Below are 288,358 nucleotides of genomic sequence, written 5' to 3' on the forward strand. Positions count from 1 at the left end.
TGTCCCTTGTGCAAATTATGATCTTCAGGCTATGTAGGGGCATTTCTGTCCACTGATGTGCTTTAAATCAGTGAGCATGTCATACATGGTTTTCCCATCATCAAATAGGTCCTGCAGTTGAATATCATTGCTCCCTAATGACTACTCATCCTCTCTTCCATATGGGCAGCATTTTATCCTCTTGATAACTGGGTGAGAATAAAAAATTCTGACAGCAATATTAGCCTTGTCAAATCCCTCACCTACTGCGACAGTAGACAGGCATTCAGAGGAGACATTAAAGCCATTACATCAACACAATTAATTCTGTTCACTGACTAAAACCTTCCGCTCAGATGCAAAAAACATTAGGCTAATATCTTTATCTGTCTGACAAAGCTCAAATTAGTGCACTGAGGAAGTGGTAATCTTTCATGTAGACATATGATTAACATCAAGAGAAGCTATTTTGGGGCCAACAAAATGTTCTTGTTGCTATGGTGCAACGAGGAGTAACTGTACCTGTATACCAACTCTGATACTCACTTCCTGTGACAGCTTTGTCAAGTCATGTCACCTCTCTGTGACTCTGTTTCCACTTGTCTTGTTTCTACAATGCTCTTTGACAGTCAAGCGTCTCTCAGCCAATGTTGTTAACATTTTCAGCTAGGCATAGAGATAATTCATTGAAATAGATTTTCTTTTCTTAGCCCCCTTTCAAGCTTTATATAATACCTCCCACCTACGTATAATGTTTTCCTTTGAATTTGTGTTGATTCATTGGAGGATGTCACTGCTGATGCATTACATATTTGAAGAAAGTCTTTCAGCATTACACAAAAAGTAATTGTGTGTGCAGGGGAGCCTCCGCAGAAGAAGCAACAGGGTGCACGAAGCCACAAGTGCCTCTTCTGTAACTAGGGCAAAGCCTGGAGCCAGTCATGTGTCCCCACTTGATGTATTGCTTCAGGACAGGTGCCCTTCAGGCTATGCCCTAGTTATGGCTCTGCTGTCTGGTATTCTGTTCTGGGTAGCAATTAGGGCCGCTGTGAGATACAGGAAGCTGGACTAGATGGGCCTATGGCCTGATCCAGTGGGGCTGTTCTTATGTTCTTATGTTCTTACATCAGCATGCTTACATCATTTTGCTGTGGTTGTAGATTCATGGATCCGGTTGACAACATTTCTTTGTCAGAACGGAAAATATTTACAATTTCAGAACACTCTCATGGCTTCAGTTCTGCTGTACAGTAGAATTAATACAGGCATTCCTGGGCCTAAGTAATCTCCAGTGCACTCTTTTGGAATCCAGTTCATGGGAACTAACAAGGATGTTGTGACCTCCACTCCTGACTGGGATATAGCTGCTCTTTTATTGTAGAACTTGCTTTCAATATTAGCCCCAATTTATACAACACTTTATAGAAAATTCAGTAGTATTATTCCTTTCTGTGTATATGATTGAACAATACGATAGTAGTAGTTATATCTACAGATCTGTTTCTAGAGGTGGTTTATTGTCTTTGGTATTAAGTCCTGCAAGTTCACAACCAAGGCTGAGATTATTGCTGCTAAGTCACCACCACCAGTGAGATTCCATACACAAAGCTGATCCAAGGCCTCTTGGTACCTGCATGTAAGTAGCACTTGATGCTTGCCTTGATGCTTGATTCTGGGCCAGCCTCTTCTCCTCCCACACCAATGTTCTAGATCAGCATTCTCCTCCCCTTTCCTTTTCCTCTCTGTTTCCCTTTTCCTATTCCAATTCAGGAGGAGCTATAAAGGCAAGTAAGTGGGCAAAAATGAGTGCCCCCCCCAACTGCAGCCTGAGGAGATCGCTTCAGTTGGCCTCATGGATGCACTGGCCCTGCCCATACAGCTGGCTGAACTACATCAAAGTGAGCTCTCTTACACTGGCTGTATGTATCGTCCAATTACACTATTCCAGTGGTTCTCAAACTTTTTAGCACCAGGACCCACTTTTTAGAATGACCATCTGTCAGGATCCACCAGAAGTGATGTCATGACTGGACGTGACATCATTAACACCCCCATAAGACAAAATCAAATCTAATTAAGTATGCAAATAAATTAAAAGTTTACAATAAGCATAAGTTTAAAAATTTATTTAAAATAAAAAAGTATCTTCCTAACCCTCCCAAGCAGTTGCTGATCTGTTTAAAAAAAAAATTCCCAAACATCCCAAAGGCTTCAATCCTATCCACACATACCCCAAGAATAAGCCCCATTGACTATCATTGTTAAAAGCATATACATAGTAGCCTGTTAAAAGTACAGATGTGTAAAATTTCTCCAAATGCAGTCACATGCAATGGTAGCCTCAAGTCTAATATATTAAAAATAAAATTCACTTTGAAATGGACCTGAAATTGGGAAATATATAGATACATACACTATTTACCATGCTGCAATTTATGGAACAGCCTTTTTGTATTTGTGCTCTGCTCCCCTTATACAAAGCCATTTGATACCCAGTCAGATCACAGGCTCATCTAGCACTGTATTTGGCCAATGGCTCTTCAAGGTCTTAAGCAGAGGCGACTCTCAACTCTGCTGTCTAACCTTTGGAAGTCAACCAAAAGTTCCACTACCCAACTTTTAATCAGAAATGCTAGGAATTATTCTTGGAACTTTTTGCATATAATGCATTTGCTTTACCAAACAATGAACTATCTATATAAGAGCCTGCATACCTCCTACTTGAAAGCACTTTTACAAGTCTAAACAAACCCCCAAAGATCTTCTATAGAAAGTTCTTCCAGCCTTGTCAGTTCATCTATAAGCTTCAACTCAATCCTATCAAAATCCACCACAGTGAAGCAGTGACATCGGTGCAGCTACCACAGTATCCTGTGGGAGCTTTTTCAGCTGCTGGAGGTCTCCTTGCCCCAGGGTAAGCCCCAGCAGCCTCTACAGGGCAACTTGGACCTGGTCCAGCTCAATTGTCAGGTTGCTCTTTCCAAGTGAGAAACTTTAAGACATGCACCAATATTTACAAATGTCTGCCTATTATTCTTGAGCTCAAAAACAAGCAAATTGGCCCTAAGCTGCTGGAGGGTTGAATTGCTAAATATTTTTGCCTTTTTCATTCAAGTTTTCTCCCATTACTAACAAACCTTTTTCAGCCTTGGCAGGGTCTGTCAGTACTGATGGTTATGGCAAAATAATGCATACAAAACAAGGGTTTTTTGGCCTAAGGAAAGCGATAGAGGAGAAATAGACTATTGCCAAGGTACACAACTCATAACGTACCTTTTTTTTAAAAGGATATTTCTCAGAAGCAAGTACCAGCTCACATTTCTGTTCCCCCTGGAGGCATAAGCATTCCCCTTGAGTAACAGCCGATTCCAACAGTCTTAAAATTAATTGGTTCAGTTGCAAGGATAATTCAACAATACCTAGTGCCAACGCACTAGGCATCTCCCAGTAAGAAAGCAAAATCCCTGAGGCTAGAATAGAAAGAGTCGATTTACAGAGTATTATATATATATATATATCCAGACTTTCTCACTCTTACTTATAGAAAGAGCTGAAATTCATTTATTAATTTGAAAAGTGAAGTCAGAAAAAGCAGGCATTTTTACTTCAGCTTTGGAGAGAAGTAGGCTTAAAGATTATTGTTTAAAAGTGTTTGTTTGACAGGATGGTGGCCTGTCAAATTGGACAATATTTAGCCATAACAAGGACAGGAATATTTATTTTCTGTGTAAGTTTTCTGTGTAAGTTAGGAGTTATACTACAAGAAGCCCTCTTTGGTTAAAAATGAACTATTGTGGTCCATTGTTGCTCAGCACTACTGAGATTTTCTACAGGTTTGGGTTTTTTAAAAAATCTCAAGGCATTTTACCTCAGAATAATTCAGGAAGAGCACATGAATGCTTAGACATGGTGTAGATAGCAGGGACATGTGGTGCGGGTGTGGCAGAACCACCCCATTGTAGTCCATGGAAAAGCATTGCAGCTGCCCTGCCTACTTACACCTGAGGAGGCTCACCTTACACCAGCTTTCTCAGGTGTAAGGAAAGTCTCCCCAGGTGTAAGCAGGCAGGGCAGCTGCGGTGCTTTGCCATGGACTATGAATGATGGGGTGGTTCTGCCTCACCTGCTACACCTGCACCGCGTGTCCTTGGTAAATAGTGACTATAAATTCCTAAGCTTTAACTGTTACCACATATCAGGGTTATGTTACATGCTGACTACAGAGAAAAATAAAATGTTAGCAAGGTTAATCCACAAAAGTTTTTTTTCCTTCTTAGTGTGTTTTCAAACTGCTTCCCAGAGTGACATCCTGGGCTGTCATGGTACTTCAGAAAGCGGCAAGGATGTTGAGTTATTATGTCTGACACTCAGGCTACAAATGATGGTGGCAGCTGGTCTAAACTGAGTAACTGGTTCAGTGTAGGTGGCATAGCTACCACTGCGGCTAATTTTTGCAGGGACGTAACACAAAGTTTCTATATTAGTTAGTACCTCTTCTATGATAGCCCAATCCTAACCGGTGCTGGCAACAGCCAGACAGTACGGCCTGTGTTGTCTCCAGCCCAGGTTAGGGGGCAGCTGAAGATCTCCTCAGGGTAAAAAGATATTTCCCCCCTTATCCCTCATTGAGCCCCAGCCTACCCTATGGGGCTTCTCAGATCTGACGCAAATTCAGAAAGCCCAATGTAATGCTGGCAGGGCCAGGAATGGGATTAGGATACAGTGGAAAAGGCCTCTGCCTAACCCAGGCCTGATCCACCTTCATTCCACCCACCCCTGTCCAGAAATGCCCCCTCCCCATGAGCCTACCTGCTCTGGCCAGCACTGCTCCTAGTGGACTGTTGCAAACCTTATGGCATGTTTGTAACAACTGAGCAGGAACGACTGCCCTGGCTCAGGCCAACGTTCGGATTGTGTCTAACAACATCAGGTATGAAGCACACTTCTATAGGCTCACTTTTCCCACTTATTGCATATAGCTAAAACCCTCATGGGTCCAAGCCAAAAGAACCTTAATTACTCAGCCATGATTTGCCCACCGGTCACTTTGTCATGTTGCCTCTAATTCTTGGGTGCCTGGCATACCTCCAAATTGATAGCACCTGGTCCCTGTCCTTGCAGCCTCCTCACTTATCAGATGACAGACTACCTAATGAGTTCCTCCCCAGCAGTAACTCTCCCAACTTGCATCTTAAAGTGGCAGTTTTATTTCTCTGGCTGGGCAGATCTCTGACTCCTTCATCTACTTCAAATAATGTCACACTTCTTTCCAGACTGGACTTACAGGAAAGCATTTACATTTCCATACACCCTGGATCTTGCAGAAAAAGGCATCTTATTTCATAGCACAGCACCCCCAACTTCAAAGCGCAACATGCTTCCCACCACCCCTTCATTCCTCTGAGAGGATGTAAAGGGGGGGTGGAGAGTCCCACCTCGGTGACAACTGTTGCATTTTATGTTTCAAAACCTGAGGAAACTCCATTTTCTTCCCTTGTTTTCAGTGCAATTTATCTGCATAAAAGCCTCCTTCATGCCATTTTAAGACTGCTTGGGCCACCCTAAATAAAACTGCTCATATGCAGTCTTATGCATAGATGCTGTATGCATATATGGGCATAGATTTAATTACCAAGCGTTGATTGTGCTGACCCAGAACTCCTCAACTGGAGCAGGAAAAACACCAGAGCTTTTCTAATAGCATTTCAGTCTACTCCCAAGACTGCCATATGCACACATGTAAAAGTGAAATTATGGTTCCATAGTTGTTCAGTGCCTCACTCGTTTCTTCTCTAGCCAAACAGATGCAGAAAAAATAAGGAATTTTTTAATGAAATATTGTTATTGGCCCAAAGTGTTTGAGCATAATGCCTTCTTTTGGGGCATGAATAACCTTATTTTCCTTAAAGTGGGTGCTCATGAGTGAGAACTGTACTGGCAATCTGCTACCTTTGTGAGGAAAGAAAAGTTATTTGTGCCCCAGAAGAAGCCATTACGTGGAAATGCATTGGGCCAATAACAATATTTCATATGAAATTTCATCCTTTTTTCCTTGCAATTGTATGAAGTTCTTGGTTCTTTCAAGCCCACAGCCAGAGGGTGGGTGGGAGTGGTCGAATGCTGGCACAGGCAGATGAGGATGGGGGGGCAGCAGAAAATGATGTGGTCAAGGCCAATCACGTATTAGGAAAGATGAAGCGTCTGCGTCGCTACTCAGTAGGTTGCGTTTGAAACCAGTTGCTAAACAATAGGATGAATTGCTCCAATGGAAAAGCTTTTTAGATGCAAGAAGGGCTGACACATTCTAGTTGCCTTGTAGGGTCAGCTGACTGTATTCAGGCTGTGGAATCAGCTGGCACTGATCAGACCAGTACTGCAGTTTAGTGGGCACCATTGACTTACAGAGCCTATTCTACCTAGTTTGCTGAGGGATCACAGAGCACTGGTGTCATGGGAGGTTAAGGATAAGGGTTGCCACTTTGCCAAAAAAAAAAAAAATGGCACAGTTTTTCCAGCTTTTCACTTTTTTCTCAGACATACAGGTGGCAACGGTTAATTTAGGTCATTTTTTAGTCATCTACGAGGCTCCACCTCATCCCTCCTGGTCTCTGCTTGGTACCAGATTTTTTTTCTGTTTTTTAAGGGTTGGCAGTCTTGTGGTGTCTTGGGGCTTCACCTCAGAAATTCTTAGGATGTTGATAAATCCAGCTAGGCAAACTCTAAAGGCTCTGGAGACTGGCTGCTGGAGGCCCTACTTTAACAATAGCACTCACTCAACCACTGCATTTCACCTTACCTGTTTAAAACTTCCACGATGAGCAACGTGACATATATATGCATGACTTCATCAAATCAACATTAGAATCTGCAAAATATTTTTAATATCTCATATATTAGTTGGCAGGAGACCTGAACTGGTTCATATTAAACCCTCCTTTTCCATCATGCCCACCGGACCCAATAAGACTAAATTCCAAGCTATGATTCTGCATTTATTAGTGTGTCCACTGCTTTAGAAGGGTATTATAGCATTGTGGATCATGTTGTGATTAGTAGCCAAAGATCCTCAATTCCTAAAGGCGGTATTAGAGAGTCAATTAAAAGTTTTAATTTCCCCTGTATAAACAAATCTAAATCCATCTCTCGAAATTGCTTTTTTCCTGATTGAATGACGTTAAATTCAAAAGCTACCTAGACAATGACTCTTATGTATCTGTGTTCCAATCTTCCAGCATCCAAATAATCCAAAAGGACTCTGTTTTAATTTAATTTTGATCAAAATCCAAAAAGGGTACTCCTTTTTAACAAAGAAAAAAGGAAATTCCTGCATTTTTATACATCTATTTCCGAGGAAGGAGCACCATCTTCTGGCCACAGAGATAAATGCTCCCAGTTCTTCTCATCAATGCATGCCATTGGATATCTTTCTTTATGAAATGACTGCAGAGTAATGAAGATAAGTGAACAGAAACTGCCTTATATGGAGTCGAACCATTTGTCAGTCTAGCTCAGTATTTTCTACACTGACTAGGCTAACCTGGCCCTTGAGGCTTTTGGATGGTCCAGAGCTATTCAAACCAATGCACCCAAACCTACCCCCCAAATTCTGCCATTTTCCCCCTACCCACATCAGTGCATATGCACCTCCACACACCTTACAATCTTCATTCTATTGCTCCACCCTTACCATCATTTTTTGTAAAGTAGTTCCAAAGGGAGAATCCAGGGTGCAGAACTTTCCAAGTGGAGACAGACTTGGAGCAGGAAGTAAGCTCTTTCCATGAGCTTGGTAAGCTCCAAGCACATGAGAAGGGATAGGGGCCACTGGGTGGAGTGGACAGAAGACGTGGCAAGCAGGTGCAAGGCACCCCTCACTACTGCCATGAACTGGCCCGGTGGCTGGGTTGACCCTGCAGATGTTAGTCTTTTCTAGCTTCACCTACAGATGCCATGGATTGAATGTGGGACTTTCCATGTGAGAAGTGTGTGAAATCAAGTCCCTTGCTGTGGCCAAGAGGTGTCACAAAAGTGCTGTAAAGTGCATATCCATGCACTGGCCTCTGGAGGCCAAATTCAGTCTCTGGAGCACCAGCACCTGGTAAGTTTGTGCCAGCCTGCCTCAGCTGGTTTGGGGGCCTGGAGAGAGTGCTGGAGGGTGATCTAGGAACATTCTGGGGTGGGAGCATGGACCCATGGATGGACCAGGCCTGGGAGGAAGGTGAAGCCAGGATCTGGAACTTAGGCCAGATCCTAACACACACACCCCTCCAAGGCAGCCTGGCCTAATTCTGGGCTGCTTGGATCTGTGCCACTTCTTTAGGTGGCACAGATTCGAGAAGCCCCGTTCAGGCTGCTGCCACATTACTTGGGAGAAGGGGAACCAATTCCCCTTGCCCCAGGTTGTGCCGCAGCCAGCCCCAATCCTGTGCTGGAAACAGTGCAGGCCAGCCAGCCAGCCTGCCTGCCTGCTCCAGCATAGGTTAGGATTGGGCTGTTAGTGTCATCTGTCACCTGCAAACTTGGTCACCTCACTGCATATCCCCAAACCCAAGTCATGTATGAACAAGTTGAAAAGCACCAGTCCCAAGACAGTTATTTGGGACACACTGCTTTTCACCTCTCTTCCTTGCAAAATTGCCAATTTACACTCACTGGGTTTTCAGGCCTTCAACCAGTTCCTAATACATAAGAGGACTTGTGCTCTTGTTCCCTGACTGTGGAGTTTTCTCAAGAGCCTCTGGTAAGGGACTGTGACAAACACCTTCTGAAAGTCCAGATGGATAATATCAACAGATTTTCTCACATCCATGAGCCTCTTGATCTTTTCAAAGAATTCTAAAAAGTTTGTGAGGCAAGATTTACCCTTACAGAAGTCATGTTTATCCCTCAACAAAACTTGTTCTACCTGTTTTAAGATTTTATCTTTGATTAGGAGAGGTGTTTGAAAACTGTAATTTTATTCAGGAGGAAGCCCATTGTGTTCAGTGAGAGCTCAACCTATGCATGTGTACTCAGAAATAAGTTCCACTGTAGTAAATGGGGCTTACTCCCAGGTTAGTGTGGACAGGACTGCAATCTAGGATAGGCAGTCCACTAACCTGTGCTGGAATAGACAGGCCACCTGGCCTGCAGCATATCCAGCACAGGTTAGGACAGTGGTTAAACTCTCTGGGAGAGTTTGAGAGCCACTAAGTCTCTGCGGGGGCGGGAGGGAGGCAGCGGGGGCAGAGGGAAGGCAACGACGTGATCCCCAGGATCGCACTGCTCAGGGGGGCTGCAGGGACTGGGATAAACTCACCAGTCCCTGCAGCAGCCTTCCCGGGGTGCAGGGAGCCCCGCACAAGCGCCTGCAGGGCTCCCTAGCCACTTGGAAATGAAAGCACTTTTGTGGAAGTGAAGTGTGATCGCTCTACTTTCACTTCAAAGCGGCTGGGGAGCCCTGCGGGTGACTGCATCCCAGTCCCTGCAGCCCTTTTAGTGGTGCGATCCTGGGGATTGCATTGCTGCCTTCCCCACTGCCCCTGCCCCTTAAGGGGGCAGAGGCCAGGGTCCTCAGGCTGGGGCGTGACAACCACTGGGTTAGGAGGTGAAAGGAGCACATCCTGGAGTAAAGGGAGTCATGTTCCTGAGTTTTGCCCTATCCACCTCAATGGGGCTACTCAGATCTGTGCCAGCGAAATCACTGGTGCAGATCTGAGTAGCCCAATGTAATGCCAGACTGCTCAGGAGGGGCTTAGGATCTGGCCTAAGTGCTGGAGGCCAGTCCCACCCCGCTCCTGGACCTGGTCTGCCCACCAGCCCACCCGCCACCCACCCTGAAACGTCCCCATTCTGCCCTCCACCTGCCCTCCCAACTCTCCCACACCTATTACCCTTGGCTGGTGCAACCTTACCTTGTTGGGCCTGCATGGAACCTGGATCACATGTCCTACTTCAGGAAAACTAGGCAAAGTGTACACATGATCCCTGCTAACTGGACAAAGAGGTACTTTTAAAAGTGGTAGCTCTCTACTGTTGCAATTAAGACTATCCAGGATTAACATCTAGTAAAAACATCAACTCTCTTAATGATAGTTCTCTTTTTGTGAGTGAGGGGAGAGCATAGCATCTTTCCCAGTGGCTGTTTGTTGGCAACTCCTTTTTAGACCATGAGTCTCTTTGGAACAGGGAACCAACTTCACATTCCTTTTGCTAAGTAAATCACTTTGAGAAATTTTTTTAGTGAGAAGTATGTAAATACTATTTTAAATAGTAATATACTTGCAGGCATAAGCCTCCTTAAAATATAGCTTCAACCATTTCAGTGTTTAGTTCCAATGTTGTAATGTCTACTCTAAGTTTTCTAAAGCTCAAGCTCGCTTGTTCCCTAGTTCACAAGCTTTTGTTCCAACAGTGTCTTGCTTTTTCAGGACCCATTTCATGCTTGACTTCCCTCCTTCAAGGTCCATACAACCAGCGCACTAATACGGCTGTTCTGTAGAAACCGAATCATTTGTGGGCCACAAAATAACCATATGGGAAACCATCAGCTTCTGGAATATGGATACATACAATAAGCAAACAACTGTGAAAGGCATCCCATGAGCCCAAAAATGCTTTAGATTTATACCTCTCAACAAGTCTGCTGTTCAAAGTCAAACATTCCAATCAGCTAGAACAAGCCTCTGAGGGGCCATTTCTATTCTGACCCCTACAGTTAAAGACTGCCATTTTGGAATCTTTTTTATAAACAAGGGTTACTAATGGTCCAAAACCTAATAACTGCAGACCCTTTATAAAGCCAAAGGATCAGAAGATTTATATCATAATACTTTTTACACTCTCTTTACTGCAACAATGTTTGAGGTTGTTTTTTTTTATCATACCTGGTGAGTTTTTTTACCACCAATATATTACACACACACACACACCTCCACAGATTATTATACACATTGAAATGAAGCCAATTAAAACAATTTTTGGACATGCATACATACTTAAACAACCTTCCTCCTCCTAGCATCATGGCTTTTGACTCCCCCCCCCCCCACTGAAAGCAGCAATGGATTTGTATAATGAGACCCATGTAAAGAAAAGGGGAGGGAAGCAGAATAGCTCACAAAACAAAAGGGGACATTGATCAAGAAGATGCAAGATTTAAAACTGTTTCTGTTTTCTGTTAAACATGTTGTTTTAGTTGTCCAGTTAGCTGATCCATGCATCCTCAACACATCTCAATATCTTCTATGCTAGGGTAAAGCAAGGGTTCATAGAAACTGGGGCATAAAATAGCTAGTGTTGTGTCAGATTAGAAATGCACTACCACTATTCAAAAAAGAAATTAGAGGAGGGAATTTGTGACATGTGCACAAAAACAGCTTTTTAAAAGCTCAAGTAATGAAGGAAGAGGAAACAAACAATGGCTGGGAGGAAGGACACTACCAGGCATTTTTTTTTCCAAGGTATCAGACAATCATTAGACTGGCAATGCAGATAGATAGCCTGGTTGCCTCTTTCACTGATATATAAAAAGAAGGCAGCAGATCTGGGTGATTTATATTAGTCAGGGTCACTGTATTTATTTATTTATTTATTTATTTATACACCGCCTTTCTTTGGTTGTCAGATTTCTCCTCAGACTTTAATCCAAGGTGGTTTACATAGGCAGGCTTTTCTAAACCCCCGTAGGGATTTTTACAATTGAATAGTTCTAGTCTTTCATAGAACTCCTCGTTCCAGCTGGATTCCTTCCCGGTCTGGCCTCTTTCTGGCCTCCCATGCTCCACTTGACGGCAAATCCTCTCTGCCACCGAGGGTCAGCTCATCAGTATATCAGCATGTTGTCAGTTCTCGGGTACTTCCGGTTGTTTCGAACTGGCAGCCTCAGATCTTCAGGTATACAAGGCGGCAGCTCTACCAACTGAGCCAGATCTCCTGCCCTCACTGTATGCACTCTCTGGAGTCACCTGGATCCTAAGGGAGGAAGATTCTGGGTTGTAGTGCATGTGCTTCAACATTGTCTGCCTCCAATTCCTCCTTGGAGAAATCCTCCGATTCCCCCTCAACCAGCAGCTTTGTGGCAAAGGAAACAGTGCACTAGCTCCTATGGCAGCCCAACTATATCACTCAAAATTTTGTATTTCTTTAATATTAAAAAAGTAGTGTGTTGAGTAGTTAATATACTGAGATTGGTTTGCCAAACAATGTTGATCCCTGGATGACAACTGACTGCATGAAGTCTCCAGAACAGACTAAGAGCCCAATCCTATCCCTTGCCATCCCACAGCATGCAGCACCACTGATGGAGCATGTGGTGCATGATGTGGGGGCAGAAAGCTGAAGATATGCAAGTAAAAAACTTCTTTATTTTCCTGTCCATAGGCTGTGTGGTCTTCACTGGGTCTCTTCAGGCCTATACCAACTCTTTGGCTGGCATAAGTCCAAGGAGACTCTGGAGGTGGGTCCAAGCCAGGAAGGGAGGAATAGGATCTCAGCATATGCAGCTGCAGCCAAGTTCCTCCCCCTCCATGGCCTTAAAACAATGGAGCAGTTTTCATTCCATTGGCTCAGGACTTTACAATAGTGGATCATGTGATAAAATCTTTGACATATCTTCTATATATAAAAACAACTACTTCTAGGGAACATCTGGCTAGTCCCTGCTGAAAGCAGACAAAGCAACCCAAAGAGCTAATTTAGAGCTGTGCAAGTCTTAGCCCATGTGCATCTGGGCTTCCCACTTCCTTCTGCTAACAGCAGCTGCCACACAGCATCAGGGAATTGTGAAGTTGCCTCATATTTCAGGAAATGTTTGTTAGGTGATAAAGTTGGCAGCGTGCTGCTGTCAGAAAAGAAAAAAAACCTTGTGCATCTTACTGCATATACATGTGCAACTTTGGATTAGGACCAAATGGCTGGACTTGTGATCCAAGTCTTACCATGATTCAGCTAAAGAGGGAAAGCCCAGAACAGGGTTTTTGTTTTACACCAATTAAATAATCCATTTCCCAACCCATCTAGAATCTGCTAAAATTCAGGTTGTTTGTCAAATGTCACCCAGGGCACCTGAGAATCAAGGCAAACGCCTGTTAAAAAAACAAACTGATTAGTGCAATGGATCATGCGTAAGTTACCTGATTATAATTACCTTGTAACCTCTCACTTCCATTCCCAGGAAGGCTTCCTCTTCAACCAGTTTTTATCCCTTGTCCTTTTTCTTATGGAACTACACAACGTTTTTGTTTCCCTCTTTTTCCAAATTACTAACAATGGTGAAAAATGACAAGTGCTTCTCTTCTGTTCCAGTGAGCACAAAAGACTGCTTTTGCCAAACTTGCCAACTCCATAATAATGTGGGCAGATAGACACTCTAATTTCTGGCCTTCTTGCAGCTGTTAGCAATATAGAGCTTCTGTCAAAAAAATGGTGACAGCCCTGCATTTGTTCATTTCTGCAGTAATAATGTAATAATTGTCATGTAATAATTGTAATAATGGTTGTCTTCAAGAACCTTTATATCAATTGTGCAAATGCAGGTTCCAGTCATGACAAAGAGATACAATTTCTAGGTATAATGCAATCCAACTCAAGTTTAGTGTGTCTGAGATGAATTAAGGGCCCAGTCCTATCCAGCTTTCTGGCACGGATGCAGCCATGCCAATGAGGAGTGCATGGCATTCAGAGAAACACAAGCTGAAACTTACCCTGTTAAAATTACAGCCCAATCCTATCTAACTTTCTAGCATCAATGAAGCCGCCATGCTGCCCCGAGTTAAGGGGAACAAATGTTCCCATACTTTGAGGAGGCCTCCGTGACTGCTGCGCCCCCCCCTCCCCACAGAATGACGTGCATGTCCCATTGGCACAGCTGCATCAGTGCAAGAAAGCTGGATAGGACAAGACCTTAATTCATCTCGGACACACTAAACTTCGATTGCCTCTTATGTTCTTCTCTTAGGCAAATGAAGTATTTGATACTGAAAGTGATCAGGGTAGTCACAAACACTAATCCAACATTTTTAGTATTATTTTATTTGACGGGCATTTACAACTTTCCATTCATATACCTAAAAACATAAAAATAGACCTTCTTTCAGCTTATAAAAGAAATATATAAGAACCTTTGACATCAACAGGTCATGACATTATGTACAAGAACAATGGCACCCTCCAAGCACAGGACGTCCAGCATTTCACAGGCTTATTGTATTCCACTGGAGACAGCTAAAACATTGTCATGTCTAATAAGTTGGTACACAACTGACTTGAGTTTAAATATGGTGAGATACATAGGGTGTAGAAATCTTGCTAAAGCTTTTTAAAGAAAACAATAAAAGATAGCAAAAGTTTGGAGAAGAAAACTTTCAAACATCGAGTATAGTGCACTGAGAACCAAATGCGGTGGGGGCTCCGATCCTGGCTGGGACACAAGACAGCTGATGTGGCTGGTTTACATTTTCTGTTCACATCTCAACATATATCCACAGCTGATTGTATAAAATAGAATCCCTAAAGCTATTATAAAATTTAAGTTTTCTGTGTACCTATTGATGTGTCAAACATCAATAGATACTTAAATGATCCCCTCCAAAGGAACACAAAAAAATCTTCCCCCCTTTTTGCAGATCAAAACTAAAATGGGAAAGCCATACAAATATTTAAAAAGAAAAAAAGTGCTTTTAAAAAATTATTTGGAAATCTCCCAAACATCGGAGTTTAGTCACATTGTACCCTGTCAAAGATGTTTTAAATAAAAGCATTAACATTGTAAAGAGGTTTGCTTGTTTAGAACACTGTTCATATTCTATTGCAATGGGGGGAAAAATCATGTAAATATACTACTTCACATTGGATAAGAATAAAATGAGGTCAGTTTTTTGGCCTTAAAATGTTCAGTTTTTCCTGAGCCCTAACTTTTAGCCCAATCCTAGGCAGGTCTACTCAGAAGTAAGCTCCACTATGTTCAATGGGGCCAACTTCCAGGAAAATATGTATAGGATTGTAGCTTTTGTCTACCATAGAGGATCAAACTCATCCTAGATGCAACCCTGCTAATTCCAACAGAATTACAGCAAGGGTTAATTTAACCTTCTTTGTTTCTCAGCCATTTATTGACATTGCTTAACTCCATTCCAGTCTCAAACATGTATTGTCCATTTTAATTTTTTTACAAAAAGAAAAGAAAAAGATTATCCCTAAGAGTTTCCAGCTCAGAATGACACTATAAATCAATACCCAACCCTTTCTAAAAGGGTTGCCTTACAACCTAGACTTTGAACAAAACTAACACTGTAAAATTCCCATCCCTTTGTGCCCTTGCATTTCAGGTAAAATACAAAAAAATATCTTTTCTTCAAGTGTTAAATTTGGATCTCTTTCTTAAATAAAAAAAAGAGTTTGGCATTTTTATATCTTTTTTATGTAAAACTAGATCTTCCAACATTGACATTTAAATTAGACTAGCCACAGACCAAAAAATAACTCAGCACAACATAAATTCCAGATTTGTCCTTACTCATTCCTAAAATATACATAACATCACTGGATCTAGAGATCCTCACTTGCGACAGTAACCTTTTGAATATTACTGTGTGCAAGAGTCTGCCAAACAGCTGTTTGGTGATGTCAGCGCTGATGACTTGGGGGAAGAGGAGAAGGGGGAGCCCTCCCAGAAAAGTGACTGGACCCCTCAGTGCTGACAGTGTCAAACACCTGTTCAGCAGTGCATGTGCAGTGGAAGACCACTCCATGCATACTCTGGGTGCTGGATGCAAGGTTCCCCCCCCCCCAACACCAATTTACTTGTGGAAGCCTTTCAAGAAGGACGGCTGATACACCAAATCAGGTTTGTACACATGGATCCTCCTTGCTGGACTGGGGTGAGATTCTTCAAAGTTTACAAGGAAAAGGATTAAGAATACTGCAGCTGTAGAGAAGGCAGCTTCCTTGTTTTAGGAGATGAACCCATGATTGACATGTCACATATAAAATTCATTTTCTGCTTGTGCTATAACTCAAGCTAATTTGCTGCACATATTTTTTTTTTAAAAAAACACCCTCAGCAATGTGTTTTCTAGTAATATCTATGCATTCTATTTTAATATGCAGCCCCTGATTAGGTTTTAGAATAAATAAAGCCCTTAGTAATGTACAGAGAAGGACTCAAGCTCATTCCATTTCAAAATTCTGTTTTGCATTCCCCCCCCTCCCCGGGAAATGGTACCTTAAAGGGGGGGGAGGAGAGAGGCCGTGTGGTTTCAACCAGTTTAGCTGCCATAACAGTATGTGCAAGTGTGCATTCTAAAGGATCATTCTCCACAATGTGTGATGGGTGGGTTGGGGGCACATCTATGCCTACCATCTAACAAGAATATGTTGGGTTTAAAGCTCAGTATTCAGTTTTCTTGGTGGTACGAAATCTTGACGGCGTACCCAAATGACCTCTTCGCTGTTGCCTTCCATGCCACCATTAATTCCAGGCAGAGCAGACTGTTTCTTCAGCTGAGCCATTCTGGAAGCGTGTGTTCCTGCTGCATACCGTGCTCTGTCCCCTTGGTACGACTGGCTGCTTGAAACAGAGGCTGCCCGCAACTGCTCCTGAAGTTCTTTTTCAACCATTGTATTTCTCAGAGGCTCACAGTATTCATCATCATCATCACTGAGAATGTCTGTTTCTTTTACGTCTTCTTGCTCCTCATACTGACCAAGGTCAAATTGTTCTTCTACCCAGCGGTCAGTATCCTTGTTGTTCGATGCCTGCTGGGACTCTTTCTCAGGACTGCTGGCAAACACGGCATCTGAATCAATGGTAAATCGGTTTCGAGCCAGCCGCCGCCGCCTCCTCCCAAGAGACTTACTTGGGGCAGACACTGTGCACACACAAAAAAAATAAAACCCCAGAGGCTTTTACAATTTTTTTTAAGTCTTACTTTTCAGAATGTAGCTTTCAAATATACTTTCATCTTAACTTAGCTGAGGACCAGTTGCAGAAGATCTATTTACACCAATGTTTTCTAAACAAGCAAGTCAGATTTTGTCATCTGGGAATTATGATTTTTATCAATGACCTTTAAAAATTCTCATACTTGTAAGTGCCCTCAGACTAATGGGACATGTTTTGATGCCTGTCCTCCAACTGGCAGTTAAACAGCCCTAATGCACATCATTGCATTGACATTTGACTTTCAGGGTCTTCATGACTGAAAAAACCAGCCAAGGAAGAGTCCTGCCTTGTGAAGAGGGTTGTGCTCAATTGCCCATTCCAAATCAGATTCCAAGAATCACTGACTATAAAGACATGTTTTTTGTTTGTCTACTGGATGTGATTCTGAGCCCAATCCTATGCATGCCTACTATTAAGGTAAGTGTGGACAGGATTGTGTGAATGGCATCATATTTGAAGGGAAGATCTGCATCAGTACACATATGCTGACAAGCAATGGAACATACATACATGGAGAGGGAAAACTATTCATGACTCTCTGCCATACATCTGCTATGTTTTTGCCTCTTGAAACTCTTTTTTATTATGGAAGGGCTGTTCACATGTTAAATCTGTATCCTGTTACAATTGTTAATCTGTACCTGGGTACCATTACCCAGGTAACTCTTTCCATTCAATGCTGGTACAATATGTGCATGGTGTAGCTGGATTGTTGCTTTGTAAAAATGAATAGAAGTGCAACCATTCATATAGAAAAGTGTACCTGAGTACACACATGCTGTACATGGGTATGGCATAACATGTGAACAGCTCTTGAGACATATCCCTTTAATATTGCAAGGAAATGAATGAGAAATCATGATTATATATTAAACAGTAATTCCTGTATGCCTGAGAGGGTGCAAAAGAGTGTGGACTGTAAGAACAGGCATGTGTGTTTAGATAATGCTCAGCTCCAGGAACATGTATGATTGCAAAATTGAGAGTGGATCTTTACTCAAATATAAAATACCCTCCTGATCCAGTGGAATCTGGGATATTAGGGATATTCTGTTTTAAAGAATATCCTGTGTTGAAAAACACACACACAGTGTTTCCCAGTCTGGGTGTTACAACAAGTAAAGAGAGTTGTTGAGAGGAAGGCATGCAAGTCTGAAATGTCCTCCCAGCCTTGCTGTCTGTAAACATTCTAGATGGTGGGGGTCAACTGTACAGGACCAAGAGAAGAACGAACAACTTCAAGAATGTTTATTATTTTTCAGAGGAGAAGCAAAGCCAACTGCACAGCCTCAACAACTCCTCCAAGCAGTAAGCAACTGGATAAAACTATTGTAGCACACACTATTTGCTTGCGATTATGTCAAATCCTTGCCACAGGATGTGGTGATGGCAGCTAGCCTAGATACCCTTAAAAGGGGATTGGACAGATTTCTCGAGGAAACGTCCATCACAGGTTACAAGCCACGATGGGTACATGCAACCTCCTGGTTTTAGTAATAGGCTGCCTCAGAATGCCAGGTGCAAGGAAGTGGCAACAGGATGCAGTTGTCTTGTCATGTTCCCTGAGGCATCTGGTGGGCCACTGAGATATAGGAAGTTGGACTAGATGGGCCTTTGGCCTGACCAACAGGTCTCTTCTTATGTTCTTATGTTCAAGTCTGATTGTAGACTGGTTAATAAAAACAGAATCAAATTTTTTAAGCACTTGTCAGTAACACCCCTGAAGTCACAAAGTTAACAGTTCAGGTTTAAGAATTTTTAAAACAGGGAGCCAGTGAAAGCAAGAGCCCTACACAGTTCCAGCTTTCAAGCTTTTTATATCTAAAAAGCAAGAAGTCAGCATAAAGTGAGGCTTCACAATGCCTATAGAGGTCTAATACTGTCTTTCTAAAGAGCTCATCATTAACTGTGTCTCTGAGGTGTCGAGTCTTGCACAGGAAGTCTTGCTGTGAGTGTTACTGTGCCTGTTTCAAGGGAGGTACAAAATGCCCATGAGGCTAGCTTAATTTTCTACTCATCTTATAAAGCACTATGTTACTATTTTTGGAAGAAAGTGCATTTTTTCATCAACTTGCTTTCTGAATTCCTGTGATTTCCAATTTTCTTTGCGGAAGGTCGACTGAAACTGTAACCACCTGCTGTAAAACATACCCTTTTCCTCCCAATTTCTACAGGGAAAAGCAGTCCAAAGATAGTTGCTGCAGGTAATTGTTTTGTCTTGCTTTTTGAAGAGGCAGCGTGTGCAACAGAAACATCTCTACTAAAGAGAGGTTCGTAAACTCTGAATTCTTCCCTTGTCTCAGAACTTACTACCGAAATATAGCTATATGCTTCTGTTTTAAAAGAACACCTTGAACATGGAGCCCTTTGCTTGAATAATCTGAAATGCTTGCCAATTGATAACACATCTGGTGGATTTTGAAAATAATCCCTCATGGATATTTTAACCTTGAAGGAGGTTTGTTCCAACTGCAAAAACCGATGAATATAAGAGCCCTTATATATGAGATGACTGGGGAATATAAACACTCCCCCCCCCCCCATATTCTGTATAAATAAAAAAACTCAGATATATCTTACAGTGGTTGTGGAGTTACTGGGATCTTGAAAATCTGTAACCCTACAGTACCTGCCCTGTTCATAGCTGGCCTTGCACCTTTTAGAGCACTCAATCTTTTTCCTCCAAAAGGAACATACTGCTGGGATGATGGCAAACTTTCTGTTTTAAGTAGCTGCCTTCTGTGTTTGTCACGTAATATTGAATGCACAGTCTTCAGGAAATCCTTCCTATGTTCTGGGGAACTGAAAAGAAAAAAACAGAGACTGAGTCAGGCACCAAGCTAGCAACACTGAATGTATTTCTCTTTTATCTTCATTTACGAGTAGCAGAAATTGTAGGTTGATTCTGCAAAGTTATTTACAATCTTTGTTTTATTTACATTCACAGGAATCCTGTGATATGGGCACATATTCTAGTTTTACAAATTGGTAACATAAGCTGAGAGACTTTAATGCTGCACAGTAAGTCAGAGAAGAGAAATGTCTTTCTGACTCCTGTCTAGCTTTATTACTAACGTTGGCATAAGCCTTGTTTTTAAAGACATCCAAAACCTTCTTACCTACAACAAAGATGAAATGACCTCTCCGGCCTGCCTTCAGACTCTGATTTCACATGAACTATCTCGCAGACAGAATTAGTCTCTGCATCTAGAAATAGAGATAAGAACATTTTCTGATAAGAGCTACTTCTAGCTGTCCTTTATTTACTATAGTACACAAGCATAATGACTGAATAACCTATAGTAATCTGCAGTTGTGAACATCTGTTTAATAAATTTATAACTGCTTCAAATATTACTGCAGCCATAATAAGGCTGCTGGAACATGCTTTTACATAATGCTAACTGTGCAGTGACCATAATGAGTAAAAGCTTTGTACCACATCAAATAGCTCCATCTCATGCAACACCTCCATGCCAGTCACACACATTCCTGATAGTGGCTGGTGCTGTTGTGAAGAACTCCATCAAAATTCACCTAATACACTGTTTTCAAGCTTACAAAATTGACAGAGCAATCCTGTTGAGCACCTCTGCTGCCGGAACTAGCATTCCAGCAGTGGTAACTACTTTATGGTTGTTGCAAATGGAGCTCCAGCAGCATGCAAAACCACATGCTTCCAGAACACTGTTGGAGAGGCCCTGCACACAGTGATGGGGAAAGGAGCACCTACTGACAAATCTGAGTCAGCAGAGAGGGCAGAACAGGTGGTGGGAAGCATGTTGGTGGCAAGAAGGGTTGGCATATGGCACAGGCAACTTGCACCAGATGCCATTCCCTCTGGTAACAGCCAACACACCCTCCCTGTCTCCTCAGACTTGTGTCAGCTAAAGAGCTAGTCTGAGGGAGACTCACTGGTGATCAAGAGACTTATGGAGGGGTAAGGAAAAATATATACATTGTTCTCTTATTGCTTATTCTGTGCTTCAAGGATTCTGTAGACACAAATTGTACTTGAGAGCCCTCATACCATGTTATAGACCAATACAGACAAAAACTGTAGCCTCACTAGCCACAGACCTACAGGACCTTGCTGTTAAGTGACATGCAATTTCTCTGCTTGATATTAGATTTCCAGCTGTTCTGTAAGATTCATTTCACAGTAGTGAACAGTCCTTTCAGTTTAGCCCCATACTGTGCACACCAGCAGAACAGAACAGCACACCAGAGCTTGTATGAGAAATACTTGTTTCATACACTTCTTTTAAAAATGTCTTAGAATCTCAATTTTTTCTCCGCAACAAGAAAACAGTCAGGAAAGAATCAGATTAATGACAATGCCAGCCCAAACTAACTTCAAACCCCCATGTTAGAAATACAGTCCAGCAGAGGGAGGTTTATGCTATTGTTCCATATGTTACAAATGAAAAGGTGTTTCAAGAATATATTTCTATTTTCAGAGATGAGAAGCAGAGTAGAAATACAGAAAGAAAATCATGCTTTAAAAAAAGACCGTCAACAAGGCCGTTCACAGTAATTAAAAGAGATTAGGAAAACTATTATTAATTGTATACTGCCTCTAAGTCAAAAGAACCCCTGGCCAACTGGTTACTCGCTGGTCAGATACCTTTTCCAGGTCATTTCAACAACAGGGACTGTCACACTGGACAACAGTCGCACTAGACCAAAAAACATGGAGCAACTGTGGGCCACACTGGGAAGATTGCCAATGAAGATGGACCATCAGAGTATCAAAGTATACTGCCTCTCAACTAATAAGCTCATACGGGAGGAAAAAAAATACATGGTTCCCCATCTCAAAGGGCTCACAATCTGAAACTGTGAAATATAACACATTACCTGAAATAGAACATGTAAAGCAAAATCGTGTTTAGTCATCATACATTCAGCAGTAATTGTTTCTAAGATCCAAGGCACACTTACATTAACCACATGATGATACAGTTAACCAATTTTTGCCCAGCCCACAGGTGTACACATTTGGTCGCTGTTGCGTATATGCAACGTTGGGCAGAAATGGCTTAAAGGCTGGCCTTTGCTCACATGTAAGCATTGTGAGAGACTTTTGAACATTTTTTTTTTAAATTTTAACCATCTCTTTTTTATATCATTGTAAAAATTACACCCAGAATGAAGAGTACTATAATGAAACAGTGTTACTGGAAGTGGTTTTACTGCAAATGTTCCAAAATAAAATATAGACCCAAATACAAATAAAATCATGTCTACACTACCTGCACTTGCCAGTGCTCGAACTTGCAGAGCATCCAAAGGAATCATGTGGCGGAAACGGAATGGGTCTGAGTCTTCATAAATTGAAGCCCTATGCGATCCACCCTAGATAAGAATGAAAAAAAAATGAACAGTGCTTATAGGCAATGCTGATTATTTCATAACAGAGGTGTATGGAAGATCCTCAAATATCAAGAAAAGCTAGCTTGTCTCACTCCAAAAGATACTGTAACCCTTCCCACTCCATAAGAAAAGTTACAGGATGACAATGAATTCAGAGCTTCACAGGTCCTCTTGCATACTTGTCAATGACAATTATATTTCCTCTGCTGAACAGAGGAACTGCCCTACGCACTGCACAGAGATGATGAACTTTCAGTACAAAGCTTGAAGTGTAAACCAGAAGCCACTTGCTTTGTTTTGTAATGGAGTTGTTATATTTTTGCACCTAATCACGGAACTCATAGTGACTTAAAGTCTGCTCAGCCCTGCCAGTTAAACACTGAGGTCTGCTTTCTATCTAAATATTGTATTGTAACATGTGAAACAAGCTGGCTGCCTTGGAATAACTTCTGTATACAGTTGATTGCAAAACTTGTTTTTCTTTTTAATATAAACTTGTTATAGTCTTTAACTAAATAGAGAAAGTTTTTTACATATATTTAGATGTCCTCTGTAACATGGGCTGAGCTATGACAGTTAAACAGCTTCCGGTACCATTTTAACTAAAGAAGTAGAATATGTAGAGATACAGATTATCAAATGCAGGTTGTGCCTCTTTATCCACTGGGGTTCTGTTCTGGAACCCCAAGTGGATTAAAAAAAAAATCAGTGAATAACAAATTAGTGGGAAAATTGCTTTAAAGACCCACTTCCAGGTTTCTTGCTCCTCCATTGTCACCTGAGAATGTATTTGTATAGACTCTATACCACATTCAGCCACTAGATGGGGTGCATAATGGAGCCTAGTGGAATGAAATTATAATTTATTTAACAGCATAAAGGTGGGAAATTGGATTTTGGTGCTTTTTTCCTTGTTATACGGCATATAAAGGTGGATCTAGGTATCAGTGGTGATTCAGAGCAGTGGATACTAAGGTTCCACCTTTAGTCTCCCTGGTGAAGTCTGCCTGTCCCCTGCAATCATACATTGAGGTTCACTGCTAAGGATCATTGCTTCAAACTTTATTGACAGCTTGACCTCTCTCTTCCTCCCTCCCATATGGTCAAAACAGATTAATTCTAGTCCCCTTTCTGTTCTTGTAAAAATGACAAAACTTACCAGTTTTTTCTTCTGCTTGGAGCCATCTTTGTATACAAGAACCACAGCAGTTTTGAATACTAGAAAAAGACCAAAACATATAGGAAGTCAATAATTTTTCTCATCCTTCCATATGTAAACAAATTCCAAAATGAGAGAAAATGAAACAGAGTATAAACGACATCAACCACTATTGCAAAGGAGGGGGGAATACTGAGGAGATGCATTCCCAAGCAACTATCCCATGTACTCAGACAGCCAAGTCCATCCCTGGCCATGTCAATCAAATATTTAGGATATGACATTAAAACATTCTAAAGATAAATAATTGTTTACATTTTCTACCCAGCAACATATGGTTAACTATGTTTCACCCAGAAACACACAAAAGCGGCAACAAAAATGAAACACATGATCCAAAAATGCTGTGCTAACACAATGTTCCTGCACTTGTCTTAAGAACAGTTCTGCTGAGGAATGCATTTCCTTTTTCTTATAGATGCAGAAAAGATGTGACACCACTTTAAGATGGGTTTAATAGGTTTAATATGGATGGTCCATCTTCAAAGTGTACCTGTTCTTTAAAAATACATATTGGCAAAAGAAAGGAATAATCTTATAATTATTTGAGCAATCATGAATAGTTTATACTTTATTGTGCAAGTGTAGTGGTTTACAATTTGACATTAAAAGTCTTACAGGCCTTTTAACAATCTATCCTCAAACTGCTTATTTTTGGAGACATTTCATTCATTTGAAGAGGATTGTTCAAGAGTAAGTACTTGAACAATTAGCACATAAGTACTTTTAGCACGTTTTTAGTGATTAAGGAAAAGATACAAATATTAGCTCATAGTCTAAAAATCATAGACTTAAAGAGGCAAAATTCAGAGTTTTAAAATACACGTAAGTTACAAGGCCAATATGTATACTTCAGAGAGCTTTTTCAAAGTAATCCGTATTGCTAATCTGTTTAAATTGACATGTGTTCCTAGTTTCATCTGCAGGCAATTTCTTCTGTGCTATGCTTAGGGAAAGATGGAATATCAACATTTCCTAAAAAGCTAAATGTAGGCCAATAACCCAGACAGATCTACATTGAGAAGAAAGGAGGAGCTAACTGGCAGCGCAACAAACTCCCACTGACAGCTGAGGAAGGATATTTAAAAATTGATTTTTTGCCAGTATTGAAAATAAGAACATTTGAAGTGGTGGTGTGTTGTTGGGAAAAAAGGAAAAAGAATAGCTTAGTAAAAAAAAACTCCTAACCAGATTATGCAAGATTTTTGCAGTTTATTTCAACAATAATGCTCAGCAATTTTAGTGGAATTCTAGTCTGCAGCATAAATAGGGCAGCTCTGTAGTTTCTAAATTTATAGGAGTCACATGAAAAGAGGGTAATTTTCAGGAATGGATTGGCTAGTGCAAATAATCAGTGCAACTGAACCCAACAAGCCACTATCTAATGTCCATGCTAACCAGGTTTCCCTACCTACTGCATTCCACACAGCAGCAGAACTAATCTTTGTCAAAGAATTCCTTTGTCACAAGAAATGCTACTTTTTTTAGTACTTCTGCCTGCACATCCTATTAAGTCCTAAAACACTAACCTGGAAGGGTAGGACACTCTCTCCTGTGGATGCGTCCCTGAAAATAATACTTACATGTTTTACTTAAGTTCTAAGTGAAACAATATGTTTTGCTTTCATTCTGAAAGGAAGTACATACCAAATGCTGCCAATTCAGGTTCCTTCTTCCACTTCCCAAGTGATGCAGGTGGGTTCAGCCAAATGACGGTGGTATGCAAAAGTAGGTCTCCCATCGAAAGATCTGCAACCTGCCAGCCACAAAACAGGAAGCAGGTCAAATCTTTTAAAAATACAGGGTGAACATTTAAAAATAAAGCAGACTTGTTTTGCTTCTAGATGATGACTGCGTTCTGTAGCAGGTATTGTCCTAAAAGATGCATTCCTTTCTCTGCAAGACAGAAGTCAGAGAGCCTCTAAAGTTGATACTTGGTATCTGCAGTTTTTATAAATATTTCTATTAATCATATTTTTAAAAATTTCCTGCCCCATATTTTTAAAACTGGGGCAACTTTTAGGTGAATCAAAAGTGTTTAGTTGATTAATCTAACAAAGGACAGCCCAATCTTAAGTTGCTGGCACTGCAGCCCCAGCGCCAGCAGTGAATGTTGCAAACTCACAGTAAGACACATTTGTGCCACCCAGACAGCAAGCAGCACCAGAGGGGAGGCCTATGCCACCTCATCAACACACACAGATCGATCCTGGCTGCCAGCAAAGCAGATGTAAACCTCAAGCAGCACAGGGGCATGTGGAGGGTGGCGGGAGGACTCAGGGTGAGGGAAGGGTGGAAAGGTGGTAGGACAGGCCCAGGAGGGGTTGGACCAGTAGAGGCCTCCTCCTCCTCCTCCAAATCCCATCCCCTGTGTCAGGCTTGGAAGCCCAAAACTGGGTTGCTCAAGCCTGCACCAGCAGGCACAGGGCTTTATTTGGGGTCAAGGAACGAATGTCCCCTTCCCTTAAGGAGACCTCTAGAAATGCAGCAGCCGCCATTTGGAGCCACTGCTCCTATGCTGGATAGGATTGGGCCCTTAAATCAACCAAACATTGCAGCTTAGGTGTTGAATGGCTCAAGGGACCAGATGTGCGAACATCTGATGCAATTTGCACAAGGGAGCTTCAAAATTGAAAGATGGCAATTCAGTGTGTGTTGACTTCTGAAAGTTAGGATTCAACTATGCATCTCTTGCCATTTTCCTACAGTGAAATCCATAAGTAGAAGAGATGGTTGAAGGAGCGCCTAAACACTATCTCTAGATCAGTTTGAGTTTCATACAACATCCTGATACTCTACATCCAAATGGCTTGTGGAGCATCTTAAGCTACAGCGCTAAGTAGAGCTGCAACTTCAACTGATAAACAAGCCAATCAAACATCTTTAAAATAATTAAAACTGCTCTCAACATGCAAATCTAGGTCACCTTACAATATCCCTATGAGTACTGAGCTATGGTGACATCTCTTCTCAGCAACAGCTGCCTCCTCAGCGATGTGCTTTCCCAGCACCAGCCAGTGTTCAGTATGTGAGCTGTGATTGCCTCATGCACAGTCCCCTGCCCCATGGGCCAAGGATGAAAGAGGCAGAGATGCAGTGATGGAAAGCAATAGCAGCTCCTGCACTGAGCACCAGCTAGTCCCAGGAAGGAAGGAAGGAGACAGCTCCTGAACTTGGCACTAACTGGAGAGAGAAAGATGTGAGAAGGAAAAAGAAGGGACGAGACAGCTATAGTGATGGTGATCACAGAGGTCAGAGGACTGAGGATGTCAGATAACAGTAATTTGGGTGGGGAGTTCTTCCCAAGCTCTGTGTAACCTGTTGCTGTTATTTTTAAGGCATTGGCTTTTTATGTTCTTTTTCTTCAGAACTCATGGGATTAATCATACATAAATTTAATAAATTATACAATTTATCAACTAAGATTTTATGAACAGACCGTCAGCTGTCAATGTTGCTATCCTTGTGTTAAAATTATTTCTAATCACAGAAGTCCTTTAGGAGAAGACAACCCCTTCACTCAAAAGACCCCAAACTCTGATGGACTTGAATGTGCATGTACATAAAATGGATGGTCCTATAATATACCAACATAGGCAAAAATTTATATCCATTTCGCAGAGGCCTGCTCCCAGATTGTTTACACACCATTTATGCTTTGTTAGAGAGTGCAAGAGACAGAAACAGTATTAGTAAGAGAAGTAAAATGGTACATACCTAAATCACAATGATACAAGAATTTTTAAACAATAGATCTCTACCTCTTTTTTGTCTCCAGTTTGTTCTGCGATGAGCTGGTCAAACACAGCACCATATTCTTCATGGATCTTCTGCATTTCATTAATATGGCTGGCAACCTTGTTCATTGTTTTTATGGCCACTGGAAGAAAAGCAAGAAAACAGTAAACAATTAATGCAAAAATACATGATTATATTACTATGTGCTGAACAATTCATATTAATTTTTTTAAAAAGAATATTGTCTGTGCATGCTTTTAAAAGACCATTTAAATAATCTGCCATGTGTTTGTGACTTGCAATACCACATCTGTCATGAATGACCAACAGGTCATGTTAGCTAGGATGAAGGCAGGTTCTTTTCTCTTGTGTTTTCCTCTCATTTGGTTCTTTAGACCACAGCAACCAAAGTGAAGGAGTGCACTGAAGCTGGATGTGGCTTATGAAGAACACAGATTACAGTGCAGCTATCTCCAGACAACTACTGTATACATTTCATTTTTATCATGTCACTCCAGTGGGAACAAAGATGGGACAAACAGTATTTTAGGATTGCTTTACATGTTACAGCAAAAATGGGCCCCTCCATTTCCAGTTTGGGTTGATCACATCTTTTCTGTGCTGTTTGAAGGGCATTCTCATATCTGAAAATTTGCAACGAAACATCCCTTCACTCTTCCACGCCAACTGAGAGGTCCAAGTGCATTTTTACCACTTTGCATGTGTATGAATATCCTCCAGATGTTTCAGATGTGGTTGAACTTTGATAGAAATGAAATTCAGGACTCATCTTTTGTTGTAACACATGAAGTGGTTCTGGAAGAGCAAGGAACAGCACAAGCTGTTTTATCTTCAAGCAGAATAGTAGCTTACCATCAAGATGATAATGTTCCTCACTCTCTGCATCAGTGAGGGCAAAAAGTTCTTTCAGCAGAAGAGGATACTTCAGTATCCTCTGGATAGGCTTGATGAGATACGACTCTAATGTTGATGAGTGTTGTCGTCTAGGATTCTGAGCATCTAAGAAAGCCTTAAATGCTGTATCAGTCTTGGCTGGATGATCAAAGAGAAAAAAGAATTATTAAGGCATGATGAAAACAATTGACTTTTAATATTTAAAAAATTCTAGATTCATTTTTCATCATTCTTGGTTTCTCTGCCAGACGTTGCTCAAAGTGGTCTACAATATACCAATTTACAATAAAACTAATATTAGCATGGAGATAAACATTAAGCAGTAGTCAGCACGCAAGGATTTTTCAGATGTTCAAGAACTGTATACTGTACCCAGGTACAAAAGGAACAGGTTCACAGGAAATAGATTCAAGGAGAAGGGATATTTTCACCAGCTAGCCATGCTCCCCAGCATTCCAAAGCTGTGCCTCCATTTCCCACCCCTGAACAAGCACTGAACATAAGAGCAAGGGATGTGCCTAATGATCACACTGGTCCTGGGGACATGGCTAGATAGTGTGTTCCCATTAGCCCTGTACTTGTTTAGAGCACCCTCAGATTAAGAACAGCTGAACAAGGCAAGGAACATGACATTCAAATAACATATTAACCAGAACTGGAATGATGAGGCAGAGAAGCTCAGGAAGTACATAGAAATCAAGACTAAAGATCCAACATGGAGAAAATGGGCACCAGAACGATCTATATTATGTTGGGCCTGTACATCGGCTCAAATAGCATACACTGGGATGGTACAAGTAAAGAAGGGGGTGGTGTAAAAGAGGAAAAGCACCATATGAAAAATACAAGAAAAGCATCTTTTGAATCACAATATTTGATTATTTTGGTGTGCAGCCACTGTAACCCACATACATTCACACAGCAGGCATATACATATACCATAGGCACTTGAGTATAAGTTGATCTCAGAGATAAGTTGAGGGCAACTTTTGAGCAAAAAAAATCATGAAATTTCCTATGACCCGTGAATAAGTCGAGGGCAAAACTTAGGGGTATGTGAAATTCTTTGGAAACAACTTATCAGGAACTGTTCTGAGGCAGCACCAAAAACCAATATAAAAAAAACCATTTTACATTCTTTTCCAAATAGGGAGGGAGAAGAGGGTGCTTCTGGGAGCTGTAGGCTTTGTGAGGAGTATAAGTGTGTGCCCCTTAATGACCATCTGGCCAGCAACAGGTTACACATGTGATGGCCACTGCTGGTCAGGAGGTTGCATCCTCCAAGACTCCAAAGCTGAGGGGAGCTCTGCTCCCCTCACCTCCAGAAGTTTTTCTGAGCTTCCCAGAGGCTCGGAATCCCCGAATCATGCAAGAGATGCGATTTCCGGTTTCCCAGAGTCTCGCAGAGGCAGATGCGCACTGCCTCTGGGAGGCTCAGAAAAGCCTCCAAAGGCAAGGGGAGCAAAGTTTCCCCTTGTCTTTGGAGGCTTCACATAGTGCCAAGCCCTGCTTGACGACAGGGATGCCCGTCTGCATCCCGGTAGTTAAACGGCACATGTCTGTACAGTGCTCCACTTCCATAGCTGTAGCCCTCATACAGACAACAATTCCCATAAGCGCCTTCACCTCTTCCTATTTGGAGAAGAAGCTAAAATGGCTACCTTTTTTTGTTGCTGCTTCTGAATAATTAATGGTATGTAAAATTACTCCTTTTCTCTGTCACCTCCCTGAGTCCTGCTTCTCAGCTCAGTCCCACCTCCACCTCACTAAGCAGCTGCTCTTAGAAGCTTTACTTACTATACTGACACATGTAAAGTCAACCATGTTTTCAGGGTCAATTTTGAGGCTTAACTGTTTAAACATTTGCAAGTATATATGGTACATTCTCACCAAATTAACAGCAGGTTCTGTTCCAGTTTTTTGCCATCAGGTATTTAATGCTGCAATACATCCTTGATTATCAAAAGCTCATGTTTTTAGGGAGAAACACAATCAGCACCTGAACCTCGCTTAGCCTCTATTTTTTTCCACTTATTTTATTTTATTGACAATTGTGTATTCAAATAAGCAGCTCGGTCCATAAGTCTTCAGGTTGCCACAATGATTCTACATCAGACTCTACAGATGGCAAAGCACTTAAAACTTAAAAAAGCCAGAAGACGTTTGGAAAACACACACACGCACACACACACACACACACAGTGCACTCACACAGCTTTTACCTTTCACAAGTACTTTTGGAACCTTTGTGTGGCTGGCGCAGAAGGCACTGTACAGTTTGAAACGGTCTGCGTAGTACAGAAAGGACCCACCCAAGGAAAACAACACTTTCTAGGATCAAAATAATGCAAATTAGTATTATTTTAGTCAGTTTTCTGTATGAGAAATTGCATGAATTCAAGAAATGTCATCACAACTTTTTAAAAATACACAGCTTAAAATAAACACTCTCTGTGTGGTACGACTAGAGCTTTTGAGACTGCACAACTACAGAAAGGGCTGTATTCGTTCATTTCAGAATACTAGGAACACCTAGGCTTTCCAACTGGCTGGGATTTATTCTAGGATTACAGGAGAAAAGAAAAAACACCCACTTAGACTGCAATCCTAATTAAACTTACTAGTGATTAAGACCCAGTGAAGACAGTAGGACTTTCTTCCAAGTCAACATGCACAGACTTCTGCAGTAAGTGCAGACTGGACTCCACTTAGTACATTTCTATTGTAAACACTTTGATTGTGTGACTGAAAGGGCCACTAGTGCTTCTCTTCTTTTCAAAAAAGCATTTTCACTGTGAATTCACAGTGCCAGCTGTGAAGTATATGATTAGTAAATAGAAGACAACTTCATGAGGGTAAGTTTCTGGATATTTGGAAACTCTTTTCTAGAAATTTATGTATTGATTCTTCACTAATATCCATTTTATACATGGTTATGTTTATTTGTACATTTACATATTACACACACACAACCCTTTCTTTTTCCTTTTCTTTATTTTTTCTTTCTGTGTTTGCTATTTTGTTTAGTAACTGTATTATTCTTTTATTATTCAGTAATAAAGGAAATTTTTTTAAAGGACTAATAAAAAACAATCATAGTATTTGCTCAATTTCCCCGTTTCTAGAGACAGGTGATCCTTTCTATTTTGGGAGGAGGGATGGGTCTCAATGCAGAATGCGCTCCTCTAAAGCAGGGGCCTCCAAACTACAACCTGTGGGTCTGATCTGGTGCACCAAGTAAAGCCTCTTGGGGGTGGCAGGGGGGTGGCAAAGCCTTACCGTTCTACTCTGCTGCCTCCCATCATTGTGCCTGATCTTGTGCCAGGCAGCCGTTTCCCCCCAGAAATTGGGACACAGAGCCCTCTGGGGCAATCAGCAGCAGAAGCAGCTGCCTGGCATGCATTTCTACAAAGATTGGGCACAACAACAGGAGGCGCAGGGTGGTACAGGACTACACCTGAGATGCTTTTCTTGGTGCACTGTGGGCCCTGCTCTAAAGGAAAAATGGAAGCTTTCTGGCTGGGCACAGACTCCATGCCCAGAAGTAAGATGCCACTGAACTGACCAATTGCCAGGGATCAACAGTGGGTGTTGCCTTCATGTCCTGCTTCTGGGCTTTCTGGAAGCATTTGAGTAGCCGCTGTTGGAAACAAGATGCTGGACTTGACGGGCCTTTTGTCTGATCTAGCAGAGCTCTTCTTACATTCTTATTCAGAGAGTTGCATGAAGAAGAGGCAACTACAGCTAGACAGAACTTATAATTTATTTAATGCACAGTCCTAGATGAAACCTATACCTGGAGTTCAGTTACCATACAGTCCTGAGCTCTTATTAAGGTCAGATGAGGAAATGCTTTGTATATATATATACTGCACTTTTAAAAAATTAACCAAAATTATGGAATGTGCTCACATCCTCATATAGTAGTTGGCATCCTTCAGTCTCGGAAGACTATGGTGTCACGCTCTGAATGGTGGTTCTGGAACAGAGTGTCCTCTCCTGTGCATGAAGCCTGGGTAAAGTAGGTATGGAGGATAGGCTGTTACCCATGCAGCAAATCCCCTCTCTCCACGTCGCTGAAATGGTCGAATGGAAAGGCAGAGGCCAATACGGTTGGTTCCAGCGGCGTCGCAGGAGTTGCCAGAACATGACTGTGTTCAGTCATGAACTGCCTCAGGGACTCCTGCTCCGGATTTTGCCTCAAGGTTGACTCCTGAAGCCTTTTCCACAACTGGATGTAGCCACAAGGCAGTGGAGGTTTGGGATCAGAGTTTTCCTTCTCTCAGATGAGCTGCCTTCCCAGGCTGACGAGTCCCATCTACCCGGTGGCTGTTTAGTGGCCTCTGTTTAGTGGCCTCTGTTTAGTGGCTGTTTGTTTGGCTGTATCCTCATATAGTAATGCCTCTATCTAATGCAATACTTAAGCCATTTTCAATGCTTCTGATTATGTTTCTTTGCCATTTAAAAAAAATTAGCTTTGCTTTTCTCCCTTTTAAATTATATGCAATTTCTGGTAACATAAAAAGGATAATAAGCAAGCAGGTTTTTTTTTTTAAAAAAATAAAGAGTAGACAGAGTGCAGCTAACAGTTCATAAGCATCTCCCCAGTGATTTGATTTTTCCAGAAGTGGTACATTAGGCTTACCTGAACTAAAGACTTATACAATGATATTTCTATTGCTAGCTGTTCCTCAACAAAACTGCAAGTGTGATCTTGAACATACAATATACGTAACCTTGTATGCCTTACTTAACAGATACTGCAATTATCAGTTGACTGAAGTGGCATTAATTATAGCAACACAGAAGTGGTATAGTTTTTAGAAATTCACACTCCATCTAAAACCTTACCAACAAGCGATGGTTCAAAAGAAGGCTAGAAAAGAGTTGTTCAGATTACAGTGATTATGTGAAACTGTTCTTATTATGTTCTTCAGCAGAAACTTAAAAGCTTACTTTAAATTGGTCAACTTTTTCAAGCTTTTCCAGATCTGGGACCAACCTCACCCCATCTTCAAGAGTTTTCAGGAATTCTACTTGAAATGCCACCATTTCAGTCAAGTTTCCAAAAAGAACATCAAGCTGATAAAGAGAAAAAATATATATTGAAATTGTTTTCCTCAGATTCTGCTACACATCGGACCAAACGTTATCCTTACATTTTGGGACTTCTGCATGTCAGCAGTTTATTTTGACCACTCAGTTCACAAAGCCTTTTAACTAAACAAATTTTGCCTCTGAAAATGGATATTTATTCCATAATGTTGAAAAATCCATTTGACGATTTAAAAGTTAGAGCCTATAGCATCTTTTGTTAATTTCAAACATTCTTGAACAATATCTTGAAAAGGTTAAGGCAGAAACTATACCTCTTCCTGAGTGAGGAAAATTTCCTTTTGTAAAGGTTTCAGATATCGCTCCATTAGACAGTTTAAGTCCTAGAAGTGAAAGAACATGACTTTAGTAGCACTTTCCAGAAACTACATCCTCAGAGTATCTGCTGGATATGAAAAAGATGTGAAAGGATATGAAAAAGATATTGAGAACCTGAGCCCTTTGGAACTTCCCTCTGCTGGCCCTTATCTACAAACAGAATCTTGACCTAGTCAAACAGGTGCTGGTGTTACTCAACATGGCAGTACTCCTTACATTTTTCTTCAGTGAAATACAATGACTACTTCCAGTGATATAGAGAAAAACCATCTCCTACAGCACGTGCATCCTCATATTCCCTACCACCCAGTTTTCAGGGCAATGGCTTCTATGATGTGTCATCCCCGAAGCAGGCAATTCTTTCACCAAGGGATAGGCAGCCCAATCTTAACCTGCGTTCGAACAGGCAGACTGGCTCTTCAGGCTGCATCCAGCCTAAGTGCTAGAGGCCGTGGTCCACCCACCAGCCCTCCCCCCTCTCCCACCCCGAATTGCCCCAGTTCCGCCCTCTCCCCACGCCAACTGCCCTTGGCCAGCACAACCTTACCTTCCCATGGCACCATGGAGGCCAGATGTGGCCTCCGTGGTCCAGTGCACATCCTTGCACCGGCCTTGCCAACTCCCAAGTCATTGCAGACTTGCCTTATGGCACATTTGCAACAGTCTCAGGTCTGTGAAAGGGACTTGCGCTGGCCCAAAGAGCACTCTGCATTGCGCTCAAAGTTATAAAAATCAGTTCTGGGTAACAAAGCTACAGAATAACATCTCATAAAATACAAACATTGAAATCAAAATAAAGACACTGTAGTTCCTATTTAATGTCAAAATACACTTATCACTATTTAAGAGAGCTGAATTAGTAACAGTCAACTGAGACAGGCCCCTGGTGGCCATCATATCCTAAGATGCACCTCCACCAGGGGCCCCGCTGTGAACACTGAAGTCTCCCAGCCATTTCTGCCCAAACTGCAGTTATATAACCATAGTGACACCTTTGCCACTAGGGTCAACAGCTACACCAGAATTGGTGGGAGGAGGCAAGAAAGAGGGACAGTCTGCCTATGATGAATCCTCTTTCTCCTATAATAGCCAGCCCAAACCTCACCACCATATTATCCTTGACCTGTTACCCTCTCTATGGAAGAACTGTGCTTCCCCTCCAATACATCTCTGAAGAAAGCTACCCCCAACAATACCACACTCCACCACCCCCTCAGCAATGCATTTCTTCTTATTCCACCTTCCACACACATAACTACACTCCCTAACTAAACAATCCAACCCACCCTTAACCACAATAAAGGACCCTAATTTACTGGACAGTTTGGCTACTCAATGGTTGGTTTTATCTAAATGCCCCACCCACCTCTAGGAAAGACAGCCCTGCTCTCATCAAGGTAAGAAAAATTCAGGAAGAAAGGAAAGGGAGAACACTTCCATATACAACTCTCTATCCCATTCTCTGCAGGTAGTCTCCTTTGCAGTTTCATCACACAGCTGGCTCATGTTCAGCTTGTGATTCACTGCAACACCAATGGCCTAATCCTAGCCCATTCCTCCTCTTGATGTAGCTGTGCTGCCAGAGCATGTGCTGCATCCTGCAGGGGAGGCAGTCCCAGAGGAAACATTTATTCCCTTACCCAGGGGTAAGCCACTAGGGTTCAGATAGATCTATTCAGACCTGTGCCAGTAGATCTGGTCCACGTGGACTAGGGTCGGAGGCTCGAGTCCAAGAAAGGGATTTGGTTTCAGTAAACCCTGCTACTGTTGAACCCATCCCCTTCCTGGACCCCATCCGCCCTCCTCCTTGCTCCCAGTCATTGCTCCATTCTGCCCTGCCCCTGCTCTCTCCTTCCTGACAGCCAATCTAGATTGGTGGGTCTTCTCTGATCCGCCACCATATGTGGGGCCTAGGGGAGGGGAGTAAAGGGGTAACTTTGTACCTGGACCCAGGATCAAAAAGGAGTCTCAGGAGCCAATGGAGGGGGCCCAGAAATTTCCTAGAATATTACATTTTCCTATCTGCTCAGACTTGTTGCTCACAAGGGTTGCTGGGGATACTACCACGAGCTTGCAGCTGCAGCTATTGGCAAGCCATATATGCTGGGCCAAGGAATACATACACGACACTCCTTAACACAGTGTCAAATCTGGGAGGAAACTGGCCTGCTACAGTAACTCCTTGGCTTGTGGTTCTGCTTACCATGAAGGAGTGTAGAGGAGCTCAGAGACACAGCTGCAAGACTACAGCTGCTGCAGAAGCAAATTGTGGTATGCACAGGACCCTTACCATTCTAGTGTGAGCCTAAATATAATGATACTAATTTTCTGCATGATTTTCTATATTTCAAAGATTTTGGAAAGACCTAAGAGTGTGTTTGATTTTTCCATATTACTGTATCTAGTTGCCGATGCCACATGGCTGGGTAGACTTGGGCTCCAAAGACTTATCCAACTGTCTCCACCCTCCCTTCCACCCTGCCTCCATTTTGCTCGCTCATCACCATCCTCCCCCACTCTGTTTCATTCCTCCCCCTTTGCAAAGAGTCCCAAAGCAACTTCATACCCCCTGATAAAATTCCTCTCAGAGGCCCTGGTGGGGCCACTCCAGCCTCTCTGCCAGCATTCTGGCAGCACACAGCTTCATATGCTGCAGGAGAGGATTTTGCAGCTGCCATAAGGCAGTATCTGCTAGCAGAACACTAGTTCCACCTGCAGATGAGCCCAACAGGATTGAAACTCCTCAGATATGTATAGATAATTACTGTGTGACTTCTTCAATGTCTGTTTTCAAAACTAAACATGCCCAATTCCTTCAACCCTTTGTCACAGGATATTGTCTCCATCCACTTGCTCCAATTTGTCAATATTCATCTTAAACTGCAGCATCCAGAACTAGATACAATATTTCAGTTGGGTCTTGACTAAAGTAGAATATAGCAGAAGCATTGTTTCTTGCAATCTGGATACTATACTTCAGCTTATTAGCCCTCATTCAGTCTATCACTGATTCCAGATGTTGATTCTGGAATTTCACAGTCTTCTTGGCTAATGACAAAAAGGACAGAGCAGGGTCTCATCTGCATATTGGTGACACACAACTCTCCCAGATGACACCCCCTTCCTCAGTTTCATATATATATATATATATATATATATATATATATATATATATATATATATATATATATATATATATATATATATATATATATGCAACCTTCTGGAATTTACCATCCAGGACAGACCAGAATCACTACAAAACAGTGCCTCAAGTCCGATCCTGGGAAGGAGATCCAGAAAAATACAATGACAGGTGAATTGAAAGTCACTTAAAAGTCTAGTAGAACCAACAAGGATGCTCTCCTTATATCTGCTTCCTAATGCAGGTCATCCACCAAGATGACCAAGGTTGTCTCCATTCCACAACCTGACCTTTTGCCTGACCAGACACCTGTTTGTTCCTTTGCCCCAGCTAAGGGACCCCTACTCTCAGGCCTGGCATGCACAGGCAGTAAGAAAAAGGCCATGCCCTGTCAGGCTTTTGAGAAGCGATACAAGCTCTACAATGTACAGTAGAAATGCTTATTAGTACATAAGACTAATAAGCATTTCCCTAAAGCAGCCACTTACCTTGACATATGTGCGCTCTGTTTCAAGGAGTTCACAAATAACCTTGCGCAATTTATCCGCATCAGTTAGTTGCCTGGTAGTGGCTTGCTGAGGCCCAGTAAATTCCTGAGAATTCACACTTGAGTCGGATGGATTCATCTCATGAAGACTGCGACAAAAAGCAGCAACCTGTTCTGTACTCTTTGAAATCAAGAAAACACATATAATTGATTATTATTTCAAGAACAAATAGTGCCACCATGATGGCCATAGTGAAATGTTCAAATTGAACTACAATCAACATTTCCTGTATTTAAAAAATTTCAAGTTGCTGTGTACTTTTAAAGCAAAGGTGACAGATGTGAATTAGGGCACATTCCTAACCAACTTCCCAGCACTGACATACCTATGCCAATGTGGTGTATACTGCACTGTGCAGTGGGGAGGCAGTCAAGTGGGCCTTCTCACGGTAAGGACATATTTGTTACCTTACCTTGGGGCTACATTGCGGCTAGGTCAGTGCAGGAAAGTTGGTTAGAATTGCGCACTTACATAGATTACAAATGACTGATTCCTAAAGACCTATACATAGTTTAAATAAATTGCATTAAAAAGCCCAATCCTGAAAACTGCTATGCCAGCAAAAAATTGCTTGGGTGGCATGTACCAAATGCTGCATCAGCATCTCTTCAGAAAATTCACATATGACTAGGCAATAGATCAGAGATGCTGTTCAGATGTCACTATAAAAGAGGAGGCTTAAATTCCTAGTCCTGAGATGCCAGTTACTGACATATTCTCATCCACAAGTATTTAGCACAACTGCAAGATGTAAGATAGTTTCCAGAAGACAAAGCAGACAGAAAATGCTCAGAGTATGTTTTAAAATAAAACCTGGTAGGCTTTGCAAGTGCCAAGAGCCTATCTTACATGACATTTTATTGTTCTTTGGAAAGACTGGCAAGAATAGGTTAGAGTAAAGCAACAAAACATTCTCCCATTATTTGTGCTATATGGTAGATCTCACCAAATGATGCATATGCTGAGAAGAATCAGAAGATCTTTCAGTGCCTTTTTTTCTGGATTAATGTTTAACTCTCCAAAGAACTGACATCATCAAAACGATGCTGCACTGATAATTCCATTATTCACCCTTTTCAGTAACCCAAATCCAGATTTCTTGACCCACTTAACCACATATACTCAAATACACATGAAAATCTTTTCTCATTCCAAGTCACAGTAGTTCAGGCTGCTGGATACCTTCCTGCTGTTGAACAAGGAAGAACAGCTACTGTATTTCTCTTGTATTCCTCTACTTCAGTCTTCACACACTCAGAGTCAACAAGAATGAAATTCTCAGATATAAGCTGCAGAATCAGTTCTTAATTCTCCCTTTCAAAGAGCTTTCGAAAAAGAATTGAGCAAGGACAGCTTAATCTTGAAAGGAAGAAGCAAAATCCCCAGTGGAAAATAAATGCCTATTGCCTGCGGTTCAAAGGAAGCTGATTGGCTACAACCTGTACTGCTGGGGAATACTAAAATGTCAGAAATAAAGCAGCTTGCCAACTGGGAAACATCTGAAAGCCAACATCTTTAGAGAAAACTGGGGAAGACACTTTTTCCAAGAAAAATAATTTGTACGTGGGAAAAGAATGTAAGGGCATACATTCATCTTAACACATTTTCACTGGTATTAAAATGAGTGGCGGAAAATAAGTGCAAAATAATAATTGAAATGCGTGCATAACTCTGTGCTATCTTGAACAGAACACAACTAGCTTCAATATAAAGGAACAACTGCCTTAACTTAGAGAAAAGGAGAACAGTATCCAGTAGTTCTGTAGTTTTGTTCTGTTTTTCTTCCTTCAGGATATATCAATTATCAGATATTCTCACCTTTGCATCACTGAACTGCAGTCGTGGATATGGGTAGAAAGAGGTGGTACATTTTACTTAAAAAAACAAACCCTTTCTCTCTCCAAATATACCTCCAATAATTTTTGTTGCCAAATGGGGCAGAATGATTCTGTTTAAATAGCCATTGGCTAATAAACCATCAAAATCAGATTTATTCTTTGTTGGGTTGTTGCCATTTTACTGCAGATCAAGACAAGCAATACAAAATGTTTAAGACTACTTTGTAAATCATTTCCCCCATATTCAGGCTCTGCATAATGATGAATACCACTACAGTGATATGATCTGATAGATTTGATAGAAATATGATCCAAGCAGACCTTTATGATTGCAAATATCAGATTTCTGATAACTGATTTGTAGGTTTTCAAATACCAACTTCTCAGGGGCAAGAAGGAAAAATATGCAAAGCTGAGATTTTGAAAGCAATAAATGAATAACACTGACAGATGTGGAACAGAGAGACTAATAACGGGGAAGGCGGGGTCGTGCTAGTAACTTTGAGGGACTTATCAGCAAGAATTTCCCATGGAGCCTACTGATACAATCTGTATAATATTTTTATGCAGAGAGGCTAATTTAAGAATGAACATGGCATACGTACAAAAGCAAGATATCATCGCTGCAGTTGTTAAGCTATTAAAACAGACCAACAGAAGTATAATGTTAACAAAGGAGATCGGAATAAAGCTGAACAGCCAGTTTCCAAGCACATCTTCCTTCCAAGTTAACAACTAATTCGTGTCGTAGGATTTTTCATTTGTTGCTGAACAGTCTAAAAACGCTAAAAAACAGTCTATAAAAACACAGAAGAATCTATCTCTCTCTCTCTCTCTCTCTCTGGAACATTGCTGAATGCTATCACAATACAGCATGATATAGAACTATTCAAATCAAAACATGTATCCACTTTAAAGTAAACATTCTAGTAAATTTTTAGTAAATTAATTTATAATTAGTTTAGTAAATTATCATTCACATGGATATAACAAAAAGCCAGAACGAATTAAACATTTTGTCTCCCTTAAAAAATATACCATGCACTTCTTTGTGTGTTACATTAGTATGCCATTTTTCATTGACACAAATCAATGTCATTAACATTGTGTCATTTATATCCCAAATTAAATTTTCATTTCTTATTGTATCATCCTACCTGATGATGAAGAGACTATAAACACTGGAAAGGTTATTACAGTCAAACCTAGTGACTATTAATGAGCTAGCTAGTTTAAGCAAGTTGCTCATGAAAGATGCATGTCCTGCTTCATACATTTGAGCTGATGATCACTAAGCCACTGCATTTTTTTTTCATTTTCATCTTTAAAAAAAGAAAAAGAACTGATGGAAAAGATATGCACCAGAAAAGGAAACACACACACAGCAAAACTTAGGAAGCTAAATATTGCACAAACACCAAAAGCACCAAAGTATATTTCAATTTGATAACCAACACCTACATTTTAAAAAATGAGGCATAATTTTCTGACCTCATACCAATGCAGTACAGACCAAGCATTAACATTTTAAAATCTATATGCATCAACAGGCTAATACATCCCTTCTTCCTTTTTCAAGAAAGACAAAGAAGAAAAAATACAGCATCACTTACTATAATTGGTTCTGCAGGAAGCCAGGGTACAAATTTCCAACAGCCAGCATGACATACAAACTCTTGCCTCTGAGCCCTAGAAGCTGTTTCATGCTTGTGAATTCCTTCTCCTTCATGACTTCCACTATCTATCTATCAACGGAAGGGCTACAGGCTTGACTGACAAAGGGTCAGGAAATAGGAGGCCAAGAGCTTTTTCCTTCCTTTCCACTATGATAACTTAACAATGTAAATTGTGGATCATTTCATGACTCAGCGCCTCCCCTCACAGGATGAGTTTCTGATATAATTTTCATGAAGGGGTTTCCATATGCAACAAGCACAAACACATTTTTTGCTACGTGGATATGCTGTGGCACACTACCAGGCGCAGCTCCTGCCTCTAGTTAATGGACATATATGTATTCTGTTTGTGTGCTCCAGGGAGTTACTTGTGTGCAAAGCTATCCTCAAACAGAATTTCTAGTTAACAAAAATGGATGGGTAAATGAACACAAGTAGGAACACAGAAGATGTCAAGGGTTCTTGGATCTACTTATCCTGTTACTGATTACCAGGAAAATTCTGAATTACAACAAATTACTGAGGTTCAGTTTAAAAAAAAAGGCAATCATTAAAAAAAAAACTGAGGTTCAGTTAAAAAAAATCAAATATTCAGAGTTTCTTTATCATTTGAAATGCATGTACTTTGAATGTTATCTTATATTTTTGCATGTAGCGTTATAGCAGTGTTTCTCAAACTGTGGGTCGGGACCCACTAGGTGGGTTGTGAGTCAATTTCAGGTGCGTCCCCATTCATTTCAATAATTTACTTTTAATATATTAACTTGATGCTACCATGGTATGCAACTGCATTTGGAGAAATGTTACAGACCTGTATTTTTAACAAGCTACTATGTATATTTCTTTCAACAATGATAGAACTTACTCCTGGGTAAGCGTAGGTAGAACTACAGCCTAGGATTGTTAAAAATGTTCCTGCTTGATGTAGTCACTTCCAGTTGTGACTTCACTTCTGGTGGGTCCTGACAGATTCTCATTCTAAAAAGTAGGTCCCTGTGCTAAATGTGTGAGAACTACTGCTTTAGAGAACTCTCTTATCCACAGGCAGTAAACTGCACAGAGAGCAATCACAAAAATAAATGGGCAAGTTCATCAGATGCAATTAGCAGTCCATTCATTCAGCCAGTTTAATAAAATCAGGGAGTTCAGCTTCAATCAAAGGTAGATTGGTTGGAATTATTTTGGCATTTACAATGACAGTGGCATATGCAGGGTGGGCAATGGGAGCAAATGCCCATTGCACCCGGCTTGGGGGTGGTGTCACGACCCACTCCACCCGCCACCAGTTTGCTTCCATGGTCTGGAACCATACCAACAGTGGCTGCCGCAGCCACTATCAGCGCAGTTCCTGACTGCGTCTGAGGGTTGCCCTCCTCTCCTCCCCTTTAAAGAAAGGGGGAGAGAAGAGGGGAGCCCTCAGAACGGCCAGGTAGCTGGTCAGGTGCTCACCTCCTCTGATTCTGGAGAAGGTGAGTGCCGCTTCTAGCTTTGATGGAGCCTTTTACACTGCAACGAAGCAGCACAAAAAGTTCCATTGAAGTTTTTTGGTGCTCCTGGAAGAGGAGCCCAGGAGGTGAGTGCTGCATCCAGGAGGTGGGTGGTGCTCACCTCCTGGGTGCTGCTTCCAGCAGCACAATAAAGCTCTGGTGGAGTCTGGGCCACCTCCTTCTTCGCCCCTTTTTTCAAAGGGGGAAAGGAGGAGGTGGCGCAGAACTAATTGCAGTGACAATGATGTCACACATAACATAACAATGATGTTACTTTGGGGTCAGGGGTGGCAAATGAGGGAGTGCCCATTTGGAAAAGCGTCTGGACTGCCGCTGTGCAATGCCACTATGAAAACTATGTTACAGATTTTTTTAAAAAAACACTAATTTTGTACTTCATAGATTAAGAGCCCAATCCTGTGGTTGGCGGTACGGCTCTATGCCAGGCTGCAGAATGGGAGGCCGGGGTGTGGATGGGGGCATGGGGGAGGGGGGAGGTGGGAGGCATGCCAGGGGGCGGGTAGGAGGTGGACAGGGCATTCGTGCAGGGCTGCGTGTCCTACACAAGTGCCTTTACTCTACCGCCAACCTTTTAGTTGGCAGTAAAGTGAGTAGCCTCATTGCGGGGCTGCTTGCCTTACTCGGGGAAGGGGACGGAAGTCCCCTTCTCCCAAGGAGCCTCCCGCGGTAGCGTGGGAGGCTCAGGATTCGGCAGCAGCCCTTTTCGGTGCCGCTGAGCCTGGGCGCTCTGGGCAGCTCAGGATTGGGCTGTAAGAATAGAAAATGAAGGTTTAATGAAAATATAGCAAGCTGATGCAGCATTCAGTCAGGATCACAAAATGAAAAGGGTTGGCACAAACTTAAGTATTTAACATTCAAGATCATTAGTACCACACAACAACCAACGTATCAGTGATGGGCAAAGTGGGGGCATGTGAGTTCAGCAGGTGATAATGGTCTGTAATCAAGGATCTAATTGGTTTCATTCCATATCATCTGTAAACACCTTAAAAGCAAGAGCAACATTCTCCTGGAAGAGATGCTATAATCACATACAGTTGCGAAGTCAGCATGCCAGCTTGGAGCTTTTGCTATTTACAATGTGAAAATGAAAATTTCACACCTTGCTTGTTTTATCAGCCTCATCTGAGGACTCAAGGATGTGCACTTCTGCCTCTTCTGGAGTTGTTTCAGCACAGCTGTCCTGCTCACTGCAGAGTGAGTGACCTGCCAGTGTGAGACACAAGTGTGAAAGAGTGGGGTGAGTAGCATTTCAAGAGCACAACACATCAAATACTAATCTATCAAAAACAAATACCACCACCACATATCAAAGTGGGATTAGAGGAAAAATGAGAATTTTTCACCCTCATGAGTGTATGTAGATTTAGATGTATAAAAACCACATAACATGAACATTTCTAATTCTCTTAATTGCAAGAGAGAATAGAAGTAGCAGACATTTCCCTAGAAATATGTTTAGATTTACCTACACCTCTTCTCTTGTAGAGCCATGTTGTTCTAGCTAATATTTATAATGCAACAATAATATGTTATGTCTATAAATGCTTTTATGAGCGCAAAACAAAATATCCCAGATGTACATTGCAGCTTTATGGCTAACCACACCAAAAAGAACAACAACTCCTTCTCAGCAAGTAGTTTGCTAAATATACTACTCATCCTCTCATGGGCATTGGTATTTGCAGTAGAATTTCAAAATTTGTCTGAGAAAATGTTTCCAGCCATCTGGAGGTTGGGTATAATTCATTTGCATTCAGACAGGCCAAATCACCATTCTAAATCAGATTTAATTATGAAAGAATGTTGGAATTTTATACCAAGTAAAGTGACTTTATGGACTTGGAGGGACTGGATCAAAAAAAAACCTGTAATTTATTAGTTGCTTAGAACAAAATGAAGTACGGTAGGCACAATGCTGAAATAATGTTCAAATTATTAGTATCCAGTATTAAAACCATAAATGCTTTGTGAAGAGAAAATCTAACCCAACTAGAGAATTAGGGTGCCACATGAGATCAGTGAGATTACTGGAATGGATGGACAGACAGACGGACACAGGGTTAGGACTATATCAGGGGTGTCAAACTCATTTCATACAGTGAGCTAAATTGCATTCATGATGCCTTCTGAGGCCTGGAAGTGATGTCATGAGCAGAAATAAGCATTTGTTTCTCACTTAGGAATTCATTAACTGCAAATAACAGAAGAGAAAATATGCCAACATTGAACATATTTTCAAGAATGGGAGACTCTAATTATCACGTGGGTTGCCCTTTCAAGCAGTGAAACCTCAGCACAGTTCAACAGCCTGAGGCCAGATAAAGTGCTCCTGAGGATTGCACATCTGCCCCACAGGCCTTATGTTTGACACCCCTGAACTATACTATATAATGATTGATACATTTCAACAGAGTCAAATGGATCTCCCAGGAACTTAGCACAGCGGTTCCCAAAGTGTGGAAACCACTGTGTGTCATGACCCAATTTTTGGTGCGTTGTGAAACTGACAAGGCAGATTAGGCTAAGTACAACAAGGGTTAAAACATCTGCTACTTGGGGAGGCACTGTCCAATCACCACTATAGACAGAGGCTGGTAGCGAAATTTTTTATTTTATCCCAATGCTAAAATGTTTGGAAACTACTGGTTTAGCAGGCTGCATCCCACCATGAAGAAGAGGGGCCGCTCCTGATAATCCAAGTGGGCAGGTTCATTCACATATGTGGAAATGGTCCATAAAGTATCTAGGCTTATTACTTTTAAAGGTAATAACCAGCATTTTAAACTGAGCCAGATGCAAGAGAGGGTACCAGGATGCAGGTCTCTTGTTGCCTTATGTGCTCCCCAAAGCATCTGGTGGGCCACTGTGAGACACAGGAAGCTGGACTAGATGGGCCTATGGCCTGATCCAGCAGGGATCTTCTTATGTTCTTAAGATCAGAAACCAGTACAATCGGTAGAACAATGAAGTTACATGCTTCACAAGATAAGCTCCAGTCAGAACTCTCACTGCTGCATTCTATTCAAAATGAAGTTCCTGACCGTTTTTAAAATATAGTCCTTCATGAAATGAGTAGCAGTAACCCAGGCTAAAACTAAGTTAGTGCAGGGGGAACCGTGCCCAGATCCACCCCTTCCAGCAACAGGAACAAGTTGGCACACCTGCCTAAGCTATTCATATGCACTCCCTAACCAAAGCCTGACTCACAACCAAAATTTGATGCTAACATTTAGGAACGTGAAACTGTCATTCCCCTGCCTGCATTACTACTTGTGTACAGTTCTATTTAAATAATCAAAACTCCAGCACCATGGTCCTGAAAATATATGACTGCTTGATCATCATCACGAATGTATCTTTGGGTATGCTACTATTTTAAACACTTAAAACAATATAAAATCAATATTCTTTTCAATTTCTTTTTCTTTTAACCACTCCATCTGTACCATGGTCTACTTACTTTTCTGCACAATTAAGATGGTCTAACTTTTCAAAATGTTGACAAAATGTTTGATTTCTTCTTTAAACCAAGAACAGAACATACTCTACCTGGTTTGAGCAGTTTCAGTTTGTCTGCTATGATCAACAATCCTTTTAGAGCCATGTAAAAATTCATCCTCTCAATTTGTTCTCACTCTAGACTAATGAACCAAAAGTTTAGTTTTCATGGCTATCTGGCTGTCTTTCCTGTTATAGGAAAAACATGCTATAATCTACTTCCTGCAGTGTAGGTTCCAATCGCAGACAGAAAGCAATTGTTGAATTGGGTCTCAATGAACAGCCAACAGTATGTGTGGTTGGGACTGCCACCAAGCATGCAGTCTACTTTATTACTACGTCTCTCAACTGTTAAAATCTCTCTCTCCAATCAACTTATATGCCAAATATTATTACGACTGTTGTAGCACAGTCCCTGAACCATTTATGTTGCATTCACTATAGCCTTATGGCAGTGGTTCCCAAGCGTCTACAGAGAAGTCAGGAACTAATAAGTATTCGCAGGGAAGGGGTGATGGCAACAATGTGATCACCAGGCTCGCATTCCTGCCAGAAACAAAAGGGGGGGTTTATACTTACCAAATGCAGCACAGGCCTCTTGGGGGGGGGGAGCACATGGATGCACGCAGAATGCGAAACCAGAAGTGGGTAGCTATTGTTATTTTTTGAGGCTTGGGGGACCCTGTGGAGCCATCCACAGGCTCCCTGAATCTCTCAGGAGGTTGGTGTGCCCCCAAGAATAATAAGAAGCCCCTAAGTCATGCTGCAACTGTGATCACTATAGCACCATTGTTGCAGGGCCACTCCCCTTAAGGGGGGGATGCCCTTCTTCCTTCCAGTTGTGGTGGGTTACAACCACTGATTTATGGTATATCTTTGTTTCCCTGTTCAAGGCATTCTATAAAAGATTCAACATCATAATTTGTTTGCAAAGGGATTTCAGACTATGAATGTAACTGTTTGCACGATGCAGAGGAACTAGGAAAAATAATTCAAGAATTGGTGAATCCAGGTGGAGCAAAACAGGATGGCAATTAGATAGAATTACAGGCCTCAAGAGTTTCTGCTATTTCCATAGAAATGTGGTTGTCTATGACAGTAATACACAAATCCATCTACTTTATCTGGAGCAGGAAGTAACATACTACAAAGAGAAGATGTTGTAGGAAAGGAAATTGCCAGGAGAATCGGTTTTGGGGCTTCTTAACTCTAGCTGCTTTGATTAAAATTGATAGACAAATAGGGAATAAATGAGTGGCATTTTGTTCATTCAGTGTTTCTAAGACTTTTTTTCTACTTGTGGTGACAACACACACAACTAGCTTCCTAGTTAACAGTTCAGGTGCTGCATCACACTTGACGGAAATGGGACTCAGTGAACACAGGGTTTGAATACAGAATTCTAATTGAGGAAACCTGGCCACAGAAATGGCAACCAACAATTTCCCCATGATAGAAATGCCACAAGTTTTAAGGTAAGTTCTTACAACTATTGACCTGAGAGAACAGGAAGGGGGAGGGAAATCACATATTAGTTTGACTCCTCCCCCTTCCCAAAACAGCCACCAGAACCAGAAAAAGGTTCACAGGAATTGCAATATCACAGCAATTTTACTTCACAGAAACTGTGATTTTTGAACTCAGTTGGTTAGATTAGGGTGCTATTCTCTTTGGTATCCTTAAAGATAAAAAGTGATATATGGAAGCAAGAGTTCATTTTACTACTCAGTGGTTAATTATAAAACACAGGAAGATATATTTCTAAAAGCACTTTTCAGAATTAAATGAGAGGATTAGTGTTAAAATGCTTAAGCTCCACTTACAAGTACCTTCCGAAAATGGACTTCAGTCAACAGATACTTTTGGGGACATATGTTTGGTATTTGTTTAGCCAGTACTAGCATAAATAACTGCCTGGTGAACATGTTACAATTCATTTTCTGACCATTGTAATCTCTTTAGTGTTTACCTTTTGGATGCTACTTTTTTTATTTTTTTGCCCTTTATGGAATTGCACTGCATTGCATGTTGTTGCTGTTTGGTTGTAGTTTTTTTTTAATGCATGCATGTTTATGTTCACATATATAAGATACTTTAAATATCAGCAACAACATGCTGAGCTCAAGATTGCTTAATTCTTTTAGGAAGATACATTTCACCAGACAAGATTTTCCAGAATTCACACTGGGTGGCAACAATTCTTAAATCAGTACATCTTTATCACAGTAATAACTAATTGTAACAAATGCTGGCTCTTCCCAACATAATGAGGCTGAAAGATCCTATATAATCTGCAGATTGCTAAGAATTTTAAACTGACTGTTTTAATCAATGGTATTGTTTCATTACAATACGAAGGCTGACCACTGTAATAGTAAACACGTAACATAATATGATTAGAAATCATAAAACCGTTATCAGATACCACACAACAATTCATCTAGCCATGAAAATTCTGAATATGAGAAAAACAGCAAACAAACCTCAAGATGCATACAACGGTAATTTTTTACATAATAAAATGGCATAGACAGAAATGAACAAAGAAACTGACTTAACCATGGTAAGCTCTCACTATGACGCTTAATCCTTAGCCCCCTAGTGGCCTTTAAAATGAGACAGGTTAGTGTGGAGATTTCTGACACATCAACATCATTCTATTATAGGTAACGCTGTCAGTCTCAAATTGCTGAGACACATTTGCTGAGTGTGATAATAGATAGTCCCCACACTGGTTGGGCATTCCCTGGCAATTCACCTCTGTGGAATTTCTGAACGGATTCTGTTGTCTAGGAGACTGTGACTCGTCTTTTGAATGACCAGATTTTGTCAGCAAATTGGGAGAGCTATCAAAATGTATAAGTGGTTTAGGGCCAAACTATGCATGAATTTAAAACATGTTGTTTGCCTTTCTACATGTATACCTGTCTGTATATTATCCAGATCACAGCGAAAGTGAGGAGGGATGGGAGTCAATGGGGTTAATAAGATTTTTTGCCAGGACTGTGGCACAGAAGGAAAGGGGCTTCCCATACCCACAGACCCACAGACCCAGAAGTCACAGGAGTACTGTTTACAAAAAGACCAAACACAAAGGATGAACTGCATGTTTAAAGTCACAGCAAGAAGAAAATGATAAGCAGAAGTGCACAGAAATAAGAAAAGCCTACACTTCCTTCAAGGAAAAAAGGTGCAAGAACAGTTCTTAGTTTCAAAATGGTTCAGTCACGTGAAAGGGATATGCCTGTATGCATTTTCAACTGAGCAAATGTTTTTGCTTTTTTCATGCTTGGGATTCTTCTTAAAGCAATTCTGCAAAATACTCAAGGACTCCCTCCTCCACTAGTCCTCCAAAGAACAAGGGAAGAAGAGAAAACAATGGTAAACTGATAGACCTTGTCCACACAAAGCTCTCCCCAAAGCCAGGCCAGGACATTCATTATCCCTGGTGTGTAACTCGGGCATAATCTATTCCCTCAAACTCTCAGACCCATATGAATTCTGTTTTCACATGAATTCTTGAAGAAGTTATTAAAGAAAATGTACCTGATTTTCCTTTAAGAATAGGCATTCACAATGTTATTTTTCCATTATGTGAGTCATGTTAAATGAAGACAAATGAAGATATCCTAGAGAGCAGTGTTTCTCAAACTAGGTGGGTCACGAGCCAATTTCAGATGTGTCCCCATTCATTTCAACTTGTATTTTTTTATATATATTCAACTTGATGCTACCATGGTACGTGACTGCATTTGCGGAAATGTACTTTCAACAGGCCATGATGTACATGTTTTAACAATGATAGTCAAGGGGGCTTACTTCTGGGTAAGTGTGGATACAGCCTTGGATGTCTGGGGAATTTTTTAAAACAGATTAGCAACTGCTTGGGAGAGTTAGGAGGGTTCTTCCTTATTTTAAATACATTTTTAAACTTTTACTTACTGTAAACTTTTAATTGACTGCTTTTATTGTACGGGGAGTGTTAAAAATTTTCCTGCAAGATGATGTCACTTCTGGCCATGACATCACTTCCAAGTTCACTTCAGGTGAATCCCAGCACGCTGTCATTCTAAAAAGAGCTAAATTATGTTTGAGAACCACTGTCCTAGAGTTCTTCTTGGTTAAATTTTCTACCACCCAAGTATCTTTTGTGGTGAACAGAGCAAGCTCACCCAAACAAGGTGAGTCTATACTCCTGGTCCTTTCTTTCTTAATGAGTTAAAGAATATTCAGGAGGTAACCATATATTTCCTAGGACCTGGTTCATACTTCACACAGCACAGTATTTTACACTGTGGCTCTCCTGGTGAACACAGGAATATTTGAAGGAGATGCAGCCTGCCTCTAAGTTACATAGAGGCACTCGTATGACTCCTGGCTACCCAGAAACATTTGTTTCTCTTACAAATGTTAACTGGTTACCCAGCAGACCATTCATTGTACGTTATCTTTGTTTTTGTTAACACGTTACCTTCCTACATCGAACAGTTTCACATACAGCAATGCTGACATCTTGTGACAGAGAAAGACTTTACAGCTCAATCGAAACTAACTTTCCAGCACCAATGCAGCCGTGCCAAAGGAATGCACACTTCATCCTGGAGAGGCAGTCACAGAGGCCTCCTCAAGGTAAGGAACAGTGGTGACCCTGGCCTCAGTACCAACTGGGGCCACGACTGCAGGCTGCCGCCCCCACCATCAGCTGAGCTGATACCCACCCCACTGGTGGGCTGCCACTCCTACCTCTCTTCTTGAGGCCCAGGGAGGACGCACACTCTCCCCACTTGTAAGGCCTAGGAGGGCTGAAAAACAGTACTTCTGCTTTCATGGAGGAAACTGGAAGCGACATTTTTATGCCCTTAGAAGGCATTCTGGAGGCCGGGAAAGCCTTTGCGAAACCAGAATGTTTCCTCTGGTTTCCGGTTTACTCTGTGAAACTGGAAGTGATGTTTTTCTGCTTCCTGCAAACTTTACAAGGCCTTCCGAGTGTCAGGGAAGCAGTGCCTGCTTCTCCAGTCCTCAAAATGCCTCTGGGCAAAAGGTCCTGGATGCCTGAGTGGAGCAAGGGAGGGTGATGCAGGAGTGGATGGTGGCACGGCGCCACCACCCCCAGCCAGGTGTCCAGGATATTTGTCCCCTTACCCCCCCTCAGGTACACCACTGGTAAGGAAATGTTTGTTCCCTTACCTCGGATATACAGTGAGGCTACAACAGTGCTGGTTAGGATTGGGCTGTTAATCCACCAAATCTCTTGTACAAACAGCCAGTTACCAAACCATGAGAGCCAAGTAGCATTGGAATGTTCTAAATTTGAAAGTATTTTTTGTCCACAACTGCTGCAAGTAAAAATTGGCCTTGATATAACAGTTGTCTGACTAAGGCAGAAAGGTCTGCACAGGAAGAAAGTTCTATACATACATGGAATGTTTCTCTACAAAGAAAACAGAAAAGTTCATTCAACAGAAAGGTCCCTAGGACCTGGCTCATACTTCACACAGCAGTGTTTTGCACTGTGGCTCTCCTGGTGAACATGTGTGAGGCTTAAGATGGGACCGCCATTTTTATGCCTAGTTCAGCATGTAAACAGGAAACAGTAGGTTACTGTGACATTTTGTCACAAGGATAGTAGTTATGATTTAGTCTGGGACCAAGGAAGAGTTCACTCGTTCTGATTATTACCAGCAGACACAACATGGTAAATCATCATGGATCTAACCTTCCTAACATCTCCCAAGTTGGTTCCCATTTTAGACAGGCAAATTATCTGTTGTGACTCACTGCTAATGCTAGCAGTTTCATGTGGTTAAATGATAGCTGAAATAACCACCTTTCTTGAATCTGCCATGAAAAAATTTATAACCTGGGAACTAAGCCTAAAGAATTTACATATAGGGTGTGTGTCGTGCCCACCTGCACCATGTTCCTCTTCCCCGTCCTGACATAAGGAGCCTACTGAGTCCACCCCCAAGTGCATTGATTCTGTGGTGTCTGCTCGACAGTCTTCCATCCCCCCTTCACCTTCATGCTAGAGTCTGAGCCACAGCCAGGGCCTCATCAGCCAGGCGCTCCTCTTCCTCGGGATTCAGAGCCGGAAAGCAAGCCACCGCTGGAGGAGTGTTGAATCAGGACTACAGTTGTTAAGAGAACAGATCTTACAATGCCTCAAAAACACCTAGCAAGAGCTCATGCCTGAGCATTGTAAATCCACCAGGGCTTTATGTGTTGAGTAAAAATGGTACCTTGGCTACTGCTGACAGATCTCAGAGGGCTATCTGCCAGGTCGAGAGAACCATCTGTGCGACGTGGTGGTAGCTGAGTTAGTTTTTGTCCTGCCTCTATCTCAGGATAAGTCCGTACTGTAAGGCACAGAGAATGCTGAACAAGAACATCCCTTAGCATGACTGGATTCAGGTCTTCAGCAGCCTTTTTATTAATATCAAGAATTTCGTCACCAGATTTCAAGCCTGCGAAGAGAAAGAAGGAGATTCAGATTCACATAGCAAGTTATTTGCTATGCTTGGAATTTTATTTTGTACTGGAATTTCATGAGTTTTTCAGACACTAACTTTTCAGTTATTAATAGAACACTTTCAGAGCATGCTGCACAGACATGCTATATGTACAAGCGTGATCCATCCCAGAGCAAAAGCCAGGACCCAGTAAAACCCAGGGATACGCGACAGTGAGATACTGCATCAAGTGATGCAAAGACTGTGCTGTTCCATCCCTGACCAGTTAGATTTTGAAACTATTGCAAACAGTTGCACAGTTGGTGGGTAACATGGTCTTCTTGTTCCAGACACAGTATTTGCTAGAGCTTCAGTGCAAGCATGAAACAGGATCACGCCAATGGATCAAATCACTTTTGTGAATTATCGTTTTATCGTGCAAAGTGCCTTACTGCCTTTATCTTGTTTGAGTGTCGATTTAGAAACCACTGCCCTAGTATCATACCTTTCTTGAAAGCCAGACCCGTCTCTTTAACACTGTTCACATGGAGCCGACGAATCCCTTCTTCTTCCGCAGAGGATAGAGAAAAGCCTATTGAAATATTCAGTAACAAGACTAAGTATCTTTTCAATTCATTATGCAAACAAAAAGATCCAGTTAATAAACCGATGTTGAACAACTGTGCTATACTGAAGTAAACTAAGGTATAATATGGAACTAAATTCTATCTACACAAGCAAAAAATTTTACAGAGCAAACTTGAGCATATTTATTACTCATAAGTTCAAAAGGATTTAGTTTTTAGTAAGTGTGTTTAGGACTGCATCCTCATTCATATAGAGACTACATGCACATTACTCATGCAGGTAGCTCTCTGAACTAAAAATCATACACATACTTATATTTCATTATTTTTGTTAAGACCCAAATTCTACTTTTTGTTCTCTAAATTTTGCTTATGTATCAACCACAAGCATAGGTATTTCCAGAAAAAGCAGGAATATACTAAACTGCAAATCAATACTTCTCTGGTTCTAATCCCACCTGTACCATGAACTCACTAGGTGGCTTTAGGCAGACCTAATCTGCCTTCAGATTCAGTCTTCCCAGCTGCAATTTGGGGATAATACTGTAGGTTGTGTCTTGGCATCCGCAGGGGTTCTTTTCCCAGAACCCCGTGGATGCCAAAAATTGCAAGTTAATATTTCTTTACCCAGCATGTAGTTATTCTGTGGAACTCCTTGTCACAGGAAGTGACAACATCTCGCCTAGTTTCCTTTAAGAGGAGATTGGACAAATTTCTGGAGGAAAAGTCCATCATGGGTTACAAGTCATGATAGGTATGTGCAAGCTCCCGATTTTAGAAAAAGGCTACCTCAGAATGCCAGATGCAGGGAAGGGCACCTGGACACAGTTTGTGTCTTGTTTCGTGTGCCCCCCTGAAGCATTTGGTGGGCCAGTGTAGGATACAGGAAGCTGGACTAGATGAGCCTTTGGCTGATCCAGCAGGGCTCTTCTTGTGCTCCTATGTTAAGGGGAAATAATCCCCCTTTCCCCTTCCAATCTGCTTCCCCTGCTAGATACATGTCTATTTTTGGTGTGGCTGCACAGCGAGGGGGGAAAGGATAGGACTGGACTCACATTTTTCTAAGGCCAACATTTAAAATTACAGTAAAAACAATTGTAAAACTATAACCACATTAACAATAGCAGAAAATAGCATTACAACATAATGTCCACAGTCAGCAATATGGGTCTTCACCAGAGGCAGTAAGAAATAGAGTCTTTAGTCAATGCTGAATGCTTGGCATAAAATTTGGCATAAAAGGCTGACATAAAAGTTGGCAAGAGGAGGCTTGACAGATAGGGATGGTGTCAAAAGTCAGTTGTGTGGGTCACTAGCCAAGGTCCCTTGCTCATAAAGGGGCTAACTGGTCGGGCTGTCCCTTAATGGACAGGTAGATGCCCATGCGGGAAGGCAATCCTTCAGGTATCCTGGTTCACCAACTGTACCTAGTGGCCCAATTCAAACCCCCTCACCCACTGACATAACTAGTGTTGTGCTGGCAGAGGCTGCTTTATGACTGTCACAAATCAGCCTCCAATGGTATGCCCTGCGGCCCTGCTGGCAGGAGGGCCAAAGTGGCCTCTCACATGCTGGTAGACCTATAGGCATGCACTAGAGCAAATAAGCCCATGCAGGAGGTTTGAAGGGAGGGGAGAGGGTGCTGAATGGGGACAGAGAGGGCAAAAAAGAGGAGCAATGGGTGAAACAGGGAGATGGCAGGGTGGGCCAGGTCAGGCTGAGGAAGGGACCAAGAAGACTTGTTTTAGGTGGGAATGGGGATAAAAAAGAATTGTTTTAGTGTGTGGAATGGGGAGGAGATAGGGTTGGTGGATCAGGACGGAAGGGGGCGAGATTGAAGGCACCAGAGTGCACCGTATCCTGATCCCCTTCTCGGGCCTGATCCACCTGCATGGATCAGACTTGCACCAGTGATACAGCTGGTGCAGGTCCAAGCTGACTAACAGCAGCTGCTGACCTAAGGGACAAGTGTACACTTAGCCTGGGAAGACCTCAAGCAGCCAAAATTCCCCTGTGGGATACAGTATAGCCCAAGCTGGTGCCACTGCACAGGAATTCGGTTAGGATAGGGCTGCTTATCTTTGCAATGAAAGGAGATATATAGTGGGTCTTTGGTATCTGTGGGGGTCAATTCCCAAACCCCCCATTAATACCAAAAATCCATGGATACAGAAATCTGCTGTTGGACCTCTGGATGTGACCAGAAGTGCCTTCCTCCCCATACTTCAGAAGGCCTGCCAGAGCCTTCTGACAGGCACTTCTGGTTTAAGCAAAAACTGGATGCAGTGGCACCAATGTGGGCTATGCTGTATCCCATGGGGGAATTTGGGCTGCTGGAAGTCTCCTTGGGTTCATTTGAACCTCAGGGTTGCGTCTGGGAGCTTTTCTGAATTACTCTAACACGCTGAATCCGTGGATCGCAAACCTGCAGATGACAAGAACCCACCTGTATCTCAATTTCTGTTTGCAATTGTTTGTTTTGTTTGTTATTTGTACTGTGTTCTTTAATTTATTTTTCTCTCTTGCGAAAAATGAACTGAAAAAATTAAAAGGCATTTATTGATACTGAAGCTGTGATATTGTGCAAATGTTTTTGCACTGATCAATTACTAACTGAAAGTCAGGGAACTAATTAAAATTATTTCATCAGTTTATAGCCATAGTCATACGGCGCCTGTATTCACCCACACACTGTCAGAGTCCATAGACCGACTCTTTAAGTCAAGACTACTCCCAGAGGAAATACTTTGACCCATATTTTTCAGCATAGGAATGACATTGAAACAGAATTGCTGGGGCTCATGAAGGACATTGAGGGAGTAGAAACGGAGACCAGAGTGCTTGCAGTAGCGTGCACCACTGGTTGCTTGAAGTAACCACATGGGTATATTTCATTGATTTTAGAAAACAATCATCTGGACTGAAAGCACTGAAGAATTTATAAAGAGAAATACTGTTGGCATACAGCAGTAGTTGTAGCCCACTCAATGGAACAATCATTGACCCTCCTTGTCTTATGGTACCACAAATTGAATGCATTCATGGCATTAAAAGTATATTTTAAATCTCATGTGCATATACATGCTTTGCAGTGTTTACCATCATAGAATTCAGTCTAATATGTATATATAATTTTAATTATTTCCAGAGCAGCAGATGTCAGTTGAAATACATTCTGTTTTCATAAGGTTTAATTTCTTTTAACACAGAATGTATATGGTCGTCTAGAAAAATGTCACAAAAACATTTCTAACCCCATGAATCCATTTATTTTGTGACAAAGAAAGTCAATGGTATAATAATGTAAGGTACTTTAATAAAAGGAACCCCATCAACAATAGGCATGTTATCACACCTCAGGTACTAAATGTCAAAATTCTGCCAGTAAGTATTAATCATTTAAGCCTTTTGCTTTCAAATACAATCCAGCATTGCCACTTTGTAGCAGACCTCAATATTCTGCCCTGCAGCTGTATAATAAGCAGTCTGGGGATTTGAAAATGTTACACACTAAAGCACAGTAGCCCAGATAAACATTAAAGATGCAGATCGCTCATGCAGTGGGTTAAACTGCAAACACAGAGCAATATGAAGAGAATTTGTCTGTCCAGAGGGCAATCTTCATAGACCAAGCTGGTATTTTTAGAAACCTGAAAAGTGGAAACAGCAGCAGTGGACGGCTGGACTAAAACAGAAGGCCATGTTTTGCACTGTCTTTCACCCAAAGTTTCAGCATAAAATCTATTATTTCAGAGGTATAAAACTCCCAATGGAAGACAGACCACTTCTTGTCTTCCCCCGTGCCCCCCCCAAAAACATGTAACCAAAAAGTACTTTCCATGCTCAACAATGCTCTGCTCCAGGCCACCATCTTTGTGTGTGACTCCACTCTTCACCTTAGCAAAAAAGGGGGGTGAGATCACACTGTACCTCATGACCTGTATCTCTTTCTCTTAAGGGAAAATTTCCACTTTGAAGAAGTCAATTTACAGTGCTGTCTGTACCCTTTCCCTATCTTGGCAAGGTGTGTGCCAAAAGAGAGACAGTGGCATGATAGTGCAATCCTACCTCCACTCTTGGCAAAGTTGGCATAGCACTTAAGCTGAGATAAGAGAGATTTTGCTAAAAGGTTAGATTTTTTCCATAGTTCAGAAGTATGCTTAATGGTTTAATGCAAGCATGTTGACAACAGAGTGCTAGTCAGTCTTTCAACTGGCCATTTGGGAAGAGCTGTCCTCAGTTCCCCGCACAGATAGTCTACTAGGTAAATCCTCAAACAGTATGTGACTTTTAGAGCTTACTGCCAAATTCTTTTAACTAAAAATGGGGGGAGATAAATTTCCAATATAAGAAACTGGGAAACAAGAGAGCCCACACTCACCATAGTTTTCAGACAATGTGTCAGATTTCTCAATGTGAATTTGCTGTGTAATTTTCTCACAGATTTCAATTTCTTTATACAGCTGAAACAAAACCAAAAATAATGTTTATATGGAACTATATTGTTGTTGCTTGCTATTTTGCTCACCATTTTTTTAATGTAGGGAGACAATATATGTAACGTATACAAAAAGTCTCACAGCATTGGGAACATTCTACACATGTAATGGCATTACTAGGTCAGGCTGCCCCCAACATGATGCTCATGGGGACATGTCACCACAGTGCCTAAGCTTCCCTTTGGCAATCTTCAGGCCACTTTGGGCCCGGTCAGCACATGCTCTTGCTGTGGATTTTATTTTCACTACTCACCAGAAAGAGTGCGCAGTAGCTGGCCCTAAAAAGCATTTTTCTTTTCACATTTAAATCAATGTAAGAGCTTGAAAGGTTGGGGGTGACTTGATTACGCCATTATGGGTGCCTCTGACATATGTGCCTTCATACCTAACTGCCAAACATCACCAAATCAAACAAACGTTCCAAGTTCATTTTGCCCAGCACTGCTCACTCCTTCCCTGCCACCAGGAGAAAATTATGAAAGTTCCCCACAGAGAATGCTTGACACAGGCACCCAGCTGTAGGGTGTCTTGTAGATTTTAACTCAGCTGGAAAAAAAGAGATGGAGGAGAAGGTGGCAGCAAGTGATAGAGGGAAAGTGCAAGGAGGGACAAGCCTGGCAGCTTGAACAGACTTCAATGTTTTGTTATTTTTGTTAGTTCAACTGTGAAGATGATCAGGCAGCTGACTAAAGAACACACCATGGGCCCTCTTTTTTATTTTATGCCTGTTTCCTCCCTTCAAGGAATGGGGAAGAGGATTTTTAAAAAAGAAAACATACTGCTACATACAGTATATACATTTTCAATGGTTTAAACAGAGCTTCTTACCTCAGAGAGAAAAAGCAGGGAAAGTAGAACAGCAGCAAGGAAACAAACCTGTACACTCCACTGCTATGAACTGTGTCTATGCACTTGCATGTCTCAATGCTGAAAGAGCATCTATGCATAATAAATGTTCAAAATTCCCATTGATGCTTAAAAAATCATGCATAGTACTTTCACAGCAGTTCAATTGGGGAAAAAAATGATTGAACACAGAGGAAGCGGAATAACTACCATGCACAGCAACTTTTCTGGATATCACTGCCTTGAATATCTAGCAAAGTGGAAGGGGACACGGCCGTCTGGCTGATGGTTATGAGGGTGTTCCATAAATAGATGAGGCAGATTTCACCTCCATCATAAACCCCACCATCCACAGAGAGTCATACATGGCTCTGAAACAAGGATCTGATCCAAATAGCATACTCACATGACTATTTACACATTTTTCTAAATACATATTCTCATTCATAAACGTAGTCATCTTTATATGATATTGCAAAGAGCACTTTTAGAAATATACAAGTAGTAAAAACTAATGGTTCTCTCTCACTCTCTCGCCCTCCCTCCCTCCAGGTGGAGCCTGTTTATCCACAGATTTTTCAACCATGGATCTCGCTCTGGGTCACCCGGACCTGTACTGAGCCAGATTCAGCTCCACCTGAGCCCTCCGAAGGGGACCAGATAGCTTTCTGAAGCCTGCAGAGGTAGGGGCTTTGCTAGGCCTCAAAATGCCTCATATGGCCAAAAAAACCACTTCCGGTTTCCCTTGGGAAAGTGGTGTTTTTTCACAGCTTTGGTCCCCTTCATTGGGAGAAAGGGGCAGAAAACCACGGATTTGATTAACTGTGATTTTCGGTATCAGCAAGGGTTCTGAAAATGGATTCCTCGCAGATACTGAGGCCCCACCTGCGTATGACATATGACTTTCTATTAACAGGAAAGTATTCCTTTTTTAAATCCAGCAATCCCAGTCATCTCCCCTAGGGGTCAGAATTTACTCTCTTTTCCATTTACATTTATCAAGGTCCAATGATTCAGAAGAATGTAGATTTTTTTAAAGACATGTAATAACTTTATATTATATTATATTCTTTTATATTATATTAACTTTATATTAATCTATTATATTATATTCTAATTCACGCTAATTGAATCCAATGTGTAAAATGTCCTTACAAGGGATCTTAAATTTCTTTTCTCCAGATTGAATGACCAATAATTTTTGCGTTCCATCTGTATCATCTTCTCCATGCTGCTTCTTACACCTGGGAAAACCTATTCCCCTATATTTATCCAGATACTTCCCCCTCCTTCAATATGAGCAATTCATGAGCTATGAGTTTTTGTATTTTGCTGGAAAGTGAATTACTAGATGAAAAAGAAAGATCCTGTGTTCCTCACACACATACGCTCATTTCCTGTGGTTTCAAAGTTGCTCCTATTTATGAAAGACTGTAGTTATTTACCCAGGAGAAAGAGTAGGACAATGGCAATTTTTTAAAATGGAGTTGCATAAAATTACTGAAGAAATTGCATTACCAATTCATAGATATCCTCTTCAGACTTTGGTATATAAAACTGAATTTGGTTTCCTGTCAGGAACTTAAGACGCAGGTAGTGAGCTGAATAATCCAGCTGATGTGCCTGAAAGAAAAAGAAATTGGATGGGAGTGGGTGGTTGAGACCAAGAGATTCATAAGAATGCATGCAACCACTTGTTTTAATTGAAACAGGTTCCCTATAAATAAAGTAAAAGATCTTCAATTCTTAACATAAAACTTTTAAAATATTGGCTAAACCCCTGAAAAATAGCTTATAATAATAGGTCACATTGCACTATTAGGTGCACATTGCACTAATAGGTCAATAGCACTCAATGCTTTTATCCTTGTGTTTATATGTATAAAAGCATTAGTCCAAGTGAAATTCATGACTTTGCTCACCTAGTATGTGGTTGAAAATATGACTATTGCCAAGATTGAGGTCAGGCAGCCAGGCCTTGGGCACAGATCCTCCCCCTCCAAAGGCTGCCCAAGTGTACACAAACTGCATGTGAACCCAGACTTCTCCCCTGCTTTGCCTTGTCCCTCCCCCCAGCTTGATTTGCCACCTTCCAATCTAGGCAGATGGACAGATGAGAATGTTCCAACAGGCAAGCAGGGAGAGAAGGAAAGAGGAAGCACCAGTGTGAATTTTGCATGCTTATGCATCTTCCTTCCTTCCTTTCTTCCTTCCTTCCTTCCTTCCTTCCATTTTTCCCAGCTGACTAATGGGTTGGGGAATATTTTTCACAGCCTTGCTGATGGGGAGGCAACGACGGCAAAGTGATCAAATACTCTTTTCCTCCTTTTCTTCAGGGTTATCAATGGGCCAATGTTTCTTCCACCCACTGCAACAGAAATATCTCTGCCTCCATTAGATGACAGACAAGAGGAAGAGAACATGATTACACAACCTCCTCCCTCTCTTCTCTGTCAGCCAATGGGATGGGATGTCGAGTGGTGGCCCATGCCCGGGTAGGCCCAAGTGCTGTAGTCAGTCCTGATTATTAAAGAAAATAAATTATCTCACAGCAAAATGGAACAAGGAGACCAATTTCCTCCCATTTGTCAGTGTAATAAAATATTCTAAAGACGCAATCCTAACCTTGAGCCGGCCCAGGAGGGTTGCAAACATGCCTTAAAGCACGTTTGCGCCTCCTCATCTGTTGGCCGGGCCAGCGCAGGGATGCACGTTGGCCCACAGAGGCTACATCCAGCCTCCATGCCAACCTGGGGAGGGAAGGCTGTGCCACCAGCTGAGCTCGGTCAATGCAGGGGTCTGGGAAGGGCAGTGATGAAGTGCGAGGGAGGCGTTCCAGGATGGGGGGAGGGAGGGGGGAGGGCATTCCAGGGGTGGGTGGGTGGGGAGCAAGAGGCGGGGCTGGGACCCAGCAGTTATGCCAGATCCCAACCCTTTTCCCTGAGCAGCATGGAGTAGCTCCAAGTCGCTCCATTCTGCTTGAACTTGCATCACTTCCTGATGTGGCGCAGGTTCAAGGAGACCCATTAGGTCTGTGGTGGCCTACCTAGGGGTAAGGGGAAGAGTTTACCTTTGGCTCTGGCGGAGCCACTTCTGGTCCTCCTGGCCTGCCTATTCCAGGCGCAAGATAGGATTGCACTGCACATTGCATACTGTTAGAGATTAGCTAGTTTTTAAAAATTTCTACAGTTTGCAATCAAGATACCACCTACTTTCACCTTTTGAATTTATTTCATGTATTATACACAGCTGAAGCACACAGCAAACTATGTTTCTCAGGTAAAATAGTTTGCATCATTAAATAACAATGTTAGTTACAGTTAGTTGAGGGTTATGACATTTGCCCCCCCCCTTAATTAAATTGGGCTAGAATGCGAACTGATGCAAGAGTTCAACTAAACTTTCATTTTGGAATAACCTCACAAGTCCTTAAACCAGAAAAGAATCCCCAAACCAAGTCAGATGACTGCAATGTCATTTCCCTGCTATAGAAGATCAATAGCAAAACACACAGAGAATGGAGTATAGGCTTATATTAGCCCAGCAGAAGCCAACCTTGCTTATCATTCATCCGCTTGCCCAGTCTTTTCCTATTCCCCCTTTGCCACCAGAGCACCTTTTCCCCCCAACTGGACGGATTAAAGATTAATGGTATCTATCTCCCCATTAGAGGTCTTTCCAATGCTTTCCCACATCACAAAAAAACCAAGAGCATTGCACTGGGATATTCAGCACTGGAAAAGTGAGCCATTCTAACTGCCCCTTCTGGCTTTAGACCAAGAGACAAAGTTGGGATAACACTGCAGTGCTCTTCCCAAGGTTGAAAATACAGGTTGAGCCTCATTATTCATGTGGGTTCTGTTCCAAGCATGGCAAAAAAAGGCACTATAGTAAATCAATTTAAAAAAACAAAGTTTCTTTACTCCTGTGATTTAAAAACAGCCTTGCTGACCTTTGTGATGTAAGGTAAGAGTCATTAAGAAGGCAATCCATCAATCAGTTGTCCTCCAAGCGCTTACAAAGGCGCTTCACTCAGCCCCTCCCTTCACCAATGCAAAGTGATCACCTTTCTTTCAGGGGGAAGGGAGGGGTCGCCTGGAGAGAGAAGGAATGGTGGATTGTCAGCCAGCTGCCCCCCCCCTCATTAAAGAGGCTGTTGTTAAAGGACTGTTCAGTGATTTTAAAGGGGTGCATTTTTCCCCTTTTCCAGGGATCAGCACATTCGTTCTCATTTGCAGGGGCCATTTGTGTTGAGTCAAATCCGTGTATAAATTGGCTGGACCTGTAGTACCATACGACTGTCTGGATTAAAAGGACATGACTGATACACACAAACACAAATTAGTCTTGCTGTGTTCTTGAGTCTGGAGAAAGACATAACACCATCCAGGAGTAAGTGAGAAGCAGGAAATGAGTGCTGCCACATATCTATTTGCCTGAGGGCAATTGTTACTTGCCTCAGGCTTGTGGCAACTTCCACTCTCAGTCGCATCAGCCAGCAGTATTGCCTATGACACTGAGGTGAAATCAGTTCCAATGTGACCCATCACATCTACTGTACATCTCTCTCTCTCTCTCTCTCTCTCTCTCTCTCTCTCTCTGTATATTAGCACAATCTTTTATCAATAGTCAAACAGCTCTAATTTTTTTTTAAATTTTCAAATATCTCCCCAATCCCATTCCTTCAAAACCAAAAAAGCAAATGACTTTTTATTTTCAATGTGATGAAATTTGAAGCCAGTGTAGCTACAACATATATCAGTAAACAAAACCCTGTCTTTTGAGAAACATTTAAAAATGAAACATGACAAGCCAGTACAAGAAGAGGGAAATAAGACCACGTGAATGGAAAAGATGACCCACTACCCTCTTTCCAACAGCCTCTTTCTGTCAGTCAGTGGAAACCCTATGTACACTCTGTAGCTCATTCAGCTTCAGAGCTGTCAGAAAAAAGCAATGACTGAAAGGTATGCCAGGGAGATTTAGCCCAACGTGTCGAGAAAATCCACAGTAATTAATGTCTCGGCAGCATCAGGCTAACCACAAATACGAATGGCTATTTGCTGATGAACCATGATTCTTGGACTTGTTCCTTATCCTGGGGCAGAGAGAAGGCACAGTTCTCACAGTATGAAGGAGACCTCTGGAAGAGGTCATTTGTTAGCAGGCTCTTCCCCGAGGCCCACAGGACAATTGCTATGCAACACAACTAGAATACATTTTTCTCAATTCTGAAAAACAGTAAGCTCATTATTAGAGATGACCCAGCTATCCAAAGCCACATACAACATGCCAGGGAAAAATGCAATACTGCCCAAACCCCAAAGCACTTTTATGGCTAGTAGGGCAGCAATCTCAGGTATCTAGGGAATCTAGTATTTTGAAAGCTTTCAATTCCACTGTCAAAGTAAGATTTACAACATGGGAGTCTTTAACAACATCTAGAGCATGAAAGAGATTTACATGAAATGTAGAGCTTGAAATGTTTACTGTACCAGAACTTGACTGGTTCTCAGATGGCAGGTGGCAAACTGATGTGAAATGATGTGGATCAAAGAGTTAAAGGGAAAAGAATGAGCTGAATGCAAGAGACAGAAGAAAGAGATTCATTATTAGGTGTTACAGAGAAGAATGTAATCATTAGTACTTTCCGAGGTGGATAATTCAGAAAAGAAGAGAAAGATTCACAGTCTGAACCACAAAGCAGTTTAAATGAAGCCAGAGAAATTTCCAGCTCTGATCTAACTAGTTAAGGCAGCCATTTTCAACCACTGTGCAGTGGCACACTGGTGTGCCGCGAATGGTCCACAGGTATGCCACAGGAATTTGGGAGAAGGTCATTTTTTAATAGGGCCAATGGGAGATGTGAGCCCCCACTGGCAGCATGGTGTGCCTTGGCAATTGTCAAAAACCTGGTGGTGTGCCTTGACCATTTTAGTGCCTTAGAAGTGTGCCATGAGATGAAAAAGGTTGAAAATCACTGAGTTAAGGGGTCAATTCCTAAAAGGATGCTGAATAGGTACTTAGAAATTCTTCTTCACAAGCTTTAAAATAAAAGGGAAGATAGCACTATATATCAGCTGAGAATCTGGGTTACTGTTTATTAAGTGCCCTAAAAATCAAATTAGTACTAAGAACATTTTATTATATTTGTCTATTATGTATTTCCTTAAAAATGTCATCTCTCCTTGGTTACTTCTGAAAAAACGTTTCATTGTATCTGTCTACAGAAATTCAACTGTCAATGACTACAGTATATATCCAAGAGACACTTTTCATCACCCTCAATGCAACTTTCTGAAAACATGCTTGAATGGACAGATTTTCAAAGTATTATACAATTTCTTTCATTCTTTAACTTGAGCTGGTTAATGAATGTTATGAATAATTAAAGCTACGGATTTAACAGATGTCCTACAGGTTTAACTCACAACTGTGCTTCCACTTTTTCATTATGAAAAATGAAATGCATATATTATTATACAGCCATCCTTTTTCTTACACTTAAGGAATTTTCAAGTGTACCCTTGGAAAACACATGCTTGGTAAAATACATTGCAAGTCAAGAAGTTCGCTTTGTTTAAAAACTGAGAGACACATACTCCCCCTCCCAATTACTGTTGCTAGGTTGCTGAAGACCATAAGGCAAAGCCATGGACTGGACCCCAAACTGCACTTTGACTCCAATGTCACTAAGTGATGGGTGACATGCAGCAGGTGCCTCTATGGGGTGCTCCCATATGTAGGTAGGGGTTGTCAGATAGAAGTGGAGTGTCTCTTTGCTGACATACATCATCACTACTAGGAGGATCAGGGATTGACCTGGCAAAGGTTGACCTGGGATCGCAGTCAGTGGCCCAACCTCACTGACTCCAATGCCACCTCTCCTCCATCTATTTGCCAGAGTTTTTTTTGTCTACAATCCACAAATACAATCAGCAAACAAAGATAAGAGTTTGTGAATGTGAACAGTGCAAATCACAATGCTTGGAAAAGTTTCAAATATTAAATTTTTGCAGGTAGAAGACTCATTTCCCTTCCTAAGTACATGGATAAATGGTCTGAATCCTAAGCACACTTGAGAATACCAAACCAGCTTTGACATTCATGGATTCCCATTCTGACTACATTGCAACAGTACACATATTAACCACACGTATAGCACACCTTTTCACAATATGCTGCTTAACAGCCCATTGGTGAACTACCAAACTGTACTTTAAAATCTGGGGAGTTTGAAAAGAGCTTGCTGTTTAGTATGGGAAGCTGAGAAGGAGCAAACAGATGAAACATCAGTGAATCATGAGTTCATGTGACAGCACATATGAACAGGGCTGTTTTGCAGACAAAACATTTGCCTAGATATCTAGCACTGATATTATGTCATATCAATGAAGTCTCTGAAACATCAGTGGGGGCATAGATGGCCATGGACACATGAACAAGATAATTAAGGGGAAAATATATAAAATCTAGGGCACCAAGCTCTGGTGCAAATTCATTTCAACAGAACTTGCCCAATATTTCAGTGGATTATGGTTCTTAGACTCAAGTAGCATAGACAGTGGGATGGTCAGAAACAGGGTGGTAAGGAATAGTACATAAAGACACTTCATACACAAAAAAGAAGAGACGTTTCAGGCTGACAGTTCTGCACGCATGACCATTCAACACACATATGAAGTTTCTATGCACACAATGTTTTTGCCATGTATTTAAATGAAAAGGGCAGCTTAACAACTGAAAAGTGAAACATCTGAGGAGCTGTGGATCGGGAATATTGCTATGTTCATCTACTGAAAAGGGGGACATATGTCTTTCAAAAAAAAACAAAAAACAACCTGTTAAGCACATGCCGCTTAATTTCATTAAATACTACTTCATCAACTCAGTATACTGAGTCAATTATAATTTAATAATACTGATAATTAAAGCAGAATCATTCTTTAAATTACTGCTGAAATGATTAGAGAATGAATTCAAAAACCCATAATAAATAAATAGCGAAAAGCCAAAAGAAAAACGTTTATACACCTCAAAATTAATTTTCAGTAAGATGATTTTCAGCATGTGTAGGAAGAAATGTATTTACCTTCCCTCCCCCAGAAATAAACAGAAGAACAAAGTTTTCACTATGCTCATATGCAGAAAATTCAGCAAGTTTTGCATTTTTGTGCATTTGTAAAATTAAGCTACAGAACTACATGTGGAATGTTTCGAAATTGGAATGAAGCATCTATCATTACAATTTCAAAAACCCATATCATTTAAAGGGCATTTCCAATAACATTTTTTACCTTGCAAATCATTTCCAGGACATCTCTTGTTGTGTCCCCTGGGTGGATCACAGTCAAAGCAGATTGGTTATTTGGCAGGCAGTACCATGATGGTGTGAAGTACTCATGAACCCAGATATCAGAGTCAGGGCTATGCGAATGGACAGAGGTTAATGCTACTTCTTTTTCTCTCTGAACAGAAAAATAAAAATTGTTAACATACTTCTGGTTAATCCATGCAATTCAGGGTTAGTTATAATCGGAAGGACAGAAATTACAGCCATTCTAACAGGTTGCTCTACAGAAGCCATTCTCAGTATGACCACCTCGGGAGCCTGGCACATTTGAAGGGGGCCACAGACTGAAAACTGTAAGAAGGGGAACCTCAAGGATTTATAGGGGGTTCTGGTAACTGAATTGATGAAAAACCCTGAGAAGAGCTCCTAAGGGGTCATAGCCCCCACTCCCAAAGGTTGAGAATTGCTGCTCTAAAGGATGAATTCAGTCCCTTGAGGGTTGCTAGAAGGTTCCCTCATTGCCAAATCCCTCTTCATTCCTTGACTTCTGTTTACTTTAGTAAGAAGGAAGTTCCATGCATGCATTCCCACCACAAATGTATAGGATGCTGCCTTATAGAGTCATATCATTGGTGCACCTCACTCCACTTTGTTGGTGGCTCTACAGGTTTTCAGGCAAAAGAACTTAAGAGCAGCCCCGCTGGATCGCGCCATAGGCCCATCTAGTCCAGCTTCCTGTATATCATAGTGGCCCACCAAATGCTCCAGGGAGCACACAAGACAACAAGAGACCCGCATCCTGGTGCCATAGACAGGGGTCTTTCCTAGCCCTACATGGATATGTCAGGAACCAAAACTGGGACCTCCTGCCTAGTGTTCCTACCAAGGAGGTAAAGCTCCATCTCCTGATGTGTTTCTACCACCACCACCCCTCCAGATGCCCAAGAACATATCTCTGCTTGCATGAAGTTCTCTGTTAACACTGAACTTTCCATGAAATTAGGATTGGTGCAATGCATACTGAACAGAGACCATCTGTACCATAATATCCCTATGAAACAAAGCACAGAATATGTTCTAATGGCTGTCATGTCTCCTGTCTCTCAGACTGTGAGCCCCTTGGTAACAAGGAGGAACCATTTTTTCATTCATAAATTTTGCTGTGTATACTACTTTGTGCTATTTTCTTGCTGAACAGCAGGATATAAATGTTCTATATAAAGGAAAATACCACTATTCTTAGCTTGAAGCTAAAATGAAGGTGACCGTCATTATGATACCGTCAACAGAAATGAAGGTGACACAGTCACTATGGATTTGGTTGAACTATGTATGATTGCTAGCACTCGACAGCAATCCTCAGAATTCATCACAAATTTTCTTTGTTTTTATAGGTTTAATTTGGACCCTCAGGGATAACATTTCTAGCAAGTGATAGAGATATGGAATTCCTATTAGTTTTAAATGCAATCACACTGTTAAATCCCCATTTGCTCAGTTAGAAATATGCCCCCTGGCAATGACTTAACAGTGTTTCATAGACTCGTTTCCTTTAGGGACTTAGGAGGGGGTGATAGGCCAGAATTGCAATTGGCGAAACTGAAGTCTCACTGTAGTGTACACATCAATCAAGTACCTTGTGCAATTGCCCCAAATTAGCAGGGGGTTGTCTGATAAAAGATCCTTTACCACATATAATTGAACATATAATTAAAATGTTCAATTCCCATTTACCCTTCACAGTTACAGATCCTGTATCCAGCAGGTCCCTTTATCTTGACATTTATATTAACATTAAACTTGACCATATAAGAAATATATAGTGGTACTGCTGCAAAAAAAGAGCTCGGTAAGGAAGGAAGGTGAATCCATCAAGCCATTTTCTGTGATGACTGCCTATCCAGAAAGTCCTCACACCATACTGTAAGTAAACTTAAGCAAGTTTATTCTTGCTTCCATTTCCTTCCCTTTCTCTGTTGTCTCCCTTGTCTCTCTTGTTAGCTGTCAGTTCCTTTGGGACACTCTTCCCATTTATCCACTACATAAGCTATCTTGAGAACTGCTTGTTTTAAAAAGGCAATATATAAATAGTGTAAATAAAATTTTAAAATATTTTCCAATCATGAAAAATCTAACATCACTTCCAAAAGAAGAGTCAGTCCTAGCTCAGACAATCTGGTAAGATTCAGTTGGATCACAAATGAAACGACAAGCTTGCACAAACCCTTTCCCTTTCCTCTTCACCTTGCATGCCTGGTTGATGTTAGGAATATTTTTGTTTGCTGGAATTGCTTAAATTATGGTTTCCTGGTTTGGCCATCAAGGGAAATTGTAGTTTATCAGCCAGGAAGCTTTTCAGTTTGCCACATGAGGGGAGGAGGACAAGCATGAATCAAAATTCTGCCTATCTCCAATAGCCATAGAATTGAACCATGGGCTTCATTTATTTATATACCAATGAAAGCTCAAGAGCTTCCATCTCTGGGGCATCATGTGATCTGAACAGTGCCTAGCTTCATGCACCTTGTGCCTGGCTGTATTTCAAACAACCTGACATCTAGCAGGGCTTCACTGCTGCATGACTTTAGCTTCTCATTAGGATTTTGCTTCACATCACATTCTCTTAAAGAAATGTGCTTCATTCTAAAAACAGACATGAGCTAATTGAACTCCTTCGAGTAAATCAATAGTGTCCCTTATTTTTACCTTGCTCTCTTGTACACTGTCATCAAATATTCCTTCTAAAGACTTCTTCATTGAATCAGCTCCTTCACCAAACACCTGCAGAGGCAAAAAGAAGTGCTATTTTAAAATACAATAGGATGATGCAAATGCCTTCTAAATTTGGAAATAACTTTTGTTACTAAGACAAATGAAGATGAGTTCGGGGGAGGGGGAAATTACCATATCAATTAAAATTGGATAAAATCCTGAACTAGAAAATAGCAAATCCAATTGTTTTCTTATCTGTTTGGACAAGTTCAAAAGAAGTAGACGTGCCTGATCTAAACCAAACTTGACCAAAAGTCTTAAAGGGGAAGTGTAGGGAAAAGTTCAAACTAGAAGTAATGGAAGATCAAAACAAATGAATATGCTTAGAAGCAGTTCACAGACTGTAGCCTAAAACTAATTATACCATCAACAACTTATAAAGAAATATCTCTAAATTAATTCTGATGAAGACTGATCAACACTCTGCAGAGTTGAATGTGCCCAGAGTCGAATGTGCCTGTCTGCCCGTTAAGACCATAATTATTTGGGGAATGCAGCATGAATAGGTTCTGTTGCAATAATCTGCTTGACATGAATTCTTAAGGTCTTCTTTGAGCACAAATAGTCTAATCTACGTCATAAAGCAGCCACACTGCAACAGGCTTGACAGAATTTCAAACATGCCTATCACTGTCACAAGACAGACAGACAGACAGCTCTAACTTACAGGTGTCAGTATGATCACTAGGCAACTCAGAGTAGTGACACACAGCAGGATAACGTAGCACTGCTAATGTGAAAGGAAGGAAGGAAGGAAGGAAGGCCTTTGTGCTGAACAAGAGCACCAAGGACATACAAAGATACACTGTGTCAGAATCTTAGTCCATTCTGCCTCCACCTTGTCTACCCAGATCAGTAACAGCTATCCAGAGTTTCAGGCAGGGGATTCCCAGTCCTGTCTGGAGATGGATAAACCTAGGACCTGCATGCAAAACATGTGTTCTATCACTGAGCTATGGCACTTCTCTATGGAACAACAGCAGACATGATGCTACAGGAAGGTAAAGGGGCAAGGAAAAGAAGGAGTACTAATCCTGGAAGGAGTGCATGCAAAAATTGTAGGCCCAGGATCAAATGTAAGACATTGGTGAATGGATTTCATGTATTTTACTTTGTGTGCATTGTTTATTAACATTTGTAAGAGTTTATACCCTGTATCAGGTTCTCAGTTTGGATCCCAAAGGAAAAACAAAGAGGGCCTCTCTAGCAAGATAGCTGTATTCTCGAATACTTTCCACAAGCCATCAGAACACTTTCAGGGCATACCAAGAACCAATTCCTGCAGAATGACGTCTCCCACATCCTGGGGAAACTAATCCAGGTTGGAAGCCATTGTTGGAAAGCAACAACGTGATTCTGGTGATTCTTCACTCCTGGGCTTCTGAATTGCACAAGCAAAGATGAACGCAACTGTACAGCACTTGCTTTACACAAATGGTGTACTCATATGGAACACCACCCACACACTTTCCATGCTTAGTGGCAATGGCACCACATAATTCATGCACAAATGAAACATGAAAGGTGTGGAAGGGAAGAGGCAAAAAAAAAGAATCCCAGCAACTGGATGTGGTCTAGCCAAGAGCAACTGCGGGAATGAAAAGTCAAGGACAACTCCATGGATTTGAACAAATCACACTGACAAGTAGATTAAGACTGCAATCCCGGGAGTAAGACCCATTGCACACAATGGGACTCAGTTCTGAGTAGACATGCAAAGTACTGTACTGCAAAAAAATTAGGTGATTTTCAGACTCAACAGCTCTGGGATCTGGGAGGGACTATGGAGGTTAAGACATATGGAGGGACTATGGAGGTTAAGACAGTGTGCCATTTGAAGCTTGGTTAGGTGCCAGCATTTCTATGGGTGGCAATACCTGTCTCAGGCATATGTCCTTCTATAATTCTCTATCTTCCTTTAAGAGAAGCCTCTGATTCTTAGAATCGGTTAAGGCTGCAGTTTTCAAACTCTCAAGGAGAGTTTGCACCACTGTAAGTTTTTGCAGGGATGGGGGGGGAGCAGCAACGTGATCCCCAGGATTGCATCGCTCACCGGGTGCAGGGACTGGAATGCACTCACCAATCCCTGCAGCAGCCTTCCTCGGGTGCGAGGAGACCTGCACCAGTGTCTGCAAGGCTTCCCAGCCTTCCAAAAGTGAAAGTGGAGCAATCGTGCTACGCCTCCACAAAACCAGAAGTGGAGTGCAATCGCTCTACTTTCACTTCTGACGAGCTGGGAAGCCCTGCAGATGCTTGTGCAGGGCTCGCCACATCCCAGGATGGCTGCTGCAGGGACTGGTGAGTGTATCCCAGTCTCTGCAGCCCTGTTAGCTGCCTTCTCCCTGTCTTCTCCCTGCCCCTGCCCCTTAAGGGGACAGAGGCCAGGGCCTTCAGGCTGGGGCGTCGCAACACCCCAGTTTGAAAACCACTGGGTTAAGGCATAATTATCAATGATAGAAACCGAGACAGTATTTCATGAAATCAAAGCTTTTAGTTTGGAAAATACAGCCAAAATTTAGCTACTTTCATATGCAGAGCGTGGCCATAAAAAGGTTATCTGATCCTTACCAAACATAGTTAAATCTTTGTAGCAACAGCAGTAGTAATATAAGTGATACACTTTTTAAAAAGCAGGACCCCTGAATCAAAAGATGTGCTGTGTAAATGCATACAGCTGTAATTCTAATCAACTGATTAGAACAACTGATTTGAAGAGGGCATGACACGAAAGAAGTCTGATATTCCAATGAATTAGATTGCAACTCAACCAATAAAGCGGTTTGCAGCTCGAAGCCTCGTTTTGGATGAAACCCCCAAATTAACAACTCTTACACAGACTATCTTTCTACACACATTGATTGAGATGTTTATGGACCTAACAGCCCTGTGTCAAGTTGTCTCCTATTTGGGAGTCCCCTATTTGAGTCAGGGACTGATCCAGTGTTTGCACTGGGGGGGGGGGCCATGAGCAGTATCTTAACTCCAGAGCCCAGGTTAACCAAATGGGTAGACCTGGGCTCCTGGCTGAACTTTGGCCTCCATGGCTGAGGTTTACTCAGTGGGTAGACCTGAGCTCCCATCTGGACTTGGAGCCCAGATCTACCTACTGGGCTCTCAACTGTGCTTGGGCTGCTCCCCAATCCACCCAAAGTGGGTGTCTTTCCCACTGGTGCAAGAGTTTGGGAGAACGCCACACACCCATATCCCTCCGAGATCTGCCCCTGATTTGAGTCTCCTTCGGTGTGGAAAAAGGATAAAAATACTGCAAATAAATAAGAAATAAATAGGAGAACTATTTGGCTACCTGATTAATGCTTGGCCTCCCTTGTTTTTTCTTTGAAGTAGTATCCAGTCCCCAAAGGGATGAAAATCGGCTTCTTCGTTTGCTTGCTGATCTGGACATGGCCTGTGTTCTTCTCCTGACACCAGATTCACCAGTGCGAGCTGCCACCTGCCACAACATTTATTAATCAAAGCATCACCACGGAATCAAAGGCTGAGAACTGTGACAGTCTTAACCATAAGTGTTAAGGTACATTTAAGAAGTGTGTATACGTATGTTCAACAGGCAACGTTTTAGCTGTTTTACTACAGCGTAAACTGGTGAACTTAATGAATGGTTTTTCACTCAGAGCCTACAGGATGAGACAGGTTGTAAATGTAAACAATTTGAAAGCAAAGGAAATAAATGCGTGTGTCAATTATGCGGAATCGAAGATACCTGTGGAAACTGCATTCTATGGCCTACCCCTATTTATCAGCTGTATTTTGAGGCAATACCGTGAAGTTGACCCCATGAAGTAGCATATTACATAATCACCATTTAGACTCTCATAATCCCTATTGATTAATTATATTAAGAACATAAGAACAGCCCCACTGGATCAGGCCATAGGCCCATCTAGTCCAGCTTCCTGTATCTCACAGCGGCTCCACCAAATGCCCCAGGGAGCACACCAGATAACAAGAGACCTCATCCTGGTGCCCTCCCTTGCATCTGGCCTTCTGACATAGCCCATTTCTAAAATCAAGAGGTTGCGCATACACATCATGGCTTGTACCCCGTAATGTACTTTTCCTCCAGAAACCTGTCCAATCCCCTTTTAAAGGCGTCCAGACCAGATGCCGTCACCACATCCTGTGGCAAGGAGTTCCATTGCATATTATTTTTATACTGCCCTTCCTCCAAGGAGCTCAAGGCAGTGTACATGGTTCCTTCCCTCTTTCTGTCCTCACAACTATCCTGTGAGGTAGGTGCAGCTGAGAGGTAGTGACTGACGCAAGGTCACCCAGAAAGCTTAGTGGCTGAGTGGGGAATTGTACCTGGATCTTACAAGTATAAGTTCAACTCCAGAATGGTTATGACCAGCTATTTTGGAAAACACCACTTGTACCAATAACAAAGAAACCTAGAAATATTTTCCCACAAGGGAATATTCTTACCAGAAATTTAGAGTTGAATTTCATTATCAATAGCAAATTAGGTGACGTCACTGAAGAAACTGATGGCAGTTTTACACATGTCTGGGTTGTCTCTCCCAATGGCAAATGTCACAATCCAAGTGCAATTATTGGCTTAGATTCAGGCCTCCCATCCACATATCTTTTGTGAAAGAGGGAGTGGTACAAGATATGGCAAGAATGATTTATTTGAAGGGGAGAAAAACCACTCACATTTCCACCAGTCTACTTAAGTAGACAAACTTCTTTTTAGGAGAGTCTCATTGAGATACTTCTGAGAAATACAGTTATCTGGCATGAAACTAAATACAGAAATGAGTGGGAGCTTATTAGATAAGACAGATAAATCTAGTCCAAGTTCTTCTTTCCTTTTGTAAAGATACAGCTGGATCATTTCTTAATTCAGTATGTGAAGAGCAAATATAAATAGCGATGCAGAGAGTTCAGTTGGGATTATTATTTTCAGGTTTTTCTAAAAAAAAGAAAAAAAAGTTGTACATCGTTCCAAGGATCATCAAAGGCTTCCTTCTAAAGAAGCTATGAGGAGGGCTAGGAACAGCAGCCCAGCCATGAGGTGAGCTGATGTGGCTTGCATCAGGCTGGGTGGTAGGCGGAGCAGCGGATTCGTGCTGCCTTTCACCCCAAGCCTACCATGGCTTCCCTCCAAGTCAATGCCAACATAAGCTTCATTGATCTGCTTCCCAATTTGCTTCTTGTTCAAGCAGGAAACAGATGATCCACTTCTTACCATACTCCCCAAGTGGTTTTTACAAATGCAGAAGTGAAGCACTTCCAATTTTATTTACAGGAACTGTGCACACGTAGGAGTTTGTTAGCTCACAGGGTCCCTTTAAATGAATAGAATAGAATAGAAAATTTATTTGTCATTGTTCCCGTAAACACAAATTAGGTGCTTTCGCAAGGTAAAACAAGACACAACCCACGCAAAACAACAATACAACAAAGTCAGGCAGACTACATGTACAGTCACCACATCGATAAAACTCTGTTCAACATATCACTGTACCCCCGCATTTAATCTAGACACTGCACTGGGATAAAAACTGTTCTTTAATCTACTCATTCTTGTTCTTATCACCCTATATCTTCTTCCTGATGGCAATAGTTCAAAAAACTGATAACCAGGATGTGAGGGATCTCTCAGGATTTTTAAGGTTCTCGACATACACCTTGTACTGTGAAGCTCCTCCAAAGAAGGGAGGGAACAGCCAATAATCCTCTGAGCAGTGTTGATAACTGTCTGGAGCGCTTTTCTCTCCACCACTGCACAACTTGCAAACCAAACACAGAGACAATAAGATAAGATGCTCTCTATGTAGCTATGTAGATAAAAAAAATACCGAAATGAAACTGCACTTCAGAGTTTGCAGAAACCACATAAGGAGCAATGTAAGGGGCTTTCCCCTCCCTGCAGTGCACTGCAGCAGTGGCAGGTAGCATCTGAGTTTGAGCTACCCTTGACAAGGAAGATACCACAAATGAGGAGGCAAAGAAAAAGTATGTTTCAAAGAACTTCCACTACAGAAATTGCATGGTTAGCCTGAGATTCCTGGGAGCTGAAAAGGAACTGCAAACAAATCTTCAGGAAGAAGTTTTTATCAACTTAGATTAGAGACAGACAGTCATATAAAAAGAGGACCCACTGCCCATTCACAGTCCTGCATGCTGCCCTTCACGAATTCAACAGTCAGACTAGTAAACCTGCAAATTAAATGCTGATTGAAGCTTTCAAGCCTACCTCCTTTCTCACTCCTGCTTCTTCCATCTTAGCCTGGAGAAAGTTAGCCAAGCACCCCACCAGGTGCCTGAGGTGGAAATGTGCTACTTCCTCCAGTCTCAGCCACCCAGCTGAAGGTAGTTTTGTCCATCTGTCCCTAGGCTGATGGCACCTGATTGATGGCTATGCTCATTCATCAGTTTAATTACAATGGTAGACTCAAAGAACAGCTCAAAAATGTACTTCCCTTTCTTTAAATTACATCTTTTTCTAGCCTTAGCCAGACACCAATCACTAAGGCTAAGTTGTAACATGGCACAGCTTAACCCAGTCAAGCAGAATTCCTACAAAAGAAAGGAAGGGAATTTGAAGCACAGCATGGGGAGGAAGGAGCAAGCCCTTCCTCTACCCATTTTATTCAATCCAACCCACTTTTTGTTACTATTATTTTTTCCCCACCAATGGGATCACTTTCAGTCATGGACTCCCACCAGAAGTGAAACATTTTTTCCCCCACCCCAAAGAGAAGCAAACAGGAAAGGAAAAGCTTTGCCTCCCCTCTGCCCTTTCAGCCTCCATCCATGCCCCTGGGTTATGGTAGCAACTTTTTCTTGACACCTATGGGTCTGCTACTTCCCATCAGGCTTGGGCACTAAACTGGCCCAAGAATCCCAAGCGTTTGTGATGGGACAAGCAAGAAACATTTTTTAAAAATCAGTCCCTAAAACAAACATCACAGGCAGCAAAAGGTGTTTTCCTTCTATAGGTCTATATGAGAAGCTATATGTAGATTCTAAGGTATTTTCTGTTGTTGTTGCTGGGTCTCATATTGACTGAGGGTATTAGATTTTTAGTATCTAGAATGAGAGCTGCAATTCTTTACTGCCATCATTGTTTTTATTTCGCTGCAGTACTGCTCCTGCCCCTTTTAAATATTTTATTTCTACTGTTCTCATTTAATTTTGCTCTGTTTTATTTTAGCTTTCTGTTCTGTTACTGTGGTTTTTAACTGAGCTTTGTTAGTTGCCTTGGAACACTCTGGAAAAGACCTGATATAAATCCTGAAAATAAACCAAACCAAACACAAAGCAAAAACCTGGGAGACAAAGCGCTGAGTCTCGCAAAGGCTTATAGGCACAGACTGATTCCCATGAGAGAGTTAGAAATTGCTGGAAGCTAGAAATGTTTAGTGCATCGTAAAAAAAAAAGAAATGATAAGGAAAATAGGATGGCTGCAGCATTTGAGGTGTGCTGAGTCAGGCTATGTGGACAGCTCTGTACTGTCAAAACTGGCTGGCAAGTGGTTCTACAAGGGTTCATGCAGGAATTTTTCTTTGCTCCACCTATGAGTGCTGTGCCTCAGTGAAAGAGCACCTGTTTTTTTACCATATATTTCTGCCAGGATGCAGAATAGATCAGGAAAATCTGGATCAATGTCATCATGGCCATTAAAGGACTGCATGTGTGGGCACTGCGGAGGCCAGTCTGCCTGTTCCAGCACAGGATAGGATTGGGCTGCGCGTGATAGTTTATTCTATTAAAAACATTTCGTAATGTAAGCATGATCAGCTCTAGAGAAACTGTTCCAGCATTAAAAACTTGAAAGGTTCAGCTCTATTCAGTTTTGCACTTCAGGACAGAAAACTTTTATTAATAGCAGCAATCTAAACAATGCTTATGTTAAAAGCATTTCAGTGTTAAAAGCATTTCACTTTAAGAAGATAATAAAAGTGTATTATTTTCTTCCAATCTGCACAACAGCCTTGTAAGGCAGGGCTTTTCAAACTGGGCAGCCTGAGGGCCCTGGATTCTGCAGAGGCAGAGGGTAGGCAGCAAAGCCGGAAGTGGAGCGCAATCACTGCACTTTCACTTTTAGAAGGTTGGGGGGCCCTGCTGACAGTCGCGCAGGGCTCCCCGCACCCCCTGAAGGCTGCTTCAAGGACTGGTGAGTACATGCCAGTCCCTGTGCCCCCCTTAGTGATGCAATCCTGGGTATCACGTCCCCGCCTCCCCCCACATCCCTGCAAGAACTTACTCTCTCCTAGAGAGTTTGAGAACCGCTGTTGGAAGTATTATGACCCCCCACATTGCAGCTGAGGCTGAGAGGCCACCTACTGAGTTCATGGCAAACATGAGAGTCAAACCAATGTCTTCTTAAATCATACTTCAGTCTCTTTAGCCATAACATTACAACCAGCTCTCTTTTGTTATAGAGAAAGGAAAGAATTTGGCAGATATAGTGCTCAGTATTTTGGTGATATATAAACAGAGACCATGTATTGCACTCCTCTCACTGAAATGAACAGAGCTTGTACAGCAACTGCGCTCCCTTAAACTTCTTATAAAGCACCAAGTGGTTTCTCTTTCAGTAACAATGACCTCTGGCATCAGTTTCAACTCACCAGTGCATGAAAAGAAGACACTGAAAAGATTCCAAGGCGGCCCATTGCATCTTTCGTTGGACGACTTGCAAAGGCAAGTAATGTTTTTGGATTTGGCAGTTCCCCTCCTTGGAGGCTTGCTAAGTAACAACGATACCGAAAGAGATCCATTTGGAACTGCTCCAGGTTCTGTTCCCACACAAAGATCTATAAAGAGAGGTAGAGATTGGAGAACAAAACAGGTAAAAAGATCACAATGGCAAACAAAGTTTAAAGTACGCAGACACCATCATGCGTGTGCAAACAACAGATTGCATCAAGTTCTATCATCCATTTTGCAGGCTGATTACATTCCTAAGGACGAAAAACAAATGTTAACTTTCTAAATTAGAGCAAAGTATCTATCTTTCTTTTCAGAATAAGAGATGTCTTGAGACAATTGTTTCTTTGTTACAATGTTCATTAACAAGATAAACATTCTGGATTGAATTTCCTCTCTACTCCAGATTCTCCTTTCAACCCCAGCATCATTGGGAGACCATTTTTGTGCAAACATAACAGAGAACTGAAAGATGCCAGAACAATGAGATCTCACATAGTGAATAAATCCCTATACCAATAGCAGCAATTCAAAAACTAGTGCATTTTGTCAAAGGACCAAAAACAAAAGACTCCGTCCATAAGTTGGTATCTCTCAGTTGCAGAATGTCATCTTCAGACTGTGGGAAATCTTCACAATGCAAACTTACCTCTTTAACTAGAATTTGCAGCAGTCCTGGTTATTAAAGAGCTGCAGTTCAGCAAACTTCAGGAGGGCCTGCAGAAGTGTTTGGAAGCGACATTCATTTTTTGGAAGCAACTTCTGGTTTGACCAGAAGTTGCTTCCATATCATTCTTTGGGACATTCTGAGGCCAATATAATGGCAGCAGCAATACAGGATGCTGAGAGAGAGGTTTAAGCCCCCACATTATCTTGTTGACATCTAGCGCATCTGTTGCCACCACATCCTTTAATGGACGGTGGAGTGAATACTAATTCCTCCATGGTCATTCAAGGAATGGCAGCAGCTCTGGACACTGGGGCGGATAATAATGGAGAGTTAATGACTTCACCAGGCTGATCTCATCAGAAGAATCACCATTCCTCTGATGCTAAGTGAGAATGCTGGGCCCAGTTTTCCCTCCATCCGTCAACAGTAGATGAGGAGGAGGTGGCAGCAAAAGTATCCCAGGACACCAAGAGAAGGCAGGAGTGGTGGCACTGGAGGCCTGTGGAGGATGAGGAGGGCTTACCTCTCTCCCTAGGCATCCTGTATCAACATCACCTCCTCCTCCAATGGCTAGTGCAACTAACTGCAACTATTATAGGAAGTAGTGGCAATGGCACTGAATGCTGAAGGAGAGAGGTAAGTGAAGCAGGCAGGGGTCACTCTCCCTCTTATTCCAGTTAACAGTGTCACTATCAATGCCAAAATTAACGATACTGTAATAGAAAACAAGAGCTTGGAGGCTGTGTAAAAGAACAAAGAAGAGCATGTAGTTCACAGCAGTGGCAAAATCTAAATATCATGGTTATTCCTTTAAGAGTTAGAAGGAGAAAAAAGATATGCAGTGGGGCTGCAGCAGTAAAGGACACAAGTGTATGGAAATTTGTGTGTCTCTTTCCTCAAAAATTGAGGATTTAAATGCAAGAAAATGTATAATGGAGACACTTATAACAAAGTCCCCGTGTACAGCAGAAATGCCAATGCCAGCAGTATAGTTGAGATGTCATGCAAAACAAACTTGACGAGCATCTCAGTTTTGCAACTGCTCCTTCAGACCACCCCAGCAAGCAGTTGAATGCATGGCTGAGTTTTAATGCATACAAGTAAGCTTACCTGATCAAGAATGGTCTTTTTCTTCTTGGAGTCTCTTACAGAGGACAAACTGAGGAAATGCATTTCTCCCATTTTCTTCATCTTCTCATCCATGTCAATTTTCTGCTCCAGTTTTTTAATCTCAGTTTTCAACAATTTGACAGTATCTTCTTTGTGATGCTGCCGCGCGACAGCTGTTGCACAAGCAGAATGAACCGCTGTGATCCAGTTCTCCAGTTCTGTTTGGCTAGAAGTCTGAAAAAAAGAGAAAAGCAAGAATCCTCCTGATTTACAATGTTTTTTTAAAAGACTCAGTTTTTTCCTCCACTTTGCTTGTAATGAATGTAACTGAAAAAAAGAAAAAAAATTCTACTCTTACAGGCATTCACCTATATGTTTAATTTGTCGTTGTAGGCCTGTATTCAAACCTTTACCAGTGTCAACAGCTGCAGAATGTTCACCAGCAATTGCTAAGGTATTATCTTTCTTACCCACCAAAATGCTATAGTATGAACAGAACTATTTAGATTCATCATTAAGCCAGCAAGAATGCATGCCTATGCATTTTTATAGAATGATTACATTGTTAGGCTGCAACAATTCATAACATACTTAATGAACATGGTGTTTGCTGTTATTATAACAGTGGCGAAAAGTACAGCGCTTCCCTGCTGATAATAATTAAATATTGTTGCTTTAATACACAGTACCCATATGAGGCTACCCTTTGCTTTATAGCTGAAGAGGGAAACCAGTAATGAAAGGAGTAGCCCACATCAAAGAGCAAGTGACTTGAAGAGCAACATAAGATTGATAATAAGTTTGAGTCACACTCTACAATGCTACAAAGATGGGATAGCTACAAAAAGGAAATAATTTTCACTCTAAACAGCCACAAAGAAAACCAGATGGGATGCTAAACAGAAAGGCTCATGTTCCCAACTCTTAGATTATGACAAGTTCTGTTCCTCAGGGCAATACAAGAATTAAATTAAATGAGATCTTAAAAGGTCCTCATCTGTAAACGGATATTTTGCCAAACATTCACTAATGTCTCTACAGCATGTCCTTTTCACATTATATAAATGTCATCTAAAATATTGAAGCCTTTGCTAGTTGAACCAATGAATCTTCATATCCTCTTTCTCTATTATTTTCCAGTGGTATAAATTTGGCTGGAAAATGTTACAAATTTCAGGGATAGTCTTTAAAATGCAAAGGAAAAAAAAACTTATATGTTCTAATAAATTCTTAACTTAGGATTTTAAATCAGTTTTTAAACTCATCCTATTAAATATTAAGAACAGTCAGAGGGAGGAGATATCATGTGTGAGAGGGAAGGGATCACTCCCACAGCCTAACCATGATCCCTTAACCATGGTTAAGGCTTAAACCTGAACAGGCCCCTAGTGTCCCAAGGTTCAAATCAGTTTGATATATTCCTTTTTTTCCTTACTCTTTTCCTCTCATCCACATTTTGAAAGTGTCAGTTTGTGCAGAGATTAACTCTAATTTCTTATTCCTCTTCCCCCTACCTTTCCTCTAACAAACACATAAAGCTGCATTCAGTAAATGGTAACAAATTCAAACATTAATACAGTATGTGACTTAAGGTGGAGGTGTCTAGAAATACCAAATTAAAAGAAATCCTATAATAATAATAATAATAATAATAATAATAATAATAATAATAATAATAATAATAATAATAATAATAATAATACAGGTATTTATATACCGCCTTTCTTGGTCTTTATTCAAGACTTTATTCAAGGTGTTTACATAGGCAGGCTAATTTAAATCCCCGTAGGGATTTTTACAATTGAAAGAAGGCTCTATCTTTCAAGAGCCACAACAATTCAGGTGTTTCATTCTGATCTGGCCTCCATCCTGGCCTCCATCCTCCCACACTCAGAGCAGATGGAATAGCTCGGCTCAGCTTGTCAGCTGCTTCAAGGTCGCACGGTGCCGGTGGCCTCGAACTGGCGACCTTGTGGATGTTATCTTCAGGCAAGTGGAGGCTCTACCCTCTAGACCAGACCTCCTGCCCAAATTTCCCTCCTGAAATTTCATTTCAGAAATTATATAGAGCAATTCTGATTATACTGCACTGGAAGTGAAGGTCAAAATATTTATCCACATGAAAGTAAGGCATTTCATTATGGCAATGCTTTGCCTGGATGATTTAAACTCACAATCATATACATGTGTTTACCCAGGAGTAAGTCTCACTGTGTCCCAAGTGAGTGAGTATAGGATTGCTGTCTAAAGTTGCATTGCAGAGGAAGGCAGACTGAGCTATTTAACACTTTGAGACGAAGAACTTTTCCGCCTCCAAAGAAATTGCATGTAACTGAAATATGAGCACACAAACTAAAAATGACATGGCAAGCATCTGGTAACACCACATGACTTTCAAATTTAGTGGATGTGTGTAGGCCTGGTATTAGCTCCCTGACTCGAGAGGAAATTAGGAGGAGGTGTGTGACATGTTTGGATGTAAGACAGAACAGAATTACAGCAATGTCTGAAGCTTGGCTGTATTAAATAACCACCGGTTTATATTTATATACATATATTTTCCCCATTGAGCTTTCAGCTGTATCAGCAGTTTTCACTGAACACAGAGTGGTACATGAGATAAGAGCTGTCACGGAGCTACACATTTTGAATTATAGGCAACAATGATGCCTTATAAAGAAGCCTTTCAGACTTCATAATTCTGTTTACACATACTACTATACATTTCCATGAATTGTGTGGGCAAAGGGATATTATTAGTAGCTCAAATGATGTATACGCTCTAGTGATTCCCTAAATAACAAATCAAGCTTGGGGGCTACGGTAACTTGCAGATTATTTATTTCCATAATTATGGTTGATCATTCTTCCCTTCTTCCAGCTCCATCTCTGATTCACCTTCCACTCTTGATACATCTGCTCCTTTGGATTTACAAGGGCGCCACTACATAGCAGACAAATAGTTTCACATATCTCAGCAAAATAATCCATAATTTATTCTTTTTTTTCCCCCCAAGGTTCATTTTGTGCTCTTTCCCACAAGAGGTTACAGGGAAACCTAGCTCTGACTTGACAGCAGAGGGCTTGTAATAAATAGGGTTCTATGTTACCACAAAAGCCGTGCACTCTGTGTGACCTTTTCAGTATTTAGCCTCTATGACATTCCGAGAATGAAGATTTTAACCAAACAAAATGCATCTGCAAGATGTTGCAATGGGCTAAGAAGTTCCAACTGGAGAGGATCTTCACAGTCCACATCAGGGGAGGGAAAACCCCAGCCTGTGGGCCATTTGTGACCCTTGGGGACCCTCAATCTGGCCCGAAGGGAGCCCCCAGTCTCCAATGAGTCTATGGCTGGAAACCGTTGGAGCCTGCGCTGGCCTGTGACTGCTGGTCACAACCGCTAGACACAAGCTGTGAGCCAAGTTACAGCAAGGTCTTTTATAGTCTCCATGTGTTTTCTGCTTTTCCCTGGGCATTATTTTACAGACTTTTTATTATTTTATTATTTTACGGACTTTGTAAGTTTTCACTGTGCAAGTGGTATGTGTGGCAAACAGTTCATAGTTCTCATGTGGTTATGCAGGTCTGTATTACATTTCTTATGTGTGTTATAAATAGGCTCAGTAAAATTCATTCATTCATCTAAGTTCCATCTCCAATGTATTCATTTATGTTAATTTATTGTTTAAATTTGAAATGTAAATTAATTCTTTTTTTCCTGGTCTCCAACACAGTGTCAGAGAGATGATGTGGCTCTCCTGCTAAAATGCTTGCCCACCCCTGGTCTATATCATTAATACTGTTTCCATTGCAGTTAGCCGGCATTTTACGCGACGGTTACATTCTGAGGTCAGTGCATAAAGCCAACATTGTGTATAGTTAAAATGCCTTTAAAACAAAAAATGTGCTGTCTCTTTAAGAACTAAAAGCACAGAATGTATGAGAGACATGCAAGAACTGAGAGAACAGCAGCTTCATTCTCCTGTTTCAGACTTGCTCTGTGGTATGAACAAAGTAAAGGGAAAGGGGGGGGGATGGAATTGCCTGCACTCTTGTTTTCTTTTTGGGAGGGGGCTAGGTGTTTATACAGTGCTTGAATTTATGCAAGACTTTTGTGGGTAAGTTGTGGACCAACTGTACTTCCCATGCTGTGTACTGGTATTTATTTCCTGGCCACCTCAGTCTCATCTAAGTGCAACCGTCAGGCCGACAAACCTACTTAACACTAAGGGATCTATTAAAGTCAGGAGGGAAGGAAAAATTAATTCTAACAAAGGGAAATTATGGCACTGCAAGAGTTCCACCTGCCCTAAAATAAATAATTAACACAGGGCATAATACTGTGATACTTTTCAATTCCACCAAAAGCAACAACTTTACTTTGAGGATGCAACCCTAAGACCAGAGAGACTAGGACTAGTTTGCAGAAGTCCACTATTTAAGATGTGCTCCTGAGGCATGTCGGTTAAAAGAGAAGAAAGAAGTGCCTGAAACAATCTCTCTCTCTCTCTCTCTCTCTCTCTCTCTCTCACACACACACACACACACACACACACACACACACACACACACGCCCACATATTCCATTTGCATCTTTAAAGTTACTTGGGAAGAAATTCAACCACTGAGAAAGCAGGTTCCCAAAACGAGAGAGATAAAAGAAATGAGTACTAGCCGGGATGACCTGCAAATAAATGAAACGATTATGCTTTCTTGAAATGGGGTCATCACCAGAGTCTTGCTTTTATAACCTAAAAAAATAAAATGCTAAAGTTCTGAATCATGTCATTAGTGTTTAGGGAGCACCTTGAGGATTGCTTTGTTCAATGGTTTTCAACCTATGTTCTGGATACACACTCCGGGGTTCTTTGAAAGCCTATCATTGGTTCTTCAACCAAAAGATAGGTCATGACAGATAAGCTGCTGACAAAGAGCCCAAACCTATGGGCTCTGTGTGCCAGCACCGAGCTCCAGCACCGGTGCTGTAAGGCATGTCCACGACACCCTGAGTGTAAGAAGCACTGGGTCCAGCGCTGCACAGACACAGCACAACAAGTGTTCCAAGTGACAGTGAGGGTGTTGGGGCGGGGGGAGTGGTTCCGGGGTGGGGGGACAAATCAGGGCAGGAGAAGAGTGGGATTGTCAGAGCCCTGTCCATCGTATCCTATCCTCTGTGTTGGATGCAAAGCCTGACATGAATGAAGGCTCTCAAAGTTATGCCAGCAAAATAGCTGGCACAGATTTGAGAAGCCCAATGTTGAGGACTGTGGCTTTCCCTAAGGGAAGGGGACGAAAGGAGACCTTCTCCAAGGAGACCTCCAGAGGCCTCGGTGATTCTGCTGGATACAACAGTAGTCATTTTTGTGCCACTACACCCAGTGGTGCCACCAGGGATAGGTTTGGGCTGAAAGATTGCTTCTTCATCCCACTATCCATCTTTCCCTGCAACATGCAGCAACAAGAAAGTTTGTTTCTCGTTTGCTCACACAGGTCAGCGCTGGCCTATACTCTGCACGAACAGACTGCGATCCTAAAATGTGCTCAAGAATCTTTCAACACACAGTGAGTTCCTTGGCAAACAAGTGAATCTGGAAATAGAATCCTAGCAGGTAGAAACTTTGGAAGCCACTGATCCCATCTACTTTTCTAAGGAAGAGCATCCTCAACAGAAGCATCTCAGCTTTCCCCTAAAAAAATTCTGTAGAAGACTATTTTACGACATCCCTAGGTAGCGTCTTCCTTGGCAAAAGAAATGAAAACACAGTTATATATGGAAGCAGAGAACAAAGCTATAAATGAAATCATCTGCAGCACTTGAACAGTGTGCCATTCTCGTATCTATAACATGATCTACAATATAAAGGATTATTGGACTGTAAAGTATATTTTTCCCCATTCACCCCACTTTAGACATATTAAAGGCACATTCTTCTGAGCTCTCCTAGATCCCCAACATTATTTCCATGTGGCAGGAGATGGTGCCCCAATTATGTCACAGCATAGTCACTGATCTGCATAACATAAACTGACCGTGCTAGGAAATCAGGAGCCAAACCTTATCAACAAGGATGCAAACCCAGATTGAGCAAAATTGTGAAACTGTTTGGTTACATCTTGACACTTGAATGTTATGAATCCTGCCTGCTGCATAAACAGGGACCACCCACTGTTAAAAGTAATTAAGTATGGTCCATATTCAAGATATTTAAGGCACCCATCTTGGAAATGCTGGTGTACCAGTTCAGGTCATTGCCTGAAGGATGTGCTAAGGAAGACAAACAGTTGTGTAACAAACCAAGGACAGAACAAACCTGAAACAGAAATGCATCTCCAAGGGAATTGCTGAGGCAGAAGACATAGTCTTTCTTTGGGTGTTCAGGCACTGCTTGCACGATGCTGTTTTCCACCCAGACTGCGTGCTTTGGGATGCTGTTGTGGTCTATTCCAGATCTGCCATCACTTTCGTAGAAGAATAATGTACATCCTTAAGAAAAGCAGCACAGCATTAGCAAGCCTCACAACTGAAGCACTGGTAAACTACTGACTGCATTTGTATTTGCCAATTACTAAGGTAACTTTGCAGCCCTCCTGGAATAGGAATTTCGTATTTGTGAATTATGCACAACGCTTGAAGAACTTTTGTATTTCAAACGTTCTTCAAGATCCTTAGGAACCAAAATGTTTATTTGAAAAGTGCACATTTTCTACTACTGATGATTATGGAGAAGTATGCCAACAATATGTGGTAGATGTCAAAACTCTTCAGGCAGCTCCAATACGTAGACTCAAGCATACTGCCATTATAATGTACGCAACAGGCCTGAGTGGGAGAAGCTTTAGGCAGCTGGACCAGAAAGAGGCTGGTACTTACTCTGTTACATATATATGGTATAATTACATGGTAATTGCTTTCAACTGAGCATAGATTAATCTGTTTGATCTTTGGACAGGCTTAGAGCCCAATCCTAAGCATGTCTACTCAGAAGTAAGTTCCACTATAGTCAATGGGTCATAAGAACATAAGAACATAAGAACAGCCCCACTGGATCAGACCATAGGCCCATCTAGTCCAGCTTCCTGTATCTCACAGAGGCCCACCAAATGCCCCAGGGAACAAACCAGATAACAAGAGACCTCATCCTGGTGCCCTCCCTTGCATCTGGCATTCTGACATAACCCATTTCTAAAATCAGGAGGTTGCACATACACATCATGGCTTGTACCCCATAATGGATTTTTCCTCCAGAAACTTGTCCAATCCCCTTATAAAGGTGTCTAGGCTAGACGCCAGCACCACATCCTGTGGCAAGGAGTTCCACAGACCGACCACAAGCTGAGTAAAGAAATATTTTCTTTTTTCTGTCCTAACCCGTCCAACACTCAATTTTAGTGGATGTCCCCTGGTTCTGGTGTTATGTGAGAGTGTAAAGAGCATCTCCCTATCCACTCTGTCCATCCCCTGCATAATTTTGTATGTCTCAATCATGTCCCCCCTCAAGCGTCTCTTTTCTAGGCTGAAGAGGCCCAAACGCCGTAGCCTTTCCTCATAAGGAAGGTGCCCCAGCCCCGTAATCATCTTAGTCGCTCTCTTTTGCACATTTTCCATTTCCACTATGTCTTTTTTGAGATGCGGCGACCAGAACTGGACACAATACTCCAGGTGTGGCCTCACCATCGATTTGTACAACGGCATTATAATACTAGCCGTTTTGTTCTCAATACCCTTCCTAATGATCCCAAGCATAGAATTGGCCTTCTTCACTGCCGCCGCACATTGGGTCGACACTTTCATCGACCTGTCCACCACCACCCCAAGATCTCTCTCCTGATCTGTCACAGACAGCTCAGAACCCATCAGCCTATATCTAAAGTTTTGATTTTTTGCCCCAATGTGCATGACTTTACACTTACTGACATTGAAGCACATCTGCCATTTTGCTGCCCATTCTGCCAGTCTGGAGAGATCCTTCTGGAGCTCCTCACAATCACTTCTGGTCTTTACCACTCGGAAAAGTTTGGTGTCGTCTGCAAACTTAGCCACTTCACTGCTCAACCCTGTCTCCAGGTCATTTATGAAGAGGTTGAAAAGCACCGGTCCCAGGACAGATCCTTGGGGCACACCGCTTTTCACCTCTCTCCATTGTGAAAATTGCCCACTGACACCCACTCTCTGCTTCCTGGCCTCCAACCAGTTCTCAATCCACGAGAGGACCTGTCCTCTAATTCCCTGACTGTGGAGTTTTTTCAGTAGCCTTTGGTGAGGGACCGTGTCAAACGCCTTCTGAAAGTCCAGATATATAATGTCCACGGGTTCTCCCGCATCCACATGCCTGTTGACCTTTTCAAAGAATTCTATAAGGTTGGTGAGGCAAGACTTACCCTTACAGAAGCCATGCTGACTTTCCCTCAGCAAGGCCTGTTCGTCTATGTGTTTTGAGATCCTATCTTTGATGAGGCATTCCACCATCTTACCCGGTACGGATGTTAGGCTGACCGGCCTATAGTTTCCCGGGTCCCCCCTCTTTCCCTTTTTAAAAATAGGCGTGACATTTGCTATCCTCCAATCTTCTGGCACCGTGGCCGTTTTGAGGGACAAGTTGCATACCTTAGTCAAGAGATCTGCAACTTCATTCTTCAATTCCTTAATAACCCTTGGGTGGATGCCATCAGGGCCTGGTGACTTATTGATCTTTAATTTATCAATGAGGTCTGAAACTTCTTCTCTGTTAACCTCTATCTGACTTAACTCCTCGGTCAGGAGGGGCCGTTCGGGCAGCGGTATCTGCCCGAGGTCTTCTGCCGTGAAGACAGATGCAAAGAACTCATTTAATTTCTCTGCCATCTCTAAGTCTACTTTTATCTCCCCTTTCCCTCCCTCACCATCCAGAGGGCCAACCGCTTCTCTGGCGGGTTTCCTGCTTCTAACATATTTGAGGAAGCTTTTATTATTCCCCTTAATGTTGCTGGCCATGCGTTCCTCATAGTCTCTCTTGGCCTCCCATATCACCTTCTTACATTTCTTTTGCCACAGTTTATGTTCCTTTTTATTCTCCTCATAAATTCCTGGTCTCACTCCCAGGAAAGTGTTGATAGGATTGTAGCCTTAGACTCTGCCTATTTAAAGGTTAGGGTCAGTTTTACTATATTCTTTATTGAATAGGTTAGGCTTAGTCAGGACTGGACAGCGAAGGGGAAAAACATCAAAAGGAATCAGAAGTTTCCACCCTTAAACAGTATTTTTTCCTACTGCTAAAGGTCATAAATGAGGAGGGAAAGAAAGCAATTTATCACTGCTTTCTTTACCTATTAATCCTAGATCTGACTCCATCTCCATATAAAAATGTGAAAAATAAATAATAAATTTGCCAAATGAGGCTAAAACATCTATCCAAAGTTAAGTCAATACAAGGGAAAGAACATCATAGGGACCATCATGCCCTATGATGGTCCTGTAGAGACATTCAGGTTTTCAGACACTATGATTAAACACTCATCCGGGTAGTCTCAACAAAGGATGAAATCCTAAAATAATGAGTAAACCCCACTGAACTGGGTTTTCACTGATGGGATTTACTTCTGAATAGACCTGCATAGGACTGTGCTGTAAGGCACTGTTGCCAGCATGGTTGAGCACACAAGTGAGACCTAAATGAGCATGGCCTGCAGTAGACATTCATGATCTGGCCTATTAAGGAATGACAGTCACTTCCCACCAAGTAACTGTTTGCAGCCTCTTGCAAAAACAAATATATTCAGAAATGTGAGACTCAGACTTTGGAAGGGCAAAGACACATTTTTAGAATTTTTTTTCAGATAGGTTCTTGCATGTGATGTTAATCTACAGTGCAACTTGAATCTAGAGTATTTGAGAGATTTATTTCCTTGTAACTGCACATAATAGGGGTTGCTGTAATATTACAATTGTCCTGCATTTTACATGCACTTTACTTGCATGAATTCAACTACATGTGTTCGGAAAACAAAACACAAAGTAAAAAAAACAATTTAAATTATGCAGGTGATTCTGCTTGCCATTCCACTTACTAAATATATGCCCCACAGTGAGCCTGAGATTGGAGAAAGGAGCTGCTGTTCTCTCAGTTGGTCTCAGTTCTCCTGTGACTCTTGCAGTTTTTAAAGAGACCATACATATTTTTCAGATATAAGGGATTTTCAAGGCACTTTTAAGAGGCCATGATTTTGGCAACTGGGCAGAATAGTGCCTGCACATTTGGAAGCAAAGTTCTGTTCCAACAAGGGCAGGACCCTTTTTTAAAAATGCAAGTTTGCTATCTGGGCGTGTCAATGGTTCCGTCAGATGGGGTGTGGCATGCACAGAATCTGGGCCAAACCCAACCAACCATGTAAAACGACTGCCCTAGCAATTTAGGCAGAGCCACTGTCAGCCTAACCTGTCAATTTGGAAGTAGCTGGACCTTGATCATAAGAGAGCACAGGCAGAATGAGAAACAGACTTGTACACTGCAGTCCTAGACAAAACTATCTGAAAATAAACTAAACGAATGGGACCTACTGCCAATAGGGTTTTGACTGGGACACAGGATCTCAAGAGTCTTAGAACTCACCACACCGTGATGCTTTTCCTGCTGGAATAAACTATTCTTTTCCCAGATTTATATTACTATCACCACATCCATAAATGTGAATGGGTAGTACCCTTTGTTTAAATATACACATATGATTCCTGTTTGTAGACCCTTTGACTAAATAAACATCACTGCAGATCCACTTCTAACATTCACATTCATTGAGGGTGAAGACTGATGTAATTTGCTGCATGCACAGTTTCAGATTCAGTTGCACAAGTGAGGAAACAGGAAATGAAGGTGTCCTTAGGAGCACTGGGATCATTTCCTGACAGTTTCCATTAATTTTTATTGTCTGTGCACTTACACGCTCCTATTTGGAATGAGCTTTTCACAAAGATGTTGGCACACATTTTAGGCGTTTTTGGTCTTGTTCGTTTTTTAAAAATTTATATGTGTGTGTCCTTCTTCCTGTGATCTCAGATTCACAACAATCCTTTGCCACATAGGATAACTTTCTGAGCTACAAGACTGAACTCAGACCCTGAGCGCCGCACCTTTCCATGGACAGCCCTGCCATACAGTCCCGATCGCCCGATTAAAGAGGTGAGTTTGGCCTGGCAGGGACACAAGAGTCCCTCCCCAAGGGGGAGGGGAAGGGGGCTGGGTCTGGCAGCTACGGCGGACCTTTTGAAAGGGCACGAGACCCAGCCCTCTTCCTCCTTGTGCACGTGTGTGGCAGGGGGCCTTCTGCTGCGCTAAGGTTGAGAGGATGCACAGGAAAGTTACCAGGAGCATTGGCAACTTTGTGTCTCGCGCTGGTGGCAGGGTGGTAATGCATCCTGCAATTGTGTTCTCGCTACCTTACATGTACAGGGGCGACGGTGTTCATTTGTCGGAGGAAGGCGCAGACATCTTTCTTAAGGACTTGCAGGACAGCCTTAAGTTGCTTCTTCCCCTGTTTGGGAGCGGGGGGGTCAAGCGCTAGGCTGACCCCTCCTTGTGGAAGGTGGTGTGGGTTAGGAGGCGTGAATGGGACTTTGGCATGCACCTTCAGGCTGCATAGGCAGGGCAGAACCCTAGTTCAGTCCTCAGGGGCTCGGTGGCACGAGGACGTAGACGGGGCCCTGGCCGGGACCACGGGGCACACCTCAGAGGCTCAGCGGCTCGAGGTGGCGCAGTCCGCGGTCCGGCTGCCTTCCCCTTAAGGGATAGACATGGATGAGACGCGCCGCCCAGCAGCGGGGCGCGACTCGAAGTCGGGTGCATGCCCGCCTGGGGGCAGAGGTTTTTGGTACCGCCCAGAGGTCTCTCCCCGCACCACAGGGGCTTCACTGCCTAGGATGCTGCAGGTCTCAGCCTCTGCTTCTCTTGCTAATGTGAAATAAAGTGGCCCTTTCTCCCATATCTGTTGTCTCAAGTGTTCATTGGACAGTGCAAAAACAAACATATTAACTAAATAGTGGAAGCCCCCAGTCCTATAACAAATGGATAGGAAGTGATTTTAACTGATATTTGAGAATGCATCATATTTTCTCTGCTTCAAACTAGCATTACTCACCGTTAAATTGGCTGCTTGCATATATAATGTAAGCTTACATACATACATTACACATAGTTATTTATTTATTTATGTTTTTACCCCACCTTTCTCCCCAAGGGGACCCAAGGCTGTAATATCCTACTGCTGTTAAATAGCTTTGACTTCTGTACTCTTTGATGTCTGGCTAAATAGCAAAAATGCGTTCACTGTACCTTTTAAGGAAACCCAGTACTGTTTCCATTTCCTCCGTGTGGCTAACTCCACCTTCTTGTTCTTTTTGTGGACAAGGAAGTTTTTCACCGCTAGACCACCAGCTTTCCGTACAGTCCCCTGGCCAGCCGTAAGGAGAATGTCTGACTGGCCCGGGGAACTCAAGGTTCCGCTGCTCTGCTCATCACTCAGGGCAGAGCCAGCTTCATCCAAGTTATCGTTGGTACTGCTCATCTCCAGCTCCCTCCGAAAGTTCTCGTAGACCCCCTGACGGGCCCCATCAGTAGAAGAGCTGCCACTGTCACTGCCAGCAAAAGCCCGGCTGGTGGTTGGAGAATAGCTGGAGTTTGTGGCATTGGAACGTCTAGAAAGGAGGTCTGTGTCGGTAGCTGCGCCCTCAATCCCGCTGTCAGCAAATTCACTTCCCTCGCCTGTATTAACATCCTTTTTAAATGAAAGAAAGGAAATGTTATGGAGAAGCAATTCAATCAATAGTTAAAATATAAACAAGTGTCTGCATTTAAATACCATTCATTTCTTAGTGGAACCTCCATTCCAAAATCCAGCATTCCTGCTATGCTCAGTCCTATGTAAAATGTATTCCATTTACCTGACATATCGATTATTCTTTTAGAATATTTGATTCTAAAATGTATTTATTAAAATATTTACATTCTGCCATCTAGATGTTCTAGCACCTCTTCCATTGGCAGCTCATCCACCAGCTCTTCTAGTTTTAAAAAATGCTCCAGTGGCATGCTCAGTAGCATGCTGCTGGGGGAAAGTCTGGGGCCTTCTTGCATGCACTGTTGACTCTCAGGCCACCCACTGAAACAGGTAAGTCAGTGGGAGGGGTGGGGGAGGTTGGAACAGGGATGGGGAGGGGCAAAACCAGGTAAGTAGAGATGTAATGGGGATAGGGAGGGCTACAAGAAAGGGTGGCTCTGGCAGCAACAGTGAGCACTGGATCCCATCCCCCTTTCCTGCAGCCTCCATGCCCCCAGCCCCCTTTCTATCCACAAACTTGCCCTAGCGAAATTGCTAGAGCAGATCTGAAGGGACCCACTGCGGAGCGAGAGGCTTATAGCAGTGTAAAGGATTTCAAATTCCCTCTCGCCTCTGAAGCCTCCTGCTCCGCCCTGCCATCTACTGAATACAGCACACCTGTTTTTGGTGCAGCTGCACCAGCAGGGTGGTGGTGGAGAGGACTGGGCTCTTCAGCTACATGGAAAAACACTGCACGTTTCATGAAACCTTAAATTTTATCCAAAGGGACCCTACCACAAGCACAAGATACTTCTGCTGACACAAGGGGAATTTCAAGATTTCGACCAACTTCCCCAAGTTGAGCCACTACCTTTGTTTCTGTCCTACAAAGGCAAATAATTGAATACCTTAGAGATAAAATATAGCATTTTAACTCCCATTCCATGATGCTTCCAAAAGCTTTCTGCATCTTATTAATATGCAACAACTAGAGTGTACATAGTTCATGCTTTTTTTAAATTAATGGACTTCTTCCCCTCTTCCTCTGAAAAGTGAATAGCAAATATGGGAGAGTGGGGAGATGAAAACCCTCAATGGAAGGATGATTGTTGCTGAAAATTCTATGGGGAAAATGCTAAAGATAGATACATTCCTTATGTAAGAGCATTCATCTTTTCCATCTCTTCAGATTGTCACTTGAATACTCATCTTCAAGAGGAAATGCATGTTAAAAGCTGCTAATTTCCATCTCTTTATCATTAGAGGATAGTTTCAGAAAAGGAGAATTTAAAACACATTAAAATTCCGCCCCCCAAAGAACTGGAGCACTGTTTTGGGCAGGAGGAGTGGGGGAGCTTTCCAGCCAGTGCCTCAAGAAAAAGTTCCTGCAAATCTGATTGCCGAACAAGAGGATGCTCTAAGCAATCTAAGTGGGACAGCTGCTCCTTAAGCAGAACTCCCATTGAAGTGGTGAAGAACAAGCACACCACTTGGAGCAAGAGGTTTTCAAATGCTAGAATATTGTGAATGATGACTGGCTGATGATGAGCCTGTTCAATACATTTGGTTATGAATAAAACCTCTCTCATGCATACTGAGAGATGCTTCTGCAGTCTGTCACATACACACACAAAAGCCCTTGTACCTACAAAATGTGGAAATTTAATACAATAAGCTATGTCATTATACATTTTTTTTTTCTCACAGAGATAAGGGCCTGAGGCAGCAACACACAAACTTATTACAGCACACCCTCAATAAAGAACAATTAAATAGCTGCAGGACTCCTCTGGAAAAAGTCTGTTGAGCAGGGCATATTCAATGTAACAAAAACAACCCATTTCCTCTAGCCTGCTTGGTCCTGAGAGGTCTTCAGATAAACAGGGATTATCAGGATGCACCACATGTTAAGAAGGACATTGACAAGCTGGAATGGATTCAGATGAGGGCATCAAAGATGGTGTAAAGTCTGAAAAGCAAGTTCAACAAGGCTACTTTTTAAATAAAAGCAAAATAATCAGGAAAAGGACCTGGAATAGCCATATGGAGGAAGGATTTCACAGTCCACTTCGGCTGGCGGCAAGGGCTCTGTACCATACATAAGCATCCTCAGGCACATAAATTGTGCACTTGACTGTAGTACTCCACGCTCTGAATTGTGGAGGCTAACAGTACCATTTTCTCATGACACATTAGAACAAGAGAGGCTTAGAGACCACTAGGAAATCACAGTGAGAGTTATGGCACCTTAAAAAGGAACAAATGCATTGTAGCATAAGTTTTTGCAGACAAAGGTCCCCTTCAACAGATGAAGCAAACTATAGTCCACAAAAGCCTATGTCTTAATGGTGTTACATGATTTTACATTGTTTTTCTGCTGCTACAGCCTAATATAGGCTAATGCCTCCCCTTCCTTGAAGCTGTTGCATTGGGAAATACAAACTGATTTTTTAAAAAGTCAAACCAAATTTCTTTTAAAAAGAAAATAAAGTCAGGGAATCTTAATTTAGGAACTAGATTGATTATTTTTGAGGTGAGTGGGCATCAATGTATAGCAGGTTTCATTTCAGCACTGTGCAATGACAGTTTTAAACTGACACAACCACCGTAGTTAATCTAGACCAAGCTGTCAAAATGGATAAAATATAAGAGTCTCTCCTAGAAGGATTAAATGCTCTTGTGCTTGGTTTTGTTGTGTTTTTTTTTTAGGAAAAGTGGGTCACCCTTATAAGTAATTAATTCCTAATTCCATCATAATTTAATGGTTACTTGATATTTAAACACTCTGTGTCTAGGCAAATCGTTCTGCATAATTACTTCGTTTCTTGCTACATATATTTTTCCACTTATGTTTCTAAGAATTACTTTAGTGATTCATATCTCATATGGGCCAATCAAAAACAACACAAACATATTTTTAATAAGAGCTGCTACACTGGAACATGACTGAAGGACATGAGAAAATATTATTCTGAAATACAGCTGTTTTAAAAATTGCCTTATTTTTTTTATTCCCAAAATAAATATTTGATTGGTTTATTTTATTGGGTTTTGTAATCCTGACACATTGCTTCCATCCCTTCCTCTTACCCTCATAAAATTCACAGCATCCTACAACATGTTAAAGTTGGAACCACAACAAAATGCTGATCGACGCTTTTATACTGAGCAATATAACAGACAGACTGCATAAAAAGTCAATAGTTATGACCTGATTTGAAAGAGAGAGCCTTATTGTGTACGTGCAATGCAAATAGAGTGGACATTATTCAAAAACTAATGTTGATTTCTTTAATGTACAAATGTAGTATTAATACTTTAATAATTTAAGTAAGTCTGTCTCTGTAAAAATTACGGTGGCATGTGTCAGCATGTTGCCATTTTGCCCAGCACCCTTCTGTGCAGTTTGGCAGAGGTGTGAAATTGATGACCTCTTATTGGGTGGGCCAATACTGGTGGTGGAGTGAATTGCTGTTGTGAGGCAAGTGCACCTACCTATCTTACAGTTTCACTCATCAACCCGCTCCTGCCCGTCCTTCATTCAGCCTGAGATTAGCTAGTTGCCCTTTATGGGAGACGGGTAGGAATTTTTTGCTGTCAGTCTGATTGGCCCAGGGTCTGGCAGTTTTTTTAGCCTACCCCAGACTGGTGCGTGGTGGTGTGGTTAAATCTGTTCATTCCTCCTTTTTCTTCCTGTCTTTTGGTCACTTGATAAAGAGGTCGTATGGACTGAGTAGGTAGGAATTGACAGCTTGATGTCCATTCTAAAGTAAGCAAGATCAGTGGGTTATGAACAAAGCTGGACAATGCTGGCTGATTGGCTGGCTAGTCCTCTGACTGGAATATGCAGAGAGAACCACAAGGCTTGGCCTATGAGAATATGTGCTGTCCAGCTGCCTCAACCCTTCATGAATGGTTGTGATAAGCTTGCTCTGTCTCTGACAGGGAATAGCTTTAACTTCGGTGACTATGCCCATTTAATACCTGGGGGAGGTAAACGGTTATCACCGTTTCCCCAAGTAGTGGCCCACATGTTTGGAGGTTGGAGTTAGCTTTCCCTGCTGCAGGTGCTTTTTCTGTGTAGTAAATCAACTGCATCCTATTGCCCACCTCTCACTTTTTAATAGTATCACATCAATGCTTATTTGTTTACCCACCCATTTGTTGCAGAATTTTCTTTACAAGTGCACACATACTTCAGAAAGTGAGTACTTCAGAAAGTGAGCGGAAAGTTTCTAATCAGTCCTGACCACAGCTACAAACTTGCAGAAGAATATTATCCCTTGACAAAACTATTTCTTGACAAATATATTGGCCAGTGAATCGCACGTTAAAACACAGGTGGGCTGTCATTAAGTAATCATTCAGGAAATTAATCAAAGGCATTTGGCATCATGTTCAAATGTGCAATATATAGCTCCAAGGTCAGGCATGTTGAATTCCCATAGCAATTCAATTATTACTTGGGTCAGCCTAACACAGCATCTAAAATCCTAAGCACATGTAGACCCATTTCACTCAGTGTGTAAGACAAATTCTATTTTTTAAATAGAGTGAAGTGCTTCCATGCAAGAGAATACATGTGTCCACAGGGTAAATCAAAAAGGAAGTGTCCCAGGATGCACCTTCAGAACTGTTTAATGGGACAGTACAGGAGCACCCTACACTGGCATCATTCTTGGGTGGCATGGCCTCAGACCCTTTTCTGACCATCCATTCTAATAACTCAAATGACAGTTGCAAGATGATTTGTGTGGACTGATGCGCTGGAAGCCTGTATCCAGAGTTTCTGTGCAAGTGTATTCACAAAAGAATGTTACCTGGCACCAACAGTGGAAAGGAGGAGGGGAGGAGGCAGAATGGAGAGAGGGAATAACAAGATAGGGCACGGAGGGTGGCAGATCAGGGCTGAAAAGGGGGCACTATTGGTGGCAGCAGCACAGCTGATATCCTATCCCAGTGGTTCCCAAACCTGCCAGGGCTGCAACACCCTTGGAACCAGGACATGAAAAATGACGACGCAAATGCATCACAAGGCGATGTCACCGCCATTCACCTCCTAGTTCTGAGGCCTAACAAGAGCCTCTACCACAAGAGGGTCACAGCGGGAAGGCAGGCTTTTTGCAGCACATGGTTTTCATGTGCTGCACAGTTCTGCCCGCCATGCTGAGCCTCCTGGTGCTACTTGAAGGCTCATACTGTGGTCTTGCTGCCAGGCTCCTTGTGGCCCACAATGCCACAGCAAATGCCTCACAACACCCCAGGGTGTCACAATGCACAAATTGGGAACCACTGTCCTATCCTCTTTCTTGGCCTTGATTCCCTGACCTGCATCCACATGGCCTTGGCCTGGGTTCACACAGATCAAGTAGACCCAGCGGGCTACCCCAGAGCAAGGGAACAAATGTTCCCTTACCCCAAGGAGGCCTACAGGTCCAAAATTCCCTGCAGGATTCAGCACATGCTCTGTCAGCACAGTTGCATTGCTGCGCTAGCAGTTAAATACCACTGGGCTGTAAGTCATGTTGCAGCAGGACATGAATGAGAACAAGACAGGGGAGGTTGAAATTAAAATATCATTGTCTGCAGGTCCGAGTGTAGTGTGGTATGGATGACTGTGAGAGGGATGGGTGCCTGCTTTGGAGTATGATCCTATGCCCGCTTGCTTGGAAGCCTCAAGCACTGGCTGGTAGCTTGCTCCCATCTGAGAGGGTCAGCCCTCTGCACACTGGCACAGAAAACAAACAGTATATGAATCCTGTTGTCGATGGCAAGAGCAGAACATTTACTGCCCTCAGATGGGCAAACCCTCAAGGCGAAACTCCCATTCATTTTGGCTGGCAAGTGCTAATGAGACACATGCAGACACAGGAAGTATGCAAAAGTACATCATCAAAACTTATCAGGACTGTATAAAGCAAGTCTGTATTATTATTCCTACACTGCAGCTGACAGCAGGTAGAGGAAGGGAACTAAGTCTAAGGGAACACTTGCTTGCTAAAGCCATTGAGTAAACTTGTGAAAAAGGTGAGATGTGAACCAAAGACTTGCCACCTCATAACACACACTATTAGCAACTACACCGGTCCAATAAGGAAAAGATTTAGGACTATCGAGATGTGCAATAAATTGCTACGGGAATAGATTTTCACTTCGGAGGTAATATATTCCACCCTTGGCAAAACTCTTTGCAATATGCTTAAAATACACCAAGGATAGGCCTGAGGAATTGTTGAGTCGATGTATGCCTCATGGAGTGCTGGATGGAAACAATGAAACCGCTTCAGGGTGGAAACTGCTTACAAGTTTTGAACTTGTATGTAGCTATGCAAGCGCATAGCTTTCCAAAATGTGGGAAGCATTACTCAGGTATTTTATAACTTTCCTGGAAAAAGGAGTTCACTTCTCAGCCCTGCAAAAATACATCATCTCCACCTGCAGCTGTGTGAAACTCCACAGGATCCATATGCTCATTTCAAAACAGCTTCTCCTGCTCAGGTTTGCCTGAGGGTAACCTTCAGCTCCGTCTCAAGCTGTTTTTCTAGAAGCTGGAAAGGAAGAAGCATTTAACCCTTCATTCTCACATAACTGAACAAGACACTAAAAGTGGACGGAAGACAGGGCAAGTTTTCTTCTCCTGATAAATTCTTGCTATTATAAGCCCAGGGAGAACTTGTTGGGTTCATTTCTATAAGCACTATTATTATCATTCGCTCATGTAGTACCATGAATGTTCATGACACTTCATAAACGAAGCCGGTTCCTTGTCTCAGAGAGCTCACAATTTACGGCAGAGGCCACAGAGGAAAGAAAGGGGGGCTGTTCAAGAACAGATGGAGAAGAATTTGATTCTCTCTCATTAATGGTGTTGCTAAGGGGCAGGCGAGGGGGGAATTGCCCAGGGGTCCTCATTCAGATCAGCTCTCGGAGCCTTTAAACAGGGACTTGTGGTTTTTGCAAGAACCAGACGTTCCTGTTTAAAGGCTTTGGCTGGCACTCTGAGTCACGGAGAAGCTGCCTGTGGGAGGCAACAGATTGGTGAATGGAAGTGAAGGAGCTGAGGTGAACCAGCAGAGGACAGTGCAAGGGAAGACCGCTCTCTATAAAGATGGATATGAGAAGCGGGCATCTGATTGCTTCAATATGAACCCAATGTTCAGCCCATCCACTTGAGAAATTTTCTTCTCCACATGGTTTTTATATGGTAAATGCTGCTGCAACACATCTCCATCCCACATGCTGAAGCCCCACGCCACAATGGAAGAATCCACACTATAGCTCTTCCTCATCCCAGCAAAGTCCTGTTTCTCCAATCGTCGTTAATGTTAGCAGCAAGAGACCAAAGGGGATAGGAGTACCAACAGTCCAAAAATTACAGCTAAAGTGAGGAAAGAAGCCTTCATTATTATTCCAAAACTTTTGTTTTCCTAGTCTCTTACAGTGCAATCCACTGCATGATTACTCAGAAGTCTCACAATATTCAATAAGTCTTACTCACTTGTAAATGAATTTAGGACTGTGGTTTACTCTTCTAATTTACTCCTCAGCTGTGTGAACAATCCTAAAACTGGATTTTCTCTGAACAAGACCATGAAACATATGCCACAAATTGTACCGTATTGAATTGATAATTTTCAAAACTACTATCTAATATACCAATTCAAAAAGAAAAGAATCTCATTCACATAATAGGAATAGTCCATATTTTTCAAAAAAATTCTCATGAAAGAGAATGTTACTTCTCTGTAAAGGTCTTGCGCCAACTGACAGAGGAGGAACCAAAGGAGGGGAAATCTGTGAAAAACATGAGAAAACTATATCAGAGCAGCACTGATATAGTAAGGGTCACAAATTCAGCCACCAGGGATAATCAACCCCACCTTCTGATGACCGCCCCTGTCCCAGACACTGAGAAAAAAGATCTCTTCTCTCCTGAACTCATAGCAGGAAGTCTGCTGAGAACAAGAGACTATTCTCACTTCAAACCAGGCACTGGGGAAAGACTTCTGCTGCTTCTTTCCTTCTCCAAATTCTGGCACAAAGAGAACGGCCAATTCTGCCAATTCCCCATTTCCTGGCACATGCAAGAGAAACGGGATCATTCGGTGGTAACTACAGGTATTGTGGATCCCTATATTAGATACAGATGAATCAGATCTATTCAAGGTAAGTCATCACCAAATAAGATGTTTTGTTCACATGCAAGCAACATTTTCCAGCTCCCGAGATGGCATATGTGTTTCTATTTTGCATTTTTGTTATTTGCATATATTGAAAAGGACATGCATGGAGTTTCCTGCAAAATTTCCAAATAGCTGCTGCCTCTTGTGCAATTTCAGAATGCGAAGTACTCTATCACTTAAAGCTTGCCTCAAAGTAGGTAGCACCCAATGTTGCAAACAAGTCTGAAATTTACAAGTGTGGCAAACAAGGCAACAGCCAGATTGGTCATCTCAGCCAAAATCTAGCAGCCCAGATTTGCCTCTGTTGACCTCTGGAGATAGATTACGGGCTAAAACAGCTTTCAAATCAATGACTAAAGTGATGGTTCATTCTTTCCTGCTCCAGTTGCTTACTCTTCTCTTCCTTTCTTCCACTACTGCTATTTCTCAAAAGATTTAAGGAACTTAGAAGAAGTGGCACTGAATTCCCAGATTGTGCTACCCTTACAGTTGGAGGTTAAGTGTAAGGACCCATTCTCTTCTATTATATTCCTTGTACTCTGAAGACAACAGGAAAGGACTCCTGAGAGACTTCTCCCCACCCCACCTCCCGCAACACATGCACAACTTACTCAGTACTGCCTTATGTTAAACATAGGACAGCATTTGGTTGAATGCACATACCTCTTGTAACCACAAAAAGGGGCAATTTTGAATTATTCCAAGCAAACAGGTATGTGAACAATTACAAGCTGATTTATCAGAAGCACTGACTTCAAGGGTAGGATCATAACAAAAGTTTCTTTCTCTCTTTCATCCACTGTGCAACATGCAAAAATCTGTTTATGCAAGACCTCTTTAGTTGCTGCAGAAGGAGAAAACTGGTACAAGATCTGACCTGCCCCACTGATACTAGTTCCGTATGTATATTGATACATACTTGTTGCAGTTGGAATGCTGCTTCTTAGCCAACGTATCACTGATGCCATTGCTATACTACATACATTTGAGCAGTGATACTAGGTAACAAGGTAACACCATGACACCAAGGCTACCCTGGTGTAAAAGTGGTGTCCTCGTTTCCAAACATTTGCCAGGACTGGAAAAGGGAATATGTTTGTCATGCCAACAGTTGCTAAGCAACAGCATATTGGAAAACCTAACATTCTCTAGGGCTAGGTTAATGATGGTGCCAGTATGGTGATTGGTTGAAAGTAGATGAAATAGCATAGCAAAGATGCAAAGGATAAGTTACACTAGGAGCAGAACTCAAATCCAGAGTCCTTATCAAGCTACAGTTTTGCTTAGGGCTAATCTGGCCATGTTTTATAGCAAATCCAAACAGGGTACACTTTCAGCAGGTCTGAGAGAGTAGGTAAATCCAAATGTGAAAAATCTTTGGATCAAAACTTTTGCCTTTTCTTATATAAAACTACTGTTCTTACTATCTCCTGGAACTAAGACATGCAGTTCGGTCATCACAGCGAAACCTTGGTTTGTCTACTCAAGTATGAAACAGATCCCCTTCCTCTGTTCATATGTATTAATTTCCTTCTCCCCTTCCTGGCCCATGGTAACCACAGTTTGCTGTGATGTCCAAATTGGGCAAATTAATTATGAAAAACTATATTTCAATTCGGGTTTGAAGGCAAAGTGATAACCAGTTTGCCTGATTCAGATGTCATGGCAAACAATGGATTCCATTAATCAGGAAATAGAGGAGGAAAAAAAGAACATGGAGTATGATCAGTATGTTCTCAAAGATCCAAACTATGGTGTGGCCTTGATCTCTCTCTCTCTCTCTCTCTCTCTCTCTCTCTCACACACACACACACACACACACACACACACACACACACACACACACACACGTTTTAGGAGTCAACCAAAAGAGCAGAGAGCACCTACTTGCCCTATGACTGTGTCCTGCCTCATCTAGCTACACAAACGGTTTTATAGATGTTAAACACGTTCCTACCCCAGCTGCTACTCCAGAAAGGCAATAGGACCCCGTCTGCTTTTTAAATCTAATATAAATGACTCAGCAGGGATTCCTTTAATGAGCTCCAAGTACCGAGGCTAGATCTGTCATGCCACACACATGCTTTGGAAAGACATGCATCATATAAGTATGGTATATTCCTCAGTGAGCTGTGATTGGCTACAGAATCCTGCTCGGTGGAAACTAAATGGTAACCCATGTTTCCCTTTGCATAATGTGGGGAATGGGTCTGTGATTCTGTTGTGTTTATATAAATTATTAGATCATCAAAAGGAATATTAAGTTCAAGAACATGCTGGAAAAATATGATGTTCAGTCTTGATGAAGTTAAATAAAATTAAGTATTCTAGTCTTATTTAACATTACGAATACAGAAATGCTGTTAATGTGAACAAATTACCTGGGAAGAGTTCACCTAACAATCACTTAAATCAGTGGTACTCAAACTTTTCCGGCCAGTGGCTCCCTTGAGCCCCGTGGCTGTTGGCCATGACTCCCCATCATGTTCCTGAGGGCTGGAAGTGACATTATTAAACAGGAAGTGGCCAGAAATATTAACTATATTAATTATATTATATTATAATATTAAATATATATTAACTATAATAATATTAATTATATTAATCATATCATTAAATAAATGCAGCTCTTAAAAATATATTATTAATACATAGCAATATACATGCTTTATAAATGATCAGCTGCAGATCACTGTTGGAGACAGCATGCTGGAGTAGGTAGATTGTGCCTGGTCCAGGAGGACTCATTTTTTTTTAACTTTGTAAGCATACCAATAGAATTGTTTTATCAAATGAACTTTGCGAACAACCAGTCTGACCAACATTACACACACACACCCCTGTGGACCCCAATCCAACTAGTCTTTTCTCCCATTCTCCTTGGATAGGATTGAACCCTTTATTAATTTAATGAAATTAAATTTTTCCAGCAGCTGGTGCAGAAAACAAAAATAGACCATGAAAATATATCAGAGCTGATAAGGGTTTGGTTAGGAAGTTGATTTGTCTCCTATACTAGGAGATGCACAGCTCAAGCCTACTCATGTCTACTCAGAAGTAAGTCCCATTAGAGTCAATGGGGCTTACTCCCAGGAAAGCGTGGATAGGATTGGGCTGGCAATCACTTCATCAATGGCTGAAGGGCTTCATCAATTGATTCCCTTCAAATATCAAGATTCATCACTTTAAAAATACAACTTCTCCTCTTCAGTCAAACAACAAGATTAATACATACTTACTGTATTAATACAAGATTATACAAAAATACTGTATATTATTATTATTACATCACTTTAAAAACAGTACCCTTTTTCTGCTCCTGGCCAAGTAAAGTGTGTGCTTCTCTCTTTCCCCCCCCCCCTTTGCCAACTGTATGGAAACAACTTTAAGACCCCTGGTGACTGGTAAAATAGGAAGCGTTTTATTTGGGGAGGGGGAGGAAAGCAGGAAGGTTTGGAGATCGAAAGGGGGGAGTGGAAGAGGGAGGGGGTTGAAAAGAGATTTCACTTTGATGAGAAGCGATCCCAGGCTGGGAGCTAGGAACCAACCAGACAAGGATCAGTGAGGGTTAAGGACTGCAGGCTGAGCATGCTCGGTACTTGCCAGATGGGGGTTGGAGTTGAAGAGCGAACACAGAAGGCCTTGGAGTGGAGGGAGAAGAGGGTGGTCACTCTCAGAAGGAGCAGCTGAGCAACTCCCATTTCTTCTGCTTTAAAAAAAGCGCAGACAACAGGCTCGTATTCTGCCCAGGGGTGTGACTGTATCGCTGCGAGAGGGCATCCTGCACCTCCCTTTTGAGTTCCTGGTGCCTCCCTAAAGAGCCGCGCCGCACAGTTTGAATAACACTGACTTAAATAAATAAGGGAGCAATTGGTCTACCTTGCATGATGAAAAACGTATCATAGAACACCACAGAAAAACATTTTCAGCCTTTACTTGGAAGGAAATCTCATATTTCAATCAAACTTACTTTCAATATGTATACTTGGGTTCTCAGCCCAATTCCCAACATAGCTTTCTGCCCTATTATTTTTGTATCCGTGTTTTAGCTCTAATTACTGCCACTAAATACAAATTAATTACCATAGTTGTAAACCCAGAGGGATTAGACTACAAAACCTCTTATGGAGGCCAGTCAATAGAGGGACACAAAGCTTCAAAAATCCTCTTCAGTGCAGGTTTTTCTATAATCAAGACGGGTCATAAGTATTTTAAGGGCCATTTCAGGCTTTGTGTCTCCAGTATCCATTATTTTTAATGAAGCTGAGTTCAGTCTACAAACTTAAGTGACAGATTTCTAAAAACTGACTGTTGCCTTCTCACACACAAAAAAAAATCTGTTTTCCATCTTGCTTTCCAGTCAGAAACAAATCTTGAAAACTAAGGATGGGGATCTTTCATCTGAAAACCTAAACAGTATGCAATTAATGAGAAGAGCTTTCACATTTACCCAATGCTGTGTGACAATCTGCTCCTACTTCCAGTGATATGTATTTATAATTTTATTTTGAAGTAAAGTTCTTAATTTTGTAATCAGAATGGCAACCTTGGAAACAGCTCCCAACCCCACCTCCTTACTCCAAGGGGAACAAATAGGAGCAGACAATGGGACACTAACTATTAGTTGTAGAATGATAATTTCAGCTGAACATTTATCTAAAGCAATTTGTTAAAAAAAAAAAAAAACAGGCCACAAGGAGTAAAAGCAAACTAATAAATCTATTCTTTGGGATACACAGCTGTAGCACCCCACCATTTTTCAGAAACCTCAAATGAATACAGTCTATGCAAACAGAGTCCAAAACCTGTGGACATATCAACATTACAAATTTATATTGGATTTATATCCATTTAACTGTAATGATTTTCCTTTTAAACGCACAAGGATACTGAGAACTGTACTGTAGTTGTCTGGGTGCTGCTAATTTTCTGTGAGATATTCCTATTCTCTTTCCAAAACTATAGTCTGTAGAATTACTGCTTGAATTAGTTGAGAACAGGTATGGGGGGTATAATGAAATCCCAACTCATTCCAATTTTATTCAAATCATGTCTCCTGTAAACTTCTAAAACAGTATCCTAAGGGTGCCATTGCAAACTGCAAGAGGGTTGCATCCCATCTGCACCCCACTTCCGCCACAGTACTATGAGCACTATCCAGTTTCTTGATGAGAAGGAATGGCTTATTTCACCAGTTTAAATCTGCAATACAGAAATTCTCAGAGTTTTTATCTACAAGGGATGTGAATCACACACGGAGAGAAAGCACAGTGAGGAGAATGAAAAGAAAGGAAAAGCAATTCCTTGAACAATAAATGATCAAAGATTTGCCTCCGGTCATCCCCGTTCTCAAAAACTGTGCCCTCTCATACACTGGCTTCTTTCTGCTGCACTTTTATTGTGGGGTAGGTGGGAGAGGAAGAGAAGCTCAGCATAACGCTGCTCATTTCCTGAGCAACTACTCTGTTGATGGGCAATTTGTATAGAAGGAAAGGATGGCACCATGTAGCATGCAACAAGCAGATCTTCCTTTAGCGCTTTTTCTTTCACCTCTCAACAGCTGCAAAAGCCAAGACAATCTCCCTATGGCAATCTGGTTCAGCAACACTGCATTTTTCAATATTAAAAACAAAACTGATGTGGCTGCCTCAAAGCAACTTCTAGACATTGAACGCTTCTACATATTGGCACTAATTAGTTCCAAAGCATGAAAGGCGCTCCCAATTGAAGGAAGGTAACACCCATATTTAAACCTCTTCTTTAAATAAGTGAAGCTAAGAAATGTTTAAAAAAAATCGTACTGTTCAGCCACAGGAAACTAAAGCAAACTTACAGCCCAATCATCACTAAATCTCCCTCACCAATGCAGGCGCACTAATGCAGCGTGCAATGTACCCTGCAGGAGGACAATCCCAGAGGCCTCCTCTGGGTAAGTGTCTGCTTTCCCAATAGGCCTACTCGAACTTTCACCAGCTAGTTTGCTGAAGCAACTCTGAGTAGACCTGGAGAAGTGGACCAATACCAGGAAATGGGATAGGATATCAATGGAGTTGTTGCCACTTATAACCACACCCCCTCCACTCTCAACACACACACACCATTCTCCCTAACGCCTATCCTCTGTACCAACTTACTGGTAGCAGGTCATTACTTTTCATTGTTTCCAGTGGCAGCCTGTTTGCATGCAACAGTGTGTCACAGTTTGCGACATCAGAAAGACCATTGTGCTGCTAGAACACAAGTTCTGATGGCACAGGGGTCTGATAGGATCAGGCCCTTAAAGATTCTATTCACTTTTACATAAGAACACATTCTGAGAGAAAGAGGGACCGTTCCTGTGACTGGATTTGTACAACAAGGTCATGAACCCTGCTCAGTTTCAGCTGAAGTTTGTAAATGAAGAGCTCTAGAATCCATTTCAGAAATCAATCTGAGCCCTGAAACATGGCTGTCCCGTATCAGGTATTGCCTGGAACACTTCTTCCAGAGAAAAGTGCCTCTACAGACATATTGAACATCTTTCCCTCAACACTGACTAACCCTAGAAGTTAGGAAGTAAGGACTGTGAGTGTAATAGTTTTGAGGAAGGCTAGTGCATTATATCATTCCTTTATTTATTAGCTTCCCCTTAGCTTAGAACAGCTGAAATATGTCAATGTGTTCAAAATTCTGCATCTGATGAAGTCAAGGGCAGTCCACAAAAGTTTCTGCTGAAATAAACATGTTCGACTTAGATGCTACAGGATTCTCTGCAGTTTTTGCTGAAACAAACACATACCTCTGAAGATGCTCAGATTCACTGCTTTGCTGACTTCTTTCTGTGATGACTGCTATGAAGGCTCCTTAGAGCCACAGTCAGAGAGCAAGTTGGATGCCTACTGAAACAAATGCCATTTTGCATAGATACAATCTATGGTTCAGTAAACCCCAGGAAGTAAAACTGCCTTGAAGTTTACCGAAAAGTACTGTCTGAAAGGAGAACACAGATAGATAGATATTTTGTGTGTAGTCTTCAACAATCTGGTCAGAACAGCTACCCCTGCTAATTGGGCAAAGAGGCACCTTTCCAAATGGTGTTTTCTTATAATTAGCAGGGGGGCAGCAACTGTCCCTCTTCAACATGGTGTCTTTTCTACTGGCTGTTGGTGGCATCTCATTTCCATCTCTTTTTAGACAGTGAGTCTTTGGGGGGACATGGAGCCATTTATCGATTTATTTTGCTATGTAAACTGCTTTGTGAACTACTTTTTGTTGAAAAAAGCAATATAGTATATAAATCCCGGCTCACTCACAAAGCGTCCTGGGTTACCTTGGCCCCGTCTCTCAGCCTCACCTACCTCATAGGGTTGCTGTGAGGACAAAAGGAGGAGAGGAACTATGTACAGCATCCTGTGCTCCTTGGAGGGAGGGAGACAGACAGTCAGACAACAGTGAAGAGATTCTATACTAATGCTGCATAAGTGTCCAAAAAATGAAGAGCTGAGTTAAAAAAAAAATAGAGTGCTTCTACTATGGGAAAACAGCAGCATGTCTCAGAATGTCATTTTTATATTTAGAACCAGCACATCCTCATGGATCAAGCACAGGCAACTAATCCTGAAACCCGCCTCCAATTCTTGTCTACAAGTTTGTGCCAACCAATGCCCCACTCTAGCTGTTCATTTAAGGCCTCTCCCAACCATTCAGTGGGCACCGCTCATTGATGCGTTACATTAATAGATTCCAACACCTACACGGGCAGAATCCGGTAAGATGTCTAGTTCACAGTGCCAGATCTAATTCCACTTAAAAAGAATGGTGGGTTGACAAAAGACTATGTCAGCATCAGGATGCAAGTCTGCTGGTCTATCACCCCTCTACCCTATCCCCATATGAAATGCTTTCTTTTTCTGGGTCACAAGACATGATCCGTATTTTCTGCTACATGTGTACTAAAATGGAACATGCAGTAAACTCTGGGTAGTCACTGAAGCATACTGTCTAGCGCTAGCCTTGACCTATTTGTTCAGGCTTTTTCTTAGATTATTCCATTTCATTCTGCTGGCTACATTTCACATCAGATGTTCACAGAGGGCAAATACAGAAAACTGCAGGACATTTATAGCTAGCTTATACAATAACAGTAGCTGCATGATTCCTCCATGATGAATGCTGTACAGCACACTATTAATCACAAAAATGTTTCAAGAGTACTAGCAGTGTGTCAAGCATACATTTTGTGAATGTGTGATCAGTTTCATTCCTGCCCTGGCTCATATCCCACTTATGATTATACTGAAATGTAGCACAGAACAGTGTGACATGCAGAGCAGCTCAGTCAAGTAAACAGCAAATGGTTCAAAACAATCATCAATAGCTACAAAATAAGACAAGAAACGATGATATTTAAAACTGGCCCAGAAAGGTCACGCAGTTTCTATTCTGCACACTGCTAAGCCCATGATGGTACTAATGAGAAAATATATATTCTTGTTTTACAATGTAATAACAGCCCAATCCTAACCTGTGCTGGAACAGGCAGGCCACCTGGCCTGCACTGCATCCAGCGAAGGGTTTGATGTGGACCTGGTGCAACTCAGAGTAAGGTGGACTCACGTCTCCTCACCCCGAGGAATGCCCCAGCCACCTCAATGGGGCTACTTGGATCTGTACCAGCTAAATTGCTGGCAAAGATTTAAGCAGCCCAGTGTAAGGCCTGGCTGCTCAGTAGGAGGTTTAGGATACGGCCTAAGTGCCGGAAGCGTGTCCCACCCCCTTCCAGGGCCCTGCCTGCCTGCCCACACTCCCCGCTGCCCCAAAATGCCCCAGTTACATCCTCTTCTGACTCTGCCCAAACTCCTGCATCAGTCTTCCCAGGCCAGCACTTCCTTACCCCCTGCACCATTGAATCTGGTGGGCTCCCAAGTCATCGCAGACGTGCCTTACAGCATGTTTGTGACACTCCCAGGCCGGTGTTAGGGAGCTGCACCAGCCCAACGCTCTAACATTTTTTTCAATAAAGTGTTACAAAAAACCAACACAGTTTGCAATACGATACACACTTCCTTGCGATTAAGTCCCATTGAATTTAAGATGTCTTACTTCTCAGTAGATATGCACAGGATCACACTGTTAAGGGTCAAAGTAAAGGGCAATAAGAAAAATATATGTTTCTCCTTTTTATATTAAAACCTGAAGAGAACTACAGCTCTATTTCTTGATATGACAACTAAAACTTGTTGCAAAGCCTCCCTGGTTTTAATTAACTTTAATTATACTGTCAGAGCAGTCAGCTTATATTTGTCTATTAACGCATGTTGTGCTCTGAGCAGAAGAATTCAAATCAAAGACATTTGTGAGTCAGGCGTCTATATACAGTATCTGCAAAACAAAAAAAGTTTTGATCATCCAAGTTGGGGTTAATGTTTGGTGGGGAAAGCAACTATTTGACTAGACAGTCATGCCATTAAAGCTGAAGGGGAACAGAGGTCTAAATGCATAATAATGTTCCATTTGGACAAAAGGAACAGTATCAAGTAAGGTCTCATCTTCTGGTCCAGAAACAACCATAACAATTGCAGACTGAGGGCCAGAGTGACATATCACTGCTGCAGTTGTAGTCAAGAGAAAGTGACAAGGGTGAAGCAGGAACTTGATTAAAGCAGAGCAAAAAAGAAGCAATGGGAGGTCAAAAACAGGGAGGAAGGAGTGTTGAAATAGCACTGTTGCAAAGTCAATCACAGCAACTGTCTCTGGTAGCTAGGTGGCCTGTTTTGGGCAGGCCCAAGTAGTTATTTTCTCCTTCCATCATTAGTAATAACATTTTCTGCATTTGTAAGCATTAATATCACAGATAGTCCATCACCACTGACAATAAACCCATTATAACTAAGCTGATGGTTATGCATACAATGTTAATGTTTTACCACCCATGCTATATGGACCTTTTTATTCATGCAAATACACCCTTAAAAACCATGCTAGGTGTATTTCCTGTGAAAAACAACCCATGCGCTGCTTAGTATTTTAAGAATATAAGTGCTGCTCTCAAAAAAGGTTGCACATAGAATGACAAAGATACCTTCAAACTCTGGCTACCAGGTGATTTAATAGCATCAAAAAGCCCTCAATTCTGACTGTACTGCTTCTATGTTAGAAATAAAGATATGTAGATAAACAAGGCATACCTAGAGCTACCAAATAAGGAATCTGAATAAAGATCAGCAGATTTGTGACACATTACCAGGGCGTTTGGAGCATTTTTGAAATTTGAAACAAGACACTGGTCTTTACCTGAGTCGTTTTTGCTCGTCTGCCATGCATACTGTTGCTATGGCTCATTTTGGGGTGAGTGATTCCTTCAGAGAGGCAATGAGATTTCCTGCAGGGGAGTGTATTGTAGTTGCTGTAAGAAGGAACATTCTCCAGTGTGGCTGGTGACATTTTGTGGTTCTCAATATCTGGGATATGAGACACCAAATTCCGACAGTAACCTCCTAGAGTGTTTCGTGGGCCACCATTTATCGTAGCACTTGAGTTTTTGGGAGGATACAGGTCACTCATAGAATTGGCACGCTGGCAGGTGACCAATGGCTGACAACTATTGCTGGCTTCTCTCCCTTGAGTCTCCTCAACATCTTTTTCCTCACCAGAGCCTAGGATTTCCTCATTGCTTGTCAAATGTTCTTGACTAAGATCAGAAAGAGAAAATTCCAAACTGTCCTCCCGCCAGATATCTGCAGATTTTGAACGTTTTTTCTTGAAGTTCATGGGCTCCAAGAAATTGCCCCCATTTGTTGAGCATGAATGCTGCCTGTTTCTTCCTTCAGCCAGATATGTTGACTCATCCCCATAAAGTCTGCCTTCTTCTGAATTTGGCATGCTTTGTACTGAGGCTGCCATGAGAACTGTGCTGCTATCCACACTGGGAGTGATAGAAGAATCAGTATGGTAAGAAACTGGCCTTAAGCCCATATCCATTCTGTCCACCCAGATGGGGCCAAAATCCTCCATGTTGTTTTCTTGAGTAAAAGGCTCCAGACCATTCTCTGCCAATGACTGGGGGATGCTGGGAGTACTGCTGGATCGTGTGCTTACTTCTGAGTTCCTGTGAATAATTTTTCCTGAGGAAGCATGTCTGGTCCGTCGAGATGCTTTGTTCGAAAGGCGAAGTGAGCGTGATGTATGTTTTCGTCCTAGACTGGCATGTTTTTCTCCATAAAACTGATGTTCTACATTTTGACTCTCTGCGTTTCCCATGGTTTGAATGTCTGCAAAACAGGAAAACTCAGTGTTGCAAAGGCAATATTCAATACACTTGAACTATATTATAAAAAACAGTGGTTCTTCTCCACCTCCACCCCCCTCGGCCTTTTAAAAAAAATTCTAGTCTACCCCTTGGAAGTTTTTCTGATAGCACCAACTATAATTTGATATATTTCTGTATTCAAGGCAGCTGCTGGGCAATGAACTTGCAAAACTCCCCCCCCCCCACACACACACACAGAAACAGCTAAATCCAACAATACTAATAGTAATTCATAAATTGACCTAGGAAATTTGAACTGAATAAAACCTATGCAGGGTAACCGAGATAAAGGGAAAATAATGAGTTGAACTGGCTAATTCATTTTTTCACAATGTTATGGAATATATTTCCATACAGTAGGCAGAACTTGCCCAAGAATTTACCAAGGACTACAACTATTTTAATATTACTGAATGTTGTATCGGTCGCAAAACTCAGCTTTAAAAAAAACAAACCTCAATGTTTTTGTTTAAAAAGCAAGTTCTTGCCCTTGTAGTTAAAAAACATGCTTGAAAATCTGTGGACAATACCTGGTGAAATAGCAAAAGCCAGAAAATTTGTTAAGGACAATTTTTGGTGATCAGAGAAGAGCTATCATGCTTTTCTGTATCTTTCTTGTCCCTCCCACTTGCTAGCACAAGCATAATAGGCATAATAGAGGAAGGGGAGCTCACAGCACCATATATGCTGTTAGCTTTCTCTATATCAGTGGTTCCCAAACCTTCTCAACTGGTGGCTCCCTTGACCTACTGGACTACTGGCCACGGCTCCCTATTAGGACTATAATCCTATACAATACATTGTATAGAGCTGAAAGTTTTTCATGAGGATTTCACAGATTCTCTGACTGGTTTCCATGGCACCCCGGGAATCCACGGCTCACAGTGTGTGAACTTTATATTATGTTTCAGATGCTTTATATTATCATTTGAGATGCTTTATATTATCATTGGTCTCTAGCATTGAATGATAACATTGTCATTTTTGCCTCTCTCTTTTGCTGCTACACTTTCTGCCTTCTTCTTTTCCATCAGCTGGGAAAGAAGGCATCCTATAACTGGGTGCAAGAGATGGTAGACTGTTGCTCCACTTCTGTCTCAGGCATCTGGCTGCAAAGATACTTTGCTTCCCTGCTGAAGAAGAAGGAGATGGCAGCCATTGCATAGCCATGTGCAGGTAAGTGCATTTCCCTGATTCACTGATATGTTAGGAACCAGTAACAACAACATAAATTTATGGAGGTGCAGATAACACACAACCCAGGACAATTCAACCAATTTATTGTAAAAAGAAGGAAACTTATTTTCCAGAAAACACTCAACTATTGTCAGCAGGACCTGAGAGTATCGGTATACTGGTATCAAGAGTACTAACCCATCCTACCTACTTAGGTTCCATATTATTTTGTATTCTTCAACTAAAGGGCTTTTGAATTTGGCTACTTAGCAGGTCCCATATACTTCCTTCAGAGGGCTTTATTACGATAAGTCATGGGAATACCAACTAAAAGGTTTTCCATTACCAACAAAAATAGTGCCTAGCCAAATCTTCATATACCTAAAGTCCTCTAGAGCTTGAAAGATCTGTGTCCTGATGGATCAAACTCAGGAAAGCAATATCACTATTTTGTGTCCATTGGAGAAGAATGAGCACAGAGACTTATAACTTTAAAAAGCTGCTAATTTTAGACCCACTAGGTATACAGAAACTCACTCCCTAGGCATGCAGCAACATGCCCAATGACTAAAGCAAATGGATGCAATTTGCCCATTCAGCAAAGGCAATGAACCCTACACAAAGCATAAATAATGGACATGATCATGCAAAATTTAAAAAGCTTTCCCCTAAACAAGTAACCTAAGAGTCATCTATAGCTGGAGTAGGGGGCAGGGGCAAGGAGTAGAAGAAAAGTGCTTTCCTGTAAAGAGTAATGCATTTGCTACCACAACTGATAATGGCTCTTCACTCTCAATATCACCATCTCAGAGAATACCAACAGAGAAGTGAATGGGCAAGTTTTAGCAAACAAAATCAAAATTTTGATTTAATGAAAAAATGAATCTGTTGGTGTTTTCTGATTTAAGCAGACCATCTGCTGATGCAGACTTTCACCCCCTTCCCCTGAGGAAAGCCCCAGGCCCCGCAATGCCAAGTCTGCACTGGCTATTTTGTTGGCACAGATGAAAGAACATCCGTGTTGTGCTTTTCAGCCCAACACGGAGGATAGGATCCAGCAGATCAGGGCTTCGCTGGTCTCACTCCCCTCCCGGGCCAGTTGCTCTACCTACCCAGCCCTCCCCCATTCCCAAATGCCTCCCATCGCCCCGAAAACCTGCACTACCACCTAGTGGTGAAACGTACCTCTGGGCGCTTCTGCAGCATCCTCCGTGCAGCACTGGGCCCAGCGCCAACTGGTGCGGGCTCAGCACCAGTGCTCCCTCTTCACAGGATGCCGTAAACATGCTTTACGGCACGCTTACAACATCCAGAGCCAGTGCTGGAGGCCCACTGATTGGGCCCTTAAATATTTTAGTATGGCATTTTGAGATGTTCAAAGCAATCTGGATGTCTTATCTTATTCCAATTACCGTTATCCCCAAATACTTCAGTTGAATGTATAGATTTCTGAGCATATAGTCTAACCCTATTATCTTCTACCTTCTTCATCTCATGGCACACTGACAAGATGCTAGAATTATCAAGGGACAACATCCTTTTTTTACACTTGACAAGGCACACCACACTGCTGGAGGGGGGCTCACCTCCCCCAACGGGGTAAATAAATGACAACGGGATTAATGACCATTAATAAATGACTCTTCCCCAAACTTCTGCAGCACACCTGCGGACCATTCATGGCACACCAATGTGCTATGGCACACTAGTTGAAAACTGCTGGTCTAGCTGCTGTACTATATCAGATATTTATTATTTTGTTTGAAATATTTTATCCTATCTTTTCAGGGGAGTACAAAGTGCTAACTAAATAGTTAAAACCACAAAAAAGTCAATATAAAAACAGTAAACAGAAAATCACATTGATAATTTAAAACTTTAAGCAAGTTAACTACAAATGAAATTTCCCCAGATGAGAATGCGGGTTCTCCCTCCTCTCCAAATAGTCCTTCTCATACAACAAAGTCTTTCTTGGTCAGAATGCTTTTCTTTCTTAATTAAACCTGAAACTATATAAGAAACATGAAAAATTTTAGCGAATTTAGGGCTCAATCCTATCCAATTTTCCAGTTGTGCCAATAGGGTATGGGCTGCATCTTGTGGTGGAGGGGCAGTCACTGGGGTCTTTAAGGTATGGGAACATGTGTTCCCTTACCATGGGGCTCCATTGTGGCTACAATAGACTTGGAAAGTTGGATAGGATTAGGCCTTTAGTTGCTAAAGTTTTTGATTTTGTGAACTTATTAACTTTTCCATTAAATATGAAGTACCTTGCAAGACAACAGATTGTCAACTTAAAATTAGATTATGGTGGGAGGTTGTTATAATCAGATCTGTATTTTCAGCTGGAAGCTTTAAGACTGTGAAAATGAGAGGGGAAAATTTCAACTAACAGCAAGCCCCCTTGTTTCCAAAAACAAAACCGGCAACTTCTGAAACAGATTCCACTTTAGGCTCAAAATACACATAAGAGCATCAGATCCATTTGTCTGAACCTGAGCCTGCCCCAACCACATATAAGTAGTGCGGAGGGGCAGGCTGAGAGCAAAAAGGATGTGTTGGTGAAAGAGAAAAAGTGTACTCTCCCCTATGCTCACCACTTACTTCCCCCAACACTTCCTTGAGATGGGTTTAAATTCCAGTATCAGAGCTCTGCTGTGGAAAAAGGGACATTGGGAAGGAGGATGTGGGCAGGGCCAGTCCATCCATGAGGCCAACAGGACACCTCAGGCAGCAGACCGATAGTGAGTGCCCATCTCTGTCCCCCTGCTTGCTTCCACTGCTCCTCTTTTTCCTTCCACTCTCCACTGGATTAGAAAAAGAAGAGGACAAAAAATGTGGAGGGAAAGAGACTGCTGAGCTGGAACACTGGAAAATGGGAGGAGCAAAAGCTAGCACATCATATAAGGAGGGCAAAATTTGGAATGCTGCCTCAGGTGGTCTTGGACCACTTGGTGTGGAAGGTAAGCTGCAGGCTTCCAACAGGATTAGCGCTATTCAAACTCTTTTCTGGAAAAATGAGGTCCTCCACCCTTTCCCACCTCTACCTTTACACATGCTTGGGGTAGACTCATATTTAAACAAATAGAGGTACTGCTAGCAATCATAGCGTGGGCTTCAGTCTCATGAATTAGTCATTATAAAGTGCCTTCTTTCTCTGTTACCAAGTTTGGCTCAGTTGGCCTTGCACAACAATCTGTGAAGACTGCGTAGGATACTTGTTGTTTATTTCCCTGCCTCTCTCTGTTTTCTTCCCTTCTGTGTTATTCTCCATTTAAGCAAGGATGCAAATGTAGCTCTACATCTGAATCTCAAATGAAAAATTTAAAAAGTGGCTTTACACTTATGGTTTTAGAGTACCCAAAAGGCTTTGTTCCACCACTTAAGCCAATGGGACTTTGGGGCCCAATCCTAATGTCACTCAGCGCCAGCACTGGGTGTTGCAAACATGCTGAAAAACATGTCCATGACACCCAGCAAGGAGTAAGTGCCAGTGCCAGCACAGCACCAATCAGTGCTGAGCCCAGCACCGGACAGACACTGCCTGGAGCACGGTAAGAGCTCTGGGCAGCAGTGAGGGCCTTGGGGATTGGGGGGCATTCTGGGGCGTGGGGGAACCAGCCTGGGAGGGGGTGAGACCAGTGGAGCCAAGCCAAAAGCCCAACAAGGAGGCTCTCAAATCTGCGCCTGCAAAATAGCCAATGCAGACAATAGACACTGCTTGGGCATTCCCCAGGGGAAGGGAACCTAGAGGAGCTGCTGGGATATGATTGGGCTGTTACTCCCAGGTAGGTGCTTACAGGACTACAGTCTTTGATTTTTATAATTGAATGCAAGGTGCTTGAGTTTCAAAATAAACTTTAATCCTTGACATTTCACAAAGCACTACAGCAAAATATTTCCATTTTAAAGTTGTCTATTGCCAGATGCTTTACTTTAAACACATTAAAGTATAAAATGCATTATAAAAATGCCACACAGGCAATTCAAAGCAAGAAGTAAAGAAAAGGGATAGAAGGAAGGATATCATCAGTAGCCACTAGATGGAAATTCTATGCAATTCTTTCATACTGCTCAGTAAATATAAGGATCATGATTGCTGCTTGTATCCTGGTGTGCAGCTTCCGGGAGGAGAAAACTCCTATACAAATGCATGCAACATACATACCTTATAAGGCAGTACTGGAATTCAGCACTACTTCTTCAGAGAGAAGAGTGGAGTTTAGATGTACAGAATTGCAAATGTGATCAAAATGAACGGTTACTGGAACTGCAGAAACTGTCACCACCTGCCACTCAGAGACTCCATTATTGTCTTGTCTGATCCTGTAACTATATGCCAAATATCTGGTGGGGAAGGAGAGAGAAAGAGAGAGAGAAATGAAACAAAAGGATTAGCCAACATGGATATAACGTTCAACTCTGATCACTTAATTCACAGACACTACGATATCAACACTTAATCATATAATAATTACATTTCTGAAATGAGGGCAATAAAAAATGTTGGGAAAGGTAACTGAAAATAAGACTAAAGCATTCTATGGCAGTAACCACTGTTTGTCATTAAAGGGAAAGCAGCACATATGGGTATTATTATATTAGAGGCAAGCATATATGACTGGAAACAAAATATTCTTACAAATTCAGATGTAGAACTACAGCTGTTTCCTTGCTTAAATGGGGATAACATAGAAGGCAGAGTTAGACAGACAAATTAAAAGTATCCTCCACAGTCCTTCATGGATTTCTGTGAGAGACCAACAGAACCAAACTTGGTAACAAAGAAAGAAGGCATGAAAGAACTTCATTGAAATATCTGTGTACTGACAAAGGATTAGAATACAAGCTGAATTAAAAAGCGCAGTAATTGAGAACAGGTTTTACTGGCTTCTATGAAAAAGGAATTACATAAATCAAATACATAACTAACAGAATAGGCCAAGGCACTTCAGTTGCTCAGTAACAGAATGACAGATATGTATTGGATGGGGGGGGAGCACAGTGTTTCAGGGGCTCCATTCCTTCCTGGAAAGAAGATCTCAGAAGGTGGTGCTGGGGGACAGCTTGGCCTATGGGGACCATCAAGATTCCACTCTATCTAAACAAAACCACTGGGAGAGGTTATCCAGGGGTTTGCAGTTGTGGTGTCATCAATATGCCAATGACGCCCAACTCTACCTCAGGCAATGCAGACCCTAAGCACAAGGACAGTGCATGTGGACTGGATATGGGCTAATAAACTGAATCCAGGCAAAACAAAGGGGTTGCTCATCAGGAGTTTGGGGCAAGGTCATTTATTAGTCAGGTCACTGGGGGATGTGAGCTCCCTGCCAACAGCATAGTGCACCTTGTCAGTTGTCAAAAAACTAATGGTGTGCCTGGACAATTTTAGTGCCTTGTCAGTGCACCCTGAGATGAAAAAGGTTGAAAATCACTGCCCAAGATCACCATTACCTGTCAGTGACAAAAGTAAGCTAGATGAACCATGGGTCTAAATCAGTAGGGGACAGCTTCCTGTGTTTCTAAGAGTGCAATCCAGAGCGCTCAATTGGCCAGCACGTCCCTTGTGCTGGCCAAGGAATGTTGTAAACAATGTTATAAGGCACCTCAGTTCAACTCAGGGAGGCTGGTGCAAGGAGGCTGCTGCACACTGCCCTCCTTGCACCAGATCAAGACCCAGCGGAGGTGAGATTGGAGGTGAGGCAGCAGACTACCAGCATAGGGGTTTGGGGAGGGCATTTTGAGCCAGGAAGAGTGGGCAGTGGGCAGGCATGTGGGTGGGCCAGTCTGTGGCACTTAGGCCAGATCCTAACCCCCTCCCAAGCAGCCCGACCTAACACCGGGCTACTTAGATCTGTGCCAGCTATTTAGCTGGTGAGATTTGAATAGCCCTATTTCAGTGGCTGGGGCAGGGCTCGCATAAGGGGAAAAATAGCCTCTTCCGCTCAGTTGTGCCACAGCCACCACCAACCCTGCCATGGATAGAGTGCAGGCCAGCCGGTCTGCCTGTCCCAGCACAGATTAGGACTGGGCTGTCAAATAGGTATTATCCTATTGACAGTTCTGTATCTCTCTGAGTGACTGTTCTATCTCCTTACAAAGGCTGATTAGCAAACACCATGCATATAGCTTTTCTTATATCAATCCATAGTAATGATAAATCAATCCATGTTAGATAACATTTTTTTAAAACAGAGAGAGAACTGTATTTTGGGATGGAGGCTGCTTGCTGTCTATTAAGACAGTACCTAAAAAACTTGGGCTGGAAACAAAATATTCTAAGAGACAACTATGCAAAATGGCCATTGATTGATGCCTCTGTCTCCTCATAGGAAACAACTCTATCTTGGGTTTTGAAGACTGAGAAAAATAGGAACACTTCAGAATAAGCTTCCATTTCTGTTTACAGTGTCCATCTGTAGGATTCTAAGGTTTGCCAACATCTTGTTTAACGCAAGTATCCTTCCCCCGGCTTCTTCTCCCCTGGCTTCCCTTTTTAAGCTGCTGCTGAGCACTGAAAAAGAGTTCATGAGTTGCCCAGAAGCTGGCAGAAATAACATGAAACTCATTTATATTGAAATAGACTCATTATCATGCCAGCTGCCAACAATTTACAAGGCTGGAAGCATGATAGCAAGCAAAGGTCCTACAGGCATGTCTCCTTCCACCTGCATCTTGTATTCAGTCTTTTTAAAAAATTAAAAATACACTTGAAGAAGAAAAAAAGAAAGAAAAACGAAAAAGCTGCCTTGTAAATGCTGCTTTGAGCAGAAAATGATTCCAGAGCAAAAGTAACAAATTCCCATCAGCAGCACAGCTACAAGGAGACGGCGTAGTAAGTATTGCAGGCGCCACAATGCCCAGTGTAATGTGTTGTCCAGCAATGTGTTGCCACTGCTGTCCAGAAAGGCTCCAACAGCGAGTGGGAGGGGCCACTTACACCGGGCATTGGGGCGCCTGCAGTACTTCTCACCCCTCTCCCATAGCCACACTACTGCTTCCCATTAATATGTTGCCGCAACAAGCTCTTCCAGGATGACAGTCTGGTTCAGACATAACACCAAATCATATCTGACACTATGTGAAGCAGCTCCCCAGTTGGCACTCAGGTTTTGAGGAAGGAGGAGAACACAAAACTGAGATTTAGGCCTTTTCACACAGAGCCAAACATTGTTCCTGTTTCCTGAAGCTGCTGACAAAGTCAGCAGAAAAGGCAGGATAGAGGTTTTGGGAATTCTAATACTTAAAAGAATTATTTATTTATTTATTTTGCAAAAAGGGTACCCAAGAGGATATTTCCAGTTTGACAACATCTAGCTCTGACAGCAGGCACCTTCGGAGAAAGATATAACTATTCTATTCTTTGAGATTAGTTCCTAACAATCAATTGATTTGGGGGGAAAAGAGCACAAGCTCAGAGCAGGAAACTTCTGTGAGCAACTGGGTTTTGCCAGGAATCTACCTTAAAAGCTTCAGTTGCATTATTGCAACTCAGGGCTCTCAGCTAATAAAGGTGCTCTAGGAAATGCCTCCATAAAAGACAGGTGGGACTTAAGGTTCATGGTAGGAAATACAGACAAAAATAACTGATTTGATTCCTCAAACACAAGTGGAAAACAAGGGGAAAAAATCCTTCTTGTGGGAGGCAGCCTCTGGATCAACATTCCAATTAGACTGAACAGCTGAGTTCCTAGGATATTCTTTTCATATGACAATTGATAATTTCATTTAGCTGGGGGGCATCTTTGCTCAGATGCTCTGCTATGATGTCCTCTCCCTCCCTCCCAGCAGAAAATTCCATTCAGAAACTAGCACACACAATTGCCTCCCTGGTGGCATTCGTTTGCATCACAACAGAGGTCTTTAGATCTTTCCACCATCTTCCTTTGTAAGCTTCCTTTGTAAGGATCAAGTGGAGGGCTTAGTTTTTCCTTCCAGCACTAGGGAATACACAGAGGTGACAGTCAGAATCTAGGTAGTATCTAGAAAGTAAAGTCCCTTGTCTCACCTTCCCACCTCTCAAAATGCAAACTGGAGTTACAAGGTCAAGCAATCAAATTAGGACTGCAAGTGCTATTTGAACTATGGATCTGTGCAAGTGCAGTGTGCATGACTAGGTACAAGCAACAACACTTGTGATCCGTGAAAATACACTACCCACTGCACATGGAATTTCAAAACACTTTTTTTACCCTTCTAAAATGCATTTGATGTTTTATTTCACCATTTATAAGCTAAGGGCTCCCAGCTGTACTACTCTAGCACAAGCATCCACTTAGACTTTAGATTCTGTGCGTTTCTAAGCTGGTAAAAAAATCAGCAATCATACACTAGTTGATGAGATGCTTTTCCCTTTTGTTTTCTCCTTAATTCTTGGTTACTTTACTTGTTCTCTCTCTCTCTCTCTCTCTCTCTCTCTCTCTCTCTCTGGCTTTGATGAACATATGTACCTTGCTTGTCTGTCTAAAGTAGGAAACTCAGGAGATCTTCAGGAAGCTCAGTGAGACTCCTTACAACAAGGTAATTGCTGTCAAATCCATCCATCATGTTGGGATGTGATGAATTGTGCATGATCACCATATCTAAGCTACAGTAATGAAAACAAGAGTCTTTTTAAAATCATTTGGATAAACTCCAAGTTGATAACATATTTTGGGCTGCTGATGCGTAGGTAGTGACAGATTACTTCCTACAAAATTTCACACAAACGCTATGCTATGACTTTGCATCAGGCAGTTGGAACATATGGTTAAGGTTTTTAAGTTCATGACATAATCCCTTTCTATGAACATAAAGAAGATCAATGTACTACATATAGACATTATGGTAATAATCACATGCAACAGGAAACCATAGCTTCCCACTACATGAATGAGCCTGAGAGAACTGCAGGCTCACAAACTCCCCCTTCTTCTGTGGGCAAAATAAAGAGAGCAAAAGCTTTTTCTTTCAGTTTGAACTAAACAAAAATTACATGTGAATTTGGGGCACTGTGTTCTAATCCATATGAACCCCAGCTCATTTTACCAAACTGCAGTGTGAACAAGTGCACAGGTTAAGCACACACAAACTCAGAACTATGATTCAGCTCAGACAAAAATTTTAATTCTTCTCCTTTCACTCATGAAAGCTGAGAAGGGGGAGCTGCAAGCCTGCGGCTCTCCTAGGTTTATTCCTACAGTGGGAAACCATGGTTTCCTGTTATGTCTGAATCCAGCCTACATAAAGATACATATTCTTTAAACCTCTCACTGGAAATCATGACAAATATAAATTTAATAAATACCTGGATATCCAAGCTTAAAGAAGAAACACGGTCCTTGTTTGAGCTATTTATACCTTCTCTATCAATAATTCTGCTCACTGAGGATTTTACTCAGTAAATCTACAGAGCATCCTTACCAGACAAATAAAGGCATGGCTCGGTACCCTCAGGGGTCTCGTTCCAGAACCCCCTACAGCTAAGCAGGGTCAGGCCTGGTTAGTACTTGGATGGGAGACCGCCTGAGAATACCGTGTGCTGTAGGCTTATACCATGGTCTTTCGAGACTGAAGGTTGCCAACCACAGTTAAGTGAAACCAAGGATAAAGGCGAAAGCCTCCTCCCACCCTCTGGAGCTGACCTTGCTTCCTGAGGGTCCTCTGACCCTAGTAAAGGTCTGCGGCCCCTGCCAGGCTCAGACTGAGGCTGGGAAGGCAAAAAACATGACTTCAGGTATCTCCATGAAAGCAGAAGTGACTTTTTAATGCCTTATAAGCCCCTGCAAGGTTTCCCTGGGCCTCCTAATGCATTCTGGGTAGCATAACGCCTAATACTCCTGCTAACTGTTAATTCCTGCTAACTGTTAACCCCTGCTAACTGGGTAAGAGGCACTTTTTCGAGTGGGTGCTCCTCTTTTTAGCAGGGGGCAAATAAGTCGCCCACCTCACCCCAGCAGTGTCTTTTCTAGTGGCTGTCTGCTGGTTTTCTTTTGCATCTTTTTAGATTATGAGCCCTTTGGGGACCGGGAGCCATTCATTATTTGATTTTTCTCTGTAAACTGCTTTGTGAACTTTTTGGTTGAAAAGCGGTATATAAATACTGTTATTATTATTTTTACTCCAAATAACATCACTTCTGGTTTCACGGAAAAAACAGAAGTCGCATTTTTTGCCTTCTCAGGCTCAGTCTGAGCCTGGTAGAGGTTGCAGATGTCCACGGCCTCTGCTTGGGGCGCACGGAGGGGGGATGTGCAGGGTCTCTGCAGACCCAATTCACAGATAAGTGAATCCATGGATACAGCCCCCTGTACTAGAGAATCTGTACCAGAGAAATAAGTACATGCCACTCAGCTGAATTTTGAGAGAAAAGCTTTTATACATATTTTTCAAAAAATAAAACGCAGCCATCTTGCCCAGACTTAGTCGTCCCTTCCTGGAACTTTTGCAAACAAAACTACAGATAAACCTGTCAAATAAAATTATTCCTTCAGCATGAACATCAATCCTACGCACATCTATAAATAGAAAGATAATTTTCCTCTCAAAACTCTCTACATTTCTATGTAACTGACAGGTCACATCCGCCAAACAACAATTAAATCTAGGAAAAACACAAGTGGGAATTAATAACAGCTTATCAAGAGGGCAGCGCACAATCAGCCCACCATATGGGAAACCCCTCTGAGTGGATGCTCTTTATTATTAACAGACTTATCAGTGAAAGTTAGAAATACAAAAACAGAAAACATTGCTGTGGTGAAAAAAGTTTGGCAACATGACATATTTATTTTGAGTTTGGCTGGTGGTACTCGCAAAAAAAGCCTTCCAAACAGTGATGAAACTGAAGAGGTATAATCCAGCACAGAGTACTTGCATAAAGCTTTGCAATAGTGTGGGAGACTACCATATGCTAAAAGCTTTAGAATAGCCGTTCCCAAAGTTTGGGTCAGGCCCCACCAGCGGGTTGCAACCCAATTTTTGATGAGTTGCAAAACTGACAAGCTAATAGCTGACGAGGAAAACGTATTGAGCTCTATGGATACTGAAGCAGAGAGGCACATGTGTTTACTCATAAGTAGGTGAACATGCCTTGGTTCACTTCGAGGGCAGGCTGAGGGGAACTCAACGCCACCAGAATGGTCCTAATCCGATGAACATGGACCTCAACAAATGCTCCAGAAGGTGACCCCTCAACATAGTAAAAAGGATAAAAACAAAGACTTGGGCAGCTAGTTAGGTGAAACTTTTTTTAGTCTCGTAAAGCCAGTTGGGTCCTGATAGAGTATGGTTTTAAAAAGTAGGACTTGAAGCTAAAAAGTTTGGGAACCACAGCTTTAGAAGTTTCCAAAAACCTTGTTGGACTGTATAGTCAAAATCCTGCCAAGCAAGAAGTGCATACATATTGTAAAAGAGAGATGTCAAAGCCCAAACATGGGTGTGAGCCCTGTCATCTGCCCCAAAAGAAAGCCCTGATCCTTAATTATCAGTTCTAGGAACCGTTAGCGAGGAAATGGGACTCAACAGTGCATTTTTTAAATCTGCTTCATATCTGTTGTGATAGAAAAGGCAAATGGCCACAATTGAGAGAGGGTGATGCTAAATGGGCATGACTAAAAGAGGAGGGGTGGAGCTACAATATTAACAGCACAAGCCACAGATTTTTCTTCTACTTGACAAAAGTGCTCCCAAGGGAAATACCAAGACATCTACATCTAAATGTCATGTCATTTTACAATTTTTGAGCATTATCTTGGTAAGTAAAGCAAGCTTAAGAATACTGCCAGATCTCACATTGTATTCAAGTAGTAGCACATCACTCTAGAAAAGTTACTGATATTGGACAAGGTTGTGACTAATGAAAGGGGCTCTGGCCCACATAAGTTTATGCCACAATACATTTGTTGGTAGTTAAGGGGCCATAAGACACTTTTTTTTTTTTTTTTTTGCTGCAACACAGTGATCCCTCTAATATTTTAGATCTCCAGCCAAAAAGAAACCATGAACTGGGGTTACAAAGCTACTATTATTCACCTGTTTCTAATAAGTTTTGTAAATTATGCAGTCCAATTTAGAAAAGGGCTGGCTTCCTGGAATTTATGCAACATATACGTAAGTGGGACAAAACTACAAATTACTTTGCACTCTTTTTTTCATTGGCTAGCGTTTAAATGTTCAACATGGTGTAGTAGCCTGCAGAGTGATATTGCATTATTATTTTGCACAGCTGGATAAAACCTGCAATTAGATTTAAATACTATAACACCTTATAAGACGGGCTATTTAGAAATCATTACCAAATTCACAAATCCAACTCCACAAAGCCTGATCTTGTAATGGTATCATTAAATTTTAAAAGAAAAATGCCAAGTAATAGTAATAAAGTTGGTAAACCTTCTTTAGAAAATGCATATAATCCTATCATAGGCGATGAAGAAAATCAGGTATAGGGCTATGGTTCACCTCCACTGATCCGAAAAGATATAGAGAAGTTCAGAGAAGTGCTTCCTTTCTTCTGAAATATGAATTCAGATAAGGACTCCAACAACTCCATCTAGGGATAATATTTTCTCTTTCTCTCTCTCTCTCTCTCTCTCTCTCTCACACACACACACACACACACACACACACACCTACCTCTGCACCGAAAGGCTTAAGAGCTTTAATTTCAAACTGTGTAAAACATCCAAAGAATCCTACACCTCCAGTGGATGACATCTACAAAACTATAATTAACTACCTGGAATCTGCACAATGCTTGGAATAGCTAGCTTAGATTCACTTCTTACTTCTTGAGACTTTGTCTTTTGCTTTTAAGAACTATTAGGCAGAAGTTCTAATCCTCAGATTATTAGGATGCAGAAAAATTATGCTGCTGTGCTTCAGTGAACGAGTTCACGCAAGCATGTACCCAAGGGATATATTTGTGAAAAGGGAGATTCTTCTGTGAAGCTCTTCCAGAAAGCGTTAACCAGATTGTGCCCTAAATGCTTTCTGTGGAGGCTTTTTGTCCTGTGAATGTTGCCTGAAGCAAACACAGAGTGCAAAATATAGTAATTTTTTTTAGATACGCAAAAGGTACATGGAAAACAGATTCGGCAACAAAAAAAATAATGTAAATGAGTCCTATTTCCCCCATAACCATTCTAAATTCTCCCATAATCATTCTATCCAGAGTGACCAGATACAATGGAGGACAGAGTATCTATACCTTTAACTACTGTACAGAAGAGAAAATTTTGGCAGATTCCAATTCTTAAACCCTTCCATATTGAGCTGCACCTGTCAAAATACCCTCTTCTATGCTATGGTTAAAGGTTAGGCACTCTGTCTTCCATTGCATCTGGTTACCTTGATTCTCTCTCACTTCTCAAAGACAACACTGCTGACTATGGCTAGATTTGACCAAATCAAAGTGTTTGCAAATCTACAGTGGCTTTGTGAAGGGGCTGCACGCATGCTTCCCTTCGTTGAAATTAATGGGGCAGTCCATATACACAGTAGTGTCATCTGCACATTAAGAAAGAAAACAACTAGAGCACACTTCATCAGGGTGGGCGGTTGTAATCAAGCGCTAAATTAGGTCTAACTGTATATGAAACACAAATTGAAATGTTTCTCCTTCCACCTTCTTTAGAAAGAAAAAAACAGCTTTAGAGAAAGGTGATTTTGAGTAGAGAAGCAGGCAGAAAACTGCTTAACTCTTTCCCCGCTCACTTTTTTTCTACACAAAAATTGCCTTCCCTTTCCTTGCTTTGAAAAGGGAAAATTCACTGAGGGGGTCATTTTAACAAGACAAACAGCTCATGGTGAAAAGGTTAAGAACACCTTCCTTGGTTCTCTGCTCCAAAAAGCTCTTCTTTCAAAGGCCATTTTTTATTTTAAAAAAAAAAACGGACAACAAAAACAGCATCAGGGCTCCATTACATATGTTTACACATTTACAGGCAGTTAGGGATTTTGATCTTCACAGGCATTGTTGTACACTAACATAGAAGTCATTTCAAATCATGCTTGAGGGTGGATAAATTATATATTGAATTGTAGCCTTTGATTTCAATCAGCCCTGCCCTCAAAAGGCAGTGTGAGATTAAGGTTCTATTGGATCTTGCACTGGCAAAGCTATTTGAAGATTATGTATCTCGGAGAATGAGAGAACTAGAGACACAAAATGGTCCTTCTGACATGGAATATTGCCAATCTATCAATGCTTAATTACCATACAGATGCTTTACTGGTTTCAAAAGAAGAAGCTGAATGCCAGACACCAGTTGATGAAACCTGATACAATAGGCTTGGTGCATCTTATCTGTACTTGACTGTGAGAACGGATCAAGGCATTCAATTATCATCCTTCACACAGGCTATAACATGCCTGAACTCATTTTGAAATACATACACACACGCTCACACACAGAGAGAGGAATGTTAAAGGGCAGATTCTGATGCAGAGGGCATTCTTCCAGTGTAACCTGTGAGCCACAACTACAGCACTGAATACAATGTCTACAAACAGAGAAACAGATAAATACAATGTAATATTTCTATACCAAACACTTCCCACAGGAAAGAAAAGGAATGGTTCAAATTAAGGAAGATGCTTGCATGTGAATTCTGAAAGCAGGAAAAAAAACCAACAGGTTTTTCTGGGGATCAGCTTAAATGGATGTCCAAATGCCTGCTGTGCCGGGGAACATAAGACTGCATCCGGCCATTCTTCAACCCCTGGGTATCCACATGCATTATACTGCATTATACATGCATTATACTGGCTTGTAAAAAGCCACTATCCTGGTCACATGAGACAAAAAGGACAATCGTCCTTCAGGTTACCAAATTACAGCACAATCCTATTCAAGGCCTGCGCTGGTAGAATGCACATTCAACCAGGCAGGCTGCCACAAAAGCGCCGTAAAGCACTTTGCAGCAGCGCAGGGAGCCACCACACTAACAGGAAGGCCAGAGTCTTCCTGCATGCACCAGCTGAGTGACCAAGGCCCAGCGGCAGAGGTGAGCCCGTGTAGGGGGCAGGGAGAGGGGAGGAGGGGGTTTAACAAGGTGGAAGGAGGGCAGAACAGGGAGATGACAGGGCAGGGAGGTGGGTGGATCAGGCCTGGGAAGGGGTGGGCAGCACCAGCACATGCCGAATCCTGAGCCTCTTCTTGGGCCTGATCCAACTGCAAGGATCAATATAGACTTGCGGCAGTGATATAATTGGCAAAGGTCCAAGTTGGTCCATTGTGGCTCCTGGGACTCACCCTGGGGCAAGAGGACAAATATTCCCTTATCTCGAGGAGACCTCCAATAGCCAAAACTCCCCCACAGGATGCAGTGTAGCTCACGCTGGCACTGCTCACTGCTGTGTGGGGATTTAGGTTGGATTGGGCTGTCAGTAAGAATTATAAAAAAGCAGACTCTTTTTAGATCACAAATATTGGTAGTTGTGCTAAGGCAGGCTAGGAAGTATTTGTGGACTAGCAGCTTGCCTCCACTTCGGTTGAACTAGGTGCCTGAAAACCTGGGTTGCCATAAAACAGCTGAAAGGGAAGAGAGCATTCTTTGGAAAGAAGAAGACTGGGAGAAAGAGGAGTCACCTTTCTCCTCACGTAGCACATCTCTCCTGTGCTCCCACACCCAAACACAGCAAGCATATGTATAGGAATTCCACCTGAGGAGAAGCACCCCTCAGCAACCTGCCAAATCTCCCCTCAAAACCATGCTTCCCCACTTTTCAGCTATCCAGTAGCAACCTGGGTTTCTGCGTCCAGCTTTTCTGCCCAACACTTATTCCAGCTCTTCTTTGCAAGGCTAGTACACTCCAGACATATTCCCACATGAAACTCTGTGCATAGGTTTGCAAGGTAACACAATGTATGTGAATGCATCACAGGCACAGACTTCAGCTGCCCCTATAATTCTTTGGACTGTATAAATATTGTCCAAAAGAAACATGCACAATGGTATTAATCTTGCGGTAATAAGAAGCACCTGTTCCATTTCACAAGGGTAGCCATCAATAGAGGATTTTTTTTATTTGTATTGCTTTCAGAATCTGTATCCCATTTTCTTGCCAAAGTCTCCAGTTAGTCAGGGCAACTCTACAACACAAACCAACAAAACAATCTCTTCCAGTATTCATAACAGAGCTGAAACTGAAGGGTTCCAAGCAGCAGTGCATAGCTACAAACATTCCCAGAGTAATTTATGAGCAGTAAGGTACCTGCAGATGACTTTGAATGATCATGGGAGCATGCCCATTGAGGCCTGAAACACATGGTTTGTAATGAAAAAAGCTAATGACTCGAGAACTTAGCTTATTAAAACCAAATCATCTGCATTTTTTAATAAAAGGACAATACCATACAAGCTTTGGCCTTCAGGACTGCATACTTAAACCTTCATAAAATAACTTACAACAAACAAGCACGCATGGTAGCTATTACTTAGCTCATCACTGCTAGCTAACCATTAGTTATTTCCTCGTGTTTACAAAGCCACCATAGCATTTGCAGACAATCAGAGTAACAGGAGGTTGTTCTTTCAAAACAGCACAAGAAGATTTGATAAAGAAAACCCATTGTCTAGGTCTAGGACCAGAACACAGTTCCCGACGCATTGAGCACAGTTTCAACACAGTGTACATGTTAACACAAGGATGCTGTCCCCAAATAGCACCTAATAAATATTCCTCATGCCAGGAAGGGAAAAACCATGCAAGCCACTGCAAGGTCCTTAGAGGAAGAGGAGATCTATTATATATAGGTAGCAATCAATAAAATTAACCGCCCTCCCAAAGTTGGAAATGCTGATGAAATGTTTCAATTCTCTTGAGCATTAATGGTTAGGAAGACTACAATACTTTTTTTTTTAATTCAATTGGAAGGAAAACCGAAAGAGGGATGTGAATTTTAGTACTAAACAACTGATTAATGCTGTGCATACTTCAAAGTTTTGTGGGAAGGTTTTAGATGGCTTCGTCATATTTGCGTAAATACGAGTGAAAATTTCAATTTCACAGCAGTTAAAAGGATAACACATTCTGCAATGCCACTATGATTTTTATAAAAGGAGTATCATCTCATATTGTATATGATGTATTTCTCTAGCCTTCACAGCCTCAACATTTCTGAGCTACTTTTTCTCACGGTTCCAGAAATGAAGCCAAGCTTTGTGGGGTGCCATTACTAACCAGCAGTTCAGTGGTGCTTCCGGTTTTTGTGGCCTTGCTTGAACTATGTGCAAAACTACACTGACTATTCATTTCACATAATGTTGTAGCTCTGGGAATACTCAATACTGAAGGCATTCTATGATCATAATGATTTTATTTGAAATCTGTTTGATCAGACCTCTCCTTGGACAACTGATGTGCTCCCATAAGCCTGGTTATCATTACAGTATTTTGAAAGTTTTTAACTGCTCCTTCACATAGACGTCTGCTAAGCCAAACCAAAGGAGGGCATTCGATATGCCTCAGTTGTTGAATTATGCATGATCTATGGTACTAAAAGATGGTACTAAAAGATCTTGAAGCAAGCCCTGATCTACAGAACTATACTTTCACAGAGCTGTCCACTTTCTTTTACTGACCAAGGATTGGCATAATGTAGTAGCTAGAGCAGCAATTTTCACCTGGTGTGGCATGGCATATTGTTGTGTTCTGAAAGGTCCACAGGTGTGCTAGAGAAGTTTGGAGCACAGTGGTTGAAAAATCGCTCTTCCAGGTTCTGTGGCTCTGTTTCTAGGGCAACTGTCTATAGCAGCCATTCTCAACCACTGTGCCACGGCACACTGGTGTGCCGCGAATGGTCCCCAGGTGTGCCGTGGGAATTTGGGAGAGGGTCATTTATTAGTAGGGTCATTGGGAGATGTTTGCCCCCCATTGACAGCACAGTGTGCCTTGTCAATTGTCAAAAAACAGATGGAGGGTCTTGACCATTTTAGTGCCTTCCAGTGTGCCATGAGATGAAAAAGGTTTAAAATCACTGGTCTATAGTAACAAATTGTCCATCCTTCAGACAATTCGCTACTACAAATAATTGCCCTAGAAACAGAGACACAAAACTTAGTAGAGTCTCTTGAAAGCCGGAAGTGACATCACAAGAGAGCCAGAGTGGTGCAGGTGTTTGGAAGAAGGACTTAGACCTAGAAGATCCAGGTTTGAATCCCCCCTTAGCCAGGAAGCTTCCTGGGTGACCTTGGGCCAGTCACTTTCTCTCAACTTCACCTACCTGACAGGGTTGTTGTGAGGATAAAAGGAGGGGAGCAGCTGTGTACACCGCCCTGAGCTCTTTGGAGGAAGGGCGGTATAAAAATGTAAAAAATAAAATAAATAAAAATAAGCAGCAAAGAGCACACAGAAGACATACATGTGCGCCATGAAAAGAAAAAAAATTGAAAATCACTGGGACTGGGCTAGAGTGTGAACTGCAAGCTACAAAGTTCCAACTCAAATGCCAGCTTCTAAAGGTCTCTATAATTGAGATAATTGTGAATACACTGAAGTCTCTACAGAAATCTTAGATAAGCACTATACTGTTAAAACTTTAACTCCTTGATTAGGTAACACATGGAGGAGGAGAATACTTTACAAAAGTAAAGGCCATGGATGCCCAGATAATTTGTGTTGTTTCTGGTTAATTTAGTGCAGAGCTGATTTAAGGCACTTGTAAAGTTCTCTCTGTTTCAGACGGTGGTGAGTGGTGCTTCCTTACCTTGTGAGTCTCCCTAAAGGAGCCTCTGTGGCAACAGAGCCATGGTGACTGTGGTTGCTAACATCTGGCCTATTGACAGACATTTCAGAGTACCCAGCTCCATTTTGGAAGGTGACAAAGCTCACAAAGGGGCCACTTCAAAATGTACAGGCCTGTATGGTTAGTTTATTTTGTGTAATGTGGCTTGTCCTGCACACAGTAAGTGTCTTGTAAGATGTTTTTTGGAGCCAGACCTTCTTAGGAAGTGAGTTTTGTGTTTCTGTCTAGACTGAGAATCCCTGAGGGGAAAAGTAATTTAAATGTTAATGGGCTTTGCTAAGAAGGGATGGCTACCTGGTTCTGATGCTTGATGTGATGGAGATGGGAACGTTTATAATTGTTTGTTGGTATGTTTCTGAGGATGCCGGGCCAACCAGAAGGACTCTTTGTGCTAATTTTCACCAGACACCTACATGAGTGATGGCCCACTGAGTAATGTGACACATAACTAATGTGTAGTTTGGCCTCAAGCCTCACAAACATCAGTGCAGCCTACTCCCTTCTCCCAAGTACCATCAGTTGCATGATCTAGGACATGCAGGAGATTAGGAATACTTGTATGGCAGGAAATTGTCTATTTTGGCAAATGCATTGATGACACTTCATTATTTATAAATTTAAAAAATTCCTATATAATATCCATATTAAGTTAGTAACTTTGACAGCAAGCTGAGAATCAGGACATCCCCAGTTCAAATCTCTGCTCTGCCATGAATTGTCAGTAGAGCCATCATCAATTGTTACTGTAACCATGGTCCCATCCACAGTTACAGAGTACATGGGCAAGCTCCCCACTTGTCACCAATGTACAGCTTAGCTCCACTTCAGCTCTGCATCTCAGCATTTCACATCATAGGGACAATCTTTCCCAAGGATACTTGAAAAGGGTTTTGGTGTCCTCAAGAAAGCATGTGAAAGCCCAACTAAGTCCATAAAGACACTGAATGTCTATTACAAGTCTTAATGATCTAGGCTTTCAAATGCTTTTAAGCACAAGATGTATGGGTGTGCTTAAGTCCTACTGTAATTTGTAAGATTTAACTATAGTTGCTTCACTCTGGATAAAACGTGTCTCATACAAAGGAACTCTCTCACGTATATTCAAAAGTACAATCAAGTACAGAATTATTATTTGTATTTCTTTGCATCTATGCAGAATTCTCTATGAAAGTTTGATGAAAGAATTGCCATTTTGGATTAGGTTTGTTAGATGTGTTTTTTGTTCTAACTTTTTAAAAGTCTTGTGACACTTGCTTTTCAGCTTCCAGCGCTAACAGCACTCAAGAGGCATTTTTTAATCTCCTTCTAGCACGCTCAGGTTGCATTTGTTGTTCAAGTTCTAGCACAGTTGCCACACTACCAGTTCCTTCAAGCCCTATGCTATAAAACATGGCCACCTCCATTGTAATGATTCTGTATGGAGGACAGAACGTGCTCTAGCCACTGTATCTCCATATTATTTGAATTTGATGCCATTTTCTGTGTATTGTTTGTTTTTGAATCAAACAAGAAGCATACCGGAGGCATGCTAGTGAGGTTTCTTCCTGCTATTTTCTAATACTTGAAAAACAAAGGCAGCCACTGTCTTACAGAGCAACCAAACAGGGAACATACCTGCTAAACTGAAGGACGACAAATTTTGCATTTGTTTGTATTTGATTAACATTTGAATAGGTATAACCAACAGGCGAGCTACACTCTAAATCTTTGTGCAGTAAACTCAAAGTGCAAGTCCATTATCAATTGTGAGCAAAACTATAAATGTTTATAGGATTTCTGTATTTCGTTTCTATTTCTCTGCTTCTGCAGCAACTGCAGCTTGATTGCGTTAATCCTATCTTCATTGCTGTGTATTTCTGTGACCTCCTTATAGTAGCCCCATGCTGTAACTGAAACACTTTCATCTATTAATAATTTATTCCTCTCATCCAGGAATGGATTATTGTTCCATAAAACGCACTGAAACATGCCAGAATCTCTCCATCTTTTACACACAAAAAATGCAGGAAGACATTATAAAGGGAAAAGACAAATTATTTTAAAAGCTACCCGTTTACAAATTAGCCATTAAAAATTATACTGTTTAATTATAGATTCAGTTGTGATTGCTTTTTTATACATATATAAGTACTGATTAAAAATTCAATCTGCTGACAAGCTGGCATTTCATCTGGGGAATTTTATCACTACCTGCATCAAGTTTTCTTGCTTGATCAGTTTTCATAAGAAAACACGAGAAGATAGGACCAGGATAGAGCTTAAACAGTAACTGAAATAGTGGTCATTACTTTTAATGCAAACCTTCTCAGATGATTCAAGATGGTAGCCTTGCTCGTTTGTTTTTGCTGCAACAAATCAACGTGGCAATCCTATTCACATTTACTTGGAGTAAGCCCCACTTACTCCACTTACTTACTTCTGAGTAAACATACACAGGATTGCACTGCAAGCGTTTTATGCTACTTGAAAGACTAAGGACACAATCCTAATCAACTTTCCAGCTCTGACCTAGCTGCAGTGTAGCTAGGTACACTGCACGCCACATTGGCACAGCTATGTCAGTGCTGGAAAGCTGGTTAGGATTGCACCCTAACAGAATTCTTCCATGGAGCACTACTGAGCATGTGAGCCTCACTCTATGAAAAAATTATAAAACAAGTTTGTTATACCACAAGACCCTTGGCTTTTCTTTCTTTTTAATAAGATTAGGAATGCCATGGGTTGCCAACCATGAGTGGAGTAGCTTCACAGAGGAACAAGGGACAAACATCCAAGATGAAAAATCAAGGGCCAAAAAGAACTGGGAATCCAAAACTCCTGACAAGAATGGGAGAAGCGCTATTTGCTCACTCAACTTTCATCCTTAGATTAGTAGACAAAAGCAGGACCTCCCTTTATGGGGTTATAGTTGCATGGAGAAATATCTGTGAGTGGCCTAAGATAGTCAGCAAGGGATAACCAAAAGACCTTGGCTCCCTCATCTTGTCAACAGAGGTTATGACGGAATAGCCAACCTGTGATAACAGCTTCTGAAACTTATTTGAGTAAACAAGCAGACCAGGGCCATGTGTGCTGATGGATCACCTAAGTGGCATTTTCATTTTCCAGTATTAGCCCTGAATAAATGTAAATGTTGCATATATCTAGATTAATTTACATATTAAAAGCAACTATGGTTATCATTTTTTTTTTCTCTGCAAAGAAAAGAAGTCAGCCTTAGTGATGATGTTAACATACCAGATAAGGGCAGCAGCAAACTTTATCACAAACTACACAGAAAAGAAGATCAAAGATTAAGCCAAAAAACTCCTGACATGAAAACCTCAATGATGCAGTCATTAGTTGGACTGAAGCTACTGCCTTAAAGGCCCACAGTAAGTACATTAGGATCAGCATGTAACAGTTAGAAAGTCAGACTTCCAAAGTGCCTAAAACAACTCTTGTGTACACACACACACACACACACACACACACACAAATTTATGGGAACTATCCTGGGGCATGTAGAAAATCTGCATTACCTTTTAAGGGAAATAATTAGGATAGGGAAAGTGAACTGTAGATTGTAAAGAATACACTTCATGTGAGCTACAATACCTAAGCACATAATAACTATAGCAATTTTCTGAGCTTTTAAAAATGAAACAATTATCAGTTTTAAGCTCAAGATGGAGTGACAAACCTACTTAAATATCTAGTTTTTAAAAAAAGAGTGCTAATCTCTCACAATCATTTCAGAAGATGTTCCTGGGTGATTTGAATGAATAACTGCCTTGACAAGTCGGTTTTTTTCAGATAATCTAACAAATGGAATAGCACAAACAACATCCTGAATAGCAGCAACCTGTCTTAATTAAACCAAATAAAATGTATTTTGTTCATCTGCTCTAGAGAAATTACTCAGGGTGACAAAGTATAAGTAATGTAGTTTAGAAGCCTGCTCATCTGCAGCTAATATTAGAGAATCTATTTTTCCAGCACAGGTCCACAAACAGAGGCAACAGCTTTGAACTACTGGGAACCCTTTGCTGGGGCCGTGGTTGCAGGTAAAGGGCTGTTCTTCAGTGGCCCGGGTGCCCTGGATTCTAACAGCTAGTAGTCACTTTCCATGTGCAGTCAGAGCTACAGAGTCAAATAAGTATTATCATCTCTAGATCAGTTTGGGTTGCCAAACGATTTGCTTTTTGTGACTCAATTGCTCCAAACAGAAGTACCAGTAAGCAAGGTGAAATAAAAACACTAAAGTCTAACACGAAGCTTGACTGGAAACAAGAGGGGGAAAAGTTTTCTTAAGAATGGCTCAAAATAGTGCTACATAATACAGAGTTCAGAAATATTTTGCAGGTCCAATTACAGCAGATCAAAGTCCTAACACTTCCCAGTTTTCCCGCCACCCATAACAGAATCTTGACAGAAACTCGAGCCTTTCACAAGATTCATGCTAAACAATTACAGAGATAGTAACCTACAATTACAGAGTCAGACAGCTTGGGCAAAAAGGTGCATCTTTAAGAAGTAATGTAAGACTTGCTTCTCTTTTCCTCTCAGGAAATTCAACCACAAAATGCTTCAGTCCTTTAAATCAAACTTAGCTCTCTAATGTTAGGGTCTTTGGGAAATGTTATGTGTCTTTTTTGTCAATATCTAGTAAAGGAGCATCAAACACTCTGAAAAAAGAGAACGCTTCTTCAAAATTTCCTTTTGTACAAATTAGTGGAGAAAAGTCTACCTCTCTGATTGGAATTTAAGCACAGAGGAAAGAATCATGCAGGTTATAACACAAACAGCACACAGCGAACACCACAACATCTCATACAAACGAATCTCAGCATCCCGCTTCCTTCCCCACCCTGGACAGAGTTATAATCTGTATCAGCTAGGAAAATTATCTGAGGCCTTGTGTTTAAAACGCACGCAAGTCAAAAAGCTTACCATTTGTCAGTGGCACAGACATGTTCTCTGATCACATTTCACAAAGGACTCCCATCCAGCAACAAAAATGAGGAAGTGTAAGTCTTTCATTCTGCTTATGGCTCAGAATGTGGGTGTAACTTGCTAAGTTTCATGCTAAAAGGAGATGGGTCATTTGGGTGTGTTTGAAAGAGTCTCTCACCCCCCCCCCACCTCCTTCACTCTCTCCTTTAAGGCTCCTTCTTTCTTCCTCTTCACCCAGAGAAGAAAGCAGGCTGTTGGGATCCTCTTCAGCTTCCTCAGATCTAAATACCTATGAACACCTCAGCAGGATCTTTTGAATTTTGAAGCCTGAAACAAATGCAGGCTCAGCCAGTGACTGAAAAATACAGCAGACTGAGAAAAGCCCCTCCCCATTTGAAATGGCACTTGTATGTGCTCTATGATGAGCAATAGACTGCATCCAAGGAATCATCAGGAAAAGCTGAGCAAGAAGAGAGGAAGTATGTTGCTCCTGTTTACAGAATGGAACTAGACTTTGACTTCCTGTCAAACCAGTGCAGATGGCATTCCCCGAGATTCATGGTCCAATTCAGAGATGTTGATGCAGCCTCTGTACCATTCCATGGGCTAACTGGGAACTAGGCCTCCCAGGAGACGTAAGTAAAGAAAATGTTTACTGGCCTCCTCTGTGGCTCCCTAGTCTTCTATAGGCCTATTCCAATCTATACCAGCTCTTTTGCTTGGGTAGTTCTGAACCACCACACAGGTGTGTCAGGCCCTGAAAGGGAGCTCTGGATCCTGCAGACACAGCTGCTGCCGAGATCTGCCTTGCCCCAATCTGCACCCAGGCCAGCCTGATCTCCACCCTGATCAACGCCTACTGCCAACCTACTAGCACCGATGGACAGTCTGCAGCCTGCCACTACCAGGGCAGGGCTTACTAGCTGCCGCGCTGTTGCAATCCTAGACATGTATTTGAAGAAACGTCATGAAAGTCATCCCCACACAGAGACTTTTATGTGTGCACGTGTTGGGGTTGGAGTGTGAAAGCTCCATTTTGTAACATCCAAAGAAATATAAGCATATGTGATGAATGCTGTTCTTCCCCTTCCCCTGCCATTTTTGCCTCTTTTTCCTTATTTTTGGACACCCCTAAATCCACCAAATTTCTTGCTCTGAAAACAATGCAACAAGCCTTCCAACCTGCTTCCTGCTCAACATCTACAATTCAAACAATACTTCTACTGCATTGCTAAACAGTGCATCAACATGTAGCTAAAGCATTTCAGCACTAAGTTGAGTGCTAAAGAAAGAACTGGGCCTCTTCTGATGGTTGCAAAACAAGACTTGACTTTTATACAGACTGCTTTCCTTGACACACACAGGCTGAAGAAAAAAATCAGTAAATAACATTTGTTGCAGAGAACATGACATCACCCACAGCAGGCCCTACACTAATAAACTTGCCTTTCAGCACATTCCTATGCTTATCTACTTAAAAGTAAGTACCATCGTACTCAATGGGGCTTACTCCCAGGAAAGTATGGCTGCAGTCCTTGCTCCCACAATAGGTGAACCCTATTGCTTTTTATATTTAGCATACTATATATTTATAATAATTATATATTATATTTATAATTAATTTTTTAATAATTGAAATAATTAAATATTCATAATATATTTATAATTTATATATTACACATATAAATGATGCATGCAAAATCATAGTGCAATCCTATGACTGCTTACCCAGAGACCAGTTCTACTTGTGTTCAGTGAGGCTTATACTTTTGCTAGATACATTCATGGCCAGCAAACTGAGTTCAAATACTCAGTAGTACATATTAACAATTTCAAGTTTCATATGAGCTAGAAAAACATACTGTCAGACAGGTCTCAGTTCAGGTGATATTGTAAATATACTCTCCATTTTTTCTCTACACGCACATTCTCTTCTACTCTACATCCTCTGCCCTCAAAGTCAAGGACAAGCTGGTATGTTGCAAATACGTAAACTGTGTTTTACTGTCTTCAAGGGAGATACTCCACTGCAGCACATACTACATCTTTCTTGGACCCCTTAGCAATAAATGCAGGGGTTCAGATAGAGTTCAGACTTAAAACACAGAATGGTGTCCTGAATATGCATACCATACTTCATTTTAATATTTCAATATTCCATGCTTCTGCATTTAAAAAAATACCAACATAAACAAATGGAATTCTAAATGGTGAAATTAAATCAAAGCTGCAGATCCAGTACAGTATAATAAATCCCAATATTAACATTAGTTGAAATGAGAGCTGATGTGATGTAATGCTTAGCGCGCAGGTCTTCAAACTTGGGCGTTTCAAGTTCTTAAGGGAAAGAGGAGGCAGGGAGAAGGCAGCAGCACGATCCCCAGGATTGCACCCCTCAGGGGGCTACAGGGGCTTGACTGTACTTACCAGAGCCTCCTGCAGCCTCCCAGGGGTGCAGGGAGCCCTGCGCAACCTTCTGCAGGGCTCCCCAAAGCTTCAAAAGTGAAAGTGGAACAACTGCGCTCCACTTCCGGTTTAGCAGAGGTGGGGCGCAATCGCTTTCACTTTCAAAGCTTCGGGGAGCCCTGCAGAAGATTGCGCAGGGCTCTCCACATCCCTCGGAGGCTGCAGGAGGCTCTGGTAAGTGCAGCCAAGCCCCTACAGCCCCCTGAGCAACGCAATCCTGGGGGTCGCACTGCTGCCTTTGCCCCCTGCCCCTGCTGCCTCCCCTGGCCCCCGCAATGACTTAGAGCAGCTCGAACTCTCCAAGAGAGTTTGAAAACCGCTGGGTTAGAGAATTAAACGAGGACTGGAGAGACCCAATGGTTACTTGGCTACAAATCTCACTGGATGACCACAGGCCAAACTCACCACAGAATTATTGTGAAGATAAATTGGAAAAGTGCATGCCACTCTGAGCTCCTTGAAAGAAAGCTGGAATTTAAATCTAACAAATAAATAAAACACAACAAAATAGACAAAAGAATGAACAGAACTGAATGTGACTAATTACTGAATTAGTCATTAATACTAGTCATATGTTACTCTCTCAGTAATCAAGATCTATAGTCACGGTATTCCATAGAAAGTTTCCTCAGGACAGTTTGAGTGTAGCAATATTTCATAAAGCCACATTTAACACATAAAATATATTCCATTCAGTGTCAAGCAATTAAGTAGCTTTGCATTTTATCAACATACACAAAGCCATGTCCATCAACTCGAAAGGCAGTTCTCCTTCCATTTCCCCAATCCCTCATTTCTCTTCAGCAAAATAGATTAGGGACTAACAGATAAAAACTGTTGTCCCAATTTTATCTTTTAGTTCCTAAACCACCTTATATTTCTTATAAACACACACTGGGTAGGCTGAGAGCAGGCTAGCCCAGTGCAACGTGGAATCCACCTCTTTAACAGGAGGAGCCACACAAGTGCTCACAGAATAGCTATGGAGAAGAAATGGCCACAAACAAAACATCATAGCTTGCAGGTCTCCACATTATTCAGTTTGAAGGGAAGACAATTTAAATGTGCAGCCAAATCCAGTCTTGAAGGCTTTGCATTAGAAACAGGGGGCAAACATAACAGATACCCACTTAACACCCAATTAAAACATCTCAAACATCTATGAATGTTATGCAGCCCTTTACTAACTTAACCCTGGCCCCTAAAAGCCAACTCTAATAAAAAATAACTTACAAGCGCCATAACGGTGTGTTATTTATTGGCACTAGTCAGACTGATGATGATTGTAAAATGAAACTGTAATAATACACTCCTGTGACACTCAGCACTTTGAATGCTTACAAGTTCACAGGACTGAAATGAGTATTATTACTAATTTTCCATAAAGGCCAGCACTGCAAGTATCAAATGTATATGGGGAAGTCATGTGAATTCTAAATCAAAAACCAATGTCCATCAGCTAATGGCACACATAATTGTAAGAACATAAGAAGAGTTCTGCTGGATCAAGCCAAAGATTCATCTAGTCTAGTTTCCTATATTTCACAGTGACCCACCAAATGCCTCCATGATGTGAATCAAACACACACTCATTTGTTCCTAAAGAAGGATCATTTTCACCAATTGCTACCAACCAAAATACAAAACTATTAAACTTCTACTTTCAGTAGTTTTCAAATTCAGAAGGATTTGAATTTTGGTCTGCATTTTATTGGATTTTACTGGAGCACTCTCTCCAGTTGCATTCTGCCCTAACAACTGGAACTTTGCAGGCAACTGGCCTGCCATTTTGAACAATAAACACATCCTTGTTCTACTTTGCATTCCCATATTTTAAAATGTTACCGATTTGGTTTCCCTCATAGAGAGCTCTTTTAGAAAACCCAGATAACAAAGGCAGCTACACGTTTCATCTTATACCCTGAATGCATTTTATGCTGATACAGGGCTTAATGCTATTTAACAAGTGCAAGAGCCCAATTTTCCGGTGGGGACAGATCATCGCTTTTTCTCTGGACATGCATTTCAACAGTGTCTTGTGCTAACCTCCCCCTCCAGTGAGAATTAGCTGCAAGCCAAGCAGACATGCCTACAGTTAAGTCTGACAAAGGGAGGTGATTCATTCAAATGACATACTATGGCCTGAACATGTTCCAAAATCACGAGTGACACATACCGGTTGGGGAAGACTCACAATGTATGACTGACAACACCCTTCCCGATAGCCCTTCGAGGCAAAAACAGTGGCTTGTTCACTCATGCCTGCTGTATTTTGAGAACAGGCCTTTCCAGACTCTGGAAGATCCTAACAAGCCACCAGTTAAATGGAGACAGTCTGGCAGAACACTTTACAAAGAGGGACCAACTTCTTGGGCCACATTAATCCTGGTACAAACGTATGATACCATGTGGCATAAACAGCACATTGACACACACTTGCAATTGTCCAATTCCAAGCAATCGAATGGAACACCATCAGCATGTGTCCAGATATATTGCTTAGGCTTCCTGGCAGACCTGTAACATATCACTTAAAATGCAGTCTCAGAACTACTAAGAACTCAACAGCCTCTCTCTACTCTTAAGCATTCTAGGTTGAAACAAATTTACAATAGGCCACTTTCAGTGAGATAAGTGGGGCAATTTCCATGCTTCAGTGACCTGCTGGTATGTCCTGCTACAGCACTTTCCTGTCACCTCAATTCCTAACCCATTGGCATGGAGAAACTGCTACCATCATTGGTCTCTAATAGACCAAAGGGAGACCATAGGAGAAAGAGATAGCAGGGCGAGAAGTCAGGCAACACTCCAAGTGGGTGAGATTTGTTCAGAAGGTTGACAGTTACTGATTTCAAATGTTCCATTTTCCATATTCTCACTACCTCTTCCTGCTCTAAAACAGACATGACCCGTACTCTTCTTGTTTTCTCTACCCTGCATAAACTAACTCCCGTTGTTCCCATTTTCAAACCCCATTTCATCAGATGGACACCATGATCCAGATGCCCACATCACTGCTCGGTTATAAGACAGTCTTGCTAATCGTCACATATAGCAACCCTCGCATAAGATGACATGAACAGCATTTGCTATGTATTCACAATAAACATTTACCACAGAAAGAACAACCTAATGAATTCAACATGAATTCAACCTAATGAGTCTCATCTAAGAGGATTATGCTAAAATTTGGTATCTATGGATATCAGTTTTTTGCTTTTCCATTTGGAACTTAGACACATCCATCGACATTATAAACTAGAGACTGGTAGAAATTTCACAAATTTCACAATTATTTATTTATTTATTTCACAAATAAAAGCAAAGCATTACAATCTGAAAAAATGCCTATGAATATCAGCTTCAGCAAAGTTCCTTACCATGATAAGTGTCAGAGTAACTTCCAAGTCAAACTGAAGACAGACATTGTCTTCCACATACAATCAAGCATCCTAGTCAGGAATCCAAAAGCAGTAACAGACAAGCTTGTTCAACACTACCTTGTCCATGCCATGCTGAAGAAGTCACTACCTACAACTTGATACACAAAGTAAAAGAGGAATTATGAAGTCTGCTCACAGGAGCTGCATGTTTAAACAGAACACTGGGAAGATACCGACTGAACCCTAATAAATGTCAATGGGTTGTCACACCCTGAAAAACCTGTTAATTAACTTCTGCATCATGAGTTAACCCATTGTTTAAATAATATCACTTGGAGTAAAAAGCAAGTTGGGTAGTAATTTACAGTGCATTTGAAATGTATGTCATTTTTCTACTTGATTAGCAAAGAAATGGGGAATGAAAAAGCAGATATCTGTAGAATAGCTTTTGAACAGAGAGACAGAGAGGCAAAGTCAGGATTCTCAAGGACGTTTTCTGTTTCATAAGTGCCATCCTCTTGTGTGCTTTATCATGAAAGGTTCACCTGTCTTTCAAACGAATTCAGTGGTTTGAGACTACAATTCTATGCAGTTTTCTAAGAGTTAACTCCCATTGAACAAAGTGAAACCTATATCTGAGTAAACATGCAAACATGCTCTGCAAGTCACTCTCAGAGCATCCCTATCCATGTTAACTCAGAACGACATCTCACAGTGGGGCTTACTCGCACGTACATCTGCATTATACAGCACTGTAGTCTTTGGGTATAATTTTAAACTCTGCCACACAACTAGCAGCTTAGGAAAGTAAAGGAAGGACAAAGCACACCCTTGCTTTGACTGCAAGGGCTGCCCATACTGTCGCAAACAGTACAATCTTTCAGCAAACAAAACAAATAGCAAGAATGCCTCTTTCCTCTTCTCTGTAAGGAGATCAGCAGGGCAAACAGCTCTATGGAGCATGCTGCTTTTGCAGTTGCCGCATCACCCTCTGTATCACCATTTAATGTTTATAAAGCACCTATAATATACTGACATAATCTGCACGCACTGCACTAGCTAAAGTTTCTGGACAAGAGGAAGCTGTTCAGGTGGTTATGCTCCAGAAATTTGTATTTATTCACATTTCTGGTACAATTAGTAAATGATAATACATAATAGGCCCGGTTTACATGGAAGTGGAATTGATTTGAAACAGGATAAGGTCTCTCATCATCACTGGAAGTGTGAATGCATCAGTGGAAGCTATTTGTGGAGTCATCAGCCAATTTTCTATTTGAGCATATATCAGGCTTATCCCACATCAGCATGTAGAAGTGGGACTAGGAATACCGGGGGGGGGGGTCAAGGGAGCAAGTGCACCTGTGCGCCACACCTCTGGGGGCGCCGGCCTCTCCCACGCCACCACCTTTGGTCACCCTCTGGAGGCCTGTTTGGGCCGGGGAGGCTGTGCACAGCCTCCTCCAGTCCTCTGGAGCAAGGGTCTCTAAACTTATAGGCCAGAGGGCCATATTAAATATCTGGCATGGTGTCGAAGGCCAGAAAAATAAATAAATTTTAAATATAAAATTTAAATTTAAATAAACGCATTATAAAGCCTCAGATGGCCCAAAAATGACATTTCTGGTTTTTCAGGAAAATTTGGAAGTGATGCTTTTAGGCCTTTAGAAGGCATTCTGAGGGGAGGCACATGGCCTCCCCAGCCCTCAGAACACCCACCAGATGCAACTGGAGCACGGCTATGGTCACATTCGATTGAGCATGCCAGAGGGGACCAGAGGCTTGCTGAGGGCCAGACAGAGGCTTGCCGCTGGGCTGGGGTTTGGAGACCCCCTGCTCTGGAGGACTTCTGAGGCATCCAGAGGCCTTCTAAACATCACTTCCGGCTTTAATTGTAAAACCGGAAGTGATGTTTAAAGGCCCTCTGGAGGGCCAGAGGAGGCTGTGTGGATGTGACGGTAAGGGGTGGACCAGCGGGGAGCATTGTGAGGTCCTGACCCCAGGTGACACAGGGGCCAGGTTCGCAAGCGGATTGAGGCAGTTCCCAATCTCTTGGGCAGTAAAGAGAATGGGTCTATAGCAATGCATATAAAGATGGATTATAGATCGAGAGGCAGAGTGCACTCCAACCAGGTTAGCCCAAGATTTGCTGGTGTCTGAAGTAGCCCCCAAGTGCTGCGCCTTGTGTAGTACCTTGTTGCCAAAAATACCCTTTTTATCTGATAATGCACAAGCCTTCCAGAGCCTCTTCTACTCTCTGGATTTGAAAGAGAAGAGGAAGAAGAGTGGCAGAGGATGTAAGGAATAGATCTCTAGTCCAGCATTTCTCAAACTGTGGGCTGGGACCTGCCACCTGAGATGACTGCTTGGTCAGACTTGTTGATGGGCTGACCCTGACTCCAACTAGATTTGTGACTAGTAACTACAGTGGGGCAGGGTGAAGCAATCACTGCTCCTTTTCACTAAGGTCACTACCCTCAAGAAGTGACATACCAGCAAGAAGGAGTGCTTCTTGCTTGACATACCAGCAAGAAGGAGTGGCAGTTGTCACCCACACCTTGATGATCTGAACTGTAAATCTGCTAAATGGTTTTTTCCCCTTGATTTAAATTTAGAAAGTATCATTTTTTACCATTAAGATAATCTTCCATGTGTTTTAACTCTACCAATGACTTGGTGCAGAAGAGAGCAACCAAAATGATTACTGGGCTGGAGCACCTCCCTTATGAGGAAAAGCTACAGCTTTTGGGGCTCTTTAGTCTAGAAAAGAGGCGCCTGAGGGGGAATTGAGACATGACTGAGACTTACACTATTTAGCAGAGCATGCAGGGCTTTGCAGGGAATGTGGGGAGAAGAGAAACTCTGGGGTTCCTTGTTGTCTGGAACATAAAATCATGATTTGATATCTGAATGATTACTGTATTGACTTGTCAGTTCAGTTTCTCCAAACCATGTTTTCAGGTCCTGGTTTGGTACCTGCTTGCAAACCATCATTCACTGGATGATTTCGGTTGACAAACCATGGTTTGGCTTCACATCTGAACCACTGCTTTATAAAGCCCCAACAGAGCAGAACCAAGTGTAAATCCACTGCTGTTAACAAGGGCTTGTTTTATTCATAATCTGCCTTTTCCATGGCAATATTTTTTATCAGAATTTGTATTAGCGGCAAAGATGCAGAAATAGATTCAGAAGTGAAAATCTCCCTCTCAAACACTGATGTTCACTACAGAGCAAAGCTTATAAGTGTGGGCTAAAAGTCCACATCATATATATTTTGCCAAAGTCCACAAGGATGCATACACTACATTCCAGAAAGCAGTAAGAGCTATTTTTCAAGCCATGCTTGCAAACCATATTGCAAATCACCTTTGAGTATTAGGCAGCTGTGATTCTAAAAACAAAAAGAAAGCCCTGCTGTGTGTATTCAGTACCTTGGCAACATGTAAATGGACTTCTATATCATAGCAAAAGCCTCTGGAGTGGCACAATTGCTTTTGCCTTTTAATCATAATCATGAATGCAGTTTGTAACATATTAGTCCAACGTTTGTCATCAAAAGATTTTTTAAACAGTGAAAAACAAAATCATTTTGTGTAATGCTTTTGTCTTAATGATGATCTGGGCCTACACAGCACCTCAAAAAATACCTTATCTTCATGCTGTGAATGGAGAAATAAATATTAACAGCTTAATTTTCCATAAATTTGTTTACCTAGCAAACAATGTGCTAAAGATAGGATGCCCCAGGTACAGCACAAGCACATTGCACAATGCTGGTAACACATGTATCTCATGACAGTGTTTTATAAGTGACAGAGCCACTTATGCAAGATTAAAGTTACTATTAGAAGGTGGGAATAAAACTGTATCTCCTAGATTGATCCTCTGCTAAAAATCAAAGATCTTTGACTACTCTTACAGCTTTTTAACTGTACAATTCCCATAGTTTACATGAATGCCACAGAATCCACAAGGGTTCCATTCTGGAACCCCCACAGTTAATTGAAACAGCAGATAACCAGGTATGCACACCGCCCTCCAGAGGCAAGGGGAGCTGGACTCCCCTCACCTCCAGAGGCTTTCTGAGGCCTGCAGAGGCAATGCGTGACCACCTACAGCTACCACGGGCCTCAGAATGGCCTAAAAGGCAAAAAAAAAAAAAAAAAAAAGCAACTTCCAGTGTTATCGTAGAATCTGAAGTGATGCTTTTAATGCCTTATAAGGATTTAGGAGGTCTGGGAAAGCTTCAGGGCTTCACTGGACCTTATAATGCCTTATAAGGCATTAAAAAGTCATTTCACTTCCAGTTTTATCATAAAACCAAAAGTCACTTTTTAATGTATTTTTAATTTGTTTTTGTCTTTTAGGCCATCCTGTGGTCCGCCATGAGTGGTCATGCTGCGTACAGTCTTCTGACTACAGGCAAGGGAAGCCCAGCTCCCCTCACCACCAGAAGGGGTAGGGGATGCAGAGGGGTGCAGATCCAATCCACTTCATAGGTTAAGTGAAACTGTGGGTATGGGATCTGCAGATATGGGTGCCCCCTGTATTTAGTAACAAGAAACTTCTTCCAATTCTGAGTCACACTAAGACAGGATAATAATCTTTTCAAGCATATTCACACATATATTCAGATACAACATCAAACTTCAAGAAAACTTGCATTTGTACATTTCCTCCCTCCCTAGTCTGAAACAAACCACAATTTGATTCTGGTTTGTAATTCTAGTTCACAGAGCAACCACAAACCATAGTTTCCAACTCAGGTGAAAGCTATAACACCAAACCAAGCCACTATTAGTCAAGTTACAGATCCAGGATATAGTACTCCATCTTCATTATCCAACAAGCTAATTTATATTTTAATTTATATACAGGTGGAGCCTCTTTATCCATGGGAGGTACCATTCTTGGACCCTCCATGGATGCCAAAATCTGCATGTCCGTCCAATCCTACATATGTCTACTCAAAAGTAAGTCCCATTCTAGTCAATGGGGCTTACTCTCTGGAAAGTGTGCATAGGATTGCATACTCAGTTCCTTTTGGCAACATCTCCTTCACCCCATAACCTAGATGGCAATGTACAGAATCTCCACATATATAATTGGACCAATACATATAATAAAAGGCTTACATATATCATAACCCTTCACTGAAGTGCCACCATAAAGAAATGACATTCAGTAGCTTCCCTATAAGGGACAAAATGCATTTGAACTGACTCTTATTCAGACCTTGGAGACATAGCATTCAGAATCTGCCATCTCAAAAGAATCTTATTAGAAGGAAAATATTGCTTTTATTTAAAAAAAATAAAAAAATATTAAAATTGTCAAAGGAAAATATTTGTCACTTCCACAAGTTTTACAAAACATATTTATCAATTAGCAAAGCAACATAAGAATCCAATTAGCCATCTAGGAAAGGATGAGGGCTGGGGCTTCCGAATAAGCAGCAAGCCTAATTGAAAATACTGTAAATAATTTGGTTCAATATGTTTTACTTCTTTGAAGAAAGAGAAAAGAAAGATGACAGAAACATGTTGCATAACATACCAGATAGCACTAGCTTTCCATTATTAAATTAGATCATTAAGTTCAGAACAATTTGTTATATCGCATGTGAGTCCGTATCTGGAGATATTCAGAGGTTTCCGTCTGCCAGGCTCTTCTGGAAATCCAGCTGGCAGTCAGAGAGCTATTACTCAATTTAGTTGCACTTTGTATTCAGACTGCCTTCGGTAGAAAAGCAGTGCAGGAGGGGGATAAAACGGTGTAACTCCAAGTTTCATTATATATAGTGCTGTTTCATTCCATGGAAGTAGTTTCTCGTACTTCTTATACAGACTCATAATTTATGCTGATACACAAAAAGATACTATTTTTATATCCTTGGGTACGGACATCATTTATAGAGCTACACTGGTTTAAAACCAGTTCAGCAGGAAATTGGGCCCCTCTTGCTTAGTGTAATACACTACCTTGCAAAATATTCCAGATACATCATATCTGGAAAGTCAGGAGGGAGAAAAAAAGTTCTGTAACTGTTGTTTTTCACCCACCATAACCTCTAAAATAAAATGCAAAATGTATGTCACTCCATTTATAATTTACAACCCAAAGGGTAGATAGAATGATCCCAACATAGTTTTATGTTTTAACTCAAACCATCCATTCCTCTCCTCACTACACACACCATGTACAGTATAGCGAGCAGTCTCACTTAAAGTCGTTTCATTTTAAGCCATTCGTTATAAAGATTATGAGAAAAAAAATCGATTTCCAGACCGGGCCACTGTCTGTGTAGAGTTTGCACGTTCTCCCCATGCCTGTGTGGGTTTTCTCTAGCCTAGAAAACTCACATTTATTTCACATTTTTAATATTAGAACTGTTTGGGAGTTTCTTGTAGACATTTGGTGATGCTTTTGTGACCAGAAATATGCTGTAGGAACTTAACTCTTGTTTACGTACGTATATCAATTAGCCATGGTAAAATTGGTTTCGTTAGAAGTCACTGCGCTTAAAGATGCAGTTTCCAAGATCTTATCGACAACTGTTAAGTGAGGACTTGCTGCACTACAAACAATAACAGAATTCATTCATGTTGAGGGTCTTTCCAAATACAATTTTGAGAGCCTATTTCATTTCAACAATTGTTTAAGGGAGAAGGGGAAATCAAAGAAAGATAATGCTTCAAAACAATACAGATGAAAACAGAAGAGGTCTGTTTCCACTGAAATGACTCATGAGTAATGTGCCCTATGTGCTGAAGGTTTGCACAACTAAGCCCTGCACATACAAATTAAATTGTCAACTTATGCCAATTTTATTACAGGCAATATAATGACTGTTATTGGTTTTATTGTACATGTAATTTATGCACTGCAGCCAGTATTTTAAAGCTATAAATACGCAGGAGTTTTGCTTTGTTTTCTACAAAATTTTAATGTCTAATGCTGCTCTGGGACAAGCAGCTCTGTGCATCTAAATGGGCAATCTTGCTTCCTCTGTTGATATACAGTAAGGCTGATACTGGACAAAGAAGCACCAAGTAGAAGGCTTTTCTATGCAGGGAGGTTGCCATGAAGCAATGGTTAATCCTAGTTTATATCCCAAGAGCTACTTCCCATGTAAATTCTTCTGGCGTTTCTAAGAGCCCAATTCTATTCTCCTCACCCCCACCAATGCGGCGACACCAAAATGGTTACCACTACATCCTGAGGTGCGGCAGCTGCAGGGGTCTCATCTGGGTAAAGGAACATTTGTTTCCATACCCAAGAGTAAACCTCCATGGTGCAAACAGGTCTACATGGAAATTGCTGGTGCAGGTCCTTTTGGACCCATGCAGCTGGATCTGGTCTGAGAAGGGGGTTTGGATTTGGCTGTCACTGAACTTATTCCATTCCCAGACCCATTCCCCCTCCTGCCCCTGTTACCTCCCTGTGCACTTGCCCCACCTTGTTCCACCTTTGGTCTGCCCTCCACAGCTCCATTCTGCCCTTCCCCGCCCTATCCTGCCTCCCCACCATCCTACCTGTGTCTTCACAAATCCAACCAGGTAAGGGGTAAGCTCTATTCTCCCTGCCAGTGTTCTGGCAGCATGAGACTCTGTGCACTGCTGGAGGGCTTTTTGCTACTCCCATAAGGCAGTCTGCACTGGCAGAACACTTTTTTTGCCATCATACAAGCTGAATAGAATTTGACTGAAAATCAATTAACCGGAAACAGCATACTATAAATAAAGAGCTAGTAAGGATCGTTTTAGAGAAATAATGATGGAATAAACACTGATTTTATTTTATTTCTTTGCACCCTGCTTCAAGGGGGATGAGTCTCCATTCTAAAACTGACTTTGCTTTCTACCACAGAATAGAGAGATCAAAAATCACCAGAGAGTTTAAGAGAGTGTTCACAAAATATAACACAGTGGATCTTACCAACTTAAAGCACCAATTCATTTATTCAAAGACAATTTCCTGGCTCCTGAACAAGTTTGAGGACTCTCAGACCAAGGTAGGCATCCCCAAGGAATGAAACATTTGCTGGGGGTGTAGAAGACTCTTTCCCAACATCTTCCAACTAATTACTGTGTACTTGTCATTGTGAAATAGTTTTACTTAGTTGTCTAGAGAAGAACATTAACAATTTTTCTTATTGTTCAACATCAATATTGAGCCAAAGAACTAGCTGGCACCTTGACTCAAAACATTTTTATCTGGCAGTAAGCATTGCTAATCTCTGAACAACTTCAAAGTGAGCATTTTTAAAATTGCAACTAGAGTTGCCAGTTGTATATTAGCATATCAAGAAATGTTGGACACAATGCATAAACCAACAAGGGACATGGATACTTAAATGACATAACCTGATATTGTTCTTGGAACAATTGTTCAGCGCATAAATTTTCATTTCTAAGAGTGTTTCTCATATTCTGGTTTCAATACAGAAACGTGCAAGCCAAGCGCCAATCATGTAATGAGGCTTTTCCCCTTAAGAACATAAAAACGTAAGTTCTGCTAGATCATGCCAAAGGTTCATCCAGTCCAGCATCTTATTTTGTATGGCAGCTAGAAAAATTGCTGTTGCTCCCTTGCAACTGGGATTCAGGGCATCATTTGCACCTTTTCCATTTCCACTATGTCTTTTTTGAGATGCGGCGACCAGAACTGGACACAATACTCCAGGTGTGGCCTTACCATAGATTTGTACAACAGCATTATAATATTAGCCGTTCTGTTCTCAATACCTTTTCTAATGATCCCAAGCATAGAATTGGCCTTCTTTACTGCCACCGCACATTGAGTTGACACTTTTATCGACCTGTCCACCACCACCACAAGATCTTTCTCCTGATCTGTCACAGACAGCTCAGAACCCATCAGCCTATATCTAAAGTTTTGATTTTTTGCCCCAATGTGCATGACCTTACACTTACTGACATTGAAGCACATCTGCCATTTTGCTGCCCATTCTGCCAGTCTGGATATACCCTTCTGGAGCTCCTCACAATCACTTCTGGTCTTCACCACTCAGAAAAGTTTGGTGTCGTCTGCAAACTATGCCACCTCACTGCTCAACCCTGTCTCCAGGTTATTTATGAAGAGGTTGAAAAGCACCGGTCCCAGGACAGATCCTTGGGGCACACCGCTTTTCACTTCTCGCCATTGTGAAAATTGCCCATTGACACCCACTCTCTGTTTCCTGGTCTTCAACCAGTTCTCAATCCATGAGAGGACCTGTTCTCCAATTCCCTGACTGTGGAGTTTTTTCAGTAGCCTTTGGTGAGGGACCGTGTCAAACGCCTTCTGAAAGTCCAGATATATAATGTCTACAGGTTCTCCCGCATCCACATGCCTGTTGACCTTATCAAAGAATTATATAAGGTTCGTGAGGCAAGACGTACCCTTACCCTTATTCCAAACATGGCAAACCACAGTTTTGGATAGGAGGGATTATAATATCAGCAGTCTTATTACTCCCATTTCTAATGACCCTTAGTATGAAGTATGCTTTCTTCATGACTATCACACATTGGGTTAACACCTTTATTGAGCTATCCACTATGATGCCAAGATGACTTTCCTGGTTCCTTAGGGTAGCAGCAGATAGCTGAGTGAAAACATTGACCCAACGTGTAATAGCCAAGAAGAAAAAACATTTTATACATTATTAATAATTAAGGTTTTGGTTATCCATTCACCCAGTTTGGAGAGATCCTTTAAAACACTTCACAATCTGCCTTGGTTTTTACCACCCCAAATAGCATTGTGTACCATCAGTAAATCTGGCTGCCTTGCTATGTATTCAGCAGGGGGGAGGAGAGACAGATTAGAAGGCTTTGAAGGGAAGAGGGTATTGAAGTCCCCTTAGACCTCTATAAGCCTCCCGCTCAGCAATGTGTCTCTCCTGAGGAGAAAAGGGGGCAGGGAAGGCTTCTGTTGGAGATGATAGGATCTGGCACGTGCCATCACCACAGGATCCACCCCCTCCCAGAACTTCCCTGCCCCACCCCCACCCCGTTCTGCCCTCCCTGCCCTGCTCCCACCTCCTCTGCTGGTTCATCTGAACTGGCGGTTAGCCAGGGATTCCCTGACACATGCAGGAAAGCTCTGGCCTTCCCGCTGGTGCTCAGGCAGCATACTACTCAGCATGAGTGGGTTTTATAGATGCTTTGCAGCAGTCGCCACCAGTGGAATGCACATTCCGCTGGCAGTAGGACCCAACAGGATTTGGTCATTAGTTTACTTAAGAGCCTTTGTCAAAAGCTTTTTGAAAATCCAAGTGTACAATGCCAACAGGATCGCCTCTATCCATATGCCTGGTGACACTTTCAAAGAACTCTACAGGATGAGTGAGCAGGTCTTACCTTTGCAGAAACCATGCTGATTCAACTTCAACAAGGTTCATTCTTTTGTATGCTTAAAAATTCTATCTTCAATTATACTTTCCACAGTTTACCTGGAAGAGACATTAAGTTGACCAGGCTATAATTTTCCAGATTTCCACAGATTCCTTCTTAAATATTAGTGTTACATTGGCTGCTCTCCAGTCCTCTGACAAAAGTATGATTTAAAGGACAAGTTATTTATTTTTGTTAGATCAACAATTTCAGTATGAATTCCCTAAGAACTAGTGTGATCCAAAGGGGACAGCAGGGACATCAACTCTCAGTCCCAGGGCTTCCCAGGCCAAACCCTGAGAGAGGGTCTCTGAGAGAAATTTTATCAGGGGGTACAAAGATTCTTTTGGGCCCCTTTGCAGTGCCCCTTTGGAGAGGGGCAAAATAGGGTGGGGGGAGGATGGAGACAGCTGGAAAAGTCTTTGGAGTCCAGGTCTGCATGTCTGTGCAGCAACAGCAGCTAGATACAGTAATATGGAAAGCCCAACACACTCCTAAGTCTCTCTAAAATCTTTTAAATATAGAAAATCTTTGCAGGAAATCACAGGTTGAGACTAACTATTGGGTTCCAAGGATGGCAAAAATAAAAAATAAAAAGCACTATATCAAATCAATTTAAAAAACAAAGTTTCTTTGCTCCAGTGATTTAAAAACAGCCTTGCTGACCTTTGTGATGTTGAGATAGTGTCATTAAGACGACAATCCAACAATCAGTCTCTCTCAAGGTGCTTAGAAAGGTTTCACTCCCTTCCTTTCATCAATGCAAAGTATCTTTCTTTCATGTGCTTAGGGGGAAGGGAGGGGCACCCCTGGAGAGAGAAGGATTGATGGATTGTCAGCCAGCTGGCTTCTCTCTCTCTCATTAAGGAGGCTATTGTTAAAGGACTGTTCAGTTTTTTTAAATTGATTTTAAAGGGATGCATTTTTCCCCTTCTCCAGGGATCAGCACATTCCTTCTCATTTGCAGGGGCCATTCGTGTTGAGTCAAATCCGTGTATAAATAGGCTGAACCTGTACCATCATCGTATTTAGGCTCACACCAGAAGAGAAAGTGTCCTGTATGCACCAAAACTGACTTCTGCAGCAGCTGTAGTCCTACAGCTGTGTCCCTGAACTCCTATACACTCCTTAATGGTAAGCAGATCCTTAAGCCAAACAGCTACTTTAGCAGGCCAGTTTCCTCCCAGATTTGACATTTTGTTAAGGAGTGTCATGTATGCATTCCTTGTACCAGCACATACAGCTTGCAGCAGCAGCAGCTGCAGCCACACACACACACACACACACACACACACACACACACACACACACAGAGCAGTGCCTCCAGCATCCCATGTGGGCAATGAGTGTGAGAGAGATAGGAAAATGTAAAATCCCAGGAAATTTCTGGGCCTCCTCTTTTGGCTCCTGGGTCCCCTTTGTGACTCTCAGTCAGGGTACAAATTACCCACTTTATCCCTCTCTCATGGGTCCCACTGGAGAATTGTCCAAGGAAATGAACCTCAGAAATTCAGTGGGGAGGAGGTTATCCACACCCTGGTCCTCCACCAACTGGGCTCCCTTGAGGGGCCTCCCTTCTGCATGTTGGCTACAGGGTAGGCAGTCCTCCTCTGGGAGGACGACACTTCCCCCTGCTTGGGTTTTATATCCCTGACTAGCCTCATTAGGCTGCAGAAGCTGCCCCAACTCTCTCCCATGGTGAGGACTTCGCCCATCTTATGCTATGCCTGCCTGGCTGCCTACAGACTGCCCTTCTCAGTGGACACACTGCCGGGTGCACTGCCAGACTCTGCTTGCTTAATGGGCCCAGACCAGCCAATGCTGAAGCACCACTGGGAGGCACAGGGGAACCTGGTGAATCCAGGGCTGGACAGAACTCTTGGAGAACGCACCAGGACCAGTGAGTGGTTGATTTTTAATTTGTCAATACGCTCTAGAACAGGGGTGCTCAATAGGTGGATCGCGATCTACCGGTAGATCGCGAGGCAAAATGAGTAGATCGCGGAGCCCTGTCTCTCCAAATTGTTAATATGTCAGTTTCGTCTAGTGACTAGACCACATATTTAGCTGACACTAAACTGACACTGAAACTGACACTTTAGCTGCTCTTCAGGCATGCAGCAACAAAACTGACGAAACTGACTAGACTCCAGCAGGGGCTCCATACATTGAAGGGGGTGTCTGTCAGATGCTTCCTTCCCCCCTGGTAGATCTCCGGGCCTTGCTGGGTTTCAAAGTAGCTCTCGAGCCAAAAAAGTGTGAGCACCCCTGCTCTAGAACATCATCCCTTGCTGCCACTATTATCCCTTGTCCTTCCTATCTGACTTAGGATTCAATCCTATCCAACTTTCCAACACTGATGCAGCCATGCCAGTGGGGAGTGCACTGCATCCTGCATGGAGAAAGTAGTCATAGGGCATTTGTCCCCTTACCTTAGGGCTGCATTCTGGCTGCATCAGTGCCAGAATGTTGGATAGGATTGGGCCCTCAGTTCTTCAAACATCCTCCCTGAGGAGGGTCAGATGAGGCATAGATATGTGCCCCGTATCTCCTGCAGTAAAGCAGATGAAAAGAATTAATTCAAATTCTCTGCAATCTCCATATCCTTGTAAAGTTTCCCTTTTCTTCCCTTGTAATCCAAATGGTTCACCACCTCCATGGCAGCTTTCCTGCTTTGATGCGTTTAAAAAAGTTTTTATTGTTTGCTGTAACGCTTTTAGCCATGAGTTCTTCATATTGATTTTTCTATCCCTTATTCTCAACTAATAATTCTTTTGCCAGAGTTTTTATCCCTTTTTGTCCTCTTCATTTGGCTAAGACTTCCACTTCCAGAAGGAAGTCTTCTTGCCTTTTATATCTTCCTTGGCTCCACATGTGAGTCATGATGGCATTGTTCTGGATGCCATATTTTCTGACTGAGCTTCTCTTCTTGTGGTTTTAAATAACCACCATTCACTCTGGAGAGATCTGGCCCTCTTGATTTTCCCTTTCTCTCTTTCACTAGCCCCTTCCTTTTGAGAAGCCTCTTCAGAAACCAAGAGGTCATTGCATCAAGGAGACACTCATGACTTATGCTCAACAGACAGACAGTCATACACACAGCGCTCTGGACAAAATTCTGGAAAGCACCTACCTCCCCCCCCTATAATTATTTCTTTTTCTCCCTCCCTTTGGGGGGCTTTCTCCTAGTTATTTACCGGGAAAGTTAAGTCTTACTCTGAATGTTTATTTCTGTATTTCATTTTAGGGAGATTGGTTTTGAGATGGGAAATGTTAGTGCCCTGGCTGTGCACCTTGTATAGATATTTAACTTGCCTGTTTCGTCTCCCTCTATGTTTTGACACCAGATGCTTTGCCACTGGCATTCCTTTATAATTGTAGAGCTAGCTCCCTCAAAAGCTAGCTCCAAATTTGTAACAATGGCTTCTGGTCATTTGTAACCCTATTTAGTTACTTCCTACTTCCTCTTGTGGCCAATTAGAATAAGAGGGGCTTAGGTAAAGGAAGGGGATGTGACTCAGCTTCTGAGGTGTACCCCACTGCCCCTGAGTGCTAATTCAATGGAGGTTAGGGAAATGTCATCCCCAGGGAAAGGTCAAGTCAAGTCAACCTTTATTAGGCATAAACATTTGGTAGGTAGGTGAAGACTCTGTACCCAGGGAAAGGTGATTTGCTCAAAAAAAGTGGACAATGAATTCTGAAAAGGGGGAAGGTGAACATAAGAACAGCCCCACTGGATCAGGCCATAGGCCCATCTAGTCCAGCTTCCTGTATCTCACAGCGGCCCACCAAATGCCCCAGGGAGCACACCAGATAACAAGAGACCTCATCCTGGTGCCCTCCCCTACATCTGGCATTCTGACTTAACCCATTCCTAAAATCAGGAGGTTGCGCATACACATCATGGCTTGTACCCCATAATGGATTTTTCCTCCAGAAACTTGTCCAATCCCCTTTTAAAGGCGTCTAGGCTAGACACCAGCACCACATCCTGTGGCAAGGAGTTCCACAGACCGACCACACGCTGAGTAAAGAAATATTTTCTTTTGTCTGTCCTCACCCGCCCAACACTCAATTTTAGTGGATGTCCCCTGGTTCTGGTATTACGTGAGAGTGTAAAGAGCATCTCCCTATCCACTCTGTCCATTCCCTGCATAATTTTCTATGTCTCAATCATGTCCCCCCTCAAGCGTCTCTTTTCTAGGCTGAAGAGGCCCAAACGCCGTAGCCTTTCCTCATAAGGAAGGTGCCCCAGCCCTGTAATCATCTTAGTCGCTCTCTTTTGCATCTTTTCCATTTCCACTATGTCTTTTTTGAGATGCGGCGACCAGAACTGGAAACAATACTCCAGGTGTGGCCTTACCATCGATTTGTACAACGGCATTATAATACTAGCCGTTTTGTTCTCAATACCCTTCCTAATGATCCCAAGCATAGAATTGGCCTTCTTCACTGCCACCGCACATTGGGTGGACACTTTCATCGACCTGTCCACCACCACCCCAAGATCTCTCTCCTGATCTGTCACAGACAGCTCAGAACCCATCAGCCTATATCTAAAGTTTTGATTTTTTGCCCCAATGTGCATGACTTTACACTTACTGACATTGAAGCGCATCTGCCATTTTGCTGCCCATTCTGCCAGTCTGGAGAGATCCTTCTGGAGCTCCTCACAATCATTTCTGGTCTTTACCACTCGGAAAAGTTTGGTGTCGTCTGCAAACTTAGCCACCTCACTGCTCAACCCTGTCTCCAGGTCATTTATGAAAAGGTTGAAAAGCACCGGTCCCAGGACAGATCCTTGGGGCACACCGCTTTTCACCTCTCTCCATTGTGAAAATTGCCCATTGACACCCACTCTCTGCTTCCTGGCCTCCAACCAGTTCTCAATCCACGAGAGGACCTGTCCTCTAATTCCCTGACTGTGGAGTTTTTTCAGTAGCCTTTGGTGAGGGACCGTGTCAAACGCCTTCTGAAAGTCCAGATATATAATGTCCACGGGTTCTCCCGCATCCACATGCCTATTGACCTTTTCAAAGAATTCTATAAGGTTGGTGAGGCAAGACTTACCCTTACAGAAGCCATGCTGACTCTCCCTCAGCAAGCCCTGTTCGTCTATGTGTTTTGAAATCCTATCTTTGATGAGGCATTCCACCATCTTACCCGGTATGGATGTTAGGCTGACCGGCCTATAGTTTCCCGGGTCCCCCCTCTTTCCCTTTTTAAAAATAGGCGTGACATTTGCTATCCTCCAATCTTCTGGCACCGTGGCCGTTTTGAGGGACAAGTTGCATACCTTAGTCAAGAGATCTGCAACTTCATTCTTCAATTCCTTAATAACCCTTGGGTGGATGCCATCAGGGCCCGGTGACTTATTGATCTTTAATTTTTCAATGAGGTCTGAAACATCTTCTCTTTTAACCTCTATCTGACTTAACTCCTCGGTCAGGAGGGGCCGTTCGGGCAGCGGTATCTGCCCGAGGTCTTCTGCCGTGAAGACAGATGCAAATAACTCATTTAATTTCTCTGCCATCTCTAAGTCTCCTTTTATCTCCCCTTCCCCTCCCTCACCATCCAGAGGGCCAACCGCTGCTCTGGCGGGTTTCCTGCTTCTAACATATTTGAAGAAGCTTTTATTATTCCCCTTAATGTTGCTGGCCATGCGTTCCTCATAGTCTCTCTTGGCCTCCCATATCACCTTCTTACATTTCTTTTGCCACAGTTTATGTTCCTTTTTATTCTCCTCATTAGGGCAAGACTTCCATTTACGGAAGGAAGCTTCCTTGCCCTTCACAGCCTCTCTAACTTGGCTGGTTAGCCATGCGGGCACCCTCCTGGATTTAGTGGAACCCGTCTTTCTTTGCGGTATACACCTCTGCTGGGCCTCTATTACTGTTGTTTTAAGCAGCCTCCATGCACTCTGGAGAGATTGGACTCTTTTTACCCTCCCTTTCAACCTCCTTCTAACCAGCCTCCTCATTTGAGGGAAGTCCGCCCGTCGGAAGTCAAGGGTTTTTGTTAGAGATTTGCCTGGTATTCTTCCCCCAACGTGCACGTCAAAACGGATCGCAGCATGATCACTGTTCCCCAATGGCTCAGTAACGTTTACATCTCTAACCAGGTCCTGCGTACCGCACAAAATTAAATCCAGAGTCACCTGTCCTTGGTGGGTTTAGGTAGTATCACCCCAGGAAACAAATGGTCTGGCTAACTTTTAGTTTGCCTGTAATTGTCCCTTTTTCTGGACCTATATACTATAGGATGAGACTAAACTTGAAGTGATGGCTGAGTATTCATCTAAGCGTATAACCTGCCTTTTCTCTAGCCAATTCTGCAATGTGGCTCTTCTCAGAGTACAGTTATACACCAGCTCTCCCCTCTTTACATGTGGGATTAGTCCCACATGTCCCAAGTATCCTGGAAATGGACAGGAGTATTGGTTAACTATTTTTAGTTACAGGATGAGATTTTTAAAAATAGATAATTGAGTTATTCTTTTTCATAAGTATGCAAATATTTACAAACAGACATTAGCCTTGCACATTCTTTAGAAATTTTTACAATTTTATCAGGATATATTTAAACTACTGTGGTTATTGTACAGCAACACTGACATGTTTAATTATTTAATATTTGTTAGACTTTGTTTGTCATGGTGAATAACAGTATCAAGGATTTAGCAAGATATTTGTGCTATTCCACCAGATGCTTGACGAGGCCCCTAAATTTTCTTAATTGGTCATTCGTTACTTTTCAAACTCTGAAGGGCACACTAATTGTTCTAGATCGCTGTTTTTTAATTTAAATTTAACAATAAATGTCTTCCAGTCTCCTCTGCCCACCCAAATCTCTACAAGTTTGTTGGATGTAGAATAAATTCTGCTTGACCAGAAGCCACTGTATTAGCTTCATATCTTGCCCTAGCACTAACCTTAACATTTGCAGCTGCTGCTGAGTTATTGTAGAGTTCGAGGGATTGCTTAAACTTGGTCTCCAAGTGTGTGTTTTGTCCCCTGAAACACTGTATGATAAATAAAGGAGATGACAAATCTCCTTAGACATGCTGTTAGTACGTCCCACAGGAGTGATCAAGAGGTGTTTTATCGTGAAGTGGCATAGCTAGTTGGGGCAGGGGGCGGTCCACCCTGGGTACCACCCTTGGGGGTGTAACACCACAAATGCCCCAACATCGCTAATGTTGTGAAGGTTAGGAGTAACCCCATCATACCACATACTGTTGGATGTGGAATTTCTAGCTGAATACAATGCAAAAAACCAGATTGAAATATCTCCTTTCCATTAAAAGTTATGGCCAAAAAACTGGAAACCAAAAAATGCATTGAACCCTATGGAAAATGAAACAGCCATATTGCGTGTTTACTCAGGAGTAGACAAACTTGCCATAGTTTGTCAAAAAGGGCAGGCTGAGAGGAATCCAATGATACCAGAATGGTCCAATGAATGCAGCCCCCAAAAACACCTGAGAAGGAAGTCCTTCTCTCCAAGCAGGTGAATGTATTGAGCCCTATGGAAAGTGAAAGTAAGCCACATGGTCACGTTTACTCATGAGTAAGCAAATGTGCCTTGGCTCCTGGTCAAGTCAGGCAAAGAGGAATGTAAGGCTAGCTGCATGGTCCCCATCTGATGAAAGTGGAGCTCAACAAATGCTCCAGAAGGCAGCCCCCCTCAAGAATAAACCAGAGGCTTGAGCTGGTAAGGTGGGCACTGGGGAGGGCTGGAAATCTCACTGCTTTATTTGTGGGGGGTGTTACTGCAGGCAGCAACCCCCTCCCCAAAGAATAAAACAGAGGCTTGAGCTGGCACTGTGGAGGGCTGAAAATCTCGCTGCTTTATCTGTGTGTGTGTGGGGGGGGGGTGTTATTGCAGGCAGGCTACAGAGAAAATTCACTTGGTGAAACAGGACTGGCTTCCCCTTATTTATCTGTTTATCTTTAATTTAATTATTTATAATTAATTTATTTTGCTTGATGATGTCACTTCCAGTAATGACATCACTTCCGGTGGTTCCTGGACAGTCTGTAATTCTAAAAAGTGGGTCCCAGTGTTAAAAGTTTGAGAACCACTGCCTTAACTCAGAACAGGCCAGTGAGACATCGGGGGGGGGGGTGACACCCTAGTGACCAAAATTCTGGAAATCGTCGCCTTTAGGAATAATACCCTCATGTTATACACCATTTGATGCAGAATTTCACCCATTGCTTGTGGGGAAATATTCATTGCATTTATTTTTCCGGCCATTATTATTATTCATTCCATGTCATGACTATTACTATCTCTGTCTCACCTACCTCACAGGGTTGTTGTGAGAACAAAATAAGGGGAGGAACCATGTGCACCACCCTGAGCTGCTTAGAGGAAGGGTGGTATAAAAAGTGAATTAATTAAACAATATAATTAATAATTAATTAATAATTGTAAATAATTAAGTCATATGGGGTGACAAAAATTTATGGGCCCTGGGTGTCAAATGACCCAGCTATGTCTCTGATCTAGTGCTTATTTCTAAGACTTGTGTGATATGGAATTTCATGGTTTGAGTGAAAGCTTCATCTGTCAGGAGGGAAATTATTTAATCTCCATCAAAATGGCTTGGGTAGGACTTCCAGTGCTTTCAGCTGTATAAGAACTGGGTATGATCAGAAATAAGCAGAATACAATTTAATGTTTTTGGATCTGTGAAATGAAAAGAGCAAAGTAAAAAGCAGTAGAATAAAAACACTTTGATTTCAAGAGAAACAGAATTCTCTTTCAATTGCAAGTAGTAACCTTCATATATCCTGGAGCCCTTTCTTTTTGATCCAAACCACAATAGCTACTCTAATATTTGATGGTTTGCACTTGCCTTTGGTGTTCCTATTTGTATGGAGTATATTAATATGAGGTCCAATAATTCATTCAAGTCATTTACCATTACTATAAGTTAGTCCCCAAATTCTCTGGTAAGGCTAAGGAATAAGTCAGAGCCGCACTGGCAAAAGAGCTGGCATAGATCAGAGGAGTCCCATTACAGACCATGTCATCTGGGAAGATAAGAGAGTTCACGTCTTACATCTCCCAAACAGCCTGGTCCCCAGAGGCACTCTGGATGATGGGTCAGCAGCTCTATGTCCAGGATGCCATCACTGGATAAAATTGGACCTTTAATGACTTCTGCTTTTTCTTTACTAGAACACCAAATAAATGCCGTTCACAGCAGCACTGTCTGATATTTCAATGCTGCAATTCCTTCAGAGAAGAACAGACATTCCACAGCGTGGTGAAAACTTCACAGACAACCCCTCCAACCTTTACACACTCTATTAAAAATAGAAAACTATTATTATTCCTCTTGACTTGTTTCCTAATTTTAATGTCACAGTAATAGTCCTATGAGCTCTTTCAGGAGGAAGTGGATATTCTGGATAACGATTAAAAGGCTGTTAGAAGAATAGAAACAAAATGAATATTCCTCCCTCCTCTTGTTCAGGCACCCCTACGATTCACGAACTCCACTAACAAGGGCGACCTTCAAGCTCAATTAACTGTTTTTCAGATGTTGTCTCCCCCATATGTACTAACAAGTGCATCTTCACATTGTCCTTAGTCAGAGATGTGTTCTTCTGTCTCCACAACGTGAGCATTAGAATAGTGATTTTTTTTCCTCTGAAATTGTCTAAATGAAGTGTGGGTTGGTATCAGTCTTATGCAATCTAAAGGGCACATGGTCAGAATCGCTCAACTATTAAGGATCACACACAGCCCAATGCTATCTGGAACTAAATGAGAAGACACATAGATTTAAAAATATTCACATGTATCCCTGCAGCAACAGACACTAGGAGGCTAGTTAATAAAATATTTCAGTTAATTCCATTTTCCATTGACTTTGAAAGGTATTAACACCGAGAGACTTGTCAGTTATTGTAATTCAGTGTTACCCAGTTAAATTAGGCATATTCATTTTGATTATCAGTGTTACCCAGATAATCAAAATGAATGTGGCTAATTTTGCCTGCTTGCTAACTATCCAAGGGCATTTTAAGATACAACTTGATTGTGCAAAATCTTATTTTCAGCATCTCTGGTGGTAGTTTGAACATCAAGGCATAGAAGTGACAGAGATGTTTGAGACTCTGTTGTGAGCCATTTTCCTCCTCTCAGAAATAGTCATGAGGCAATGTTATTACAGTGATGGCTTAAAAAAAAAAAAAAAGGAAAGCCCCCATAGTATAGGATGACATCCAAAGAGTTGCACACAGAGCCACCCATGTGATGAGGCTTCAAAGTTCTTCTCTTTGCATCCTTTGAATCTCCTGGAAAAGTTGCTGGCTCTGACCAGGTCTCCACTGAGCAACTCATTGCACAGTACCTACAGAAAGGGAACCATGTAGCAAGAGAGGCAGCACATGAAGGCTGGAATAGAGATTTTATGTCTTGCCCAATTGCTATCCTGTTGGAAAGACTGGTATGTCCTCAGTTAGCTACTCAGCTGAGGAGAACTGCAACTGCTGACTCCTGAAGCCAAGCTGACAATCCAACACCCACACCGTGTAGTGGTTCTCTTTTTCCCCCACCCACCATCTCCATTTGATGTCTTCCCTGCAGTCGGAGAAATACCGGATTATAAGCACATCACTGGGAATGTCACCTGCCCAAACTCACTGCCTTTAAGGGGAAGTTGCAATGAAACTCTCATGCAGCTTCTTCCGAACCACCAACCACCTACATCTCTCATGGACCCTTAGCTGGAGATGGTTCCTGGGGACTCTGCTCTGTGTGGCCTGGGGCTACCACTTTCATTTTCTTTATTTAAAAACATTTACAGCCAACTTTTCCACCTCAATAAAACATTTACAAATATAGCTAGAACCACAGATGGGGTACAATCCAATTTAAAGCAGTAGAATAGCAGCAGAGTAACCTTATTCTCATATAGAAGTCTTCATACAAAGTATTGCAGCCTTGTAATAGCTGTGCAGAGGCATGGCCAGCAACTGGGGTGGCACATCTGAAATGGCTCCCAAGGTCACCCATTTTTTTACCATCTCAAGGACTACCATATTCCTGTATGAAAACTTTTTTTTTCTTTCAATTTTAATTCAGGCTTTTCTTTTTAACTAAAACATTAACCTCCTTTTTCTTTCTTCATCCTATGGAACACTTTCTTTCCTCTGCATTACCACAGGCATCGTTTGAGAGTTAAGTTAGTGTCATGGTTAAGAGAATAAGCTATAAATCAGGACACCCCTAGCTTGAAACTCATTTCTACCATGAAGTCTTGTCTCAGGTTACTCTTTACCTCTTAGCCTCAACTCTCCAGCAGCCAACTGGGGTTAAAAATACTTATCTTACTATTTCCTTAACAACTACAACAAGGTACAACATGTGACACATTGTGCACATTCAGGAGGCACTATACAAATGCCAAGTATAGGTCAGACCTTGTCATCCGAAAATTTTTAATTTGTGGATTTGACTGGATGTGGGTCCCCCAACCCACATGGATGCCCAACCTATAACCTCTGGATGCAATCAGAGAAATTCTAGAGGGTGTTCCGAGGGCCAGGAGGCTGTGCAGGGGTCCCCAACCTTCAGAATGCCTTCTAAGGCCTTCCAGGGGCCTGAAGACATTGCTTCCAGTTTTTTTTTGGGGGGGGGGGGGAACCTGAAGCAACATTCCCTCCAGCTCAGCACAAACACAAGCAGCATCAATCTGCTTTCTGCCCACTAAAAGAAAGCAGAAAGTAGATCAGCACTTCTTTACCATGCACCTTGTGTAGTTTCCTTAAACATGGAAGTTTGAGACTTCTGGTTTTATTTATGGGGACTACACAAATAAAGGAGCTCCTTCATTTGCAAGGTCCCTTTAAATAAAACCAGAACTCCTGCACTTCCAGGTATATGAAAACCAGGCAAGGAGCACAGCAAGGAGCACAGTAAGGAGCTTGGATCTGAGGCGGCATCAAGCAGTGAACTGGGTTGTGCTGCCCTTGCGGGGGGGGGGGGGGAATGTCTGAATAGGGCTTTGAAATTCCCCCAATGAAACAACAGATAGGAGGGGACTGTAAGCAGCTCACTGACTTTATGTTGTATAGGCCTGCACGTCAACAATTAAAAGAGCTAGATTTAAGTCAACTACACTTGGAAGGGGGGGAAAAGCAATCAAAAGCTACAAGCTTAGGTATGCCAAGAATGCTGCCCTTTGTGACCTGAACAAATTACTTCTAGACCATGAGTCAGTTCAGTCATACTCTCACAGCGCACCAGCAGGGAAGTAATTATCAACTTAAGTGAGCAAGCTCTTCAGTTGCACATTATCAAATTTAGTACCAAATGGAAGATGCAGAAGTCTGCCTGGAAAACCTAGAGCCAGCAGAGTTAACTGCTTGTACAGAAGAGATTAGAACTCTAGTTGATTGAAAGAATGCAGGTGCACAGAGCATGATGCAATTCCTAATGTGCACATACCTACCTGCATACATCAGATGTGTGTAGACCAGCTGGGCTAGCCCACTCTTGAAAGGCAAACATTTGACTCTGTTGTGAAAACAATAATGGGAGATTTGCAAAACACACAGATGACAAAAGTTTGCAAGAGGTTTTCTGCACATGTATGTAATCTTTAGTTGGGCACTGCTAGCTTATCAACTAATTCAGACGCAAATTGACCTTCAATTCACAGGCCTCCTGCTGCTTCTCTAATGCTGCCATTGCATTCTATACAGTATGTCTTAGAAGACTACTTTTTCCTTTTGTTGCAAAAACAACAAATCGTATGTCACTTGTATTATTCCAGTATCTGAAATCACAGCAATGACAACTGTGGAATTAAAGTAACAACAACAACAGTATTTATATACTGCTTTTCAACAAAAAGTTCACAAAGCAGTTTACAGAGAAAATCAAATATCTAATGGCTCCCTGTCCCAAAAAGGGCTCACAATCTAAAAAGATGCAAATGAATACCAGCAGACAGCCACTAGAAAAGACACTGCTGGGGTGAGGTGGGCCAGTTACTCTCCCCCTGCTAAATAAAAGAGGAGCACCCACTTGAAAAAGCACCTCTTAACCAGTTAGCGGGGTTAACTGGTTAAAGTAAATGTAGGGTTTATCTCTATTAATTAGAAGAAATATAAAAAAGATCTATCGAACATGCTGTACATTATTGTACATCACAATGTACAAAAACACAAGCTCTGAATATCTGAATAAATTAACAAGACGTGTAGGACAAATTTGCCCACGTTCATGTGCTCTTTTTCAAAAGTTGGCCCGCCATCTTTCTCTCTCTCTGTTAACAGTCTGTCCCTACCTTTCTAACTACCCTCATTTCAGTTTTTCTCTTTTTCGACGTCCCCTTCCAATACCCTTCTTTCAAATGTGCTCCAATCTCTCTTACCCCCTTTTTCCTAGTTCCACTCCAAACTATAACAAATATTTTGAATATCAGGACTACCATGTGAGATCACAACCAGAAGTCATGTACTCCAGTGTCCCGCCCCCCTCAGCTCTGCTTATTAACGTTTATTCTTTTCTTGTGCTTGTTCTTGCCATTCAACAATCAGAAAAAATAGGACAGCCTCTTAATATGGAGAGAGCAAACAATGACTCACCTCCTCCTCAGCATAAGTTTATTCCTTCCTCACCTGAAATACAGAAACAAAAGAGGGAAAAAAAGAAAAATACTATGCTTCTACCTTGTCTGAGCACTTTCAAAACTTATGCTTGTTTACTCCTAAGTAAGCCTGATTATTATGATCACAGATTGTCTCCTCCTCCTCTCTTCTGGCAAACTTCCTATTCACCTTAGGTGTACCTTTTTTCCTTTGGCAAGAAACCAGTACTAATGGTTTCATTTCTTAGCTGAATAAATCCAAACTTTCTAAGGTTAGGAAGACTTTGTCTCACTTCCATGCAAATTTCAGGACAATGGGGAGGGATTTCATTTTTATGAATGAAAATATGGTTGAATTTAAGAGCACTGTTCCTTGCTTATTTCTCTGTGCATCAGGACCAGGTTTAGGGAAGGGTAGATTCCATTTATCCATATGACATTTATCCATACGATAGGAAGACTGATCTAATGATGTTGATTGCATAAGCCAAGTAATAGGGCCAAAACTTATTCACTTTTCCAGCGCTGGTGCAACTGTGACAACAGGGCATCCGCTGCATCCTGCAGTAGGGGGGCAGTCATGGAATGTCTATTCCCTTGACTTGGGGCTACACAGGCACTGGAAAGTTGGATAGGATTGGGCCCTCAGGCAGCAGCCACATTTGTTTAGGCCAAGAACACTCTTAAAACCCCCAGGAGGTACACATTATTCTGATAACACATACACTTATTGGAAACGATGAGGAGTTATAACTTGATTTTCTTCAGAATCGCAAAATAATGTTCATAGCAAATGTGGTATGGTGCTACAGGCCATCGTCGAATTCCTCCAAGTCAAGTTTGAAGACGATTAGATGGAGGCTTGGATTTTGTGTGCAATGGAAAGTTCAGGACTCATAATGGCAGAATGCTTTTTATTATTTCTTCTAGGTTTAACTATACAGGTTCCAGCCTGTCTGCTCAATATGCTGCAGCTACAGCAGGATTCTTCCAGAATTAAGATTCACCTTTTAAGAGTACACCCCTTGTCATTTTACAACATCTCTATGCCACTGCTTAGCACGTCATATTCTCAGAAGTATTTCCTGATAGCCCAACCTAAACTGGCTTTGCAGCAGCCTGAACTTCTTGCTCCTCGTCTTCTCTCAGGGACTCTGGTACAAGTATATCCTGACTCATTATTATGACACTGCTTCAGAAATTTGAAAAAAATCTGCTCCATCTCCCGCCCCTGTACATGTGAACAGTTCCTTTAGACTTGCCTCTCATGTTCCAGTGATTAAATTACACTCCCCCAAATATGTTTGTTTTAATTGGTATAGTAAACACCATAGAACTAGAAGCCCAAATCTTTCCAGGACTGAATAAAGCAGCACTACCATGTTCTGTATCTTGTTGTTCCTGTGCTAAGTATACCGAAGTTTGGCACTCAAAGGGCATAAAGAACATTTCAATTACCTAGATTTAGGATAATGAGTCATCTTTTATGTATGTAGATCATAGTAAAGTCTTCAAGCCCTACAGAATATTTATGAATTTCTACTCATAACTAAAACTCAAATTCTAAGCTGTTATATATTGCTTTGCATTTTCTCTGCCCTGTGGTAAGTTAACTAGTTAATAGCAACTTTATATAAACCAAAGGTTTTTTTCTAGGCTCTTTGAGAAGGTCAAGTAATAGGAGTAAAGAGCCCACAATGAATTAATAGGGCAGCTGAAAATTACCTGAAATGATGACCACATGGAGAAATGCATACAGAAGAGCTTAGATGGGATGATCCTAGGAAGCTGTCTTATACCAAATCAGACAATTGATCCATGTATTGATTATAGTGATTTGCAAGGGAGTGGCAATAGTATGCAGGTATCTTGTTGTCTTATGTCCTTCCTGATGTATCTGGTGGGCCACTGTGACATACAGGAAGCTGATCTAGATGTGCCTTTGGCGTGTTCCAGCAGGGTTCTTCTTCTGTTCTTATCACTGTCAGTGACTCTTCAGTATTTCAGACAGATATTTCCTAGCCCTACCTGGAAATGCCAGAGATTCAGCCTGCAACCTTCTGAATGCAAACCACCTGGTTTACCATAGATCTATAAATTAGCACCAAGCACATTAGGCCCATTTCAAGTTTCATGATGCCATAGGCCAATGCACACACCCCACCTAGTCCACAAAGATTAGCATAAGACCATTTGGGTTTGGGAAACTTATAGTATCTTCCTATACTATCTTAGATGCATGTTCTTATGTATATTGAAGCTTTTCTATAGAGCAGGGGTGTCCAAAGTTTTTGGCAGGAGGGCCACATTGTCTCTCTGACACTGTGTTGGGGGCAGGGGGGAAAAAGAATTAATTTACATTTAAAATTTGAATAAATTTACATAAGTTTACATAAATGAATATATTAAAGATGAACTTACATGAATGAATGACAGTCTTGCAATAGCTCAAGGCCTATAAAAGGCCTTGCACAAAGCAAGGCTGGCCTTTCCTTTGCTGCCGCTACTGCATCACAGACGTGAAACAACAAGCAGTGGAGAGAGCCCTCATCCCACAGCTCACGTGAGAGGTTAAACAGTCGCCCTCACGCTGAGAGCAGTTGCGTCGGGCCAGTGCCGGCTCCAACAAATTTCTGGAGGGCCAGAGGCTCATTGGAGACTGAGGGTTCCCTGAGGGCCACATTGAGAGGTCTCGAGGGCCGCAAGTGGCCCCAGGGCTGGGGTTTGGGCACCCCTGCTATAGAGCAATGTTTGAGTGAAGGATATTCCACAAACCTGCATGTCAAATGCAAAGTTCCATGTGCAATCTAATGCACATATGGAACTCCCAAACACATGAACTTCCATATTTATTTCAATGAGGGGACAGATCTGCATATGTGTCCTTTGCATGTACACAGCTGCCTTCTCCAACTGAAATGAATGGAAAGTCCTTACGGACTGGAAGCTTTCCACATGTTTATTGGATACCCATGGCTACCAGAGATCACTGTGCCATCAGGCAATTCTTCAGCATGATGGTAGTTCTCCTAATGAGCAAATAAGAGTGGCTAAATGATTGTCGGCACAATCCTAACCAACTTTCCAGCACTGGCATAGTTGTGCCAGTGTGTGCATGTGCTGCATCCTGCAGTTGGGGGGCAGTCTCAGAGGCCTTCTCAAGGTAAGGGAATGTTTGTTCCCTTACCTCAGAGTTGCATTGCTCTTACCTCGGTGCTGGAGAGTGGGTTACGATTGCACCCTATGACATGATAGCACACACTATATTTCAGAATATAAGAAGAAGATGAGCGTAGATTAAAAACCAAACATATCACATCACAAAACACATCAGCAACTACTGTAGAATTCAAACAGCCATTCTAGTGCAATAATCATTGGAAAATAGCCATAAATACAAGCATAAGCTATCCACAGAAATGTAGGGACTGTAAAAATGAAATGCAATTCCACACTGTGGGGATATACATGTGTGTAACTACGAGTGGGGGACATTGCATGTCTATCCCACATGGTGAGCACCCTTCTTTCCAGTATGGTGCTGAACACATGGAAAAAGGTACATATGATTGCCGCTGCTTATATGGTCCTGTTCCCACATAGATGCCTGTAGCATGGGTTTGCACCAACAACCAGAACATCATAACCAGCGAGATGCTAACAATGTGGCTTTTATAAAAGTCATAGCAATAATTCATTATATCCATGATAAATATTTGTGTCATTGGCTTCCTTAACAAAAATAGGGCAGGATATTTTAAAAAATGGAATAAGTTATTCAGACGTCGTTTTCGCCCTCTTCAGTCATCCAGCACCCTTCATGAAACACTGCAAGTTGTTGAAGATTGCAAACTGAACACAGTATCAGATATGGCAGGGGGGTCCACTGTTACAGGAAAAAAGATCCAAATTCCTTTAGGTTAGAGTCAAGTCCATTTTAGAATTTTAAAGTGCAACAAATAACTATGTGCTAACTAGTTGGGTCCCGGCTATAGTTTTAAAGTTATTTTATTTAAATAGGAATGTTGCCTTCCACTGCACATACCAACTGTGACAGGATAAGGAATTTATTAGAATCCTATTGCAGATAAAGATCTTCCCAAGTTTTAAAAATATTTAAAACACTGAAAAAATGTGTCAAAATTAAAAGCTTTTTCCAGGCTCCAAACAACAATAATAAATTACCAAAACTTAAAGATAAACAGAACATTGATCCAAAGTTCTGCAAAAAGCGAGACAGGAATCATATCACAAATGTCAACTCCCTCTACGGCTTTGTCATCAAAGTGAATAATGTCTACATGACGTATAAAATTCCCTATTATTTGCAAGTTTGGCAATCTTTGTTACTGTCAATAAGTCCATCTGCATAGTTTTGTCTAAAGTACTGCCAAATGGGAGATAGGATAGTAACAAAGACATCATAAAGTGCTCACTTGCTCTCTGTCTCTATTCCAAAAGGAAACCGACACATGCAGTTTTATCCCTGGAAGTTCCCATTAGTTGGGGAAACAGAGAACATGCTATTAAAGCTTTCTTTAGTGTCTTCTCCTTTTATGTCTTAAAAGTGGTTCAGCAGTGCTTGAAAAAAATTTAGTTCCTTTAAACCCTAAGTCAATTTCACACCTAGGTGAAAAAACTTGCATCAATGTGCAATGTTCGTTTGACTTCTCCTTTTCCACAAAGAAACAATACTAGTTAGTGCAACTATAGAAACCTTGATCAGAGAGGGGGGGGGAGGGAAGGAGGAAGAGAGAGAGAGGGAGAGCTTTTTGAAAAGTGGCCAAAGTATTTATCATGAAAAATGTTAAGATTCACAATGGATTTAGTCACTTAAACTGCTTTCTTAGGCAACCAGCCACTCTGGGTCACACTGCTATTTTATGCATTCATAAAGCAGAATCAATAGAATAAAATAGGTTTATTTGATTTCATTTGCTTGGCACCATTTGTGCACATCACATTTTACAAGTAAAGAGAAGGCCCCTGTCCCAGTTAGTGGTATTCTAGATTAGGGCAGGCTCGAACTGCTAAGAACTACAAGTTGTTTCACATGGATGTTTCACTTGGAATAAATTCCAAGACACAGGGAGCAAATACCCCAAAGAGAGATCATAGAGTAAACTTGTAATAACTATATTTCAGTAGAATTATATCAATTTAATCTACTTCTGAAGGACTGCCTGTTATCTATTCATTTTCACTATATGGATAGACTTCCTCGTCTTCCCACAATAGCTATTAATTTTTCACTCAAGGAAGCAACAAATGTTTTAAGTCTTTTGGCAGTTCCTAACATAGTATTTTCTTCCATTTATTCAACAGCATGGATACAGGCCTTCCATCAATAAAATAAGAGACTTCAATAAAGCAAAGAGCATTTCCGTAAAACTGCACGAATAATGATCTGCATTCTGATTTGGGGCATTCAGTACTTGGGGGCGGAATACAAGCGGAAGCTTTTTCACTCAATGAAACTAAAAAAGTGAACAAGAATTTGTAGCGATATGGTCATTGTCAACATGCCTTAAAAATAAACAATATATGCACATGCAACCAAGGTCAAAATCAACATTCTGACACTCTCTATGGCTCTCTGTAGAGCAGGAAAACCTGGAGTGTAATTGAAAGCAAGTAGACTGTCCATGACCAGAAGAGAATAACTGAAAGCAAAATTCCAATGCCAACATAGGTTGGACTATAACCATCTCTACCACCAAAAACTTTGCAAGTTATGTCAAACATATCCATGATTTTCCATCCCTCAATGAAATATATACAACACATGCATGGGCATACATACACACCCCGCAGAACCCAGGATGAAGCTGTACAGACAAGAGCGAGCTGTATCCTGAATCACTGAGGTCACCAAGAATACGGACCAAGCTTAGTTTTCATGTGCCTTTTTTCCTGTTCCCCATGACATTTCCTTTCCATGAAAAGGAAATGTTTACACAACAGTGAATGACAGGAGGGTAGAGGGAAAAGCACCATAAGAAGCTGGTACTGATGAGATCTCACATCACCCTGGGATAGTACTGCTAACAAGATTTAAGGATCTCAGAACTTATGGGTGCAAATGATGCAAGGTCTCTGGTTTCTACAGCACATAGAATAACTGACACTGGATCCCAGAGATGGAGAATAGTGCCCAAAAGTCATTTATCACCTCTATGTAAATTAATATGCATTTATCATACTACCATATCTGTCTATAAATGAAAATCAAGCAGCCAGAAATGCAAGTCACTAGAACAAAGGGAACTAAAAGAAGCAAAAGTTCATTAATCAAACAATTTTCCAACACAGACAAGGCATTTCATGGGAGGAGGGGAAAGGACCTATGTTAAAAATGTTCATACTAAACCTGAAGATATTATGATAGGGTACTGTTTGTGATCCTGATCAGTAGTTCCTAAACTGTGGACCATGGTCAAGTCTAAGCCCTACCAGCTATGATGCAAAAGGATTCACCACAGTTTCCAATAGTGTAACTGATCCAGGTAACTGCCAAATTCTTTTGTCTGCTGCCACAGGCCACAAAGCACTCTAAATCAGGTGTGTCAAACTCTTTCATACAGTAGGCCGAATAGCATTCATGATGCCTGCTGAGGGCTGGAAGTGATGTCATTAAGCAGGAAGTGATATCATTAAGCATGTGATGACCAGAAGTATGCACTGTTTTTCTCACTTAAGAACTCTACACATGACAGAAGAGAAAATATACAAATCTTCATATTTTCAAGATATGGGAGAGCCCAGTTATGCAGACTGCCCTTCCAGCAGTAGTACCTCAGCACAGCACAGCAATGGATAACAGCTGGTGATGGCGCTGGGAGAACCTGAGGGTTAGATAAAGATCTTCCGTGGGCTGCATCCAGCCCTGGGCATTATGTTTTACACCCCTGCCTTAAATTGTTGCAAACTACTGGTTTCCACTAAACACTCATATAATTAAAATGCTTCGTTCATCACCAACCTTACATTCTTGCATATATGACACACTACATTTTCTACTTCAGTGCAACACCATCTGCTACCAACTCCAACTTGCACTTTAACTTTTGCTCAAAATGTACTATTTTCTGTGCCCTATTCTGAGAAGCACGCTCTATACCAGTGGTTTTAAAACTGGGGCATCATGACAACCCAGCCTGAAGGCCCTGGCCTCGGCCCCCTTTAGGCGTGGGGGCAGCAAGGAGGCAGGGAGGAGGCAGCAATGCAATCCTGGGCATCATGTCACTGCCTCCTCCCTGCCCCCATCAAGACTCACTGCAGTTCAAACTCTCCCTGAGAGTTTGAAAACCGCTGCTCTATAAAGTCCTACAGTTATTATGTTCTTGTTTATCCCCAATCTTCTCTGTACTTTACTGGAAAAAGAGGTCCCCTTCCTCCTTTTGATTCAGCCCATCTCTCTTCAACTTCCCTCAAGCTGACTCACAAAAACAAAATTAAAAACAAAAATACAGTGATAAAACATTCCAGTAGAATCAAAACATGAGCAAGCCAAAGGCAACTAAAAAACACCAAACTCCTAAACAGTTATTAGAAGCAGAAGAGAACAGGAAGGACTTCCTCTAGCAACAAAAAGACAATACAAGGTGCCAGGCAGAAGAATTGGTGGAGGGCGTTGCCATATGTCTCCTATACATTTAGTTAATTACTTTCATCCAAAGCTTTGTTTCATTATACAGTACAAAAGCGTGGTTTGGAAAGTAACAACAACATGGCAGCCCATGCTGTGTGCCAACGGCTGTTACTTTCTGGAACACCATACATTTCCTGTTTCTGCCAGCAGCTAGGAACGCATGCCTGGGCAACTAATGTTCTCAGAAAATTGCTTACATCCTTCTTTAAGTGCATCAACAGACCCCCTTTAACACCATTATTTACACAAGTACGTGGTTTGAGCTGTCACATTCCCAGCTCTTCCACATTTTTAGCTTCTGAATCACCATCATTTTCTTCACAGACTTAAAACCTGTCAAAACACTTTTTACCTCCTCCCTGGCTGAATGCTGCTCCTGTCTATAGTTACCCAATGTACCCTGTGTTACTCCATTTGTTCATTCTGCACAGTCAAGATAATTGGGAGCACAGAACCTAACAGGGGAAGGAGGAAACTCATTTGGTTTATATTAAAATTTATGTGTGTGCATGCCAGTGACCCAAAGAGCCCCGGCAAAGGATCAGCCCTCTCATTTAAGAACCAATTCACTCAAATGCAATAAATAGAGGAAGTATAATTATTTAACACTTCATTAAGATTCACACCCAATATGCCTCTTTGCATGTTAATTTTATTAAGAATTTAAAATTGTTTATTAGCTAACCAATTTTATACATATTATTTAGTACAGCAATAACAGATTCTTAAAATTGTATTCTTCAGTACATTATTTCTGCAAGCAGTCTATCAGTCTTCAACAACAGAAAATATTTCTTCTCAATTTGATTTTTAAAAGTACTTTAGCAGAGCTTTGAAAATAAACAGGATTCATCATCTGCAATGTTACTTTGCATTATCCTCCATGCGTAACTCTGAACATTTGGTGTGTCTGAATGGACTACTTTATATAATTAATTGAATGCACAGGCGTTTGTGGTACTTAAAGTTTTTCAATTAAACAGGCCAAGAGTACATTATATTCTGCTACTTAGGGCACAATCCTATCCAACTTCCCAATTCCAATGCAGATCCAAACATTCTCTTACCTTGAGGAGGCCTCTGCGATGCCCCTCCCCACTGCAGGATGCAGTGCACACACCCTGTTAGCATCCCTGCATCAGCACTGGAAAGTTAGCTAGGACTGGACTCTCCATAGCCAAATATCTGACCTACACCACAGTTTTTTGAATTCATAAGTGGCCAAACTGGAACCAGTCTTGGCAAAAATTCTGCCATATCATTCCTCTGGTATATTACAATGAAGCTGCCTCAGCACCAAGTTTCTGAGAGCCCTGGTACAAACCAATGTGCTGGGCCCCCTGTGGCAACTCTAGCCTGATGCCACATTTCTGGATACTGCTGCCACAGATACTAAAAGTTCAGGGGTTAACCTGATCAGGTGGACGTTCTGATGGGCATGGATCCTCAATGAGTGGCTAACCTAGCTGACGCCTGAGACCACCCTGAATTGAAAAAATAGTGACAAGCCAAGAGCAGTTCAGTCTATTTTCCTAGGAAATACCTTAAAGAGACACTCCTATGCTGTCACAAGCAAATTTTTTTCACTCATAGTACCACTAGGATAGCTAGTCAGACAGGAAAACTTCAGGCCCTTCAAGAAAGCCAGGAGCAATTTCTGGCCACTTTCTCCAAAAATGCCCTACAACCTGCTGCTACTCTGCAGGTCATCCAAAGAAGCCGCTCCTTACTGCTTAGCATATAACCTTCACCACGTGAGCAGGTGAGGACCCTTCAATGTCTCACCTATTGCAAGCATGAAACTGCATTGTAAACATGAAACAAGACATTCAGAAGTATGCTCCACAATTCTGTTCCATGATTTTGCTCATCTCACAGTGCAAATTTGCTGCTGAACAGGCAAATGTAGACCAGAGTGCCAAAGAAGCTTCTGTTATTCTCAATAGGGGGTGAATATCATCTTTTAAAAAGCCCAGGAAGAGTATTCAGTGCACAGAGGTGTAAGAACAGTAATTTTATCTGGGTACTGCAGCTGTCATACGCAGTTCTGAGACTACCTTCCCACATGAAGCAGATGTAGTGTATTCACTTCTCATTTTGGAATATGTACAATCATTCTACCCCTCCACAGTTATGGAAAGTGCTCACAGAACTTTCCTTCATTCCAGGTTATTGTGCTTTCACTCTTCTTCAGCTGCTGAAAGTGAACCAAACATGTGGACTGAGTCCATAACTTAGAAACCAATGCTTGCATTTGCACGGCAAGTTTTTGAAAGCTTTTGCCTTTTAAAAAACAAAACAATGTCTCATTTCAGGGGCTTGTTAGTCATGGCAAACTTAGGACTGATCATTCCCTAAGAAATTCCAGTCCTAGATCCCTTGTCTGTCAATTACAGTGTCAACGATTGATTAGGCTGAAGGAATTGGAGTCCAGATGCAACAAGATGGATGATACTGTGCAAGATACTTTGGTGTTCTTTTATTATGTCTCCAGTAGCAGGACTTTAAGGAAGTTGGGTGCAGAAATATTCAGTCCTACAATAGGTTTCATCTTTAATATACAAATACAGAGTGCACTTCTAAGAATATTACTCATTTACAGTACAGTTTCAGGCATGCATTGCATAGATGAATTATCTTCCATTTCCAATATGCTACCATACTCCACTTGGAACTCACTGTGCAAACCTGATAACTCAGAGACAGTATTGCTTCTGCACTATAAATCTTAAATAGTTTTTGATACTGCGTAGTCATAGGATTAGTCCTTCCTACGGTTCATTTATTAATTTTAAAATGTGTTAAAACTCTTTTACAATTAGAGAAAAAATAAGAATTTTTTCTTAGGTTGCAATGGGTAAAGAAATATACAAAGAAATGCAAAACACCAAATCTTCAAATACCAAACCTGACAGAATTTAAAACAAAAACAAACAAAAAAACTTCACTTGATGCCAAAGAAGAGATTTTGTTCAGTGAACTTATCAAGAGATAGAACTCCTGAGTTTGAGAACACTATCATGAAGAAAGTCTTCCACTGTCCCTTTGCCTCTTATAGCTCACTTAACGCACCTTGACTCATGAATAAATTGCTGTTTTGAAAAATGGATGGATATGTAGGTCAGTACTATCTGCTCCATTCTAGCACTAACTTCTCACTTGCAGAGAACGGGAGGAGAAAGAGCTGCTTTTGCCTGCCACATCCTCCTTTCATTCACTGGTAAGCTTAGGTGGCACCAAGCACACCATCAGGGTGCCTGGTACAGGATTTTGCCCGAGGACCCTGCATAACCTGGCATCAGAACTTACAGGCCTGGTCGAAGAAGCACCCAAAGCAGTGCTCACATTCTACCTTCCTTTTGGGGCACTCATGTTAGCACGCGCACACCCCACACTCTCCATCCACTGCCATTCTGAAGTCTATTTCAAAGAAGCAGCAGCAGAAAGTGGAAGGAGAGGGAATCACTGCAATCCTCCTCCACCACCTGTTCAAAGCAGGCTTGAGTGGGGAGGATCCATCTTCCTCTATCAGCCTCCTTTGAAGGAATAGCAAAGGAAGAGGAGGCAAGCTCCTAAGCAGAGGATGGGGCAGCAGTATGGTGGAGCAGCTGCACAGATGGTCGGCTGGGGAAGGCAGTAGCCAAGCATGATGCACCCCCAGCAGTCTGCTGCCTCCCCCAATCCACACTCAAAGCAGTCACTTCACCCTGTCTGGTGGGCGGATTACTGAGTAAGCAAGTATGACAAACTCATATTCACTTCTGACAGAAATCAGAGTTATAATTCTTGGCTTACTGGGAGCTTATCTAATGGATTAAACAGGCACTCGGACTCTTGATTCAACAAGAGTCAAGGTAGGATTTGCAGATTTATCCTATGTGTGTTTAATGTAAAGCATATTCCACAGAGATCAATGAGACTGTCAAGTAGGCATACAAAAATTTGCCCCCAAATTGGGAACAGGACTTGCAGTAGTGGGAGGCTCATCAAGCAGTTCTAGATTTACATGCACCACCTGCTGCAGATTTACATGAACTATCTAGATCCAGATGTTCAGAAATATTACTGTGCTATAAGAAAGAACCAAAGAATGGACCATCTCCAGTCCACCACACAACCAAAGGTATTTATTCAGATGCAATAGCTGGAGGTGTTTTATTAATAGTAGTCTGCATGGTAAGTGATATATCACTTTCTCAGTTATCAAGGGAACTGTGTGCGAGCGTCCCAAGTTTCCCTTTTAAGTTTGTCGTGTTGGCTTTAGCTCTAGAACTATAAAACAACAGCCAAGTAAATTGGCAGGAAGCAGAAATACAAAAGTACTTTGGCAGCAGAGAAGTGTCTCTATTGTTTCCTGAAGACACAGAAATCCAAAGGGACACGGGAGTGCGCAGGAAACACTTTTCCTAACTCAAGGGGGGAGGGTCTGCAATTTCCAATAACAGTTTTCTTAGTGGCAGCCCCATTCTATACCCAAGGGCTCACTAACCTTCTTATGAGGTGAGCAGAGAAGGCTGCAGTGGAGAAGGAAGTGGCAGGAAAGCCTTTTTTAAGTGTGCAGACCTCCACTTGCAGTTGGTAGGACTGGTTCTAATGGTGATCATATCAGAACAGTTAGCTAGCTTTTGAATCTTTTCACAGCACTGGAAAAAAAGCCACAGCTTGATATTAATTCAGTAATAAATATTACACTATTAGGGGCTAACAGATGTTGTATATGGTTAAACTCCAGAAACTAAAAGCATATGGGAGAAATATACTGGGGAGTACAGCTTAATTTTCAATTCTGAGCTTGTGAAATAATGTAAATTATGCATTTGATTCCTACTATGAATCAGGGAACTGATCAGTATATAGTAACTTATCTTGTTTGACATAGTAATGGGTAGATTTGCAATATTGCCCTAAAGTAAATTTGCAGGATGTGGTCTGGAATAGATTTAATCTGTGTTGCTGAAAAGAAAACAGCAGACGGCACTAAATATTATCTGACACATTATAGCATCTTGTTATGAGATCAGAGTTCAGAGTGAGGAAATCTCATGCTTCAGGATGCAGTTCTATCATTGCACATGTCAGGAAGGAAACTAACTTCATCAATGTTACTGCTGCCCAAACCCAACCCCCCCCCCATCTCCCTTCGTCTATAGAAACCATTGGTCAGTGATAGAAGAGTGATAGCAGAAGTAGAATGCTTTGATTAAGAATGGGAAAATGTGTTCTATTTAAGATTTACCAATGGAAATGGAAGTACACTCACTACTCTGTCACTGCTCTTAATAATGTCAATATGAAAGGGAACTATCTAATCACTGTCTGGTCAATGAGCAAACATTCAATGGCTCAAATTTAAGCATATCCTCCATATTTAACGAATCCTCCACGGTGAGGACATGCCAAGGTCTTTCATGCTCCCTCAGCTTTTTTTTTTGCACACCAACTCCTTCCTGTGTTGCTTTCACAATAGTGTGCCATCATGTCCAAACCAGGCAGTTGCAATTAGTGTTAAACCCCAATGGTCCAGGCTTCCAATTCAAACCTTAATTAAGCAATAATTATAGTTTGCCCAGTCTGAATAGCGATGATTAAAGCCACTATAGCATGGAATTCTGAATGTTAGAAGATGGAGGGAGAATGTCAGCACATGGCTAATTTCTGATTCTACAAACGGAGCCAAGGACTTCAGAAGGCTCTAAGCACAATTTTTTGTTAGCCAATATGTAAAATATCTTGTCACAAGGTATCTGCTGATTTCTTTACCTAATATCTAAGAGACAAAGCAAAAGTTTCTCTTTAAGAGAGGCATGAGATACAGTCTTGTGAAATCTGCACCACTTCAAAATGCATATGGGGGATTCCTTGCTGAGGGAGAATCAGCATGGCTTCTGCAAGGGTAAGTCTTGCCTCACAAACCTTTTAGAATTCTTTGAAAATGTCAACAGGCCTATGGATGCAGGAGAACATGTGGATATTATATATCTGGACTTTCAGAAGGCGTTCGACACGGTCCCTCACCAAAGGCTGCTGAGGAAACTCCACAGTCAGGGAATTGGAGAGCAGGTACTCTCCTGGGATTAGGAACTGATTGAGGAACAGGAAGCAGAGAGTGGGTGACAACAGGCAATTTTCACAATGGAGAGAGGTGAAAAGCGGAGTGCCCCAAAGATCTGTCCTGGGACCAGTGCTTTTCAACCTATTCATAAATGATCTGGAGTCAGGGCTAAGCAATGAGGTGGCATAGTTTGCAGATGACACCAAACTTTTCCGAGTGGTGAAGAGATTGTGAAGAGCTCCAGAAGGATCTCTCCAAACAAGGAGAGTGGGTAGCAAAATGGCAGATGCATTTCAATGTAAGTAAAGGTAAAGTCATGCACATTGGGGCAAAGAATCAAAACTTTACATATAGGCTAACGGGTTCTGAGCTGTCTGTGACAGATCAAGAGAGAGATCTTCGGGTGCTTGTGGACAGCTCAACGAAAGTGTCAACCCAATGTGTGGCAGCAGTGAAGAAGGTCAATTCTATGCTTGGGATCATTTAATAAGGTATTGAGAATAAGACGGCTAATATTTTAATGCCCTTGTATAAATCGATGGAAGGCCACACCTGGAGTATTGCATCCAGTTCTGGTCGCCACATCTCAAAAAGGATATAGTGGAAATGGAAAAGGTGCAGAAGAGAGCAACCAAAATGATTACTGGGCTGGAGCACCTTCCCTATGAGAAAAGGCTACAACGTTTGGGCCTCTTAAAAGCCTAGAAAAGAGGGGCTTGAAGGGGGACATGATTGAGACATACAAAATTATGCAGGGGCTAGATAGAGAGGATAGAGAGACATTCTTTTCCCTCTCACATAACACCAGAACCAGAGGACATCCACTGAAGTTGAATGTTGGAAGAGTTAGGACAGAGAAAAGAAAGTATTTCTTTACCCAGCGTGTAATTAATCTGTGGAATTCCTTGCCACAGGAAGTAGTGACAGCATCTTGCCTAGATGTTTTTAAGAGGGGATTGGACAAATTTCTGGAGGAAAAATTCATCACAGGTTACAAGTCATGGTAGGTATGTGCAAGGTAGAGGTAGGCTGCCTCTGATTGCCAGATGCAGGGAAGGGCACCAGTACGCAGGTTGTGTCTGTTGTCTAGTGTTCCCTGAAGCATTTGGTGGGCCACTGTGAGATTCAGGAAGCTGGACTAGATGGGCCTTTGGCCTGATCCAGCAGGGTTGTTCTTATGTTCTGCCTGACCTGCGTGTGCATGGAGCCCATGGTTACTATGGAACCATGATTTAACACATGGTTCTCCCATTCTTATGTGGTATAATCCCAAGAGGGCTGCGCCACATACATGTCTTTTCTGTTTGAAAGACTTGCTTCAGAAGGCATGCTTTCTTTGTTCACTGTTTCAGAATGTATTCACACAGTCAGATCACTGGGGAAAAAATGGGTCCACCTCACCACGTGATCCAACAACACAATTCGCAATCACTAGTTTGTAGATCAGGCATCAGCACCATCTTCTGCATAGAGGCCAGACATTGGGTTCGTCAATATTAAGACTGCATGTGCATTCGATATGAATGCACGAAACTCCTGATAAGGCTACAGAGCTAAGAAAAAAAGAGATGGTCATGGTGCAGAGAGACCCATGCCCAGACAAAGAGTGATGCTCAGAGGAAGCTTTTGCCCTTGGTCTGTTTACACTGTAAGCCTTACAGAGATAGAACTACAAACCTGAATTCTTTTTTTGGATCACTGCGAACCAGGTAGTTAAATCTTTTTGGGACTACGGACTAGATGGTTTTGGGTGGCGGGCTAGATATGGCCCATGGGTCACAGGTTGCCTACCCTTTTTGTACATATTTGTTGTTTATCAAATAAGTCTTAGCTGCAGAGCCTAGAGTTATTTGATCTCTTCAGGGAAACTACTTCTAACTGATTGCCAACAGATGGTGACTGCAAAGTTCAACCCTTGTCAAGGAATCTGGTTATCTGAATTTTCCTTTTGACTACCCTAAGGAATGGCAAGCAGTATGGAAATGGCAACCGTGAACACTAAAACTGGATCATCAGTGTAGAATCAATAAAGTGATGTCAACATCCTAACATTTGAGCTTAACAGCATCTGTAAAGACTAGCATTTATCCATTAAGAGCAGTGCATATGCAAAAATGACGTTTCACCATCACTGAGTTTTTTGGATTTAAAAAAATAAAGGAGAATCATGTTGTACTTTGTACATAAATTAAATTTTTTGCTCTAAAAGTGATACAATTAAACTATCCTGGAACTACTGGTAGTATTAGATATTATGCACATCTCTTTTGATCTAACATACTGTAGCAAACACCTTATGGAAACTGCTATCCTGACTATCGTACAACATGAAAATACAGTGACCAAACAACAATATTGTCAGAAAGGAACACTACTTCAGGGTGAAGACTGGGATGAAATTACACACAAAACGTTCAAACAGAATATCAGGAAAATTTTTAACAGTGAAATGTATGATTGTGAATTATCTTCCAGAGGAAAGGACATTTGATACCCAGAGGTACAAGATGACCAGTTCCCCACTGCATTTCTCAACTCATAGCACATAGTTCACATAGCAGATTCTCACTGAAAAGACCTCCCCCAAATCTTGGCATGTCCAAAGATAGCACCCAAATCACATAATACTTGCAGAAGAATAAGAAGTTGCTTCAAGTAAGGTGGTGTGCATGCATTTGCTAATATTCGTGTATGAGAACATTGAAGGAGTGGTAGGAGTCTTGAATAATATGAGCTGTAAAAGAATTTCAGTTCCATACTTGAACCTGGCAAGAGTTTTTTGAGGAAAGATACAGTGCCAGGTCTGTGCAGGTCCTTGGCCAAGTGAGGTTATATGGGTTCTCCAGAGGTACAGTAGAGCGGTCATGCTGGCACTTGCCATTTTGAATTTCCTATAATACAATGTGCCCATTGCAGCTGGTGGCATCACCAGCAGCAATAAATGTGCTGCACGACAGAAAATTCAAGATGGTGGGCACCAACAGCATGGCTGCCAGAGAGTGCTTCAGGCAATTACTAACAAAAGCCCCCACAAGATTACAGGAGGAGCAATACTACTGACACCCACCATCTTTGTGAACTGTTTGCCAATCGTCAACAGTACATGCTCAACTATGTAAGCACTAAGTGCCTTGCGGGAGCAAGTGGGGACCAGCAGGCACGCTTGGTACTAGGAAAGCTAAGTGGGAGTTGGACACATTCCCCTACTCCAGCAGCACCACCAAAGTGGCAGCATATGAAAATAGGGAGTGCCAGTGCTACCCAGCACAAACCAGTAAGCCTCCATTGGGCCGTTACCCCTTTCAAGCCTACCAGGTAAAAGCAGATAGCAGCAGCAATCGTCCTTCAGTTTGGGGGACAGACATCCAAACAACAAAATGGCGCCAGGCACAGAAGGAGGAGAATATTCACTGCTGCCCACTATCGCCTGGTAAGCTTTGCTGGGGTTATGGCCCAATGAGAAGGCCTAATGGGTGCTGCTAGGTAGCAATGGCAGCCACTGACACCTTCCCCCTGCTTCAGGGGTCAGCTGGGATACCTCCTCACAGGTCTGGGTCTCCAGTCAGTGCCTGACCTGGCTGGTCCTTGACACAAGCCCTGATTTGGGTAGCAATGAGAAATGACAGCAAATTGAAATACTAGGCAGTGACAGAAGTGATAATTTCTAACTGTGACAATATATAAACTTTGACAGATGCTCATAGCAATGAAATGGGAGTTCTTGAGGGCATCATGGTACATCATATTGGAGACAGAATAAATAATGACTGTATAGAAGGCAGGGGTGAGAATATTTTCTCACATGGAAAAGCTTGATGTGAGGGATTTTGGTTATCCTTAGCCCTTAAAGAATAACAGATAATATCTTTGAAATAAATTTCCTTGCAACTCGTATTGTTTAGTAACACTGGGAGAGAGAAGATGGGGTTGCCTTCCTCTGCAATCTGCGGCTTGGCTCACTTGTCATGGTATTTGAACAGCTTTATCTAGCTATTCCTTAAACACTGAAAGCGCATCTGGCACAAGAAGGCTTGACTACACCTGCTCTCTGCTTGTTATTCATTTAGAACTTTTGTACACAACCTTTCTTTATATAAAACTAAACTAGTTCACAAGGCATGCATTCAAACAGAGCAACACATATTATGACAAACGACAGTGTGACAGAGGCTAGCATAATAAAGTGGAGTTATTGGGTGGTATAAATGAGAGTGCCTGCCTTGGGACAGCCAGGTTGGACTAAATGAGGTTTACAGGTTTAAGATTCTATAACTCAAAGTCTCTGGCAGTGAAAAGACAGGCTGTTCATCAGTCAGTATTATGTATAAACCACAGCCGACTGATGTGGCAGTACAATAAAAATGTCAATACATACCTCTGCTCCATGAGAAAAACAGTTAAATGCTCTTGATGTCCTGCAGCCCTAAAGTATGGTATTCCAGGTAATACAAATAGAGGATCCAGAAGGAACAACACATGCTGATCAGATCAAAACACAGCACTGTTTTTCAAGACAATACATGTCTCTTAGGGCTCAGATTCATCTTAGGATGTTCAGATTGCAGGCTGTAAATTAAATCATAAACACATATACACATCAGAGGGGGGAAAAGATATATTCCCGCTTCAGCTGGCATTTTCTTTTAACAGGACAACATTACAAGGAATTTCTCAACTGTCCTGAACAGCCTGACTCAATTCCCAGAGTCAGTTCTTACTTACGGAATAGTCAGTCTCATTTGAATCAGTTACTTCAGTCAGGAGGCTGAAGGCTCCAAGGGAGACTGCAGCACAGCATCCTCATTCAGAGATACTCTGCCATATTTAAATATTTTTGGTTCTGGGCTTGGGGCTATTATTAGCAATATCTGGTTGCTAGGGAAGGCTGTGGTAATGACATGCATCAGCCACAAAGCAGAATCTGATTTGCAAAAGAAATTGGGAGGTGGGGAGATTTAAATTCAAGGTTGGGAAGAAATGTATATGTCTAGTCATGTCCTGTAATTACAGAGAGGTATGTTGGTTGTTTTACTGATATACACCAGCACTCCGCCCTTATAGCAGATGATCAGGTAAGCAGGGTAAAGCAATTATCCTGCCAAATACAAGTGATCATCCAAGGAGGTTGGCCGAACAGTACCATCTGGCCTTGAGAGTGAGCAGCCTATAGCTTCTACTTTTCTATCAGTCACCTTAAAATTATTACAGCATACAATAAACAGAAGCATGTATTTGCCACGTGTGTGAGTCAGTAGTATTTTTTTCCTTCACATTTGCTCCAAGAGCTGTGCTTCACTCCACATATACACAGAAACAAACCAAGAATATTACATTTTGTTTACAATAAAAACTACAGAGGTTATTAATGGTTTTTTGCCACAGAAGCCATTGCCACCAGCCAAAGCAAGATAGTAGAGTTCTGTTTGTTCCTCAGATTCTTTTTCATTTGGCCAGCACTGTATCTAAGCAACACCCAATCTTATGTTCCCCTCCCCACCAATGCAGCCACACCAGAACATCTCAAGCTGCATCCTGCAGAGAGGGGCAATCCCAGCAGTCTCCTCTGAATAAGGGAACAACTGTTCTCTTCCCTGGGGCAAGCCTCCAAAATCCAGAGGAGTCTACTAAGACCTACACTGGCACAGGTCCACATGTACCCAAGCCACAGAATTGAGTCCAGGATAGGGGATTGGATACAGCAGCCACCACTGCCACCGAACTCACCAGCATCCCAGACCTGATTCATGCCCTCCGTGCCCCTGCCCTGCCTGCCCTGCCAATTTACCTAGGTTGGCAGGATGATCTGGAGCTGTTACTGTGTGCAAGGTCTCCCCACCTGTGCTCCGGCAGTGAGCAGCTCTGCATGCTTCCGGGTGCCTTTTTGTTACTGCCATAAGCAAAAGTGCCCAATAGGATTGGGCTATAGGTACAGTAGGAAAGCATGTGAATCAAAATATTAGAAACTGTGGAACTATTCTTTCTGGATGAATGCCTTTCATGGCATAAAAATGAAGCAATAATTAAACGAAAAGCTCCCTCATGGCTAACAGTACAGAAGGCTTAATTATGCGTTAAGCTATTAGGAATGAGAGAATCATATAACACTTTGTATTTCTCTTTGGTTGTGTTACATGATTGGTGCCTAGTAAAATATAGCAGGTTTTAATTATGTTTCATTGACAAGTCAAGCAGGGAACCATAGAAATTTCTGGGGTATGAAGGTTAACAGGTATGTACAAGCACCAGGATTAGACTTTACCAGCCATCACTTGTGCATTCCAAGGTCCACCCATAGGGGATCTTTTGTTGGACCTAAGGACAACTCCCACATTATATGTTCATCAGCTCCTTTGTTTTTTACTAAAGAAAAACAATCAGTCCATCAGACAAAGAAGCATGCAAAGATACTGATGCAAATACAAACAACTAGCAATGTAGCAAGAGTTGCCAGCACCTGAGCAACTCTTTATATTAAGGGAGCAGCACCCTTATATTAAGGGCAGCACCTTTATATTAAGGGAGAGAAAAACAACCAGAAATTACAAGCAATTAAAGTGTGCGGCAGTTGTTTAGGTTTGCAGGCCCATGCATAACCATTTGAGTAGGTAAACATACACCTGAGTCATTTTAAGACCATACACATTTATTGCTCTTGAGCATTCTGTGAACCACATAAGTATGTCTCCAAGGCAAACCTGAAGGCACATGATACAGCCACCTTGCTGAAGCTAACAGCAGGTTGGGTCAGTATCTGGCTGGGTGACAAGGAATAAATGTAATGAAATAAATAAGTTTACTTTAGTCTGAAATAAACGCAGGATTGAAATTATCTTGACACCTGGCAGAGGACTGCTGAGTGAAAGTGGCCGATTAGTTGAAAACCTACAATGAAATGCTGGTGTTCTGGGAAGGGTCACATGGCCAGGAGCATGAGTGGTAGAAGAGTGGACCTGCTACAATTATGCAGAAGTCAGCTTCTCTCTCCTTTGGAATGTGAGGCATAAGATAGTGGAAGGCTGGAGACAGAGAAATGGATGGCCTGACCTGCAGGAAGATGAATGTCATGACTAGAAATGGAAGAGAATCCAAGGATGTATGCCTTAACTCCTTTGCCCTAAGGCCACAGGGTGCTGCAAGCCAGGTTACAGCCTGGATAGATTATCCATCCTTCATGGAGACAGAACTAACATGTGACATATGAAATTTCATTGTAAGCCAGAATTTAAAGACTGCAGATGTAATATTTTGCCTCCACTGGATGGCCTTTGAAATTATACCTTTGAAAATACATTATGCTGAGACTTTAAGTCCAAATACATTTTCAAGGAAAAATCCACAAGTAGGATGACAGATTGTGGCAGGCTCCAGCTCATTTCTAATATAAGCCCATTGTTTTCAGTTCAGTTTGAGAACCGTTTAAGAGCTCTTCAAAATAAAGAAAAAGTCTCATTATAAGATCTTATAGTGTCTAGAGCTGTCGGCTATTAAAAACATGAGTAATGTACATTTAGCCTTCTTGCATCCAAAATTCCCTGATACAAAAGGTGGTTTCTTTTCTCTAGTGCTAACTAGACCACCAAGGTAGGCTTACTTTTTTTCTCATTTTAAGTCTTTGCCCCTTAACTGGGTAATCCTTTCCAACGTTCTCATGAGTCATACAGTTATACGTATACTGCTGAAGTATTCACTTCATCCCACACCTCAAACAAAAAGATCATCCAAAGGAACGCATTTGGGGAACCAGACAAAGACAAAGTCTTAACAAACACCTTAACTTAAAAGGGCTTACATTTATCCTAGATTTGTGTAAACAAAGAACATAGGGAACTATTGTACATACCAGCTTGGGAAATGGGAAATGCAGGCATCATCACTTCACTTCACAGCTTAACCCTGGAAAAAAAAAATACACAAAAGCCATGAATGCACAGCATGCGCTACCCTGTAGTTTTTGTTAATTTGGTCACATATATATGGAAACACTCTTAACAGTTTAATCCTATGCATTTCTATTCAGAAGGTCAATGGGACTTACTTCCATTTAAGTGTGCATAGGGTTGCAGCCTAAATGAGTTTTTTCTTTGGGAATAACTAAACAAAAAATAATCTCATTTCATATGGTCTAGAAATCTAGTATTGCAGTATACTCAGGACCTAATTCTGACTTCAACTAATTCCTTTTAGCCCTCTTAAATCTTGAAAACAAAGTTCCTTTCATTATTTGTACAGGTAAAATAATTCTGCAAGGTAAGCCCATTTAACAATGGCTGTTTTTATTACATGACAGCAAATCTGACCCTATTACTACATACCAAACCCTTTTTTCTCATTATCTATGCTAAATTTGTAGAAAAAATGCCATCTGCATTGTTTTTGCACATACAATGCATACAATTCCATCAAAGTTAAACACCTTTAAGTGTCAGTTATTTCAAAGTATACAGGCATACAAGTATATTCTGGTATCAGTGGGAACTTTTTGACTAACTTCCCAGGAATTAGATCCCACAACTTTCCAAGAAAGTTTCCAACTCACGATGAGTTCCCCCACCGCCTGCCTGAGTTAAGACAGAGGGAGAGGTGACAAAATCAGGTGGGGAAGAGGGAGGCTGTGGAAGGGCGTGGATTCAGTGGTGATGGTGTGCGCCTGATCCTATCCCCCATTTTCACTGCCTCCCCACCCCTTTCTCTCCTCTGACTTGTGTTAGCAAAATTGCTAAGGCATGTCCAAGGAGACCCACTGCAAGTTGAGAGACTTGGGGTAAGAGAATTTAAATTTCCTTTCCCTGCTGAAGCCTCCCAATCCCCTCCTCCCCCAGTGAATACAGCACACAGCTGCAGCAGTGGGGGGGGGGAGAAGGATAGGATTGTTCCCCACCACTACACTATCATATATGTTCGCTTATTGCAAAAGAAGTCTATCCATTTTCCCTCTGGGAAAGACTGAATGATATACTGGGGTCATTTGCAAAGCATGATGAAAGTCACTATGATCTACATTTTAAAAATCTAGCGTAACACCAAGTTAGTAAGTTTACATTGGTAAAACATGAACAAATGCTAGAGGACAATCCATCTATATGGTGGCCCATGCTTCATCACCAACACCCAATAATTTTATAATGTCAGTACATGAGCTATTATCTATTCTTATTCAAGAACTAAATATCTGTGACTTACTTCTTTCCAGCAAACCCACACATTAGCCTCTCTGTGTTCACTTTACAGAAATATTCCAAGAAATTCAAGTGTTCAGTGTGGCAAATGATAATCAACTTATCGAAGTCCATTGTTACGCTCAGCTAGTTCCTCTGGGCATTTTTTTTCCTCAGAGCTTCGTGTATTCCCTTGAGTAACCCTCTTGTACAACTGTGGCAACTCCATAGATCACAAAAATATCACTTAGAAATGAATATCCAGCCAGTTATATAACAGAAGATGTCAGATTGCTCAGAATCAAATGAATTTGTACAGATTGCACATGACAAGCTGTATGAATGAGGTGTAAATGCTACTAAGAAAAACAGAAGCCTCTACAAATGTATGCTCCCTGGGAGTCAGAGCTCCTAGAGCTCTTGTATTTAGAAGCCAGAGGGCCAGAGGTGACGGCTTTTGTGTTATGTGCAATAAGACTTTATTAAGATATTTCACAGAAATCCATTCAACTGTTTGCCCCACAGCACAAAGATTTCTGTGTGGATATGACCTAGATTAAGGGGTAAATTTCCATAATGAAAAGAGACAGACATTTATGGACCAGTGAATGTACACTAAAAGAAAGGAGCTCATATTGCAACCATTTGTCACTCACAATTTTATGTTTAGAGAAGGGATCACTAATCCTTTTCTAGAAAAGATAAGTGTGTTACAAAGCAGAAGAAATGAAGACCTTTGACTAAACAAGTTACTCCACTCAAATCAGAGCAGCTAAGTTGCCTTACCAATATGTCAGTCGTTCAAGGGGAGAAAAAAAAAAAAAGAGGCACCCACCTTCACTTTCTAGCAAGGGTCATTTGTTCAGCTGCAAGTGGAGAATATTGGGTATGGATGATTAATTGCTGTCGAATGAAGTTTCCTAATGGCAGCTTTTTTTAACAACCTCTTGTCAGCAGCACTTGACAACTTCACTCATGCCTGACATGCTGGAAGCTCTTCCCAGAGTGCAGAAGACCACATGCCAACAATTTAATAACACTTAAGAAAAAAAAGTCATTCTTACGAAGAAAAGATGAGTCTGTACTGGAGACCAGAACAGCTTTTACTCACAGATTTTCATAACAATAAAAAGTCACCATTCTAAGACAAGGCCTAGATCCACGGTTTTCAACCACTGTGCCACGGCGCACCAATGTGCCAATGGTCTGCAGGTGTGCCATGGGAGCTTGGGGGAGGGTTATACATTATTAGGGCCATTGGGGGATGTGAGCCTCTGGCTGGTAATGCAGTGCGCTTTGTCACTTGTCAAAAAACTGACAATGCTTTGACAATTTTAGTGCCTTCTAAGTGTGCTGTGGGATGCAAAAGGTTGAAAATCGCTGCCCTAGATATACTGAGCACTCTTTCATACAGGAATGCCAGTTTTTTGTTGCATTTATATATGTGTCTGGTAGGCAAGAACAGTCTCATTTAAGTCAGTACAGACACCAGTTACTTTGGGGTAGAGTCATTCCCTCCACCAGCTCTGCCAGTGGAGCTGGATCAGCGGCAGAGAGGACATATCAAAGATGTCTATACACTACTCCACTGTTGCTCAATCTGTGGGTCGGGAACCACTAGGTAGGCTGCGAGCCAATTTCAGGGGGGTCCTCATTCATTTTTATATTTTATTTTTAGTATATTAGACTAGATGGTATGTGACTGCATTTGGGGAGATCTGTACTTTTAACAGGCTACAATGTATATGCTTTTAACAAAGATAGTCAATGGGGCTTACTCCTGGGTAAGTGTGGATAGGATTGCAGCCTAGGATTGTTAAAAAATTTTCCTGCTTGATGTCACTTGTGGCCATGACATTACTTCCAGTGGGTCCCAACAGATTATCATTCTAAAAAGTGGGTCCCGGGCTGAAAAGGTTTGAGAACCATTGCACTAGTCAGCAGTGAAGCAAGTATTAAGGAAATTCCAGCAGCACCAGCCGTGACATCATTGGCAGTATAGAGGGAAATAAGCATGGGTCAGGGAGGGGTGTTACCCCTACCAGCTCACACACCCTAAGAAACACCCCATTAAAAGCATACTTCTGGGAAAGACTCCTGTCTGAAACCCTGGAGAGCAAGTGCCAGTCAGAATAGAAAATACTGAGATAGGCAGCCCAATGATCTGATGAGATAAGACTTTTTCATATGTCCCTATGGTATCTGTGGAACAGACACAATAACTCAGGAACCATGGCCAATTTGACCTGAGGAACAGGTTTTCTTAAACTCAGCTGCAACAGCTAAACTCTAGCATAAACCAAACTGATCCAGTTAATGTTTCTTAGACGAACTGGTGTGTTCCCTGATCAAAACCTGACCCAAAGAGAGGGAACTATTCTTTCTAAAACTAATGAGGATTAACAGTCAACCACCAAGTTCCTGAAACAGTTGTGGGATCAAGAGATGCTTGGTTCAGGAAAGGACTTTACAAAAATTAAGAACAGCTTGCAATGTTATATCCCGCTTTATAACATGAGATTACAGATCATCCTTCTCAATAGGATTCCACAAGTGTTCTTGCCAGGTTGCCATAGGCAACCATACCTTTTGAGTTGGAGAGAGCAGAATGGGTGAAATAGGAGGATGCATCTCTGCAGTTGTTCTGCACTTCAGAGGTGCGCATAATGTAGTGTAGCTCCCACTGCTTTCTGAGTGACTTCAAAGCTCAAAACAATGTCAAAAACAAGACCCTGCTCAGGGGAAAGAGGAATGCAGTGTCTTGTTCAAGATTTTGCACTCTGGCAATTAAAATTTTGGCTAGAACCATAATAATCCTCCCCTCTCCAACCTAAAATCACATCCAATGTTAATGTTGCAAGGAGTTCTCAGACAGGACAATGACAACTTTCAGAGAAATGCTTCAGCACTTTCCTCCTACGGAATACACCTGGTGACAGCGTATCTGGATTATTTGCCAGTAACGATATCTGATCTTGCTGGTGGAACCTTCCCTACCTTTTCCTTTCGTAAGCCTATTTTGTATTTTACAACTTCAAGACTTGCTGAAACTTGTAAGCTGTTCCCATACTTTTTTTTTCACCTTCTACAAAACTAGAAGAAACATTAAGTCTTTCAAGAACAAGTATATCTTCAACTAGCACTACTGGGGGACAGGGAATAGAACTAAGGAAAAACCATTAACCAAAGGAAAATCAACCAATTCAATATTTAAGACAGTTTCTCTTCTACTTACAGGGGCTCCCAAATAGTAGACAAACGTTCCTTGTGAAGGGTTGCCAGATTTCACATTTTCAGCCTAAGATCAAGGACCATATCATGCTCTTCAGCTAAGCATCCAGATCTCACATTTTTAATCCAAAATTCGGGTTTTCAAGGGTTTGACACGTTTTGGAAGTTCACCTCTGCTGCCCCAACCCACCTTCCACACAGAGTCTCAAGCACACTAGCGGCCTGCCACTCCATTTCCTCCCACAGAAATGCTGGGGGTGGAGGAGGAGAAAGAGGTGGGTGGTACTGGGCTGGTACAGTGGTAAGAGTTTTACATCATGTATTTGGCTGTAACCATGTTATTTTAAAAACACTACTTTTAAACAAATGTTACTCATCAATCTGAAAAAGAAAATTGACATTTTTCTCCACTTGAATCTTGAGGAAATTCAAAATTATTAGAATTTTTCTAGTTTTTTCTCCTCACGTTCTTTTTTCCGCCCTTCTTCCTCATCCCTTTTGCTACAGGGCTTTCTTCAGCTTAATAGGTCACAGATTCTTCAGGCCTGACATATGGGGACCCAAAGGCTCATTAAACCCCTTGGTTTGCCTTTCTAGGACTGCAAGGCAGGTGAATTGTTAACCTGGGTAAGATCTTCTCTCCCAGTTGGTATATGTGGATATTTTGATGCCACACGGTTTTCATCACCAGACAGCCAGCAAGGAAGAAAATAACTTTCCAAAAAGAGGAGCGGATAGTCCATATTTTCTGTCTCATGAAGACACCTCTCACCCAACTTAAAACGCAAACCAATCCTATTATTTTCCTCACTTGCAAATCTACAGCCCACCACAGCCCTGACTCCTACTATTTCAGTACTTAACCATTCCTTAAGAGTGGCAGTTTATAAAAATGGTAACACAGTGGTCCTAGCATTGAGTACTATAGTAAAGTGAATTCAGGCAGAAAGAGTGATTTTGATTGTTGCTAATATTAAAAAGGTACACATTTGACAGGCTAAACAGCTTTGCCAGTAAGTCTTTTGCTGCTTCCGATGGCGTTTGTTGTGAAAAATCGCAAAGCATGCGTGCTGCTGACGGAGGCAGCCTTACCAGTTAGGATTCAGAAATGTGCTTCTTTTATATAACCTTCTGCATCTGTGACTCAATTATGGGGGAGTGCTTACCATGGAAACTGCGGGGAAGAAGCTTTTGTCATGACAGAGGGAACACTTTTAGAAAAAAAAAAGTCAATAGAAAAAGGCAAACAACTTCAGTGCTCACAAAATGTTAATAAGGGTGCTTTCTTCTTCCACCAAGGTAGTGGAAACTCTTGTCATTTGGACCGGTACCACTTTTTTAATAGCATATTATTGATCGCTGAGCAGCTTTTAATGACATATGGGTCACAGACTCTCAAAAAAATCTTCCCCAAAGCACTATGCCTGGCTGGCTGAGCAAGACAGAGTGCACTTCCGTGCATGGCCCCACCATCCTTGCACAACCTGCTTAGAAACAAGATCCACCAGTGCAGATGAGAAATGGCCGCAGCCTCTTTGAACCAAGAGATGAGAATCCCTATTGTGTAAGTCAGGCAAGTTTGTGTGTGCATCATTCTTTGCACCTGCTATTATTCTGGGGTCAGACATGTCATGCTACACCTGTGGCAGATGGAGAACAATGACAGACCATGCTTCTGACTTTTGACAGTGGACTACTTTGAATAGACAATGGGGGGTGAAGGGTCAAGAGCCCCTCCCCTGCCGTGTCTTCTTGGCATACCAGTGTGCCACTTCCATATTTCTCCCTCTATGTTGCCTGTAATGGAAAGACGTGGAGACTGAGCAAACCTACAGTACGAAGGATCCCCCTCTTGACAATACATCCAGATTATCTAGCTTCTTCCTTCCTGCTGGGGTTTCTCAGTTAAGAGGGCCGATCAGCATCTCTCAGAGACCCTGTGATCTACCAGGTGACAACACCTATTCTAAATACTACTAGTGCAAAGTATGCCATTTTGCTACAGCCCTGCACAATCCCAACAACAAGGGTCATCACAATAGACAGTTCTTCCACCATTGCCTGATTGTTGAGGCAGCTGGGAGGGGTAGCTTCATTTCCCTAGTAGCTCTAGGTAACCTTAACCACTGGTATTAAAAATGGGTAAAAGGGAATAGTCTGTTGCTGTTGCACAGTACCGACAGCCTCAGTACCCTGGAGCAGCAATTTTCAACCAGTGTGCCATGAATGGTCTTCCACTGTACCTCAGCAGCATAGTGTACCTCAATAAATGTACTGCCTTGTCAATGTGCCGTGAGACAAAAAAGTTGAAAATAGCTGCCCTAGAGGGTTTACACAGTTTCTCAGTAGGCAAAACTACCAGCTAGAAATACCAGCTAGAAAATCCTGTTTTAAGAATCTAAATCCTGTAACCAAAAGCCTTGAAAAACAAAACATGGCACCCCGGGTACTGCAATAGTACAGAAGCTAAAAGACAATCATGACACATAATTTCTAGTAACGTGACTCAGCACTATCATTATCCAGCCAGTCTATCTTTCATAGCTCTCTTAAGCCACCCAGAACAAAACAAAATACAGTGCAGAGCACTTCAAGTTCCAGAAAGCATAAACCTCCTGTGGTAAGGGTAAGAAGAAACCATGAACTAAATAACCTTCAAAGAGGTCTCCCACCACTCGCCACTGGAGTGATGAAGATAAAGCAACACAAATTAACTAGCAGAGATAATCACAGGTGCTACTGTGACTGAACAGGGATTTCAGTGTTAGCCATATATGAAGTCAAAAGATTATGTTCATATTGAGATTTTGCATTATGCATCAGAAGTACTAACAACTGGGTCTGCATCTATTAGACAGCCTAGTGCAGAACATGATAGTTTCCCATAATAATGATTTTGTGGCATGTTTATATTTTTTCCATGTCCTTCTTGGGCATCGATTACTTGGCAAGGAAGGGTTGGCTTCCTTCATTTTTATGATTGTACTATCAGGTTTATGACTGTATATCAGACCTCAATATACATTTCTAATTAACGTTATGCTATTTCCATCTTTTGCCAAACACAAAAGTAACTGACATCATCGGTCTTGCATTCTGGAAGATGTCACTGCTGCCTGCTTTTTCAAAAAAGGAAATTAGATGAAAATTTGACAGCGGGAAGAAAATTACAGGGGGGCTCCCCATACCCACTGATCCCATATCCATGAATCAGGTTCGTGGAACTCCCAGTGCTTGCAGCCTCCGCACATGCCCCCTCTAAAGGTGAGAGGATGTTCGTTCCCCTCACCTCCAGAGGGTCCTCTGAGCCCTGGAGGTAAAAAAAAAAAAAAGCCACTTCTGGTTTCTCTGTAAAACGGGAAGTGACTTTTACCTCTAGGGCTGACAACCCAATCCTGAGCTGCCCAGAGCGCTGGGCTGCTGCGGTGCCAAAATGGCTGTTGCGCCATCCAGCACGCCCTGGGCAGCCGCCGCCACCTCCTCGGGAGAAGGGGACGAAAGTGTTTAAATGGGGGTTAGTATCTACCCCACGATGTGATTGCGGGTTCTCCCGCCAAACCATATACCACATTGTGTCTGGCTGCAAACAGAGGGTGTATACTGGCCCATGGTCTGACTTTTTCAATGAAGGTATCCTTGAATGGCTCGACAAACTGGACATTGACATTGGATCTAGTCTAACTGATATATAAGTTCATGTATTATATGCCATACGCTAAATAAACTAATAGTGTATTGAGAATACACTACACCAGTGGTTCTCAAACTGTGGGTTCAGGACCCAACAGTGGGCCGTGACCCAATTTTTAGTGGTTTGTAAAACTGATACGGCAGATAAGGCTTTGTGCGTCAAGAGTCAGTCAAGCTGCTACTTGGGGCACTGCTGCCCAATCACCATTATAGCCACACTCCTTGGCATTTCTAAATCAGGCAGTAGCCTCTAGTTTGAGAACCACTGCACTACACTAATACTCAAGATACTTATACAGAAAAGACAGAATGTTAGGACTCAACCAAACACTAGTTAGTTCACACCAATGACATGTACAGGAGTGCCCTAGTTTCTGCGGGGATTATGTTCCTCCCCCACCCCGGTGGATACCGGAAACAGCAGATACGGTGGACGCCTGTTTCCACACCCACCCAGCACACTCATTAACTTGTTTAATACAGTTACCCCATGAAAAAAATATTGCTTATCCAGGTCACTATAAGCTTACCAGCTTATAACGACCTTCAGGCTGCCTCCTGGTCACTTGAAAAAAACTAAAGCAAGGTTAACGGGAAGTGGAAGTTAACCACTTCCTGTTAAGCTTTGTCTAGCTTTTTCCAAACATCCAGGATCCCAAAAGCCTGAGGGTCACTATAAGCTTGTAAGCTTATAGAGACCTTGTGAAGCAAGGCCTGGGGAAAATCTATTAAACAAGTTAATGAGCGGATAATTGAAACCGCAGATACTGGATCCACGGATACCAACCATACAGCAATTCCTCATAAGCTGTTCATTTTAAGACTGTTTTGTTTTTTTTAAAGTTGTTGAGGGGGAAAAAATCAATTCCCAGTTGAAGTCACTGTCTGGGTGAAGTTTGCACATTCTCCCCATGTCTGCAGGGGTTTTCTCTGGTCCAGAAAGCTCACATTTATTTCAGTTTTAATATTAGAAGTGTTTTGGGTCTTTATTGAGAAGTTTGGTGCTGTTTTTGCGACCATAAATATGCTGTTGGAACTTAACTCTTGATAAAATACTTGATAAAATACTGGGCGCTGGCCCAAGAAGGTCACAAACATGCTGTAAAGCACATTTATACCTGCTCGCAGGTCAGCCGGGCTACATCCAGCCTCTGCTACAATGCAACAGGGTAAGTTTGCGGCAGCTGAACTCAGTTGTCGCAGGGGTCTGGGGAGGCATGGGTAGGGTAGGGAGGAGGCATTCTGAGGCAGGGAGGACGGGCAGCGGATGGGCTGTGCGGATGCAGGGGGCCCAGGATCCCTGGGGCAGGAGGTCTGGTCTAGAGGGTAGAGCCTCCATTTGCCTGAAGATTAACATCCACAAGGTCGCCAGTTCGAGGCCACCGGCACCGTGCGACCTTGAAGCAGCTGGCAAGCTGCAGCTGAGCTGTTCCATCTGCTCGGAGCGTGGGAGGATGGAGGCCAGAATGTTAAACCAGATCGGAGTGTAACATCTTGAATGTGGTGGTTCTTGAAAGAGAGAACCTTCTTTCAATTTGTAAAAATCCCTGCGTGGATTTAATAAGCCTGCCTGTGTAAACCACCTTGAATAAAGTCTTGAATAAAGACCAAGAAAGACAGTATATAAATACTGTATATTATTATTATTATATTATTCCTGGGCAGCCGGGGGCAGCTTGGATCTTTAGGTGGCACAGATCCAAGGAGACCCATTGGGACTGCTGTGGCTCTCCCTGGGGTAAGGGGAAACGATTCCTCTTGCCCCAGGTTGAGCTGCTTTCAGCCCCAAACTCACACTGGATACAAGGCAGTCCTTCCAACCTTCCCATTCCAGCACAAGTTAGGATTGTGCTGATAGTGTCAAATCTGGGAGGAAACTGGCCTGCTGCAGTAGCTCTTTGGCTTGTGGATCTGCTTACCATGAAGGAGTATGGGAGTATGACTATGGGAGCTCAAAGACACAGCTGTTTTGATAACTGCAAACTTCCTGGGATCTGACCTGGCCTCCTGGCATGTAAAATATAAGGCAAGGCTCACTGAGAGGCCAGATCTACTGGGCCCCACCCCATCCCCTTTTCCCCCTCCTCACCCTGTCCCACACATGCCATCACACCTTTCCCCTCAGTCCTGTTTTTCCCCCTCTTTGGAAAGGGGCCCAAAAGAAACTTTGTACCCTGATAAAATTCCTCTTGGAGGCCCTGTTAGGATTGCCTAGCCCTAGACCTTCTGTTCTGTTCAGATCTTATGCTGGGAGGGTCTGCTCTGGTGGAAGATATGGATTGCAAAGCCCTAAATGTAAATATATCATGTAATTGTTGCTGTTCTGACTCTTAGGCAGTCTTAATTCTGGAAAAAGAATGAGGGGGAAGAAGATCCCTTATATCTTTTCCTATCCTCCTATAAATCTCTACATTTGGGTTTCTGATTTGGACCTGAATGCTTTCAAATCTTAGTAAAAAGCGGAGTTGTAAGGTAACTTGCATCAACTAAGCAAATGATACAGGAGTTTGAAGGAGGGCCAAACCTACATCAGCAAACAGATTATCCAGAAAACAGCACTTTCATTTACGGCCCAGTCCTACTCCCTACCATGCAACTGCACTGACAGAGCACAAACTGCATGTAATGGTACTGGGACGAGGAGATGGCCAAAGACAGGCAAGTAAAAACATTTTCATTTATCTCCTGGTAGGCTGTCTGGTCACCAGTGGACCTATGAGTCTCATTGGACCTATGCCAGCTGTTTTGCTGGCATAATTCTGAGAAGAGGAATGGGGCAGCAACTTGTCCCTCAAAACAGCCACGGTGCCAGAAGATTGGAGGATAGCAAATGTCACGCCTATTTTTAAAAAGGGAAAGAGGGGGGACCCGGGAAACTATAGGCCGGTCAGCCTAACATCCATACCGGGTAAGATGGTGGAATGCCTCATCAAAGATAGGATCTCAAAACACAGACGAACAGGCCTTGCTGAGGGAGAGTCAGCATGGCTTCTTTAAGGGTAAGTCTTGCCTCACCAACCTTATAGAATTCTTTGAAAAGCTCAACAGGCATGTGGATGCGGGAGAACCCGTGGACATTATATATCTGGACTTTCAGAAGGCGTTTGACACGGTCCCTCACCAAAGGCTACTGAAAAAACTCCACAGTCAGGGAATTAGAGGACAGGTCCTCTCATGGATTGAGAACTGGTTGGAGGCCAGGAAGCAGAGAGTGGGTGTCAATGGGCAATTTTCACAATGGAGAGAGGTGAAAAGCGGTGTGCCCCAAGGATCAGTCCTGGGACCGGTGCTTTTCAACCTCTTCATAAATGACCTGGAGACAGGGTTGAGCAGTGAAGTGGCTAAGTTTGCAGACGACACCAAACTTTTCCGAGTGGTAAAGACCAGAAGTGATTGTGAGGAGCTCCAGAAGGATCTCTCCAGACTGGCAGAATGGGCAGCAAAATGGCAGATGTGCTTCAATGTCAGTAAGTGTAAAGTCATGCACATTGGGGCAAAAAATCAAAACTTTAGATATAGGCTGATGGGTTCTGAGCTGTCTGTGACAGATCAGGAGAAAGATCTTGGGGTGGTGGTGGACAGGTCGATGAAAGTGTCCACCCAATGTGCGGCGGCAGTGAAGAAGGCCAATTCTATGCTTGGGATCATTAGGAAGGGTATTGAGAACAAAACGGCTAGTATTATAATGCCGTTGTACAAATCTATGGTAAGGCCACACCTGGAGTATTGTGTCCAGTTCTGGTCGCCGCATCTCAAAAAAGACATAGTGGAAATGGAAAAGGTGCAAAAGAGAGCGACTAAGATGATTACGGGGCTGGGGCACCTTCCTTATGAGGAAAGGCTACGGCGTTTGGGCCTCTTCAGCCTAGAAAAGAGACGCCTGAGGGGGAACATGATTGAGACATACAAAATTATGCAGGGAATGGACAGAGTGGATAGGGCGATGCTCTTTACACTCTCACATAATACCAGAACCAGGGGACATCCACTAAAATTGAGTGTTGGGCGGGTTAGGACAGACAAAAGAAAATATTTCTTTTCTCAGCGGGTGGTTGGTCTGTGGAACTCCTTGCCACAGGATGTGGTGCTGGTGTCTAGCCTAGACACCTTTAAAAGGGGATTGGACAAGTTTCTGGAGGAAAAATCCATTATGGGGTACAAGCCATGATGTGTATGTGCAACCTCCTGATTTTAGAAATGGGTTATGTCAGAATGCCAATGCAAGGGAGGGCACCAGGATGAGGTCTCTTGTTATCTGGTGTGCTCCCTGGGGCATTTGATGGGCTGCTGTGAGATACGGGAAGCTGGACTAGATGGGCCTATGGCTTGATCCAGTGGGGCTGTTCTTATGATTGTATACAATAGCTGATACAACAAGGCCATCCAGCCCCTTTATGACTAATTAACTTATTATGGTTATAAGCTCTTGTGGGTCAAAGCCTACTTTGTGAGATCTATCCAATAGTTAATGAGTGACCCATTCTCCAATGTTCCTAAACTGGAACAAGTTGCTAGGCAACCAATTTTTATTCTAATACCTGTGAAGCGAATACAGCAGTGGGCAAAAAAGTCAACAAAATGTTTATGTTTTTATATTTACATACATGCAAGACAATATTCTTGGGTGAACATGGACATGAATCCTAAGATCTCATTTTAAACCTTAAAAGATACATTATAGCTTCAAAGAGAGAGAGAGAGAGAGAGAGAGTGTAAAAAGTATATTGCTACAAATGTAATTCTTACTTATTTCAATTTATGTCATTATACCAACAGTTCATGTAATATCCATACGAACATAACAGCCCCGCTGGATCAGGTCAAAGGCCCATCTAGTCCAGCTTCCTGTATCACACAGTAGCCCACCAAATGCTTCAGGGAGCATACAAGACAACAAGACACAACCTGTGCCCTCCCCTGCATCTGGCAATCTGAGGCAGCCTCTCTCTAAAACCAAGAGTCTGCACATACCTACCTTGATTTGTAACCCGTGATGAACATTTCCTCCAGAAATTTGTCCAGGCATCTAGGTAAGATGCCATCACTACTTCCTGTGGCAAGTACTGTGGCAAGTACTACTTCCTCTTTACACACTGGGTAAAGAAATATTTTCTTTTGTCTGTCCTAAGTTGCCCAACACTCAATTTTAGTAGATGCCCCCTGGTTCTGGTGTTATGTGAGGGAAAAGAGAGGGAAAACAGAGGGAAAAGAGAGTCTCTCTATCCATCCCCTGCATAATTTTGTATGTCTCAATCATGTGCCCCCTCAGGTGCCTCTTTTCTAGACTGAAGAGCCCCAAACGCTGTAGCTTTTCCTCATAAGGGAGGTGCCCCAGCCCAGTAATCACTTTGGTTGCTCTCTTCTGCACCTTTCCCATTTCCACTACATTCTTTTTGAGATGTGGTAACCAGAACTGGATGTAATACTCCAGGTGTGGCCTTACCATCAATCTGTACAACAGCATTATAATATTAGCCATCTTATTCTCAATACCTTTTCTAATGATTCCGAGCATGGAATTAGCCTTCTTCACTGCCACCGCACATTGGGTCAATACTTTCATTGAGCTGTCCACTAGTACCCCACACTATCCACCAGTACCCCACATGAAGCCTGCACAGACTATCAGATTTCAAAGACTTTTGGAGGAAGTACGAGTCTACTTCACTCCCAACCATTGCAAACCAACATAAGAAGTGCTGGGTTAAGGATTGCATGCACATGCCTCTTCTAAAAACAGCCCCTTATCTCTTGTTATGATCTGGCCTTGTATGGGAATGAAGATTTAAAGAAAATTCATCCCTTTAAACCAGGGGTGCCCAAACCCCAGCCCTGGAGTCACACGCGGCCCTCAGGGAGCCCCCAGTCTCCAATGAGCCTCTGGCCCTCCGGAGATTTGCTGGAGCCTGCACTGGTTCCACACAACTGCTCTCAGTGTGAGGGCGACTGTTTGACCTCTCGCGTGAGCTGTGGGATTAGGGCTCCCTCCACTGCTTGCTGTTTCATGTCTGTGATGCAGCACAGGCAGCAAAGGAAAGGCCAGCCTTGCTTTGTGCAAGGCCTTTTATAGGCCTTGAGCTATTGCAAGATCTTCATTCATTCATATAAGTTCATCTTTAATATATTTGTTTATGTAAACTTGTGCAAATTTATTCAAGTTTAAAATGTAAATTAATTCTTTTTTTTCCCTGGCCCCCGACACAGTGTCAGAGAGATGATGTGGCCCTCCAGCCAAAAACTTTGGACACTCCTGCTTTAAACCAGTGGTTCACAACCTTTAGAAGCCTACAGACCAATGAGGCAAAAACTGGAATTGTCGTAAACCACATGCAGCTGTGGATGATCTGGTCTCCACCCTCTCTGGTGATCTGTCTCTCAAGTACTCCTCAATGAACTATCAAAGAGGACAGAGAATGGAGCCCCCACAACCACAGCTGACAGACACTTCAGTGGCTATGGGCAGTCCATTCTCTGCCCTCTTCGGTGGACTGTAGGACAATGGTTCTCAAACTTTTGGCATCAGAACTCGCTTTTTAGAATGAGAATCTGTCCGGACCCACCAGAAGTGATGTCATGATCAGGAGTGACATCATCAAGCAAGAAATTTTTTAACAATCCTAGGCTGCAATCCTACCCACACTTAGCCAGGAATAAGTTCCATCTACTAACATTGTTAAAAGCAAATACATCAGGAATTTTCAAACTTTTTCATCTTATTGCACACTAACAGGGCACTAAAATTGTTACGGCACAGCATCCGTTTTTTGACAGTTTACAAGGCACACCACATTGACAGCAGGGACTCACATCCCCCAGTGGGCTATTAACAAATTATCCTCCCCCAAACTCCCACAGCACACCTACAGACCATCCAAGACCTACAGACCATCCAAGGCACACTAGTGTGCCACACCACAGTGGTTGAAAATGGCTGTTAGAAGTAACAGCAAATCATGTACCATGGTAGCATCAAGTCTAATATATTCAAAATAAAATAGTGAAATGAATGGAGACCCACCTGAAATTGGCTTGTGACCCACCTAGTGGGTCTCAACCCACAGTTTGAGAAACACTGCTGTAGGACAGTGATTCTCAAACTCTCTGGGAGAGTTTGAGAGTCACTAAGTTATAGCGTGGGCAGGAGGGGGGAGGCAGCAGGGGCGGGGGAAGGCAGCAGCGCAATCCCCAGGAGCTAAAGCGGAAGCGGAGCGTGATCACTCTGCATCTACTTTCACTGCTGCAGGCACTGCTTCACTTCCTGTACTGTCTGCCACTGATGAAACTTGAATCAGGTGACTTCATGGCTGAACTGGCCATGCGCTCCCTCAATGGCCCGGAATTTCTCACATTACACTAACAGCACAAGAAAACACCATTCTGCTGTCGTTACTAACCTGCGACAATAGCAAATAGAAATGGAAAGAGGCCCTGAGGGACAACAGAGAAGGCAACCAAAAGTTCATCCAAACAACCCTCTATACTGATACAGCATGTAAAATCACCGGGGGGGGGGGGATATGAACCACCCATAAAAATACCTTGAACTCTCCAAGAAGGGATGAGAGGGACCAGGGCATGTATTCGATGAGCACACTCTAATTTTGCCATGTGAGGCTTGTTGGACTTGAGAGTACTGTCTGAACCAACCCAGTTTTCCAAGTTCATACATAAACACTATCCCCCAACAGTAATGTGGGAACTTTCCATATCCTCCCTTTGCACACCAAGGAGGAGACAGCACACACAAGCCTGAGGCTTGCCTCAGCTCCTCAAAAGAAACTGTAGTCAGTTGTCAAACCTGAAACAGACCAAATCCTCTTCTATAACTAGTTATAAAAGTCAAATATTAATGTAGAACACACACGATGCACAAATGTAACTGAAGTTAATGAAAGTGCTGCTACAATATGGAAATTCATAGAGACATCTTTGTTGCCATTTCATTTTTTTTTCCAACTTCACATATCTTATGAGATGCCATTATAGTTGGCAACCTTCAGTCTCGAAAGACTATGGTATCGCGCTCTGAAAGGTGGTTCTGGAACAGCGTCTAGTGTGGTTGAAAAGGCCGATTCGGGAGTGACAATCCCTTCCACACTGGGAGCAAGTGCAGTCTGTCCCTGGTCTGTCTCCCTGGCTATGGGCCTTCCTTCTTTGCTTCTTAGCCTCAGACTGTTGGCCAAGTGTCTCTTTAAACTGGGAAAGGCCATGTTGCACAGCCTGCCTCCAAGCGGGCCGCTCAGAGGCCAGGGTTTCCCACTTGTTGAGGTCCATTCCTAAGGCCTTCAGATCCCTCTTGCAGATGTCCTTGTATCGCAGCTGTGGTCTACCTGTAGGGCGCTTTCTTTGCACGAGTTCTCCATAGAGGAGATCCTTTGGGATCCGGCCATCATCCATTCTCACGACATGACTGAGCCAACGCAGGCGTCTCTGTTTCAGTAGTGCATACATGCTAGGGATTCCAGCACGTTCCAGGACTGTGTTGTTTGGAACTTTGTCCTGCCAGGTGATGCCGAGAATACGTCGGAGGCAGCGCATGTGGAAAGCATTCAGTTTCCTCTCCTGTTGTGAGTGAAGAGTCCATGACTCGCTGCAGTACAGAAGTGTACTCAGGACGCAAGCTCTGTAGACCTGGATCTTGGTATGTTCCGTCAGCTTCTTGTTGGACCAGACTCTCTTTGTGAGTCTGGAAAACGTGGTAGCTGCTTTACCGACGCGTTTGTTTAGCTCGGTATCGAGAGAAAGAGTGTCGGAGATCGTTGAGCCAAGGTACACAAAGTCATGGACAACCTCCAGTTCATGCGCAGAGATTGTAATGCAGGGAGGTGAGTCCACATCCTGAACCATGACCTGTGTTTTCTTCAGGCTGATTGTCAGTCCAAAATCTTGGCAGGCCTTGCTAAAACGATCCATGAGCTGCTGGAGATCTTTGGCAGAGTGGGTAGTGATAGCTGCATCGTCGGCAAAGAGGAAGTCACGCAGACATTTCAGCTGGACTTTGGACTTTGCTCTCAGTCTGGAGAGGTTGAAGAGCTTTCCATCTGATCTGGTCCGGAGATAGATGCCTTCTGTTGTAGTTCCAAAGGCCTGCTTCAGCAGGACAGCGAAGAAGATCCCAAACAAGGTTGGTGCAAGAACACAGCCCTGCTTCACGCCGCTTTGGATGTCAAAGGGGTCTGATGTGGAGCCATCAAAGACAACAGTGCCCTTCATGTCCTTGTGGAAGGATCTGATGATGCTGAGGAGCCTGGGTGGACATCCAATCTTGGGGAGAATCTTGAAGAGGCCATCCCTGCTGACCAGGTTGAAAGCCTTCGTGAGATCTATGAAGACTATAAAGAGTGGCTGTCGTTGTTCCCTGCATTTCTCCTGCAGTTGTCTAAGGGAGAATACCATATCAGTGGTGGACCTGTTGGATCGGAATCCACACTGTGATTCTGGATAAACGCTCTCTGCAAGTACCTGGAGCCTCTTTAGTGCAACTCGGGCAAACAACTTTCCTACAACGCTAAGGAGAGAGATGCCACGGTAGTTGTTACAGTCACCCCCGTCGCCTTTGTTCTTGTACAGTGTGATGATGTTTGCATCCCTCATGTCTTGAGGTACTCCACCTTCTCTCCAGCAGAGACAAAGGATTTCATGCAGCTCAGTGATGATGATCTCTTTGCAGCACTTTAGGACTTCAGCAGGGATGCTGTCTTTTCCAGGTGCCTTGCCAAAGGCAAGGGAGTCCAGGGCCACGTGAAGTTTTTCTAGGGTTGGTTCACTGTCAAGCTCCTCCAGCACAGGCAGGCACTCAATGTTGTTCAGCGCTTCTTTGGTGACTACATTTTCTCTGGAATATAGCTCAGAGTAGTGCTGCACCCAGCGTTCCATGTGCTGCGCCCGATCCTGGATGACCTCGCCTGTTGCAGACTTCAGAGGGGCAATTTTCTTCCAGCAAGCATTCTTACATATATGCATGAGCAAAAGTCACCCAGACACTGCCAACTTGGTCTATTGTCTTTAAAGCACACAGCTGGGTAGCAAAAAGAACAGTTTCTTTAAAAACACCAAAAACTTGTCAGCCCTCATCACATACATTGCGACAGACCTTTCCAAACCCTTCAGAATGCAGATGGCATCACAAGGCATAATTCACTCCAGGTGCCAAGAAAACAGAAACAGGGGCAGGAAAAAGAAGCCACATATCAGGATCAAGACTGAATTCATCCTTATATTTCCTCTACTTCAAGGTTGTGAATACAGTAGCACATGCTTTAGCTTAACTCATGAACACGCACAATAAAAAGAGTTGCATCTGATCATTCCTTAAGATGAAAACATTTCAAATAAAATGGAACACTCCAGAGCCATTTTCACCAATTGTCTCTGGGTGCGGTAAATGTGATGTGCGTGGTTGATGCTCCCACAAACGGAGGTTGCAGTGAGAGTAACCGCACACACAGAACTCTGTCCCTAAGGATGCTTGTTCCCATCAAGTTGCATGGACAACTGAAAGTGTTCAGATGGTTGGGAATGCTGCAGTCCTTCACATGACCACCTCTGCCTTGAGCATGACCAGCAACTACCACTGCCAGGAGCCAGTTATTTAAATGAACCCTCAAGTCTGTGTTATTCACAAGATTTGCTTCTTTTTTCAAGAAGTTTTCCACTGTCTTCCAACATTTGCTTTAAGAAGATGCTGATATTTCTATTCCTGCTGTACCAATTTACAATACACACTTATACAAGGCAAGAGATATATAAAATAATAAATCCCCCAATTATATTAAATTCAATCAGGCAGCCCAAATACAGAAGGGATCATAGTTATGCGGAAATTCAGCAATAAGAAAAGGCCAGTGCACGTTACCTGTATTTCTGCATAGCAAATTAACACTATAGTTAATGTACCAGATAGCCCTTAACTACCTATCCAGGCTGACTGAGGAAAAAGAAACTACACTCTTCACAAGTAATGCCTTCATGGCTCAAACCTGACCAGTTGGCAATTTATTCCTAACACTTGGTACCATGTTCTCATGGTTACTGTGAAACATACATATGTAGAAATGAGAATGTGTCCACTTACTTAGGAAATAGTTCACATATCAGACAACATGGTCTATAGTCACAAACCGTTGAAACATTCTACTACCTACTAATCCATCAACCCGCTTATAGTAGGACTGCCCAACAATGGCCAAAGTTTTATTTTTGAAAGAACTGTATTATGAGGAAAAAATCTATTTAAGCATAAAGCAACCCAACGTTCCAAAATTACCCAAAAAAGAACTCCCATTTGAAATGCAAATGCAACACATGCACTGCAATACTGAATTTATTTAGGGAAAAGGCTAAAATAAAAGACAATCTTTGATAAATTTTTAATTTATTCTTTCCAATTTAAATCAGAGGGTAGAATCCTAACACTTTAAGCAGTTTTAAGTTCACCAGCTCTCAGTTTATTCCAAGTCCAAGGCTGGTGCTTACTTTTAAAGGTCTATCCAGCTCGGGACATGGGTGCCATGAACAACACAGCTGCGACTCAGAATATCTGCATGAGGGGACCAACCTCCTTTCTTGTTAGGAAATTTCTGATCTCTCATTGATCCAGAGGTTTGCCTATTTAACCTTTGGAATTTGAAAAAAGTCCTGGTCTCACACTCATAGATCTTTTTTATTTGCCCAGACTTTTTAAACACCTGGGAGTTGTAATGCTACTTCTCTGCTGTTTTACTGATTTTTTTTTTTATTGTAATCTTACTGTGCTCTCACAGCATACACAGCCCTGGAAATATTTATTGAAAGGCAGTCTACATACTTAGAAGATGCATAAAATGCTGCATTGTACATCTCTTATGGAATATAGACTTTCTATGGTTTCTACAGTTTAAGAGAATAGAAACTGGTCAGCATTTGGTAGGGAAACAGGGATCATATCACTCATTGTGCACCAACAAAACCACCTTTAGCATACACAAGGAGTCATAGGACCCATTTCCACCCAACTTTCCAGCACCAAGGTAGCTAAAATGCAGCCCTGAGGTAAGGGAACAAATGTTCCCAACCTTGAGGAGGCCTCTGTGACTACCCCCTCTGCAGGATGCAGCACCATACCCCACTGGCATGACTGCATCAGCACTGGAAAGTCAGATAGGATTGGTCCCACAGTCAATGCAAGCTTTCTGGCAAGTGATGCATGTGTTTGTCGCACTCACATGCTATTTCTTTAGATGTACTCTTAACATACATAATGTGGGAAGAGGCACAAGAAAATGTAAAGGACAATTCTTATTCCATAGTCTTTCTGTCCAATTTTCTCTCCAGATCTAGAGATTGGAGAGATCAGTACCAAACCTTGAAAGAACAGAGCATTGGACTTAGGTATTTGTCAAGGAAACTGATAAGTTCATCAACTAATTCTTCCTTTGGTATTGCCAACATGGAAGAAGAAAGGGCTAACAGATAAGAGCAGTCATGCATCAAATTAAGATTAAAGGCATTAAAACACACACTAAAAAAACTGGCAGCAAGGAACAATTTATTTTGCAAACAGTGTGTTACTTTCATGTAAAATAATGCTACCCAACATAACACATACTGAAGAAGATGAAAAAGATGAAAACATTTTATGAATTATAGCCACAAAAAAGCTCTGTGCTCCATGTTGCCATGGTAAATATTTTACTACATGTCGAGATCATTACATTTTTCTAGAAAATATATTGCTGGCTCTGGTATTCCCTTCTCCTCAGTGCCAGTTTGCATTTCACTCAGCACAACCAATTCCAGCCCCTTAGACTCTAAAACTGTCACAACAACCCGCAAGTGGCAAACAATGAAAAATAAAGTTTACGTTAATCCACTTTTTCTTTACACAGATCACTCCTCTGAGTTGTGAGACCCTGAGTTTGATGTGTGCAATCTCAGATTTAGGTTGTAATAGAACCACATTACGCTATACAATCAGCTTGCTTCTTGTCCTCAGGCAATGTGAAATTTTCAGAGAAGAGTTGTAGAGAATCTGGTCAAGCGGAAAGCCCCATCTGCTCATTTCAAAATTGGAGTTTCAAAAGCATTTTTCAGTTCACTTGCTAAAAATAGATCTGAACTGGCATTTACGTCCATGCTTAAAAGGTGCTTAATTGAACCTGAGCTAGTTTCAAGGATCACAGTGTGAAAACATAAGTGTGTACACACACACACACACACACACACACACACACACACACACACACACACACACACACGGAAAGAGAGGATGTGTACATATAGGATCACTTGCATCCTGCCTTTTCAATAGGTATGTCTACTCAGAAGCAAGCCCCATTGAATTCACTTTACTCTTAGGTAGGCATGCATGGAATTACAGCCTAAATTGTTCTTGCTGGTCAAAGAATTTGTCACATTTTCAGAAAGAAAAGGAGAATAAAACCAGCAGAAAACATCTCATTTCTTAAAAAAAACAAACTGTGTGGCATCATAGAAATGTAATGCCCAATCCTTTCAATATTTGTGTGGGAGGAAGCCCAATAAACACAGGACTTAATTTCTGAGTATATATGACTAGGATTGAGCTGCTCGTATACTGACGGTACAAGGGCAGTATTTCTCAAACTGTGGGCTGGGACCCACTAGGTGGATTGTGAACCAATTTCAGGTGGGTCCCCATTCATTTCAATATTTCATTTTTAATATACTAAACTTGATGCTACCATGGAATGTGACTGCATTTGACTGGGGAAATGTTACAGACCTGTACTTTTAACAAGCTACTATGTATATTCTTTTAACAACGTTAGTAAATGGGATTTAATCTTGGGTAGGATTGCAGCCTCGGATTATTAAAAATGTTCCTGCTTGATGATATCACTTCCTGTCATATCATTTCCGATGGGTCCTGACAGATTCTCATTCTAAAAAGTGGGTCCCAGTGCTAAATATGTGAGAACCACTGTACTAGGGTATTTGCATCCTGGACAATTGCGTCCTGGTCATTGGCATCACTGGTCATTCACGTCTGGGTTTCTGCATCCCACTCATCTGTATCCCACTGTAACTGAACAACAAACCCCATGTTATATATCGTAAACCTCTTACCCCAGTCCTAAACCTACCTTTGTATTTTAAAAATTAATTTCTAAGAATGGCTGTAAATGTCCAATATCAGGACCCATTTGACTAGGACAAAGTTGTCCAGATCACAATGGTCCTGTCACTGTATCGTGACCAGGTAGTCCCACTGAAATCCGTGGCACAGCATTTGTTTGGCTACCAAGGCTTCCATTCCATCAATTCTACTTTAAGGTGGCAAGCAAAAACATCTGCTCTGGATTAGCACCCAGGTGAGCTTCAGGAAGAGAAGCCAACTTCATCCATCAGTCTCTGCTCATCAAGTATCTACAGCTGGAGCAGCTCAGGCTACCGAAATGTAGTCAGATTACCAGTAACTTGGAACAGTTATTTTGCCATGCTTTTAACTGATTACAGAAGTAGTTGTTTTTAGCTTCCAACATTGCTGTTAAACTATTTATTAAACCTCTTGTTAGCCACTCAGAAAAAAATTTAGGTAAGCAAACAAAGGCAACACTGTGCTTAAGTATGGGACTATAGACCACCAACAGGTTACAGACATCACGTAGTAAGCTTTCAAGAGCTACTGCATGGCTTATAGTTATCCACACTTCCTGGTTCGTAGAACTGGTGTACCGCTGCAGATAAGAAGTATCTCAACCACACTGCTGAATGTAAAAAGCCAGGCTTAAGATCGCAGGGGACTTGATGGAACAAAGTCAAAAAGATAAGGGATGACACTTCATTCCAAACTTAATTTCATAGTAGCAGTTACATGTGACATGGTACTACTTGTAGAGAACCAAAGATGACTAGGCCATGGCTGGACTCCATTTTGTGGAGTGGCCTCCACTTTAAGAAAAAAAGCTGATGTTGCTAAGTGCCAGAAGGTCAGGTAAAGTGAAAGGACACTGCAGGTTCCATCTAGCTTCATTTACAGTGTAGATGAAGAAGTTTCCATACAGCTGAAGGTACAAGGACTTTACATCACTCAGTCAGGAATTTTCCAGCCTGCCTCTTGTCTGGATGACCTATCGGGCTAGGGGTTTAAAGATACCTAGTTGGGGAGGCAGATAGTACTGAAGATCAGAAGATCGGAACAGCTTCTCGTAGCTTCAGACAGGTGAACTATGCTGTTAGAGTTAGCTACCTTGTAAGTAGTAGGCTTAGTTAGGATTATAATTGTTTTAAATGAGTATCTCTGTTAAAACTCTATTGGTCTTTTATAGAGGGATGTAACCGTAACGGTATTCTTAATATGTATACTTAAGCTATAAGCTTGTATTTTTTTGGTAAGTATCTGTGAACTGTTGCCATACTAAATTCAGTCTTGCTACTTGGGTACTCTACTGTTGAGTTAAGCTTTACAGCTTTTACTGGGTCCCTAAAGTTAGGGCCAGTATTGTCCTGTGGAAGCTATTCATAGCTATTCATGGCCATCCAGTCCCCTCCTAGGAAGCTTGTGTGCCCTAGGCTGGTTATATGTTGTATGAGCCTGTGAATTACATGACTGTACCTTGTAAGTTGCATAGAGCAATGATTATATGGTTGCAATAACCAAAATGAATGCTGTATTCCCTTAGAAGCAGGGAAGGACCAAAATGCATTTTATTATTGCACCCAACGTACCTTCAAAGTCAGTGGCTAAACTTGTGCTACATTCAGTGGAGCCAGAATTCCATCCAATAACATGCAGTAAACACAACAATACTTTGCTGTTTAGGAAAACACAGAGATGGAGCATACAAAGGAGACTTCTTTGTTATATAGGCACCCCCTTTTACCCCCAGAATGACCTTCAATATTAATCAACCTTTCAGACTAATGTTGGGGGAGAAAATATTCCTGAGGCGACAAGCTAAACTGCAGAACGAGACTTGGAGGCTCCAACACTGACAAGGTTATCACACTGAAAAGCAGGGGGCAAAACAGACCATCTGAATACACATCTGATTTAAGAGCCCTAGGTCAAAATCATGTGCACACTGCAACCATGGAAGGGGCATTCTTTCCTAAGTTATGAGAAGCTAAGTGTAATGAAGCCATCTCTTTATTTTCACACATATACTTCAAACTTCATTTCTTTCAAGGGAGTATCATCATTTGTGTAAGGTATGTCCTCTGTGTCAAAAGGAAAATGCAGTGAACCAGTGAAGAGCAGTACAGGACTTCTATTATTATTATTAACAGTTCTTCTATAGTCCAAACTGATGTCAAATGGGGAATACAGTAGTTGTCCTTGCTGTCCAGCAGCAAAGAGGATGAACTACTTTTCCGCTTCCTATGAGGAAGTGAAAAAAAAATTCAAGAGGACACATCTGCAAATGATTATTCAAGGGTACATTTCTGGTATCTTTGTCACTTGAAGAGATCTAAAAGTGGCATCACTACCTTTACTTGGACCCAGTGCAGTGACTCATGGTGTCACCCCACCATGTGTTCAGACATGTACACACGCATGTGTAATTGGTGACGATGTGATGTTTTCAAGGCGTGGAGCGAAGAAGTGAGTCAGCCAAGTTGGCCGGGCTCACAGTGAGCCCCTTCAGCCCCTTGTCCACCCTTACAAGCTGAAAGTCACCACCCATTACTTCCAGTTTTTGACAGGGGATAAGGGGCTGAAGGGGCACCTCTGAGCCTGGCCAACTCAGTTAACTCGCTTCTTCACTCCGAGTTCTGCTTGGCCAGGCTTAACTCAAACATGAAGTTCATGAACAGGAAACAGCTCAGAGTAACTGAGGCCAAGCAAAGAGCAGAGTGGAGCTGTGGCTCACAGACATATTACAGAAGCTCTAGACACTCTTTAAAGACAAGCAACGCTTGGAGAGGGGGTCAGGGAACATGCAAGGGACACATACAGAGCTTCCTTATGGCTGGTACCTGGAACAGGACACCCCTCCTGCCCCGCACATGTCACACCACTGCTTAGAAGCAATCTTAGAGATGGATTCAGAATTTAGAATTACACAGACTGCTTGCTAGGATACTGGAAAATGTTTCTTCTGTAGAGGAAAAAGACATATTCCCACTATTAAGTCCCATTTGAACATTAGCAGCTGCCTGATTTCAAGTCTTACCATTGGTTCATCCAGCTTGACTTTGTCTCCACAGAAACACTGGAGAACTAGTACTAGCCAAACAGAGATCTTTCTTAGCCCAACATGGAAATGCCAGGGATTGACTCTGGGACTTTCCACAATCAATGCACATATTAACCACTGGGCTGTGCCCCCATTCCCATCCTATTGCATTTGAGCCATCTAATGCCCAAAGCGAATCTGAAATTTGGACCTGAGTAGACATTCCAATAAATTAATTAAAAAGTTAGAAGTGTGTGGAGATCTGACCTTCTAGCAGAGAATTTCAGAATACTGCATATTGAATTGTTAAGTTAAACAACAGTTTACAAAGAAACTTGTGAAAGGATGCAAACTTCAGCCAATCCAGAAAGGAATCTCCAGCAATCAATAGACTAGAACATCATTATCTCTCATGTCTAGCTGTTTCTTTCTTTCCAGCAAAACTACCAATGCTATTAACAGCCACATACCAAATTTAAAAACTGAAACTTTCCCCAGCATGGAGATCTAGTTGTGGAGAAAAGGGTCACCAGCTGAAGGTGCATAAGATGCAGTTATTAAAAACACAGCAGGCCTGCCAAGGTCTTCTCCTACACAAATATATGTCATCATCTTTTTAAAAAGCAGGGCATTACCCACTCTGAACCTTTAATAATGAGTGGAATAGAAACTGAACTACAGAAAGTGCAAAAATGCCTGATTTTTCTTCCAATAATAAAGGGTGTGTGTGTGAGTGAGTGCATGCATGCCTGTGTGTGTGTTAAATGGAGACAGCATTCGCCTAGTCTAGAAGATATTCCTACTGGTTGTTAATATGAACACTGAATATTATGGTAGAGCCATAAAAATCGCATTTATTCTGTCAGATTAACATGGGAATTTAGCTGCAAGGAGAAAATCAAAAGGCAGAAGCCAATGAAGAAACTGTCTGTTGTACCAGCATTAAAATTAGCTCAATGGTTAGCAGATTTTATAAATAATATTTCATAAAACTATCAATCCTTTATCTTTCGAGAAGCCACTCCAAAGATGATGTATAAACTCTAAAGGCAGTCACCTGGCAAGTCTTTCAGAAACAGCATCAACCCTTTACTACCCAAGCTGGTTCCTCCCATCCAAACCAGCTGACAACACAGCAGATTTACAGGTTGGGAGAAATAATGGCAGACAGCTTTCATGGAAGCTCTATGTTCATCCAATTTCACAGAGGTTGGGATTATCAAGGTCAAATTATCCTTCACCGTCCTGTTAGGGGGCTGGTGGATGGACATTTCTAGCAACAATAGTGATTTACTAGCCAGAAGAGATCACAAATAATTGCTTCTCCACTTCTGCAGTGAGAGATACAGGAGAGGAAAAGCCTACAGCTTCCTGGAAACAAAAGGATCTTTAACAGATAAGAAAGGTAGGCTAGGTATCTGCCCTTGCCATACAAACAGGTCCAGAAATCTCCGCTTATAGACAGATCTGCAGTCTCACAAAGCAATTCCTCCCACAGTTTCAAGGATGGCACTACTATAACCATGAGAAGGAAAAGATTTGCAACAGGCACTTTGATGGCACAAACAAATCTGCTATCCCTGCTTTCACTAAGGTAACACTTACTGTTACTCACAAAGAAAAATTAAGAAGCTAGTTTCATTAGATGCAGTCAATGCAAACTATTAAGCCTTATTTTCCAGTTCTGGGCTAGACACCAAGAAAGTGTGAGATATGTGTATTTTTCAATAGGGGGGTTGACATTACTCCTACATCTCTGACATTCTTCAATTTAACAGTAATAGCTGGTGTCTCAAATTTAGTGAGAGATACAATCATATTTTTAGATTCATCCTACATCTCTCTAACATAGGCAAATGGAATTGCAATCCCACACCCATGCAACCTCCCTTTCAGACAGCAAAGAAAAATTTTATCTTCTCATTTCCATCACACATGTCATAATTAAGGACAGGAGAAACTTAAGTTTTCTGTGTGCATAAATGAGCACAATGGTCTTCGGACATTCCATTTACGGAGTCATTAAAAAAATGGTAATGACCCCTATCCAAGAACGTACGCTGCATTGCTGAGTTCTCTACCTCCTCCGTCACAAGATGTATTCAACATGGGAGACCTTGGGAGTGTAGTGGGAAGATAGACAGCATGTCCATGACCCAAAGCTAGTGGTATTCTGCAATACTACTTATAGCAGCTCAATACTATCTGGGCTTGTTCAAAAATACATGAAAACTTGTAATATGACTGACACTGGTAATAAACACTTGTCACTTTCAGGTTAGGAGCAACCATTAATTTGGCACTTACAGGGAGATTTGAGCAGGTCAATCTAAGAAGAGGGGGGAAAAGGAAAGGAGAAAGTATCTTCGTTGTATCTTCCCCAAGTAATTTTGCTGGAAGGGGGAAAACACTACTGGACCCACTAGTCTGTGTTCACACCAAGATAGCAATTACAGAGGGCAACAAAGAAAATCACGCTTCTACACCACTTCGGTCAACTTACTTCAGATTACTTCCTGATCTTCAATTATACCACTGTATAGATTATTATGCCATAATGTGTCTTACAACACAAGCCTAATGCATGTCTACTCAGAAGTCCCATGGTGTTCAATAAGACTTACACTTCAGGAAAGTCTGTACAGGATTGGAACCTTGTTCCTGCAATTATGCAGACAAGTCTGATTGCAAAAGCCAGTTAGGAAAACTCCTAGTGGCTACCTCTGCCATGGTTTGCCCAGGCTATTTTCAGAGTTTATCTGAACGCATAGGGAATGAGCCAGTGCTGGAGACAATGCAGTTAACTATTTCAGTTTGGGAAGGAACCATAGTGGTAAGACACTGGCTTTGCATGCAAAAGGTTTCAAGTTCCAGCCCTGGCACCTCCAGGTAGGGATGGAAGGCACCTGTGTCTGAAACCCTGGAGAGCCACTACCAGTCACACTACCAAGCTCAATGAATCAGTGGTCTATCTCACCCAATAAATAGGCAGTTTCCTATGTTCTTCTTCCCTAGTCATCTAATTCTGCTCACTTCCCTTGTTCCTGCAACTTCACCAAGTACTGTCCACATATTTTCAAGCCCATTTTCACAACTGCAAGGGATAAAGGCTTATTTCTTAACAAAGCAAAGTGGACTTTCTCACACACATGAACACACAACCCTAAACACCTGCTGTGCTCAAAGCAAGCACATGTATCTTACAGGCCCCATTTATAGTATTATGGCTATTTTTTAGAAATTCAGTTCAAAAAGTGATGATTTGGCTACCATTACAGCAAGTAATACAATGTAACTTGTACCCACAAGTCACATGACCAGATCATTCACAACTGAACTGGCACCATGCGGTACTCCAGCACTGTCCTCCTGTTTTTGAGAAACATGAACACACACAATCCTGCCCATCAAATCTCTGAAATAAAGCATCCAAATAAAAGGAGTTTCCAACATATTCAGAACCATAATCCCTTGGCAAAGCTTGGCAACTGAAGGAAACCATTTATGGTAATAGGTGTAGTGACCAAGTGTCAGAATTACTCTTCCTTGGCATTCTGACCTCAAACGCACATTAGGCTGCATATCCAGTAGGCTACACTCACATGCAGTTCCTCAAAGTTCCTGATTAGCAAATTGAAACTGCAGCTTGAACAATGAACAAAATGCAGAGAGTGAAGCATAAAGCTGTACAGGATAGCAAATTCAAGGCTCAATAGGATTATATGAGATGGAATGATAGGGGATAAGATGAGATGAAGTGAAAAGACAAACGCTAGCCCTGAACTGCAGATGAGTTTCACAAGAAGGCTTTTTTACCATTGGCAAAACCTAACCTAAGTAAAGATAGTCAGTCTAGCTCAGGGGTGCCCAAACCCCGGCCCTGGGGCCACATGCGGCCCTCAAGGCCTCTCAATGCGGCCCTTAGGGAGCCCCCAGTCTCCAATGAGCCTCTGGCCCTCCAGAGATTCGTTGGAGCCCGCACTGGCCTGACACAGCTGCTCTCAGCGTGAGGGCGATTGTTTGACCTCTCTCGTGAGCTGTGGGATGAGGGCTCCCTCTACTGCTTATTGTTTCACGTCTGTGATGCAGTAGCGGCAGCAAAGGAAAGGCCAGCCTTGCTTTGTGCAAGGTCTTTTTAGGCCTTGAACTATTGCAAGACCTTCATTCATTCATAAAAGTTCATCTTTAATATATTCATTTATGTAAACTTATGTAAATTTATTCAGATTTTAAATGTAATTAATTCTTTTTTCTCCGGCCCCCAATACAGTGTCAGAGAAATGATGTGGCCCTCCTGCCAAAAACTTTGAACACGCCTGGTCTAGCTAGAGACAGTCAATCAGTCATAGCCTGTTAACAAACAATGCCTAATCCAGTGGTCTTCAACCTTTTTCGTGCCATGGCCCGAATGAATGAATGAATGAATGAATGAATGAATGAATGAATGGGGACCCACCATTGATCATACCCCCCCCCCGGACCCTATCTGCCCACTCCCCACTCCCATTAGTGCCCTCCCAACCCTGTTTGCTGTAGCCAAATATTCTTATTAGAAAAAGTTACCATGGAGTCTGGCACTGGTGAAAGCTATTTTAGCACAATTACTAAGAACCTGTCCAGGACTGGGACCCAGTCTCCTGGTACCTAAAGGGGTATACCAGATGCCTCTCTCTTTACCTGATGGTGCTTTCGTTCAGTGGTCTTCAATCTTTTTTGTTCCCATAAGTTGCTGTGACCCCACAACTGAGGCTTTGCAACCCCATTGGGGTCATGACCCCAAGAAGAAGACTGACGAATCTGTTACACACAGAATACAAATGAATATTCATACTCATTTATATTTATTCATTCTTTTCCCTTTATGAAGATAGGGGGGAAATTAAGGCAGCTCTCAGTATAGAATCGGGGTCTAATACAGTGCCCAGTATTATAACAGACAAGCATAAAGCCACTTGGGTATAAAGCCATTAGACCTTTTGACTCTGCGTTCTGTGGTTTCAACAGTGTCTGCTTTATAACATAGACAGCCTGTATTATAATTTAATATTATAGATGGAAACTAAAATACAGCAGCTTTCTTGTCATTTCAGTGTATCTTTATTTACATTAATGCACACATGACTTCCAAGAAATCCATCTACTATACAAGTCGGCCGTTGTATTTTTTCTCAAACAGAGCTGCGTTTACCTACAAGGATAATGTAGATATTTGCAGGCCTTTCTGCACTGGACTTCATCATAGAACTTTTCGAGCATTGTAGGATGCACTTGAATGAGAGTGAAAATTGCACACTTGCCACAGCCTACAAGAGCAGAGCTTTGCTCAATGGAATGTTAATAAAAACAACCATTAAGATTTCATTCCTACCCAGGAATAGCGAACACAATTTGGTATCAGAGATTCCAAGCAGAAACATAGACTAAGAGGAGTGAATTCAGAGTCCGATATTTCTGCAAGACCCTTCACCAACTGCAGTAGTAAGAAATGTTCAGAGGCACAGGTGACCACTGTGCTAATGCTGAATGCACAGCTGTCAAAATGCTGCATAAACTCACCATCGCATATTATATATGTGTTACATATAACATAGATGTTGGCTATTTTGGACACAATTGCAGGATTATCATATTGCCCTGAGAACAAGATGGTGGTCCAAGTTAGTGAGACAGAGATTGTAAATCCGAGGCACCAATCAAACCACTGAAATTGCTTGGACACGCAGCAAGATGCCAGGAATATAGATTCCAGACACGTGTTTTGTATATTTTTAAAGAAATTTGTTACCCACCATTGACCTTGGGCTTCAAAACATTGGTCCTGAAGTTGCTGGAAGCCCTGGGCTGGACCTATCCTTGGTGCCCATGACCACCTCTGATGGTGCACCAGACACTACCATTGCTACTCGTACTGAAAGTTCAGAAGGCAACCTGGCCAGGTGGGACCTTTGATGGGTACCTGGCCAGTGCCCAACTTGCATGATACCACCCCTCTCTGAAGTTCTTGAGCACACCCGGGCTATTCATAATGCACACCTCTATTTTTACTCTTGTATTTACAAGTCATGTTTAGATTTGCAAGTGTTCACATGCAAGGAACCGAGAATTGTTGTGCCTTGTTTGAGTGTACTTTCTTAGTTTAAAAACCATATTGGTTTATGTATTACATAACACAACAACAAAGCAAAAACAAGACCTACATCTATGAAACAGACAAGCAGATGATATCCAAACTCCACCAAAATGGCATCAGTTCCTTTGTGCTACAAATAGGTTTATATTATAGTATGAGATCATCGTTATGTAAGACAGCTTATATAACTATACATCTGAACACTGTGAAAGCATATGTTGATGTAACAGAGAAAACAGAAAGCAAAAAACAAGGGGGTGGTAGGAGAAAAAGAAAAGTAAAATAGCTGAAAAGTTTGGCATATGCACATACCCAAAAGAGCCCTTTCTTTGTTTATTACCATAAAGGAATTACAAGATAATCCACATGACCCACAACTACAGACTCCTTCACTTAAGAGTTTTAGGGCGCAATCCTAACCCCTTATACCAGCGCTTTCTAGCACTGACTTCAGAGCTGCACTGCCCTTAGGTAAGGGAACAAACATTCCCTTACTTTGAGGAGGACACCGTGAGTGCCACCCAATTGCAGGATGCAGCACATGTCCCACTGGCACCGCTATGCCAGTGCTGGAAAGTACAGACATAATGGGTTAGGATTGCACCCTTAGTAAAGCTTTCTCATCTTTACATCTATTGCATATTCTTTTTTGGCTAGAACAAGAAAGTCTAAGATCCCAAATATCAGTAACAGAAACAAGGCAATTCTTACTCAACAATACTATTGTTTTTGCCAATCTAGAGGCTCAAAGAAACAATAAAATTCCTGATGTGAAGAGTTTCCAGTGGACTACTAGAAGAAAAACTTCTAGTAAATAATAATAATTTTATTATTAAAAAATAATAATAATGGAGATGTTTGGGAACATTAAAAAATGAAGGAAATGTTTTGGAACTAATTTTTAAATACTTTTTAATTTCATATCCAGTGGAATATTATCATGATATACCAGAAGTAGGACATTACTGAACACTCCCAGACCTCTGATTAGTCACATTTTTCTGTGAATCCTGATTTCAGCAAGCAATCAGGCATCATTGCCAACCATGATTAGCACAAAACATGGATTTCAAACCCTCTTCAAGCCATAGTCGGACATTTTGGTTTACAGTAAGCTGAGAAACAGTTACTCATTCCATTGGACAGAGTAATTTAATTAGCTCTGTGGCTGAGTGGGACTTTGAACCCCAGGCTCCCCTTGCATAAAATGTCTATCTACTACACCCTGGTTCTGGATCTCTTACAGCCCAATCCTATGTGGGCTGAGAACTGGCAATGCATTTTCCACCAGTGCTGGCTGCTAAAAAAGCATTGTAAAGCATTTTCCAGCACTATGCTGAGTAGCGTATTGCTGGGACACTGGCAGGAAAGCTGGTGCCTTTACACATGTGTCATTGGCTCTCCCGCCACCCACTGGAGCAGGGAAATCAGTGGGAGAGGTGGGAGGGGGATGGGAAGAGGGCAGGGCAGGGGCGAAACTGGGCAAGGAGGCTGTGGGAGGAGTTAATCCAGTGGCAACTGTTGCAAGGCAAATCAGTAACTCAGATAAGCAACTCAGAACGACCCGGTACACAGGGATGAAGCTTCACAGGCTTTTATTGAATGTATACAATTGGTCCATGGGACTCATGTCCAAAGCATGAACGCTGGTCCTTAACCTTTATACCACACAATCCTTTGTCTGAAAATCTAGATCTCATTCACTGAAAGTTTGACATCATAAATGGGGCTAACTCTTAATAGGCTCTAGATAAAATATCATTTACATAAAAGATAGAAAATAGGTGGGCAACAAATGAACAAAACCATTGATTGGCTCTTATTACATACAGGTGGGGTTTCATCTTAAAACTTAGCCAAAATTACACAATTTCCAAAAGTTTTCAAAAACCAGTAGGGTTCGTTGTAACATCCTCATTAAAGAGAACACAAAAACACTTAAACACGGGTGTTAAGACCTTATTTGGTAGAACTTCTGGTCCATTTATTGACATATATTCCTTTCAAACCCTTCCTAATTAGGATGGCCTTGCTTGAGCCACCTATCTTATCTCTTTTGCATCTCTTCTCCTGGTTTTAGTAAAACACTGTGGGCCCTCTGCAAACCTCTGAGAACCAAAGTCTTTTAAACTTCCTTTTAACAGTTTCACTCTATGTTTTAATTCTATATATGAATGTTGTGACCAGTTACTTTGAGTACATTGGTATTGAGGGCTCTATAGTGGTGTATATAAGTGACCTCTTCCTTTTAATGGTTCTCTAGCACCTGTTAAAGTGTAATCTCTTTGAGCTAAGGTTTTAGCCAGCTTCTTGTGATTTTTCATATTTTTTAACATAAAACAAGCCATACTTTCACTGCATCACATTTTCTTTTTAAGAAATCCTTCTCCCATTTACCTTCAAACAAGTTACTCAGACATTACATGCCAGGCAAACTGCTTTCTCCCTCCCTCCCTCCCTGCACCTTCCTAATCAAACCTGCACCAACCCCCTTTAACATTCATTTCTCCATTTCAGTTGCAATTCAGACAAAGACTGATTCTTAAGGATGCTCCTGGTTGTCTAATTAAATGTATTATTTTTCTAAATTCTAAATTTTCTATCTCCTGCAGCTATCTGCTGTTAGCTAGACCCTATATCAGTCTGTCAAGAACATCCTTGCAACTGATAAGAAACATTGTCAACTGATAAGAAACATTGTCAACTGATAAGCCAGCAGATAAAACTTACTTCTAATGACTACAACTGTTGCATATATGTGTTTTCTCAGCTTGTGATATATTGGCTGGCCGTATACTTCTGCCAAGAAGGAGTTTATCTTCTTCCTTGCCCTAGTTGCAACTCCCTTTTCCAAATTCCAAAAATGTATCAACTTAAGACTTTGAGGCCCCAAGATCTCAGCTAGCAAAACAGCTTTTTCTGTGAGACTAACTTATGATTTTTAGATGGAAACAGCTTTCACTATTCTATGTGCCTTTCATGCTCTAGCAGTATGGCTTTTAAGATTTTTAGTATTTGCTTCTAAAATCAAGCAGCTCTCTTCCATTGTATGTTATGCTATAATATCTCTGGGCTAAAAGTATTTTTAAAATAATTCTTTTTACTCTGCTTATACTTTACTGGGCTATCCAGTGACTTTACAGTCTAGGTCAAAGGTCACCATGCCTCAGCAATAGCATGAAGTGGATCCTATCCGCCTTTCCTGAAGCTTCCCCTGCTTTCTCTCCTCAGACTTGCGCTAGCAAAATTGCTAGCACTGTTCCTTGGAGAACCACTGCAGAGCAGCAGGAGGCTCATAAAGATTCAAGGGGATTTAAATCACCTTTCACCTCTGAAGGCTCCAAATCCATGACCACCTGCTGAAACAGGGTGCCTGTTGTTGGCTGGTACAACTGCACCAGCCAGGGAGGGGATAGGATTGGGCTGTTAATTCATAAAAGTAATTACACAACTGCAAGGATGCTAAAGCACTGTTAAGGAATGCCATTCCTTTCTTTACAACAAGATTAAGAGCCTCCAGTCGAATTGGTTGGGGCCAGTATCATATTTGGGTGCAGCTCTGGTCATGTAATCATGATGTAGGAGAGGGAATACAGCAGGGAGTCAATGAAAATACTGGGCTTAATGATATCTCTTCTCCCACCATAAAAAGGTAACTGACAGCACAATCCTATCCCCCACCTGAGCTAACCCAGCTGTCCCTGTGCTGGCTTAGAGTGTCACAAACCTGTCATAAAGCTTGTTTGCAACTGCTCGTGTGCTGGCCCAATAGCCTATGCCGGCCCTGCAACCATGAGCAGTGCCAGCCGGCACAGGAAAGGTTGTGCCAATCAAGCCAGGGGCATGAGAAGGGTGGCAGGGAGAGGGTGTTTCTTGGGAGGGAGGGGACAACGAGGGATGGATGAGGCATGGGAGGGGGCTGGATAGCCAGGGGCCTCTTCCGCCTTATCCTAACACCCTTGCCAGGGCAAGCAATCCCACATGGGGCTTCCCATATTTGTGCCAGTAAAATACCTGGCATAGATCTGAGAAGCCCCATAGTGGTGGCTGGGATGTTACTTGGGGTAAGGGGAAATATATCCCCTTACCCCCAACAGGACCTCCAGCCAGCCAGCTGCTAACATGTACTGGATACAGCGCAGGCCATGTGACCTGAATGTACCAGCGCATGTTAGGATTGGGCTGCCCCAATTAGTAAATGTGTCTGCATTCTCAAGAGTGTAATGGTATTAAAATATTAAAAAGTGCAGATATTAAGAAACACAAACTCATATCTGGCAGCTGTAATTGCAGAATTAAAGAATAGTTGCTTGAATTATTTTGACTAAAGTACAGGAGAAAAACACCCCAATTAAAATTATGTTTGTCAACACACTGTCCATAAATAAGCCAACATCTCTGACAAGAACTACATTCATCCCATGAAACACATTATACAAGTTATATTTATATTTTCCATACAAAAAATAGGGCACATGATTTTTTATTGCAGACACAGAGGTTGACACAACATTACTATAAAAATTACAGAACAACCAACACTGCTAATCCACAATTTAAGCCTCTAAGCGCACATGACAGGCAATCCCAAATATTTGTAACACTTTATCTTAATGCCATGCACTTCCAAAGAGAGCTAGACATCACAAGAAAACTCTTCAATACACATAAGTCACATTTTTACAAACCCAAACTGTTTTCAACTTTGAATTATTCAGTCTCATTTTAGCTTTCAAAAAAAAGTGTAAGCTTTGCTTTTAGACTCAAACAACCACCCACAAATCAATTACACTACTTACAAGGCAATCCTGTACTTTTGAAATAGCAGCTGAGAAGCATGGGTTATAGCGCAGGGTGTCGTACATATATAAAACATCACACATGTTTCATACAGTGGCATTCATGGCACCTACTGAGGGCCAGAAGTGACATTATTAAGCAGGAAGAATATCATTAAGCAAATGACAGCCAGAAACAAGCAAGTGACAGAAGAGAAAATGTGCAAACCTTGATCATATTTTCAAGATGTGGGCTCAATGATCACGATGAATGAGTCCGATTATCATGAAGGCCAACCTTTTATCAGTGCCCCTTCTGCTGCAGTGTCACTTCATGGCTCAGCAGCTGAGAAGCAGCCTCTGAGATGATGCTGAAAAGGCAGCCTGTGTGATAACAGGGAGCTCCCAGTACCTCGGCAGTGTCTCCCTCTCTTGGTCTGTCCCTTACCATGTAGTATTCCTTGCCTTCTGAAGTCTCCTTCCATCTCTCCCTCCCAGAACCTCAGCAGAAGCAGTACTGCTGAAAGGGTGGCCCTGGGAGAGCTCAATTATAATGGAGGTTGAATAAAGAGCTTCCAGAGGCCACTTCCAACCCATAGGCCTTATGTTTGAGTTCCATCCCCCCATATAACTGTTAGAGATAATTGGGCAAAACACAGAGATAGCAGAAGCGCAAACCGGCAGCTGCAGTGTGTGGTGCTCAGAGTACAGGGAAGAATGCCAAAAAAAGGAGGCAAGACCCAGGGAAGTACCAACACCAGAGTCTATTTACAGGCAGTATTTACAGGTAGAAGGCAGTTCCAGAAATCAGCAAGCAGAGGCAGTCCAGCAAACAGTCCAAGTAGTCAGTAAATCAGGTATCCATCCAGCAGAGATTCATGCAGCAACTCACTCCTACAACTCACCCAGTGGAGTGTGCTTGTTGGCCATTTATACTCCTGTCAGCCAATGGGAAAGGCCATGACCTCATCCCTGAGGAACGTCATTGCATCATCCTGGGTGGGGACTGCATTAGCTTTTCCCATCTCTCCTTGTTTTGTGCAATGACTCAGCACTTTGCCCTGATTGGTCCTTGCCCCATTGTCTGACAGGTATGCTTACATTTGCTTATACACAGCAGCAGTCTGGTAGGCCTGCCTTATCCAGCCACCAAATTGCCTTGCTGTATGGGGCACATACTCTAACAATAACATATGCCCTTGGATACCAACACAATAGCAGCCATGCTACCACCGTGACAGTTCTACCAACACAGCCAGAATTTTGGTGGTGGATGCACCACAGATGCTAGCATAATACCACTGATGTATCTTTGACACCAGCACAACCACAGCTGGTGCAAACAACCAAATGAGATGGAGATGTGGGAAGGATATAAGCAGGATGATGAGTCAGTCCATGTACACCATATCCTAAACCCCAGATCAACAAAATGCTACATTGATGTCAGAGCTGGCATAGGGATTTAAAAAGCCACAAGAAACAATGGGGAAGAGAAAAAGACACCAGAAAAAACTCAATTCCCATCACTCTCCCTCAAAAACACAGAGCATGCATTCCAATCCAGAGTCCATGTGTTGCTGATGCTGCTGTCTATGTCTTGCTATGCTCTCTGTGTCTGTTTAATTGCCATAGGCAGCTGTTCAACTGGAGAAGAGGTTACAGGATGCTCCACATGGCCAGCCATGCAGACTGCAAGGCAAGCCCCCACAACATGCCTGTCAGCAGTAACCAGTGTAATCCCAGCTGTTCCTCTGTGGGGTTGCCGACCTACTTGTTCAAATCAGGCCCCTGTTGCTTTGCAAACTCTGTGACAGGCAGTGAACTAACAGATGCAGCCAGACCTCACTGACACCTGCTGCTTGGCTATTTGTCAGATGACTTGCAAAGGGTTAAAAACTCTGCTGGGAGGAATTGGTTGGCAAGCCCACTTGTGTATTTCTCTTTCAGGTGCTATTCCATTTTTGAGATGGTATAATAAAAACTTTGACATGATCATCCTTGTCTCTTTCTTCAGCACATAGGCTAACCTAACCCTTCTCCCCACTTTAAATTTTTTCTGATCTAAGCTATCCTCAGGGTGGACTCTGTAGGGAAGGCAAGCGGGGCCTCTGCGTTATCTGGGCTCAGGGTCTTCAGCATCCTCTGACTCTCAGGTCCCAACTGCAGAGGAAAGCGCTTCATTAATTACAAACCACTTGTTTTCTGCTGCTATGATACAAAAGTCTGTGGGAACCATAACAAAAGCAATGCCTAGGCTGCTGTGCAGCAGGTGACTCCATGTGACTCACCTCAGTCCCTCCCCTCACAAAAGCTGGTGATCTCCCTCATCGGGACACGTGTTTGCCTTGTAGAAACTTGTGTGCTTATTTCACATTGTTCCCTTGGGAGAGGGCAGCCATCTTCCTTCTCTTGGTCCGATATTGTTGAAAAGGCATTTGCGAATGGTAGCAGCTTGGGGCATAGCACTATGGCTGGTGGCAACAGCTGCTGTTGCATTACTCATTCCTGAGGCTCCCAGGCAGGAGATTATCCTAGTAGCTGCTGATTATTGGACCTGAACCTTTCCTGCCCTCTCCTTAGTTTGTATTAGTGGCAGTTCCCTGGCCATTGACATTAGGGATGGGGAGGTGTAGTGATCGCCTTCTTACATATCAGGCCAACATTGGGCTGCATCCTACAACTGGTGGGTTGTGTCATGGTTTCCTTGGACACTAGTGGAGTAAACTGGGAGAGTTGCAAGGAGGGGCCTAGGCCCTTATACCAGACATGATGTTGCACAGTCATAGAAGTTTTATCAGCACACCTTTGGCCTAGGATCACACCATTAGGTGGCATCCTACACATACATGTACCTGGAAGTAAGTCTCATTGAATGTGATGTTAGGAATCATAATTTTTCCTTTATTATTTTCTCTGATTACACCATGCTCTTACATTATAATCATAGACAATATAAAACTTGCTGCCAGACATCACCACTAGCTTTGCTTGCTGATGCCAGTTTTGTATTATGGACAGTTTCACTGGGAACCTCCCTACCTAAAATGAACAATGAGATACTGCTTTGCTGAAACTTGGCCAAGCCTCAAATCCCCTTGAACAGGCTTTCTTTCCAGGTCACACACCCTGGGAGAAATAAGATAATCACATTTGTACAACCTCCTGTCTCCAATGAATGCAATTATGTAACCTTGCCAATGTACCTCCTGGCTGTATTGCCTCAACTGAATGCAACCACACTATGTAATCCTATATCCTGCCTGTTATCTCTACAACCTTTGAGAAATGTGCCTAGTTTGGAGTCATATCTGCATTTCATCATTTCACCCATTTTCATTGTAACATTCTGGATGAACTCCTTGGGATGATTCTTCTGTTTCTGACCAGCAAGTGGCTCTCTCCCCCCCCCCCCCCCGTGTGTGTGTGCGCGCTACAGACCTCTGTATGTGTTGTGACTAGCTCTGCAAGCTAGCCTCCATGAAGCCCAGACACTTGTTAGTACCTTAAGAGATTTAGGGCGCAATCCTAATCCCTTATGTCAGTGCTTTCCAGCACTGACATAAGGGCAATGCAGCTCTAAGGTAAGGGAACAAACATTCCCTGACTTTGAGGCCCCCATGAGTGCCACCCAACTGCAGGATACAGCACACGTCCCATTGGCAGCGCTATGCCAGTGCTGGAAAGTACTGACATAAGGGATTAGGATTGCACCCTTAGAGTGCCTAACAGCCCAATCCTGAGCTGCCCACCACACAGGGTTGCTGTGGCACTAAAATGACTGCCGTGGCATCCTAACTATGTCGGGCAACCACTGGCAGCTCCTCAGGGGGGAAGGGGACATTTGACCCCTTCCCCCATGTAAGGAAGTAGCCTTGCAATGGGACTACATGATTCTGCAGCAGCTCTAGCCTGCACAGAATCAAGGAGTCCCATGTTGGGCTGCATGCACTGTAAAAGAAGCCGGGAAGCTGGCAAGGGGAGGGCTGCGTATGGAGGGGAGGGGACTGATAACAGCTGCCTTAGTTTCCTTCCATGCAGAAGTGTCAGGCTGCAGTGTATCTGCATAACTATGGAATTTAGCACAATGTGTTTAATAGCATAAATAGGCTCCACCTCTATATAATTTTATTTCTGTCTTCTTACAATGAAACTGTGAGGACTGAATCAAAGCTTTCTGTCTGTGACAGTTCTTTGAGGGAGGGGGATATTCTGCATTATATTTGATCTGTTATCCAATCCAAGATCCCCTTTTGTATCAAGCAGCTGTGTATGTTATTTTGGCTGTATTGTCTTTCTGAAGTTAACAATAAAGGCTGGTCATCCTGTGCCTTTAAAGAGAAATATAAATTAATAATTCCCCCCCCCCCATCCATTCCTTTGGTAACAATGCATCTTACACCACACTGAAAAGTTAAGGTTAAACAGTGCTTCTCTGGGAAAGTAGTAGGCAGGTTGAGGAAAGCTATAATGGGAACCAGGCATATCCAAGTCAGTATGACTAAGTGCGAGTCATTAATCAAATGAAATAGGTCATCATAATCACATCATGACTTTTGTTAATCATCTCTATAGAAGTTATTAGCAATATGCTTTACAATGGCAGTACTGGGTGACCTTACAATAACTTTCCAATATCAATCATTTTTGGGACATGCCAATCATCAACCAATAAATTAATGACAGTGATATTTGGACCCATATAAAAAATATATGAAGGGAGTAAAGAACTCCTTCACATATTGCGGTATATCACTAATTGTAGATATACAGCGTAATCAAAGGGTGAAATTGTGCTTATATTCTTTGGGAGCTGAGAAATAGTAGCCAATGTCTTGAGCACCTAAGACCACAAAAAGCAGCTCTTCCTCAGCCCAGCAAGTACTTACATTAAATACACTATGAAAAGCAATCCCAATTCCATAAATGCAGTGGTGGCTTGGCTCCCTTGTATCACTGTCCGGATCCACCCACTGTGGTAGACTGTGATGCAGACACTTCCATCTCAGGGCAGCAGTTGCAAGGCACAAAGAGAAACTGCCCAACCTCCTTTAAGCCCATCCAACAGTAAAGAAGCAGGAAAGCCACTTCAAAGATGCTGCCATTACCAGGGACATACCAGTCTCTCACTTTGAGATGCTGGTTTCTCACAAGGCATATTAGGGCTTGATGCAGACATAGAGGATGCAAGACCAGTGCAGGAAAGGTGCCAAGAAGGAAAAGGGAGCACTAGTTGAAGCAGTTGGGAGGGCAGTGAACAGACAGGGAGTGGGCAACCCTTATCAGTTTCCCCCTCCTCCAGCTGCTGCTCAAATTCACCACTTAAGTCAGCCTCATGAATGGGTCAGTTTCGTTTCCCAAAGCATATAGTGATGATCTCATAGTATATACAGTGTATACTTAAACTGAGTCTCAATGTGATAGCATATACCTTTTCTCTAAGGCAGGGGTGCCCAAACCCTGGCCCTGGGCCACATGCGGCCCTCAAGGCTTCTCAATGCGGCCCTCAGGGAGCCCCCAGTCTCCAATGAGCTTCTGGCCCTCCAGAGATTTGTTGGAGCCCGCACTGGCCCGACGCAACTGCTCTCAGCGTGAGGGTGACTGTTTGACCTCTTGCGTGAGCTGTGGGATGAGGGCTCCCTCCACTGCTCGCTGTTTCATGTCTGTGATGCAGCAGAGGCAGAAAAGGAAAGGCCAGCCTTGCTTTCTGCAAGGCCTTTTACAGGACTTGAGCTATTGCAAGACCTTCATTTATTCATATAAGCTCATCTTTAATATATTCATTTGTGTAAACTTATGCAAATTTATTCAAATTTTAAATGTAAATTAATTCTTTTTCCCCCCGGCCCCCGACACAGTGTCAGAGAGATGATGTGGCCCTCTAGCCAAAAACTTTGGACACTCCTGCTCTAAGGCCTTGTACTACTTCTTTTGTCATTCAACATAAAGAGACAATATTTTATCAAGTTCAAAGAACTATATCTGATAGCCTAGTTCATTTTTATTACTATTTTGGCCTTTTTAACCTGTTAAGTTATTTCTTCTTGCCCTCTTACGAGTTTTGTTCTACATCCTTTTGAAACCAAAATAAAATGTTCAAGGAATACGGAAGGTGTTCTGTTTTAGGATTGCAAACAAGAGTGAGTATGGGCTAGAGAAAAGGATATTCATACTGACATGAATGATGGATCTCTGTCATAGAAGTATATGAGGCTGAAAGAGCCAGAAAAGCAGTTTAAGCAAAATCTGGAAGATGGCAATAAGAATATCAACTAAAATTAGTATTTTACCACAATTGGGGAGAGTTTGAGATTTTAACATATATTAGAGGGGAAGGAAACATCAGAGATTCATGATTGAATTGAGCAACGACTAACAAAATTTTAATAAAAAGGGTAATTCCCCAACACTCATGTGCCATTACTCATGGGGAAAATTGTGCTCAGAACTAAAAGCTACAAATGTGGGATGTGACAACTGCCTCCAGAGACAAGTCACACCATTTTTTTAAAAAACCACCTCCAAAAGGATTTTGTTTTTTAAAACAGAGACTTGAAAGCTGCCTTACATCACGGAATGTAGTTCCCTCAAAGAATAAAAATCTCAAGAGGACCCTTAGAAAATCATTTTAGACTTCATGTACATTTAAGGGAACTCATTTTCTGATCATTAGCTATTGATAGTTCATTAGCACTTTAAAAGAAAGTTTCATTCAGAAGTTAACAACATGCATTCACTTCCACTTGAATGTACACATTCCAGCTTGTTAATTCTAAAAGAGTTCATTCCAATTAATGTTAGAGACAAAATCAATTAGTACTAATTGCTGACTTTATTTTCAGATACCTTCACATTATCAGCAAATCTAAAAAATTAGTTGATATCAAGAGCTTTCCGCCTGGTCCTTCTATATTCATTTAACTATTTTGACAATCATCAATTGGCTAGAGCTTCTTTATAAAAAGGAGCTTGTGATGTTCCAGAAATCAGTCTTTTCTCTTCCATACTATAGTCTTCAGAAAAAAAGTATAGTGTCAGAGAAACGCATTTTCTAAAAGTAGGAGAGCTGAATTGACAAAGAGGAGAAATTTAAAGAGAAAAAGTAGCAGACACCAAATATGGAATAAACTAAGCCTCAACTTTATTAAATTGGATGACATAACTACAACAAGCTAGGATCAATGAGGACAAAGATTCTTAATCTAAATCTCCATAGCCCAGGGACACAGGTCTAGCTATCTACAGACAACATTCCCCTGACACAACTGGCTTATGCCTGAGCCACTTAAATAGCTGAAGCCCTATAGCAGCTGTTTTCAACTAGTGTGCCAAAAGGCTGCCTCAGGTGTGCCGCAGGATCAGAGGAGGCAAGCAGCAGCCGCACACCTGCGTGCGGGAGAAGCAGCTGCTTTGAGCCTCACACAGCAGGCAGCACAAGCAAAGCTAAGCTAAGGGGCTGGGAGCAGCTGCTTTGCAACCCATACAGCAGCTAAAGGGTCTCCTTGGAGTTTGCTCCTGAGCACAACTAAGGCTGCAACCTTATCCTCACTTTCCTGGTAGTAATGGGTTGGCTATTGTGGGGCTTACTTCTGAGTAGACATGCATAGGGTTGGGCACGAAGGCAGTTGTTGCCTTCCTGCATGCTGATTGTGCAGCCAGAGAGACCTGGAGAAGCCAGGAAGTGGGAGCTGCAGAATGAGTGAGAAGAGGTAGCCAGAAGCAGGCAAGCAGGTACATAGCAAGTGAGTCTGCTGAGCTTCCAACCTAAGGACTGGTTGGCTGAAAAGTGCCTCTGAAAGTCCCTTTTCCTTGCCAGTCTGCCTGCAGCTCCCCAAAGCTACCCTCCCTGCACTTTGGGGCTTTTAAAGAAGGGTGCTGGGCCATAATCCTATCCACACTTACCTGGGAGTAAGCCCATTGACTATAATGGGGCTTACTTCAGAGTAGGCATGCACAGGATTGGGCTCTGGGGTTGCAATTCCATCCACACTTTCCTGGGAGTAAATCCCATTTACTATAATGGGGCTTACTTCCAAGTAGGCATGCACAGGACTGGGCTTTTGATCACACTCTTTTTTCTCAAATACACACGCAGGCAATTGGCACTTCTCTCTTCTCCCCCACCCCACCCCTTCCCCAGGAATATTTCCCCCCCTCCCAATCTCACAATCACAGTTAGCAACTCTTACTGTCCTTCCCCTCACTTGTCTGCACCTTCCAAAGATACAGAATCACTTGCCTCACATTCTCTCTCTCTCTTCCCCACCTCCAGTTTAATCCTGCACTTGTTTCAATCATGATCCCTCACTGCCCCTCACACCACATTTCTCCACTATGTGATCAATCTGTCCTCTTTGCCAACACTTTTGATAAGAATTTGAACATCCTCCATTTCAAAAACCACATATACTTCCCTCTCCAAACTTCTTATGAATTTTTTTGTCTTGTAATGATTTAATTGTATTAATTTTATTAATTCAAGATTAATTATAATGTAGTAATTTAATGCAAGTAAAAAACTGGTAGCGTGCCTTGACAATTTTAATGCCTTGTCAGTTGCTGTGAGCTGAAAAAGGTTGAAAATGGCTACCCTATAGCTTTTCAGAAGAGACAGGAGAACAGTGCTAGGCAACACCTACTTTCACTGTCCAGACAGTACCCATATTATAGCATCTGCCCAACCCTGTAAAGTTTTGCCTCTACTTTCACATTGGTCTACCTGCCAAAGACTGTGACAAAGACTAATAAGCTCAGTTAAGCTAAATAGGCAATTAATCCACCAGAGTATTCTGGAATCACTCCAGAGAAGATGAAAACATGCCACCCAAAGTCAATAGGGAAAAGAGTGAAAGAGCTTCCTCTCAGTCCATTTAAAGGGCAACCAGCTACAGACCAGGGTCACCCTTAAAGCTTCAATGGGTGGCGCATATCTGCCTTTCCCCAAAGATTCAGTCTAAGGCAGGAATCACCCTTATATTGTGATGGCTTGCCCCATCTGCAAAGCCACTGAGAGGCTTGGAGCTATTCCACCAATATCCATGCTGTGTCTTGCTGCCCTTCATAACAGTCCCAACCCCTGCAAGATATGCTGTGGAGCAAGGAACTCTCAGAGCCCAATCCTATACATGCTTACTCAGAAGTCCCATTATAGTCAATAGGGCTTTCTCACAGGTAAGTGTGGATGGGACTGTGCCCTTACTTATTGAAATACAAATACAAGTAATGATCAACAAAAAACAGATATGTAACCAAAGAATCACAGACCTACAAAAACTATTGGTTTACAGTCCTCCAAGCTTAAAAACCACTTTTAATGTTAAATATTTTATAACATCATCCAAATACATGGCACTTAACAGAGAGAAGTCTGTCTCAAGGAGCTTACAATCTAGGACATATGTATAATACAAGATGTACATCTAAACAATTTCATATATGACCTGCATGACCTCTATGCTGAAGGACCTAAACATTTTTATATGTCCAAATAACTCATATAGAGACATCTAGTTTAGTACTACACACACAATATTAGATGCAGTCCTAGGTTCTTCATCCTGCCTGACCTAACTAGCCTCGGATCTCACTCCCTAAAATGGAAAACAAACAACTTAAGTTATTGTGACTATAAACACTATGATTGTAAATCTTATTTTTCCTCCACTGTGTTCAGGTTTGTCATTTTGCAGTGTTCCCCCTCTTCAGTGTGTTTCTTTTAAGTAGCTTTGCCAAATTCCACAGATATCACTGAGGATGCAATCCTAGCCACACTTTCCTGGGAATAAGCCCCATTGGCAATAATGGTACTTACTTTTGAGTAGACATGCCTAGGATTGTGCTCTATATAAGTCATTAACAAGCACAGTCCTTTCCCTATAGAAAATCTCAATTTTAAATGCTGGGTCCATGTGCAATGGAGCCATACTTCACACTCAGCCATCATAGTGGTAGTTCTGCTTCCATCAGTCACGCTTTGGGTTTTAGCATTTTATGAGAAAACTGAATCCCTGCTCCTGTCGCTCCAGAATGTTCAACTCAATTGGTTCAACATATCACTCTTCTCTTCTCCCAGCCATAATCAAACCACTGTATGAAGTGTTCTTGGATGTCAGCCTTCAATAAAAGCAAAAATAGAAAAGAGCCAGCCTTTCTATCTTCTCTCTTCAAAATAGATTTTTGTGACTTTTAACTGTCATCAAGCCACAGTGATCAAAGGCTTATCATTGCCTTGTCACATTTCTTTATTGCTCTCCATCTTCCACCAACATTCTCACAGTATCTGCTACTGCTCAGGCCCTTCCTCAGCAAGATGCTGGGAGGAAATATGCTTATGCTTTATGTATCCAAAACTACCATCTTGATTTTTTCTAGGCAACTGCCACACCTTTCCAAGTTGAAAGACTATGTCTATATAGGTATGCACTTCACGAGGATATATTTTGCAAGGGCTGTCATTGGGCACACTGGTCGTCGTCCAGACAACATCCAAAGGCAGCTGAGTAGCACCCCAGAATGCCTTGCAGCAGCCAGGAAAACAAAGAGACAGCAGCTAACTGGCAAAAGTGGAACAGAACATGCACAAAGTGAATGTTAGCTAGTTGAGCCAGCAAGTAAGGAGGGAAGGAAGCTTGTGCAGTGAGTTTGGTGGGACCACATATGGTCCATTGTTGACCAGATACACTGCACATATTTAAAACCACCCCCACCTTCTAGACCTACATGCCCTGCTATGTCACATCACTTCTGAGATTAACTGTTGCAGTTTGTACCAGTCTGCAAACACACATCAGTGAACCTATTTTTTAATTCTCTTCTATGAAAACAGCCCTTTACCACAGTGCTCAGTCTGACTCTAGCCCAAAACCTTCCATTGACTTCTGAGACATTTTGTGCGGGAGTAAATGAGAACTTGCTTTCTTACTGCTTCAGTTTCCAGGACTAACCAGGACACAGAAATTAGGTCTTGAGCAAATTAAGCCCCAGCCACACTTAACTTTCTTCATGTATGGAGAAAATTCACTCTTATGACTTTACCAGTCTCATAAGACATTGCTTACCACTTACAAATGTTTTGAAGTTTGTGCAGGTTAATTACCAGTGCCAGCAGGTACTGAACTAATGTGCTGGCTCTCTTGCCAGCTACATCAGGCATATGCTATTTGTGCCAAAGCATTATTGGGATAAATGAAATATTTAACAAGGGAACTTTGAAGTGAGAGTTATTTTGGTATGTTGGTGGGACTGGGGAGACCTGGATTCAAATTCTCACAAAACCATGCCATTCACTGGGGACTTTGGGTAAATCACCATTCCATACTCAACCTACCTCACAGGATTGTTATGAGAATAAAAAGAAGGGTAGAACCACATATTCTACCTTGAGCTACTAGATTCTATGTCTTCTGCATCAGCTACACTTGTAATCATATCCCTTCTGCAGGATATTATTGTCTCCTAATAGACACTATTAAAAATTGAACAATTTCACTAAAAACACATTAAAAGATCAATCCTGAAAGGACAAATTTATCCAAGGGATGCATTCTGTGATCTATTAATGTGTATCATAATGTGAACATCTGAGCTTTAAGAACATAAGCTGAAGAAATGACCCAGAGGATTTTTCATTTTGATAATGATCTAAAAGCACAAAAACCAGAAGCTTGGTTTGAAAATACATATATATTCCAATCTTATATCGCTATAAGATTGGAAAGAATAAAGGCATGCATTTTTCTCACAAAATTCCTGCTCTGCCATAAAACTCACAAGGTGATCTTGGGCAAATCACCTTCACAAGACCAACACATTGTTGTGGCAGAGGCAAAATGTATGCACTGTAGCCTGCAGACCCCTCTGACTAATATCATTGGAGATAAAAAACTGATTTGTACATGTATGCTGTAATGCAAGCTTGTAAATAGCAACTCACTTGGTTCCACATGATCAGTAAAAGAACGGCCTGCAGGTGATCAGTCAGAAAGGTTTACTAAAGCTGGTTATCTTCTCTTGTAAGCAACATGCGACAATAAGCATGTGCCTGAATGTCTGGCGACAATGTCAAGTACAGTTCACAGAAAAGGACAGTGTCCTTTTAAAAATTCTGCCATCTGTCTGCAGCTGAATCTTCAACCATTAGAAAGGCACTACACTGGATTTTTTTCTGTCTCCCAGCAATACAGGAGAAAGACTTTTTAAAACTACCACAGAGACACGCTGCCAGAATGTTAACTCAGAAGCTCCAGAGGAGACACTAAAGAAGAGCAAGTGACAAATAAACTGAGCACAAGCCAGACCCCAGAAAACAGCACTTTAAAACAGAACAAAAAGAATATTCCCAGAGACATTTATGTGAGAAGCAGAGGAGAGAAAAAGGTGGGAAAGTTCAAGACTTAGAGCTTTCAGTGACATACGCCTAGAAGGTGTTATACAACCCAGGAAGCCAATGTTTGCAACAGCTTCTAGGGGAATTAAATAGTCAGCCTTTTAAAATGAAGAGATACAGAAACCAGAAAAGGAATAAATGCTTTAATTTTTTTTTTAATGCAAAAGAAAGAGTATCCACATATTAACACTTGGGTGAAATCATTCCATCTCTCACAAGAGAACTGCAAGCAATTTATAACTAAAACCAACAAAGGAGAGCAAGTCATCAGAGCACACACATCCCTAAAATATCATCAAGCTATCAAGAGGATTTAAATCAACAATTTAAATCAGGATTAAGAAGTCAGAGAGGGAACCCACCTGATCCACCCAAGGGGGGGGAAACCCTTGCTCAGGTTTCCCATTATAGAATTTATATATTTTCAGACTGAGCCTACAGTAACATCTCCAACAACACAGGGGATCCATTCCTCAAAAGCCATGCACAGGGGTGTTTGAAAACTTATTTTATTTGTTCCTTCTTAGGCTGTAATCCAATCTTACTAACCTGAAACAAACACCTCTAGCCATGCACTGTCTAAAATAGCACTATACAAGATATGCCAGATACAAAGGAGTGGCAACAGGATACAAGTATCATGTTTTGAGGGGTCCCAGAGGCATCCAGTGGGTCACTGTGGGCACAATCCTAACCCACTTTCCAGCACTGGCACAGCAGTGCCAATGGGGCATGTGCTGCATCCTGCAGGCCTCCTCAAAGTAAGGAAATGTTTGTTCTCTTACCATGGAGCTGCACTGCCCTTATATCAGTGCTGGAAAATGGGTAAGGATTGCGGCCTATGAGATACAGGAAGCTGAACTAGATGGGGTCTTGGCCTAATCTGGCAAGGCTCTTATATTCTTATGATAAGGGTGGAAACTGGCACTGATTGTCTGGCATGTACTGCTCTTGTTGGCTATGCTAGCTGTCAATCAATTCAGGACAAAAAAAAGCACAGTAGAAAAACAGAACTAGAGGAGGTGGCTTATCAGTTATTTACTATACAGTACTAGCCAAAAGTTTACTAGAACAATAAAACCACATTGGTTTGCAACTAAACCAAACCTAGAATCTAACAGCATACTGCAAAAATTGTTATATATCCCACATGACCTTTGCATTACAAGATTCCATCTGCTTAGACGCAAATTATTCCGTTTTGCTAGTGTTCCTGCACATGCATGAAGACCCAAGTCAAATCACTTACTTAAAGAGAATGGCCCAGTAGCAAATTTCTCTCCATTGTATGCAACTAAGCAATAAAATGAAAATGAAATCACAACAAAACCAAGTTTCTCACTTGAAGCCATTTGGGACCAGTTACACATTTTTTCTGCAAGGTAGGCATGAATTTTGCCAACTTCAAAATATTTTTTTAATGCTATGCACACCTAGTTAACACTGATACAAGATTTTTATTAAAAAGAATGTAATAAATTGTTTAGAACATTCTTGTTGGCATCCTTCAGTCTCGGAAGACTATGGTATCGCGCTCTGAATAGTGTTCTGGAACAGAGTGTCCTCTCCAGTGCACGAAGCCTGGGTAAAGTAGATATGGAGGATAGACTGTTTCCCATGCAGCAAATCCCCCCTCTCCACATCGCTGAAATGGTCCAAAGAAAAGGCAGAGGCCAATACGGTTGGTTCCAGCGGCGTCGCAGGAGTCACCAGAACGTGACTGTGTTCAGCCATGGACTGCCTCAGGGACTCCGGCTCTGGATTTTGCCTTGAGGTTGACTCCTGAAGCCTTATCCATAACTGGATGTAGCCACAAGGCAGTGGAGGTTTGGGATCAGAGTTTTCCTTCTCTCAGATGAGCTGCCTTCCCAGGCTGACGAGTCCCATCTACCCGGTGGCTGTTTAGTCGCCTCTTACGACAAGTACAGCCGAACTGAGAGCCTATTCTTATCCCCAGCCCTCAGGGGAATTTAGAACATTAGACTGCTTCTATTTAGTTTTTGCTATTTCACACTGACATAGTGCTTCTAGTGTGGCCTTCAGGCGCTCTGCTACAAAACATCTGGTTACAGGCCAGGTAACGGATCAAATAGTAGCATTTAAGACCCAGGGTTGTACAAGGAGGGGGATTTTCCTTGGAACATTAGGCATATACATGTGCCAAGTCTTAATCCCTTAGATCTGAGTGAATCTTTGCAGGTAATACATTTCTGAGTTGTTGGAGGTTATTTCAAAGCCTTATGAAGTCATTCTTTTGTTAAAAATACTCTTTGAGTCATCAAGTTACTGAGCTTTAATTTATCATCAAGTTAAAGTGTAACAAAGTTATCAAGTACAATTTTTAAAAAATCTAATGTTGCAAAGAAATACATTTTCTCCAATATGGCAGTTCTGGCTAAACTGAAAGGAATTTAATAGACTGCAGTTTATTAACTTTATCTACTACCCACAGATGCCAATATGCCAAGATGGTGGCCTTCCTGTCCAATCCTGAGTTTTCTGGGCATCCGACCAACACCACATTGCCCAGGCATGAAGCAATGTACAACCAGTTTATTGCAAGGTACTTCCCCAGAAGCACCTCTAGAAGTTCATTTTTCCTCCAGGCCCCAGCTCTCAGGATATTCTTATAATGAAAAAAAAAAGAATAGAACCATGAAGAAGGGTCTTGAAGAAGAATGAGCTGCCAAATGCTCCCAGAGGAGGCACAAGGGGACACATTCTCAAGTGCATATGTGAACCATGATGTGCATCTGGCATTAAAGGTGACCTGGAGAGAGGAAGGTTATACAAAGTTCTATAGGGCAGCTCCGTATGCTGTTCCACGTGTGTGGGACCAAACGGACTGCATGCAATATATTTAAGAAAAGCAAATATTTCTAAAACAGGGCATTTTTACCTCAAGCATATAGGCGTCACAGTAAAGCGCAATCATAACATCCCAACACGTGCATCATTCTTAACTGTCCCTGCTCCTGGGACAAAAACCCTACTTAGCCATTGTCTAAATGTGGAAACTCTCCATGGTTTGAAAATGACCAAAAGAATGCCAGTAAGCCATGCCACTGAGCTCATAATTCCACCCACCCACTCTTCTCATGGAAAGCGCTTGTCTGAGGAGGCAAATGATCTCCACAGGAAGAGAGCATTCATGCTCTCTCAGCATCATCTCAGCATCATGAGATGCTGGAGTTTTTCAAATTATGTGGATTTCTTCTCCATAGGGAAAGAGTTGCCTTTTTAAACAAATGGTCTCCTCAAGGAGAGGGAACACAGAACTAGAAGCATATTGATGTGATTTGCTGGCACGTTCACCTACATGGCTTAACTGTGGAGAGCCTCCACAGTTGAATAATATCTGAATAGGACTAACGATATCTGCTAATTATGCCACTATTGGCACTTCCTGCACTAACCCTTGCTTATATAATCCCTGACTAAGTGGCTACAAATAAAATTTCTCTGACAACTCATTGAAATTCTTTGTTGATCAACAAAGAGTTGCTAAACATGGAGCAGGCAAAAAGACAATTGCCCTGAACCCTTTTAACAGAAGTCCAAGATATTCATACAGCTCAACCCACTATAGCAGATACCTTCAGAACTTACTGTAACCCTCAAGGACATGATCCAGCCATATTTAAATACTTTTAAATCCTGATAATTACAGTGGGGAAAAATAAGTAGGTACAGGTTGTTACGTGAAAATCTCCTTTTACCTTCCAAGTTGTGATTTTATATGTATTATGGACTAAAACTCATGCAGGCCAAACCTCAAAACACAAGATACACTTCCCCCAGCACACTTTTCCAAAAACCCTGGTCAAAACCACAAGCACATGGAGTGCATAACCCCCACTTAGCTATATGCAAAAGTGTCTCCTGATCCATTCACCATGTATGCAAAACAAGTCGGCTGGCACCTCCTGAGGAAGAAGTCTATTGGTCTATTGTTCTATTGTTGTAGCTTAATCACTCTTAAGTACCTTACTCGCCAGCTACCCCCTCTCCCAGAAAGCCAGCCTTTGCCAGATAGCTGATTTCTGGACCCTTCCACTGTTTTACATACTCCATGTGTCCCACTGTGTATACTGAGCACGCGCATCCAGGAGGCCACATCCGGGTCATTCAGGTCAGCAAAAACCCTTAAAAGAGAAAGGCTGCCATGTGCGCGCTCTCTCTCTGGCTGCCCTCCCAAGGAAGAGGTCCTCCATAGGACTCTCCACCACCCCCCCAAACCGCTTCCCAGGAAAGGTAACTATATCTTGCGTCTGGAATCTTTTCCCTTCTCCCCCCCTTTTTTCTCCCATTCTCTCCCCATCTTAGTTAGCAACTGGGTTAGGCAGATCAGCGACCCCTAAAATCCTTCCCTACAACATATCCTTTTCTGATTCCTTCTCGGATGCACCAAATACATGGCACATGCAACCACCATAAAGCTAGGTACACAGGATCCAAGTACTAGGAACCAAGAAACATATACTTGCCATTTTCCATGTGCATTATGTTTACCTGTGTGTTTCTGTAATAAAAAATATAATCGTTGATTGAAAGTTCTTTCTCCCAGTCTCCTCTTTAAGCTAAACAAGGGATTATCTCTGCATTACGCTGTTTTGTTATCCAGCCTGCGATCCTGAAGTTTCCAAAAGGGTAATATAATAATTCCCCTTAAAACATAACAGCCCTTTTTGGTAACAAGGTCAGCCCTCAGATCCACGGGGGTTCTGTTGCCAGAACCCCATAGATACCAAAAACCATAGATAATGACATCTGCTTTTTTAAAAAGCATCCCTTTAAACCAGAGGTGCCAAAACTCTGGCCCTGGGGCCACATGCAGCCCTTGAGGACTCCCAATGTGGCCCTCAGGGAGCCCCCAGTCTCCAATGAGCTTCTGGCCCTCCAGAGACTTGCTTCAGCCCACACTGGCCCGACACAACAGCTTTCAGTTTGAGGACAACTGTTTGACCTGTCAGTGAGCTGTGGGATGAGGGCTCCCTCCACTGCTTGCTGTTTCACATCTGTGATGCAGTAGCGGCAGCAAAGGAAAGGGCAGCCTTGCTTTGTGCAAGGCCTTTTATAGGACTTGAGCTATTGCAAGACCTTCATTCATTCATATAAGTTCATCTTTAATATAGTCATTTATGTAAACTTATGAAAATTTATTCAAATTTTAAATGTAAATTAATTTTTTTCCCCCAGCCCCCGACACAGTGTCAGAGAGATGACGTGGCCCTCCTGCCAAAAACTTTGGACACCCCTGCTTTAAACTGTGGTTTAAAACCACTTTCCTTACCATTGTAGAACAGCAGAGTGGCAGGCAGGCAGGCAGTCTCAGGGGTTAGGACACCTATTTTGGAGTTGCACCAAGGTAAGTGATGCCCTCCCTTGGCCCTAAAGCACATAAGACTGTAAGGCAGAAGTGATTAATTACTTCCATGTTGCATTCTGAGGCAACTAATGCTGAAGGCAGTGTTTTGTGACCTTGGCCACAACCCAGAAATAGCCATTCTGATGGCCTAAGACTGCCTGCCTGCTGTTCTACAATGGTAAGAAAAGTGATTAAAGGGACATTAAAAGAATTGTCAGGGCCCTTCTGGTCCACAGTGGCCATCTGTGTTGAGTCAAATCATGGGTGGGAAAACCACAGATGAGAACGGCCAGGCAAACTCACAGAGGTACCCTCTGACCCCTCCTAGATCCATTTTGCATGTGCTGGAATTGGACTAAAAAGCAAACCCTCCTCAGAATCAGTGCAATGAGTCTGCTTTTGTTGACAGGTCAATATCAAATCAGGCCTCCACTGGAGTGGGAAAGTCAAAAAGACAGAACGTTCTTCACAATTTCTTCTTCCCTGGTCTTTATACTAGAGGCATGACTTTGACACAAATGTCTACAGGCACTGAACAAGTGTGGGAACAGCCAATTAATCCATGTCTCCTGCACTGGTGGTCCTGGAGGCAGGGAGCAAAACACTAAGTGTTGCAGCCTCCTGAACACCAGTATAAAGCAGACTCTCCACCTTCAACTGCAGAGCCAGTCATGGCTATGAAAGCTTTTGCAGCTGTAACTGGTTCTGCAGGCAAGAGGGAGGGGTCGCTTTACACTGGCACTTGGGAGGTTGCAATACTTAGCATTTCTCCTCCCCTTCTCCAGGAACACCGGTGGTCTCTGGGGAAGTTGACGAGGTTTTTTCCTCTTTAGGGAAGCTCACAATGACAGATGTGAGCGATTTGTGTTCTATAGTACGGTGGCCATAAGGAGGACATATTGTGCTGAAATGCCATTAATAAGGGAAGAAAGCAAAATCTCCAAGGTGCCCTAATTGGTAATGTAATGCTTTTGTATCTGAGCCAATGCTTTTATGGAATTCTATCCACGATTCCCCACGCAAGCTGCAGGCTTTATGGAATCGTTGTATAACTGGCTCTACAGAACTTCAATCCTTGATTAGGATCATAGAAACAGAGTTGGATTAAAAACACAACAGGGAATTTACCCCCCACTGGGGAGGGGAGATGAAGCATCTTCATGGGGACTGCAAGGGTTGAGCCCAGCTGTAATCTGATGCTGTGCACAGCAAGCCAGCAGCAGCAGTAAAAAGACTGCATGAACTTTACAAGCTGGAGGAATGCTGCACAATTCACCTTACAGCTAGCATGCTCTTCTGTCACCTCTATTCTCTTGCCCGACTGTTGCAAGGAACTAGCATGTCTGCTTAAATCATACCTATTCATTCCTTTGATATCCATTCACAGCCTGATGTACACCACTCCATATGAGAACACTTGAACACTGAGCAATGAAACATCTGGTTGATGAGGGTTTGAGAGGGAACATACTAAGTTCAGAAGCATTGCTTAGAGTCAAAGTTTGAGAAGTGCTGGGATAATTGACTGTAAACAATGGAAAGGGGGTCATTTTGACTGGGTTGATTTCACAGTAATCTGAGACTAATTCAAGATTCTCAGCAAGAAAATTGTCTGAGAACCCTGGAATTCCTTGTAAACAGTGATCATCTCTCAAGACTACATATATAATCCATTGTTATGATCCTAAGCACACTCATCTAGAAGGTCAATTTAAAATAGATGGGATATACTTCCAATAAAATATTTCAAGGGCAGTCATATCAAATTCCTCAACAAAGCCATATGATAAAGTGCTGTCACCACTGTGATATTCTGAATTCATGAAATCCAAGGATGGAGTCCCAAACAAAATCACTGGGAAGCAAGTCCCACTAAACTCATCAGGAGTTAATTAAGCATGGTTTAGAACTGGGCTGCAAGAAATAAACGATTCAGGAAGCACATGGTACTGTTCTCTTATAGTGCGACTTGTATTATAGCATACTGAGCAAGTTGCTATACATACCAGGGAGATCTGCACATGCTTGTAGGGAATAACTGAATTGCCTCTAACAGACATAACTTTAAAAAAAATGTCAAGAAAAACTCATTGGCCATTTCATTCTCCGGAGATTCTATTCCCAGCAGCAAGTTCTTGCTACCTTTTCTCTCGCTCAACACAAAAGTTTCCAGTCTGATCAATTCCAATATTATTTTGAATATGTGATGGCAAAAGTTAACATGGTCCTCAACAAACAAGATGTGATTCCTGATTAAGCACATTCTTTGAATAAATTGAGCCCTTGCTTTAGTGCATTAGACAGCACTACTTGTTAGGAGAACAAAATACATTTGATAGAGGTAGCAATCTGGGAGTATTTCATCAGCAAAATACAGTAGAGCATCCCTTACCTAATAGTGGTTAAGGTCATATATCTATAGTGAACAGTGTCACAGCACACTATTGTGAACCTTGCTGGAAAACAAATACAATAGTTATAATAAAGGCCACAGAAGACAACAGACAGTTGATGCATAAAGTGGTGATTTTGTAGTCCAGGCATCTTTTAACTGCTCCAAGAGTAGGCGGCAGTACAAAAGAAGGCATGAAGCTGAGAGCGGAATGAGGAGGAGACTGAGAAAGCAGGAAAATGAGAGAGGAGAGAAAAGCTGAGGGGAAGTAGGAGGCATGAAAGCAAAATGTGGGCAGGGAGGAGGAGTTGACGTGATAAAGCATGAAAAACGAAGCCTTTTTAAAGAGGGAAAATGTTACATATATCCAGAGAGGCTTCGGAAACAGTTGCTATGGAAACCATAACTTCAACTCCTGCAGCTGAAGTTTAGTAGCTCTGCTGAGTTATTTATGCTCATCTGTATCCTCTTGAGTAGTGGGATTCTAAATAGATGAGCAGTAGGCCTGAAATAACATGTATCATTTAGACAGCACCCAACAATTTTATTTCCTTGTTATAACTAGAGATAAGAGTACTAACTTAAGCCAGAGTTATACAGGTTGGTATAAATATATACTTAAGTGAGGGGTATCAATCCTGTCTTGGTGTTAGGGAAGTAGATCTTGCACTCCACTATCATAAGTCCTGGGATGGCATCACAAAAGGCAGTTTACAGGAAGACGAGTAAAAAATATAGGCTCTCTCAGACCTTCTGGTTCCCCTCCCCACCATTGGATGTAAAGTGTACTCTATTGGCATCACTGTATCATGTAGGCCGGTGAGGGAGTGGGTTGGGGCACAAGAAGTACTACAAGTCGAGTCTCATTCTCCAGGATTAATGGCTTGGATGGCAAATGCACTACAGGACGAGCCTATTTATACACTGATTTTTTATACACAGATTTGACTCAACACAAATGGTCACTGCAAAAGAGAAGGAATGTGCTGATCCCTGGCAAAGGGAAAAAATGCATCCCTTAAAAGTCAGTTTAAAAAACTGAACAGTCCTTTAACAATAGCCTCCTTAATGAGAGAGAGGGGGGGCAGCTGGCTGACAATCCATCAAACCTCCTTTCTCCAGGGAACCCTCCCTTCCCCCTGAGCACATGAAAGAAAGGTGATCACTTTGCATTGGGGAAAGGGAGGGGCTGAGTGAAGCGCCTTTCTAAGCTCTTGGAGGAGGACTGATTGATGGATTGTCTTCTTAATGACTCTGATCTTACATCACAAAGGTCAGCAAGGCTGTTTTTAAATCACAGGAGCAAAGAAATTGTTTTTTAAATTGATTTGCTACAGTACATTTTTTGCCATTCACCTGAGTGCTTGGAATGGAATAATGAGGCTCAAGCTGTATAGCAAAACAATTTAAAAAACAAAGTCTCTTTGCTCTGGTGATTTAAAAACAGCCTTGCTGACCTTTGTACTGCATACATAGACAATTAGTCTCTCTCCAGGTCTTTAGGCTTCACTAGGAGGAAGCAATCCCTCCCTTCAGGAAGAGCCCCAGCAAGGGGCAAAGAATGGAGAAGGTGATAATCACTGCCATTTAACCTTCTTTCACATGCTCTGGGAGAAGGGAGGAGTGAAGCCTGCAGAGAGTGATTGATAGATTGTCAGCCAGCTGCCCTCTCTGGCATTATTAGACTGTTTTCCTTTAATTTAAAGGGCTCTTCTCATCAGCTTTGAGAAACAAAAAGCTGCGGATACTTAGGTTATACTTGTAATCAGTTGTATGACTGTCTCTCTTCAACAGTAAAAAGCAGCTTTTTAAACTGTGATTTTAAAGGGTTGCATTTTCCCCTTCTCCAGGAATCAGCACGTTCCTTCTCATTTGCAGGGGCCATTCGTGTTGAGTCAAATCAGTGTATAAAAAATCCGTGTATAACAAGGCTGGACCTATGTACAGGTTCTTGAGAAACACACACAGTTTGAAACATGGAAGAGGTAACCTCTCACCCTCCCAGAATAGCACTCACTTTGACGAGCCTATTCAAGTTTCACAGAAGAACACTTCAAACATAGACAAACCCAATCCAGATTACTCACAAACCCTTTTTAGACCAGCCACAACATAAAGGTCATGTGAAAAACACCCCACTTTCTCTCTTGGCACACCATTCTGCTGTACAAAACTGCATGAAGGAGGCAAGAGGGCTCAGCTAAACCACCAACTCACACACAAGTTTAAACATGGTATCACTTTCCATATTAAATTAAATTTCCATATTAAATTAAAAGCACTATTAAAACCCCATGTGAGGGTAATTCAGACAAACACACCCAAATGCTCTAATTGATTATGTAAAGCAAACCAGCATACCAGGAGGGGAACTGGAACAGCACTCATGACCCTTATCATACGGGAGGAGGGACCAGTTGGATATATCACCCAAACTGGTCACTTGTACATCAGGCTTTGCCCATCCCACTACGTATATTCACTCAACATATGCACGAAGCCCATACACTGAAATCACTAATGGCATTCTAAACCATAATTGGCTTCATGAAGCTCTCACATTATAAGCAAACTGCACTCTAGCCCTTCCCCCCCCAAAAACACACCAAACCCTAATAAATAATAAGAATTGAACCTGAAAGAGCAAGACTAAGATACTTTAGTTCCTGAAATACCATCATAATTTAGCAGCTCAGAATATTTCTGCTCTCAATTAGAGTGAACCCAGCAAGGCCTGGAGATCTACCAGAGTTTTTTTACAATGTTCGCGCCATCATAACATATAACATTTATGTGTACAATGTTCCCCTGGGGGCTGGGGATAAGAATAGGCCCTCAGTTTGGCTGTACTTGTTGTAAGAGGCGACTAAACAGCCACCGGGTAGATGAGACTCGTCAGCCTGGGAAGGCAGCTCATCTGAGAGAAGGAAAACTCTGATCCCAAACCTCCACTGCCTTGTGGCTACATCCAGTTATGGATAAGGCTTCAGGAGTCAACCTCGAGGCAAAATCCGGAGCCGGAGTCCCTGAGGCAGTTCACGGCTGAACACAGTCATGTTCTGGCAACTCCTGCGACGCCGCTGGAACCAACCATATTGGCCTCTGCCTTTCCATTGGACCATTTCAGTGACGTGGAGAGGGGGGATTTGCTGCATGGGTAACAGCCTATCCTCCATACCTACTTTACCCAGGCTTCGCGCACTGGAAAGGACACTCTGTTCCAGAACCACCATTCAGAGCGTGACACCATAGTCTTCCGAGACTGAAGGATGCCAACTGTCTATGTGTACAATGTATGTTGGTATACCTTGCATAACCACATGAGCCAATATTGCACAACACAACATAATTAACTATAAACATTTTTTGTAATTACTTGAGTTTACTTTGATGACTTGCACTGAAGTGAATCAGCCAAGGATGCATAGTCCTGAAAGTAGCTGCTGACAGCCAGCCTCAAGCACACTTCCAAATGTTCATCAGTCATGGTGGAACAGTACTTGGACTTAATGATCTTCATTTAGGAAAAGGCTGACTCACATAAATAAGTGGAGCCCTTCCTGCCTCAGGTGCTCTTATATCCCTGAGGGCCCTATTGCCTTCAAGTGGCTGCAGCTGTGCAGCACACTCTGCTGGATGCCCAGGCCTTACCCTTAAAGGGGCCACTGCTAACACCACATCTACCTCCTCACCAGATCTTCCTCGATTCCAATACAAGTGGGGGGGGGGGGGAGATCTCCATACATACCAGTGCAAAAACAGGGGAAAGGTGTGGGGGAGGGAAGATCTCTATATAGACATCACAGCAAGACCAGTGCAAAATCCCTTGCACACAGAACCAACAGATGGAAGTTGGGGGGGGGGGGGCAGATCTCCATACATACCAGTCCAAAAACAGGGGAAAGGTAAGTCAGCCCCAGTGGAGTCAACGGGGCTCACTCCCAGGGATGCGTGGACAGGAGCTTACTCCCAGGGCAGGGCTCACTCCCAGGGATGCGTCACTCCAGGGAGCGTCACTCCCAGGGCAGGGCTCACTCCCAGGGATGCGTGGACGGGGGAGAAGCCTGCGATTGACTCATTCTGCCTCGCGATCGACCGGTGGATCGCGATCGACATATTGAGTACCCCTGCACTAGAACCATCTCCTCACACTCCCCCCCCACCCACCCACACAGCATTTGTCTGAAAAGACAAAATGCTGTGAACATGCAGGACAAAGCTTTGGTTGTATCTGTGAACATGTAACTGCAGGGACAGTCCATCCATGTGGACTGAAGTGGTCACCTCAGGCAGCAGATTGGAAGAAGGCATCCACCTCTGCCTACCCACTCACCAGCACTGCTCCTCCTCCTTTTCTTCCCCCAACCCAACAGTTGTAAAAGAAAAAGGGGACAGATTGAAACAAGAAGTGTGGAGGAGAGGAGAATGCTGGGCTAGAGCATCTGATCTCTCCTCCATACTTCCTCTTTCTTTCACATTGTTCCTCTCTTCCTTTTATGATCTAGGGCAGGGGTGGGCAAACATTTGGCAAGAGGGCTACATCATCTCTCTGACATTGTGTAGGAGGCCAGAAAAGCAAAATTTACATTTTAAATTTGAATAAATTTACATGAATGAATACATTAGAGAAAGAACTTCTAATTTTACTGAGCTTATTTATAATACACATGAGAACTGTTTGCCACACACCTCTTGCACAGTGAAAACATACAGACCAAATAAGAAATGCATGGAGACATAAGTTGTTCAGAGGCAATTGGGGGGGGGAAGGTTAAAATAATGCTCAGGGAAAAGTAGAACACACATGGACTATAAAAGGCCTAGCTCTAATTCAGCCTGCGTCTGGCCGTCTTTACCAGTTGTTGTGGACCAGCATGGGCTCCAACAATCTCTGATGGGCAAGAGACTCACTGGACACTGGGGGCTTCCTGTGGATCAGATTAGGGGTCCCTAAGGACCACAAATGGCCTGTGGGCCAGGATTTGCACACCCTAATCTAGGGTCAAGGTCTCCAAACATATCATGAGGGCCTCATTGTATGTTTGACATGGTGCCAAGGGCTGAAAATAAATAATAAACACATGGATAACCAGTATGCTGAGAGTTTGACTACAAAAAGTGAGTAGGAGTGAAAGGAGGAGGGGGCACAGAGGGCAAAATTGACTTGCACAGCAAGAGGGGGAAATGGATTTTGAAAAGGCATCAAGCAATCTATGCTGTAAATCATAAACTTTATCTCAGTTTACACTCCACATAAGTTTAACATAGACATTAAATTTATTTATAAATTTACTTTAATTTAACTTTAAGTTATATTTAAATTTAATTTTAAGTTATATTTAAATTTATGTTCCAAGTCTCCCTACCATGGTATATATCTCATTCAGCCACTAGAGGTGCTGAACGTAATGCAATGTAATGGAATAATTTCTTTCTGTTACTGTCAGCACTTCTAGTGGCTAAATGTGGTATAAAACCTGGGGTATAAACCCAAAATAACTTTGGAGCTATTTTTAACCCCAAGAGGCAGGGGAACCACACAGGTCAATAAAATCATCCAGGGCTGGATGTGGCCCATGGCCCTGGATTTGGAGACCCCAATCTAGGGCAGCAGTTCTCAGGCTTAGAATCACCGCAACCCATCTCATCCTGTGTGCTGGGTTGTGACCAATGCTCCCTGTCGGACCTCAAAGCCTTGCTGGGAGCCACCAAAAGCTGCTTCTGGGTCATGCCGGGCCTTCATCCCCCTCCACTGGGTTCTGAGCAACCCAGAATGCCTGTGGGAGCAGACCAGAAGTTACAGGCTCACTTCCAGTTGCTTTCCCAAGGCATTCTGAGGCCTGTGGCAGCCTCCAGTCAGTGGTGCCGCGGGCCGCACCAGGTGACACGCCCTGAGGGGGTGATGCACCCTGGGGTGACGCACTAAAATCGCGCCTTTACAAGCTACCACTTCATGCCATACACAGTTGGATGTGGAATGACCAGTGGAACACAATGCAAAAAAACCCCATTGAGATAGCTCCTTTCCTTCAAAAGTTATGGCAAAAAACCGGAAGGAAAAAATGCATGGAGCCCCATGGAAAGTGAAAGTGAGCCGTATTACGCGTGAGTAGGCAAACATACCTTAGTGCATCGGAAAGGGCAGGCTGAGAGGAATCCAATGACACCTGAATGGTCCCGATCCAATGAATGCAGCCCCAAAAAAAAACACTGGAGAAGGAGGTCCCTATTCAGCCCTATGGAAAGCAAGCAAAACCATGTGGCTGCATTTACTTATGAGTAGGCGGACTTGCCTTAGTTCGTCAGAAAGGGAATGCTGAGAGGACTCCAACAACAACAGGATCAGAATGGTCCTGATCCAATGAGTGCAGCCCAAAAAAAACACCTGAGAATGAGGTTCCCCCTCTCAGCTGCGAATGTGTTCGCTATGGCAGTGGTACTCAAACGTTTCCGGCCCCTGGCTCCCTTGACCCCATCATGTTCCTGAGGGCTGGAAGTGTCATCATCAAACAGGAAGTAGCCAGAAATATTAACTATATTAATATTAATCATATCATTAAATAAATGCAGGTCTTAATATATTAATACACAGCAATATACATGCTTTATAAATGATCAGCTGCTGATCACTGTTGGAGACAGCATGCTGGAGTAGGTAGATTTTGTCTGGGCCAGGAGGACTTTTTTTTTTTTTAAACTTTGTAAGCATACCAATAGAATTGTTTTATCAAATGAACTTTGTGAACAACCAGTCTGACCAACATTACACACACACACACCCCTGTAGACCCCAATCCAACTAGTCATTTCTCCCATTCTCCTTGGATAGGATTGAACCCTTTATTAATTTAATGAAATTAAATTTTTCCAGCAGCTGGTGCTGAAAACAAAAATAGACCATGAAAATATATCAGAGCTGATAAGGATTTGGTTAGGAGGCTGATTTGTCTCCTATACTAGGAGATGCACAGCTCCAGCCTATGAATGTCTACTCAGAAGTAAGTCCCATTAGAGTCAATGGGGCTTACTCCCAGGAAAGTGTGGATAGGATTGGGCTGGCAATCACTTCATCAATGACTGATAAGTATTCCCTTCAAATAGCAAGATTCATCACTTTAAAAATACAGCCTCTCCTCTTCAGTCAAACAAGATTAATAAATCACTTTAAAAACAGTACCCTTTTTCTGCTCCTGGCCAAGTAAAGTGTGTGCTTCTCTCTCTCTCCCCCCCCCCCTTGCCAACTGCATGGAAACAACTTTAAGAGCCCTGGTGACTGGTAAAATAGGAAGCTTTTTATTTGGAGAGGGGGAGGAAAGCAGGAAGGTTTGGAGATCAAAAGGGGGGAATGGAAGAGGGAGGGGGTTGAAAAGAGAGATTTCACTTTGATGAGAAGTGATCTCCTGCTTTTAAAAAAAAGCGCAGAAGATGGAGGGGCTGCATTCTGCCCAGGAAAGGTGGTGTGACTGTATTGCTGTGAGAGGACTTCCCACGCCTCCTCTGCGCGTTCCTGGTGCCTCCCCAGGGAGCCGCACCTCACAGTTTGAATAACACTGAGCTATGGGAAGGGAAAGGAAGCCACGTGGCCGTGTTTACTCATGACTAGGCAACCTTGCTTTGCTCTGTCCAAAAGGGCAGACTGAGAGGGCTCCAATGTCAGAATGGTCCTGATCCAATGAATGCAGCCCCAAAAACACCTGAGGAGGAGGTCCCTCCCCCCCAGCTGCCAGTGTATGCAGCCCTACTGGAAGCTAAGCAGCCTCATGTAGCATTTACTCACAAGTAGGCAGACGTGCCTTGGCTGGTGGTCAGGCCAGGCAAAGGGGAATGTGAGGACACCAGAATGGTCCCAATCCAATGGGACCGGAGCACAACAAAAGCCCCAGAAGGCAGCCTCCCCCCCCCCCACTAGAAAGGACCAACAAAGAGGCTTGAACTGTTAAGGGGAATGTTTTCTATTTTGCACTTGCAAAGTTTCCCTCACAGCCCAATCCTACCCACACTTTCTTGGGAGTAAACCCCATTGACTCTAATGGGACTTACTTCTGAGTAGACAAGCATAGGATTGGGCTCTCATACTTGTAAAGCCAGGTGGGTCTTTGTATTGATGTGCTTGAAATGGAAGGACTTTAAACTGGGCACTGGGGAGGACTGGAAATCTCCCTGATTCTTTTTGGGGGGTGTTATTGTAGGCAGACTACAGAGAAAACTCACTTGGTGGAACAGGGCTGGTTCCCCCTTATTTAATTATTTCTTTTATTTTAATTTAACTATTTACAATTATTTATTTTAATTTGCTTGATGATGTCACTTCTGGCCATGACATCACTTCCAATGGGTCCTGAACAGACTCTCATTCTAAAAAGTGGGTCCCGGTGCTAAAAGTATGAGAACTGTTGCAATAAGGTGTTAGTAAGTTGACAGGGGGGTGGGGGGTGGGGGTGAGACTCCACAAGTTTTCAAAATCACTAAAATCAGAATTTGGAGGAATAAGACCATCATGTTATATATCAATCTATATGTATGTAATTTCATGCAGAATGCAGTAAAACAAACCACATTGAAATATCTGTGTTCTATCAAAAGGTACTGCCAAAAAACTAGTGGGGGTGGGACAATGGTACATTACCACACCCACCACCTGGGGTGTTGCCCCGCCCACTGCATGGGGTGACATGCAGACCTTCCTCACTGGGTGACACGAATCCTAGTGACGCCACTGCCTCCAGTGGCTACCAGTAAGGCTTTGTGGGGTGGCAGGGAGCATCAAGTCATGACCCAGCGCACACTGGGTTGCACAACCCACAATTTGAGAATGACTGATCTAGTGAGTGGAAGGTGTAGAGGCTGATACTTCACAGCAGTTAGTATGCTCCTTAGGTGCAAAGAGGTCTTGGGCTGGTTCTGTGTACCTGGGAACAGTGACCACAGAATTATGACACCTGCACAGGGCTGTTGTTCCTAGTCATGGTTATACCAGAGTTATTCCCATGGGCTAAAGTTGAGCTGATGTATCTGCCAGGGACTGGTACATGGACATGATTGTCCATGGAACAGGTAGCTAATTTAGACAGTTTTGATCCTTGCCACTTAAGGATTCTTGTTACAGCAAAGTATGTTTCCCTGTAAATTCCATTATACCCCTAAGACTAGAATCCTATGCATACTTAATTGGAAGCAATTTAATTTAAATCAGTGGGACTTACTTCCTAGTAAACATGGATATGACCAGGCTACACAAATAGTTTTCAGACTCATGTAAGCATGAATAACTTGAAAACCCAGAAGACATTTTAAAAGAGCAATTTGTCAGTTTATTATAAAATAAAATGCACTACGAATCATACTTTACTACTCATGGAACCGAAACCTGCAACTCTCTTGGCTTGTACTATTTTACAAGCAGGTAATATTTGTGTTTAAAGTAGAACTATTGTACTGGAAAGGAGTGGGCAAAAAGCTAAGCAAATGCTTCAAATATCAATTTAACAGCATTCAAAAATCAGTAATAAAAATGTAACACATAACTACAGAGACTAAGGCAGCGATCCTATGCATACTTGGTTAAACTTTCTTCAGAGTAAACGTCTATAAAATCATACTGCAAGATCACTGGCAGAAGTGACACAGTTTTAATCCAATGATATACTTCTTATCCTAGCCTATCTTCTGCAGCTGTTTTGAATTTCTACAGCCAAAGCAGAATTTGAGAGAGACTGTTTCAAGCCTGCACATGAAGTTATCTGTGGGTAAATTCTTTATCTTCTCCCCCCCCCCATCATCTGGTTTAGGGCCCCACTCCACTATGTGCTGCACACCAACTCTTTTACCTTTCATGGGTTTCTAGCACCTGTTTGGTAAAAGAGGTTGAATGAGAAGACAACACTCTGCTTTGGAGTGTTTGGCCACAGTACAAACAACAACATCTCAAGAAAACATTCCAGCACCTTTACTCTCTATCAGTATGAGACCAGATGCTGATGCGTACTGAAGGGATAAAATCAGAGTGGCCACTAGTTTATCCACAGAAAGAAAACTGCTTGATCTCTAAAAGAGAAAGATCCTCCATGAGAAGAAACACATTAACAGCACTCACTCCTCAATTACGCTGGTAGAAGCAAACATATGAAGGTGCCTTATACCACAGAATCAGTTCATTGGTTCCTTTAGCTGGTCTGACTAGCAGTAGATCTTCAAGTCTTTCCCCATCACCTACAATCTGATTTTTTTTTTTAAAGATGCTCAGCATCAAACCTGGCACCTTCAACATGCAAAACATGTGGTGTATCACAAATCTCCAGCCCCTTCCCATTGTACAAAACTACCTTATGCCAAGTCAGACCATTAGTCCATAGTATGCATGGCACTGTCTACTCTGACAGCAGCTCTAGGATCTTAGGACAGATTCCACTCTTGCAAAATAGGACAAAGTGGAACAGCAGAGAAAGGGTATACTCGGTGTGACAAAAATGCATGCACATCTCAAATACCCCAACCGATCAGACTACTAAGTCAGACAGTTATCTCAGCTATTAGCTTAAGGTGAAAACTGAGTTTTACATGCTGCCATCAAAGAGAAGCACATTCCCCACAGGGAATCATGCAGGAATGTCACTGGATAAGAAATGGTTTTACTCAAGCTACAGCCTTTACTGTAATGATGATAGCATTACATTTCATTTCAATTTCATTTATCCTTTTTCTCTCATTTATCTTGGTGCTAAAGTGATCTTGAGGGGAAAAAATGCTTATACCAGTTTCAACCACAAAGGAAGAGAGAGCCAATGAAAATCTAGAGAGCAGTATGTATAAGCAAATTTTAAAGCAGCAAGATAACCCTCTAGCAAACACCTAGGTGCCTGCCTTCTGCTGGATAATGCACATACAAAAAGTTAAGTGCCAGTTTGCTAGCTAGATTTGATGTCCCAGTGGCCACGTATCATTCTGTTTAAGCAGATGGCTACAATAACATAGAAACTCTCCTCCAGAACGCCTGAATTTTACAAGTCATGTAAAAATTACATTTTTCCCAGTATAATCCCAGTCACGTTTTAGTGTGAGTCAAGTTCCCACTCACATTTTACTATGACCTGCAAGTTCTGCAATACCCATATGCTTCCTTAACATGTTACAAGCAAGAACCCCCCTCCCCCCCCAAAAAAAAAAAAACTACAGCAAACTGGGATCCAGGATTTCAAACCTTTCCACTACTTCCAGACAAGCAAAAGTTCAATTTTTCTCCAACTTCTCTCAAGTCACGCAAGTAACTACTAGGCTAAGAGATCTGTACTACAAGAAGGTCTGGACTTCCAATCCGTCTCTAATGGAAAGGAAGTCTTTCTCTCCTCCTCTGCCTACAACACACCACTCTGACATTCAGGCCAAAACATCAGCAACAGAGTCTCCCCCTACCTGAAGCATCTTTACAACAGAAGGAATAAGGAGACACTAAACAAAGAACATATAGCCGCCCTGGGTCCCTTTTTGGGAGAAGGGCGGGATAAAAATAAAGTTTTATTATTATTTTATTATATGCAACTGTAGCAGTGAGCAGAAGGAACCCAATGAAGAAAACACTGAAATTCCATTGCTCCAAGCATACAGAGAGTGGAGGTCAAAAAGGTTAAGCTTCAAGCCTGCTCTGCAACACCAGATTTATAGGACAGATATTGAAGGAAGCTATTGACTGTATATAGAAAGAACTTGCAGATTGGACCATAAGCACGCAGTTTTTTCAACCCAATACATCAGAGCATGCTGATACATTTGCAAAAAAGATTCCTACAAACATATTTCGTTTACTTCCAGGAAGTCTGTTTTCCTATATGTACAATATTTTCAGTGGTTTTTTTTTCTAACCCATATACACTGGGTTTCTCTAACACATATACACTGCACTATCTGCAACTGTGTTCCTTAAACAGACCAAACCACATTTTGAGGGGAGAATGTACAATGCAGAATACAGTATGCAGCAGAGTTACAGAAGTGTAGCTCTATAGGTTGCAGAACTACATTACATTCTTAAACTACATACTCAAACTCTGTATAGTACACTAAAAATGATCTCACTTTACCCTCCATCAACTAACTCAGTATTTGTCAAAAGCCTTCCTACAGTTTTGACCACAGCTGCTGAAAAGTATTCTTTCAAGCAAGGAAGAGACAAGTTATGTTAATTCCTAAATCCTATTACTTTCCATGGCATTCATCCACCACTGTTTGAAGAGAGGTTTCATTAGACTGCATTCACTGATACAGAGCAACTGAATTTGCAAAAGAAAATCATATTATCACATGGGTGTTGAAAGAATATTCCACTACTCTTAGCACTCAGTTGTCACATGCCTTGTGAGTTTGTATACAGTGTGCACCATAATCCTTGGCATGTTTACTCTGAGGTAATTTCCATGGTGCTTACTCCCAGGTAAGGACTGCAGCCTAGGAAGGTCAAACTTCCTAAATCAGCTTTTTTTTTGGGGGGGGGGGGTGAATCTTTAGGAACACCTAAATTTGTTACCAAGATGAAATGCAACTTGTGTAGCAAGATACAGCCTATAAGGCATCCCCAAGAGTTTCAGCGTTATCCCATCAAATGGTCATGTTACATGTATCCAAAGCATCTACCAGGAAGAACCACTGAAAACTGGCAACATAAAGATCAGATTCTTACCATCTCTTTCCCCAAGCCCAGGTAAGGAGAGCATCTGGATCTGCTCATGGACTGCAACTCATGGATGCAGTCTAGATAAACAAAAGCAGCCCCACCCCCTTTCTCAGATGGGACAGGGCAGCTCTCAAGGCAGTTTGCAGAACCACAAGGCGATCTGAAGGGATGCACGGCAATTTCGCTAGTGGAATCTACTAGGAGCATCAATGTGTCAAGAGCCCAACACGCAAGCACATCACGAATCAATCACACACATTTAAGAGCACAATTCTATGCATACCTACTCAGAAGTCAGTGGGCCTTATTCCCAGGAAAGTGTGGATAGGATTGGGCTCTAAGAGGTGTAATGTACTCCACATTACCCCAGCCAGCTCCACAGGCAGTTTATTGGCTTTGATCTGAGAGCATTTGAGAGGCAAATGAGATGTTGGGGAAGAGGGATTAATGCGGGGGGGGGGGGGAATGTTATATCAGGGCTCCCTGTGCTCCATCTGTGCCCCTCTCAGAGAGCACACGGCTATATCCTCTTTCTCCTCCACTTACGCCTCCCCACACACCCGATCTCCTTGCCATTGTGCAAATATTTCGCCTTGCAGCAGCACACATACACGCACCGGCCACATCGTGCCTTTGCACAGTGACCAGAGGTGATCCCAAAAGCTTTATCCTGCTGCTTCCTAATCCCTGGCCCGGCGAGGATGTTAACAGCCAGTCTAAACACAGAAGATTACATGGAATTTTTAAAATTAAAAAGAAGCCCCCCCCCCCCCCACACACACACACAGACTGGCACAGCGGCTCTTCATAGAGCCTCTCCAGCTGTTGTGAAGAACAGGAGCTTCCTCCTGCCGCAGCTCAACCTCACCCCCCCCCCTTTTTTCTGATACATTCGTGAATGAGGCTGTAATCCTATTCATTTACCTGGGAGCAAGCCCCATTGACTCTACTGGGACTGACTTCTGAGTAGACATGGCTGGAATTGGGCTCTGAGGCTGCAACCCTAGCCACACTTCCCTGGGAGTAAGCCCCATTGACTCTAGTCAATGGACTTACCCCTGAGCAGAGATGCCTAGGCTTGGGCTCTGAAGCATCCCAGGCTTCCTGCAGCCTTTTCCTCCCCGACCACCTGGCATCCTTGCTGGCGAGCCTCCCTCCTGCTGTTGGCCCCCAGGCATCCCCATCCCAGTAGCCAGCCAGCCAGCCACCCTTGCAGGCGGGCATGGGGGCTGCTGGAGGAGCCATGCGTGCAATGCACCGCGCAGAAGAGCCAGGCTGCCTCGGAGGGCAGGACTGGGGACCCTGGCGGAGGAGAAGAGGACGAGGGGAGCTGCTCCTTCCGCAGCGAGCTCTCTGGAGCCTCCACTCATTCATTCTGCCGGAGCCACCCGCGCCTGCCTGCCTACCTGCTCCGCTCCGCTCTGCGCTCGCAGGCTCTGCCTTCTGCCCTGCCTGCCAGCGATCGGGCACTGCTGCAGCCCGCGGCGACCCCGGAGAGCCCCGCAGGAGGAGGACGGGCACCGGACGGCTCCTTCCAGCTGCAGAGCCGCCGCTCTCCCAACCTCACGCTCTGCCAATAGCTGCTCCTGCCATATTGTTACTGCAAGAGCTGCGAGAGGCGGGATCATCGCGAGCCGAGCGCCATTGGCCGCGCCGCCCGCCAATCTGCGCCGCGCGCGCCAATCGGCGACGCCGGTTGCGAACAGCGGGGTGTTTGGAGTTCGAATGCGGCGTGACAATAGCCGCCGCACGCGGAGAGCGGGGGGCGAGCGAGTGAGTGGGTTCTAGGGGGGCGCGCTGACGAGCGACCTCTTTCTTCCGCGCGCGGCACCACGTGCCTCCTCCGCATTCCAAACTGGGGGCTCTTCCCTGCAACAAAAGCGCTCCGGGGTCGGTGACGCTGAGCGGCTGCCTGCCAATCCCACGCTGAGCCAGCCAATCAGGGCGAGCACCTAGGATTGAATGATCCCGCGCCGCGGTGAGCCGCTCACTCTACTGGTTGAGCACTGCGAAGGGGCGGGCTTGCGGTCTGCCTCCCTGGGTGGAGGCGGTGGGAGCCCCAGACGCACGACCTGGAGTGATTCATGACGGTCCGCAGCTGCAACGCTGGGCATCTCTACCCTCTTCAGAGAGGAAGCTACTTAACCCTCCTAGGCGGCAGTCCCAGCCACACTTTCCTGGGAGGAAGCCCCATTGACTCTAATGGGACTTCCTTCTGAGTAGACATGCATAGGATTGGGCTCTCAGGCTGCCATCCTAGCCACACCTACCTGGGAGTAAGCCCTATTGACTCTAAAGGGACTGACTTCTGAGTAGACATGCATAGGGTTGGGCTGCCAGGCTGCAGTCCTCTCCACACTTCCCTGGGAGGAGGCCCCACTGACTAAAGGGACTGACTTCTGAGTAGGCATGCATAGGGTTGGGCTGCCAGGCTCCAGTCCTCTCCACACTTCCCTGGGAGGAGGCCCCCCCCCACTCTAATGGGACTGACTTATGAGTAGACAAGCATAGGATTGGGCTCTGAGGCTGCAATCCTAACCACACTCTCCTGGGAGTAAGCCCCAATTATTCTCATGGGACTTACTTCAGAACACGTGGCTTGTGAGTGCTTGGGCACCTCACATGGCAGTGCTTTTCAAAGAACTCCTGTGGGGAGGCTCTGCCTCACCTGCCTCCCACACACCATTTGTCCCTGGGCCAAACTACATGTTACCTTCAGTGTGTGTAATTAAGACATGTGCTTAAGACTGGCTTGGGACCTTGGTATTCAAGAAAAAGGATCCTTTCCCCTGCAGAATCCTTCCCTCTGGCTTAGTGGTTCCCAAACCTTTTACCAACTGCACCTACTTTTTAAAACAATGCTCTGTCAGGGCTCAGGGCTCAATCCTATGCATGTCTACTCAGAAGTAAGTCCCATAATAATGGGGCTTACTATCAGGTAAACATGGATAGGATTGTAGCCTCAGGGCCCAATTCTATCCAACTTTCCAGCACTTCATTGCAGTTGCAATGAAGCCTGGAGGTAACAGAACAAATGTTTCCTTACCTTGAGGAGGCCCCTGTGACTTGTCTCCCCACCAAAGGATGCAGCGCACACCCCATTGGCATGCCTACACCGACACTGGAAAATTGGATAGGATTGGGTTTACACTTAGGTTTACCAGACTTTTAAAAAAGGGATATCTAGGGGAAAAATATCTATCTATCATAACAACCAGAGAAGGGAGTGTTTAACTCCCTTGAACATTTATCTCCCTATATTTACACATGCTTGCAAACTGCAGGAGCTCAGCTCTTTGCAGGGCAGTTAGCAGCTACAGTAATTGATTTTTGAATAGCCTCAGGGCTTGAGGCAATTAGTTTTCTGATCTTTCCATCACCCTTTGTGGACCCACCAAAAATCAGGTTGAGCCCCCCCAGTGGGAACCATTGTTCTAGCTGTTATAGTTAGTCCTCTTTATATGCAAATTCACGATCTTGGAGGGGCAGAATTGTCACCATTTCTCATTATCTGCAACTCTGTTCTAGTTTATAACAGTAGTTAATACTGTGCCAGTGCGATATCAAAAGGGCATTGGTATTTGCCTGTGGCGAATCTCAGGGACTCCTTCACAACCCAGGCATTGATGAGAGAGTAAGATGAAAGGTCTCTGCAAAGCTACCTGAGGACTAGGGTAAGCAAGGGGAAGGAGTCAAGAGACAGGTGGAGGAGGAGGATGGGTGAAGCGACCCCCTCCTCACTGCTGGACTCTGAGGCCTTGTTGTTGGGCCAGCAATTTTCAACAAGTCCAGGGATAGCCAGAACAAAGAAATTATTGTGGACACAACATTCAGTTCATCAAAGGAGGAGGCATATAATGTTGGAGATGTTGATGAGCCCTCGCTATCACCCAGCCCCTTAGACTTCAAGTTAAGATTCAGGTTCATAAAGTTCATAGAGTGTGTGGTGAAGAGGATCCCCTGGAACGTAATCCCATTTTTCTCATAGGCTCAATGATTCAGTATCCTCTAATTCAGTATCCACTCTGTTTTCCAGGAACCCAGCTCTGGTGGATAACTAGAACAGACTATTTGCCCCAAAGTGGCTATTTGCTGCTAATTGGAGGGGGGCTTTTTCATTTAGGAAAAGGTGCAGATAAAAGGTACAGATAAAAGCAGGGAGAAGAAGAAAAAGTTGCTAGTATATTTGAAAGAAGGCAAAGAGGCAGCAGGTGAGTGAAATGTAGAGAGCTGAACTGAATGAGAACAAGGTATAGCTAGAAGCCCATGGAACTAGCTTGGGACAATCAGCTAGGCTACACCTAAGCGTAACTTTGAGCAGCCTTATTAAAAGTACATATAACGATTCAAAGGAACAGGTTTACCCAGCTGTAAACAAGCTCTGAGACATGGCCAAGCCAGCAGCTGGAACTGGGCTGTGTTCCCAGGAGCTGTGTTCCAATACTGCCCTTATTGTTGGTTCTCCTACCTTCCCCCACACAGGATCTTTCATCTCACTTTGCAAGTTCTTGGCCCATTTTCTGTCAGTGTTCACACCCAAGTTTCAGTTGACAATGGAGGAGAAAGGATTGTTGTCAAAAGGTTTACCAAGACCCGAAGATATAGTGCTAATCTGTAAAATGCTGTGTAGTACACATGGATGGGGCTCAGGAACCACCAGCAGCCAATGACTTAGACTATTCTGTAATAGCGCCCCTGTTCTGCTAGGCAGAGCAGAGCACAGTGAAAAGTCACAGTGAAAAGTGCCACAACTTTCAGCTTCGACAGCAGAAAGATGCCAGCTGTCAATGGGGAGAAAAACATGAGAAGGGAGATGTTGCTACTTTCTGTCCTTGTTCTGCTGTTGCTGAAAAGCAGTTGTAACTAATGTCAATGCGTGGGCTTGAATCGTTAAGAGGAACTGCTTGGGCCATATTCCTTTCTGTTTCTTTCCATTCAAGTAGGTTAGGAACAACCCAGCTGCCAGGAGGAAGTTCTAACTTGGAGCTCAAGAGCTACATGATGTCACCAAACCGAGGCAAAAGGCCAAGGGTCATAGCTGACCTGATGGTGCCAATTCCTTAATGCTGACCTCAGACTAAAATCCATAAAGTGCTGATGCTAGGAAGTTTCAGTTTCAGTTCCTGAAACCAACCTCAGGAGAAACTGCCTTTTTGCAGGGAAGCTAAGGACATATTCTTTACATCTTTTGCAACCAAACTTACCTTGGGACCACCTGGCACCAAACTGGGAACTATTCCCAGCATTTCAAAGCAACAGAGGCAACCCTCATTTATAAGGAGGCTACACTAGTCAGACTTCACTGTGTGACTCCTTTATGTTGCAGATTTTCTGTTTCCACTAGGGAATGGTTTGTTAACAGACTAAAAGACATCTAAAAACCTGGAATAAAGAGTAATGAAGATACTTGCACTGGCTTCCTGGGAAACATCTGAATGACTTTGACAAGAAGCCTTGGTTGTTTCCCATAGCAGCATTGCGCTGCTACAGAAGGCCTTGCACAAAGCAAGGCTGGCCTTTCCTTTGCTGCCAGCCTTGCTGGCAGCATCACAGACATGCATCACAGACATCACAGACATGAAACAACAAGCATTGGAGGGAGCCCTCATCCCACAGCTCACCGAGAGGTCAAACAGTCACCCTCACGCTGAGAGCAGTTGTGTTGGGCCAGTGTGGGCTCCAACAAATCTCCGGAGGGCCAGAGGCTCATTGAAGACTGGGGGCTCCCTGAGGGCCACATTGAGAGGCCTCGAGGGCCACAAGTGGCCCCAGGGCCGGGGTTTGGGCACCCCTGTCCTAGAAGATTGTTCCCTAGCACACACAAATAACATTATATACAAGCTACATAGCTAATGCTTACAAACTGAGAGCATACCAATATGTCAGTGTGTTCCAGTATACTGTTGGTGTTCAACTTGATGCAAAAGATGCTAAATCAATTTCTTGTTTCTTGTTCAGTTTATAATCTGAGTGTGCCTTCTAGGGTCACCAGGTTACAACCCAGATAATCTACCTTATTCTTACCTTACCACAGTATCAGGAAATCTCCTATTCCCTTCATCTTTGGGTCCATCACTCATGTGCTACCTGCTTAAACTACAAGTTAAATTTGGTCCCAAACAAGGAGGATAAGCAATAAGTTTCTGCAGGAAATCAGGCAGGAGTCACTGTGGCAACAACTCCTTTTTAGTGGTATTATTAAAGGTTTGTCATAGCTGCCTGGGTAGATGGGACTCGTTAGCCTGGGAAGGCAGCTCATCTGAGAGAAGGAAAACTCTGATCCCAAACCTCCACTGTCTTGTGGCTACATCTAGTTATGGAAAAGGCTTCAGGAGTCAACCTCAAGGCAAAATCCAGAACTGGAGTCCCTAAGGCAGTTCATGGCTGAACACAGTCACGTTCTGGCAACTCCTGTGACGCCGCTGGAACCAACCATACTGGCCTCTGCCTTTCCATTGGACCATTTCAGCGACATGGAGAGGGGGGATTTGCTGCATGGGTAACAGTCTATCCTCCATATCTACCTTACACAGGCTTCGCACACTGGAGAGAACATTGTTCCGGAACCAGTATTCAGAGCGTGATACTATAGTCTTCCGAGACTGAAGGATGCCAACTGTCATAGCTGAAAGTATACCACATGGTAAACACTAATGTGGTGAAACAAAAATCTTAAGATCATGCTGTAAAGGCTACAGTTACAACAGATTTGATTCTATTTGAAGATTATGATTTGCCTCACTCAAACAAGATGAAGAACATTATGGGTAGAATCCAGAAATCCGTCAGGAACTGCCTTTGAAATTTGCACTGCTGTCCTATGTGATGAGCTCTCAAGACTGTATGTTGGATGTTTCTCTGGGCTGTGATGTACCTTTAGATTCCAGAATGACCCCACCCACTCAGGCAACTGGTTGGCTCTTCCACAATCAAACATTTGGCTCCTCACCCTGTGCTTGCTGAAGGCCCAGTGAAATTATCTCACTTTTTTAGTTGTTCAGGGTGTCTGTTCATGTTATCATATTTAAACATTCCAACTGCTGTAATGCATCTGTGCTCTTTTGTGCATTTTAGCCCCTTCACTGTTCACAAGAGTTATTCTTCTTGATCTATGGCATTAACATGTTCTTTTTTTGAAAAGGGATCATCCTTCCAGACCAAAACAAAGAATAAAATGAATGCAACTAACTAATCTTCACTTGTTTCCTGCCTTCTTCCCAATATTAAAAATGCTATTAGGCAACAGTCCAGAGCCTTGCAAGATCTGTGCTTGCACCTGGATTTCTTGTTATTTTTTTGTATTTAGCCAAACTCAGAGTGCTTTACATTTTTAGCTGGGGGTACGAGAATGTTGAAATGAATCAGAAAAATCATAAAAGTGTGCACATGCGATATTCTTCACTAAATAAAGGGGATGGCTTCTATGTGCTCATCAAGCAGCATATTGCAATACTTGAGTATAAGGCTCAACTTAAACACGATGGTCAAACTGTACAGAAATATATATGTAGTGGTTGGCTCTGGGTTGTATTTGGTGAGCCCATCCAAATTTCCATATATTGATTTTAATGAAATCAGGGGCTGTGCCTGTATATTTCAACTTGCATAGAGTCTGAGTGCAAAGTCTGAACATTGCAAAAAATGGAGCATACACATCTTCACACATCCAGAGCCTGTATATGTTGGGATGTTCGTGCATGGACTTCTGTAGAAGTTACAAGCAAGATGTGAGGTTGGGGTAAGCCAAGGGAATACTGATTTCCCCCATGTGTAAAAATAAACACAATTTGACCATTGCACAGTTTCTTGCATGTGCACAAAAACATAACCTCATGGCATTGTATATATCCAGCATTGTGTTTCAACTAAGATGTCTGGCCTGCCTGTGCAATGCTAGAACATTAGCAAGACATCTGCCAGGGCCATGAATCTATTCCCTAACATGCTATCAGTGTGCAAAGCTGACTGGGTTTAAACAAGATGCTGGGAGTAAAGATTGTTAAATAAGTATAGTTTTGTGTGTGTGTGTGTCCACCCCTGTCACATTTACATCAATGGATGACCCAGATTTAGTATTTCAGTTTTGGGACTTTTGCCCCTTTAAAAGTTCAGTTTTGCCATAGCAAAGTGCTTTTCCCACCCCAGTGCTGCAATGAAATGACACAGCATAATCCTATATTGTACATGTCTACTTGGAAGTAAGTTCCATTATGTTAAATGGGGCTTACTCCCAGGAAACTGTGTATAGGATTGCAACCTCAGGCTTCAATCCTATACAAACTTACCTGGGAGTAAGTTGCATTGAATTCAGTGGGATTCATTTCTGCATAAGAGAATTGCACTGTTAACGTAGCTTTGCTTTAGAATTCTTACAGCGGCAAAAATCATATACATTTTGACTTTCTCTTTCAATGTTTCAACCTTCTGAAGTATGGCTGGTTATAAGTAAAGCAAATAAGGACCTCATCTAGTCAGTGGCATTCTCAGAAGGGGAGCAAAGCCCCAAGATTTGCAAAGTACCTCAATGCACCCTGTAAGCTGTCCCTCCCCCTTGCCATTGGAGCCATTCTGAGTGGTGAGAGCAATGCAGTGGAGACACCTCCGCATTGCTCACGCCACTCGGAATGCTCCAACAGAAAGGGGGAAGGGGAGCTTACTGGGCGTGTTGAGATGCCTTGCAAAACTTGGCGCTTTGACCCCCTCCCTGGAACACCATTGCATCTAGCTGTAAAAGATACCATAATTCTACTGACTGATTTCATATAAGATATGATGGAGGCACTCAATGACTCAACCTAGCAACCTTGAAAGATTGTGAGTGGGTATCAAGTTTCTTTTGAATCCAAGTCATTTATTTTACATTTAATTGGTGCTGGGGCTTGGTTTTGTCTGCCATTTCTCTCTCTCTTTGTGGTTTTCCTGTAAAGCAATCAGTGTTGTGGTTTGCTCTACTGATGTCAATGGGGAAGCCCCTACTCTCATAGAACCATGAGTGCAATGAAATTGCAGTATATTTTATTGAGAAACAGTCCTGACTGTACAGTCCACTGACACCAGCATCACAAAAATCACCAGTGATTTCCTCACTGTCAAATCAAATCATTTCTATTCAGTCCTCATCCTTCCTTTCCTCTGATGTGTTCGGCAGGGCTGATCATTCCACTCTCTGTGCATTAGGATTATGTGGTTCTTTCCTAGATGGTTCTTTTCCTACCTGTCTAATAATTCTTTCACTGCCTCTACAGGAGGAACTCTCCCTATCTCGACTGAAGGCCCTATCAAGATCCATTTTTGAACCCTGCTTTTGTCTGTCTGTACATGCTAAACACTGTCCCTGGATGATCTCATTAGATCCTGTGGTTTTCAGTGCCACCTTTTCAGTACCTCCATTGGCAATGTCACTATTTATCCAAGCATGGAGCTTTAGCTTTCTCTTTGATTCCTATTTCTCTTTTAGCCCTGTCTTTTGTCTAGAGACCTTCTGTCTCTAGAATACTGCTAAAAATAAAAATAAAAATGGCCCTTCCTGTCTGCCCTCAACAAAAACTCTAGTTCAGAGGTTCTCAAACATTTTAGCATTGGGACCCACTTTTTAGAATGACAATCTATCAGGATCCACCAGAAATGATTATTAATCTGGAAGTGATGTCATGAGTGCAAGTGACATCATCAAGCTTGAAAATTTTTAACCCCATATGACAAAATCAATTAGCTAAATTAAAAGTTTACAATAAGGATAAATTTAAAAATTTAAAATAAACAACCCTTCTAACCCTCCTTAGCAGTTGCTGATCTGTTTTGTTTTTTGTTTTTTTTAATACCCCAAACATCCTGAAGGCTGCTATCCTATCCACATTTACCCAGGAGTAAGCCCTATTGACTATCATTGTTAAAAGCCTATATGTAGTAGCCTGTTAAAAGAACAGATCTGTAATATTTCCCCAAATGCAGTCATGTACATGGTAGCATCGTCCAATTGGCATCCTTCAGTCTTGGAAGACTATGGTGTCACGCTCTGAATGGTAGTTCTGGAACAGAGTGTCCTCTCCAGTGCGCGAGCCTGGGTAAAGCAGGTATGGAGGATAGGCTATTACCCATGCAGCAAATCCCCCCTCTCCACGTTGCTGAAATGGTCCAATGGAAAGGCAGAGGCCAATACGGTTGTTCCAGCGGCATCGCAGGAGTTGCCAGAACGTGACTGTGTTCAGCCATGAACTGCCTCAGGGACTCCAGCTCCAGATTTTGCCTCGAGGTTGACTCCTGAAGCCTTTTCCATAACTGTATGTAGCCACAAGGCAGTGGAGGTTTGGGATCAGAGTTTTCCTTCTCTCAGATGAGCTGCCTTCCCAGGCTGATGAGTCCCATCTACCCGGTGGCTGTTTATTCGCCTCTTACGACAAGTACAGCCAAACTGAGGGCCTATTCTTATCCCCAGCCCCCAGGGGAACATCGTCCAATATATTAAAAATAAAATGCACCTTGAAATGAATGGGGACCCATCTAAAATTGACTTGCGACCCACATAGTGGGCCCTAACCCACAGTCTGAGAAACACTGTTCTAGTTCATATCCCCATCATTTCTCTCCTTAACAAGTGCAACCTTCTTTCTGGACTTTCCTTATCTCACCTCTGTCCTCTCATCTCTATCCAGTACTTTGCTGGCCAAATGATGCACCATATCATCACTTTGATCTTATCACACTCCTCCTTGACTCCCTGCATTCAATTTCTGGCTCTCTCCAGACTGAGCATGTTACTTGACCCTACTTTCAGAGGTCTTCAAGGTCTTGCCTCGCTTAACAATCTGTTAGCACATGCCATTACAGTATACAGGTGGAGCCTATTTATCCGAGTTAGTTCCATTCCGTGACTCAGCGTCATTAACAAAAACGCATTGTGCTAAATCCTATAGAGTTACGTAAATACAGCCTGCAGCCTGATACTTCTGGATGGAAGGAAACTAAGGCAGCTGTTATCAATCCCCTCTGCTCAATACTTAGCCCTCCTGTTGCCAGCTGTCCTGCTTCTTTCACAGTTGGAATGCTGAACTTTTAAGAGTCCAGCCCTATGCATTTCTACTCAGAAGTAAACCCCATTCCAGTCAATGGGGCTTACTCCCAGGAAAGTGTGGAGAGGATTGTAGGCTAAATCTTATGTGTTGTTTGGTGGGAAGGCTTGCTTGTGTGATTGCCTGCACCATGGGGGGGGGGGAAATTCGGCAAACACTCCCTGGGTTTTTTAAAGCAATCCCCACACCTTCCCTGTGTGTGTGTGTGTGTGTGAGAGAGAGAGAGAGAGCTTCACCTCCACCTCCACCTCCACATGTTCTGGTTACACAGGGTTTTCTGCCCCCTCTTCAGCCTCGGCTGGCTCAGGGGCTCCAGGAATGTTACTGTTCCTACGCAAGGAGAACCTCTTCCATGGCTCCAGGGCTATTCCCTACCTGGGCGAGGTGGAGCCTTTTTGCAGTGTTTTGGGCTGCCTGGAAACTGAGCGAGAAGCCAGCGCAGGGATAAGGAGGCAAAGGTGTGTGTGACTTTCAGTGCCCCCACCCCATTTGCATTGAGACAAATCTGCAGATAAAAAATCCATGGATAAATAGACTGCACCTGTATTGCTTTCATGATCTTCACTCCACCATCCATGGTCAACTGAAGGTTCTCCTACTCCTCAAACATCTGCATGCTTTTTCTCTTACTGCTACTTATCCTTGAAACTGCCTCTCAGAACATTTATGCAGCACCTCCTCTCTTGCTTCCTTAAAATCCTTCCTCATACCCCATATTTTCCATGAAACCTTTGCTACAACCCCTTATCTCCGGGCCCTGCTGTAAACCAAGCCTAAGCATGTGTAACTGAAACAAGTGTGTATTCCTCCTGGTGCACCCCTGCCTCCATTCCCCTTCCCTTTCTTCTTTGCCTCACTATCTGAGGAATTTGTCATTTTTCATGGAGCGCTATGGACGTGGATGGTACTATGATACAACTCCTTCCCTCAGGCCAAGAAGCCTATGTCATTCCATCAGCGCAGTCTACTGATGGATGCATAGAACCAGAGCTAAAGCTGTGTGGCAGCTGCTGCTTTTGTTCTTTGAGTGCCTTTGGCAGAAAAAAAAAACAATTAATAAACATTAAAGAATGATTGATAGATAAATATCTACAATTGCATCCATCCCAAGTAGTTGTTTGCTGATGTAGTCAATTTTATGCTTAGGTTTTGGACTTTGCTGTCTTTTGTCAAGTACCATGTCATTTGTTGCCGGTCACACTGCTATATGTCTTCTGTACGCAATAAGGAAGCTTTAGAAACAGACAAAGTCAGAGTTCTCCCAGGGGCACGTCTGCCAATATAATGAAGAGAGAAATATTACTTCTAGGCCTTTTTCCGATTCCTCTTCTGCTGCTATATGAAGTGTTGGGTGTGTGTGTGTGTGTGTGTGTGAATGAGGAATATGTCCTTTTAAATTATTTAAGCCATACAAAAATAAATCTGTCCTCTTTGCCTTTCCTTAAACACAACTAAATTTTAACTGGGAGCCTGCACCAGCCTTTAATTGCAAGAAATCTGGTTTCATATCCAATTCAGGTCACTGGCAGGAATGCGTCTATTATGTCCAGTTTCATCCCACAGGGGACGGTTGCTGTTGTGGCCATATCACAAAGCCATCCCAGGATTTGCCCCAAATTCAGCACGATTGACTCTTCTTGGGAAAAGAGCATTGCAACTAACATGGCAGGGAAATGAGAGGTCAGGAGTGAGAGGCCCTTACAGTACTGATTTTTGAATGAAGGTTAAGTACACTGTGAGCATTTCATTGCCTTTTCTGGCAGATTGGTGGGATTTTTTTTTAAAGACAAGGCTAAGTAATGTGAGAGAAAACCAAGCTTATGACTATCATGAAGTAATGGGTTTTCAGAAACACAGCAAATGGATAACAAAGGAAATAGACACAGCAGAAAGGCCACTTGGCTTTTAACTGGGTGAAATAGTTAACTCATCATCAATCATGTTTAAAAATTGTACTTACAATACAGGCACAAGTGCACTGACATCACTGCTACATCAGCACAACATCCAAGCAATGTTCATCAAATCCTAAGCCTGTTCAAAACAAAATGGGTAGGGTAACAAGAGCCTAAACAACTCCGCAGTGGTGCAGCCCTCTGCCAGTGTCCATAGAAACCACCCACAAAACACAAGGGAGTGGCCCCACATCAGCCCCACATGCAAGGAGCGAATCACTGCAACCTATCTTGCCCCAACACAAGTGGCCAGGGAACTGCCTCCAGAGTGAACCAAGCAGGGGGTGTTGGGAATCTTTAGCACATGGACTGATAAAAGGGAGCATTGCACTGGTCAAACATTGAACTTACATGCGAAACAAGAGTTGCTGTTGCAGCAGCCCAGCCATTTAGCCCTCTTCCTCCCCACGCACATAGGCCATTTGAATGATTGCTACCATTTGCCACAAAATAGTCCTGGCATAGTTGTGATTATCTTGACCTTTCTCTCTTCCTCAGCTGTGCAGCTTATATGTCATTGCAGCATAACTCACACTGGCCACAGCTGCCAGGCATGCTGTGGGCTTTCCTTGTGGTCTGCATGACTGGTCATGTGGAGCATCCTGTGACCTCTTCCCCTGTTGGACTGCTGCCTGAGGAGAGTAATGGCAACCACAGAGAGCATTGCAAGACATAGACAGCAGCATCAGCAACACATGGACTCTGAATCGGAATGCACACTCAGTGTTGTGAGGGAGAGTGATGCTACCTGGTGCATATATAGCAGTGCTCTGTTGGGGGTGAGTGCATGGTTTCCAAGCATGACCTTTCCCTGCCTGATGGGGGATGCTGAGAGAAATGGCTGTTCTGTGCCATGTGGCAATGGTGCAGTCCTGAGCAATAGGGCCCCTGATGAGAGTGTCTGACCAGCAGTGGCAATTGTTGGCATACCTGGCATTCCCCAAGAGAGGGTAAGACACTCACTGCAATTAGCTGTAGCAAAAGGAAGTGATGGTTAGACAACAGATTTTATAGCAAAGACACATTTGACAATACAGAAGGGTCAGTATTTGGGGTGGCAGGAGGGGCAGACATGAGACACATATGCAGTGCCAGTATGTTGTCATGTTGAATTCACTCCTCTCTGTTGCTTAACTTGGGTCAGGAAATGCTAACCTGTGCATTGTCCCTGTGAGCTCCCTGTGAGCTTCAGCAGCTTGTGGAGGCTTGGCAAGGGCTGCTTGGAGCTGCCACAATTGGCAACAGACTCCCACAATACCTGGCAATGACATCATCACCAGGCGTCAATGATCAAGGAGACACTGCCAGCAACGCAGCTGACAGCTGTCTCTATCAAGGACAGCTAGGCAGGGACCGCTACCATGGGGACAGGAGAAGCAGAAAAGGGGAGACAAGCAAGAAGGCAACAAGCAGCAAGAGCCTGGAAGCAGGAGAGCAGAGGGAGAGAGGTGGAAGCAGCAGCAGGAGAGAAAAAAGACTGAGAGGGAGGAAGCGAGTCCTGGGGAACAAAGAAAGCAAGGAAGAGAACTGTCTGTGCAAAGGGGGGAAGGCAACTAAGCAGGACCCCTGGGAAGGGGTATGGCATGCAGATACCGAACAGAAGGAAGCCATAGAAAGGGAGGCAAAGATCCAGGGTAAGGAGAGAGTGAATCCACCCTTGGAAGCAGGAGGAAAGAGGGGCGGAAAGAGGGTTGCCCTGTCTGTCCTCAGGGCCCTCTAGGCAGAGCAAGGTGCGGCAAACAATGCACCTTTCCACAACCCATCCCAGGGCTAGGAGGAACTTGACAACTCTGATCCAGGGCTGAGATTGCCCAACAAGTTATCTGGGCCCTGTAGTACCCCTGCCTGCTGAGGAGGAGCTAGGACCCCGGGTGTCAACACGAGGGAGAACAAGCCTGAACTGGAATTGCCCTATCTGCCCATGCTTTTCTAAGCAAACCCCCTCAAAGAATCAGTCAAATTGAACTTCCCTACCTCTTCCCCTACCTCTTCCCTATCTGGAGATAGAGCTCCTTCCATGAGATGAGATGGAGGACTGAGTGCTCAGCTCACACTCTCCTTTTGGGATGATGTAGTGGAGGTGTGTGGAGTCCTCCTAGGAAAGAGTCCCTTCAATAGGAATCTAGTGAGAGACTAATATTTTTCCTACTTCTGATCTTTGGTGTGAGAGATTTCTTCATGCTCAAGTCTGTTTCATACATGGCTAATTTTCCTGCATGAATATCCCTTACTGGCAGAAAAATATAGATGCGCATATACACCCTGAAATATGGGGAAGATAGGTATGAAGGCTAACTATGCCCTAGTTCATGTACAAATGCACCAGGTGGCACCCCCCCCCCCATGCTTCTGTTTTCATGGGTTTTAAGAGTCATCCTTTTATATTGCTTCCTGCATTCATGACCTTAAGCTTGTCTTAAGCTGTAGTCCTGTGGACACTTGCCTGCAGATATGACCTTTGAACTCACTGAGACTAAATGCTAAGTAAACATTATGCACTCTTAGTTCAGTTCTCCCTAAATATCAGAGCCTAGATATGAATCATCAGAAGATTCCTCAGATGAAGAAGAGGAACCATACCAGCAGAAGACCCAGATGCCAGTTGAGATCCAACAGGGACCACAGCCATTGAAAGTCAACCATGGCATGCACTTCCCGTGGACACCTCTGCTAGAGAACCTGGGTTCTAGGGGGATCTGACACCCCTCTATCTCTAGACCCATCCTAGCCCTTCTCCATCACTCTAGAACTGCAGCAACACAAGTTAAGGGTAGATATCTAGGAACAATAATTAAACACTCACTTGGCTGCTTGAGAATTCACCTCCGTTGGGCCTACTCAGGAGGAGGCGGAAGTAAGTGCAGACCTTGAATCATGACTCAGTGTGAGCCAGGAAGGGATGGGGATTCCCTTATTTAGACCTCAAAAGCTCCTAGATCCTTTTGGGTGGAACAGCTTGAGAGCTCTCCCCACTGCTGCACTGATTTCCAGTTCTCTGTTCCAGCCTGACTCCTGCTTTCTGTCCTAGTCCAGTTCACTGCTGCACTTCCTATTGTCCAAGCTGCAGCTTAAGCCTGTTGTTTGGACTTTAACTCTTCCCTTGGCCCAGATACCATGTCCTAAGTCTTGGTGGTCAATAGGCCAGTCCCTTGGATAGAACAACTCGGGCAACCACCTTGGGCCCCGCGCTTGAGGGGTGGGCACAGGGTGATGCACCTTTTTGGTCTTTTCTGAACATCATTAAAATTCAATTCTCCCCTTCTTCTGAGGGATAAATCTGAGGATAATTGAGCCAACTTTGTTGAGGGAATACAACTGCCGTCTATTCTGTTTAGATGTTGGGACAGATAGGGCAGCTTCACAGTGGCTGCCATCTTGGCTCCAAAATGAGGCCACAGGGAGAGGGATGGAGATCAACAGCTCTGTCTACCAGGTACTAAGTATCACAGGTCAGGTGCATCTGAAAATGCCCAAAGCTGCCTCTTTCAGTCCCTCTATGGTTCACTTTGTTGAAGTGTTCATCAACTTCTTTAGTTGCAATTTGCAGAGATGATAGCAGAATGGATCACAGACATACAATTTAATAAAAGTGTCTAACAAAAATATATTTTTGATGACTGGTGGAGGGGAATTCAAGGAAAAAAGTAGTGAAAGAAAACGTGCCAAAATGTCGGTTTATTTTTTAAATAATAGTGTTCTGTTACTTGTCCTCTATGTGTGCATGCATATATTTATTTATTTACTTGCTGACTATTGTATTTATTTGTTTTGTTCATTAATACATAATAACAATTTACCATTATTCTATGCAGAAGTGTAAGTCTATCTGAAAATAAAATTGATACTTTTAAGCACTTATTTTTAAAAGACTTATTTTACACACAAACACGCACATGCACATACACTATGGTCATACAGTTGCTTAGTAAGCAGGAGGTGGGGTTGGTCCGCCCTGAGTGACGCTCCCTGGGGGGGTGTCATGAATATGTACAGTTTAGGCCTAGTAATATGTAATGCCTGAACCTAGCTAAAACAGTAACACAGAAGTGGCTTGCAGTTCCTAGCTGCTAGGAATTTACAACTCAATGGAAGGTGATAATTTAGCACCTAGGCAGCCAGAAAGACGCCCATCAAGGATGGAATGCAGCTGTAGATCTCCAGGGGGGAGGGAAGAGCGGAGAGGGCTAGCATCCAGCCCCACTTCTGTAGGACAGGGTCTTTGGTCTTTGTCTCTTGGTGAGATAGGAGGTGGGTGTACATCCTGCCCCACCAGGACCATGTGGCCTCTTAGGTAACTGACCTGAGGATCTACAAAAGAAGCTGACCCAGATGAGAGTTAGAGAATAATAGAGTTAGCCAGTTAGCTTTGTTGTTTTATGCTGAGATGTTTCCTAGAAGTTTTTATGCCTCTAGTATTTGCTGCCTTTTGTAACTTTTTGTAACCCTATGTACTTAATAAAGTAAAAATCTTTTTACCATGTTGGTTCATTGTCTGTTGGGGCAAAGGTTCAGAATCCTGCCTAGCCGTTCAGCAAGCTACCAAATCTTCATTGTGGACTAGTAACTTGAGGACTGAGACTTTAAGTAAAGAAAGTGCTCAGTGCCTACAAGGGATATAGTTAAGCCTAGAGGGTCTCAGTGTCCCTGGACTGAGGCACTGGCTCTTACAGGGTGGTGGCAGTACTACCGAACAGGGATCTTTGAGGGCTCTAGGGTTCAGAACCAACAACTCTGAGCACCCCAAAACCCTGGGAGTGTAAGACAAGTATACGACAGGGGGTGACAGGTGTGCCACCTGTCAAGCAGAGGCCACCTGTGCCATGTTTATCAGCAGATTGGCCATCCCATCCTCTCCCCCAGATTAGAATAAGTGGAAATGACGCCCCCTGGAAGTACTTCAGGCAGTGATGTGATGTGATGTGACGATGGGGGGAGTTGAATTTTTCAGGCCCGGCACCCTTCTAGGAGTGGCCCTGGTGGTCAGTGCCACTTCCCTGGGCAGACTAGCTGACACCAAAGCACTGTTCTTGTGTCAGAAAATAGCAGCATTTCCTCTTCCTTCTCTTAGTAGCCAGTGCAGCTGCACTGGGTGTCTGTGCCTAGTTTTATTTCTGAAAAAGGCAGTAGCCAATTCCTACAGAAGCTATAGATCATCAGTTTCCCAATAACCAAATGTCTTTTAGAATTAGATAGATGAGATAAGGTGATATTTATGGGTACTCTCAGTTAGTGTCATAAGAATTCTCCATATGAAGAGGGCTGTCAAAGCGGAGATCTGCATCTTTCAAACATGACTCCTGTCTGGAGTTTCCAACACATGGAAATATTTCCAGGAGCCTGGTGATTGTAATGTTTGAATCAGTCTTTACTTCCATGTAGGTGTAATTAGAATCCACCCGGGGGGGGGGGGGTGTCTTAAAATATTCTGATACAAACACACAAAGATTGTAACCCTCCAGGCCCAAACCTTCAAATGTACAAATTTATTATTTGCAATGTATTTAGTCAGGTCCGTTTTCCTCCTTGGATGTATTTGTGCAGTGTGCACGGGTGTATTCATATCACAATGAGTTAAAGGCCCTTTTAATCACTAAGCACTTGCCTGCTGAGATCTCAAAATGGAATCTGGCACTAAGAGAGGTAGAGGGCGCCATCTACTGGGATTTCCTAATCATCTTCTCTTTTCTAGTAACTACTATTGATAAACTCCAGAGCTGTATAACCATTTTTTAAAAAGTGTTATATGGCCTTTAAAAATTTACATTACAACACAGTACTGGGTAAAACATAATCTCCAAACATATGCAAAAAAATATACACAAAAGAAAAACATTTGTGCACATTATGATTCATTTTCCTGGAGTCAATAAAAAAGACCTTTTTTTCAAAAGGGGAAATCATAAAATAATTTGGGGAAGTTGTCAGAGAGCCAAGATGGTGTAGTGGTTTAGTGGTTCAGGAGTCAGGCTTACGGCCCAATCCCATCCAACTTTCCAGAGCTGATGCGGCTGTGCCAACAGGGTATGTGCTGCATTCTGTGGCATGGGGCAGGCACAGAGGAATCCTCAAGGTAAGGGAACATTTGATCCCTTACTTTGGGGCTGCATTGGAGCTGAATTGGCACTGGAAAGTTGAATAGGATTGGGCCTAGACCCAGAAGATCCAGGTTCAGAATCTTTGCTCAGCCATGAAGCTTTCTGGGTGAACCTGGGCCAGTCACTGTTTCTCAGTTGCACCAACCTTACAGGGTTGTTGTGAAGGGGAGGAACTTTCATTTCATTCCATTCACCTTTATTGGCATATGAGACATACAAACAAACAAAAAGTAGGGATAAATAGTACAAAAGGTAACATGAGCATCACGCTCATTCCAACATTGATTGGAGGTCAGAAGGTCAAAGAATAAAATTTTTATAGTTGTCAGAGGCATCATCATGAGTTAGTATTGTCTATGTTAATAGCTCTTACTGGACTTACATTAGTTTATATCAACTGATTAAATGGAGGGAGAGCTCTGCAGCACTGTATTACCAGTTTTATAAAGGTTGCTAATTGGGTCATAAGCGATTCATCAACTTCATTCAGCAGGTGTTGCAGAATGAATTTATCAGTATGTCCTGGAAATTTTGAGAACATTGGATCTAAGTAAACGAATAACCTTGTATAGATTGCAATACAGTAATGTGTGGGTCAGGCACTCTACTCTCTTCCTAATACATGGGCAAAGCCGTGCTTCATACAGGACTGCACTGAATCTTCCAATTAAGACATTAGAGGGGAGTGTGTTACACCTCGCTAAGGTGAGGCCATGTCACTCCTGTGGATTCTTCAGGAAAGAAAGATAGCTAGCCATTTGCAGCACAAGTGATAGGATACCAATGTATAAAGGAGAACAGGTTTTCCGTGCTGCATCCTGTAATATTTGTTGCTCAATATCTAGCAGTCTTCCTTTGAGGAGCTTAAACATCTGGGATGGTTGAAGAGCTCCCAAGGTGTCCAGAGCAATATCCATGGTCAGTGGCGGGAGGCCTGTGCGTCACCCCATGCAGTGGGTGGGGCAACGCCACAGGTGGTGAGTGTGGTGATGTACCATCGCCCGCCCCCACTGGTTTTTTGGCTGTACCTTTTGATAGAACACAGATATTTCAATGTGGTTTGTTTCACTGCATTCTGCATGAAATTATGCATTGATTGATATATAACATGATGGTATTAGTCCTCCAAACTCTGGTTTTAGTGATTTTGAAAACTTGTAGAGTCTCTCTCTCTCACACACACACACACATACACACACACATCCGTGTCAACTTTCTAACACCTTATTGCAGCAGTTCTCAAACTTTTAGCACCGGGACCCACTTTTTAGAATGACAATCTGTCCAGGACCCATTGGAAGTGATGTCATGGCCAGAAGTGACATCATCAAGCAAATTAAAATAAATGATTATAAATAATTAAATTAAAACAAAAGAAATAATTAAATAAGGTGGAGCCAGTCCTGTTCCACCAAGTGAATCTACTCTGAAGTAAGTCCTATTGTTGCAGGTTCAGGCAAGGATGGAAGCGGACACCAGGATGTTTCAAGGAAAACAAGCTTTTTTCTTAGCCGGCTGCTGGTCACAGAGGAATAGCTTCCAAAGTCTGTGACACCGATTCTCTCGGGGTGTGAGTTGATATACAAACAAACTTCCATTGTAAAGCATTGACTGGACTTCTGATTGACAAAATGCAAATTGCAAAGCCTTGGACACATTCTTGATTGGCAAACAGTATATCACGTGACACTTTGTCCCTGCCTACACATCCCACTATTCAAATTCCACACTGCATGCTCCACCATATATGGCACTTTAAATATGTGAAATCTTTCTAAACTGCAAAAAAGTCCCATCTCCCCCTCTCTGCATTGGCTAATAACACGCTGGTAAAAGTCTCTTTTCTCTTCTAACCACCTATCTGCTGCAGTTAGCTAGCTATTTCCTGTTTTCTTTTTAGCTGCAACACAACTTGCAAAACAATTTCTTGCAGTTAAAGCTTGTGTCTGCAACACCACTTTCTTTTTAACACAGACACAAAGACGCATTCAAGGGGTGTTGCAAGGTCAAGAGCAAAGATCAAAAGCAAACTCAGTAGGCAAGCTTTATTTTGTTGCCAACAACGGGCTTCTCAGGGACTCCTGTCCAAAATGAAGAGAGCAATGAGAGCCATGTGGGAACTCTCAGAGCCCTCAGAGAAAAGCAATTTTCCAGTGTGAGCCTCTCCCTTATATTTGATTCCGGCCCCTTTGTCTGAGGAGTCTTACATTTCTCATTGGCTGGTGTGTGACATCAGAAATGGAGGCTTTCTCAGGATTGGCCACAGATAACTCTACAAACATTTGATTGATTGGCTTCAAGTTACAAACTCCAAAAAAGGAGAAAACATACATTGAGACATTATAGAAAACATTGTTTCCAACAACCACTAGATGACACTCTTTACTTATTTACTGGCCTTTAGTATGTCTTGTGCTTATTTCTGACTTTGACAGAGTTAGTGTTGTCTTTCCAAATTCCTTTCTGTCTGGTCTCATCAATCACTATGAGCTTCCTATCAATCTCTGTTTAAACTAAATCTTTGGACTTTCCCTCTATTCCATGTGTAATTCTCTTTATGTGACTTTGTTATTGTGATGTATTGTGGTATAATTATATTTAATACAAGACAAACTAACTTCTTATTGTAAATAAGGATTTTAAGAGACCTTTCTCTTTATTTCAGTTAAATCCAGCTTCTTTTGTTAACTTAGAGGCTCTCATTATGTTTTGCTGGCTTATCAGGGACTCTCTCTGGTATGTCCCTGCTTATCGCTGCAGATGTCTGTATCTTAGAGTACTCTTTTTTAATTAGCAACAGATTTACTGTCTTTGCCAAGGCTGTCAACTGTCTTATCTAATGTTGCTAGTTTTCCCTCATTAAAAATGTCTCTAACCTGTGTATAACCTTTCTTGGTACCAAGAGGTATCAGCTTCCTAATTAATTGGTGCAGGCGCATCCTGCTTCCTGCTCCCTCCCTAGTTCTCTGTATGTTGTTTCTAATCTCACTTTAAGTTGTAAAGCTGTCTCTGAGTTCCAATTAAAAGTATCAGGCAGGACCCAAGATAAGAGTCTACAGAGGAGATAAGAGTCTTCCAAAGTCTCCTTGTTAATTAACTTCTGCATTACATTTTCAAACTTGTGGCTTTAAGTAAAACTTAATAACTTTCCCCTTTCTGTGTATTTCATGTTTTGATCTGACAGCTAAAAATTCACTTTAAACTACCATACATTGCTACTAACATTAATTTACATTTTTAAGCAATAACTATTAAGTAAACAAGCATTGTGATCTCTTTGACATGAAACTCTGGTTAATACCCTTCAAATACTTCTCTTAGTGCTCAGCATATGTATATCCAGACTGTATTTTGATTTAAAGGGAACTAATAGAATAATAAGTTTTAAAAAATCCAAAAAGCCTTTTTCTCTCTGGTTTAAGGAAGCCTGAATGTTTAAAATGCAAAAATGCTTTTTCCCTTTTCAATTCTCTGCTTAAAAGCAAACTTGAAGGTGGAATTTGCCTCCCTATTCAGAGACATTGCTTTAAGGAATATACAAGGCTGTAAATTTGATTCCAGGAGAAGCTTAAATCATCACTTTATCTGATGTCCTTGACTGTTTGTCAAAAGACATTCTTTGAGACTAATTAACAGCCTGCCTGCAATTTGCAGACTTATTCAGACATAGTGGATTTCATATGTATTAAGCATCATTTTCCCTATTTCTTAAACATAGAAACTAATAACTAATTTAGCTATTAACACCCATAACATAGCATTAACAGTTGGTTCATTAACATAAGTAAACATTTGAACATTTTCTCTATTAAACTGCTAAACATATAAACTATAATGTGTTTGTGTTTATGAGCATGGCATAATGGCTAATGGCTTTCATGGCCTTGCCTCAGGGGCATCTTCTAAAATGTCCTGTTGACCCAAGCAGCTAAGTATAGGGCCTACTTTGGCCAAAGCACCCTGCTTATGCTCACAGCTAGGCCCAAACACTCTAAATTCTGGGGGGTTTCCTCACACTATTGTGGTCAATGGGGCTTACTCTCAGGAAAGTGTGGGTAGGATTGCAGCCTGTGAGCCCAATCCTATACATTTCTACTCTGAAGTAAGTCCCATAGTGGTCAATGGGGCTTACTCTCAGGAAAGTGTGGGTAGAATTGCAGCCTGTGAGCCCAATCCTATGCATGTCTACTCAGAAGTAAGTCCTATAGTGGTCAATGGAGCTTACTTTGTAGTCTGCCTGCAATAACAACCCCCCAAAAAGAATTAGTGAGATTTCCGGCCCTCCCCAGTGCCCAGTTTAAAGTTCTTCTATTTCAAGCATATCAACATAAAGACCCACCTGGCTTTGCAAGTGCAAAATAGAAAACTTTCCCCTTACCAGTTCAAGCCTCTTTTTTTTGTCCTTTTTAGTGGGGGAAGAGGCTGCCTTATGGAGCATTTGTTGCACTCCAGTTCCATTGGATCGGGACCATTCTGGTGTCCTCACATTCCCCTTTGCCTGGCCTGACCACCAGCCAAGTAACGTCTGCCTACTTGCAAGTAAACGCAGCCGTGAGGCTGCTTCGCTTTCCATAGGGCTCAATACACTTGCTGGGAGGGGGGACCTCCTTCTCGGGGGGTTTTTTTGGGGCTGCATTCATTAGATCAGGACCATTCTGACGTCCTTGGAGTCCTCTCAGCCTGCCCTTTCCGATGGACTAAGGTATGTGCGCCTACTTGCGAGTAAACGCGGCCACGTGGCTTCATTTTTGACTCAATAGACTGGAATGGGACCTCCTTCTCGGGTGTTTTTGGGGGGCTGCATTCATTGGATCGGGACCATTCTGGTGTTGTTGGATTCCTCTCAGCCTGCCCTTTCCGATGGACTATGGCAAGTATGCCTACTTGCGAGTAAACGCGCAATATGGCTCAGTTTCACTTTCCATAGGGATTCATGCATTTTTCTTTCTGGTTTTTTGGCCATAACTTTTGAAGGAAAGGAGCTATTTCAATTCTGTTTTTTCCATTGCATTTCTCTGGGAATTCTGCATCCGAAGGTGTATGGCATGACAGGGTAGCTCCTAAAGCCGCAATTTTAGCGCATCACCCTTCCAGGGTGCTTCACCCCCTGGTGCGTCACCCGGTGCGGCCCACACCGCCCGCAGCCCCCCAGCGATGCCACTGCCCATGGTTTTGTTAAAATAATTTGAATTCAAAAAGTGAAGGAGGATCTGATAACATGCCCTTAAGGAAGGGATTGTTGTTTGATATATAACAGATCAAAATCCAAAACCTGAAAGAATGAAGCCATGCCACTGTTTCTAGTCTGATAGCTCCTGCTTCTAAACATAAGACAGCATAAGGTACCAATGTGGTACAGCAAATACACTGTAAATAAAAGTTGTCTGGATCCTTTCAACAGAACTATTAACAGCAGACATCCAAATAGATGAGGCAAATAACAGTTTGGACACAACCTTGGCAATATACCAGTATTATTTATTATTGTAAATAAATGAGACAATAGTGGTGCCCAGCAATCCATGTTCATTTTAAATAGATCAGGTGGAAGTTTATCAGGGCCAGCGGCCTTACCAGCTTTCAATTTACTAAAGAGTTGCTTTACATCCTGGGTTGTGACTGGTGGCCAATCAGGGGTGTTCACAGGTTCTAAGGTGCTAGCTTGAAGGGGGCTTGCTATCATCATAGAAAATGGCACAAAAATACGGTTCCCAAGTTAAAGAGAGAATTAGAGTAATAAAAAAGTTCTATTGTTGAAAGGAGCCTGGGATAATTTTCCAAAAACCGGCAGTGTTATTAGTTTTAACGGTATTATATAACAATTCCCAGCAAGCCTTGATGAGCTGTTCCTGAATCTGTTTAACAGCTTCAGACAATTTCCATTTCAAAATATAATGTATTGATGACAATTTTGGATTTTTAGATTCTCTAAAATTACTATAAGTTCTGTGAAGCTCTTGTTTTAGTTTGATACAAGTTCTGCTCAGCCCCTTCTCACTAGTTGTGCCTTGTCTGTAAGGAGTAGAGGTTGTAGGTCTCTCAAGTAAAGACAAAATATTTGAAATTATTGATTCATAATGATCAATCACCCAGATGGGATCCTTAGGTGAGTTTTCTGCATATGGATTAACAAGATGACCTTCTCTAAGATCATTATTGAAAAGGTCTTTAGATAAAGGGACCCATCTGATCTTTGTGCCTGTCTCCGTTGAAACAACAGGTTCATGTGTTCTCCACTCCATCTTCATATTCCAGTCCGTTTTGGGAAACCGGCCTCCTTCTTTTACCACCTGGTGTGCCCACAGGCCCAGAGAGCTTTCACACTGGCAAGGTGTAATGCTCTTCCATCAGCCTTGTTAACGGGTAGGTTCAGCGGTATCCCCTACTTAGAGAGGAAACGCAAGTGTGGTAGGGATTGTGTTGAGACTTTAATGCATACCTTTTTTTACTGCCCGCTACATGATGTGTCACGCAAGAAATTTCTAGGTCCATTGTTAGCTAGGATGCAGGGCTGGGAGGATTCAACCATGCTTCAGTCTCTCCTTTCCACTCCTGAGCCTGAGACTCTGGATAATGTTGCTTCCTTTTTATCTGGGGTAATAGCCAGGTAGAGCCCTGGGACTCTGGGCAGCGACTGATGTTTATGCTTATGTTGTGTTGTGTTGTCTTTGTATATTCCTGTTTTGTTCTGTTCTTTCTCTGTATTTTATGCCAATAAAGGTCTTACTGAACTGAACTGAAACAACAGGTGAGATATTGTGAGAAGGATGAAAGGTGGTCTGCGGCAGATACTTTGGTTGCAATGCTGGTATGCAATGAGGAGGTAAATGGTCACTCATAAGTGTTGTTCCCACCCAAAAGTGAGTTATCCATGATATGTAGGGAGCTGAAAACAAAAGATAGTCAATTACACTACACCCCCTCAAAGAGATAAAAGTAAACTCTCCTCCATTATCAAAATCATTCAGCCCATTAAGCCAAGTTAGACCCCTGCTGACACAAAGTCTGGCTAACAATAGGCCAGTCAAATTAGTCTGACTGTCTTTGGAGTTCCTTGGCCATGAACAATAGTCTCACAAGGAAGCTTCCTCATAGAGGTCCCATGCTTGTCTATAAACCTCTGGCCCAGACCCCACTCTTGCATTCAGATATGCCACTATAAGGTGTTTAGCTAGGGGAAATCTGGAGTCCAACATCTCTAAGGTCTGTATGAGATTTATTTTGTGATGGTGGTATATAAACATTAGTTATTAGTAAATCTCCTTTCTCTGTCTTCACTTTCATAACTTGTAGTTTACAGTGGCTCTCTGCCATAAATAGTAAATCAAAAGGAAGGCGAGATGTCACCAGAGTGACGAACCCTCCTGATGGATGACCAATAGCTTTTGATCTCACAGCTGGTAAAAAAATGTTACTGAACCCATCTATTTGAATACTGGATGAAGACCAAGTTTCCTGTAACGGTATGACATCGTGGTCACTAATAAGGTTTATAAATTCTGAATCACGAATTTTCTTGGCCAACCCCGCAATGTACCACGATAGTACTTTAAGAGAGTGTGCTGGACCTAAGGGGGCTGGGCTTATTGAATGTCAGGCTGACTGAGAAGTGGAGTCCACATCTAGAGCAGTTTGATTTTGTGGGTCTGACAGTTGCTGCCTGATCTGTTGATACTGACAGGTTTTTCTGGATATGGTGTTATCAGATCAGGTGAATCAGGTTGTCTATGGATTTCTGCTATCAGTGCAATTACATTTGATACTAGTGGGAAAGTGTTGGCAATATCAGATTGAGTATTTTTTTTTTTTTTTTGTTATCTGTTGCCAGTGAAATTTATCAGTATCCAAGCTGTTCACAGTGTTTTTGTTTTTTCTCCTATGGAAGGAGATTTGATAGCTTCTGTCACATCCTGGATAAGCAACCCATCTGGTGTATCCAGTTGAGATAAAGGGCCATACTCTATTACAGCCATTTTCAACCACTGCGCCGTGGCATAGTGGTGTGCTGCGAATGGTCTGCAGGTGTGCTGCGGGAGTTTGAGCAAAGGTCATTTATTAGTAAGGCCATTGGGGGATGTGAGCACCCCACCAAGAGCATGGTGTGCCTTACCACTTGTCAAAAGACTGATGGTGTGCCTTGAAAATTTCAGCACCTTGTCAGTGTGCCGTGAGTCGAAAAAAGTTGAAAATCATTGCTCTATTAGGTCAACTGAATGCGATTTAATTGATGCCAAGGTTTCCGGAGTGTTTTTATTATTGACTAGGGTAGTCGTTGCAGTTGGTGTTGAAATGGGGGTTGGATCAACAAAACCATTAAATCATTATCTCCAGAACATGTTCTCCATGCATCAGTCGGACTATGTTTGTAAGATTGTAAGTCTTTTCCAGAGTAAGAGTCTGAGCTTTTAATTGTATAAGTTCATCATGGTTAAAGGTACTTGATGCAATACCTGAATTTGAATTGCCAATCACCCTTGGGTAAGAGGCTGCACTTTTTAAAGTTGGGTGAGAATCAATTTTATTGTAAATTGAGCCTGTAAATTTAGGGTGAGTGGATGGTACACACAGGAGGTTATATATATTTTCTAGAAGTGGTCTTGGTGTTAGGTCTGTGAATACAGGTGGAGCCTATTTATCCACGTTTGTTCCATTCCGTGACTCAGCATGATTAACAAAAAACATGTTGTGCTAAATTCCATAGAGTTACGCAAATACACTGCAGCCTGACACTTCCGGATGGAAGGAAACTAAGGAGGCTATCAATCCCCTCCCCTCCATACTCAGCCCTCCCCATTGCCAGCTGCCCAACTTCTTTCACAGTTGGGATGCTGATCTTTTAAGAGTTCAGCCCTATGCATTTCTACTCAGCAGTAAGCCCCATTGTAGTCAATGGGGCTTACTCCCAGGAAAGTGTGGAGAGGATTGTAGGCTAAATCTCATGCTTTGCTTGGTGGGAAGGCTTGCTTATGTTGGTGATTGCCTGCAGCATCTCAAGGGGGGGAATTTGGCAAACACTCCTTGGGTTTTTCAAAGCAATCCCCTCTGTTGCTACCACACTTGCCCCTGTGAGAGAGAGAGAGAGAGCACAAGCGAGCGCGCTCCACCTTGCTGCTCATGTTCTGGCTACAGAGATTTTCTGCGCCCCCCTTCCCCTCTTCAGCTTCTTTGCTGGCTCAGGGGCTCCAGGAGTGTTACTGTTCCTTTGCAAGGGGAACCTCTTCCAGGGCTCCAGGGCTATTTCCCTGCCTGGGCGAGGCAGAGCCTTTTTGCAGTGTTTTGGGCTGCCTGGAAACAGAGCAAGACTCCAGTGCAGGGCAAAGGTGCGTGTGACCTTCGGTTCCCCCACCCCATTCGTGTTGAGACAAATCTGCAGATAAAAAATCCATGGATAAATAGGCTGCACCTGTACTCTTGTTGCCTTGATAGCAAAGGACTGCAGGTAGTTGGACATTCTAAGAAGGGTTAATGGGATTACTGAGCTGCCAAATTTAACTAGAAGTCTTGTTTTGGCAAGCAGAGAGGGAAGTTTCTTAAGTTTTATCAAATATAAATTGTAAGTCCATATGTAAGAGGCTACTTAGAGCCAGAATACTCTGTCTCTTATTCGTCCAGTATCCTCGATTGACAGGCAGGTTCTGCATTTCTAGGCATAGCTGACATGTTTGCAACACACAGTCAACTTGCATATTGTTGGTCTTTATGCCATGGGCCAGAGGGTCAGGAGTCTCTGTGGAGAGTGTCGCTTTGGCTGAGGAGACTGTGTCTGAAGCATTTTCCAAGGTTTCCCTAGAATGTGGCCTTTTGGCCTTTGTTGCAGCTGTTGCACAATAAGCAATTTGGTTTGTTAGCTGGTCCAATTTAGTAATTATTGGCAATACAGATTTGCCCGTTACAACCGCATAATCACCCATAAAGTCTAATAACTGAAATGCTGAAAGTTGTGTACAATTCAAAGAAGAGGGTGATAGTTGATAAGAGGCTGGCATCATTTGTTGTCCTAACTCACAGGGAGAGGTATCTTCCGGAGAGTGTTGAAAGGGTCATTGTTCCATTGCATTTACTGTTAGGACACCAGTATCTGCCAGTGGGGACTCATGTACTAGTGAATAGTTGTTACCTGGGCCTTGTTCTAATTCAGACATTGCTGGCTTGCTTGGGGGAATTGGATTGGCTAGCTCAGCTCTTGGATTATCAGGTACTGTTTTTTTCATCCATTCTTCTATTCTGAGTTGCTTTGCTGGCTTGGGAGGGGAAGAGCCCCCTGATAAGGCCTTTTATTCTTCACCATTGCCAGTCCAGCTATTCAATTAATAAGTTCAAAAAACTAGAGCTCAATCTGGAGGTAGTCAGAGGGTGGCAGTTTAGCTAATACTTCGACCAATAGCTGGCTATGGGTTATTAGTAATTATTGATGATTCATTGAGTAAAATTATTAATAAAATTGGTAGTAATGAATATAAAATTGATAAAATTAACTGATTAAGGTAAGTTAAAAATAAACAATAAGATGTAGACAAATAGACCAAGTATAAGGAATAAAAGTATAAAATATAAAATAAAAGCATACATTAAAATATGAAATATTAAGAAATAGGGAGCCAATATAGCACTTCGGGAATAAAACTGGGAGCAAAGAAACACATAAAAGGCAAACAATCAGAATCTGGACAACTTAAAAATCAATTATAATGCTACCTAAAATTAATTTTAAAAGGAAAACAATAGAACACAGCTTAAATATTAGTCATCATCTCCCATTTGTTATTGCTTTGTTCCCTACCATTGGGCAGAGTCCAAAACACTGTTTGTAGCTACCTCTTACTACACGTGGTAGCAGGCTTATTCCTCCTTCACCTTTGTTGCTGTCACCAGCACTTTTTGATCTGGCCTATCAACATCATTCCAAAATCCCTCTGCACAGCACTTTCACTTCGTTTGCTCTGGTTCAGGTTTTCTTCTTACTCAGCTAAGAAGTATAGTAGCAGAGATTGTTCCACCTTCTGTGTGTGTGTGTGTGTGTGTGTGTGTGTGTCTTTCTCTCTCTCTCTCTCTTCCCCTTTGTTGTGGAGGGATTTGTTAAGGTCCAACAGATCAAGGCTAAGAGCCCTTCAGAACCAGAGGCTTGCACCTCTAGGCAAAAGCCTGTTGTTAACTTCTACCTGTGGAGGTGAGGAGGAGACAGCAATCAACCCCTGGGCAGTCACCACCCCAGCTTGCATCAAGCACAGCTGAGTCTTATGTCCTCTCTATCCAGCCTTCTCCCAGACCCAGGCTGTAGGCAAAAGCCTGTTGTTAACTGCTACCTGTGGAGGTGAGGAGGAGGAGGAGACAGCAATCAACCCCTGGGCAGTCACCACCCCAGCTTGCATCAAGCACTGCTGAGTCCTATGTCCTCTCTATCCAGCCTTCTCCCAGACCCAGGCTGTAGGCAAAAGCCTGTTGCTAACTGCTACCTGTGGAGGTGAGGAGGAGGAGGAGACAGCAATCAACCCCTGGGCAGTCACCACCCCAGCTTGTATCAAGCACAGCTGAGTCCTATGTCCTCTCTATCCAGCCTTCTCCCAGACTCAGGCTCTAGGCAAAAGCCTGTTGTTAACTGCTACCTGTGGAGGTGAGGAGGAGAAGACAGCAATCAACCCCTGGGCAGTCACCACCCAGCTTGCACCAAGCACAGCTGAGTCCTATGTCCACTCTATCCAGCCTTCTCCCAGCTCGGGAGGAACTGTGCACACCACCCTCAGCTCCTTGGAGGAAGGGCAGTATAAAAATGTGAAAAAGTAAACAAATAAAAGGAAGCATGATCTCAAAACTGGAGAGGGGAACTGCTGAGTACTGTGGGTAGGGAGGTGGGACCAATTAGGGGCTAGTAGAGCCACTGCACCAACCATACATGTGGAAAGTATGAAATTGAGCTGCTGTTGCTGCTGCCCC

The 288,358-nt window shown here is 42.4% G+C and overlaps 1 protein-coding gene across 4 annotated transcripts; it reads right to left on the reverse strand.

The window, feature by feature from the left end:
• Window positions 1-14,001: 14,001 nt before the first annotated feature.
• Window positions 14,002-153,080, reverse strand: TIAM1 (TIAM Rac1 associated GEF 1). 4 transcript variants are annotated; one of them, XM_066621633.1, is made up of 27 exons: window positions 153,027-153,080; window positions 117,307-117,485; window positions 110,948-111,924; window positions 92,009-92,450; window positions 86,018-86,190; window positions 79,704-79,937; window positions 77,845-78,030; window positions 72,548-72,694; window positions 69,178-69,252; window positions 66,476-66,646; window positions 59,697-59,801; window positions 57,215-57,296; window positions 52,752-52,838; window positions 52,037-52,261; window positions 43,399-43,502; window positions 37,215-37,394; window positions 33,518-33,586; window positions 33,105-33,230; window positions 30,371-30,479; window positions 28,107-28,286; window positions 27,257-27,375; window positions 25,143-25,251; window positions 23,436-23,494; window positions 22,156-22,258; window positions 20,020-20,107; window positions 19,530-19,702; window positions 14,002-16,826 (listed from the first exon to the last, which is right to left on the reverse strand). In XM_066621633.1, the coding sequence occupies exons 3-27, from the start codon at window positions 111,911-111,913 to the stop codon at window positions 16,339-16,341; spliced, it is 4,800 nt and encodes a 1,599-aa protein (XP_066477730.1). In that variant the 5' UTR covers window positions 111,914-111,924; window positions 117,307-117,485; window positions 153,027-153,080; the 3' UTR covers window positions 14,002-16,338. The 4 variants fall into 4 exon arrangements, with proteins under 4 accessions (XP_066477730.1, XP_066477731.1, XP_066477732.1 ...); XM_066621634.1 differs by lacking the exons at window positions 52,037-52,261; window positions 52,752-52,838; window positions 57,215-57,296; ... (9 more) ...; window positions 117,307-117,485; window positions 153,027-153,080 and adding an exon at window positions 45,849-45,921; XM_066621635.1 differs by lacking the exons at window positions 43,399-43,502; window positions 52,037-52,261; window positions 52,752-52,838; ... (10 more) ...; window positions 117,307-117,485; window positions 153,027-153,080 and adding an exon at window positions 40,726-40,802.
• Window positions 153,081-288,358: the final 135,278 nt, after the last annotated feature.

The sequence above is a fragment of the Tiliqua scincoides genome, chromosome 3 (genome assembly GCF_035046505.1).
Source record: "Tiliqua scincoides isolate rTilSci1 chromosome 3, rTilSci1.hap2, whole genome shotgun sequence".
NCBI classification, from domain to species: Eukaryota; Metazoa; Chordata; class Lepidosauria; order Squamata; family Scincidae; genus Tiliqua; species Tiliqua scincoides.

Coding starts and splice junctions, on each gene's coding strand:
- TIAM1 (XM_066621633.1), bottom strand. CDS start 111,913: ATGGGAAACGCAGAGAGTCAAAATGTAGAACATCAGTTTTATGGAGAA. Junction 33,231..33,517: donor TTTTCCTCACTCAGGAAGAG/GTATAGTTTCTG, acceptor TCTCTTTATCAG/CTTGATGTTCTTTTTGGAAA. Junction 30,480..33,104: donor AAAAAGTTGACCAATTTAAA/GTAAGCTTTTAA, acceptor TTTTGATCCTAG/AAAGTGTTGTTTTCCTTGGG.